This window comes from Sorex araneus, chromosome 1 (assembly GCF_027595985.1).
Source record: "Sorex araneus isolate mSorAra2 chromosome 1, mSorAra2.pri, whole genome shotgun sequence".
NCBI classification, from domain to species: domain Eukaryota; kingdom Metazoa; phylum Chordata; class Mammalia; order Eulipotyphla; family Soricidae; genus Sorex; species Sorex araneus.
This window is the reverse complement of record NC_073302.1, coordinates 149887054-150175411: the sequence shown is the minus strand read 5'-3', so window position 1 is coordinate 150175411 and position 288358 is coordinate 149887054. Positions and strand designations below refer to the sequence as shown.

Here is a 288358-nt window from a genome sequence, read left to right as displayed (position 1 = left end):
AAAAACAGAAGAGAAAAGCAGAACAAAAATAAAAACAGAACAAAACAAAAAGGCAGCTTACCATACGAAAGAAGATATTTGTTCATATTTCATATTTCTGGTAAGGGATTCATACCCAAACTAGTTAAAGAGTTGACATATCTGCAAAAAATCAGCTACTAAGTGGACAGAAGACTTGGTTGCCTAAACATGAAAAGGATACATAGGGGCCAGAGCCACAGCACAGAGGGTAAGGCGCTTGCCTTGCATGTGGCTGACCCATGTTGGACCCCCAGCATCCTATATGGTCCCCTGAGTCCACCAAGAGTGAACCCCGAGCATAGAACAAGGAGTAACTCCTGAGCACCGCTGGGTGTGGCAAGAAAAAAAAGATACACAGCTGGTCAATAAGCATATTCAAAATGTTCATCAACACTGATCATCAGGAAAATGTCAATTGAATCACAATAAGATTATTGCTTCACACCTGTGAAAATGTTTTACATCAAACTGTGATGATAAGTGTTGGAAAGACTGAGAAAAGGGAGCTTTCCCTGCACTGTTGTGGTACTGAGTATAAGCATCCTAGGAGACCGTGCTTCCTCATTAAGCGAATGCGAGAATCATCAAAGGATTCAGTAATCCCTGCTTTGGATTGCTATCTAAAGAATATGAAAATATGGACACAAAAGCTTATAGTCACCACAATATTTATTGCAGTACTGTTTGAAGTATATGAAATATGAAAGCAATAAAAATCTGTCCATAGATAATTGAATAAAGAAGATGTGGTACATTTACATAATAGAATACTATGCAGCTATAAGAAAGCTGAGATTTAAGAAAGCTGAAATTTTAGACAGGACAGGTGTTATGGCCCTTACCATGCATATACTCAACCCTGGTTCTATGCCTGGCACCACATATGGTTCTGAAGACACTGCCAGTGGTCATTCCTAAGCACAGAACCAGGATTAGCCTGAGTCAGCTTGTGTTTGGCCCAAATAACAACCCACCCGCAACCCCCCAAAGCTGAAATCTTGCCTTTGGAAAAAAGCAGAAGGATCTCAAAGGAATTATTCAAAGTGAAATCAGTCAGAAGGGAAAATGTAAGTATTGAATGATTTCACCTATGTGTAGAAGAACAGAAAATTGATGAGCAGATAAACTAAATAGAGAAACCAGTGGGCATGAAGAAGAGAACTCAGGTATCTGAGGAGAAGAAAGTGGAGGGACAGGAGCAAGTGAGAGTAGTGTGGAGAAAGTCAATAAATAAAATCTGTCTGATAAATTTGCTTAAAAAGGACACATCAGATCAGGGACTCCAGACCGGATAGAATGAGTCTGTGAATTTACTAAAGTTGGTGCCCTTGGTGGCTTACACATGGAGGTGGGTGTAGCAGCTTTGGTGCATTTCAGTTACACTTGGCAAACATTCAGTTATAATATTTGGTTTGAAAACATTAAGGTTAGTTGAAAATTAGCAGCTTCCCAGGTTCTGAGTGTATTTGAGGTATAAGAAATTAGCCTGGAACCCAGTGATGTAAAAAAACAAGTATTTAGTGTCAGAGTCTCTGTGGTCTGGGTGTTCAGGAACAGCTTAGCAGGTTGTCTTGGATAGACTGAGTGGTTGCTGTCAGAACCACGTCCACAGGCTGTGTGAGCTAATGCCAGGAGAGCACAGACATATCAGATGCAGGAGCCCCTGGCTCTCTGCAGGGGCGTCTTTCTCAGACAACTAAGTATTCTGGGCACCTGCCAAGAGGTTTCCCTCGGAGCACGCACTGGGTCGGGGGAACCAACATCTTCTATCCTCTCTTCCCCTAAGTCACTCCTGTCACTGCTGGCTGAGCTCTCTGGGCCCCCCATGCTGCAGCAGAGAAGGTGCCACTGCCATCTCCCACCTCCTTGGCTTTGCCTGGCTCCTGCCTAATCTACTGGTCTCAGGAAGACTTCTCTTGGTCAACATCTTCTCTTGGTCCAGGTTTGGTAGCTGATCATAACCTCCTCGTACTCTCAGATTTCCTCTTCAGAATTAGGGATACTGTACTTGTTTAGATATTCAGGTACATTCAGTTTGATGCATTTCATGTCTCTTCTGTACCAGACGGTAAAAGTCAGTTACGTGTGATCCACACCAGCACCAAGTCTTCTGGTCTACAAAACACACTCAAACAATGGTTGTCTGGTGAACCTTGGTGTCATACGTTTTTGTCTTGTTTCACGAAACATTTCTACCTAATTTAGGGCTTGTCTATTGAGTTTCTTAGTCTGGCAGGCAGTGTTTTTCCAGAAGATAGGGCAAATAAAAATTAGTTGATAGTAAAAATTGGAGGCTCTGAGTCTGGGTTGAAGAACTAACTGTGTAATGTTAGAACTAACTAACATTACACATTACTAACTGTGTAATGATGTGGAAGGAGTATGAATCCTTCCAAGCCTCTGATTTTCCCCTACTATTAATAACAATAAGGAGCAGAGTAGGACACTACCAGAAGGACTTCATGGGTCACTGTGGTGGCTGAGGTATGACACACCAGTATTTAGAGTAGTGGCCCAGATCCCCCAAACTATAAAACATAGGTGTACTGTTGCTATTCCTACCCACCAAAGAAGAAGCTGGCTGTGTAAAATAGATGTCCTCTAATGATGTCTTTGATGTGAATCCTTCCTCTCCTCACGCTATGCTGCAAAAGGCCTCCAAGGGAAGAAAGAAATTATGTCCTCATGTTTGGAGAGGGGACGGGGAGGATGTTGGGGCTTGGCAAAAAGAAACAAAGGAAGTTTCGGAGGAGTGTCAGGCCCAGAAACTTGGCTATCCCTTCTGCACATTAATATAATGAAATGTAGCCTGTCGTGAGAGGCCAGTCGGAGGGGGGTTAACACTCACTTTCCATAGATCTGAAGGGACTCAGAGCTGGAGGAACAGAACTGTGACTCGGAGCTGTGGGAGTGAGAATCTCAAGGCTGCAGCAGGAAGTGGAGACAGAGGCTCCTGGCCAAGTCTGAAGGACTCAGGAATTCTCCCAATATCTCCAAGGACTTCACCAACTCCTGAAAGTCAATGGTCAAAAAGTTTTTTAAGTTTAGGAACTTAAAAAAAATCTTTATTTTTATTTGAAGTGCCATAGTTTGCTATACTGTTCATGGCACACACACACCCTCCTTCATCTTCTCCCCAGCACAACAAAGAGAAGTGTCTGCTTCCCTTCACCATTGTCTCTGGGTCCCCTCCGATCCACTTCTTATGCCTTAATGTTCTTTTTTTTTCTTTAAATATTACAAAAATCTGTGCCATGCATCCCATGTGAGAAAAAGAAGACACCAAAAGAAGTAAAGCAGGGGGAAAGAGGGGCTTAGTGCGTGCCAGGCCTTGGCCCAGGCCTGATCTCTAGCAACTGAAAGTTCCTCAAGCACTGCCAGGAGTGAGTCCTGGCCACAGTTAGTTGAGAAAGAAAGAAAGAGAGAAAGAAGTAAAGAAGGAAGGACAAAGAAAGAGAAAGAAAACAAAAAAGGGACAGAAAGAAAGGGAGAAGAAATAAAGAAGGAAAGAAGGAAAGAAAGAAGGAAAGAAAGGACAAAGAAAGGAGAGAAAAAAGTGAAAGGAAGAGAAAGAAAGCAAGAAACAAAAATGAAAGAAAGAAGGAAGCGAGGGAGGGAGAGAAAGAGGAAAGGAAAAAAAGGAAGGAAGAGAGGGAGGGAGGGAGGGAGGAAGGAAGGAAGGAAGGAAGGAAGGAAGGAAGGAAGGAAGGAAGGAAGGAAGGAAGGAAGGAAGAGAGGGAGGGAGGGAGGAAGGAAGGAAGGAAGGAAGGAAGGAAGGAAGGAAGGAAGGAAGGAAGGAAGGAAGGAAGGAAGGAAGGAAGGAAGAGAGGGAGGGAGGGAGGGAGGAATGAAGGAAGGAAGGAAGGAAGGAAGGAAGGAAGGAAGGAAGGAAGGAAGGAAGGAAGGAAGGAGTGAAAAAAGAAGAACAGTGAAAGTGAAAGGGAGAGAATGGCAGAAAGAAGAAAGACAACCAGCCAAACAGTGGGCCGGAGGTTTGACTCAGAGGCAAAATGTTCCATGTAAGTGTGAGGTTGAGAGCCCCTTGCTAGTGTGTTCACATGCCAGTGTCTTGCCTGTGTCTTGGTGGCTCTGCTGCTCGAGACACCTCGCTCACCATTAACAGCCTGTGAGCGCCACAGCGACCCCTGGCGAGCACTACAGCCAGCTGTGTTATATGCAGCACAGTGAGCAAATAGCATGACTGAGTGTGTGAGCGTCATATCTAAATGTGCGGGCCCTTGTGATTGCAACAATAAAGGAAAGAGAAGAACAAAACAGGAATCAAGCAAAAAGTTTGTGCATAGGGTGAACCGTCTTCCTGGAGAGAGTTGAGTCCTATAGTACTAAGGCAATTCCTGTTAGTCCAACTGTCAGGGCTTCAACTTGAAATGATCCTGGGTCAGAGTAATGGTACAGTGGGTAAGGTCCTTGTCTTGCATGCAGATGATTGGGGTTCGATCCCAGCAACTGTATTCCCCAAGCCCTGCCAGGAAAGACCTCTGAGGGCACAGCCAGAATTAAGCCCTGAGTATTGCTAAGTGTGGCCTAAGATATAACAAAAGCAAAGAAAGAAAGAAAGAAAGAAAGAAAGAAAGAAAGAAAGAAAGAAAGAAAGAAAGAAAGAAAGAAAGAAAGAAAGAAAGAAAGAAAGAAAGAAAGAAAGAAAGAAAGAAGAAAGAAAACCACAAAAAATACCTAACCAGAAATGATCCAAATAAGTACCTTTGGAAGGAATGTATGGAAATGAAATACCAAAGGTAAATAAATCAATAAGAACAAAGGAGCCATAGCTCTGGAGGGGGCCCAGAGCCGTAGGAGAGGGGATCTCACTCATACGACAGTGGTGCAGGAATACCCACAGCAGAGTGCAGTCCTCTGTTATGTGATTTTGGATCCAGAAAATAAGTATACAAGACAGGTGTGAGAAGTCAGAGCTGTGGCAACCCCAGAAAGCTACAGGCAGTGGGACCTCACGCCGCCTTTGGTTCCGGATCTGGTTGCTGTTACATGTTCACGTTGAAAAAACTTACCTGAGCACTTTGATTCCATGGGCACTTTTCTGAGCATATGTTCTATTTCAACCCTCCCTCCACTGCGTGATCAGGGGTTAAACCTAACAGTGAGGTGGAGAGATGGTTCTCGAAGGCTGAGAGTGGGCACCACTGGAGACCCACAGCCAGGATGCTTCATAAATAGTCTCCCTCCATATTATGAGGACCACAGATGGGATTTACAAAACTGCAGCAATAGGACGCGAGGGTGCTCTTGGGAAGGTGGGTGGCACCGGCCCCGCCTGCCACCAAGATGTGATCCCGGGGGCCGCACGTGTGTGAGGCCTCTCCGCAGCTGCACGAGAGTGACTCCAGACGCCAGCTAAGTTTTTCGGCATGTGCAGCTCCTCACAGAATGTCTCCAGACTGAGAACTAAGCCGCGGCTCCATGCCTGCCCAGGAGGGGGAAAGGTATTGCTCTCTCTCGCCTCTTCCTTGCTGGGGGTGAAGGGCATGGTGACTGCCATATTATGACGACCACAGATGGGGTTTACAAGCTTGCAATGATCCAATACCTGGAAGAAATCTCCCTGGACTTAGTTGCTAAAGTACAGAAATCCAAAACTGTGCGGCCGCGGTAGCAGTAGCGGTAGCGGCCGTGCGACCTCATATCTCTTCACAACAGGTCTGACTCTAGTGGGGAACTCCTAACAATAATAGTGAGGTTTGTGTTGAAATATTGAATGTAAGCAAAGTAAATAGAAAGTAAAGTGAAATTTATCAGTTACAAGGCGGGGGGAGGTGCGGGAGGGAGGTGCGGGGGGGGCAGGATGGGAGGTGTACTGTGTTTTTTTTTTTTTTTTGGTGGTGGGATATGGGCACTGGTGAAGGGATGGTTGTTTCAGCATTGTATAACTGAGACTTAAGCCTGATAGCATTGTAATCTTCCACATGGTGATTCAATGAAAAAATTAAAATTAAAAAAAAAACGGTCGCCCTATAGTACACACACCATTGCTCCACACTGCTGGGTTCCTGCTTCTGAGTCTTGGGGTTGTTCACTGAGTTTCCTATATTAGTTCTACTCCTTGTGCCCCAGTCAAGTCCCAGGGGTTTTTTCTTTTCCCCCATCTCTCTCCTTTTCACTCAAATGATTTCTATAATAGCTGGCTTAAAGAGGGGCTGGCTTGAGGGCTGAGCTGCCTGGCCTTATTCCATTTCCACACCTGCCTGGCCTCAGCCTTCTGCACCCCAAACCTGTCTCCCTTTGCTTCACTCATGATCAGAGGAACCAGAGCAGAGCTGCAAGTTCCCAGCAGGACGAGCGGGGTTAGGACTCAGTCTCTCCTTAGCCTCAGGGGTGCTGGAGGCCTTTGAGCCAGCAGATGCCCAGGAGCAATTTCTCCAGCCTCAGGGAGACTTGGCAGATGCTGGCAGTGTGGGGAGGGCCACAGCCTGGCACTGTGACTTTGGGTGGGAGCACTGTGAAGTCTGCGTGGAGCACTGGCCTGGCATGTGGGGGCTGAGCATCTTTGTTGGGATCCTGGGAAAGGTTCCACATGGCACATGGCTTTTCTGGGTTTCAGAGGGCAGAGAGGATGCCAGGGTCTGACTGGAGCTGCTATGTTCACCTCAGCTGAGAAGCTGGGGGTGCTGGGCCCCTTGCAGGCTGCTGGGGACCCCTGGCCTGCTGGGAGGCAACCACAGGCCTTCCCCTGACAGCCCCCACCTTCTGCAGGCTTGGAAGGGAATCCTCGGGATGCTCAGGGTTCCCAGGGCTCAGTCCTGGCCTGGCCCTGGGCCTGCAGGAGGAACCAATCAGGGGGAGGCGGCCCCAGGCCTGCCTGAGGCTTCAGAGACTCAGACATTAACTCCTGGAGGAGTCTGCAGTCTGGGCTTCTTGTGCCTTCACCTCCCAGGCTTCGTCCAGGACTGAGGCCACAGGAACCCTCACTCAGCCTCTCCCCACACCCCTCACAAACCCCACTCTCACACTCTCACTTTTCATTTTCACTCCAGAAGAGTGATTTTTTTTACCCTCCCAGCTGTTCCAAAGGTAAAGGAGCCCAAGCTTGCTGCTCCTTTAAGAGAACGTGTTCCCCATGCTCATCCTTCCCCAGTCCAGTCTCTCAGGCTCTTCTCTGGCTCTTAGGGTTGCGTGTTCCTTCCCATTTCTACAAAGGCAGGATGCAGAGGAAGGCCAGCAGAGGGCAAAGAGCACAGGCTGAGTTGGTGCAGGAGAAGTGGAGGAGGGCTCTGGGATTAGCCCCTGAAGGGAATGACCATTAACAGATTGCGTTGGGCACCTACGACAGGAATCCAGTGCTCTGTGCTGTGCTGGCCTCAGTGCAGTACCAAGTGCAAGATAAAAACTCCATTCTGGGTCTTGCAGCCTACTACCGTATAGTACTCTGCTATACACAGGCAGATGACAAAGAGATAGACTGACAGTTGATAATTGACGGGGGAAGAAGAGAGTTGGGGTAAAAGAGTGATCTTGGAGAAAATTGGATTACCCCCTCCTCACCACTCGCCCTGCCAAAAAAAAAAAAAGAGTTTTGTGAATTTGCTCTCAAGACTCCTTAACCAGGTACAATACTCCACCCCTTTTTGCCACAGTTGATGAAACAAGGAAGTACCTTAGAGGTGGTTTTACTTTTTGCCACCACAGAGACCCACAAAACTGCTAGTTCCTGTTGGTAGTGAAAATGTTCTTATCCAGATGAATGGAAAATACAGGCACACAGTACAAGCAGAGAATTTTAAACCTGGCTTTTTCTAAATACCATGAACCGTACCAAGGGCTCCTTCCAGCCCCACTGTGTTCCCCAGTACCCCTGACCTGGTGAAGGAAACGCTTGCCACTTTCTCGCTCTTCTCTTCAAACTCTCCTTCCCTTTTGCAAAACCCTGTCCAGCTTGTCTAAGACTCTATTCTGCGGATTCAATTTGAAGCCTAATTTGAAGACAGATTAGACTCTCATTGTCCACTCTGTCCAGAGGTGACTAAAGCCAAGCAGCATTAGGACAGTAGAGAATAGAAAATATTTTTTTAAATTCTGTAATAACCGTAGAAACAACTGTGCAGCAAGTTGCATGCTTAAAAAAATATCAGCAAAGATGGAAGCTTGATTTTCTTCATGGCACCCAGCACAGTCTGGCCAGAGCATAACTGTACTACTCCATGCAGGAGGAACTCTGGGGATCTAGAGTCAGGTTTGAGGAATGCAGCCACTCGGGTGTTTTCTCCAGCCTAGAAAGGGGTAAATTAAATGTCCCGGCCACTCGGCCTCACAGGCTGCTGGTCGACCTCGGTTAGCACAGCGCACCAAACCTGTGCTCCTGCTCAGCAAGCCACATGATTTGTTCCCGGTCGGCTCTGCAGACCTGTCCCCGAGGCTGCAAGCTCAGGAGAGCCTGCCTCTGCCTTTCTGGAATACCATTTGTTTGGACAGGCCAGGCCAGTAAACCTTTTCATCTCTTTCAAGCTCCCAGGGCAGAGAATATATTTAAGGAATTCCTTTTTTCAAAGATTTTTTTTTTTGCCCCTTCCAACATTTTGTTTAAGAGAAAATGAGATGTCTATCTTCTGTTTCCTTATTTTTTTTCAGGAAAGCAAAGGGTTGTTGACTTCCTCCCTCTCCCCTCCCTTCCTTCCTTCTTCCCGAAGGTACTCATCTGAGAAAAAGAGAACGAAGTATTGTTCCTGTTCTCTTTCTTAAGTCATTTGAAACACTGTCCCTGCGAGTTCTTTAAGTCCCCTGCAATCTGTACACAAGAGAAGGAGGGAGAGAGAGGGAGAGAGGCAGACAGCAGGGGATCAGGTAAGGCACGGGGGTCGCTGCAGCCATTCAGCCTCAGGAACTGGTAAGTTTGCCATGCAATTGTTTCTCCTTCCATTTCCACGTCCCTGTGATGGGTACTGCCGGGGCATCTTCCACAGCATTATTGACTGGGTGTCATCCTTAATCCGGGGCTATGACTGATGGATGGCCCAGAATGTAAGCTTCTACCTTTTCTTTCCCTTTCTCTCTTTTTTCTTAAATAGAATACTGATCTTTGCAGAGCCAAGGCTGGCAGAACTAGAAAATGAATTGCACTAGGGTGAAGGAGGACATTGTGTTCAATCTGAAGGTTGGCAGGGGTAACGTGGCGGGGTTAATCTGGAGCCACAGAGTGTGGGATGGATCACTGCAGAATTCACTCTTCCTCAGCGCTGTGTCTTGAAACCTTATCAGAGAGGGCTGAGAACTGTGGTTTGCTCTGGGGCTTTTGTTACACGTTGTCTAGATTGAGGTGCTCTTTTTTCATTCTTTTCTTTCCATTCGGCGCCTCTACCCTCAATAGAGGGGAATGTGAGTTTCTATTTTCCTGCATCAGGTAGGAGGCAGGAGAGGAAAAGAAGGCAATGCCACTTTGACTTGTACGGTGTATGGGGTTTGCTGGCTGTGTTCACGTTCCAAATGGAGCACGAGTATGAATGTATTATCGACTGTCGTTGCAAGATGTGATTTGCTATGCACAGACATGTAGGTGAATATTTGGGACTTAGAACTTTAGATTTGGAGAACATCTAGAATAGGACGGTTGAGATTGATCGCTCCGGTCAGTTGGAGTAACAAACGAAGCTACAGATATGATTGAAAAATATTCATCCAGTGCCTGGTGTCCCCAGCACCAAACAAAATGCAGTTGGCTAGTCAAGATTATAGAACTTAATAAAAGTGCAACTTGCTTTAGTGAAATCTTTCAGAAAGGATAATATTATCAAGGACCCATTGTCAAGCCCAGAGCCAAGATCACATTGTCAAAAACAGGCCGGTGAGGTTGCTCAGAAAGACAGTCCTAATTTGTTAATATTAATCATTTATTTCAGAGAGGTACTGAATGGGTGGAAGGAAAAGACCACAACTATATATTTTTATTTATTTATATAAAATTTATTAATGTAAGTCACTTGAGAAGTAAGGAATGTGATAGAAATAGCTGGTCTCCCATTTATAAATTAATTGGCCAGGCTATGCATTAACCACGATCAAGTAATTAACATATTTGAAATGGAGGAGACTTTGCCTTAATAAAGTTCAAGAAAATATGACTGAATTAGACTGCTATGTGGGACTAATTTTATTAGTCAGACTTCTTCTTTCCAAGGCACTTTCCCAGGGAGCACCCTAAAGTGAGTGAAGGAACAGATTAGCATTTGCTTGCTGGTGGATGCAAAATTACGCTCACTGTTGAAAGTAGTAATCCAGCTCCCCTTCCCCTTCCCCTAACCACCCCACTTCACAGACCTTCAGGTCCGAAGGTAACTAACCAGACCAATCAACTTCAGCACTTTGCGTTTTTTATTAGCAATTGTAGCCCTGGTAAAAGACTTGGGGCTGCGAGCTTCACTACCTCCTTTCAGTTTCATTTCTCCTGGATAATGTTATTTAATTTTGTGACTAATTAAAATAACATTGTAGAATACTCTCTCCTTCTGATTGTGGAATAACAACATCAGATGCAGGACAATATTTAAAAGAAAGGACAACCTGCCCCTCACGCCTACACACAAGGGTGGCAAAGGTGGATATGTGGATGGTGCAGCAGCAGCCGCCGCCCCTCTGGCCTGGGCTCCTCCAGGGACCGAGGGATCAGGCGCTTGGGATATGTTCTTTTCTTAAACGAAAATAGACATGTTTTGTATTTTCACATAGTGAATATATACCTTTCAGTACGTGGAATGTTAAGACACTGCTATGACGTTATCTGTTGGGTATTGCAGGCAGGGTGGGAGGGAGGATTTTTCAGCTGCCTGAAGGAAAATGATCTATTGCTGAGTCTAGGTGCCATGACTCAGTTTGTCTTGATTCCACTTCAAGGCATGAGTGGGCATTCGTGCAAGCTCACAGTGTGAGATACTTCTCTGGGATCATCAGAGGTTCATTTGGGAGAGCACTGGGCAACTCCAGGAGCAACACTGAACTTGGAGCAAGGTTGCACTCATTACGTTCTGCCTAAACTTTCCTTAGAAGTCAATGAAAAATTTGTTGTCTTCATGTTAACGTAGGATGGGTCCTCTAGGCCTGCGTGCTCGGATAGGAATCAAATTAGGACAGGCCGAGTGTTAAAAGCACAGGCTTTGTTAGACAAACTTGAATTTGACTGTCACTCATTGTGGTTTTGGGTTAGGCACTTAACCTCTCTAAGCCTCATTTTCTCCAAATGTAAAAATGCATCCACATAAGAGAGTTGTGAGAACTAGATAACACTATTTCTGTAAAGCAATTAGTACAATGTTTGACAGGTAGTAGGAGTCAATCAATGTCAGTCTTAATTCTTAAAGAGTTCTATATTAATACTTAGGGATACTTTTTAAATGTAGTGACTATGTCTGGTACAATTAGTGACATTATTTTCCATCAATACTCTAGCAAGTGTTTATCAAAACAAAAAGTTTCTCAGAGCTTTCCAGTTGGGTACACATTGAGTGAAAATATCATGAACACCGCATTCAAGTAAAAGAAAGAAAGGCAGCGCTTTTTGATGTTCATCTCTGCTAACGGCTGAATGCCAGATGAAGCCTCATTAAAATGTCAGCTGCGTTCAGCAGAGATCAGTGCAGGGGAAAGGTCGTCTTGGGATCAAGTTTTCAACTTCGTTGAATATTTGAAGGGCTGTGGTTATATAGTAGATGAACATTTGAAGGGACTGAATTTAGAATGTAGATGTTCCGTTCTCCCTTTCACCCACTTCCCCTAACTCTCGAGCTCTGTTTTATTGGTGACCTTTTCCCTCGTCATAAAGGACTGGCAATTCTCTTAGGTAACCATTATGGCAATTGGGAATGACATGCTTTCCCCTCCCAGAGGGCTAAGTGTACTAGGCAAGCTCTCTCCTCAACCGTTTCAGAAGTGAGTAGCATACCTTCACACGGATATATAGAACATGACCATCATGGCATTGTGTGAAACTGTGTGTGGCAATTTCAACTGTTTTCCTCTCAGCTTTAAAACTTACGTGCTGGCTTGCTTGCCAAGTAAGAATGATCCTTTAAGTTGGGTGTTCAACTTCCTTCTCCTCTTCCCAAAAGCAAAACAGACAACAGCAAATCACAACTAAAGATCTATCAACAATAACCCAAACCTGTGAAGTGCTATTCTTAGAATAGGAGATTTGGATTCAGCAGAATGTTGTTTGGGTAACTTAAGCTTGGGAGAGCAGGTTGAAGGTGATTTGTTCTCCGTGAAGATGCTCGAGGTGTCTGTCTTAAGATGGTGTAAAGATCAACAGAACTAAGAGCAGACTGGGAGTTGGAACACTTTTGTTCTAATCCAACCTCTCTGTCATTCTCTGTATGTGTTACTCGACAGGTTTCTTTGCGTGTTTGCAGTTCAGTTTTTTGTAAAATGATGGGGTTGCACCAAACCAGTGATTCTCAAGGTGCTTTGTGTGTGTGGGTATGGAAAAGTCACTTTACACTCCACTTCTTCCTGAGATGATTCAAAGATTCTGATTCTCTGAAACAGAGGGTCCAGGTCTTATTCCCTCTTCTTTAGGATTCTACTGACATTAAATATACTTTCCAAGAACACTGCTTTTAAATAGGAATTCCTATTCAGCACAGAATATATTAGTTGGTAGTCTGGAAATTATTACTATAGGTAAGGAATATGCTAGCTAGTTAAATCATTTGATGAGACTGATCAGTATTTTATAACAACATATAAATCATTAAAAGGTCAATTATTTAGATCCATAACCTCTATCTGAATATCACTTTTATATTTAGTATTTTTATCTGATTTGTATCATATAGTAGATTGTAATTTATTCTTCATCAAGAAGAATATAGATACTACATTGTTTTCTGTTAACTTTATTTTGGTTGTGTGTGTGTGTGTGTAAACATCTGGCCACACCCAGTGTTGCTCAGGGCTTACTCCTGGCTCTGTGCTTGGGGATCGCTCTTGGTGGTACTCAGAGGAGCTTATGTAGTACTGGAGATTAGACTAGGGTAGAAGGCAATGCCTTAACCCATGTATCATCTCTCCAGGTCCCTCTACTCACTTAAAAATATATATTTATGGGTTTGATTTCATTAAAATTTGTTTTTGCTTTTGCCTTTTTACAATGCCTGCTGTGAAGACGCTACTGATAATGGTGTTTGAAAGAAAATAGCAGTCATGGCTCATGTTAAATCTACTTTAACAATAAGAGAATTATATCACGTATAGACAAAAAGATTCTGATTTTTCTGCTTTCATTTCTACCTACAACACCCCTGTAGTTTCTTCATATGTTTAATGGCTAATAATATAGAACAGCAGCAAACTCAGGTCTCTAAGGCAAAAATATTTGTCTCAGAAACAGCTAGCCGACTAACAGATGTTCTTTCTGACTATATAAGAATTGAATACGCTTAGATAACACAACAGTATTTCTTTAGGAGAATAATTGTGTCTTCATCAGAAGTTCTGAGAATATGTAAGCACATTGAAGAAGCAGCACCATGCAGGCTGGAATTTCATATAGTCACGGCTCTATACCTGGGGCCTAGAATTGTGCCTGGCATTTAACAGACACATAGTGAATAAATATTTACTAAATAGATAACTTAATAAACAAGTGGGCTGCAGAAAAAGAATGCTCTCTCTCTATTTTGCCAAATACAGCAGTTAATAGAAGAGTTAGTCAAGGTTTTTTTTTTTTTGGGGGGGGGCGCTCTGGACAATACCAAGCTGCCACTTAGACAAATGTGTTCCCCGCCCAATTGCCTGGAATGATGGTTTTGGCCATTTCTGTGTGCGTGGAACTGCTACACATATATTCATGTGTCATCTTGGCAAGAACCCCACCCACTTGCTTGTGGGAGATAAACATTCATCAGATACACAGAAAAGACTGTTGTTGCATTTTATTTTCCATTTGTTTTCTGAGAGATGATGGGTTAGCGAATTGTTTTTGGCGAGAGAGAGAATGGTCATTTGTTTTTCCTTGACTCAAAGAGCTGGAAGCCAGGATTCAGCCTTGTAGGAAATGCTCAGAGCTGTCTGGTATTTTATAGGCAGGGCTGTAAATCCAAGTTAAAGGGACGCCACTTGGGCTGAACTTACACAAACACCATGGGGTGAATGCAGGGAGGGAAATGTGATGTCTCTGCTGAGCACAATGCTCTTTCCTTTACATAATTAGGCAGGGCGGATGGTCACCGAGAACATACCGAGCGGAGACATGGAACGGTATCTTCTGAGATGAATGACACTGTGGTTGAAGGCTTCTGTGACTTACAGCAGAAACTAAGAATCTAAGAATGTTTTATCAATGTGAACAAAAAGCTTTTTGTTCACATTGATAAAGCCCGTTTCTTTAGTACTGAACACCAGGGCACATAAGGGCAATTCTCAACCTTTCTCTTATTTTTCTCTGATATATTATGTTCCACTCTGCCTCCCTTCTGTGATGACCAGGATATTAAAGGGGACAAGGAGATAACCTCAACAGCACCAGCCACAACATGACAGTATGAGTGGGGGAGTGACACCCAACTCACTGCTTGCTGCACTGCTACATCCATCACTTCACCCAAACCTCCCAACTAAGAAACTTTACTCACCCCCAAACCTCCCAACTAAGAAGCTTTACTCACCCCCAGTCAACCAGACCCCATCGTTGCCAGCTGCCCCATACACAAGATAACCACCTTGTGAGCCAGTGTAAGTGAATCCTCCAGATCAGGTTACTCGTTTGAGAGGAAGTATCATGTATAAGTAGTATTTCTTTCATTAAGTATCCTTAAAGGTGGTACTTCTCCAGTGGAATCCAGGACCCCACAACCTGGGAGCTGCTTGCACATGCTGAGTCAGGAGCAGCCTCTTGTCCTAAGCGCCCATGATTCATGTTCAGTTTGAACAGCACCTTGGGCTGCTGACCTCAGTACACATGGACTGATATCAGAAGGTGGGTCCTGGAACCAAATAGTTACAAGCCCATTGGCTCACTCTGACCTTGTCTCAGATGACATAATTTCCCCTCAATGAGCAGCGTGACCACGCACTCAAGTGTCTGTTCTCTTCAGCTCGGAGCAGCATTCTGGCTGGTGCCCCTGTGGACCCACCCAACAAGCTAACTCCAAACTAAGGAATTCTGACAGTCTCAGGGTGGGGCGGGGGGACAGGTCTGGTGTCTTATTTTTCAAGGGTGTTCAAGCACTGGTCTCCAGGATCGCCTAGGGACATTCTTAGATCTAAGGAATCTGGGGAGGGCGTTGCCTCTTAAATAAGCTCTTTTGGGTCAGGGTAAGGAAGTTGGGAGAGTGGGGAATGGGCAGTGATTAAGTATTTTGGGGCCAGAACTTGAAAAAAGGTATCCAGTTGTTTTTATTTTCAACAGTGTGGAAAAACAAACTTAGAAGTCACATACACACACACACACACACACACACACACATCAAGCCTGAGAGAGAAAGAGAGAGAGAGTGAGAGAGAGAGAGAGATAGAGAGATAGATACTTGGAGTTTTCAGAGGAGAATAGGCCCCCTGCTAAATTCTTCCTGGGAAAACACAAGAAAGAGAACGAGAAAACTGCTTTGTATCTCCCTTGGGGAACACAAGGGAGGGGCCCGGCCACCCTTCCCCACTGCCAAGGGACAGAGGTCTGGACACAGGCCTCACTCTTTCTAGTTTGAAATTCCGCGGAAAGAATCCTTCGAGTTTCCTTTGCGCTGGGGACTCACCGTTCTCCCTTGAAACAGAAATCAAGAGGGGGCTATTGTTGGAGGGGTGGGGAGAGGAAGCAGGGCCGGAAGAAAGCGAGGGAGAGGACCGGAATGGCCTCTGCTGGGCTTCGAGGTTTGCTTGGAGATGTGGCTTTTCCCCCTCCAGCGGGGGCCCTCTGGCCCTCTTCCACGGGAAGTGCGGGGAGATGAAGAACCTCACGTTTCCAATGCTCTTTGGTGGATGTTGATTGCCTGAGGCCCCCACTTTGTTTCTTACTGCATTTTTCAGTTTGGGCTGTTTTTCCTCCCCACAGCCCAGCGGGGCCTCCTTACCATCATCTTCAGCCCTCGAGGCCTTTTTCAGTTTTTTTTTTTTTTTTTTTTCTTTTTGGGTCACACCCGGCAATGCACAGGGGTTACTCCTGGCTCTACACTCAGGAATTACTCCTGGCGGTGCTCAGGGGACCATATGGGATGCTGGGATTCGAACCCGGGTTGGCCGCATGCAAGGCAGACGCCCTACCCGCTGCGCTATCGCTCCAGCCCCGCCTTTTTCAGTTTAGAAGCTATGAACGACATGCAGAATTATCCTGAAAGACGGAACTATTGAGCACTTCCCCGGGACTAAGGAGTACAGTTCAGAATGGGGACCTGGATACTGAACCTTCAGGGGAGGAACGGATAAAAAGTTCTGCACCATGGTTCCGCCGTGGATCCAAAATGTGGTCTCCTTCTGGGTGCTTCTGAGAGCTGGGCAAGGAGGCATGATTCTGACCATTGTCTTTCCTGAAGCTCAGGAGACATCCAGTGGTACAGTAACCAAGCTCGTGTCTCCTTCAGTGTGGCCTGTGGACACCCCAGTCCCTCACGGTGCCATCTCCTTGGGGGTTCCTAGGTGGTCTCCAGGCATGGAGGGTCCTGATTGCCTTCCTGGCTCCAGGGCTGGTGGGGCAGGACTGTAGATTCCAGGGTTTAGGAAAGATGGTGCAGAGGACTGGAAAGAGAGAGAGAGAGAGAGAGAGAGAGAGAGAGAGAGAGAGAGAGAGAGAGAGAACACAACTGGTAATCTCCCCCTGCCACTTCCCCATCCCATGGCTCAACAAAGAAAAAAAAATTAGGGAGGAAAAAACCTTTATTCTTGGAATCTCAGAGGAGGGAATGTTTTCCAGTTTTACTTAGAAAGCCTTAGTATTAAATAAAATAGAAAAATGTCTATTAAACCCAAACTCAAAAAAAAAAAAAACCCAACAAAACCCAAACTCCATAAATGAGGTCAAAATGAGCCAGCATAGTTTAGAACAGATTAGTACTGAGGAATATAGAGTAACTATTATTATATGCAGTAGGAATCTCAAAAGCATCAGGATAAGTGAAAGAAAACCAGACCTAGCACCATTAAAGGAGCCAAACAATAGTGAATGATTTTGTGTCTATGAAATTTTCTGAAAAGCACAAAACGAGAGAGAGAAAGTAGATTTGTAGTTGGCTGGGGCTGGAGGTGAATTCTAATGAACGTTGTGGAACTTTGTTGAGGAGTGGGTGATAAAATTATTCCCAAATTCAATTTTGGCAATTGTTGCAAGTATGTATGCATTTTTAAAACTCATATAAATGTATATTATATGATATAAAATATACCATACCTTTATCTTCCTCTTTACCTTTCTTGATGCAGAGATATCTTGTTAAAAAAAAGCTAGAAAAAGAAGTACTCAAATTATTTGAGTGATAGCGGTATTCTTTGACATATATTTATATAATTTTTCAGCCAGGTGATTACATTGTACAATTATTAGTCTCTTTTTTGATTTTTATAACTCTCAAGTAAAAATATTTAGAAATACATAATATCATCAAGTAAACTGATAAATATGAGGGAATCATGTTAAATATATATAAATTCTTTAACATTTTATTATACTGAGAATATGTACTTCATGTGATAAGCAAATAAAAGTTTTCAAACATAGAGTGGTGAAAATAATTTCTGGAGAGTATTAAGCATATGAGGGCAGGCGGGCAGGATACTCTTGGTAGCTTGCTGGGCTCTCTGAGATGCATATGTATGATGATGTGTCCTGCCCCCATGGAAGAGCCTGGCAAGCTCCCCGTGGCATATTTGATATGCCAAATATAGTAACAACAACAGTCTCATTCTCCTGACCCTGAAAAGAGCCTCCAATTGTTGAAAAGATGAGTAAGGAGAGGTGCAAAAATCTCAGGGTTGGGACAAACGGAGACGTTACTGGTGCCCACTCGAGTAAATCGATGACAGTGACAGTGATACAGTGATTAAGCATGTATAGCATATATCTTTTACCCCCAAACTTAATTGTATCAAAAAAACTTAATTGTATCATTTAGTATATTGTGGTGATTTTAAAATTCTATTTATTGTTATGCTTGAAAATATTCATCATTTTAAAAAGTTAATAAAATTTTTCTGTACGAATTTTAAAATGTCAATAAATTATTTGATATATACAAAAAAAGCCATACCAAAATGCTAAAAAGTTGGAAAAATATAAGAATAAAGTGATGCTATGTTCTGACAACAGAAAGATCTCTGACTTACAAAATTAGGTGTCTTTTTATTATTATTATTATTGTTATTACTATTTGCTTTTTGGGTCACACCTGGCAATGCACAAGGGTTACTCCTGGCTTTACACTCATGAATTACTAATGGCAGTGCTCGGGGGACCATATGGGATGCTGGGAATTGAAACCTGGTTGGCTGCGTGCGAGGCAAACACCCTACCTGCTGTGCTATAGCTCCAGCCCCGTTTTTTTTGTTTTGTTTTTTAAAGCAAGAATCTGCCAGGACTTAGGTGACTATTATTTTATGTTAAACACGCACACACACACACACACATACACACACACAACTTGTATTTTTGCTATGTGTAAGAATATCTCCAGGACATGCTAAGTTTGTGAATAGAATTTTTTTTGGTCAGGAGAATGGGATGGCTTGGTGAGAAGGGCTAAGGGAAAAATTCTCACTATATGCCCTTATGTACTCAGTCAAAGCAATTAATGAAGGAGAGGAAGCAGAGAGAAAGTTTGAGTCTAGGTTGGCTACCCGCTGCTTGAGATCATGGGCTGTTGATTAAACGAGGGGGATGAACCAATTCATCAAAGGATACCTCTAAATTGCAGTTCAGTGTACCATGATGTTCTCCACCGATGACCATCAACCACTGCTTAAGATCAAGTCCTAGCCCTCTTGTTTTCCGTCTTGTGCCTGCTCGCCTCATGGGAGTTGTCATTTCCTCACCAGCAGCCCAGGTGTAAAGAGCTGCATCCCTTCCGGGTTTGTTGTAATCATTCATGTAACAGTGAGGCATCACAGCATCTGCTTCATTGTGAAGTCCAGTCCCTGTTAATCCTTTTAACTATTCATCTGAACTCTCCCTGCTCTTGGGCACTGAGCTTTCCTTGGGGGTGGGAATGAGGAGAGACATCTAAGTTTTCTTGTTCTCATTAACCATAAACTGAAAGTATTGAGGTGATGCTTGGTTTTTTTTTGTTTGTTTGTTTTTAATCCTAAACCCGAAAGAAGTAGCTGGAGTAATTTCTGCTGTCTCCAAGCCAGTATTATTGAAGGAGACTCCTGAGATTCCATCCCTGAGAGTCAATTATCCTGCAAATGTGACGAATGCAGATTGTAAATTATAAGACTGTGACATTTATGCAGGAGTGGGGGCCGGGTGGGGGAATGCTGAGCCAGTTGAGTTAGAGAGCAAGTTTCAATTTGCATGATAAATGCGCTTTAAATTACCTTTGCACAAAATATCATTAAATATTAAAACCAGGGCTATTGTATAACCTCCTCTCCATGGTAGTCATCCAATAAACATGACTTAAAACCAAATCAAAAATCGTCCATCACGACTGTATGCAAAGGTACCCCAGCTATATAGTCTTACGGCACACAGCCAAGGATGGGTTAATCTTTGGGTTCCTGTAATCGTTTGGAGCCTGGCCAACCACATAAACCCACACACAATCACTGATAGGTTCTAAGTGCATGGTGTTTCCACTGTGTGTCTAAGGTGACATTGAGGGCCATTTGCATATACTCTTAGCCTTAAACACCATTAGTTCCATTCCAGAGCTAAGCCGTAGAAATCCCTGATTACTTGTTTACTCATGCATGTCTGCTCTCTCCTGCTATAGTGGAACTATTTTTGTCACCGACTCTCTTGGACACATGCCCTCCGAGTTTTTACTGGTCTCACATAAATTCTCTTGGAGGTCCTTTGAAAAAGCTCTTATTAGCCCCACTTTTAAAGATATGGATACTGAGGTTCAGGGAAGATAAATAATTTGGTTAAAGGTCTGTAGCTCTGTGGATTTGGGAGCATATGAAGTTACATCAAGGAGTCAATATTTAGATACAAGTGCTAAACACCTGCATATTGAATAAATAATATTTTCAAAGTATATTATAAATGTGTGTGTTTTTAATTTGATTATGTCATGAAAATTAACAAAATATAATCTTTATTATGAGAAACTGTAAACCACTATAGTGGACTAAATCTGGGTTCACTAATAAATAGCAAAAGGGTCTTTTGAATAATCTAGGTCTTTCGGTGGCAATAAGGTTTCCATCTTTAAACTGCTTCCTAGGGAAAGTTTGAATATTTGACGGATATCTAGAAAAAAAAACTTGTGGCTTCTAATTCCTACCTTTATTACTGTATGTGTAAATTTTCTTATCTTATGTGTGGCCTAGATTCTTCAGTAAATATGGGGAAAAAAACTACAATTATCTCTGAGGATGCAGTCACATAAAGGAATGTACAGGAATGTCTTTAACATGCTCTTGTCACACAGAATACACCTAGCAAATATAATTGTTGCCGATTTTTTGGGTACCATTTGTCACTAGATACATAGATGGAACTTGGGAGTCCTTTTTGGAATGAATTAATGAATAAATAAGAATGTGAAATAGGAATAAGGGCCAATCTAGATGTGTAAATTCTCATTTGCATGTTCTTCCGTCACAGGAGACAGTTGGGTCAGTTGCTTTTATGCAAATGGTACAATGGGGATATTCCTGTCTGCAAATAAAGACTAGGGAGGTAATGAGGTTTCTTTTCCAGGTTTTTTTCAGGTTTTTCTTTTTCTGGCACGGTAGACTTTACAAGTCCATCAGTTATATGTGTTAGTTGCGTCAGGGCATACGTCTGCAGAAAGAGTTTGGTCTTGGAACTAATGTGCCATGCAGACTCTATTCCTTATTAGAAATTCTAAGAGGAAATAAGACCAGTTCACCACCTTTATAGGAGAAGAAAGCAATAGTCACAAATGAAAATCATGAGGACCACAGTTATAGGAGGGTTGAAGGAAGTTAAGATAAGACCTTTCATAGAAGCTCAATGTTTATATAGCTTAAAATTTCATTTCCAGATCACCCGTGGGCAGATATTTAGCTTGTTATATAAACAATTTTATGCTGAATAAAAACAGATGGATTGATTGATTTCGGTGTTTGCAAGTGAGGTGGTAGAGATAGGGAGGGAAAAAACATCCCTTGCTAGACTTAAAAATGGGACAAGGATCTAGGGATATGGGTCCCAGGGGCTCAAGAGCACTGCATGCCTTTCTCCCAAGCAGTACTGCTGGGTGTGATCCGGAGGGTTCCTTAGCACCATCAAGTGTGGCCCCTACAATGAAAGTAAAGATGGGCCACTCTGAGATTCAATTCTGAATAATTTTTTGTTTTGTTTGTAACAAAAGCCTCAAACAGATGGGCAAAAATTAGAGGTAACCAGCCCCCAAAATCAGCTACTTTTTCCAAGTCCAGGCAAGTAAGAATTCTAACAGCTACTGGTTCTTGGCTGCCCCATGTGGGCAAGAGCTGATGCCAGTGCTATGGGCTTTACAGCATCTCAAGCCTAGTTCAAGCCTTCCAGAAGCTCTCAGCAAATTAATATTACAGCTAATGAAGATGAATGCTTCTGTTTGGCCCTGCTTCTGCCCACTGGGATTGTATCTAACAAGTCTTCAGAAGAAACAAGTCCTTTTAGGAGTCAGTTCCTTGAATATACTTAAATATAGGTTATTCGACCCTCAAACACACTTTTCTTTGTGACATGCTGGGTTTCTTCAGCCATGTCAGTAAGTATTCCTTTATGCATTCTGACCAGAAACCACTCCTCCATAGTTTCAGTCTGCCCCTGTCCATATTGTTTGATGGAAACCCCTGATCCATCTTCTCCGTCTAGCCAGTGCACAGAAGAACTAGATTTTCTGAGGCACATTTTCAGAGCTACAACAACTGCAGAAATTCTCCCTCAAAGGTCAGACCTGAAGTAAAAGTTAAAGTCCTGAGGAACTTGGAGTGAAGTGATGAATTTTTCCTCACTATTTTTTCTAGCTTCCCAGCTGTGATCTGTTAGGTTTTCCTTTTTCCTCTTAACAACAATGAGAGTATCTCACCAGTGAAAGTTAGGAATACCAAATGCTACTATTACCATTTATTGAATGCCAATTTTTATTGGTATCAGATAATTTCTTATTTTAGGAAATACCATAATCCCCATGAGGTGGGTTATTATTTTTTAAATCACATGCAACCTGAAAAAGAGGACAGGGACCTTGCGTTACCAAAAATATGCCTGAGACTTCACTCCATAAATCCCCTCCAAGAGAACATGATTCAGCTTGATAGGCCTCTTGTCAATCTCTACTAGGTCAACTAGTTTACTCCTAAGGGATGTCTAAGAATTCTTTTGAACCAACTTCACTTCTTATTTCTTTTTCTTCTTTCTTTGCATGATTATATTCACCCCTAAACCAACTTTCTCATTCCATGTCTATTGAAAACTCAGGCATTTCAGATCTGATGCTAGTTCCAAGACCATATGACAGGGTATGCATAGATAGTGGGTGCCATCTCAGGGGAAGAGAGGGGACAGGTCACAGAATAAGTTTCTTTTGACTCCTGTCTTCACTAGCTTCCTTTCTGATTCTGATAGTTCTCTATTCTATCATCTTGGGTAATTATCATATTTAAGTTCAGTTGTCTCAGTTATGGCAGGTTAGTCCTCCATGGAAGTATCTGGAAAGAGGATGGTTGTTGTTCAGTTGTCACAATAACTACTGGACACTATGTCATCTAGCGGATGGAGGTGGGAAGAAATGCTGAAGTCCTGCAATTCATCACACAGAAAGGCAAGAGCAGTTGATTCACTTGAAAGCCAGGGCCATGCTTGTCCTCCAATCACTGTCCCTCAAAAGCCAGTACAGTTCCAGCCCCTCCGTAGACACTTAATACAAATATTTTGAATGTGTGTTATTTGTTACTTTGCTTACTTTCATGCATGCATCGTCTCCATCTGGAAGTCCTGGAAAATAGCCTACCTACCTTCACATCAAAGATTTCATCTGTATTTCATTACTTTATCCTACTATACTTTATCCTACTATTCCTTTGTTCCTTCTCAAATCTTCCAGTAAGCAGACCCCAAGCATTGAACACCTTCTAAGTGAATAATCTATGATTGTTTGCACCTGGAATAAAACTCAATGACATGGCCATCTAGAACAATTTTAGGAAGGAAGATACTGTTTTCCTCCAAAATAGATTTACAAATCTTGTAAAGATACTAGATTGATGGCTTAATTAAATAGGTAGGTAAGAGATTAACACCAAGGGATTTGGCCAAAGCAGAGGGTCAGTAGGACCATGTGTCTCCCACTCAAACCCATGACCCACCACATGGATCAGATAGAGGAGAGAAGAGGTTATTCTGAGGTCCTTTCTAAAAAGTGCTCAGAAATCTTGAGGTATCACCAGCAATTCTTGACCAACCAGGGCAGCACTTTGATGCAAGGGCCTGGGGATGCCATGCTACTTGCCCCCCTGCAGTGCTGGGGATACCTATACACTCTGATGGTGCTGGAGGCCTCCAGGGCTACAACTGCTGGTGCTTGGAAGCAAACCCCAGTTGTTTAACATGTACCCTAACCACTGGCCCTGAGGTGTCTTAAGGGAGCCAATGGGTAAAAGTCTAAAAGCTTAAGGTCTGATTATCTTCATCATTCAGGTTGAAAAACTCAGGAATGCTAGTACTAAGTAGTTCGAAGATTGCTTCTTCCTGATCTGTTGAGGTGTCTGCAATTCACCCCAGTCAGTATAGGAGGATGATGTATAGAGGGCAGTATTCTTGGTTATTTTCAGAGTTTAATTAATTTTACTATCTGCCTGATTTACTTGATAAGGCACTAAGCTTCTTTTTCTTTTATAAATTACAAAAAGAAGCTTCTCTTTTCACCCTAGGAATTCTTAACTATTCTTCACTCTGGAGTTCTCTCATTTAAATTTTTTTTCCTTTTTGTGCCACAACCAGTGATGCTCAAGTTTTCTCCTGGCTCTGTATTCAGGAATTGCTCCTGGTGGTGCTCAGGGGACCATATGGAATGCCAAGGATAGAAGCCAGGTTGGCTGCATGCAAGGCAAACGCCCTACGCACTCTACTATCACTCCAGCCTCTCTCTCTCATTTTTAAAAGGATGCTAGGAAATATTTTGAAAGATCTTAAAATAAAGTTTATTTTCATTCTTAGATTGAGGACAACTCTCTGGAGCATCATAGCTCAGGGTTGATAAAGGTTAGGAAGGATCATAAAGCTGAGAGATTTGGAGAAGAAGCAAAGAACACTTTTTGGTACTTAAGTTTATGTTATTTAATTAGGTATCTAGCTTTATTCTTTCTCCAGATTCATGACATGAATCAGGACAAACTAAGATATGCTTTAACCATAAACAACTCCAAATCTCTATGACCAAAACAACCAACCAAAAGAAAGCAAGGACCCATGTCTCACTTCTATTACTTATCCATTACACGGATTAACTGTGGCTTTGAGTCAAGCTTTTATGATGTCGGTCCTAGAACAACAGAATAGCTATTGCTGAAATGTTTCAGGTTGCTATAACAGAGGGAAAGAACACTTCATGGACTCATGGACATGGACACATCTTAAAAATTGCATAAGAAATGACACCAGCCACTTGTGCTCATTCCGTGGGTTGAAGCAATCTCATGGCCAATCTTCCATATAAAGAGACTAGAGAGATATGAGACCATGATCTGTTCAGAAAGAGGGCTAGAAATATTTCATGAACAAGGTGTTAATATCCTATTAGTGTTGCTGAGAAAATGGAGGCTTAGGAAAGTAATAGTGGTTAACCTGTAGGAATTGGGTAGTAGCGGATCATAGAAGTTGGAATAGAAGGAGAGGAACTGGGTTTGTAAACCAGGTTTCAGACTTTACCTCCTGAGATCCTTCCTTTCGTATAAGGGGTGTGTGTGTGCTACAAACATGTTACACACAAAAGCTATGCTTTAAGACATATGCACATAGAGGGCTGGAATGATAGCACAGTGGGTAGGGTGTTTGCCTTGCATGCGGCCGACGCGGATTTGAATCCCAGCGTCCCATATGGTCCCCTGAGCACAGCCAGGAGTAGTTCCTGAGTGCAGAGCCAGGAGTGACCGCTGTGCAGTGCTGGGTGTGACCCAAAAAGCCAAAAAAAAAAAAAAAAGACATATGCACATAGACCTGGTGTGTGGATAGGTTAAGGCCAAATTCAAATTATAGCATTTTGTTGTTGTTGTTTTTGCTCTTGTTGTTATTTTATAGTCTTTCAAATGTCTAAGCACATTTAATATAGGAATTATTATGTGACAGATGTTTCATCTTTGAACACATGCCAGTCTTTTTTTTTTTCCAAAAATACCAATCTCACATTGCAATAGGTTTCCTTGCGTATTGCTTTTGTTTGTTGAATAGGAAAGAAAGGTCATGCTTTCCTTAGCTAGTTGTGGCCAATGGATAGTGAGAATTTAGGGATTGCCTTCAAGGGAAATCTCCAGAAAAAAAAAAAAAGACAACTTGTTCAAAGGAGCAATAAAATAACAAAACTGATTCTAGGACTTAGAAAAATCTATTCTACTATTTGATGTCTCTAGAGCCTAGAAAAAAGTGCCAAGTTAAGTCAGTTCCTCTCAGAATTTTCTAATCTAAGTACCCAGGATGGTAGAGAAAAGTCAGAAAAATTGTAAGTGACTGCTACATGAAAATTTCAAGTTTTAACCTGCCCTGGTCTTTTGCAATTTGCTCCATAGTATGTTCATATTTGTTTACCTGTGTGATACTTTTTATTTCTTTCAGAAAGTAAGAGTTTATTGTAAAGTAGAAGAGAAGGGAAAAGAACTCCCCATGGGGGAGGGGCTTAGTACAAGACTAAGTTCAAACACCCCAATGTTTTAAATTACAAACCCCTTCTGTAAAATTGAATGGCTAGAAAGATACACCATCAATGGTTTTGCCATTCCTAGAAATGTGACCTCAAGGTTTTCCCGTTAATAACAACATGTTTATTACCTAAGAGAGAGTAGAGAGATCATGTTATTGTTAGATTGTGCATATGGTGTGTTCCCTTTGGCACCCAGAAACCAAAATTGGATAAAAACAAGTAAGAAGAGGAGGAAGGGTAATTAGAGAAGGGAGAAAAGGAATGCAAAACAATATCTGGAGACCAGAAATTACATCACCAGGAGAACCTGTATAGGACATGGAAAGAACTGAAAACTAATTTGCTGATAAAGACAGTTGTTAGGGAACTGAATGTTTTAAATTTACTTTATTTTTATTATTTACTTAAGAAAAGACAAAATATTTTGTCCAATTATCTCTCCCCATATCCTTAGGCGAGTTGTTTAACCCCACTGGTTTCCCAGCCATAAAACATGAACCTAAGTGCTGTTTACACTAATGTTGGCAAAACTCTTTGAAGACAAAGAGCACAATTTAAGTATCATTCATTATTCAGTAGCAGGTCTATTTAGGATGGAAACTCTCCATTAGCATTATAAGTGTGTTAACTAGCAGTCAGCACCTGGAAGAAATGGTTGTCAAAATTTTTATCATAGATCATGAGCATTGATCACTTAAATGAAAATAAAAGAACAAAGAAACCAGCTGAGGCGGTAACAAATGGTATGCACCATTAAAGGCAATGACTTGATTCAGAGAGAGATTCCTGAGAGAGCTAAAGAAGGCCTCCCTTACTGGAATGGAAAAATAGAGGGCCAGGAAATTGCTCAGAGACCTCCTGTCTTTTCCTGTGCACATGGAGATGCACTCTGCGTTGGCTCCTGTTTTGGATCAGAATCTCGGTTTTAGAAATAGCCTGAGTTGTGTCCTTGGAAAGGGACGTTGCTGTGAGGTATATTTGTGTGTGGCGGGGGTGGAGGAGAGGGAGGAAAGGAGGAAGTTGAGAGTAGCTATTTAGATGCTCTCTGGAATCAAACTGCTGCCTTGGGCCCCTTGGACAGAACTAAGGCAGGAGGCTGGGAAGCTGACCTGGACTTAGGGAGAGTCCAGGTCTCCTGAATTGCTCCAGAGTGGAGCCAAGTCCACTTTGCTGACCACACAGGCAAGTCTGCATGTTCACAAGGGTTGGCTGGTTTCAGGCGCACAAGTTTTTTGGATGCATTTTTTTCGGATCCTATTTTTTCAGATGCATTTCAGAGTCTTGGCTTTTCATTCAACAAATATTTATGGGGCAAAAAGTTTCTGGCAGATACTAAGGATATATCAGGAAACAAAAGACAAACATTTCTGTACTTGTGGAGCTTGCATTCTAGGAGAGGGACATGAACAATGAATAAAAGAGACATGTGCATTATCTAGTTTGTTAGAAGATCCTGAAAGAAAAGAAAGCATGGGAAGGAAAGTTAATAGGAAGTGCTAGGATGTGTTTTAGAGGAGCCACATTAAAAAAGCGACATGGAGCAATATCTTGAAGGAAGCAAAATACAGTCATGTGAATTCTGAAGGAACAGGTGTAAAATCTTAAGATTGAGAATGCGTGGTAGATGGTAGAAAGATCAGAGATCAATGGGGCTGCAACAGAATCATTGAGGGGGAGAGGGACTGTGACTGGGTATGAGGCCAGAGAGCTGCTATGTTCTGGATGGCCTGTCACCTCCTGGGTGGACTTGGATTTTACTCTGAAGTAGATGGAAGATAGTTGGAAGGTTGTGAACAGAGAATAACAAGATCTGACTTGGCATTTTGACAAAATCAGCTTAACCCCTGTATTGAGGAGACCAAAGGGAGCTATGGGGGAAAGTAAGGAGAAGACTCAAAGGTCATTAAGAGGTGATTTTACACCTATTTTAGAGTAAAAACCAAAGTTCCTAGGAGTTGGAGTGATAGCACAGCGGGTTGGGCGTTTGCCTTGCACGTGGCCGACCTGGGTTCAATTCCCAGCATCCCATATGGTCCCCTGAGCATGGCCAGGGGTAATTCCTGAGTACAGAGCCAGGAGTGACCCTTGACCATCGCTGGGTGTGACCCAAAAAGCAAAAACAAACAAACAAAAAAACCCCAAAGTTCCTAAAACAACATTGTGACTTGGACCAGGGTAAGGACTTGCACTAGGGTAGGGACAATAGAGGTGGTAAGAAGAGATTAGATTTTGGACATAGAAAACAAAAGCCATAAAATTTGCTAATCCATTACCTGGGGGCACTCAGGTGGTCTGCCCAGGAGTAAATTAGTGAGCTGGGACAAGGGGTGTTTCCTCTTCCACTAAAGAGAGTCAAGGAAGAAGAGGCAGGCAAGAAGAAGAAGAAGATTGATAACACCCATCTTGACTTTCTTCTTTGTCTTTGGGTTAACTGAGGGTCTAGTATATGCCAGACATTGTGCTAGGATAAAGGAAAATATGGATTGATAGCATTGGTGCTCTCATGGAGCAGTCTACAAGAGAAATCCAATATCATGTGAAAAATCATATGAATAAGTGAAATGTCCTCCCTGATTAGGTATTATCAGAACTCTGATAGCTCCCCTGTCAGGTCAGAAGGTCCAGAGGAAGAAGGCGCTTAAACTGGGATCTGAATAAATATGTATCAACTAGGTAGAGGGAAGTGGAGGGAAGGGAACACTGTTCTATGCTACAGATTAGCATGAATGGAAGCTCTAAAGATGGGGACTGAATAGTATAGGTGAGAAACAGAAAGGAAGCCTCTAAGAGTAAAATGCAGAGAACTTGGGAAATGTGGACAAGATGCAGCTGGAGAAATGAATGTTGAGCTTGAAGTCATGTTTGTAATTTGAACTTTTTCCTGAAATCAGTGGGAAGCTATTGGAGACCTTTCAGCGAAGAACGACATGGTCCTGTTTGTCTATTGAGCAGCTACTATGGCTACCTTATGAAGAATAAATTATGGGCATGGGAGCAAGAGTGATGTAGAAGGCAAATAGAACCACTCACATGTGATCGTAGTTACTTGGATAAGGTGATAGATATTATAATATGGATAAATATAGGATTCTGAGATATTTTATAATAGAAGGTACGGCTTAATTTTGGATAGGCTGTGAGGTTTGATGGGGAGGAAAGATTTAAGGTCCTAGAGCTTGGTTTAAAACACTTGTACAGGGCTGGAGACATAGTTTGCATGCAGGAGGACTGGGTTCAATCCTCAGCACTTTATGACCCCACATCACCACCAGGACTGCCCTCCCCACCCCCGCACTGGGCATGATCATGAAATCAAACCAAAACCAAAACCAAAAATAAAATACTTGTTTAAGTGGACATAAGACCTACTTGTGGGATTCACTTACTTGTATTAGACCAAACCATGTGGAAAGTTAGAAATGTATTTTTTCCATATATATTTGAAAATTAGCTTGACAATAGGATGATATAATTAGTATCCAGCCTCTTATGAAAGAAAGAGTGGAATAAATTACCTTACCCAATGCTCTCCAATGCGCCCCCTCCCACTGCCCAGAACTTGGTTACACAACAATTTGACAGACTCCATTGTAATACACAATCTCTAACCCAATGTGGACCAAAGAAAACATGATATAATGGGAGACACACAAATATGGCTTGATATTTTCTAGTATACATAATTTAAAAAGTAAAAAGAAATGGATGAAATGAAATTGGATCACCTATATAACCAAATAAAAACATCTCAATCAATAGACTATTTATGGGATATTTCATTTTATAAACTAAATTTTTGAGATTTAGTGTGTATATTATGTGTGTAGCATGTTTTGATTTTCCAATTTAACCACATTTTGTGGTTTGTAAGTACCATATTGCAGAGAAGAACTCTGAACCATCAAAGCAACCAGAGATTATAAGCCCATGTGCAAAACACTGGAAATATAGGTCCTTCTATAGCATTGTTAAATACCCTAAATTAATTCTCTGAAACTTAAAATTGCATACTTTGTCATTACTTATTTCAAATGCCTGCCCCCCTCCTTAAATACTGTACATGTCCCATAGTACAGATGGGAAAGTTGACTTGAGCAACAAGAAAGTGCAATTTTCATATTGGTGGGAGGGTCTTGGGCACTTGGTGGCGGTAAGGTACAGTAACTTTGTACATCAAAGCCATCGGCATTGTGGATGGAAGTGGAGGGCACATTGTTAAAGGAAATAAGTCAGAGGGAAAAGGACAAATACCGGATGATCTCACTCATCTGTGGCAGACAGAGAAACAAAGCAAGGGACTAGACAGTATCAAACGATGACAACATTTGGCCTTGCATTACAAAACTGAGACTACCAAGCTGGGGGGAGTAGTGGAGGAGGAATTTAGAAGTGGACTACAGGTTACATGGTTACATAAGGATTGTGGCAGAGGGTCCGGGTGCTTTGGTGGTGGTGGGGAGCAGTGACTTTGTATACCAAACACATAAACACTAGCACTATTATAACCATGTTACATAGACCATAATAAAATAAACAAAACAAAAGAAAAAAGAAATCAAATAATTGCAGATCATGACACGTACACGAAGGTTGAATTTAAAAATGTGATATAAGAAAAAACATAAATGATAATACTATTGTAAATAATATTATCTAACCTATACTAACAATAATTTAATGAAATCAAATTATTTTATAAAAGAACATTCCATTCTTATAGATTACTTCAGTGGAATGCAGCTCCAGGCAACAAATACTCATCATCTTTTAAATATCTTTTATGTTTGGTGGTCACACGATTTTACCTTCTGGTCCTCCCCTTGATCCAGGTTTAGAATCACGATTATTTACTCCACGAATAAAGGAGAACTCCAAGTTCCCCAAGCCAAATAAGAGCCAGGGGGCCTGGTGAATTGTACTGCAAAGCACAGTGCAAACACACGGCTGCAGGTGCCCAGCCACAAGCTGCTTCTTCTTCATATCACCAAGCCTACATGCCACAAAGATAAGCATGGGCAGAGGAAGGGACTCAGAAAGAATATGACCTCAAAGGTCAAGAGGCTCTATAGATGGGACCCACAACAGGGACCTGAGGACAGGTCTCCCTTGTCTTCCTCAGTTTCCTGGCACTGTCTGAATTTCTGACGTGACACTTTCCCCCAGTTTGATGAGATCTCTGCTCCTCTTCTGTTCACTCCTTGACCTCTAGATCTCATGAGGGGGCTGGACTCTTACCTCTAGTCAGTATTCATGGCATTGAGAAGGAATTAATAGTACTGTGAGGAAACAAGATCAAGGCTGGAGGGAGAGATACCTGCAGACCATCTTTCCTAACAAGCTCAGAGTTTATGGCTCTCAGGCCTCTGGGGACCTGATTTCTCTCTCTCACTTCCTGTGGCAGAAGAGTCACTCATTCCGCTCCCAGAGACAGTTGCTAATGTCTGCATTAAACGGTGTCTGCAAAGAAAGAGAGCAGGACTCAGTTTGAGAATATTTTCCTTTTGCATTTTTCATCCGCCAAAGGAGTACTGAGTTTAGGGTACCAACATATGGCACAAATGTTAATTTTAAGGAAGATTTGGCACACTCAACATGCTAAATGATGCCACTTTCTACACATGCCGTAATCGGCTTTAGCATTAGCAATCTAGTGCCAGATTTTCTTAAATGTCAGGCATTTTAAGCAATGATTTATCTGAATTTAAAATAACATACACACAAAAGGAAAAAAACACCACTGAGATGTTCCTAAATAAATATGAACCCTGGGAGAAAACAAGGCAACAGCTGGCCAGAAGCCACAGTGAAGCTTTGGTTGACCAGCAAACATAAGCTGAGAGTTGTTTTAACTTCTAGATACTGTATGCAATCACATAGTGCAACAACCAGATATTGCAAATCTGCAAAGAATGTCTGAGTCTTTAGGGTGGGATGAGCTTTGAGGGCTTTCCCTGTGATTTTTTTCCCCTATGTATTCACAGTACTCACTCTTACTACTAAATCACATAGACAGGTGAGAATTATCAGGAGAAAAAGATTTGTCCTGTGTCCCACTACAGTTTAGCATGTAGTAGTCCCTGTGGTCAGAGCAATTTGGTAGTAAGAGATATTAAGTCTGCGCCATATCTTAGCTATGTAATAAGTTTCCATTAGAAGATATGTGTTTAGATTATAAAGTTTACAACATGTTTATACCTGACTCTTAGCTCCACTGGCTCACTGTCATCCCTATGTACTTAGGGATTTCTTTTGAGGTCATCATCTCCATAACATTTCTTAACTGAGGATCATATGGTCTTTTATGGGTTCCCAGGATGTTACAAGGGAGTCAGAGTTGAAAATTGCAGAATTGCAGGGCCATGGCATGAGATTAGAGGGCCAGCCGGTGAGTTAGGGTTGAGGCACAGGAATGAAACAAGTTTGGAAGGAGGCCACTGTGGGATAAAGATTGGGAAACACTGAACTACCAGAACCAATAAAATGTTACCTTTAAGAGGATTTTGTTGGGGCTAGAGCAATAGTACAGTGGGTAGTGTGCTTGCCTTGCATGCAGCCGACCTGAGTTTGATTCCCATCATCCCATACTGGTCCCCAGAGCACCACCAGGAGTGATTCCTGAGAGCAGAGCCAGGAGTAGGTCCTGAGTCACAACCAGGTATGGCTCAAAAGCCGAACAAATGAAAAGAGGACTCAGTCTCTTCTGTCTCTGGTTTTGTGAGTTTTAATTCAGATTTCCTGCTATCTGCAGATCTCTGTTACAGGGAGAAAGCTCAAGATATTCCTCCCAGTGGATGCAGAGAAAGGGCAAAGGCTGACAGAGATGGTCTAGTCAAGGCAACCCAGTAGGAAGAAATACATGGTCTGAGGTTCCACTTACTTGGGTATTAAATCTTTAAAACTTCCATATCTTTCCAATACTTTCTTTTGCATGGAAACATTAAAGAAATCTGAAGAGGATGATTTTTGAAACTCTTTTTTTATATTTGAAACATCCTAGTCATTTCATGAGTTTTTTTGTGGGAGCTATCTGTTATAATGGGCATAAAAGCGTTTAAGTTGAGAATAGCTCAGTCTAAGTCAGCACAAAATTGATTTTTAGTCCTATTTCATTATTGGATGAAGTTTAAGAGCTTAATTTATTTCAGGTAGAAAGTGAAAGAATTCCTAGAAGGTAAAAAGATACATTTAAAAACATGAGTAATTTGAGTCAGGTTTGCCTTTTTGAAAATCAATTTAGCAAGTTAAATCATGATCTGAAAAATTATATCCTTTTATTTAGCAATTCTATTTCTGGAGAATTTAATCCAAGGAAATTATAGTGATTCAACCAAGATTTATGTACAGAGTTGTGTGCTGTGGTGCTCTTTGTTTATTGCAAAGATGAGAAAAGAGTCTGTAAAGGAAAATATATGATGCTTGTAATAAAAGACTTAAAAGAAGCCAAAATACTAACAGTTGCTATTATTATTTCATGGCATTCTCTAAACATCTCAGCATTTAATTTTACAAAGATAGAAAATTTTTATTAGTGAAGGTCATTAAAAATAGATTGTGTGGAGCCGAGCCGCTCATCTCATCTAATTTTGGTGTTAGCTCAGTCTTTGAATTCATCTTGATTCACAGCCAGCTAATCTCAGCTGCATTTCTTCTTGTTCTTCTACAAAACATGACACTGTGTGGGCTTTGTACTGGCCAGTAGCCTAGACTGCACCAGAGCTGAGTCACCTCTGGTGCAATCAGTTGTAAGGTGGCCACATATGGACTATTCTACAATAGTCCACACACTGTTTCCTTTATATGAAATTCACATGGTGTGAATTGGGACTAAATTCATTTCTCTTAGCTCAGGTTCTCTCTTACCTCAAGCATGCTTGCTTGATTCTCCCAAAGAAATCCTACAGCAGGAGCAGTCTTCACTCCTGTCAAATTTCCCATTAATTCCTATGCCATAGCTGTTACTCTGAGATCCGAATGTTTTAGAAATTATAGTAATTTCCTAAACCTTAGATTGAGGTTTTTCATATTCCCATCTGTTTGTCATCAGTGGATGCAAATATGTTACTACTAACCAGGTGAGACTCAATAGAACCTTTTAAAATTACTTTTTGTGGTTGTTTTGTTATTTGTTTAAATTAATTTTATTCTAAAATTAACTTTACTATTTTCAATCAGCATAAAGAAGAAAGCTATGAAGGGGCTGTGCCCTTTTTATAAGAATGCCAGAGGTGGTAAATGATCTAGCAGAACTGACTTATTTCTGAGGGAGGCATTGTGGAGACACTGTAGTTTGAGAGATGCTTAGACAAAGATAACTCATAGTCAGGAAAAGTCAACAGGTTCCAGGAAACAGAAAATAGATTATGAAAAAACTCTTAGAAGAACTCTTTTTTCTACCATCAACCCTTCCAAGAAAACAGTTATTTTCTCAGAATCTTCTGGATTTGGTCTTTAGCTTTCACTCTCAGAAAGACATGTCAATGAGTTAATTCACTTTTTTTCCTGCTACCTCATCAGTTTGTCACACAATTCTCATTTAATTTAGAGTCACCCATTTCTGCACACTATTATTTTAATTTATAAATGACCTTCACACTTTGGTTGCCCTCTATTCATGAACTGTCATTTGCTACAGAATCTTTTCATTTCATAAATGGATTTTTTTCCCTTTTGTGTGATTTTACCACAGAAGAGACTCAGACTTTGTACATCTAATCCTAGATACTGTTATACAACATCAGTGTGATGTTTCCAACTTTCTGCCTACATAGATTTTCTTCCCTTTGTCTAAGTTCTCGGAATCGGAATCTTAGCTATATGTTTATACGCTGTTTCCATACATTTGAGATCTACAATTCAGTCTAATCCTTGCCTCCAACTACCTTTCTCTTCAGTTATCCAAACTGTTTCAGGCAGTTCTAAATTTATAGATAAATTATGAAATACTGTGTGTGAGTATGCACACAGGCACAACCCACACCCAAAACTTAAATACTCTAGAAAAGATCCTTATGTTTTGTCTCAACACCATGCTGCAAGTATGATATTACTATTACATGAGAATTGTGTGTCTCGTGTTACTTGAAAGTAGCCAAAAATTCTTCATTCCTTCCATTGTCATTAAATTATCTTATACATAGTGCTCGTATGGCTTTGTTCAATTTTCTGCTTTAGTCACTTTTGTGATTTGTAGATGCTAATGGATTCTTAAAAAGACATTTCTACACTGCAAGTTGCAGGTTACCTTTTCATTTTTAAATTTCTAGGTTACCTTTTTGTTTTTATTTTATCATTTGTCTTATATGGAAGAGTCCCCCTTATGTAATCAAGTGAATTAGACCTCCCTAGTTCTCAACTTTTAGTCTAAGCTTTTGAAAGGTCACAGCTGGAGGCAAAGACACAGGAATGAGTCGGAGCTTTGCGCAAAGCTGACCAGTGTTCCCCAGCACGATGCTAAAATCTAGCCTGTAGAGGCTGAGATCTGGGAGAATGCAGTAGAGCTCTATCCTCATCCCAAGGAGAAAGAGCTCATTCTGAAACTAGAGGAGCAGAGGAAGACAATCTCTCTGGAGGAACAAAGAGTACAGCGACAGTGATGTCACTTCTGTATGTGCTTTTAAGAGTCACTGATGTGACTGGGAATTGAATCAGTATTCTGTAACCTTTTCCAGATTCCAGAGCCTTAGGCTGATAGCAGGGGATTTTGGGAGAGGGGCAATTCCTCCCTAGACATGAACCATCTGAGTGATTCAGTGGCCAGGGTCCCCTGGGTGTAGAGGAACTATTTTAGTGGCTAGGAGGTGAGCGGGCCTGCCCCACCACAGCTGTTGGAGCCTGTCACACAGAGTGCCCCCTGCATCTCACCAAGTTTCCTCCCTTTACTAGGATCTTTCACATCCTCCATCGGGTCTGATTATTACAGTAATTGTGCAGAACTTGGAGGGTACACCAAGATTCCCTATTCTTCTTTTTCCACAGAGCATAAGTAAACAGAATTTCACATTTAACTGACCTTCCAAACCTACTTAGCAAGTGAGCTAGGAAGTGGGACGAGGTATGCATTCCATGCCAAGGAGGCAGAGGGGTTGAAGTGAAGGAGAACAGGCAGAGATGTAGGACCTGTCTTGGAGGAAGCACTTATGCAACCTCTCACTTGCTCTCTGAGTTCAGACAAGTCATTTCCTTTCTGATCTATTTATCATCCATTAAATGGATAAGTGCCTATCTTGTAGAATTATGTGGGAATGAAATGGTATATGCGATGTTTTCTTCTACATGTTTTTCCTGGTTGGTGTTGTGTGTCTTGGAGTACCACTCTGAAACACAGAAGGGAAAGAGCAGGGAGAATCACTCTTCAGGGTATGGCGTGGAGTTCACGCTCCAGAAATCATGCCCCTCCTCCAGCAGGCCCATGTATAGATTTTTGAGCGCTAAGGTGCACTCAGAGACTTTCCTCTGAAGGGTCTTTGTGTGGTTTTAATCCCTCTCATCCAAAGCCCTTTCTCATCAGCAGAGTCAGTGTTGCTGGCACTGAGGAATGCGATGCATTTTCAAAGCTTGATTATTTATCCAACAGGCCACTGAGTATTTGCAACAGCTCATGTGTAAATCTTGAAAGGGGTTACTGAAAGAAGAGTCCAGCAGTAAGTTTCCAAAAAGAGTTGGCTGTTACGGATGAAGAGCAGGATTTAGCAAACTACAGCTCCAAGGTCCAATCCAGGCTACCCAGCCTCTTCCCCCTACTCCCACATTTGTGTAAATAAATTCTACTGGAACACAGTCAGCCATAGGCTTACATGACCACAGCAGGGTTGAGTCCTTGCCAAAAAGATTGTAGATCTCGCAAAGCCCAAAATGTGGGCTTTCTGACTCGATGGTGAAAATTTGCCGTGGGTGGCCAAGAGCTGCTTCTTTCAGACAACTTGGCTTAGACAAATCACTTATCCTTACGTGCCTCAAACTCCATATGTATACAATCATAATAATAATATTAATAAAAGGAGCTAGCCCATGTAAAAACTTGCATACAATAAGTCCAATGTTAATAATAACTATTATTATTACCACTGCTTTTCCGCAAAACCCACTGCCTAAATTGCATCCTGACCCAGTAACAGAAACCTGTTCAACCCCAGATTCAAAGGTTCCCTCCTGCAGATATCAATGGTGACTAAAACTGCTACCCATTCCTGCCACTGACATGTTTTCTTAAGATTGGCCATTTCAATGCCATTAGCACAGTTTCCAGGTATTTTAAGAGCATACTTCACATTTCCTACACACTTAATGTAGACATTTGGATGAGTGTCATTGAATATGACAATATTCCGATAGTCTGTGTACCCTATCTGGGAGAGGGAGAATTGAATGAGGCATTTTGTTGGAATTAAATGTCAAGAATGCCAGCTGCTTCTTTCTAAAAATATGAGCTAGATATTCTAAAAGGTGTGAACCATCAATCAAAGCACAAGAGAGTCTTGCATTTAGCTGTTTATTGTTAGAAGCTTAAATTTTTTTCAAGGAAAACCAACCTTGACAAATGGCATTGAATGCCATTAATAAATCTTAAAAAAAAAAAAGAAAGGAAGAAAAAAAGAAGGTAGTTCTACTTTGCTTACTAAGTAGAGTGGGAAATGCTTCTCAATGTAAAGAAGAAGTCTTATATTAGAGTCCAATCAGAAAATGAGGTGATTTCCAAGAGAGAAGTGAGAAAAAAAAATCCCACAGCTCAACCTTTAAGAAGCATTGTAGTTATGAAAGAGAGATAACCTTCTCAGACTCTTCCTCATTGCCAGCCTTGGTAGGTTACAAAAACCAAGACAAGACATACCTAGGAGTATGTCAAATCTTTAACCTAGTCTCTTAACAGGTGGCTAGAGTAGTGGGTAAGACTGGGAGGAAAGGTTGAGTAGGGTGGAAGATTTGGAGGAAACAAAGGGATGGGGAGGACTTAGAAATTTAAAATTCATGAGTTTTAGTACACAAATAATGCCCTGGTACTCCTCACCCACACTCCCTGCCACCACGATGTGGTACATAGACTGGATCCAAGATGCTTCCCTTCCCAGATTACCTGGATCCCAGTCTTAGTAGAAAAAGAATCTGCCTCACACCTCCATAGCTCCTTACTATTGTAGATGGAAGGAGGTGGGAAGGATGGTGTAAAGGATGGTGTAAAGGAAAAGGAGGGATAAGGAAAGGAGGGATAAGTCACCAGGCTTCTTCTATCAGAGTCTATTCACGATCTTGGCCCCACCCACATCGCCTCTGTTATATGACTCAGTTATTTATGTTCAAGAAAGCTTTATCAGGAACCTCCCTAAAGTAATTCTTAACCTTGGGTGACCATGGTAGAATCTCTTGCCCCGATGCCTGGCTGTCTTCACCGGGGCCCCTCAGAGAAAGTGGGTTGAGTTTCTCTCCCCATCCTGAGCAGAGCCCTGGCAGCTGATGACCTCTGGGACCCAGCCACAGCCATTCTCAAGGCCCCTCTCCACACGTTTGGATGGGCCTCATGTGTGAAGGAACCGGCAGAAGAACCCAGGTGTGTGGGACCTGGGGCTGAGATCTCCAAGCCTGCTCCAATTGGGACTGGGCCTCTTCCACTCAGATCCCCCATTTTCCAGTAGCTAGGCAGTCACACCCACGAACTGCCCCCAGTGCTGTGTAATCCCATCAACAGCCAACATCCAGAGACTATAAAACCAAGCTCCCAGAAGACATCTTATAGCCTAGTTCTCCCCGTCGGAGAACCTGGCAAGCTACTGAGAGTTTTCTTACCCACACGGGAGAGCCTGGCAAGCTCCCCGTGGTGTATTCATATGCCAAATACAGTAACAATGATGGGTCTCATTCTTCTGACCCTGAAAGAGCCTCTAATGCGGCACTGTTGTGAAGGACAAATAAAGAGGGGCTGCTAAAATCTCAGGGCTAGGACGAATGGAGATGTTACTGGGTCTGCTCAAGCAAATTGAGGATCAATGGGATGATAGTGATAGTGATAGTGATAGTGACCATGAGGACTACTTACAGAGCTCTTAAAAAACACTGATGCCTGTGCTCCAACTTCAGAGGCCCTGATGGAATTTAGCATGGGGAGGATTTGAAGCATTGCATGTACTCTCTCTCTTTTTTTCCAATGTGGAAGGAATAAATGCTCAGATGTTATGTTTAAAACTTCTTTTCCCATGTGATTCTAATGTGTTAATCTAGTTTGAGAGGGACACTTGGCTAGGAGAGTACAATAATAAAAAAATCTGCTTTTTTTTGAATTTTCTATCTTATTGAATACAACAGAGTATATGAATGAATAAATGAGGTATTTTCTGGCCTTATTACCAAGAAAATAAAGGATGATAAAAGAATGAGTTGAAGGATGGATAAATGGGTCATTTGATTTTTGCAACTTTAGGGTGGGTAGAATATCACCGTTGTGGTCATACTTTTAAAATTTCTACAATGGTAAGCTCTGCTGACTCCCAGGGAGAGTGTCAAGGCCATGTTTGGAGGCCTTGCTCCTGGTTCAAGACTATTGCTGTTACTGTGCTCCCTGATCCCCTGTTCTACAAGCAGAATAAACATGAGATTCTTATTGGACAGTCCAGATCAACCACTGCAACAGAAATTACCTCACAGACTATACCTTACCCTGAGTGGTTAGTTCCAGAATGCAACTAGTGTCCACCTTTTCCTCTCACTTCTATGAAATGACCAACTTCCTCCAAACTTCCCAGAAGTTATATCTTCTTGTCAGAATCCTTTATTGAATGCAATGTGCTGACTTGTAATAATAATTGTAAGGACAGATCATGTACAGTCCTGCGGCAAGATACTTTCTCATTAAGCCCACTGCTGAAGTAGGCATTTATTAGTCTCATTTCATAAACGTGGAGACTAAGACTCTAAACTATTCAGAGAATTATAATATCTTACTTTTTAATCTTTTAATTGTTTTATGATGACTACCAGTGGTTCTGGGGTGGATGGTGGTGATTAGGTCCTTCCCCACCATACCTGACTCAGTGGTTCAGACCAGATAGTCCCATGCAACACTCTTGCAGTGTTTGGTGGTACTTAGGATGGCGCAGTTCTAGAGACTAAACTCAAGGCCATGCTCATGCTCACACATGCTATCTTATGTGTGAGCTACCACATAAAATTCCTCCTAGGCCCTGACTTACACTTAAGATTGTTTTGCGCTACCACATAAAATACCTCCTCGGCCTTGGCTTATACTTAAGATTGTTTAGGTCTTCTCCCACTGAGATTCTGTGAGCCAAAAATCTCAGCTCATTTCCTCAACTAGGTGGCAAATGCTCTGAGCAAAGACATACGATATCTTAGACACCTCCCAAGAGATTCTTCTCAATGGGTCTCACTTATGAGAAGTAACAGATATTCCAGAGAGTATTGCCTGTTGGTTACTCCTGCAGCCCGGAACCCTTGAAGATCTAAGGAACCCTTCCAGGCCTGCCAGTTTCAGTTGCTATTCATTAGTTTTGTTTTGTTGGAGCAAAAATACTCTGTCTATTTTCCTCAAGACTGTCTGGTGGTGTTGATATCAAGCAATTCTGAGATAGCTCTGAGGATTCCAAACAACACATAGGAATTTACAAATGGATTCTGTAGACATCTACTCCTAAGGTCTTTCCTATGAAAAATGCAAAAGAAAACAATTTGTTTGCAATTCCTGTCACTTGTTTTGCTAATCAAAAATTTAAACCTGAAATAAAAATATTAAATAGCAAAGTCATTGCAATACCAAGACTAGGGTTGTTATTCAGAAAAAGAAAAATTGTTCTCACATTATAAGGAGTTACGCATGAAAATTTTGTCTTTTAAGAATATCTCATATTTTTACTCAGCTTTATTGAGGTATAGGGTATCTTCATGTAGTTAACAAAAAGATCTATCACCCCATATATTTCCTCCTTCATATTTGAGAACATACAACATACACTCTACTAGCAAAGTTTAATAATATCATATAGTATTATCAATTATAGTCACTAGATTATACATTAAACTCTCAGATCTTTTTCATCTTATAACTGAAAATTTGTAACTTTTTATTTTGCTTTGGGTAGGTAGTGCTTAGAGATTATTATATGGTGCTAGGATTGAACCCAGAACCCCCTGCTTGCAAAACACATACTCACTCCTTTAAAATTTATCTGGCCCAGAAATGCTGTAACCTTTTACAGACCTGTCTCAATTGCCCCAACTGCAGCCCCTGGCTATCACTTTCTACTCTTCCACGTGTGTTACCATGTAATATTGTCTTTGTCTGGTCATGTCACTTAACATGATGTCTTTGAGGTTCATCCAAGTTGTTACAAGCAACAGGAATTTACTCTTTATTCTTTTGTAAGGCTGAATAATATTCCATTGTGTATATAGTTACGGATATACAAACAGACACATTTTCTTGATCCATACACCTGTTGACAGATGCTTAAGCTATTCCCATGCCTTGGCTACTGTGACTAAGGCTGCAATGAGCATGGAGTACAGATATCTTTTTAAAAATATTGGATTTTTTCACAATTGATTATGTAGCTAGAAGTGAAGTTGCTGAATCTCATGGAAGTTATAATTTTTATTGAAAATGATTTTTCCAAGTCAGAGCATGATAATTAACATGCGGTCTCTGTCTAGTTACCAATAAATTTATCATCTCTAGTATTTATACTTTTAATTCCTTGGGTTACCCCTATATTATATTTCTATAATGACTAAATCCCCATTTTCCTTAATAAAAATATGCAAAGATTGTATTAATTTTGATAAAAAAGAATTGCATGTGGTTTGTGAGAGCTGTAATGTACGTGTGCTAGAGAAAGAAAATAAGGATCTGGGGCCAGAGAAATAGTATATAGGGGCTAAGGCACTTGCCTTGCATTTAGCCAACCTGGTTCAATCCCTGGCACTATTTATATTCCTATGAGCATTTCCAAGAATGATCCCTGAACACAGAACCAAGAGTAAGCCCTGAGCACAACTGAGTGCCCCCCAATTAAATTTGCTACTATGAATGTATTGATATCTAAACAAATAAAAATTAATGCAGAAAATTAAAAAGTTGTAATAGCCTTCATTTGTGAATTTGGTGATTTTCACAGTTGAGATACCTGAGGAAGGACAAAGAACAACCCAAAATATAAGCTGGGTGTTTTTTCCCATTTCATAGGAGAGTATTAAACATAGGAGATTAGTCAACAGCAGCAATTTCTTCCTTCTTTCCTTTCTTTCCCTAAGGAGACTTTCATATTGGGCTCCACTATTGCAGCCTTCAAACTCTTCAACTCAATGAAACAGCTAAAAACATCCAAGTGAAACCTTTTAACTAGCCTTTGTAGTGTTTCTAAGATATATTCTGAGAGCAAAAACTGGGTGACAAAAGTCCTCATCTCACATCCTTTTGACATCAAAACCTTCTATGTAAGGGTCTGGAGGTTGATCTCAAATCCTAATAAATTCTCTACCAACCATGTGCGATCCAACAGGATGGTCAAAGCAAGTGTGATGTTTCAGATTTCTTTCCATAGCAGGTTAATTTCTACTAATTTTGACCTGGTATTCCTTACCAGCTAGAAATAAAACTGACATTTGTGTGTGCTCTTCAACCCATAAACATGTTTCAAAAGACAGACAAAATAATGCATAGTGGGGTTGGAGCGATAGATAGCACAGCGAGTAGGGTGTTTGCTTGCACGCGGTGGACCCAGGTTCAATTCCTGAGTGCATGAGCCAGGAGTAACCCCTGTACATCTCTGGGTGTGACCCAAAAAGCAATAATAACAATAATAATTCATAATAAGCGAATCCTAAGACAGCCACAGATAACATGTAAGTCTTGTATTGAGCAGTTTCATATGGTGATCCTTACTATGCAAAATACAATGAGAGAATGAATTCAGAACTAAAGGAACGTTATACGCTGGTTGGGGAAACAAAACCTAATCATGAAACAGTAAGAGTGCAATAGAGGGAAATGCTGTATTACCCTGGGCTCAGTGGGAAGAGGCAATAGCATTTGAAAGAACGGAGAGATCGTTGGGTATAAGAGTAGGGAGGAAAGGCTTCCACAAAGAAGCTGAACATTTATGAGAATTTTATGAGGACTTAGATTCCTGGATTGTCTACCATGCTAAACAAAGGCAAAGATAGAGGGAATGTGTTTTTCCAGTGTAGGGAATGATAGAAGACTGGTCTGACTGAGGTTGAGAGGATTTTAGAAGGAATGGGAAATAGTTGAACCTGCTTTGTCAAGAACTTTGGAAGTTGGGGAGAGGAATTTTCATTTCATTTGCACTGTATTTTTGCTTCAGGATTGTGTTTAGCTACAAGCCACAAAACTTTGCATGCACTTTCTGAGCCAAGGAAAGCACTACATTCTCACATAATCAGGTACTCAGCACCACTTGATAGAGGATGTACCCACTGATACAGCCCTTGCTACCAGATGGAGTGAGAAGTGGAGTGAGAAGTGTGCTATTAACCAGGTACCCTGTTCTACAGCCAGCTCCATAGTCACATTAGGGTAGAAAAAAAGGATAGGAAAGTGTAGTGCAGGTGGTTTCTGTATTAACAATGCATAAGCTTTATTACAAATACCTAGTGCCTTTTATGTCCCTCTCACTGGCCACAACTGGGGCATGTGGCAGCCCCTCACTGAAAGGATATTGAAAAGCGAGAGTCTTTGCTAAGCACATTGTTAGCACAAGAAAAATTATGGAGAAGGGGGGAAATATTTTATGATTTAAGGGAATGATGGCCTTTTAGGAGACAAGTTCTGTATTCCAGATTCAAGGGCTTTTGAGGGAAGATGTAGAAAGATCCGGAAGAGTAGATGAAATTTACTGAAAAGAACCTAGTCATGAAGGAGCTGACCCCTAAACTATAGTCATAAAAGGGGAGAAAAGGGTACTTCTGACCATGATCAATTTTGTAACAACTACCCAACTGTGAATAGTTAAGATAGAAGGTGTTAAAAAATTGTTTCTGGACCCTTTCCTATTTTTTCCCTTATAGCACAGTGGGTAGGGTGTTTGCCTTGCACACGGCCAACCCAGGTTTAATTCCTCCGTCCCTCTTGGAGAGCCCTGCAAGCTACCTAGAGTATGTCGCCCGCACGGCAGAGCCTGGCAAGCTAGCTGTGGTGTATTCGATATGCCAAAAACAGTAACAACAAATCTCACAATGGAGACGTTACTGGTGCCCGCTCGAGCAAATGGATGAGCAACGGGATTACAGTGATACAGTGTTACAGCATATAACATTTGGGCTAGATGGAAAAGCACTTATTAGAGAGGAGGTAAAGAAAACTATTGCCACTAGATTGAGACAAAAAAACAAATCTTAGATTATTACTACATCTAAGGTACCAAGAACCTTGCAGAGAAAGATGGATGAGGTGGGCTGCCTCAGGGAATTTGAGCCCCTATGTGCCCCTGGGAATGAAGTTCTGGGTTGTGGGGCCCCAAACACTACACAACCCACAGCAGACCACTGGGCTCCTTGAAGAGTACATCTGTGCTTAAAAAGCAAGAAAAATCATTCTAAAAACAACTTATCTTCTTTGGAAAAGTAGCCTCAAACAAACAACCCTCCAAAGATGCATTCTGGCTGTTAGGAGGGGAGAAGATAATAGAAAAGAAATTCAAAGTGTTTTTTTTTCCATTAGGGCTTTATCTATCAAATATTGTTTATCAAAAACAAATGCTACTGTTTAAAAATGGAATAAAATAATTTTACCCTAGAAAAATAATTGTAACTCAAAAACATAGTGCTTATAAATGTCCATTAAGTGAAGGTCACTGTACAATAAGACAGGGTCCAGTGCTGTGTGGAGGCAGATTGCTTCAATTCTCTGGGGAAAGCCACCCCCAAAGAGAGCACCCGGAAAGCATGCAGGTTGTTGAGAGGAGGGGGACTGAGTCCTTCAGGGCTGAGGTTGTATTGTGACTTGACAGTTTAGGATTCCGCAGTGCCAGAAGAAGGTCTGGACTTATCTTTCAGCCTGAAAGCAACTTCTAAGCAACCTCATTATTGTAGGATCTTTTGGGGAGAACCTGAAAATATGCCCCAGTTAAAAGGATTTACCCTACTGCCCCAAGTTCCTTCAGCACCAAGTGAGGTGCTAAGGAAGAATTAGGGATGGGTAGAACAAAGAAAACAAACTGATTTATTTGCAGTAATTACAGTGACTCCTCAAACCAGACTTATCTGCCCCTGAATGTGGTTTTAACATAGATACTGTTTTCTTTTCCTATTTCTTTCTTTCCTTCCTCTTTCTGTTGTTCCTTCTTTCTTTTCTTTCCATTTTGGGGGACCACACCCAGTATTACTCAGGGTTACTTCTGGCTCTGTGAACAGGGGCAACCATGCAGTGCTCTGAGAACTGTTTCGTGCCAGGGAATCAAACCTGGGCTGCCTGCCTGTAAAGTGTGCGTTCATTTCATTGCACTGTCTCCCCAGCTTACACCTGACCTTCTTCATGGATTCAATCAAAAGTTAGCCCACTTGTTAAATCACCATCTTTGTCTATTCTACAGAACACACTGACACCACTCTCTGGGGCACAGGTTGGGGAAGGGGGATAGTTTTTGCACTTCCCTCACATTCACGGAATTCATTCATATTTCTCATGCTGTTCTGAGATATTTTTTTAAAAAGGCTACTTTACCTGTGGTTTGTACTATATGGCGAGCTTCATGCCTCTACACACACACACACACACACACACACACACACACACACACACACACACCCCACAGAGAGAGAGAGAGGGAGGGAGGGAGAGGGAGAGATAGAGGGATGGAGGGACAGGGAGAGGGAGAGAGAGAGTTTTTGGGGTGGTGCTTAGAGCTTACTCATGGCTCAGTGCTCAGGGATCGCTCTTGGTGGAGTTTAAGGGGACCATATGTGGTGCTAAGGATTGAACCTGGGTTGGCTGCATGCAAGTCAACTAAGCACCCTACCCAATGCACTGACTATTCAGACACCTACCACATTCATCACAACAGTTCTAGTGTCATCCTGTCACCCCTCTACTCTTTCCTTCCACCCTGCGTCCTTTTCCCCAAGATCACCACAGTAGTTATCCCCATGTCGGGGAGGTGATTTGGTTCAAATAAAAGTTTTAATGATAAGAGAGAAGATAAACAATATCTTGGAGAAAAAAATTAGACAAATGTTCTACTTTTTTTTTCCTTTTGGGTCACACCTGGCGATGCACAGGGGCTACTCCTGGCTCTGCACTCAGGAATTACTCCTGGCAGTGCTCAGGGGACCATATGGGATGCTGGGAATCGAACCTGGGTTGGCCGAATACAAGGCAAATGCCCTACCCGCTGTGCTATTGCTCCAGCCCCAAGTGTTCTTCTTCTAATTTTTCCCTATTTAGCCAAAATATTACTGGAGATTTTTTATTATGTGGCATAGAGAATAACATCTGTTATTCTGTTCTCCCAGTGGTGGTTGTCTGAAGCTGACACTTGGTGTAATAAACACTGCTATTCTTGGCCTAAGCTTAGAGAGGGCACAGGGGAGGTACCCAAAGCAGTTTGCTTAATGAGTGCCACTCTGACTCCAGTCTGAGTCTCTGAAGATGCTTTTACATCATGAGTCTGGGTTGTAAAGCTGCATGCCCAGATTCCAAACCAGGGGGAACTTAAGTAAAAGTTGGACCTAAAAATCAAGCCAGCTAAGAAATGCTTGAAGAGAATTCTTCAGTGCTCAAAGGGAAAGCGATGCCAAGCCTAATCCAGATTGAATATTGCTTGAAAACAAGTATGAGTTTTCATTTCTTGATACAAATATTTGAAGAAATGAAAAGTCTTGCATATGACCAACCCAAGTCCAATCCTGGGCACCACATGTGGCCAGGTGGAAAAGGTATACAATTACCTCTCCACCAGGGAACTGAAAACTACCCACGCACCCCTATACACTACAATGGGAACAGGACTCCTGAAGTTGGTGACTCAGCAACTGGGCTCCCAGCTCTTCCCCCAGTCATACAGTCATTCTTCCTGAAGGTCACTGGTATTACCAGAATTTATTTTTCTTTCCATAGATAAGGTGTGTGAGCATTGGGTACTAGGTATATATCATATCAATACATATTTTTTCCAAGAAAGTTGTAAGCAAACAAAATCAGTAGGAATAGTCCATATAAAGTAGATCAGTAATAAAATCTTAAACTAAAACGTGTAAAAGGATTAAAGGTATCCAGGATGAAGAGTGATCACTTATTGGAAGGCAGAAACAGCAGGAATTGGAATAGGCATCTGTTAGGAGGATCATGGGAGAACTTGAAGTTGTTGAATATGAGAAATGGTTGTGATCTGCCCTTCTGGGTCACTGTTTGCTAGAATATGTTCTATTATGGTGACATACTTTTTTCAGAAGCTCATCCACACGAGCATTTCCATAGCTCTCACACAGTCATTTTTTTTTTTTTTGAGAGCTCAGAAATCTCCTTTTATTGATCATGGTACCTCAAAATGGAGCAATACAGTGATGTCATCAATGGCATCAAGAGAAGTTACAGAAAGAACTTTGAGGCAGCAAAACATGCCTTGTTTCCTTACATCTGCAGTCCAGTAATTTTGGCCTCTGGAAAGAAGATACAAACCAAAATTTTCTTGGGGGATAAGCACTTAAATTTACATCCCAAATACAAGGCTGGGCAGGCACCTGGAATCTACATCTCAAACACTAGGCTGGGCCAGAGGCAGCAATCTACAATGTCAAGGATTAGGCCTAGGTGATCAGGTCAAAGGTGAGACAGGAGATCTGCATGGCAAAGACCAGCCAGGCTTCTCACACACAGTCATTTTTATAGTGTACTGAGATATTCCACTATTCAGGTCAAACAAATATGTCCAACACTAGCCAGGGATCCCGAGCCATGATGGGTCACAATTTATAAAGAATACTACGCTAGTCTTTGCTATACCTTAGCTAAAACATCTCCTTCAGTGGAGTTGTTCTTGGCAGCTTACAGGTGTAAAGCCAGCTTGGGATGGAATGGGACAGTTATTCCTTCTTATGGGTAACACACAAATTCTGTGTGAGATGTTGCAACAAGAGCAAGCTCAACAGTTTCTAACAAATAACCCCCCAAGTAATTATTAAATTCCATCCACATAAAAGGCACCATGTTTAGTTTCTAACTTTGTAATCAGATTCTGTGAGAACTATAAGACACCCCACCCCAACACACACCCACGAACACACAAAGTCCCTGGCAACGTGGCACTATATCAAAAAGGGAGATATCAAACAAATGTGAGAGACTTCAAAGAAGTGACGCATTTTCTTCTAGCTCTGATGGAAAAGAGAGTTTCACTCTTAAGTCAAAGCCTCCAGAGATGGTTCTTTCTACCTCCCACCCTGTAGGATCTTGGGAAAATCTGGCACGCATATCAAAGAAAGGAGACAGCTGGCTCTCAGATAGGCTTCAGAGCAGAGCTGTTCCTGGTGAGAACCATAACTGAGAAGTTGCCCCCTCAACTAGATGATGCATGAGAGTTATGTGTTAGAGTGCTCAGCTAATCAGACTTCAGAAGCCTATTGATTCACAAGGGGTAGGAGTATATTTTCTAATGACCAGAATACACTTGTCCACTCATAGGGGATTACTTTATATTTTAATAAGTGCTTGGGGTCAGAGGGATAATGGTAGGTAGAGCCCTTGTCCTGGGCTTGATCCCTGGTATCCCACATGGTCCCCTGAGCACTGCTAGGAGTGACTCCTGAGTGAAGAGAGTAAGCTTTCAGGAGTAAGCCCTGAAAACATCCAGATGTGGCCCCAAAATAAACAAGAGGTGTTGGAGAAATTAGGAGATTGTTTACTGACTGGCAATGGATAACCAAGGATTAAAAGACCTTGAAATATTATTTAATGTATTATCCTTACTCTGCAGTATTTTACTGAATAGAATACATACATATGAAAAACCTAAAGCTAAGTAACAACAACCAGGCATCTGCCATACTTAGTCTCCCCTTAAATAGAGTAGGCATTAATATTATAAAATTCTTAAAACATCTTATATACCATATTCATATTATTGGATACACTCCATAGATATTAATTCATTAGAAAGTAGAATTTCATTGCCTTGACTGCTGTTGGATATTTCCTATATGTTCTCTGAGATTATTTATCATTCCAGAGGCCTACCAAAGCAAATAATCATTCCCCCAAATGGACAAAATAAAAATTTCTAACATGCAACATACATGCACATGTGTATATTTGCTTAGCTACCAAGTGATATGTACATTTTCCTTGACCTCTAAACATAGAGCAAAAAACAAAACAAATCTATCTTCCAAAAAACTGTACATTATAAAAATGTTTTTTCCCTAAAAAAGTTGGAGAAAAACATTCCAGTTGTAGCTCCATTCAGAAGAGCTACATTAGCTCTAAAGATTGTGAAAAAAACTGCTAAGTCATATCTCCAGTTCATTTCCTTCCTTTAAATGGGTCACGAGGACAGATAACCCCAACACATGAGCAGCTGTTCCAGTGCTCAAGTAACAACATTCTTTCACTGTGGCTTTCTAGAAACTAGACCTAGGTGTTAAGCACATTCTAAATAAAGTTTTGCATCTATTTAATCTGAGAGAGTTAGTAGCTGAATTTTTTAAAAAGGAACTCTTCAGGGCTAGAGAGATAATACAACAGGTGAGTCAGTTGCTTTGCACGTGACTGACCAGGGCTTAATTCACGGCACTGTATATGGTTCACTGAGCACTGCCAAGAGTTATCTCTGAGCCTTGAGCCAAAAATAATCCCTGAATACGCCAGGTATGGCCCAACCCTCCCCTTCCCCAACCATTAAAAACATTTAAAAAGGGGTTGTTGGGGCCAGAGATGTAGCTCAGTGGTAGAGCACTTGCCTTATATGTATAAAGTTCTAAATCCTATTCCTGACACTGAAAAAAATAAAAGACACGAAAGATTAAAATTTTTCTTGAAACCCAAGAGATAGTACAGGGGTTAAAGCACTTGCTTTGTATGCATCAGACCCCATAGTTAGAACCTCAGCAGTATATTAACCCCTGAGTACTGCCAGGAGCAACCTCTGAGCACAAAGTTGGGAGTATTTCCTGAGCATTTCTGAGTGTGACCCTAGAACTTTAAAAAACAAAACAGAAAGGGCCTTTAAAAAGTATTTTTATAAATGATTTTTATAAATACTTATATTGCCCACTGTAAGCAATACAAAACTAAATTTTAGACCTTATGTTATGCCTAGTAGAGCTTCAAAAAACACATTTAATTGACTATTTCATGTGTGAATGGGTCTCATGACCAATTAGTAATTTCTGGTGCCCTAGGACATTCAATTCATGCCATGGACTGACAGTTACATTTTCTTTGGGAGGAATCTGGATTTACAAATTAAATTGGCACTGCAAGGATGTCCAGAAGGGTTTTGGTGTCTTAACAACCAGAGCTATTACCTCTTCTGGCTTCCGCTACTAATGCCAGAAGTGGTAAGGTAGGACTTTCCTGTCTGTAGCACGGATTGCTCTACCTGTCAGATGTCTAGGACACCTTGTTAGTCAACCAGTCACAGGAATGAAAGTCTCAACCATTAGCTGTCAAATACCTGCAGATGAAAAACTCAACTGTACTAGTGCCAAGATATTAAGGCTATGATACTGCACTGTTAGAATGTTTAATCTGGGGCTCCAGCAATAGTACAACAAATAGGACATTTGCCTCACATGTGGCTGACCTGGGTTCAATCCCTGGCATCCCATATGGTCCCTGGAGTAATTCCTGAGTGCAGAGCCAGGAGTGACCCCTGACCATCACCAGATGTGACCCCTAAAGAAAAAGATAATAGAATGTTTAATCTAAGTCTCAAAGCTCCTTCTGTTAACACATATTTGGAAAGAACTCAGCGATGCAATTAAATCCCATTTCAGAGGGGTCTTCTAATAAATCAGACAGACCCCTTTTGATGAGCAGAGATATGTGACATGTGACCAGTCTGTTCATACATTTCCAATAGTGACTTACTTCCTTTTGTCCACCCACAGCTGGTCCCCTTTCGCCTCTCCTAGCTCTGCTTCTTATTCTTCAACTCCCCCCTCCCCACTTCTGCAGCCCCCTTTGTGGGGAGCAGTGCTCCAGGGCAGACCCTTCTAATAAAGTGCCACTCTCAAACTAAAAGGGAAGCTGATATCTTCACGAGTAAAACATGATGTGTTTGCAATAAAAACACTGGTAATATTCAGGGAAGAAGGAATATGCTTTTTTTTTTTTCACATGTGAGACTGCTTTGAGGAATTTCAGGGTGCACGGAACTCCGTGAGTGGAGACAAGAGACCCGCCTGAAGAATGCTGACTCACTGCACTTCTAACAACCTCAACTGGAATGACCTTCATTTTCAATGAGAACCACAAAATACCAGTAATTTTGTCTGGGGAATATTTATATTTGAGTGCAAGTGGTGAATTCCCAATTAAAGGGCATTATTATTAGAAACATTTCCCTCCCCCCCAAAAAACTAAGCGGTTTCAGCTTGGTGAGCATTTTGTTTTCTTTTCTTTTATTAAATCACCGTGATCTCCAAATTATTCATAGTTGGGTTTTAGACACACAATTAGTCCAGCACTGATCCCGCCACCAGTGTCAACGGCTCTTGACCAGTGTTCCCAACTTTTCTAACTGGAGTTTAAAGAGGAGCATTAGTGTTTGTTTCTAAAATGCACCACCCCCCATACTCTGATAGCCAACTCGTCCTATGGACAATGCATGTTAAAGAAGGCATCCTGAGTCTCTTCTTCTGAGAGAGACCAAACCAATACTTCCCTCCTCCACCTAATGTTTGCTTCTTGACCTATTTGCTTTAGTGACTGGATACACATGAAAGAAAGCCAAAGGAACTTAGAACATTCTCTGACCACAGCAATAAAATGTATAATTATTCTAAAGCTCCTCCTTCCCCACATTAGTAGAAAGGGTGGCCTGCTGCTAGCCTTGCAAACATTTTTTCTGGGTGAAAGAAAACAAGACAACTGTTGATATAGGTTTATGCTTCGTATTCTTTATCCAGGCTGGAGTGATAGCACAGTGGATAGGGCATTTGCCTTGTATGCGGCTGACCCGGGTTCAATTTCCCCATCCCTCTCGGAGAGCCTGGCAAGCTACCAAAAGTATTCCACCCACATGGCAGAGCCTGGCAAGCTACTGTGGCGAATTCAATATGCCAAAAACAGTACCAACAAGTCTCACAAATGGAGACGTTACTGGTGCCTGCTTGAGCAAATCAAAGAACAACAGGAGGACAGTGCTACAATGCTGTGCTATTCTTTTTCTTCTGCCCCACTCTCTACCCCTGTTTCTGCCCACTGTGGCCTATTGGATTTTTCAAGTCCCTGTTTTCTGAGTGAGTTATAGAACCTTGTGGCACTCTGGGGGATGGTTCGCTGGCGTTAGTGCAGCCAGGATTCAGGGTTCACCCAAATCTTTGAGGGTGCTGAGATTGGTGCCTGGGAAGCTAGGGTAAGCCGTAGTGCATGCTCGACATTGTGTATTCAGTTCTTCCGGTTGAAACAACTACTCCTAAGAGGTCACAAGTGTGCTGATGATCTGATGAGGTTGACTCATGAGTCACCAACAGTCCTAACAAAATAAGTTGCAGTGATATATCTTGAAAGTCAACACACAGACCTTCAAAACAAGAACAGCGGATTCCTTCTCTTATGCTGCCAGTGGCTTACTGAGCAGCACCAAGGTCTGAGCCTGGCACAGTGCTGGGGACCAGAATTACGGCATGTGCTTCTGAGAGGCAGGATAGTTCTTCCCCTTTACTATCTAGCAGGAATCTCAGGAGACAGTTTGCCAGAATTGATCCAGCACTTCCTCAGGCTTGAACCAACAGGGCCTCCTGTCTCTGGGAAAGTGATCCCTGATAAAAAGACAAACAAGGACAGCAAAAACCTAGAGGTAATCCCTCAGTTTTCCACAGAGCAGCTGAGTTCATGGCCACTCACCACAATGAGCTATTACAAATGTGAGTTCAAGGTTATCTCCCTATAGGAAGGAGGACCTAGAGAAGGGACAGGGGATTACCTTTAAAAAAAAGTTTAATTCCATACTGAATGAGAACATCCATTTGGCCTCACCTTACTCATTGTAAGTAATTTTACCGATTCACAATCCCTGTGATAAGACTAGCTCAGAATAAGTGGGTATCATCTTGATTTTGGACTTACAAAGTCCAGATGCCAGTGGTGAACCCCAAACTTCAGCATGGACAACAGAGACAGCATCAGCTGACATCAACCTACTGATCTCCACAATGTTCCTCTTTCATCCACTGTTTTTTGCCCTGGTGACACCATATTATCCTGATATATAATACTTTCACATACATACTTTTAAAAGTCTCCAGCAGCCCAATGGGACTAGCCCAAGCCATATTTCATGAACAAGAAAATCAAGATCCAAAATAAACGTACTCAAGTCCCACAGCTGTTAACACAAAGACAGCGTTCAAACCCAGATTTTCAGCCTGTAAATGAGAGTTCTTTCCACTCTCCCATAGCTGTGTTCACAATTTCAGTTCTTCCTTTTTGCCTGCTGTTTCAGCTCATCCTGGCGGGGAATTACCACCTGCTGGTTTTCTGTGAGCCATCACAGAGGATCCCCAGTGGTCCCCCTGCCCTCAGCCCTGCCTTCAGAGTAAATGACTGTTCCTCCAGGCCTCTCTTGCACCCATATCTATTATGGATAACTCTGGACTTATGTTTATAGAAAGAGGGGAGCCCAGGCATGGCACTTACTGAGATTTTCTAGGAATCTCAATATTTTTGCAGAGGCTGTTGACTGATTTCAAGATAAGTTACTTCCTGAAGACCACATACTTTTTTCTAGCTCTTCCTTTCAGCTCTTCCCATCTCCATTTTGGTTTTTGAGAGTCTGTGTTATTTATGTTGTGGGATTTTAGCACCCTGTGTTTGCATGACTGGGATATCAATAGCCAGTAGAAGCCACTGCTGAGTTCTCTATTCAGAAGTCCAGGGGGTCCAATTCTCTTAGACCCCTGCCAGGATGGGCAGCGTCCTTAAGATCTTAAAGAAGATTTCATGGGACATTGGTGATGGGAAATGTACACTGGTGGAGGGATGGGGATTCGAACAGTGTGGGTATTGGGACAGTGTACAAATGAAACTCAATCATGAAAGCTTTATATTGCGTATCTCACAGTGATTCAATTAAAAAATTAAAAATTAAATAAAATAAGTATAGTAAAAAAAAGTTCTTAAGGCATAAAGACATGACTGTTTCAAGGGACTGGAGAAATAGAGAGGAATGGATCACAATATCTTTTTAAAGCTCCTGATTACTGATTTTATTCTAAAACAGGCAGACTACTATTTTAAGGATGGAATAGACATAAGCACAAGGAGAAAACAAAGGTTGGGGAGTTTTATCATATCAAAATGGAGAGGAAATTGAAATGTAGATGTGTAAATATCTGCATTTGAGAATTCTGCCACTTATGCTTTATAAAAGCACATCATCTCATTAACAATGTTTTGTTGCAAACACTGAAAATAAATACTTGTTTGAACTTAGCATTATAGAGCAAGTGTAACTCCAAGTGCATGAAAGTAAATCAATTGGTAGACTATGCCACAGATAAAAGCAAAAAGTACTAAATAAAGGCAAGAGTGATGCATATATAAAACCAAAAACCTTACACTTCCAAGTGAAATTATGCCTTTCAAATTAGTAGTTTCCCAACATATAACACACAAAAATATTATTAACCATGCAGTTTTAAATATATTCTTAGCAACTTAATGCAAAAAAAAAAACCCATATCAGTAAATCCTGGTCTATGTTCTGACACGTGCTCTCTTTCTCTTAACCAGTTCCCAACCAACTTAATAGGGAGCAGGAATTATTGCCTCTTTCAACCAGCACCGTAGCACTGTCATAGCACTGTCGTCCCATTATTCATAGATTTGTTTGAGCGGACACCAGTAACATCTCCACTGTGAGACTTGTTGTTGCTGTTTTTGGCATATTGAATATGCCAGGGGTAGCTTGCCAGGTTCTGTCGTGCGGGTGGAATACTCTTGGTAGCTTGCCGGGCTCTCCAAGAGAGACGAAGGAATCCAACCCAGGTCGGCCTCGTGCAAGGCAAAAGCCCTACCCGCTGTGCTGTCGCTTTTCTAGGATACTCCCTATAGCGCAGCGGGTAGGGCATTTGCCTTGCACGCGGCTGACCAGGGTTCTATTCCTCTGTCCCTCTTTCAACCAGATCAAAATGAGATGGGCAAAGCCAATTTGTATATGGATCAGCTCTGCTGTGGATCCTTAAGTCAAATAGGCTCTTACCCCCTTATAGGTTTATAAAACAGACATGAGAAAAATGAAATACCAGAGAAGTAAGTCTTGAGCTTGGTATGTCCTGCGCCCCCTCAAACAAAACTAAACACAAAATGTGTTTGCCTCACCAAGGAATAGAAAAAAATCCTTAATCACCATTAGCCCTTTAATCCTTGCACTCCTCACTCTACACAGCTCAGTGGTGTAGAAGAGAGCCCCAAAGTAGTCGAGGGCCAGACCTCAGTCCATCTCTCTCCAGTGGTCTGAGGCCACGCCTTACACCTGGCCAGGTCGACAGGCTTTGTGGGAACCTCTCAAAACTCAGCAGATTGGTGTTAAAAAGGAAGCCCACTGAAAAAGTGGAGTTGTTACTTGATCCTGTCCCCTGGTATGCATATGAGGGAGATAGAAAAGGGGCAAGAATCCACATAGAGAAGGCAACTGGCCACCAGCTTCCCAGACAGGCTGGCCATGGTTATGGCTAAGAGGATGCTCTGAACTCAGGGAGTGAAGCCAACGCAGAGTCAGAGCCTTCTAATCTTGGAATTTTGCACTTTCAGTTGCTTTCGATAGAAATACTACTTGCACAGATGACTTTGTAACGCTGGGTTATATATTTTCTTAATGACATTGAACTTGATACACCTTACTCTGAAATGTGAGATTTGACTTTGACTTCAGCATTCATGTTGGATATCCCTGGATATCCCTGTTGTCCAGCAGCAAAGGGCCAGGAGAGGGAGACTCAGCAGCAATCAGCTCCTTTAGAGAGAAATTACCCTAAGTGATATCTTTCACTCACCATTAGCACCTGAACTTCCATCTCCCACTGGATGGATTCAGTTCTGCCTCCTATATGGAGAGGTTGAAGGACTGAGGACATCCCCTGTCTCTCTAGGTCTTGGCATTCTCTTCTTAAACAGAGATCAAGGCCAAAAAGTCTCAGACTTATCTACTAATACCCCTGCCCCGCAACACCCCCCTATATCCAAGGTCTATGACTGAACGTCAATATTGAAGTACTGGAGCCCAGTTTGATTCTGTCGTGGGGTCCCCTTCTGGAAGGACAGAGCTTTCCACATTAATAACTGGGTTTTCAAGGGGTTGAGGCTATCAGTGATTCTTGGAAGATCCGCGGGATAATGGAGGGTCTGTATGACAGGAGCATTACTCTTCATGGATCTACTGAAAGCCATTCAGAGAAAGGGGAATTTAAACACACACACACAAGCAGAGGGAGAGTACCGTGGATAGGAAGTTGGTCTTGCATGAAGCCAGTCCGGGTTTGATCCGGCCCCAATCCGGCACCCCATATGGGCCCCTGAGCACTGCCGGGAGTAGTTCCTTGAGTGCAGAGCCAAGAGTAGTCCCCTAGGGTGTGGCCCCCAAGTGAATAAGTAGATAATAAAAAATAATAGATAATAAAAATTAAAAACAGGTTTTAAAAAATAATTAAAAGCACACAGAGAAAATAGTAAGTTCTCTTCTCTTTGAAAGGGCAATTGCCAAGGATGCAGAAGGAAATGAAGATAGTCAAGGACGAAGACACGCATTTCAACGTGGGCGTGAAGCGGGGCCCCTCTTTCCCGCACTGTCTGCAGCCAGCGGTCTCTCGAGGAAAAGCACCCCCAAGACACCCCTTCCCAGAAGCCCTTCGGGGCCCTTTCTCCCAGTTTCGCTATGAACCTCCTCCCGGAGACCTAGACGGCTTCCCGGGGGCCTTTGAAGGGGGAGGGTCTCGGAAACGGAAGAGCATGCCCACGAAGATGCCGTGCGCCCCGACTGCCGAGGAAGGCAGCCAGGCCCCGCAGACCGACGACAGCAAACCCCAGGCCACCCCCAACCTCCAGCTGCTCTTCCCGCAGCCCCAGCGCCCCAAGTACGACTCTCAGATGATCGACCTGTGCAACGTGGGCTTCCAGTTCTACCGCACTCTGGAGCCCCTGGGGGGCAAGCCGGTGAAGCAGGAGCCGGTGAAGCCCAGCGCCGTGTGGCCCCAGCCCACGGCCCCACCCTTCCTGCCCAGCCCCTACCCCTACTACCCCAAAGTCCCCGCGGGCCTCCTGTTCCCCTTCTTCGTGCCCACGTCCTCCCCGTACCCCTTCGGCCGCCACGCCTTCCTGCCCAAGGCCGCGCCCGAGCCGCGTGCGCCCCGGCCGGCGGAGGCGCGCGAGAGCGATGAGGCCAAGCAGAAGGTGGAGCGCGTGGACGTGAACGTGCAGATCGACGACAGCTACTACGTGGACGTGGGCGGTGCGCAGAAGCGCTGGCAGTGCCCCACGTGCGAGAAGTCCTACACGTCCAAGTACAACCTGGTCACGCACATCCTGGGCCACAGCGGCATCAAGCCGCACGCCTGCGCGCGCTGCGGGAAGCTCTTCAAGCAGCTCAGCCACCTGCACACGCACATGCTCACGCACCAGGGCACGCGGCCCCACAAGTGCCAGGTCTGCCACAAGGCCTTCACGCAGACCAGCCACCTGAAGCGCCACATGATGCAGCACAGCGAGGTGAAGCCACACAACTGCCGCGTGTGCGGCCGCGGCTTCGCCTACCCCAGCGAACTCAAGGCGCACGAGGCTAAGCACGCCAGCGGGCGCGACAACATCTGCGTGGAGTGCGGCCTCGACTTCCCCACGCTGGCCCAGCTCAAGCGCCACCTCACCACGCACCGCGGCCCCATCCAGTACAACTGCTCCGAGTGCGACAAGACCTTCCAGTATCCCAGCCAGCTGCAGAACCACATGATGAAGCACAAGGACATCCGGCCCTACATCTGCTCCGAGTGCGGCATGGAGTTCGTGCAGCCACACCACCTCAAGCAGCACTCGCTCACGCACAAGGTAGGCTGGGGGTGGGGTGGGAGGATGGGTGTGGGCTCTGGGGAGGCCCACTGGCAACCCCCTACAATGACAAGGAGTGATGACTCCTGAGGTCAGAGCCTTCCTATCCTCGAGTCTCAATGCTTTCTCTGGGAACTGAAGAATGGGGCACCTTTTTCCATCTCACCTTCCCGGGCTCGCCCGGGCTTGATCTGGAGATGCTGAAAGTCTGATGATCTGTATCTTGGATCATCACAGAGTTTGGAGAAGACAGTGGGGAAAGATGAACGAGTCCATGGTGGTCGGACTGTGGCATCTTAGTCCCCATCTGTGTCCTCAAATTCAGTTTTCTGGAAACTCCCTGCAGGGCCATAGCATTCCTGTGGCACTAGCTCATTACCTGGGATAGACAACCAGATTCTAGAACGTTCTAGAGAATTCTCTCTTTGGCTGCTGCTACCTTTGGGGTGATTTTTCTCCCTCAACTGTGATGCATACTTTACAAGCAGGTGGCTCTGACGCTGGCCAGAGGCTGTCCAGATACAGCAGGGTTTGTGCTTCTTTGTTAAGCCCCCCACCTCCCTGTTCAGTGCCCTGTAAGAGGTCTGAGCAATACAGCATCTTTCTTTATTGAATTTGTATTTTCTCTCCCCTGAGATCAAGTATTCAAGAAGGAAAAAGTACAGGCTCACAGGTCTCAGTTCAGCCTAGTTTACAACCAAAGTTGAGGTCAAACTTGTTGAGGTTAAACTTCAAAAAAGCCCCAGAGACATCTCAGAGGAGATGTTTGGGTTGACTTGGAGCTTCTGAGAGGAGAATTTTGCTCACTCACATTTACCCTTAAACCCTCACCTTGAATGGCTTTCTTCACAGCAGAGACATCTAGCAAGCCAGAGTTTCTAAAACATTTTTCAACTCTGAAAGGTCACTGGAGACTCACTTTACCCAGCCAAGATGACATTTCTGCTTTGCCATAATAGGGCTAATTTGTTAGGCTAGAAAAAAACACTGCAATTCCTGGCTCTGTACAAATAGCTCCTGCCTGCCTCTAAATCACCTGAGGATACCCAGCATCCGGAGAGGAAGGTCCTGCTGCACTAGGGAATAAGAAAGAACCTCGATGATAGGCACCAACCAGGGCCACTGTTCCCTGAGTTAAGGGGCTGCTAGGGGTCTGGGAAAGGAATCAAAGCTGTATGTTAGAATGTTCTCTAAAACCATCAAAAAATGAAATTTCAATGGAAAAGCATCCATGTGGCTTAAATAAGTGTCACTTGAAGAACATATATTGGAATAAAGTGACAATAGACCTGGAGTATGTGGCAGACATCTGATGTGACAGGTGCCTTCCCTGCTTTGCCCTGGTTTATTCCTGCCAGTATCACTCCAGATTCACAGTTGGCAGACGCAAGCAAGGGAGAGGTGCAAGCACTGAGCTGTTGCACCCTATTTTCCAGACTTCCCCTTGGTCACTTTGGTCCCCTCACCCTTAACTCCCTACATGCTTCTACTCTGTGATTTCTCTGTTTCCCTCTGAGACACAGCAGCTTCCTTCGTCTCCCAAAGAGATGTCCTGACTTGCAAACACTTGTGTTCCAGCCAGTCAGTCCCCATGCGAATTGCACTCTAGATGCAGGCTTCTCCTCAGAGAATTCCAGAAGCAGTGATGAGTAGATGCTTTTTCTTTATTGTCCTTGGTTCTCAAGTCAACTGAGTCCTTGCCAAGGCCAATCTTCAGAGGAAGAATAGACTGAAATAAATGGAAAAACTCATCAGGAAAAGAGTTTTTGCATAGTTCATGATTTTCAATTTGCTGATTGACTTAAAAATGCATCTTAACAATTAGTTTTCTTAGGAGACCATTAAATTTTAGATCTCCCCATTAGCATAAATCCATGCTTATCTGCAATCACCTAGATACTTCCAGCTGGAAAGAATCCCAGGTGTTCGTGACACCTCCCTCCCCCACACTTCATCTTGAGAGGAGTGGGTCTTCACCAGGAAAAATCAGGAGCATTGTCTGAGGAAACACAGTCAGTAATTGGCTGGACAGACAGACATCTGTGAGTGCCAACAGAGGAGTGGAACTTTCCTGCCTGATACGGTGCTGGGTGCTGTTCAGGCCAGATAGTACTATGGGTGGGAGGCATGTAACTGGTGCCAGGGATTGACCTCAGTGTCTCTGCGAAGCATGTGCTCCAGCCCTGCAAGGTACCTCCCCAGCCCATAACCTTCCATTCGATACCATGGTTCTCTATGGTTTTTTAGGTTTTTAAGTCCCAAAGTTATAATTCCATGGTATCATTCTGGGTTGAGATGTCTTGTAAAAAAAGCTGCTTACCCATTAGAAGGTTAGCTATTTCTCTATACCTGCTGTAAGTTCTAAGAAATATTTTCCTTTGGAGGCACCAGTGCATTTGCAAGTCCTTCTTGCATATGATCTCCCCATAAGCATAAAGCCATGGGGAGATAAACTAGGACAGCTCCTTCTTCCCTCTCCTCTGTCCTCAGTTGTATTTCTCTGGAGGAAAGCTGGCATCCAGGAGTTCCTGTAGCCAACTACACAGAGCTCACAATGATTCTCTCACCCGCCTCTCCTAGGGAATTGTCTCCGTCATCATACCCTGGCTATAACTTATTGAATTGTTCTGAGATTTTCAACTCAGCTGATAAGCATGCAAAAGAATATTGGTTTTCATATGGGGGAAATGACTATCTAGGTAGTTTTTTTTATTATATTGAATGCCAGATTATAAACTCATTTCATATTTTATTCCACAGTGCTTTCACCCCAATCCAATGAATCCCTGAGCACTGTCACTGTAGAACTGTTCCCAGGACTAATCAAAGTGTTCCTGGTTTTGTTTTATGTTCAGGGACATCACCCATAAGTGCAGAGGGCATGATACAGTCCTCGAGGGGTGCTCCCAGGGGTTTCAGGGAACCCTCAGTTGTAGAATTGAGCCCAGGCTCAATTCTACAACTCAGTTGTAGAACCCTCAGTTGTAAAATTGAGTTTGCTCGGAAAAGCGAGCAAACCCTGAGTTCTAGCTCATCAGTAACATCCTTTTCCTTCAACAGTCTGGCTAGTTAATGGTTCTCAGAAGAAACAAAATTATGCAATTAAAGCTTTTCAAGAATTTAGCAACTGAACAAAGCTAAAGCTACACCATATGGAATTTAACTTGACCCTCAGACTCTTCACTTAGATATAGAAAAATGAAGGTCCCGTCCTAAGGAAAGCATGGGACCTGCTAACCCTGGTGCTCTGCCTTTGTACCTCTCCCCAGGGCGTGAAGGAGCACAAGTGTGGCATCTGTGGGCGAGAGTTCACCCTGTTGGCAAACATGAAGAGGCATGTGCTGATCCACACCAACATCCGGGCCTACCAGTGTCACCTCTGCTACAAGAGCTTCGTACAGAAACAGACCCTCAAGGCGCACATGATCGTTCACTCGGACGTGAAGCCTTTCAAATGCAAGGTGGGCCCTGGTCTGGGCAGGCGTGTGGGAGGGGAGGCCTAAGGTCCATGGATATGTCTGTTACAGACGCACCTCCAGAACTTTGTTCAGTTGTTGGGACACGTCCTGCCATTCTCAGGGGTCACTCCCGGCTCTGCACTCAGCACTCTTTGTGGTGCTCAGGGGACCATATGGGATGCCAAGGATTGACTTTCTATACTATCGCTCCGGTCCCCCTCCAGAGGACTTTCTGCTGTTTCATAGCAGGAGTGGGGACTGGGCGGGGGCGGGGGGGGTGGGGAAGGGGGTTGTTACTGAGGCTCAGAGTAGATCCTCAGCCAGTCAGAGCTGTTTTTTTGTCCCTGTCGTTGTCACTCCTGATGCTGCCAGCCCTCAGCCAGCTTGAGGAGGAAGCTGCTCTGATTGCCTCATGGTGTGTCCAATGCACAGGCGAGGGGGAACTGGCAAGGGCAGTTCCCCATAGGGCACCCCTACTTAGGGAAGGAGGTTGCAGAGGATGCTGATGGTTAAGAGGAATAGGCTCTGGAAAGGAGAGATGGGGGGTAGCGAACCCATGCCCCTTGTAGGTTAAAGAACTCAGAAAGGAAAACTAGAGATACTTCTAGGGTTTCTCTCCTTTTCCACTCTTTCCTTGAGCTGAGGGGCAACACAGGGGACAGGTCTCCCCAGGGGGATGAGAGAGTCCCAGGCATGGAGAACCCTGAGATGCGGGTGGCTCTGAGCACAGCCATCCTTGCGTCTCTCCTTCATCCTTCATGGAGCCCAGAGGTGGTTCTGCCTCCTTCAGATCTGCCCATCCATTGGGCTCACTGGGACCCAGGATCCATGACCCAGGACGAGAGCATGTGTGAGCATGGTGTGTGGAGCAGAAGTGTAGTGAAGCCCATGACAGACTGCGATCACCCCCAAGTACCCGGGCTCCCCAAGGCTGCTCCCTTTCCACCTCCTGCTTCCCTCTCCTACTTCTGAGATGAGGAAGACTCATCCCAAGGAGGTGTGTGTGTGTGTGTGTGTGTGTGTGTGTGTGTGTGTGTGTGTGTGCCGGGGTGGAGTGGGGGTGAGTGACATCATTCAAGACACCAGCTAACAAGTGTCAGCCTGGCCTGGAAAAGTGGCTGAGGGTAGGAGACGGAAATGACTGCATGTAGGCATTTGAAGACACTTTGCTGTGTCCGCTTGTCTGGTGGGGTGCCTGGGGGAGAAAAGGGGAGAAACCACTGATTCCCATTTCTAAAATAGGGTCCCCAGCTTCGTAGGGCCACCTCAGCTGCTGTGTTTCTGCAGCATGCCCCCTCCCCTTGTAGGAACCCCCTGCGATGCTGACTTCTTTCCTGTGTTGGCCACACCAGGATGGGGTGAGCGGGGTCAGGCACCAGAGCTTCCCCAGACCTGGGGGCATCTCCGGAAATGGAGGAGGGGGCCCTGCTCCCTCCAGCCCTCTTCCTGCCACCTACTTGTATTTCCCCTCCTTTCCTTCACATTTCCAGCGGGTCAAGAGCCAATTTATGTCCACCTTGAAGCATCCCAGCTGAGTGGGGAGGAAGCTGCTTGCAGATTGCGCCTCAGCAACCCCGGGGCTTGATGCAAAATGAATTCAGCAAAGGAACTAGAGTGTGGGGGCTTGTTCAGTGGTTCTGGAGCATTTTAGGATAGTGAAAAGAGAACATTAAGCCAAACTCAGGTCCCTGCAGAGTGAGTGGCCCTGTGTGGTACCCAGGTCAGGTTCCCAGGACTTACAAACCAGCTCTTCGCTCCTCTCTTTGGGTCCTCCTCTTTGGTTCCTTCCCGCTGTGTGGAGTCCTGGGGCCCTCCCCGTGGAGCCTGGCTACCCATGGACTGTCTCCTATGGAGGAGGCAACACTCTCGCTCCCTGTTGGCTTTACTCTTGTGCTTGGTGCATCAGTTCTAATTTCTGTTGTAATTGAGGCATAGTGACTGACAATAGTGCTAATGCACACAGTGTTCAAGTGCCACACCTACCACCCAAGTGCCAATAATGAGCTGTATTTTTTAACTTGTCAACTGGTGGCCGAACACCTCAAGCTGTTTAGCTATGAAGGGAGCAGTTGGCATAGTTGACGGTCCCCTACATGCCCAAACCAGCCATCTCCCTCCATTGTCTCTGTGATTCAGTTCAGTGGTAGCGATGAAACCAGGTAGAAATGTGCCTGAATCCAGGGGAGGTATCAGAGGCAACGCCAATACAGTAAGTGGGTCTGCAGGCTATGTGTGATTCGGGGGTACAGGGCCAGTGTCTGCTTCTCTACCTTCAAGAGCCTCAGTGAAGGGGGGGATTCAGCAGAATATCTGGGACCAGGTAAGATCTGAGGCTTGTGAGGGTTCTCGCCTGTACCACGTGCAAGTGTCCATGGCATTGCTCCTGGGTCAGTGGAGATGTGAGTCATCTTGGCACCATCTTTCAGGCTCCTCATGCCCTGCACCCGTTCCCCGGGTGCCCGCTAGTCAACTTTCCTGTTCAGAAACTCTCCTTGAGGTTGGGTAGGTGCTGGATGTCAGGCCACACGATCAGATCCTGTAAGTGAATGGCCTTGCCATACAGCTCTGTCATCCTCTCCATCAGGGTGAGCCTAGCTTTGGAATGGGATGTGTCCCTAAATAGCCACTTCTTCAAGCTTGACTTCTGGATACTCATTTCTTGAAGCCAGCTGGAATTTCTCCAGAGAGCCATACTAGGCGAGTATATGTATCCTTAGAACTGAAAATAGGGTATCAAGGAGTATTTCCACCAAGGTCTTCTTTCTGTTCTCTGTGAAGAACAGGCCCCTTGATCAAGAGCCTCCTGAAAAGTGCCAGAAGCATACTTCCTCAGCTTTCCCTGAAGAAAGCATCTTCTGCTTTGCTAGGAGTTCTAGAATCTTTTGGAGACCAGCTCCAGTTCCCTCCTCAGGCTGAGCTGTCTTGTGGCTCTCAATTCCTGGACATGTTGCTTTTCATCTGTGTTGGGGCAGAGTTCTTGGAAATCAGGCCCTGGGTGCTGGTGGCTTGAGGGTCCAAAAGTTGAGAGGCAGATGGAGGACTCTTTGCTACCAGTGAAGAACAGATATTTGTTTTGTGATGTCAGAGAAGAGGCCAGACTGTTAGGTTCACACTTTGTCATGGGATCAGAGAAACGAGAGCTTTGCTCCTGGCCTCTCCCAGAGTTAGTTGTCCTTTACCCGTCAACTTGCCAAAAAGAATGCTTCTTTATTTCACAGATCTTGGGATTTCCACCACTGAAAATCCTAACCTTAAACCCTTCCCTCTGTTGAAACACGAATGATTGATTCTCCCCTGGTGGTCTGTGGAAATAGCCGTCCACATTAAGAAGAAACACTCTCACTGTGGGCTCAGGCATGAACACTAGGATGGAAAAACAGGAGAAACATGTTCTATTCGACTTTGGCTCTTTCTTTTCTTTTCTTTTCTTTTCTTTTCTTTTCTTTTCTTTTCTTTTCTTTTCTTTTCTTTTCTTTTCTTTTCTTTTCTTCTCTTTCCCTTTTTCTTTTCTTTCTCTTCCTCTCTGTCTTTTTCTTTCACTTTCTTTTCTTCCTTTCTCTTTTCTTCTTTCTTCCCTTTCTTTCCCTTTCCTTTCACTTTCTTTTTCTTCCTTTTTCTTTTGCTTCCTTTAGTTCTTTTCTTCTTTCTTTCTCTCTTTCTCCCTTTCTCTCTTTCTCCCTTCCTTCCTTCCTTCCTTTCTTTCTTTCTTTCTTTCTTTCTTTCTTTCTTTCTTTCTTTCTTTCTTTCTTTCTTTCTTTCTTTCTTTCTTTCTTTCTTTCTTTCTTTCTTTCTTTCTTTCTTTCTTTCTTTCTTTCTTTCTTTCTTTCTTTCTTTCTTTCTCTCTTCAAAATGAGACTTCCCTTCTGGGATCTCTTGCTACAAGCTTAACTTCTGGACACCTTGTTGGAACCAGCTGGAATTTCTCCAAAGAGCTGTGCCTCTACAGCCTCATCTTAGGAATCTGCTTCCCCTGGTCTGCGTAAGCATGCAGGGGTTGCTGTGGATGCTGCTCCTTGCAGCAGCCGCTCTCTTTCAGAGCAAAGAACCAGCTGCTGTCTTTGGGAAACCTGTCCAGGAAAAGCAGCCATCCAGAATTTCCGGGACAAATTCTCCTTTGAGATGGGTGAAGCCGGAGCTGCCTGAGTTATGAATCACCAGGTCATCTGTAGCCTGGACTGGAGCAGACGCTGAAGGCCGAGGGCGGGTGAGGTCTCCCTGCAAAGGCTCCCCACTACGTCTGCTGCTCCTTGGGGTTCAGTATTCCCTTCCAGCTCTTGGACACCTCCCACGGAGAGAGACCCAGTGGGGACCTTTGGGAATCCAGGGTTTGGGCTCAGAGTCTCTAGGCTGGCGTGGAGGGGGTTAAGGCAGTGACCAGATAGCTGCCTTTTGGCAGCAAAGCTCTCCTCAGCAGAAGGAAGGATATAGCTGTATGAACTGCCTGCCTAACAATGCCTCACATGTCCCCAGGGGCCCGCCTGCAAATAGATTTCATCTTGCTTTCTCTTGTACTTTTCGAAGCTTCCTGTTTTCTCACGGTCCTTTTGGACAGTTTACAGTCCCTCTCTCTCCCTCCCTCCCTCTCTCTCCCTTTGAGGAAAGGAACACCCTTCTTATGAAAAGAGAGCAGCGAGAAGAATGGAAGGGAAGGGCAGCCGAGTGGAGGCCGTTCCGCAGGGCTGCAGGCCGCAGCTCTTTGACCTTTTCTCTCCGAATAGGAAAGCACAGGCTTCCTGGTGCATCTCAGGCCTCAGGCCCCCTCCGGGCGGGCTGGCTCCCTGTGGCGGTCCTTCTCTTGGCGTTTGTGAAGCTCTGGCCCTGACCCAGCACTGCCTGCTGCCACCCACCCCCCTCCACACAGCCCACTTAGTGCTCTGGCCTCCGGCTCTCTGCAGTGTGCCAGGCACTCACGGAAAGTGGCCTGAGGTGGCTCCAGCCCTGCACCAGGGAGGGAAAGAGGCCTGAGGACAGATTTGAAGCTATAGCGGAGGCCTGGAGTGACCAGCACATCAGACAGCCATTTAAAGGGCTGCAAGAGGGCAGGGCAGGTGGCCAAGGGGCAGAGGGAATGTTTGAGCCCTGGTACTGCATGGTCTCCCAGCAACTGTCAGGTGTGGGTCCTGTATAAATAAGATCGTTTTTCTTACAAAGAGCCGACTGAGCCTTGGGATGCCAGAGGATATCTTCCTAAGCTCTGTTCTGCTCATTCTTATTTCTCAGTGCTGCGTAGGCAAAATTGCTCCTGTTTTTATTGCTCCTCCCTGTGCCTGGCAGGAGTTTCTGCATCAGAGTCTTCCCAGGGTCCTTCCTGTTATATCCTCTCCAAATAATTGGGTTTAAAGAGACCACACCATCATCTTCAAAGAGCTTTCTGTAATGTCAAGGGACCCGCTGTGTACATAATGACTGTATCTAGCTCACAGTTATGGAGCCCTCACTATTTGCCGAGCCGTGAGCACAAAGGGTCTTATTTGATTTTCCCCAAGAATCACAATGATCAGAAGAGAAACGACTGCAACTACAGAAGAGAACCCCTGAGAGGTGTTTTTCTTCCTCCCAGCCTCTCTCTCTCTCCTCTCTGTGGTACCATTTCAAACCTGAATGATCTGTGCGACCCATTTTAATTTTAATTTTTTTTGGATGACACCCCAGGGGTGCTCAGAGGACTAGAGGGTGCCAAGGATCTCACATAAGTCTCCCATAAACTCTATGCTGAGCCAGTTAAGCTCTTTCTCTGTTCCATGTGCCACCCATTTATACAGAAGATTTCAAGATATTTTCCCCCATCTTCTAATCATGGTTGAGATTTACCTGAAGTGGTAGAGGCACATGCCTAGCATGGACAAGGCCCTGAGCACAATCCCCAGCACGGCCGGCCGAGCCCCAGGCTCCACCAGGTATAGTCCCAGTGGCCCCTAAGTGCCTCCTGTCTGAGCTCCAAAGGCCCACAGCAAGCAGAGCTCTGTCAGAATTGGGCCTCTCCATCTCTGCCAGATGTGATGTCTATAAAGAGCGAGTATCCACATGGGTCCAGAGGGTAGGAAAAGCCGCCAAGCTCTGGTGTCAGAGACACAATGGTACTGCTCAAGAGGGCAAATGAGAGTTCATGCAGGAGTGGGTAGGTTGCAAGGACACCTGTGAGATGAGAGCGGAGTTCTCCCCATGACAGCGATTTCCGGTGCCTATACCCACCCCTGTTTCAATCTCTGCAACCTTGGCAGGAGATGAATCAGTACGTCTTGATTTGGTCTAGCTCTTAGCTAGACATCCTTTGATCCAAGAGAAGAAAGCAGACGTTGGCTATTTCTTCCCAGCCCATTTTTCAGTCCAATCCCTCTTCTCCATAACAGTGACTCTGCTTGGAGCTCGCCTCTCCCAACTCCAGGCCAGGGCACCACCTCCAACTGACCCATCCTCATTCTCAGCCCCAGCTGCCCTCATGATGACCAAGAGGTCCCACTCGGGATTTTATGGAAACACTATCCCCCCTTCTCTCCTTCTCTCTCTCTCTCTCTCTCTCTCTCTCTCTCTCTCTCAATGGGTATTGTCAGATGAACACAACCTTCCATGACAGATGAAGAGACCAAGTGTTCTGAATAAGGAACAAAAAAATTTAAGGGTCAGAGGCTGAGAGGGAGACAATTCCCCCCACTGAGAAGGGAATGGTGTCCATGTACCCAGAGTCTTGAGTCTGTGGTCTTTTTCCTGATGTGACGCAAGACTTGAGTCTATAAATCTCTTGCAGAGGTTTAGTGGAGGAAAGTAAAAGAATCTATGGTGACCAACTTCCAAAATTTTCAATTATTTTTTGTGCAGGGTAGTGATATTTTCTGACTTATTTGTGTATTCCTCTACCCAACTACTTAATGATCCAGTAACGATCCATGTGTCTAACCTGAGGCTTAATACTGATGGTGCCTACAATGGAAAAGGAAGGTAGTCCTTGCATTTATGAAGATTAACTGGGACACCATCCAGTGTCCCACAAAGCTTTCTGAGTTGGAATAGCTGCACCTATTCCCAGAGAAGTGCTTCACTGACTGGTCCAAAATACCACTATAAGCCATGGAGGATAGCTAGGTCATATGAAAATAAAAGTCTCCAGCAATACATACATCTCCTCCTCCTCTTCCTCCTCCTCCTCCTCCTCCTCCTCCTCCTCCTCCTCCTTCTCCTCCTCCTCCTTCTCTTCTTCTTCTTCTTCTTCTTCTTCTTCTTCTTCTTCTTCTTCTTCTTCTTCTTCTTCTTCTTCTTCTTCTTCTTCTTTCTTCCTCCTTCCTTCTTATTCCTCCTCCTCCTTATTCCCTCTCCCTTCTTCTTTCTTCTCCATCTCCTTATCTCTCTCCTTCTTTGGTCACACATGGTAGTATAGTTGACATCATTCCTGCAGGGAATGACTTAATGTTCCCTGAAAACTATGGCTTTAGGGGACAATATAATTTTAATGTCTTAATGGCCCATGTGCCACTAACATGTCGCAGAAAGCTCAGGATGAGTGAATGGAGACAGGGAAATATTAGAGTAGAAAAACCCACACTGAGCTATATTAAAGACTCACGGAGGGTTGGTAGAACCGAATAATACCTCTATTTAGAAGCAAAGAACTCGAGCATCCATCCTTGATGTCAGATTTCTGAGAAAGTCATAAATTAGAACAGTTCACTCAGCCTCTCCCCCATTTGGGTTCTCTTTTCTTGCAGTGGATGTGGGTACAAATACTCTTAAGACTACTGTAGGCTGAATTCATTCTTTGTAGTAAGGAAGTTAAAAAAAGCAGAAAAGTTCTTAAAAGCCCCAAGTATGAATCACTTAAAAATAGAGAACCATCCATTCATGGATTGTCTGTGACACGTGTAATTCCCAGCTGGTTTTCTCTTACTACCCAGTTCTTCAAGGCTGGTCTCCGAAGGACACTGTTAGGTCTCTGTCAGTTCCAGAGTCCGTTCAACTCTCACCTCCTGAGCTTCCTGAAGATAACATCACATTATTAATAAACATTCAGCCAGAATCCCCAACCCGGGCCCTGAATAGGAAAGCTCTCTCTGAAAACATAAAACTGGTTCCAGCTTCCAGATACCCCATCCCTGAGTTCTACCTCCACGGCATCTCACCCCAATTTCTTTCCCTTAGGGCCAGAGCCTTCGAGTATGAGGAGGCATGGAGAATGCTGTCCCAGTTCTTCACACTCTCCACCCAGTTCAGCCAAGGAAGGGTTTCATTTTGCAAACCATGCCCTGCAGGGGCCTGGGGACCAGGAAAGAGGGGAAAGCACCTCCACAGTACCCCCATGCTTCTGTTTCATATCTTCTGCTTTAGCAAAGATTGTCCTGCTTTTCCCAAGATAGTGGGAACCCACTGTGGTGGTCCAGCCACCTCTTTCACTGTTGGAAATAGGAAAAATGAACTAGAAAAAAATGAGTCGAACAGGTCTATTTTAAGAATGCTCAAGAGAATGTTGCAGTCCTTCCAATCTTGATCCAGGCAGAAGACCCATCCTGCCTTTCCATTCTTTCTTTCCTTTTAATGTTCAAATCCATCCCAAGAAGTGACAAATTGAAAAAAATTGAGTAAGCAATGCCTAATGGCATCCAATGGAAGAGTTCTATTGGGGGCACATAGGACGGGGTGCTGGTTGAGTGTGGAGCCTCTGATGGCTGAGGGTCTGAATTTCTGTCCTGCTCCAGCACCCGCTAGCTTCTGCCTTCATCTAGTGCCTTAATATCTCATTTAGTCTCTCTGTTCAATGGAAATGACAAAAGCATGCACCTAGGATTGGTTCAAGGCACACTTAGGACAATGGCTTCCTTATTGCACATGCCTAATTTATAAAATATCAATCCTTTTTTATCTAGGAAATATTAGTACAAATTATTCATCAACTAGTTGGATCCTGATGACTAGAGTGAAGCAGGCTATGAATGGCTATTTTTAGATCTTTACTGATCTTCAAAGTTGCTCTTCTCTGAAGGATATTTCTAAAGAAGTGTTCGTTATGTGCTTGCACTGTTTCCCTTTCGGTGTGCAGCAGGCAGGGGAATTCTGGTCGTCCATTCCCCCCAGACAAGTCCTGGTATTCACAGGGATCCTGGTCTGGGGTGCCACATCAAATGCCACATTGCAGAGTAGAAGGTACCAAGACCACGACATGTTTGTTCCCCCATGCAGAACTCTGCGTGGGGCGGAGTTCCTTACCTGAGTCCCTGACGTTCTCTGTTTCTGTCTCTACCAGCTGTGTGGAAAGGAGTTCAACCGCATGCACAACCTCATGGGCCACATGCATCTGCACTCTGACAGCAAACCCTTCAAATGCCTCTACTGCCCCAGCAAGTTCACGCTGAAGGGCAACCTGACACGCCACATGAAGGTCAAGCACGGTGTCATGGAACGGGGCCTGCATGCTCAAGGTAACACTCTCCCTGGTTGCAAACCCATTGGAACCTTGATGGGCTTTCAGTGAGCTGTCCCTGGGGTGGTGGGTCATTTGTACTGTGGAAGCAGAGAGCATTATTTTCAAGACCACAGGTGTGAAGCAGGAGTCAGATGGCACAGTTGCTATAGCAAACCTAATTGTCATAGAGGAAACTAGATATCTAAGTGAGACTGAGCTGACAGGGATATGATGGCAACAGGGACAGTCAATTCTAGAGTTCAGATGAAATCCATTGCCTTATGATTTTTTATTTGAATTTAAAAAAATTATTTTTGGGGGCCAGAGCGATAGAACAGAAGGTAGAGTGTTTGCCTTGCATGTGGCCGATCCAGGTTTGACCCCCAGCATCCCATACGGTCCAGGAATAATTCCTGAGTGCAGAGCCAGAAGTAACCATCAAGCACCGCCAGGTGTGACAAAAATAAAAAAACGAAACTTATTTTTGTATTTGGGCCAGACCTAGCAGTGTTCAGGACTTACTCCTGGCTCTGCACTTAGGGATCAGTCCTGGGTGGACTTGAGGAACCATAGGGAGTCCCAGGAGCTGAATCCAGGTTGGTTGTGTCTGAGACATTCACCTTAACCCTTTTACTATTTCTGTGGCCCCTGTTGCCTTATTTTCTTAAATCTTCTCAGCAACTCCGGATTGGAGGAACTTCATTTTGCCAATGAGGAAGCTGAGACTTCAGAACATTCCTTTGCCCAGAGTTGCTCAATTGAGAAATGACAGTGCTGGTTTGACACTGGCTTTCCAGACTCTGAAGCCCTTGTGGTTGCTCTCTGCTTGCTTGAACTATGTCAGTGAGCGTGCACTTGCTCTTTCTTAAAAAGAAAGCAAAGGCAGACTGCAAACTCCGCTGCCCACAGAGCTACTTCTGTTGGAGGTGTGACTCCTCTACCCCTTTATTTACCTATTGGTTTTTGGGCCACAGCCAGTGATGTTCAGGACTTACTCTTTGCTCTGTGCTCAGAGATCACTCCTAATGGGGGTTGGGAGACCACATGTGCATACAGTGGTTGAACCCGGTATGACCCCATACAGGGCAAGACCCCTACTGCTGTATTATATAATCCATGCCTTCTCCTCTAGCCCTTTTACGAAGGCCAGTGGTCCTGCTTGGGGAGGCCTCATTGGCCTGTGTGCAGGGCCTGTGGCTCCTCAAAGTCATAACAAACTTGTGAAAAGTGCTCCCTTTCTATAACATCTCAGTCCTAGCATCCCTAGTGGTGAAGAATTTATGTTCCAGTTCTATTGGATTTAGCATTATTGGTCCTTAATTACCCAACCAGGCAGTCCCTGACCCAGGCAATTAAATGTGCTTTTGTCCAGGCCCAGAAGCACAGAGCAAGTCTAAAGGTAGAAGTGGGCTTTCACCCTGAGAATTTCTGAACTGAACCATTGCATACAACAGCATTGTAGCACTGTTGTATGGTTATTCATCGATTTGCTCGAGTGGGCACCGGTAATGTCTTCATTGTGAGACTTGTTACTGTTTTTGGCAGTGGTAGCTTGCCAGGCTCTGCCATGTGGGCGAGATACTCTCGGTAGTTTGCCGGGCTCTCCGAGAGGGATGGAGGAATCGAACCCGGGTCGACCGCATGCAAGGCAAACACCTTACCTGCTGTGCTATCACTCCAGTCCATTTTTTCAAAAAGACATTAAAAAAAACCCTCAAAATCTATCTTAATATACCAAGTTAAAATCCAGGTGATTGATTTAGGCTTGCTGCTTTTCTCACGCCTGGCAAAAGAGGCAACTAAGTAGGCCCAGTTATTCATAAATAAGACACACACACACACACACACACACACACACACACACACACACACACACACACACACACACACCACAGAGCGTGATTATGGCTTTCAGATTTCTCACAACGCCCACAGAGTTCTTGGTGACTCCTTGGTAACGGGGAAGGGTGTTTGTCATAAAACAAGGCCTGGATTTTGTGCTAAAGCACTGAAAAATTAGTTTTAAAATTATCACAGGAGGTTTTGCTGTTATTCTTTTTATTCTCCAGACTCCTGACTTAGTCTTCGCCTCTGTAGTTGCCTGAACTACATTGTTTATTGACACCTTTTGCGCCCCCCCCCCCCGCCCAAGCTTGGTGTGGATTTTTCCAGAAAAGGTGATGTTTGCTCAGTCATTGGGTTCAGAGGCATACAGGAACCGAGGAGAGAGCCCACAACTGAAAGCCTAATTGGGTCTCCAGGACAGAGCCCAGATGGACCCTCAGCTCCTAAAAGGCACCGAACACTTTTGCCATCTCTGGGAAAGGAAGTGCATCCCTGATCAGCAGAGAATTGCCTTTAATTCTCTAACTTTAAACTGACATTCAAAAATCTTAATGTTTCTTCATGTTGCCAACCTGGATTTGATCCTTGGCACCCTATATGGTACCCTGTGACCACCGGGAGTAATTTCTGAGTGACAGAGCCAGGAGTAAGCCCTGAGCACTGCCAGGTATGCTCCAAAACAAAGCAAGCAAAAACCCCCCAAAGTTTCATGTACCACAGGAATTAGAGATTTTTGTTTCACTCTGATGTTTGAAATGGCCCCAAATCACAGCCTGGCTCCAGAAGTCTTCCCTGCCGTGGTGTGACCCTGTTGTCCAGGCTAAGGGGATAGCAGAGCTCCCGGTGGGTCTCACACAGAAAGGGGGCTCTCCCACAGAGCTGTGATGTTTGAGAGCACCAGAGCACCCCTTTCTGTGTCTTCTACACTCACAGGAACCCACCAGGAAACTACACTTCATTTTTCAGGGATTCCCATGCACTGTTGGTTTACGATGGGCAGAGACCTTCAAGACAAAAATCAGGGGGGCACTAGCAGTGTGTGGTGGCTGCTAAAGGACCTGTGTTGCCCCACAGAGGGCCCTGGTGGCCACACATGAGGGATGGAGGAAAATGAATCTTTCCCGGACTTCTTGTGGCCTCCCTGCCCTCTGCTCTGAGGACCCCAGGGTGCATTGGCCCCCAAAGGGACTATCTGGTTTGGGAGTTGTTTTATTCAGGATGAAAATATCACTGTATCACTGTTATCCAGTTGTTCATCAATTTACTGGAGCGGGCACCAGTAATGTCTCTATTCCTCCCACACTGAGATTTTATTTTTATTTATTTATTTATTTATTTTTTATTAGTGAATCACCGTGAGGTACAGTTACAGACTTACAGACTTGCATTTCAGTTATACAGTGGTTGAGTACCCATCCCTCCACCAGTGCCCATTCTCCACCACAAATGGTCCAAACATCCCTCCCACCACCCCCACCCCATCCTACCCCCACTCCACTCCACCTGTGTGGCAGCCAGCCCTAGATTTTAGCAACCTCTCCTTACTTGTCTTTCCCAATGATTGGAGGCTCTTTCAGGGTCAGGGGAATGAGACCTATCGTCACTGTTTTTGGCATATCGAGTATGCCACAGGAAGTGCCAGGCTATGCCCATAACAACCTCCATTTTGGGGTTGTTTTATTCAGGATGAAAAAATATTATTATTTTATAATAAGGTCTATGCTTTCTCACTGTGAAAACAGAACCAAAAAATACTTAAAAGTGAAAAAGTTTTATTTTGAGATTTGTGTGTATATCCTTCCAGACATTTTTGCCATAGAAACAGAGCCAGAGATAAATGTCTATGCTAGAAATGGATAGTTTTTCTTCAGTACATAAAGACAACCTTTTTATGGTCATTGACTGGTTTCAGTGTCCCTTCTAGATGGTTCATTGGATGAAATGTTTATTATTTATGTGACTGAATCTCTCATCAGTTGAGAGACAGGAATGATTCTCTTTCACTACCTAAAACCTGGTAGGCAGACAGATTTTCCAGATTTTACAAATTTTTACAGAATTTACAATATTGCAAAATTTACAAATTTTACAGATTCAGTATTGCCCTGGCCTGTTAGGTTTCTCAGTTTAAATTCTCAGCAGTGTCATTGCTAGGTTAGAGCTGGGAGGAGGGCCACAACCAGCCATGCTTGGCACTCAGGAATTACTCCCAGTGGGGCTCAAGGGACAATCTGGGATGATGGGGATTGAACCCAGGTCAGCCATGTGCAAGATAAATGCCCTACCTGCTGTGTTGTTTCTCCAGCAGCTTATCTTAATTTTTGTTACAAATACGTATTTTCAAGTCCACCAGTGGTACTCAAGAGGTCTGGGGTCTCCTCCAAACCAGCTGGGCCGGAGGTTCAGTGCAAGGACCCGAGGATGCCATGATGTCACTGATACCTGGATCACCCAGCAGTGCCCAGGGGCTTCTAGGGCTGCACCTGGCCGTGCTCCAAGGACCATGTGGTGCTAGGGGTGGAAGGAGAGTCAGCACATGTCTTGTGTGTGCCCTGATCCCTGTATTAGCACTCCTGTCCTCTGTACCTATTTGCTTTGAGTATAGCCAGTTCACCTGAAATCGATGTATCACCTGTGTATCACAGACATATCATGGGTGATAATACATCTTAACCAGGAAGTGGCCTATTTTTCAAATGTGAAATCAAGCTACCTTCAGTGGCCCTGGCTGCCTCCCAGAAGCCTGTTTTTTCTGGGGTCTGAATGCTGCTTTTGTCTTCACAGGTTTTGGAAGGGGACGACTTGCCCTGGGACAGACGGGGGTCCTGAGGAGTCTAGAGCAGGAGGAGCCCTTCGACCTTTCCCAGAAGCGCCCAGGGAAGGGGCCAGCATTCCAGTCTGATCAGGAGAGCGCCAGGGGCAGCTCCTGCCATGAGGAAGAAGAGGAGGAAGATCACTGCTATGACGTTGAACAGGAAGGCCTGGCCCTGGCGCCCCAGGGTCTGTCCGCCAAGGTTGAGCAGGCCCCCGGGGCACCTGGGGAAGCCAGCGAGGAGGAGAAGGAGGATGAGCAGAATGGAGGTCGGGAGAAGAGCAAGGACAGTGGTGGGGCAGAGGGCGGCCAGGAGGGAGACCTGGATCCCAGGGATGAATCTGTCAGCCTCAGGCGCCTGCAGGACACCCGGAGGGGCCCCTCCTTCCCTGATTATTTGTACTTCAAGCACAGAGATGAGAGTTTAAAAGAATTACTGGAGAGGAAAATGGAGAAGCAAGCAGTGCTTTTAGGTATCTAAGTGGACAGTCTTAAAATTACATTTGGAAAATGGGAATGAGGCAGTGCAAATACAGCTTTCTGCCCAAACTCGCCTTTGTTGGATAGGAGTGAGTGAGCCTCTCGCCCTTGCAGATGGCTCCGGTTAAGGTGCAGGGGTGGTCACCAGCAATGTAGAAGCTTCTCCCTTCATTCCTGGGGCCCTTGTGTTCCACACACCCAAGGGCTACTTCAGTGTTGGTTAACATCTCCCAGCTAACAAGCTGTAGATATTTTTTAGGTTTCTATTATAAGCTGATATGAAGGTGTTTATTTAGAGATTCTATTTTCCTTTAATAATAGTTGCAAGAATATGGTGCTTGATGTGTTATCTTGTTAATGACTATTTAGGTGAATCTGTGAAAGTTCCAATATCTTTCCAGGTAGATGAACATATTAGTAGTTGTATATATAAAAATCGCCTTTATTCCATAATCAAACATGCCAGAAACAGCAGGAAGGCGAGATATCTTAAAAGGAACATGTTCAGGCAGAGGCTATAGAAAGAAAATTTGAGAACAGGAATAATTTTGGCTAGGAAGAATTAGGTTATATTTAAGATTCCTGCCAGATTCTGCCTTGTTGGGTCTTAGCTGCCTGGGTTGGGTATGGATTTGGGGGTTATTTTCAGATGCCCAACAATGCTTGTGACTGGAGCAGAATGAATTCTCTCCCCCACTCCTCTCTCAGAGACCCACAAAATAACTGCCTGGCGTGAGGTGGGTCCGAGGATGACAGCCACCAGCTAATCACTCAGGCCGTCTTCTCAGAGCTGCCTCTCAGGAGCCTGGAAAATTCTATCAGTGCTGGGGGCTCAGCCCCTGAGATTCTGAGTTACTTTGGTCCAGTGTGAAGCCCCGGCATCGGTATTTTCTCAGTTTCCCTAGAGGAGTCTTTGGTGTGGTAGGTGTTGAGAAAACTTGGGTGGGCTAGAATAGTAATCCCACAGGACCCCCTTCTGGGAACTCCATAAACATTTCTCCTCCTGGTTTCAGACACTTTAAGGCAGAGAACATTAAGCCTGGGAATCATACAGCAACATTGACTGTTCTATGGAGTTTCCGGAGGACACACACACACACACACACACACTGTACACACACACACACACACACATTCATTCTAAAGTTCTTGTATAGAAGATGATGCCAGTGATGTTGATGGTCACTCATATTTCAAATGCTCCTCTTTCTTCCTAGATGCTTGAATTGTAATCCCAAAGAGTGGTGGGAACCAGAGTGGGTTGAGGCCAGCAGGCAGGCTTTTTTGGACACTGGCACTGAACAAAGAAGTTCTGATTGATGCCCCCTCTCCATGGGAGCCCCATGGTAATGCCCTGGTACTGTGCCTGTGTTCATGGAAAATCCACCCTGCTTAGTAGCTCCGACTCCTGTAGTGCTATAGGTACCGTTTTTTTGCTTCCTTTTCTCTCCAAGTTCCCAGTCCATTTATTTCAATGCTTGGCCCCTCTCTGACATGCTGCCTTTCTGGGCCACTCTGCCCCCATCATATCAGCTTTTCCAAGTTTCTTCACTCATCGGCAAGCTTTTCCAGTCCTGGAGGGATGTCTCTTGCCTGCTACCTTGCCCTTGCATATTCCCCTTTCCTTTAAACTCACTCCCCAACTGCTGCCACCATGCTTTGAAGTGAGAGCACCCACAGTGGGGATGCTGAAGGCTGATTGGTGGGACTCTACTGTTACAAACACAACTGAAGGCCGAGGACCTACTGCAAGGCCTCACTGAGGCAACTTGCCTTTCATTCACTTTTAATCAAATGTGTTGGGGTATTCCCTGAGATCTCCCCAGGGCCTGGCAGAGCTCTGTGAGTCTCTACCCTGGAGTTCCTGTGACACATCCATTCTTTCAGCAGCGCCGTGTAGAGGGCCTCTCGGAGGGGCTCTGGGCTTCTGCTTGTTCTGGTATGCCAAGCTGGATTAGGAGCCCGGATGAGCAGGCTCTGCTGATTTCTGACCCAAATGAATCACGGAAGAATGTCTGCTGTGGGACCAGTTAATGTAGAGATGGAAAGAGTATGTTCTAGAATAGTGGTTTTCAGATTATGTGTTGCGGTCCCTCCGAGGCCCATCTAGAGTTGTTGGGGGAGGAGAAACCTTTGGGATTTATGGTTGCCTCATTCAGAGGAGTTCAAATATCTGTTTGATATATTAGCATTCCAGGTAAAATTCCATTTGGAGGGAGGATTCAGGTCTGGGAAGAGCAATAAAAAGTTATTAGGGAGTGTATACTAAAGCCTGTGTTTAGTGTTTGACTCTGACCATGTGAGATTTTAGATCTAGGAAACCAACATGCTGGTTTTGCTGGGGGCAGTCCTGGCTTAGACCTGTGGTCACTTTAGCCTTCAGAAGTGTTCCAGTTTGGGTAACAAATTGTGTGGACACTCACTGCAGATGTTAGAGCTAAGGATCAGCCTTGCCTAGTACAGTAGCTATCCAGACTAGGAGGTCCTATCAGGACCATTGTCATAGAACTAAGGACTGGAGACATTCAAGGTTACCTGCAGTCTAAGCTCCAGGGCAGTGTGACTTTTATCTAAGCTCCAAGACAGTGTGACAGTGTTACTTTTATTGTAACACTCTTAAAAGTGACACTAGGTCACTTACCCAGTGCTTTCCCTGCTTTTGACCATACCACTGTCACTTTGAGTTGACCAGCGGACCAGCCAAAGAGCATATTTTTCATTTTTATTCAGGCTTGTAATTACCTCCGCTTGTTGCCTTTCAATTCCTCTTTCATTCTCTCCTTTTAAAAAATTCAACTTCCGATTGGCCATGAGACGGAGGCTGACCTTTGATAACCTCTCAAGGGTAATTGGTATATTTGTCTATGAGTAGCTGCATGAGAAAACCCCAAGTACACCCTGTATTTATTAAGCTGGAAGGCATTTAATAAAATATTAACATTGTGTTTTGAATTATGATCATTGTCTACTTTGCTGGAACAAAATGTAACAGAGCTAACATTTAAAATCCCTCACGTATTTGGACACTATACCAAATTTTTATTTTTTTACAGAATTCTGGCTTGCTATTTAAAAACTAAAGCTGCAAGTGTGTAGCCATTCAAGTTGTGAATATTGCTTTCTACTTCAGTGAAAAGGCAGCTTACCTGGAAATAACATGTAACCCATATTTTGTTAATTTAAGCAAATAAACATGTGTTTTAAAAAGCAAACAGAGTTATTTGCAGGTATATGACACTTTGCAGGGAAGCTTCCCTTGGCTATTTATGTCCTTTCCACCCTTATGCCCTCTGCCAGTGTTGGTGTGGGGAAGGGCCAGAACCTCGTTGGTTGGGATTCAGCTCTAGGGCTTGCTGGTGTTGGGTTCTCCCTCCCTCTGGAATTTAAAAAAGATTCTAGAACATCTTCATCCTCTTCCTGGGAAGAAAACTTCATTCTAGTAGGTCGTCATGTCAAGTGGAAGATTACAGGCAGGATTGTATTTTGATGTGAGTTCTTTGTAAATAGATTCAACCAAGAGTAATATACAAGAGCACAGACTCTGGACAGATTCCTGGATTGGTAGTCCAGTTCTCACACTTCTCATTTTAGGGACTTGCAAAACCTGTTTGTAAAACTCTCTATACCTCAGTTTTTCCTGTATGCTTCCAGTTTCCTTCTGTGTAAAGCAGAAATAGGCATGGAAACTTCCTCACTCAGTTGTTAGAGGCATTAAATGAACTGATATATGCAAGACACATAATAGAATTACAATCTTTGTCTGAATGTGTCTGGCTCATGGCTTATGCTATTTAAGAATTCTGTATCACTGTCTTCCTGTTGCTCATCGATTTTCTCGAGCGGGCACCAGTAACGTCTCCATCATGAGACTTGTTACTGTTTTTGGCATATCAGATATGCCATGGGTTTGCTTGCCAGGCTCTGCTGTGCAGGCGAGATACTCTCGGTAGCTTGCCAGGCTCTCCAAGAAGGGCAAAGGAATTGAACCTGGGTCGGCCTCATAGGCAAATGCCCTATTCGCTGGAATTAGCCAGGATTATCTTCTTCAAAATGGTCAGAAAACTGAGCACTCAGTCCTCTGCAACAGAGAACTCACAAAGCTGGGTTGACATGGGGATTTCCATTTGAGGAAGCATCCTTTTATATCCCAGCACTATGGGGCAACTGATAGTCTCGTTTAAGCCTCCAACCACCCTCACTTTAACTGATGAGAAAATGGCATTTCAGGGGAGTGAAATACTTTGTTCCTGATTACCAAGAAAGTATGTTCTGGGGGCTGGAGAGATAGCACAGCGGGTAGGGTGTTTGCCTTGCACGCGGCCAACCCGGGTTCAATTCCCAGCATCCCATATGGTCCCCCAAGCACCACCAAGAGTGATTCCTGAGAGTAATCCCTGAGCATCACCAGGTGTGATTCAAAAAGCAAAAAAAAAAAAAGTATGTTCCTTCTGTACCTCCAAAACATTTATCCTATAGCAACCTGGTTCTCAAGAAGATGCAACTACAAGTTTCAGTGCAAGGTATTGATTAGGGGCAAGCACTAATGGAGAGGAAGAAGGACAAAGATTGAGGGAAAAAAAACCAACCAGGTCCAGGCCAACATGGCGGTAGCTCTGGGGTCAAGGTTGACCCATCAGGGTCGGGCCACATTGAGCAGATCTGTCCAGGCGTTTGCTTCTCTGCTCCGCTGTCAGATGTGTGCTGCCTTGCGAAGGGCATGCCCCAACAGCACCCGAGGGCACAGCTGACTCTGGAAGAACTTGTGGCAGGAAGCAGATGACTGAGTTTGGTATAACCCAACAGCTTGGTGCAGCCCTTCCTTTCGAGATTGGGTGGCTTGGCTCCACAGCCTCCAGAGTTTTCCTCCTGCAGCACTTCAGCCTATTGGCATGGACAGTCATTCATTGCTCACTGAGGTTCTAGTCAATGTCAGACTCCATTCCTGATGGCGGTTCCAAGAGGTAGTGCCATCTTGGTGCCATGTTGCTTGGGTGAATAGCAGACTACACCATCGAGGTTGGGTAGCTACACTCTGCTCTGTGCCATTAACATGACAAAAGTCCCTTAACAATGGGTATTTCAAAGTTCCCCACTATGAGGGGAGACATATGCAACCATGTCTGTCTCCACTCCTGTGCGTGCACCCCTGAATTTTCCCTGTTGAGGGCTAGTCACCTAAACAAGTGTTTCACCCAGTGGCTGTACTATCAAATGGAAAACTCTTCATGTGGAATAATTCTCTCAAGAGATGGCAGCTTCTGGGATGTGTGACTGTCCTATGACCAGTAGAGCCTGAGATCATGATCCCATCTCCTCTCCTGCGTTATGAAGCCTCTGGTTTTGAGGTAATATGCTGTGGGAATTGGTGCCAGTAGGACACATACTTCCTAACTCTCCCGCTGCATCAGAGGCTGGCTGAGGTCTGATGAGCAGAAGGATTAGCATTGACCCAGAGTATGCATCTACTTTCTGTGGCACAGAAACAATGGGTCCTAAAGACGAAAAGAGCTTAACAGAATTATCTTCTCACCAAGCGGAACAGTGGCAACCCAACCCCAGCCTTGCTGGCATTTTGATACTCAGCAGTGACAGGAGTGAGATCAGCTTTGGCACGTTCTGTTTATGTGTTTGAGTCCATGCCGCTCTCGCTAATTCATTTATCTCTCCATTTTTCTAGTACCAGAGTGGCTCGTGACAGAGAACTGAGTGAGCAGGCAAGGTTTTGTCTACCTGATTATTGAGTGTCTTGATGAGAGATGCTATTCAATAGGTGCTAATATGTAGGTCAAAGCTTTTATAATGTGTGTTCACTACCACTACTCTAAGTAAAGAATAATACTAAATACCTACTTTGAGTAGAGTGATCAGGAAAGTCTCTCTCTGAAGAAGTGGCACTGGACAACTAATGGATCAAAGGATCAAGCTATGGGGAAACAATGAGAAAAGCATTCTGGGCTGAGAGAAGAGCGTGTACTAGGTGATGTGGTGAGCAGGTCCAAGGAGAAAAAGTAGTGCAGCAAAATTTGGCAGGGAAGAAGATTAATGCAAGATAAGGGGACATGAAAGCCATGTGGAATAAGATTTACATTTTTTTAAGTTCATTTTAACTGTAGCATGGAAGATGGGTTGGAAGGAGGCCAGGTTGATGCTGGGAGATTGTTTAGAGGCATTTTAATCATCCATGAGAGATAATACTGGACTAAACTAAGGAGGCAGCAAAGAAACTCAAAATAGTTCAGCATCTGTTTGAAAGTCCAGTCAACTTGTTCTACAGAAGGAAAATTATATTAAGATAAATGCATTTTTATGTACAAAATAAAATCCTATAAAGTCCATTCTTCTCACAGAATGAAAGAGGGTATGAATCCAATTTTTATAGCTATCACAAACCCATGCTTTTTCTTTCATTGACAGAAGAATGCATTTAAAGTAATATATGTAGAAATAAACCTCTTGGTTTCTCTGTTTTGTTCTGGTTTGCATTAGTGATCAAGTTAATAATTGAGTTTGAGAAAGACAATGGAGCTTCTGAGACACAGATCCTGGTGGGGCGGGGGCGGGCAGAGGTGAGGGCAATTGAGCACAAGGTTACAAAGTCAGAAAGCCAGTGGCAAAAGGCTACAACTCTGAGTCCATAAGTTGAGGCTGCAAAGAATTCTTTTCCTCTTCATGGAGCCTGAGGATATATCCTCTGATGTGTCCAGTAAAATAATTCCTGTTCATGGTAATGACTTTGCATGGTCAAAGAACATTTCATCCTTTCTCCTATATTTATTAGCTAAATGCATTCCCCAAACACTTTCATTTTCAACCATTCAGTTCCCAGAGGGTGAGAGTCTAGTTATCTGGAAAATTTTATGCAGGGCACACATTAATTTTCAACAAGGCAAAGGCAATGCAATGCCTTATTTTAAGTTCCAAAGTGAATTAGGCCCTGGCACCACAGCAGAACCTTAAGAAGAAACAAAAAAAAAAAAAACAAATGCCTGTGGAAGGAATTTGTCCCCGCCTGTTAGGGACACACAGTTCTGAGAGGGCCTTACAAGCTGACAGGCACATGGCTAATGGTGTTTCATATCTTTCTCCAGATCTCCAAAGCCTTACAGCTAAAAATCTTCCTTCCCACTGAAAAGCCAGGTGTGAACACAGCCCGATTCTCTGTGGTTGTTCATTTCATTTCATTTCATTTTTATTTTTTCTGCACAGCAAAGCTAAGCCAAGAGTAACTTTCAGCCCCATTACACACTTGCTCTGCAAGAGGAGGAAGACAAGCTCATTTGATTGCTGGGGAGTGACCCTTATAGGGTCCCTGGGGGCCCAGTATCAGTGGCGCTCACTGTTTCCTCTTCCCTGGATGCAACAATATATTAAGAGAGAGAAAAAAAGAGAAGGTTGGCTCTTTTCATGATTTTCCTTTTTAATTTTTTGTTGAAAACGGAGCTGTGTTCTCTTGATCCTTCAAACAAATGGAAGGGAAGTGGAAGCCCAAAAGTTTCTCTTACGTTTCCCGGAGCTGGGCGGGGGCCGGGGCTGTGTTTGTCGTGTGATGTGGGAAAGGTCCTTGTGAATCTGCCTCATTGTCACGTCGTACCAGAGTGATTTGCGATGGGAAGTTCGGGAGAAATTCAATTTCTACAGGAGAGAAAGTGATGGAGCCACACACAGTCTTTGAATCAAAGATCTCAACTTGCCCTTCATCTCAAAGACCTGCTTCCCCTGACCTCCACCCTCCATCTTTATTAGATGATGAAAGAAACACAAGTACGTTCTCTGAACTTGACCCAAACAAGAAGTCCAGCCAAAGTCCTTGCTATTCAGAACACGCTGGGGCAGGGAGGGTGAGGGTGCGTAGAAGGACATGCCTGAGATCACAGGCAAGGGGAAGGAGACGCTTAGAACTACTGGTGGTGCCTGAAGATGCGTTTCACACTGGTGTTTCAAATATGCGTTGCAAGTCTTTTCATGAGGCGGATCTTAGTAAACAAATAGCCCCTGGACAGATATGGGCAGATCTATTCAGAGACATCAGAAAGGATTATGAGAATGCTTTATTCAGGTTAGCCATTTGTCAAACAAAGGGCACTGGTAAATAATTTTCCTTCTTCTAGAAGAAGGAGTAATGAAACTGGTCTCCATCCCGTGTCAGATGAAGTGCTGGTGTGCTAAAGGCTATCCATCATTCTTGACTGGCAGAGAGCATCACTGTTATTTGCCTTAGTTGAAGGAGAGCTCCCCATCCCAGCCCGCAGCCAATCCATTAAAGAGAAGAACTCTACTTGGGGTACACAGGAAATAGTACAGTAACAGGGCACATGCCTAGCATGTCCCTCACCTGGGTTTGAGGTTGGGGACTCAGCATCCACAGTCCTGGGGCATATTAGATGCAGACCTGAATGCACCCCGGATGTGGCTTTGGAGGCCCCTGAGCATCAATAGAATGGCCTGGGTACCCCAGCACCACCGACCCTGAGCAGCCTCTTTTCTTCAGGCTCTTGCATTGAACTCCAGGCCTCGGTGGCCAAGAATAAACTCTGGTGGGATCTCCAGGTCTCCTGTGCATTGTTTGGAACCTCCCTCCCAGAAAAATAATAATGGCAATAATTTTTGAAAAAGAAAAGAGCTATACTTAGCATGGCAGCTTACCCAAGTGAGAATAATATTTAAGATCCCCAACTGTAGTTTTGTTAAGACTACATACATACAGCGCTGAGTCAATTGCCTCTTATCACTCCTTAAAAGAAAAGAAAAGAAAAGGTCAGAAAATGAAAGGAATATGAAATCCCCCTGTGGAAGCTAAGTCTTTACAGGAATAAAAAGTCAAAACCAAAGCCAGGTTATGCAGAGACTTAGAAAGAGATAATTGCAATGTCAGCTTCCCAGGGGACACTTGATAAACATTCTCCTGGTATAATGATGCATCACTGGAAGTCAGGGCAGCTGACAAGGTCTAATCTCTCAGAAGTCTCTAAGCACCTTTCTGAAGACACAGGTGAGTTTGTGGATTTCAAAAGGGCTTTTCTTTCCAAAAGCTCCCTGTGCCCCCATGCAGATAATCCCCTGCCTTCCTGCAGGAACACTTTACTTTTGATCTCAGGTTTATCTGTTCATCTGCTCAGACTTATCCAGGCAGCTTGCTCTCTGAGAAAAGGGCCCGGTCACCATGCCACCACCTTCAGCAACTTTTCAGACAAAATTGAGATCAGTTGTAGCCAGGCTCTCTTCCTCCTGGGCTTCCTGTCTGTAAGAAGCGCTCAGGTTACTTTGTGAACAGAACAGAACAAGAACTTCAGTGGGCCCTGGGCGAAATTTTATTATTCAAGCATAAACATCTTGGAGCTAGGAACAGAACTCAAGAACTGTCACATATGCTTTGTATGCACTTGGCCCTGCATTTTCGCCCTGGTAGGACATGGCCTTCAGAGCACTGAACCATCAGACTACACAGTTGCACTAAGTATTGCATGGAGAGTACCAGGGCTCCCTGAGCATTGCTTAGGAATCCCCACTCCACCCCAAACACTAAACTTCTTTGGGTCAGGCATGTGTTTCAGAGGTTGATGACATGCCACATGTGTTTCAGAGGTTGATGATATGTCTTGCATGTATAAAGTTTGATCTGCAGGACAGACTGCAAAATAAATAATAAAATAACCATACAAATTATATGTTAACTAAATATAGGGTTAACAAAAACTCCAGAGAAAGTAGAGGGTAGGGAGCATTGAAAAATGGTAGTAGCAACTCAATGAGTACTCAGCCCTTGAGAAATTAGTGAAAAAACAAGCAAAAATTACTCTTCAAAACCTCTGGAGATGGACTAAAGGAACTTATGCCAATATTAAGAACATTTATTGGGGCCAGAGCAATCATATAGCAGGTAGGATTCTTGTATTGCATTTGATTAACCTGGGCCTGATCTTCAGAACCACATATAGTCCTGTGAGCCCCACCAGGAGTGACCCCTGCACAGGGAACCAGGATTAAGCCACGAGCATCGCCAGGTGTGGTACAAACAAACTGAAACAAGAGACATTTATTTAGCAAAATTTAGAGAAGTTGGAGGGAAGAGTCAAGTGTACATATGGCAGTATCATCCTACTACCAAATCCCATGTTGTGAAAGATCATTCTCTCTTTGTGCTCCCTCTCTGCACTTCCTTCTTTTTCATCAATAAGACCAGAAATCATACAACATCAATCTCCTAGAACTGTGGGATTAATATGAGACAAGGCCTAGAAAGGTACAAAGCAAATTAAACACTCCGTTGAGCAACTGAGAAGGTTCCAAGAGAAGGGCCTAACCCATAGACTTATACCATGTGGATTTCTCTCCCAATGCCCTGCACTGACCAGAGCACAAAGCGAGATCATGCCTTGGGAATGATGACTCTGGGTTAGGAGGGAATCCTGGGCTGCTCTTACTACTGAATTCTCTTTGTTTCCTCCACATGGTGGATCACAATGATGCCTGCATGTGCCTGACGCCCTGGAACCTGCTCAGCTCCAGGGAGACAGATCCCTTGGCCAGGGCTGAGGATCATTTGCATTCTCTTCACATAAGTCCCATCTGAGGGCCTCTGGAGAGAAAGTTCCTTTCCAACTGTGACAGACAATCAGGCGGAATGACAGAGCCAGGTGCACTCTCTGGCGTTCCAGCTTCAGCACCAAATTACCACACATTAATGCTGACTTCTGAGAAAGTCCCAGATTTATGTTGCTTCCAGCACATTGGAGAGATTTTTTTTTTTAACTGTTAATGGAAGAGCAATTTAGCAAGCTAGCACACAGGCTTTTAGGGTTTTTTTGTTACGCAAGGTGAACACCTGAATTCTACCCCAGGCTATGGAATAGCATAGACAGCAGTGGTTTTCAAACTACATGTTGTGACCCCTATGGTTCTGAAATCAACTGGGGGTGAGGCCAGTATTTTCACGAGAAGGAATTTACTGGAATAGATAATATCAGAAAGTATGATGCATATTATGGCTAAGTGCTTTGGGTACTTTTTTTTTCAAATCTATAGATGGCTAATGGATTGCTGGTTGGATGAATTCCAATGTACATGTTTTTCTTAATGATTTTGAAGGTCAAAATAGCCCGAGAGTCACTAAAATGAGATGAACTGAAATATATGCATGTGTGTTATCCAAATAAGTAAAACACCTGCTCAGTTTAAAGTTATATGAAGATAATGGAACATAACTGGTACTCAATGACATACTAAATAGCCTTGGAAAAGTGTAAGAAGACAGTGGGGTTTTTATATAATTTATTTATTTTTTAATTAGTGAATCACCATGAGGATACAGTTACACATTTTTGTGCTTGTGTTCCCCTCATAAAAGGTTTGAGAACCCATCCCTCCACCAGTGCTCATTCTCCACCACCAATGAACCCAGTATCCCTCCCACCCCACCCTGTCTCTGTGGCAGAGCATTTCCTTTTGTTCTCTCTCTCCTTTTGGGTGTTGTAGTTTGCAATAGGGGGTATTGAGTGGCCATTGTGTTCAATCTACAGTCTACTTTCAGCACGCATCTCCTTTCTCGAGCGGGTTCTCCAACCACATTTTACTTGGTTTACTCTTCTCTATCTGAGCTGCCTTTTCCCCCAGCATATGAGGCCGGCTTCCAAGCCATGGAACCAACCTCCTGGTACTTATTTCTACTATTCTTGGGTTATTTTATATTCTTACTCTGTTATTTATATTCCACAGATGAGCGCAATCTTTCTATGTCTGTCTCTCTCTTTTCTGACTTATTTCACTTAGCATGATACTTTCCATGTTGATCCACTTATATGCAAAGTTCATGACTTCATCTTTTCTAACAGCTGCATAGTATTCCATTGTATCACTTGTATCAGTTGTCTTCCCATTGATCTTCGATTTGCTCAAGCTTGCGCCAGTAACATCTCCATCTGTCCCTGTCGTGTGCTAGAGCAGCCCAATGATATCTGCTCGCTCCAGGAACAGGAAAAGCCTCAAACCATTTATTCAGGATTTTGACGAAGAAGTCTGACCATCTTGTTGGTGAGTGGCCACACAGTCTTTTGACGTCCCGAGGAATCCAGTAGGTAACAGCTCTAGTCCAGAGGTGTCTCTGAATCGCATTACATGTCCAGCCCATCTGATTTTTGATGTCTTGGCAAACGAAACAGCGTCCCTGATTCTTGACTGTTGATGGAGGTCAGAACTTCAGATTCCTTCTCTCACTTGAGTGACATGTGATACTCATAGCATAGCTCTTTCAATTCCTCTTTGGGATAACTGAATAGTGTTCTCATTCTGTTAGGATAGGATGAGAATGCTATTCCATTGTATAGATGTACCAAAGTTTCTTTAGCCAGTCATCTGTTCTCGGGCACTTGGATTTTTTCCAGATTCTGGCTATTGTAAACAGTGCCGTGATGAACATATAAGTGCAGATGTCATGTTGAATATACTTTTTTGCTTCTCGAGATATATTCCCAGAAGTGGTATTTCTGGGTCAAATGGGAACTGAATTTCTAATTTTTTGAGAAGCATCTATATTGTTTTCCAAAAGGGCTGAACCGTTGGCATTCCCACCAGCAGTGTAGAAAAGTCCCTTTCTCCACACATCATCACCAACAGTGGTTGCTTTTGTTCTTTTGGATGTGTGCCAGTCTCTGTGGTGTGAGGTGGTATCTCATAATTGGTTGGTGGTTTTTTTTTAAATTTTATTTTATTTTATTTTTAAGCTTTTATTTTATTGAATCACTGTGAAAAAAATACAAAGCTTTCAGGTTTAAGTCTCAGTCATATAATGATTGAACCCCCATCCCTTTACCAGTGCACATGTTCCACCACCAAGAACCCCAAAATACCCCCCTCCCACCCAGCCCCCATCTAAGTAGCTAATGATATTCACTTTATTCTCTCTATACTTTGAATATATTCAATATTTCAATGGAGAACTCACTATTATTGTTTGGAATTTTCCTCCAACAATCAGGCCTGCTGAAAAGGCATCATTTAATAATTTATTTTCATTGCTGAGAATGAAGACTCTATGAGCTCACCTTTTGGATTTCTAATATTTTAACTCAGTTCACAGTCTAGATGCTTTTCTGTAAGAAGCCACTCTGGGTGCCAAAATGGGTTAGAAGACCTCTGGGATCATAGTCTTTAGGAGCAGAGGGTCTGTTTTGAGCTCAGCAGCTCCGGATCTCATAGTTGTTTTGATCTGCATCTCCCTGATGATTAGTGATGAAGAGCATTTTTTCATCACTAATGAAAAAAACCAAAAGCATGTACCTTTTGGCTATTCATATCTTTTCCTTAGGAAAGTTTCTGTTCATTTCTTTGCCCCATTTTCTGATGAGGTTGGATGTTTTCTTCTTGTAGAGTTCAACCAGTGCCTTCTATACCCTTGATATCAACCCCTTATCAGATGGGTATTGGGTCAATATCCTTTCCCATTCTGTAGATTAGAAGACAGTGTGTTAATATGGACTTATTATCCATAAATACGGTAAAGACATAAAAAACGAATTGCTTAAAAGAAGTAACTTGCCTCAAGAGCCAGGCCGACATCAGAGCTTAGTAGGTTCTTCAAAACCTGGTTCTTCACCACCTGTTCCACAGGTTATTTGTCACCAATCTCCTGCAAATGCAGCAGCCTGAGACATTTATAAGCATTATTTTCCTTTATGCATTTATTTAGGCATGAATTATGGAGCTGCTTATCTGAGTTCTTTGGTTTCTAGGGTCTCTCATAAGATTGCAGCCAGGAGGTGAGTGCATCACTTTTCTGCATCCTCCAGTGAAGCAAGCTGCTGTCAGTTGCAGGTGCTTCTCATGCCAAGGCCATGAGACATGAGAGGGTTGGGCTGCAGCTACATCAGACCAAGATCCCTCCCTGTTCACAGACACCTTGAGGAAGAGAGTCTATTACCCAGACTCAAACCCCCTCTGACTGTGACTTCACTCTCTTTTCTTAAAATAGTTTAAATGTATTGAGGTAAATACTCCTTCATAGAAGTCTAAGTGTTTAGAGACTGGGTAGATAGTTCAAGAGGTTTTAGCACATGCTTTACATGTACTCGGATCCAAATTCAATCCAGACCATCATATTAGCCCTGCCCTCAGCACCTATGGGTGGGTCCTGTTGGACCCAGCACTGCTGAACAGCACTGCATCATGGGGCCCTAGCACTGAATGTCAGGCCTACACAGCCAACTGTTGCTAGAAGTGGTCCTCAAATCCCTAGAGCACTGATTTTAAGTCCCTTAGCTCAAGGAAAAAATTAAAAAGAGAGTAAAAGTCTACATGTTTTAGTGATAATATACTACACCCACCACTTAAGTGCCTATATCACACTACCACAGTCTCTTCCATAACTAACCCAACCTCCTCACCATAACTAATTTCAGTTATGTTCTCAGAGGCTCTGTATTTGTTTTCCTGGGGAATTATCTGTCTCCTTGCTTGGTTTCATACTACACTAAGTATGACTGAGATTATTTGACGTTGATTTACGTGTCTCTAATTTATTTTCCTTAGTAAGTTGTGTAAAAACACAAAAAAGAAAAAGAAAGAGGCACATTGCACTGGGGAGGTTGATGGTGATGATGAGGCAGGCAAAGGAAGGAAGAAGGCCAAACTGGTCGCTCGATCAGTTTATTTCGTTCTCTCTCTCTCTGCTTCTCTCCCGGTTCTCGATCTCTCTCTGGATCTTCCTCTATCCCCCTTTCTGCCCTGTTCACTCTCACTTCTTTCACCTTGTGCTCTGCTTATGTGTATGCCACTGTGCTCTCTGAGTCTGCCTCTCTGTGTCTGCCTCTCTGTGTCTGTCTCTCTGTCTCTGCCTCTCTGTCTCTGCCTCTCTGTGTCTTCTGTCTTCTTCTTCTGTCTTCTTCCTCTGTCTTCTTCTTCTGCCCCCTTCTTCTGTCTCCTCTAGCTCCTCTCAGTGCCCCACAGTCTTAGTTTATATAGAAAATTACGTAGGGTGGTGACACAAAGGTGGGTTGAACATTAACAAAGAAGGGTAAAACCATTTCTCTAGGAGATTAACAAAATCTCATCTAAGGAAATCTCATCTAAGGAGAGCCACTCAAGGGTGGGGGTCCAAACAAGGGTGTATCAGGGTGTGAGCTAGTAATCTGCTTAAATAGTTATAGTAAATCTACTTCTAATATTTCTAGCAATGTCATTCTGTATGAGCACAGTAAGAGATATAACCTTAAAGTTTGGTTCTTCCTGAGGACATTCACTATATAATCCAGCCCACAGTCCTCAGGCCAAGTTAGTCTTCCTAACCCCAGCATGATCCTAATCTCGTCATTACTTTTGAATCATGACAGCATTGTCCATGATCATGCCCTCAATTTATAGTTGAGTACTGTGGCACTTTGGCCTGGCCTATCTTGATGCCAGGGTAGAACATAACTCACCGCTTGCCCTGGATCCGTCCTGTCCCTCGTCGGGATCTTGCTTCTGGGGTGCTAGGAACTGAGGGCAACTTGAGTTAAGAAAGCAGATGCCCAGGAGTAAATATTATTGGAGTCAATCAACTCCCAAGTTACAAGCACAATATTGTCTTCCTGTGTCCATACAGAAAGGACATTGCTTTAAGGTAAACTATGTTCCCTAAGGCAAGGCTAAAAGGACTAACCCCATGTAAGTCTCTTTCCAGTTCAATCCAGTGTTGTGAAAGGCAAGACTTCATTTTTTCTCATAACTGAGTAGTATTCTATTGTGTATATATCCCACAGCTCTTCATCCACTCATATGTCAAGGGGCACTAGATCCAGCTCTAGTTTTTGGAGTTTGGCTATTGTGAATAGTTCTGCAATGAACCTAGATGTACCTATGTCTTCAACTTACTGTTTTTGTGTTCTTGGGATAGATGTTCAGGATTAGAATTACTGTTACATGTCTGGGTGTGGAGAATATATATAAATCATTATTTTCCCAATATCCTTTTAAGACTTGGTGATAAATTCTTTCTCCTTTTTTTCCCTGGAAAGGAACATTCATTATTTTCTTTTGTACATAGATGAAAACAGAATTCAGCTGGAAATCTGAACTGTATTCCCTTACAGTCAATATAAGCTAAATCAGTATTTAATTTATTGGATATTTATTGCTGTCATAGATCACCTTTAAATGAACCAACCCAAACAATAATAAATACTATTTTTCCTTTATCTATTATTGTAGGTCAGGAAATAAGAAGTTTCTAATCATGGAGCTACTGCTCAGGTAGTATCTTTGTTTGTGTTGTTCTTTACTACCATCATTGCTCATTGCAAACCTCTTTTATAAAGCTCATCTCTGCGTCTTTCAAAATACTCCTTCATGAATGAGGGAGTTTATGAATTCAACTTTGAAATGGAGAGGAGCCAACAAGAGGCTTGAAGACTCTGGGCTTTCCAGAGGCCTCAGACCCATCCCCAGATTAAAAAAAAATGGAACTAAATCAAACTCCAATAATGTCTCCCAACTCCTTACATATTCATTCCCAACACTGTCCTGCATAAATGCAAACATGTCTGATAGTTTGGGTACCTTGTATGACAAATCACCTACCGCTCTGATTTTTAACCTTCTATTCACAGGGAACATCTGACTTGGATTCTAAAAGAAGGCCTCTAGACACGCACTTTGCTAATCAAGTTAAGAGAATGAAGTCTGCTTGTTTCTTTGATTAATTTCCAGATGAGTACGTCTCTGAAACTAAAGGGCCACACCACTGACAGATTGTGTAAAATCCTAAAGGGGCTCAAACTCACTGACTCTTGTTCAAGATGCCTAGTGCCTATGACCAGCCTGCCATACCCAAGCTCCAGAGAGTTAGTGAAATAAAAAAAAATTCCCAGTCTCACACAGGGCAAAATGGTCCTGACTTGAGCCTACCTTTTCTCCTCTCTTCTTGTGCTGTTTTGAGCTCCTGAACTATCAATGTGATTTCCTCTCTTTGGCTCAGCACACTCATGCACAGATTTTGTGTCACCTTCTGCTCTCTTCAAATCTAAATACCCCAGAAAACTAGTTCGCCTCTAAGTGCTAGAGTCTAGTAATCTCCTTGTGACAGACTGCTTGGCTATTTCATGCAGACAGATCCTGCGACTTCACAAAAGGCAGCTAAAAGGAAAGGGAAACTCAGTCATGGGCAAAGTTCAAATTTCCAGATTAGTATGTCTCTGAAACTCAAAGGCCACACGACTGACAGATTGTGTAAAATCCTAAAGGGGCTTGGACTAATTTGAGCAACTATGATTTCTCAGAAGCCACCAACTTCTCTAATAACAACCAATGTCTCTATGGAGTAGATTACACCTGCAGGTGACATTTAGGATTCCATGAGCCCTGCATCAGTTTCAGTGCAATCCCTGGAGGTCAAAAAGTTTTGGAAGATAATATCCTACTTCAACTGTCTCTGGCTTGTCAGTGGGGAGAGCTCCAGGAGGACATGGAAAAGACTCATTGACAGAAATTTTTTATCAAGGAGCCTTTTTCTATTGTTATGTCCTATTTCCTTATTCTCCTTTCAACCACTATCATCATCTCCTAAGACTTTGTCTTTGTGTCAGTGATTCTAAGAATTGCTTTCTTCTCCTTCAATATCTATAGCCTATATATAGCTTTCCAGGAACGTTGTGGCACTTATGTCAATTGATGGTACAGAGATGATTATGGCTAAGTTGCCTGGTGGACTTAGGACTGGCTTATCTGGAGCGAATTTGCAAAGGAGAGCCTGGCTAAGTCAGCAGCCTCATGTTTGTGTATCACATGACTGCAAATGGTAAAGTCAGACAAAACTAGAATCTAGATAGGAGATGGAAAAACTAACTATCGCATTTACTTCTTTTTTCTTCATACCAAACATACTGTCTTTAAAGGAACAGGTCCCTGGAAGATGAGGGACATATAATAGCTAACTTACATGACTGGCATACCAGGAGTTAGGAGCAGTTTTTGGCAAAAATCAATGATCACTTGTAAAGCTTTAAAGCAACAATAATTGAATCACCATGAGATATAGTTACAAAGATTTCATGATTGAGTTTCAGTCATACAATGAACACCCATCCCTCCACCAGCACACATTTTCCACCACCCATGTCCCCAGTATCCCTTCTGCCACCCTCACCCTATTCCAACCCCTGCCTCTATGGGAGACAATTTGCTTCTTAGTCTCTCTTTACTTTTGGGCATTATGGTTTGCAAGATACTGAGAGGTCTGATCATGTTTGGTCCTGTATCTACATTTAGCACACATCTCCCACCAGCCATAATTGACTTAGTCATCCCTTCTCCATCCCAGCTGCCTTCTTCCTAAAGAAATATATTTAATAGTATGTGAACAAACAGCATTCCTGAAATGTCAGAGATGAAGATAAAAATCCTAAAAAAACTATGACTACAATTATTTTGTAGGTATGCAAAAGAAAAATATGAAACAAGATCAGTAAGTTCAGGGTCAATGTCCTTGTGGAAGAAAGTATTAATATTATCAAGGGGATAATTATTTTTAGGAGGAAATAATGGGAAAGATTTAGGAACAATATTTTATGATTCTTAAGTTGTACAGAATAAGCTCTTAGTTCTACAGAATAAATATGATTGTTTAAAAAATCAATATCTTAATGAGGTAAATGCATTCATTTATTGATATTTCTGGCTGAAAGACTGGGTAGCACAGGTAAACAGAATGGCAGAGATTTTGTTGCAATTGGCACGAAGATTACTGGTGTTCCTGGAACTTCCACTCATCAGGCACCCGTGGGAAGTCCCATCCCATCCTGCTAAAAGCAGAGCATCTCATAAATTCCTAATGCCCCTCGCTAAAACTCTCTTTTTCAGAAGCAGATGGCTCATAAAAGCAATGCTGAGCAAAGCTTAATGTTGAGGAAAAAAGAAGATGTGGAAATGGGAAACTGTAGCTAGCAAATATTTGTTGTTCTTTGATATTTCATCATGAATTCACCCTAGGTTGGGGAATTGTATCCTGATTGTATTCTCTCTAGATGATTACCCCCACCCAGTTGCATGAAATCTGTGGGTTCTCTGCCTTCCGTTGTTAACCAGTCAAACGCCCCTTGCAGAGACTTTTAAAAATCTTAAATAGATTGACATAAGGACAGGACAACTCCTGTGGAGTAAACTCCTGGTCCTGGGGCCACCCAGATTCTGTCTACTTCAGAATCTCGTTCCAAGTCTTCCCATCCATCCAGGTCCTTCCTGATAACCTTCCCAACAAATCCCATTTTCATTTAAGTTAACCATGGTCTGTTTTTGCTGGTCTCAGTCTAATAGCCATATATTGTAGTGTGACATACACCTGTTTTTTGTTTGGGGGCCATACCTAATGGAGCTCAGGGATTACTCCTGGCTCTGTGCTCAAGAATCAATCCTGATGGGATCATAAACCATATGAGGAACTGGGTGGATCAAATTTGCGGCTGCTGTGTGTAAGGCAAGCACTCTCTCTACTGTACTATTTCTCTGGCCCCACTCATACACTCTTTTATTTGTTTGTTTTTTGTTTGGGGGCAATACCTGGCAGTGTTTTGAGACTACTCCCAACAATGTGTGCAAGGGACCACAGGCAGCATTGGGGATTGAACCAGAGTTGGCTACATAAAAAGCAACTCCTGTACTATCATTCTGGCATGACTCTCATACACTCTCAACTGAAAATGACATGCCATGCCAATCTTGTGAGAGCACAGAGAAAAGCAGAGCATGAGGAAGAATATCTGAGATCTCAAAAGGTCATAAAAGGTACAAATGCTGACACAGTTAGAGCCTGTAAAAGGAGAAATGATTTTCAAAAAAATAAATCTGAAAGTATGTTTTTTTTAAAAAAATTATCCTGGTGTGACAGGAAAGAGAGAGACATGTAAGGGAACTGATGAGTAGCTAATGGGCCCCTTCAGTAAAAATCTGATTCCAAGAGATCACACACAGAAGGGATCAAAAAAAGTACATTACTAAGGAGAAAAAGAATATAGGTATAAAAGGGGAGGAGCAGAGATCAAGGTAGAAGGCAAAAATCAATGGGTGGGGGGAGGGGGAGAATCAAAGTTGCTGAAACATCTGGAGATATCAGAATGATCTTTCACTGGCTAGGACCAGAGCAAAAATGGGTCTGTTCTGAGACTCAGATCCTAAGGCTAATGGATGGTGGGGAGAAACAGAATTTCTTCACAGCCCTCATTTTGCTCTCATTTCCTCTATGAAAGAGAAAGGTCTTTACACCTGAGAAGCAGAATATAGTGAGTGAAGACATAATTGAAGTGCAAGACAGGGGTCTCACCAGTAAGAAAACAGGGAGCCTTTGTAGAAGGCTGCATTCTTCAGGGTTCGATCGATTCTAAAACAATATATGGAGAGAACTAACCAAAGTCATATCGAATTGCTGCCAACATATTTTGAAATAAATTTTAAAAAAAGCAAAGGTCACCAAAAACTGAAAATGGAGAGATGGCAATTTCCGAGAAGAGCTAGTGCAGCCTCTCACTGTGGTGTGGTATCTGCCGGCACATGGCTGATGGCACAGCCAGAATTGTAAGACTGAGATCAGGTCTGCAGGCTGCAGAGTGACTACAGTGACTTACCCTGTCAATGTCTTTCCAGTGGGGAGGCGATTACACACTAACCTTTGGGAATGACAAACTTAAGTATTAAGCACAGAGACTGTCAATCTCAGTTGTGCGAATCACTAGCACTGTGATCACAATTCCCTCATCTTTATAATGAGAATGGAAGTCGAATCTACCACATACCAGATGGTGTGGCAATTAAACTACACACACACACACACACACACACACACACACACAGTATTTAGAATGACAACTCCGGTCAGTGTTAGAAAACATTGTTCTTATTAGCAGTTGTTAGAATGGTGGAAGTAGAACCAATAGTCATGCTGCAGGATGAAGTCGGGAAGTTCGAATTCAAAGATACTTTTACTCCAGTTCCAGAATTGCCTGTGATGAGGGCTAAGCACTTCCAGTTGTGGAAAGCGGACAACTCCGAGGCCCAGATGTGCATTTTAACAGTGTATCAACAATGTTTGAGTACCATGATGCCCTATTTACTACCCTGAAAAGGCAAAGCCAAGGCCAGTGGATAAAATACAAAGTGGTCTTCAGACAATGAAGCACTTGGTAATGGAAAGAACTACTTCCCACAAAACAGGGCAGTGAATAGCTCCTGTGCTTGAGCACATGCCCAGTAAACATGAGGCCCTCAGTACCACATGGTCCCTCGAATGCCCAGCACCATCAGGCCTAAGAACCAGGCCTGCAATGCCAAAAGGGACTCCCAGGTCAGGATGCCCAGCCTGCCCTGATAACTTCTCAGTTTTTGAGCAGATTATTATTATTTTAAGCAAACTCTATCCTATTGTACGTATGTAGTCGGATGTAGCTTCGTCAATATTTGCAAGGGATATCGTGAGCTCTGTTACTTCTTTCAGATTTGTCTTTTCTTTTTTCCTAAACTGGGAGGCAAGTCAGAGTCTCGGTGATTCTTTTCCCTGTTCAGAATCCAAGAATCTGAATCTTGGAACACTGAACCTGGCTCTAGGCTCCTGCCTTGCTATGAATGCCATTTCTATTAGTGTAAGTGCCCCCTGCCCCAAACACGCTGACTTCTTTGGGCTCACATTCATTTCAGCTTTGGAATCCAGATGTGACCTGATTCTTAATCTGGGATGAATTAATATGCAGCAAAAGGGGCTCTTGCAATATTAATTGTTGCTCCTTTATTTGTATGTATGTTTATCTCCTGACTATAGATTTTGGGAAAGAAACAAAGAGGATTTTATCCCTTTCACTCCACAAATAAGGACTGAGCAGATAGGCCTTGTTTTTTTACCTTCAAGGAAGACATAGTTACCCACGGTTTTATATGCTTCAGTGTTGCTACTCTGTCTCTCTGTCTCTGTCTCTCTTTCCCCAATGCACAGGAGGAACTGCAGGCACCAGGAAGAAGATTCTAAAGAGGCCTATTTTTTTTTCTTTTTGTGCCGCACCCGGCAATGCACAGGGGTTACTCCTGGCTCATGCACTCAGGAATTAGTCCTGGCGGTACTCGGGGGACCATATGGGATGCTGGGAATCGAACATGGGCCGGCTGAGTGCAAGGCAAACACCCTACCCGATGTGCTATCGCTCCAGCCCCCAAAGAGGCCTAGTTTTAAGGTCTGAAGATTGCTTTGCAAGGAGGAGGTAAACCTGTAATATTTTGAAAATAAAAGAGGAGCATGGTTCTTATCAGGGTCATTATTGTTCAAGATCTCAAGTCAGACTGGTGTTTGTGAGACAGGGTCTGACTTACAAAGTCTGGATTATGCCGAAAGGGCACACCAACTAGCACAGGCCCAGCCCACAGCATGCGCGCTCGCACTCGCATGCACACACACACACACACACACACACACACACACACACACACACACACACACACACACACACACACGAATGCCGAATCTTTGGAGGCACATGTACCAGGAGCCACTGTCTAGGGAAAAAGAAAGTATAGATGTGAAGCTGACAATAAGGTGATGTTGTCCCTTTGAAGTGGGATGTTGGAGCAGCATTTGTTGTAGAAAAACAAATGACACAGTATGCACACAGCTGACCCTCATTCAATCCCTGGCACTGTGTAAAATACCTTGGACGCTACCTGGAGACTCCTGAGCACAGAGCCAGAACTAGTCCCAAAACACTAACAAGTGTGGCCCCAAACCCCAGGAAATATAAAGAAAGAAAAACAAATCCAGCTGTCATTTTTCAAAGCTGAAATTGATGTATAACTAACAAGTGGTAAATTATACATCAACAAATCTGCATTGTGTACCTAAGAAGTGACCAAGCAGAAAACACCATGGGGGACAACTCCTCTCTCCTTTGGAAAAATGAGGGTCTGGAAATGCTCTCAGAGGCACCACAAAGTTGTAAGTGCCTCCTAACCCTTCTATAGTACCTATGGGAGCTTTCTGTCACAACTTTGAGTGGAACTAGTGAGAGGAACATAAAATACAAAGGAGATTCTGATGACGAGAACATAGAGATTGTCTGTGCCTTTTACTGACTTGAGCTTCCGTTACTGTGTTCCAAAGGCAGAGGACCAGGGTCAAACATCTGGCACTGGCTCACTTGCTGGAATGAATGCCAGCCAACCTCTCCTTTCTACAGCTTTGGGCTCTAATGGACTTAGGGCAATGCTCTCTTCTCTGGTCTGAATGTGGCTGTGCTGATGGGTTGTTTCATTTGAAATCTGATCCTTGAAAGTTGTGTAGATGCAAACTTAAGACAACAGACTGGCCTGAGAAAAAGTAAACTTTAACCCCTGTGACACCTTGCATAGCTAAAGATCTGTCTCTCCTGGTTTCCAAACTTCTTACACTGCACTGGTAGCACCTTTTAAATGAGGGTAAAAATATCATTTATTAAGTTTAAGCGGGCTGGAATGATAGCACTGTGGGTAGGGCGTTTGCCTTGAACGTGGCTGACATGGATTCAATTCCTCCATCCCTCTCAGAGAGCCCGGCAAGCTACCGAGAGTAGCCCACCCGCACAGCAGAGCCTGGCAAGCTATCCATGGCATATTCAATATGCCAAAAACAGTAACAACTCTCACAATGGAGACGTTACTGGTGTCTGCTCCAGCAAATCCATGAACAACAGGACGACAGTGTTACAGTGCTAAGTTTAAATACTCACTTCTAGGTAAGTGTGAATGTGCATTAGTAGACACTTTTCGAAAAATCATTGAGCCCATGGAGACATCCTAGAAATGCCAGACTATGGGTGTCTGTTTAACCTTCCTCTGCCTGCCCCTTGCCCACTTCACAAGGGCTAATCTCTGTGGTCATGTATCTGCAGCTCCCTGGCATCCTGGTTGTGGGAGAACAATGAGAAACTGGGAGATAAAAAGAGAGGAGGAGGCTGAGGGGTGAGAGTAAAGGTGCCACTCTTTCCCCGGGCATCTCTTTTGAAAGTCTCTTTCACGAATCTAGCACTGCCCCAGATGGGATACTGCTATAGATCTCACGGAATGCTTCTAACAGTGGCAGGAATCTCACCCTTGAAACTCTGGGTTGCCTTAACTATTGATGGCTCTTCATAATCTTTTCTGAAACCCATGGAACCCACTTTTTTACATTAACTTCTCACTATTCTAAAACATTTAGAAGGCTTTGTTTTCCTAATTAGGTTCTAATTGATACTCTTTCTGATGACATGGAAGATCTCTGTTGTAGAAGTGTTGTGGGTTTAAGCAGAAGGGAAGTCAGATGATATGTCCAAGTCCTCACCCCTAGTAGTGAGGTATCTGTGAATTGTCTTTCTAGATATAGCACTGTCATAGCACTGTCATCCTGTTGTTCATTGATTTGCTGGAGCAGCACCAGTAACATCTCCATTGTGAGACTTGTTATTGTTTTTGGCATATTGAACACACCACGGGTAGCTTGCCAGGCTCTGCTGGGTGGGCGGGATACTCTTGGTAGCTTGCCAGGCTCTCCAAGAGGGACAGAGGAATTGAACCAGGGTCGGCCGCATGCAAAGCAAACGCCCTACCCGCTGTGCTATGGGCTCCAGTGATCTGGCTGCAACGTCTGTCACCCCATTGATCGCCAGAGTTGACTCAGCTGATCTGGCTGGCTAGGCTGTGTCCCCTTCCTCCCTCACCACTCCATGTGTGTCCCTCCCGAAGCTGCATGCTCAGTTGAAGAGGACAGCCTTCCCCGAATAGAGACAGACCAGTCTTCGGTCGAGGTTATATGAGTAGCTGAGCTCCCCTGTTAGAACCTCCAAACAAGCTTTCTAGATAAAATTATGTTAAATCACATATTGTTAGATTATATCACGCTTACTAGATCACCGTGGGCCCTAAATCAATGAATGGGGTCCTTATAAGAAGAGGGAAGCAGAGACAGGAACACTTAGGAGAGTGTCACATGCCAGTGGACACAGAGGTTGGAATGAGGCAGCTGCAAACTGAAGCACACTAAAGCTGGCCATCCTGTGAACTAGAAGAGGCAAAAAAGATTCTCCCTGTGAGTTCCAGAGGGAGCTTGAACTCACTAAGCACTATATTTCAGATGCCATTTTTCAGATTATTGAAAAACACACTTATCATTTTGTGTTACCTTGTTTGGGGTCATAGCCCTAGGAAATTAAGGCAACGACTAATAAATGCTTGAAGAATCATAATTTACTAAGAAAATTATCACTAAACACACATAAAGTTACACATACTAAAAAAGTAATATGTAACAGAACTGAAAGGATTAATTTCAAATGCCATTTCTTAGATTCTAATGTAGATTTTTATTTCAGTAAGTCTGGCTTAGCCACCAGTGATGTGTTCTTGAAATCTTCGCTATGATCTAGTGGTCGACTTCACATTCACTTCCAGCTTCAGCCAGTCACACTGGACTTAACCTTGCTCCCTGGCAAAGAATTTAAATTATTGAAGAAAAGGAGAGGGAGGAAATGAAGAGTGAAAAAAAGAATGAGAGAGAGTGAAAGGAAGAGGAAGTGAAAGAGAGGAGAGAGTGATGAGAGAGAGTGCCTTTCTTAGTTTTCACTCACAAGTAGCCTTCAATTTCAATGGAACCTTAATTTCCAGCTAATTAACCTGTCAGTCTGACTTTGAAGAAATTGTTTCCATCTATCAAAATTTCAAAGATATCATTGAAACCTGAGTAAGAAGTGTTTGCCAGCTTTCTGACAATCCTAGACAAGTCTCTTCTGATCCCAAATTACAGAAATCAACTCTAACTAAATTAAAAAGAGAAGGTAGATAAGAGGAAAGTATCAGGAAAACCCAAACCAGCACAAGGGAAGGACAGACATGCCCACAGGAGCTCCAGTGATTAGCATGACTAGTCTGCACCACCACCCAAACCAACACCTTTCTGAAATGCCTCCCGAGTCTTCCCACATGGGTCCCATCCATGTGAAATTTGGGTTCTGGTTCATCTTGCTCACTGAAGGGTTTCAGGGAAATTCCCTCTTTGAAGGAAAGTCCTTTAGGATCTATGTATGACTGCTCTTCAGATAAATGACACCAGGAAATGGGAATTTGTGAGTCTGGGCTGGGGTAATTTTTCTTGTGGCAGTTGTAGGTCATTCTGAATCATGCAGACTCATTCCCCTGTGACAACCCTCATATTTCAGAGAGCAAATTGGGAGTTTAGGAATATAATCTTTGACTACTCTAAAACAGGGTTTTTCCCAGTAGAAAGGCAGGGAGAGAAAAGTGAGGCTGCATCCAACATCACCATACCCTAAGCAGAATGAGTTATCAGTTTGGAAACCGACTTATTGCACCGTGTTAACTCTTTTCCAACCCCTCCGTCAAGGAGACACTGATCACCCTGTGAAACATTTATGCTTTATTCTTTCCATGGAAGCCTCTCTGACCAGCTATCACATCACTGAGCATCAGATGAAACAACATAATTTGTAAGAGTCGTGGCAAGGTGCCACAGAACTTGGTCAAGTTGTCCACTGAATGGGATTTTTTAAGAAAATGTCATGGAAGTGGATCAGCATGGAAAGTATTATGCTAAGTGAAATGAGTCAGAAAGAGAGAGACAGACATAGAAAGATTGCACTCATCTGTGGAATATAGAATAATAGACTATAAGACTAACACCCAATAATAGTAGAAATAAGTACCAGGAGGTTGTCACCATGGCTTGGAGGCTGGTCTCTCATTCTGGGCAACTCAGAGAAGGGAACACCAAGTAAAATGTGGTTGGAGGTCATGTGGGGGAAAGATGATGCTGGCCGAATATAGACTAGAGACTGAACACAATGGCCACTCAACACCTTTATTGCAAACCACAACACCTAATCAGAGAGAGAGAACAAAAGGGAATACCCTGCCATAGTGGCAGTGTGGGGTGGGGGGAGACGGGACTGGGGAGGGGGGGAGGGATGTTGGGTTTACTGGTGGTGGAGAATGGGCACTGGTGAAGGGACGGGTTATTAAACTTTGTAAGGGAGAAACATGAGCACAAAAATGTATAAATCTGTAACTGTACCCTCACGTTGACTCACTAATTAAAAATAAACTATTAATTAAAAAAAAAAGAAAATGTCATGGAAAAAAAAAGAAAATGTTATGCTAACTTTGTGGCACTGAGGCCAGTTACATAATCTTTCTGTGAATGTTTTCTCATCCTAAAATGCCATAAATAAGAGTCCCTCCTCAGTGGCTTATTAAGATGATTAAATCAGTGTTTAAAAAAATTAGAGCAGTTCCTGGCATGTGGTAAGTGCTCAATAAATGTTAGCCTTCATAATCATTTCCTGCACCCTGGGGGATGGCTGGATGCTCATCTCCATGAAAGCAGCCTACGTAGATATTACTTGCAATGTCTTTCTCATCCCTAGATGAGTGCCTTCTGTGGAAACCCCTTTATCTCTATGTCTCTGACATCCATGCAGCTGAAGCAAACAGGTAGAGAGGGGCCTATGGCAGTGAGTATATGAGGTTATAAAGCAAAGCATGAAGGATGGGTCCCCTTTGAGGATAGAGGAAATGAAGCAGATAAGACTCTAAATAAAGTGCCATCCCAGAGAAGGTTGGACTGGTGAGAAGAAACTTCAACAGGAGCAAAAGGTCAAAATAAGAACATAAAGTGGGGCTGGAGCAATAGCACAGCGGGTAGGGCATTTGCCTTGCACGCGGCTGACCTGGGTTCGATTCCCAGCATCCCATATGGTCCCCTGAGCACCGCCAGGAGTAATTCCTGAGTGCATGAGCCAGGAGTAACCCCTGTGCATCGCCAGGTGTGACCCAAACCCCCCCCCCCCAAAAAAAAAAGAACATAAAGTAATGGAGCTGGAGCAATAGTACAGTGGGTAGGGCACTTGCCTTGCATGCAGCTGATCAGAGTTTGATCCCTGACCCCAAATATGATTTCCTGAGCCCTGCTAAGAGTGATCCCTGGGTGCAGAGCCAGGAGTAAGCCCTGAGTAGTGCCAGGTGTAGCCCCTTAAAAACAAGAATATGAAAGAAGATCACCAAAGGTCCAAAGTCCTTTTCCTTTAGAAACATCCTAGCAACAGACTCCTGTCTACACAGAAAGTCCCAAATGGGAATAGTTGGGGGCAAAAAACTTATTAAACCAACTTGGCAAAAGCAAACAGGCACTCTCTTCTGGAGAAGTGCTCTCCCTTCCCCCAGCAGTCCTCTTCCTCCTCCTCCCATGTGAGAGCTCACTCATTCATTCACTCTCTCTGTCCTGAGAAACCTGAGTGGAGGTCAGGACTGACTTTCCTATTCCTGCAAAGAACAACTACTCCCTGCAGCCTGAGGCTCTGGGCACTCAGAACATAGGCTGTAGGCATCAATTCTGCTGCAGAGCAAGTGGATACAGCCTTGTGAGGCTGGTGGGAGGCTAGCAAGCTCATGGCAAACTTTCACCTGTCCTAACCACCCCTCCAAACGACCCCCCAAACCTCTGCCAGACATTTCCTTAGGGAGACTCATGGTGGACCAAGAGGGAGAGCAGTAGAAATCTCTTTTTTGAGGCTGTGGCCTTCCTGGCTCCCCATATCTCCCACGTGGAGTTCAGAGTCAGTGATACTGGATGAATGGTTGCTGTGGTATTGGGCTGTGTCCTCAGGAAGGGGATGGTAGAGAACTGTGACCTAAGAGTCTAACCTGCATGAAGAGTAAATGGGCTATTTAAGAAGTTTGGCACAAGATCATACAGAGTGGAAAGAACTAGTTAGGAGTGACCGTCAACTAACCGTTAGCTAGTTAGCTTACCCATTGTTAACCTCAGTTTTTTTTTAATCCGTTATTATCTAAACAAGAGGTACTTCATAGCATTTTGTGAGAATTGAATGTGACCTAATGGGAGTAAAATCCTCAGCACATGCTAGGCGTAAATAACTATATATATATATATATATATATATATATATATAATTCTTTAAAGCTAAGCAAATAGAATTTTCTTACCAAAGGACATAACCAAAGCTGGAAATACCACTACCCAGCACCTCCAGCTGAAGTTCTACATTCACCAAGTAGACAAAGAATTGCCTTCTAGATAGTGATTGATTTTCTCCGAGATCTTTCTTATGTGTGATATATATGGGACTCGTCCATCAACAGGAATCTACTTGACTCTTTGGAGTCTTGCTTTAGGCAGGCAGTTATAAGTGTTCTCTAAGACTCCCACTGAGCTAGAATAAGACCTGGAGAAATAGAGATGTTTCTGCATCTGTAGAAATCTTGATCTAGCACTGGCATGTGAAAGTCCCTTCCTGTTTGGCCACCTGGCCCAAGTGCATTCCCCAAAGTTCCCAGTTCATTAGTACCTGCTTCCATTTAACACTGTTAGGGTAGAAATAGAATGAAGCTTATGGGACTTAGAGACAGTGCAGAGGTCGGGGTGTATGCTCAGCATACAATGACCCAGGTTTGATATGTGGCGCCATGTCCTTCCAGCCCACCCCCCCTCACACCAGCATCTCCTGAGGGAAACCCCTGAGCACTACTGGGTGTGGTGTGGTCCTGGAGGACCCCAGAGCTACCAGAGTGACTCAGGTATCTCCAGGACTGCGGGGCCAGAGCGTCACCACATCTGTGGGCCCTTAGGCTGAACTGCAGCCCAGATGGCCAAGAATCAGTAGTTTGGCCACTGGGCCTCCTGAACACCACTTGGGAGCTCCCTTCCCACCCCCCCAAAAAAAACAAAAAAGAAGGGGGAAATGAAGCAAATGAGGTCACAGCTACATCATAGAAGCAAAGCTATACTGAACGATTCATTATTCTGGGAATGCTGCTTTAGAAGGCACACAGCTAACTCTATCTCATGTTTATATGTGAAGCTTATTTTTATTGGATTGAAATGCTAGTAGATTTTTTTAAAGGAGGCAGAAGACTATATATGATGCTGGCATTTATGTGAATAAGACATTTAATTTGTTGTTGTGTTTTGGTCCACACCTGGTGATGCTCAGGGTCTTCTCCTGGTCTGCACCTAGAAATAATTCCTGGAGGTATTTGGGGAACCATATGTGATGCCAGGGATCGAACCCAGGTCATCAGTATACAAGGCAAATGCCTACCCTTTGTGCTATCTCCCCAGGCCCGGATAAGGTGTTTATAAGTATAAACCTCCTAGGAAGATCTAAAATAACTTTTTGATCTTGGCAGCCTATGAGGATAGGAGGGGCAAGAGGAAGCCTTTCTCTTACATGTTCTTTTGCATTTTTTAAATTTTGAACCATGAGAATGCATTCACTTGTTCAAAACCATGATTCAAAACTGTGAAAAAATTAATTGGAACAACCCATTTCTGTCACATTCAATAATCTCCTAAAAGCTCTTATGGGTCTATGGTTAATTCTCAATTCATTACCTAATAATTATTTGGAAAAAAACCTGCAATTTTAGTTCTACCATTTCTAAGCATATTTATTTCTAATTTTCTTTTACACCTCCTGCCTTTTGGTTATTCATTTTCACATTCACTCTTATTATAATCTCAAGGAAGTTTCTGAGGGGAAATTTTTTGAACTTGAACACATGATAACCTCAAAGACATACGTTGGTGGGGGCATGGAGGGTGCAGGGAGTTAAAACAAAAAGAAAAGATAAACATTTTTCAGAGCCCATTTTATTTCCATTTATTATTAACAAAATGTGATAATTGATGATCTTTTATTTGTTGAACTTACCCTATGTCTGCTTTCACCTGAGAAAGATGATTTAAGTCAGACATTTAACATTCCTTGATTTATAGAAGATTCTTCTGCTACTATTTTCTTGATAAAGGTTATGTGGGCTACAGTACTACCCTGCCTCTTACCACATAGTGAGATGGACAAACAGCAAGGGGAGGTGAAAGTGAGTGCCCTGAGATTGTTCACCTTTACCTCAGTCACCTCCCATTCCTTGGTGTCTCCTGTCCTTGGTGACCCCAGTCTTCCACTCTTCCAGCATCCTGGCATATAAACACACACATGTCCATACTCAATGCCTGAGGCCTACAGTGGGACCATGATTATCACTAGTTGATATAGAAATGTTTGGGGCATTTTCCTCTTCAATAACCTAACAAATGGGAAATAAGAACCTTCTATTTTGGGTTTCTGGTGGACTAGATAGCAGAAGGGCAAGAGGTGATGGTGCACAGGAATTACCCAAAGACTTATTAGGACCCACTTTTCTGAGCCCCACTTTCAGAGATTCTGATCTAGAAGTATGGGATAGCGCCCCAAAATCTGTATTTCTAGCAATTTCTCAGGGTGTTTCTAACGCTACTGATCTTATTTATATTTTTGCTCTTCTCAAAGTCTGGTCTCTGGTCATTTAGAAAGAATCTATGACTAATCAATGAACTAATTCTAGCTCAACAGGAAGAAGTTGGGCTTCAGAAGAAAATAAAGCATATTTGCAATACTGTTGTTTATTAGCTGGGTTTTATATACAAAAATCTTTTTTTCTCAGCCACATCTACTCATCTGAAAAATTGGAATGCCAATGAGGTCATCTAATTCTAAATATTATCATATGTGTAAAGGTTTAGGTCATATAAGATAGTCAATGTAATGAATTTATTGACACCTACTCCCTTTCCTGATATATCCCAATTTAAATTGTTGACCTGTCCAGGAATCCCAGGATGGGAAGGGTGATTATTTATACTTCTATAACCTTTGTATTTGCAAATAAGTTCTCTTTAGAAAGAGCTCAAGAATCTACAATTTTAATGTCCAAGACAATCTTCATATTTATCAAAATTTGAAAGCATGTATAATTTCCTTTAATCCTAACAACCTGAAAGATGGCATTATTATCTAGATTTTTGTGGATAATAAATTGGTGCCCACAGAAGTTAGGTGACTTGCTCGAAGAATGACACAATCCAAGACCTCTGACTTTGAAACCCAGTTTTCAATGCTTAGACAAAAATCTTTAGTGATGGTTTTTCAGGCACTGGAGACTGAAAGTGGGGCAGATATTTTTGCATTATGGACTATTCTTGGCACTACCTGATGCTCAGTGGGTGATTTGTATAGGCATTTGGAAAGCTGATTGGTCAGTTCCCATTGGAAATTATCTGACAATATGACTTCTATACAGTGGAGACAAAGAAGGAAGCACCTGATCCAGGTGTCCTGTGGCCTTTCAACTCTGGCTGATCAGGTGCCAGTTGGCTTTCTGGAATGGAATATTTAGTAATCTTGCTGACAGACAAGCTTCCTCCTTTTCCATTCCTCCTTCTGTATCTCAAGCCTTAATAAGGGAAGGATACAGTTGATCCTAAATGTGCTTCTGGGAAAATCTTAACCCAGGAAAGAACAAATCTTGGCTTGTACCTTTGTAAGTGAGTATGGCCAGCTGCCAAACCACTACCAGTTGGGTTATTTATACTGCAAAAGGAAATAATTTACTTGTAAGCTACCTCCGTTCAGCTTCTGCTAAATCCAGTAAGTCCCAGAACCCAAAAGTTAGGGTTGAAATGAGCAAAACAAAATATTTACTGGACAATCACATGACTTCCTTCATAATAGAGCAATCCCATGGAGTAACCTATGGGATTAGAATCTGAGCGACTTAGTGACCATTTAAAATAGACTGACCTTTCTCTCTCTCTGACCTTCCCATCCAGAGCCTCTTAGAAACTCCGCTCTGCTCATGTGTGCCTTAGGCTACAGTGGAGATACTGTTCTGATGAACTATTTTGACTAAAGAATGCAGAGAACAACTTAATTATGTTACACTGAAACTCACAGAGAGAAATTAATCCTGCAGTTTGTACAGAGTTTGATAATTGGGAATGAGTTTTACATACCTAAGAACATTTTAACTTCTCTGGTTGTGGCAGCAAAACCCTGTAAGCCAAAAATTTTCCCATGGGCTTTGAAAGGGAAATCTCACTTTTTCATACAAGAAATACAGTTTATTCCCTTCTGCTTCCAATTAGAAGCACAATGTGAGTTTTCTTGATGTTGATATCTTAAGAATTTGCAGTAAGCCCCAACAGGAATATGATACCTGTGCTAATGGATATGATCCAGTTCGTATGGGAAAGAATTTGAACACTAGATGATGTAATACTTTAGGCTTTTAATTCAGAAGTATTTCCACCCTCTTTTTTTAAAATAGGTAAGCATAAGCCTGGATTGAAGAGAGTTCCTCCTGAAGGAAGCAGTAACTGTGAGAGACTATTGTATGGGTAGACCATGATGAAATCAAATCAGAAACATTAACACCAATTTCTGCAATCTGGCTAAAGATCCAACACAAACGCTCAGGTTCCTGGTGAGAGGATGAAAATAAAGGAGCCTCCTGGGAATCTTCCTAAGATCACAAAAATATAAACCACAAACCATTTTCTTTGCACATTATACATTTCTCTAGTTGGAATGAATGTTTAATGGAATGCCAACCAACTTGGTCATCTGCTCTTCAATGTTGACTTTGTACTTATATTTGTATTCAAAGTAGACAAATCCATTCATCTGGAGATGGGCTTCTTCTTGGTCCTCTGAGACACATCTGCCACTAGAATTTTCAGCTAATCCACAAGAAGCAAATGAGGGGGAATTCTTTTCGGTTTATTAGTTTCACTACAATTTCCTTCATGATAGCCCAACACTGATTTATACTAGGAAATTCTGGTCCAAACTTCAGACCCAGTTAATTCTGCTGCTTGATGTCCTGAAGACAAATTATAACTAGTTACTAGGACTGGAGCAATAGCACAGCTGGTAGGGCGTTTGCCTTGCACGCAGTTGACCCAGGTTTGATTTTTCCGTCCCTCTCCGAGAGCCCAGAAAGCTACTGGGAGTATCTCGCCTGCATGGCAGAACCTGGCAAGCTACCCGAGGCATATTCGATATGCCAAAAACAGTAACAAGTGTCACAATGGAGACGTTACTGGTGCCTGCTCTAGCAAATAGATGAACAACGGGATGACAGTGCTACAGTGCTACTAGGAAAACACAACAAGTTGTGATTACATAATATGTAATCCTGAAGTGTGAGCACTTGATTCATTTGTTCATTTACTCATTCAATAAATGTTGAAGGAGACCCAGGTCAAAGGGAAATGGCATAACCCTAGGCAGTGTGTGCCTTTCACAGAGGTGTCTGTGTCTGCAAAGCTCTGGGGTGACATGGGGCTCACAGAGCAATAAAGAAAAGGAGCAAAAGGTCCAGTGCTTACAAGTGGAGGAGAAGGATCTAAGAAGAAACAGCACAGGCAAGCATGGAAACTCGCAGGTGAGGCATTTACTCCAGGACATGGGTTCTGAGCAGACTAAGAAGAGAAAGTGAGCCTGGCCATGCTAAAGATGGGAGAGAAAAGGTGGACAATTCACAACCATCTGGGACCAGTTGAGCAGAGAAAGAAAAGAGGAAAGTTGCCAGGAGAAGGGCAGAGTAAAGAGGGAAATAAAGAAGGGAAGGAGAGAAGAGCATAGAACTAGAGTTCTCCTTATCATCTATATTCTCTGGGTCTTTTCCCCACCTTAGAATGGGACCATTTTATTCTTTATAATCAAAGTAATATTATACTTACAGATCATTGGAATTTAACAAGCTGAAATAAAAATGAAAAAAATAGTGATACCTCCACTTTTTAAAAAAAAGTGTGCAGGTAATAGGCATATGTTTTGTAGGAAATAGCTTGATTAAACTTGGTCTTTTGAGTGTCTGCATATAGGTAGTTACTTAGAACTTGAATGTGAACTTGTGAGTTCTGCTATATGCTGTTTATCATGTAACCACTAGTTAACATTATTAAGTACTATTACAAACTCCCTTTGCTACTTACTGGCTTTGGTCTGCCCACTACAAGAAATGTCCACACTAAGGTCTTTTCCATTTTAGTAGTTTAACAACTGGACATCCATGGATAATTAGAAAAATATAGGTTTCTGGGCTGAAACAATAGCACAGTGGGTAGAGCATTTGCCTTGCATGCAACCAACCCGGGTTTGAGTCCCAGCCTCCCATATGGTCCCCTGAGCATTGCCAGGAGTAATTCCTGAGTGCAGAGCCAGGAGTAACCCCTATGCATTGCCGGATGTGATCCCCCCCCACAAAAAATAGAAAAATATAGGTTGCTGACTTTTCAAAGCCTGATTTCAAAATAATTTTTAAAAAGGATCAATATATTCTATTGGGCAATATGCTCTTTTGGGAAAACAACCAAAATAATTTTGTTCAAAAAAAGGAAGAAGTGCTATGTCTTCCCAGATACTAATTTTTTTATCTTATTAATCCTATACCTTTAAAACCACCCTAGTTCAACAAGTAACTTCTTAACAACAATAACAAAAGCAACTTTGCCCTATTTTGGAGAATTCATTCTTTTCTCTTAACCACTTCCTATTCAAATCATCGTCTATTAAATGTTTTCACACCACACTCAGAAACCGATAACGCAAAGTTACTGAACATAAACATCGCTAGCCTACCTCTTTCTTACATTTTGTTCCTCATTTTTCTTCCCACTTCCCCTTAGGGAGGATTTTTCTCTCTTTCCTACATGAACTCAAGTCCATCATCGGTCCTGTGAAAACTTGCCCAGCATCTAAGCTTTTAGGGTGTTTGCAGGCAAATCCCTAATCCCAACACAATAATCTCCAAGGATACAGTGGCTATTTCATTTGGGACAAAAAATAATAAAAGAAATTTGAAAAAGCTAGAAGTTCTCATCATAGACTGTGGTAGCAGTTGTGACCATAAACAAAAACCTAATAAACAAATAAAAATGACCTTCTTGGTAAATAACCTTGTTATTTCTTAGCCTCTAATTATATTCATCACCCTCAAGTATTAAAATGAGGGCAATGTACTCTTGCTGTCATTAACAGTCTCTTCTACATTTTAGAAGAGATGATTTTATTCTTATCAACATTGACTCCAATCCCTCTATGCTAAATGCGTTAGGCCTGAGATTTTAAGGGAGTATCCAAAACCAAGTGTCACCATCCTTTCTCCTCCTGACTCCAGCAGCCATGGGGACCCGTGTTAACTGTCCTGCTGTAACTGGCCACATTCCTTAGAGTGAGCCATTTCCCATGGCCTGTGAACCACATTCTATCTCTACTTCTCTCTGGAAGTTTCAATTCTTAAAACTTGGTAGAACAGAATCTCTTTTTTAATTTCCCCTCAGCAAATTGAATTCTTATCTACGAATAAACTTTTTTCTCAAAAAAATTTTTTTCCATCTTATCTCACTCTTTTCTGCTAATCACTTTTTAAGTCTTTTTTTCCCCCTTCACTTAAATCCTTTTTGGATCAGTGCTAACCCTTTCTATTACTTTAAAGTGAGCACAATAGAAGCTAATTACTTTTTCACTAATGTTCTCCCCACCCCACCCCCACAGTCTAAACACATATAAAGGAAACTTGTTCTGTTCCTTCATTTCTTTTTAAAACATGTTAAGTAATTTGGGAGATGGCTCAGAGTTCCTGGTTTGCATGCAAGAGCCCTGGGTCTGATCCTCAGCACCAGGTACGGCCCCAAATAGCACCAGGAGTAATCCCCAGTACCAAGCTGGAAGTAGCCTCTGAACACCTCCAGGTATGGTTTAAAAATAAATTAATTTAAAAATATATTGGGGCCCGAGCGATAGTACAGCAGGTAAGGTGTTTACCTTGCTCGAAGCTGCCACAGTTTCGATCCCTTGCATTCCTCAAAGTTCCCTGAGGGGCATCACCAGGAGTAATTGGTAAGTTAAGAGCCAGGAGTAACCCCTGGGCATCGTTGGGTGTGACCCAAAAAAGACAAAAAAATAAAAAATAAAAAAAGTTTAAGCAATAATTCCTGCATGTGGGACTGAGGTGATAGGATTAAGGATAAAGTAAAGGGAGTGCCTTTACAGTTTACTTCGCCTATGTCTTCTTAAAGTTGTTATAATATTTTATTTTTGCAATGAAAATATTTATCTCATTCGGAAATACCTTTGTATGAGTCTAGAGAGAATGGATTGTCTTCCTCGTGCTTTTCAACTCTTCAAGATTTTGGTTACCAAGATTTTCATGACTAAATACTACATGGAAAGAAGAGGAATACAGAGATAGTAAGATCTCAAGGAAGGGGCCATTGTCAAGGTCACAGTACCCTTCACTGTGATTCCTCTGTGAGCAAATGATCATGTTCTGGAAGGATCATCACACTCTGAAGGCTGGTTGCAGTGTGTTTAGAGAGCTAAAAAGTAAAACGATTTGATTTAACATGATGTCCCTTTGGAGCTTCTGGTTCCAAAATAAGGGAAAGGTGTTTCTTTTTTTTTTTTGCTTTTTTTTTTTTTTTTTTGCTTTTTGGGTCACACCCAGCGATGCTCAGGGGTTACTCCTGGCTTTGCACTCAGGAATTACTCCTGGCGGTGCTTGGGGGACCATATGGGATGCCGGGGATCGAACCCGGGTCGGCCGCGTGCAAGGCAAACGCCCTACCCGCTGTGCTATCACTCCGGCCCCGGGAAAGGTGTTTCTTAATTTTCCCTCTGACAGTTTGAAATACTCAGAAATTTCTCAAATTCAGCACACTGCTGTGATAACTAAATATACAAATATCATTCACTTGCCTATCTTCTCACAAAGAATAAATGTAATCAGGTATCTTTCCAAAATACCTCACAGTAATATACAGTATTTGTCAGAATCCCAGCAGGAAACCAGAGGGCAAAGGGCCCTGCTTATGACCCAGGGCAGCCTTCCAAGGCCCCGTGCCAACCAGTGAGAACAGAACACGAAGCCTGTGTGGCAAAGGTTCAGCACAGGCGTGATGACATAGTCTGGCTGTTATATTTTTAAGGAGAATCATATGCAAATATTGAAGCATTCATTAGAAAGCTCATTCAGGACCATTACATAGGCCACAAATAAGTGCCTGGTGGGTACCGGCAAGTAGGTTTGCAGATCCAGAGAACTAAGAAATTTGCCAGTCTCTTATGAAGTCAGCCTAGCTCAAAGGGTCAGGAAGACTTCTCAGAACCCTCACAGAATAGGGCTTGTCCAGTAAGCATTACTTAGGTATGGGAAACTTACGGCAGACAAGACCTTGTGGGTCTGGGATGGAGGTTGGGGAGGAAGCCCATTGCTTCTCTGATGCTTTTTTTTTTTTTTTAAGTAAAGAGCAGCAAAGTTTTTCGAAACTGAAAAGTTTTTTATCCTTTTCTCAGTACCTTGCTCTTTTTTCTTTCATTTACTTTCGTTTTTTTATTTTTGACTGCCATACCTGAAGATGTTCAGGGCTTACTCCTGACTCTGTGTTCAGGGATCCCTCCTGATGGGACTCATAGTCCCATATGCAATACCAAGGATTGAACCCAAGGTTGGCTGAGTGCAAAGCGTTAATCCCTGTACTATCTCTCTGGACCCTTTTTAAAAAAACATTTAAGACAGTAGAGGTAACCAAGTTATAATAGTTTTCATGTTCATGGTATACAAAACTACTGCCCTTCCCCCTCACCACACCACCACCAGCATGTCCAAGACCCTCCATCACTGCCCTATTGCCATTTCTAGAACAATCACCCACCCACACCCCCTGTGCTTGGTAATGTGCTCTGTAGCCAAAGACTAAGAGGTTGTTATCTTTAGATACTGCAGTTCTTTGGCTTTGTTTTTCTATGAACAACAGGAGAGAATGGTCATCCAGTATTTATCCTTCTCCCACTCCCATTTCACTTAACATGACAATGTCTAGCTCCATTCAACTTGCAAATAAAGACTTTGCCCAGTCTGCCTTTAACTCTACAAAAACGGCCTTGGGAGAGTACTACCCTAGGATGTGTTTCAGGGAATCTGGCCTCATGAAAAACTCAGCTCTTCACTCTCAGCATGAAGATGAGGTTATCCTCTTCTTGCATTATATGTTCCCCCCTCTCCTTGACACCCTAGGTCCTGTAACATAGGATGCATTTTCCAAGTCTGCCCTATGTTATTTTAGTACTTATAGTCATGTGAATTCTCTGCACATATGCTATGAAACATTGGCATTTCCTTCTAGAAATCTGACTGATTTTAACATGTCTGTTAATCCAGCCTCAGAAGACTACAGACGGGCGGGGGTGGGGAGGTAGTCTTTGCTTCTCCACCCAGACACTTTGGATACTTTCTTTGATGACAGTATTCTTTTGTGACCTTTGTGAGTCATGGTATTCCTCCCAGTCCCTGGGAGCCTGGGACCTTCTGGGACCTTTAATGGTCTCTCTCTCTCTCTCTCTCTCTCTCTCTCTCTCTCTCTCTCTCTCTCTCTCTCTCTCTCTCTCTTTCTCTCTCTCCCTCTCTCTCTCTCTCTCTCTCTCTCTCTCTCTCTCTCTCTCTCTCTCTCTCTCTCTTCTTGCTTTCCCAAATTCTCATAATCCCTTTGCAGCTCTCCAGGTCTTTTAAAATTTAATTTCTCTGTTTGGTTTTGCAATCTGTAAGCTACCTATCCCCAGCACCACATTTCAAAACACTGGCTTTCTCTGAATTCCTATAAGAAGAATATTCTACCTACAGAATTAAATTTTTCCTTAGTACTTTTGTTTTGGTCCCCCTCCTCTGCATATGTTTAATTTTAAAGTACTGGATTGTGTCTAAGGTAAGCATTATTTATTTCTAATTTTTTGCTTCTTTCAAAGTACTTTCTCTTCTTAAGGGAATTATTTTGGAATTCTATCTTATCAGCCCTCTTAAAATCTCTTCTGGAAAAACTGGCGAATAGTCTTACTTCTGTGAAATGGCTTTCTTCATGGTGGAATCATAAGCAAAACACAGTCTCTAAGGTTATCTGTACTAACCTGTTCATTTGACTGATGAGGAAAATTCTTCCCACTTTTTCCTTTTATAATGACAGTTGCTTAGATTTCAGCTAATCTCTTCCTCTCCCTTTTGTTCCATGATACCATTTATCTTTCAGCTGGAGTCTTGTATCTCCCACATCTCTAAAAATTTAAGATAAAAGCATGAAATGATACGGTATCTTTTTTCCAGAGAGCTTTCCCTGAATTCTATTCCCCAAATTATATCTCTGATGACACTGGATAGTATTTTTTCCCTTACTATCAGGCTAGGTTTATTGCAGGAATGAAGAATTTTGCCACAAATAAATTGTCTTCACCTCTGGCCCCCTGGCTCTTCATGCTAGCAAGTTCTCATTACACTCAGCTGCACTTTGCCCCTGAACTTCTCTGGATCTTTGGGCAGAGTTCACTGGGTTCCTTATATTGTACAGCAGTCACATTCAACACGTACCTGACCTTCACAACCTCTTGTCAAGTATAATTATTGTTCCCATTTTTTAATCTCTTGCGGTTTCAACAAATAAATTTTCTTACATTTTCTTTATTCCCATTTTTCTTGGTTTTGGGACCACAACTGGCCATGCTCTTAGTTTATTCCTGGTTCTGCACACAAGGATCAATCCTGAGGGCTCAGGAGGCCATATGGGGTGCTAGGAATTGGACCCTGGTCAGCTGATTTCTAGACAAGTATCTTATCTCCTGTCTTATCACTCCAACTCCTATTCACATTGTTAATGTCTATAGTTAATTTCTACCTTCATGGCACTGCGATCAAAAACACAAATGATTTTAGTTCTATTTTCATGACCTTATGGGTTTTCAGATTGTTCCTCAGCATGTGATCTATCCTGAAGAATGTTCCATATGCACTGGAGAAGAATGTGTATTCAACATTTTGGAGATGTTGGATCCTGTATATGTCTATTAATCTCAATTATTCCAGTTCTTCATTCTTGCTTCCTTACTTTTTGTTCTATCTGGTTGATCTGTCCAATGGTGAGAGTAGGTGTTCCTCTCCCACTACTATATATTGCTGTAATATAGCTCCTCAGATCTATTAGAAGTTGCTTTATAAAGTTATCTTCCCCTTCATTTGGTGCATATATATTGCTGAGTTAAGCCCACTTGATCTCTTAAGCACTATGTGATATCCATTCTATCTCTTGTTGATTTCTTTTGTTTAAACTCTATTTTGTCTGATGCAGGCTTGGCCATCCAAGTGTTATTTTCAGTCTACCATTAGCTTGTATTTTTGTTTTTCAATAGTTCACTCTGGGCCTATGTTTATCATGAAACTTCGAGTATGTCTTGTAAAAAGTCCAAAATTGAATTTTGTTTCCTAGTCCATCCAGACACTGGAAATTTTAATTGGGGAGTTCAGCCCATTGACATTTAGAGAAATTATTGACTCAAAGGAGCATATTACTATTTATCTATGAGGATTTTGGTTGCTTTAGCCATTTTTATCTTTTTTAAAAAATAGAAGACCATTAAATATGCCTAGCAGAGCTGGTTTAGATGCAATAAATGTTCTTGGCTGTTCTTTGATATTTTCTTTATCAGTCCTTCAAATATGAGTGATAAGTTTGCAGAATAGAAGATTCTTGGGTGGAGGTTCCTTTAACTTAATACTTTGTACATGTCATTCCATTTTCCCATAGCTTGTAAAGTTTCATTGAAAGGTATGCTGTGAATCTTATGTTTCTTCCCCTGATATATGAGGTTTTGCTTATTTTTAATTTTGTTTTACTGCTTTAAGTTCATCTCTGTCTTTGGTTCTGCTATTTTAATTTCAATATATTTTGGTGTTGTTTTGTTTAGGTTTACTCTGATTGGCCCTATGTGCTTGCTACTCACTGCACCCATCTCCCAGTTCAAATTGTGGGAGTTTTCAGTTATTCAACAAGCTGTTCCTCTACTTACCCTCTGTCTTCTCCTTATGGAATGTCTGTTATTCTGAGATTATTATCCTGGTATTATCAACAATCTCCTTTAAAGTCTTTTCATTTTTCTCTAACTCTCTTTCCTACTTCTTCTTTATTGATGGAGCTGTACATCTTTTCATTAAGGTCACAGACTTGGTTTTCAGCTTCTTCCATTCTGTTGCTGAGATTTGCTACTGTCTTTAGCTCTTTCACTGCCATTTAAATGAATTTTTTCATTTTTTTCCACCAGATTCTTTCAGTTTATTGATTCACTGTTCAAATGTTTTTGTTTTTCCCAGTTCATTAAACATCAAGGGGATTATTGTTCTAAAGCCTTCTTCAGGCAGTTAAAAAAAAATTAATGTAGTTGAGGCTCTTCCTGGACTTCTGTCACCATCTGTTGATGTGACTAAATTCCTTCATTTTTTATTGTTTCTGGTGTTGCATTGTCTGTGGGGTGAGGCTTCAGCTGTTTGTGACTCCGGAAAGTCTTTCTCTAGTGGATTTCACTCCCCTCCTTGGGCCAGGGCCAGGGGTTGGGTTGTGACTCCTGGTGGTCCAGTGGACCATCATGGATTCCAGTCACTCATATCTCCAGATATCTCTCTCCTGAAACTTTTCATTTTTTTATAACCCCACAGGCCCCAATATAAACTGGAGGAGCTTAGGGGTGAGCTTGGTCAGCATTTTTGCTGCTGGTTTGGAAGCCTGTGGGGGCTTCCATTCCCATTTCATTTTATAATGGAGGGGGGGAGGTTAAACCATGCCAGAGATGGTTGGACTCACCAGGACGCCACCCAGGGGTGTTCAATGGAACCTATAGTGACCAAGATCACAGGGCCTTGCATGTGCTCCACATGTGCTCTGTCTCTTGTGCTATCTCGTCAACCTCTTATTCCCATTTTTTTGTGGGTTTTTTTTTTTTAATTATTTTAGTTATTTTTTTTTTTGCTGGGGGAAGCACTTTTTTGGCCACACCCAGTGATGCTCAGGAGTTATTTCTGGCTCCACACTCAGGAATTACTCCTGGTGGTGCTCAGAGGACCATATGGGATGCCGAGGACCGAACCCTGGTAGGCCATATGCAAGGCAAATGCCCTCCCTGCTGTACTATAACCCTAGCCCCTTATTCCCATTTTAAAGGAAAAAAGAAAAAAAAAGAAAGATAGCAAATGTCATGAGGCAGCAGATTAGCTGCTTTCGGCAGTGGGGTGGGGCAGAGATGTAAAAGGTCTGAGGATCCTGACTCCATCTGGTCCATGTTATTCTTTTCTTAATATCTTGCTGGCTGTGAGCTTGGTTTTCCCTCTTCGCTTTACATTGCATTGACCCACTCAATCCCACGACTCCAGAAGAGAAAAGCCAAAGATAGAGAGCAAAATATCTCATCTAGAGAATCAAGATTCCCCAAACACGTCTCTATTTTTTTCTGGCATTATCCCCAGAAAGAATTATGAGCCTTGATTTGTAACTGTGTCTTCCTGTCTACTCTTCTATTCTCTTGATAATAGTAACTTATTGTTAGATTCACTACAACAATTCCCTAATAGTAACTTTATGTCATTTTATAGATTTTATTTCACCCTTTATTCAACACAAGTTCTTTCTCTTCTATTTGTCAAACAGTTTTGTAGGAGCTGTGGCTGTTTAGATGGGCCAAGTCATTCTTGACACTCCAGGCCACAGCACCATGTCCGTGGCCCCTTGCATTGAACCACTTGCGTCTGGTTGGCTAAGATAACCAGGAGTTGTCTCAGGAATCCTTAGCGCTGCTTGAGGGTCCCCCAAAACCCCATTAAGAAAATTTAAAAATAAGTCATATTGAGAGAAAAATCTTTGTGAGTCCTATAAAAGACTGTTTTTTAGCACATATGAGGAACTCTTACAAGTTAATAACAATAATACAAATGCCCCAACAAAAAATATGCAAAATAATCAGTTGACATTTCACAAAAGATATAGAAATAACAATTTATCAAGGAACATATAGCAGATATAGAAGACATAGACATGATCACATGAAAATGTGCTTCATATCTTTACTCATCAGAAAATTGCAAAATTAAAACAATCATCTATTACCATTTCTCTGATCATTAGAATGGGTAAAATTTTTTTTTAAAGTATAAGATGCATTGAAGACATGGTGGAGATTGAGAATGTCATACAATGCTGACAAAGATGTAAACTACTAGTCACTTTGGGAAAATCTTGGCAGTTTCTTAAAAAGTTCAACAAACTTACCACAAACTCATCAATTTCACTGTGAAATAAAGTAAAATCAAACAAATACCAATTCAGAATTTTCATTGCAGTATTAATTTTAATATCTAAAATTTTATTAACTTAAAAAGCCAGACATACAACAATATACATCTTGCATTTATAGAAAATTTATATAATTAGAAAATAAATTCTTGGTGACCAAATGCAGAGGGCAAAGGGCAGAGGGCAGATTTATGGCAAGCAGGTATAAATAAAATTCTGTGATGCAATGGAAAGTTCTCAAATTGGGAGTGGTGGGGATTGCACAACTGCCAATTGGTTAAAAATAATTAAACCACTCTAGTGGATAGGTTGTATGGTATGTAAATTAGACTACTGTTCTCTTATTTCAACATTGCTAAGATTTTATGATTTATGAATCCCCCAGCCCACTCTACTCTGCTGAGCGTTCATGCTACTTAGAGTTCAGAATTATTTCCTTGTTTTTTGGTGCCATTTATCTTTTCCTGGGAACTGATTGACATAAACTACAAGTATATTTTAGTGGATGTACCAAATTTTACATTGTTAGTTAATATCTTTTTAAAATTCTAACTTTGATATATAAACACATTCGAAATATAAATTCTAAAAGAATGTTTTTTCTTTGTTGAGTCAATTAAAATAATTAAATACAAGCAATGCAAAAGATACCATAAGTTTGCCTTTGCCAGGGTCAACTTCTTTTATAAAATCTGGGTTTTTCATTACCTTTTGGATTTGACTTCTTTCTACAAAGGGGGCATTGACCTATCCTAATTTCCTGTTAGAAGAAGGTCAAGAATGTCAGCCATGTGTCCTCATCCCAATTAAACACCCTCCGGCCTCCTTTAGAGCTGTTCTATTTTTGTAATGAGAATTATCATGCTTGGGAAAGGAGACAGAGAGGCTGAAAAACTCCGAATAGAAGTGGCGAATGGGCACAATCTCCCCATTTTTTCTTGCAGTAACTGGAATGAAATGGTAATTTCTTGTCATATATACAATCGATATTTCCACATAGCTTATAACTGTATTCTACACCTAAGGTAATTTACTTATCATCTGATAAATAAGTTTAACAAGTTAAGAAATTGCTTGCAACAACAAAATTTTCATGAACAATGGGGGAAATTAGATTGGGATCCATTAAGCAACTTCAACAAAAAAGCTGTGATTTTCAGGGACTCCTTGAGTGTTGAGAAACTTGAATTCCCCCTTTTTCTATAAAGGTCACTGGTACAGTTGGAAATAAAAGGGGATCTCATAATCCATGCCTGCAAAAGAACAGCAAGTTAGTTTCTAAAAGATTAACAATAAGGGATGCACCTTGGTTGTTTACTACAACTTGTATATTCATCAAATTGAATCATATCAACCCATTGTTTGATATTTAATAGACATGAGAACAGTCTACTCCCTCATTGAGACTCACATTAACCAAACTCACAGAAACATATAAGCAAACCAGAATACTTATTAATTAATTGTTATCTGGAAGCCTCCAAGACTTGTGTTAGCAAACTGGTACGTCCCTCTCCCACCCCATTATGAGAAGTCAGAATGACTAACGTGTTCAGAGTATTAATTTCCAATGAGAAATAAAACTGTGAAGTTGAAATAGTTTCAGTTCAACATCATCCCCATCATTTTTATCTCTTTCTCAAATTGCTACCTAGGGATACAATTGACCCAAAGATGAGAATAAAATCACAACAGTGGTAATTAAGCAATCCTAAAGAGCGTTTCTCCACTAAGACAGGTGGGTGTCCTCTCAACCAGGGGAGGGATATTTCTCCATAGGAATGTGAGCGTTCCGGGATTTTGGGCCAAGAATTCCAGTCCCTAGGTAGGACTTGATTAAGTCTCCCCAACCTCAATCTGCCCCCACTCTACTCTCCTTTTTCTTTATCTCCATCAAAGTGCCCATCCTGTTGGGACTGGTATTCTTAGTCAACCACAGCCATTTCCAAGGGGCTCAGAATTTTTTTTTACCTCCTTTTGGATGTAGGTTTCTGTCTCCTTCTAAAATGTAGCTTCTCTTTACTATAAAACATGGTATTTTGATTCCAGAGGCTAGTTTCCTGTCAATATGTTAAATATGAACAAATCTCAGGATGTACTCAGCAGACTGCTTTATCTTTTGTCCCCACACTCTCTTTAATTCTAGTCTATGGGCTAGTTTTTCTCTAGTCTTTAAAAGAAATCTCAATAAATGCCATGCCACTTCTGTTTATTGTCTTGGAAGAAAAAAATAACAAGTTATGATCTCAATCTAATAAGCAAAATACCCATTTTTATATAGTTGTTGGAATGCTAGGCTTGGTAGGATATCTGAGGAATCCTTCCTCCCTCCAGCTTCAAATTACTGTATGACAGAGATGATTTACTCAGCTTCTCATTGAGTTAGTTTGCTCAGGCTGCCGTAGAAAAATCCCAGTGAAGGTTCCAACAACAGAATTTATTTTACACAGATCTGGAAGTCCAATTTTATGGCTAACCCTGTTCCTGGTGCAGACCATCTTCCTGACATGCAGACAATGTCTTGCTTTGAATGCCCTGCCAAGGTTCCCCTTCTTAGAAGGGGACTAACTCTATTCCATCAGGGCTACGTCTTTATAACCTTGTTCAACCTTAAAAGCCCTGTCTCAATTACAGTTATGTTAGGGATCTGAGGCTTTCAATATATGAATGAAGAGGGCCTAGCATTCAGTTCACAGTAATCACTTGCATCACACTGCATCTTCTCCTTCTGTCCTTGTACCGAGTTTGTGACTCATGAAGCAAGTGAGAGAGATTTAAGGAAGCATGGCCATTTGTACTTTTCTAGAGGTGACATGAGCCTGGAGCACACTCCCCGGGCCTGGCAGAGTCTAAGTCCTTCCCTTAGGGAAAATATTTGTCAGTTTTTGATATGCTTGCTAATTCTTCCCTGCCCTATGCTTCTAGCTCTTCCCTTAATAACTTCAAGGCTCATCTCTAGCTTCTTTGTGCTGAAGCCCCTCCCTGCTCCAGAGAGCCCACTTACATAGATATGAATCAATTTTACAGCGGCGCTCTCTGGTGTGGACCAAGAGGTCAATTGGAAACCCTCCTGCTACCATTTTCATTCTTCCTATGAATTCCGAACTCAGAGAGCAGGCCATCCCAATATAGTGCAAAACACACCTGTGCCCCTGCAGTTAGATTGTGTCTCATTTTTTGATTTTCCAGGCAGGGATCAAAAGCATGGCTCCCTTCTCTACCCCACTCACCCCCCACCTAACCAAAAGAGAACATATTGTCAGTAGTCCTGCACCCCTTCTCTCTTCATCTGAGCAAAGGGAGAATAAGCCCCTTACACTCAAGTCTTCCCCTTTAAATCAGACACAGTCCTTAGCATCCATTCTGGTCTCTTGTGTGCCTTTCAATACTACACAACTGAAAACAATCACTTTCAGATTCTCTTGCAATTAGAGATCTGGATGCAGATTTGGTCCTGCCAATGGATGGTGTTTGAACTTTATTTGGAAGGTAGAGTGGAATAGCAGTGAGGTGGGGAAGCTTCTGGCAGCAACACAATGGCATGGAGATGGATAGAATGTCACGTTTCTGTACTCATGACATGGTTGCAAACCACTAGTTCTTACACATTAAGAAGCACTAACAGGACGGTGACAGGCTGCTCCTTATTTCTAGATCCCAGTTCTGTAAGATGAACTTGAAAGTAATGGTGCCAGTGTTCTAGTCTTGATCTCTAGACTCCTCACCTCTAGATAGTCACTCACGGGGAAGACCATTCCTGACCCCATTCTGAAGATCATCTCTGCAGGCCTGGTCCAAAAGGCACTCCTCCAGCCCTTCTGAAATGATATAGAACCCAACTGTTGAACTAAATCTCATTTTATTTAAATTTCATGGAATAGTTTTGGTTTCCTGAAAAAGGTCCCTGGAGGCACCCCCTCCCCTTAGCAGTGAGTCCTGATATTTCCTGGTACAGCGACAGAAAGGCTGAAATGGCTGTGTGTAGCCCCCTTTTCAGAATCACTGGTGTGGTCTCTCAACCTTTGAAGAACACTTGCTTTATCACGTGAGAAAAACTAACAGACTGAAATAACATGTCTTGCTCACGAAAAATTTATATATTTCATATATTTTCTACATAATGATATGGTATATAATACACCTACATATTGCCAAAGTAGATGAACTTCTCTAGAAGCCTCGGGGTCTGCAAAGATCAGTGTCTCCTTCAGAACACTTCCTCCACTGATGAGCAATGCTGTACAGAGAAATTGCTTCTTTGGCTTGGTCTTTGTTTCCTGACACAAGGAAGGCAGCCCAGTGCTTGGGACCGACCAGACTCTAACCAGAGGTGCCTTATCAGAGCTTATCCTCACCAGCAGCACTCAGAGCAAGGCTTGATGAGGAGGAAACAACTGCAGAAGGTCAGTGGTCAGCGGCGTCAGGAATGCGTGTGGCCAGTGAGGGTTTCACTTCCTCACTTCCCCAAGCCACTCCACATAAAAGGAGAGAAAGGTTGAGATGAATAATGAACTTTCTCTTCATGTTAGGTAGGGTGTAAATAAAGAATATTTGGGGGGAGGCTGAGGATGTGCATGATGTGAGAGTTCTTGCCTTACACATGCCAGGCCTTGGGTTGGAGCCCCAGCACTGCTAAAAATAAAAATGAAAATAAAAAAATGTGAAAAAGAATTTTTGGAGGCTTTGCTATTTGTCATGTATTAGAATCCCCACCCCAAGTAAAAAGAGTGATTTGCATACTCTAGAGATAAAACTTCAAGATTAGACCTCTAATCACCCCCACCCTTGTATACTCCAATACCTGCCCCAAACCTTCCACTATAAAGAAATTTTGGGGTTTCCATTGGGGCCCAGAGTATTAGCGATGAGAACACTCTTTTAAAGGAGAGAAGCTGATGATGGAAACATGAAGTCCCCGACCAGGTAAGATTGCCTTTGCCATTTTTCCTGGAACTAAAATGCATCATTTCTGCGTCCTTCATCCTTCACCCCAAACAACAATATTAAAAATCAGTCCCTGTGGAGGTTAATTGCACAGTGGTAGGGTGCTTGCCTTGCTTGCAAGCAACCTGGGTTTGATCCCTGGCACCCATATGGTCCCCCAAGCACACTAAACACAGAGCCAGAAGAAAGCTCTAAATGCCTCCGGGTGTGGCCCAAAATTTTTTTAAAAAGTTAAAGAAAAAATGACTCTACAGCCTGTCTTGTATTTTGTTGTTGTTGTTGTTCCAATTTGAATCACAGCCATCAGCGTTGAATCACCTGCCAAGACTTAATCAAAATTTCACAGTGTCCTTCCTATGTGAACACTTCTGGCTTCTCCTTTCCATCTTATTTTGGCCACAAAAATATCTTTTGAAAGGCTGGTTCTGGGATCTGCATTCCAGGGGTTTGAACACCGACCCAGGTTCCTCCTGACTCTTCCCGAGCTTGGCAGGGCCCAGCAAGGTCAGCTGCTCCCTCTGTCCTTTCTTATTCTTTTGCTTGTGTCACTTTCTTACCTCCTTTCTTTGCGTTATTTTCCTCACCAAAAAACTTGGTCTCAGAGAGGTGCCTGCCTCTGGCAGGCTGGGGTTGGGGGGCGCTGGCTTGAAGGGGTGGGAGGGAAACTGGGTGCCGGGACATTGCACTGATGAAGGGATGGGTGTTGGAACGTTGTATGACTGAGACCCAATGATGAACAATTTTGTGATGCTCTGTCTCACGGTGATTCAATAAAGAAGTTAATTAAGAGCTTCAGCTCCCTCTGAGGGTGTTTCCAGCCACTCATGGATAGTGACCCTTCAGGGCTTGCCAGGGAATGCTGGGAATCAGGCAGGTGGCTCAGTGCCTTGCAGCCTTCAGTGGGTCTTGGATGCCCAGGCAGATATTTTCTGTAAATGCAAATCACTCTGGGTTCATGTCCAGAGTTGGTTTAAAGGGTTTTGGGTAAATTAGACCCCTGTATAGCTATACTCCTCTTCTATCATTTCGTAAAGATTTTATTTCTGTTCTTTCATATTCCTTTTTAAAAGCTTTTTTTGTGTGTGAGGGAGGTAAGGAGCTGGCTGACACCCAGCCATACTCAGGGGTCACTCCTAGCAGTGCACAGGGGACCATACTTGGTGCTGGGGATATAGCAGGGTGGGGGTGAACGTGGGGATTATGCTCCCTCCGTGCTAGCTATCTCCAGCCCTAGAACTTTTCTTAGTTGAAACAATTTTCTGAATGCTTAGCAGTAGGGCCTTACCTAAATAATGATGCAAGTATTAAAAAACACAAAGGCAGCTTTTAAAGTACAGCACCTGGAACTGTGGTTTGCAACCATATTATACCTGCAGACTCACACCTGAATTAACATATGCACTCTATGGTATCCATCACTGTTATGTAGTCTATTATGTGTAAGTATGCCCGTGTCGAGAAAAACTCTGACCAGCTAGAGACCACGAGTAACCATGACTACATCGCATGAGTGAGGAGGTAGAGGAAGTGATCAAAGAGTTTTTTTCTTTTTCTTTCTATGCTTCTAAAATGTTTTAAAATCTTACCCATATTTCTGCAGTACTTAAATGACACCTATTTGAATCATTTTGCAGGAATATCTTCTATCTTCTGGATCCAAGCTTGATGGACATGCTTAAAATCATATAAAATCAAGGATCTTATGATAAGCATTCTGGTCCCTAGACATGAATGATTATTTGCTCTAAAAATGATGTCAGCTGGAGAGATGGCACAAAGGGCTGGGGTGCCTTCCTTGTATTTGGTGGCCCTAGTTTCAATCCTGGAAGACCGGCAAGAAAAACATAAACAATCTATTCCCTTGTCCACTTTGCCTGTGAAAAGTTTCCAGTTGGGTTGACCCTCAACTTTTGTTCAGCTCTTAAGTAGTATCCCCCCTCTAAGTCTTCTCACTTCTTCTTACCTCAGGCATCTTATGGCCTGCACAGACCACAGACTGCATGATTTTAGGAGAGGAAACAGGGTCATAGTAGGAGGAAAAGGAGGGAGAGTTTCTCTTTATTAGGTTCAAGTCCAAAAAAATGCTGCTTTATGAGATTTGTTCATTATCCAGAGAACAGACCCAATTTCGGCCTCAAAGACCAGACTTTTTTTTGCAGATGGCCTTTTACCAAGATATTTATCTCAAACCCTTTATCATTGCTGCAAGCATAAAGTTTACTCTGGTGGGGTTTTTACTTCTCCTTTGTTTTTAAGCGAAGCCATTACTCTCTGATCCTTTTCACTAATCTCAGTTCTATAAACTTGATTTTGTTTATAAGATTTGTTTTGTCTAAGTTCTGTTCTGCCCATAACTAAAAGCAAAATACGAAAAGCAGTGAAACACACATGGGCGCAGCCCAAACTTCATCTCCCAGGATAACCTGATACACCTTTAATAATAGATCCCTCTGCACCGAAAGCTCCAAGGAGGAAATTAGTCAGAACACGGAGGGAGGCGGTGATTTCCTCCTCCTTCCCTCGTTCCCTCCAGCCTATTTTAAGACAGTTGTACATAAACAGGCCTGTTGATTGCATGACTCAGCCTCTGCTAATCATGAAGAGCAGGAGTTTTCTTGGCAGGGAAATCCATCAGCCTTGCCACACGCCTGTGCTCACGACTGTTGTGTTTTCTCCTCTCCTGTACTGCAGGCAGACCCACAAAAGGTACAAGTCAAATCCTAGACACTTATGACAGTTAGATATTAATTGTTTCAGAGCATTAGTACATTTCTTGAGGACAACATCGAGCTCAAAATATTCCTTTTCATCATGCTAAAAAAAAACACATATTCAACAGAGCTATCCAGGCCCATGAACCCTCCATCTCCTTTCTTCTGGAGGGTGTCACTGTCGTCAGCCAAGGTAGAAATCCCTGCATTTCTCACAGAGAGCAGTGAGGCCTCTGGTCTGGGCTCTCTGCTTTTGATCTGACCGCAATCCAACCCATCCTGGCCCTGAACAGGTGGACCATCATTAGAAGTGCAGATCAGGCAAAAGAAGATGAGTAGATAAAGAAGTTGTGTACTACTTAGCGGTGGAGATCCTGTGGTCTGTTGCAATTTGGAGGACCTGGAGAGCATCAGACTGAGCAAAATGAGTCAGAAGGAAAAGAACAAATACTGGATGGTCTCGCATGCCTATGGAATATAAAGAAACACAGTAAAAGAATCAGTGAGAGGCTGGAGCGGTAGCACACCAGATAGGGCGTTTGCCTTGCACATGGCCAACCCGGGTTTGATTCCCAGCATCCGATATAGTCCCCCGAGCACCACCAGGAGTAATTCCTGAGTGCAGAGCCAGGAATAACCCCTGTGTAATGCCGGGTGTGACCCAAAAAGCAATAATAATAATAATAATAATAATAATAATAATAATAATAATAATGATAGTTGACCCTATACATCAGCATTCAGAACTGCTAAGGGCAGGAGTGGGAGGAGCCGGGGCAATGGGAAAGGACCTAGAGTCAGTGACAGAACAATGGTGACACTCTGCTGACAGGTGTAGGGCAATGACATTGCATTTCTAAAACACTAATATTAACACTGTGCTAAATCACCATATCTCAGGGAAAAGAAACTATAAGCTAACAAAACCTCAAAATGCAGATCCATTCTCATCCCAGGTTGGTCTCTGAACTCTCCAATGGCTTACCATGAAGAACCAGGAGTGTCCGTGGCATATTTGGGCCTGGCTCTCAACTTTGGCATGGGGAGCTGACCTCCCTACCATAGCCACACTGACTTTACCAGGCCTGTGAAACCACAGCAGACTGACCACCCATCCCTGGCTGGGCACTCAACACATCAGATCTTTCCTTGGCTTGTCCAGTCTCTATCTTCAACATCTCCAGCCACCTCCTTTAACGTTGTTACAAAGTGCATTCTCCTCGATCAGTAAATGCATTCTGTGATTCCTTGTTTATTTCTCTTCACTCCCCACTGACTCCAATTCCTACATGGGGACAGCCCATTCCAGCTGCTTTCCTTCCAGGCTTAGTTCACTCAGGGATCCACCAAAGACCCCACAACTCTGGGAGGCTGACACAGATTCTTTGCTTGACCAGACCTGACTCAAGCTTCTGAACCTTCTCCCAGACTAACTAAGCACTTACGTGTAAAATCCAGTTTTAGCAAAAACCCTGCCTAGAGCACTTAGCTAGAAAACTCCTTATCTGATCACTCTTCCTATCTGCCCGTGGTCTTCACTCTCAACCATCCCTCTGGTGCTGTCAACTCTCTGGCCGCTGGCCACCTTCAGTAAGAATCCAGCTAGATTGGTTTAGGGGGAAAAAACCATTTCTCCTGATGTTTCCTCTGAGTAATTTTCCACAAACTGACCCCATTCTATTCTAACTATAAATTCCTACTTACCCACCATATTCAAAAACAAGCCCAATCCCTCTTCCCAATTGTAAAATCCCAACTCAGTGGTCCTGGTACCAATCACGATGGTCCCACCTACCACCTATAGCAAGTGTCATTGATTTTTCAAGGAAAGCCAGGTTATGAATTTCTGCCTTATTATAAGTGTATGAGTCATCACTAGCAAAATTTGACTTAATGTTTTTATTAACAGCATCAAGTTTTATCAACTTGTATCAAATTTTACTAAACAATTTGCAAACATTTGTCAAACTCTGTTAACTTTTATTTTTTATTTTATTTATTTATCTGTTTAGTGAGGCAGTGGATTGGGTCACACTTGGCCATACTCAGAGCTGCTTCTGGTAGTGCTCAAGGATCACTCCTGAGATCACCCCGGGCCATATGTGGTGTTGCGGACTGATTGCATGCAAGGTAGGCACTTTAGCCCCTCCACTCTCTCCACTCTAAATTTGTTTTTGTTTTTGTTTTTTGTTTCCTGATGCAAATCTATAAGCTAGTGTGTAACTAAACACCATGGGCATGAGATATAGAAAACAGCTTGAAGACAAAGGCATTATTAGTGGTCCCTTACCCTCATTTTGAGAGGAATTATGGCTCCTCTAAAAAAAATTTTGTGATAGAGTAAGGCTCAAGGAACAGCTTGAGAGGACAGGATACAGAAGCATTACTCAGCTCTCCTGAATCCAATATTTGCACAATGACTTCATTATTTTATTTAAAACAATGGGAATTCCAAGATCATTGGCGCATCTGTACTCAAAAATAGTCAGGAAATTATTTTAAGGTTCACCTCAAAGTCTCTGTCTGTGTCTTCTGTTTAAGTGAAAAAGCTGTGTGGTTTCTTATAGAAGTTCACACAATGCAAGTGTTCATTTAACTAGAGTTTAAATTTCTCTATTTTTCAGTAATAAAGTTATTTGTGTATTTATAAAGAATTTAGTCAAAACTACAGATACAAATTATTGCTATTCTGTGGGAATTTAGATTTGAGACACAGAAAATTAAGTGTGGAGCTATTATAAGACATGCTTTATATTGACTACAGAGTTCTACTCTGTAATTATTGTCACTGACAAAAAACATAGGTTAATTAAGGAAAGGATCTTAAGTAAGCCAAGTATAACCGTAATTAGTTGAATTAACATACATTTATTGATTTTCTACTAAGATATTAGGAGATATAGACAAGGTCCCAATTTTTAAGTAACAAATTTAAATGGGAAATATGGTAGGGGATTATTATATATCACATTTATTACATTATTAAATACCTACTTTAATGAACTTGGTGCTTGTTACTTCCAAGTTCCCTGCTAAGACATTACTTAGTTACATTATTTAATCTTCATGACCCATCAGGCTCCCTATTTAAATAGCAATTTAACGTCTAAGACAACAAAAGTTTAGAGCAGTTTCTCAGCTCGTCTTTTGACATACAGCTAGTCAGAGGCAGAGCTAGGATGTTACTCAGATATTAGAGCTGATATTAGATATTAGAGCTGATATTAGAGCTGACTCAAAATTAGAGCTTTTTTGTACTTTCCAAAATAGGCAAGGATTAGGAAAGTGTTCACGCTTTCTCTCCAAGAATGTAAAAATAAGACACAACATTGATTAAAGGATGAACTTTATGAGAAAGTGGGATATATTCATTTTGTTCCCCACAGTATCCCCAGGACCCCAGATGTGACAAGTACACAACATATCTCTAGTAAATATTTTTTAAATGAACAAATAAATAAGGTTTAAAAGCTGCCGATTCCATCTCAGTAGGGGGATGAATAGAGAGAACTTACAAATAACTGGCAATTATGTAAAATTTGGGGCAGGGGTGGGAGAGGCAAGTGAATGTATTGTTGTATTAGAAAGAAGATTTAGATCAGTCAGCCAACACATTGGTTAGCCTTGAAAACACAGAAAAAGAGAATGAAGCAAAAGAGACAAACTATACACAGAAGTTCCCATACGGGAATTCTGATTTATGAGCCAATTTTACAAGTCTGTTTAACAAGAACTCATGTCTGATAGATGAGACACTCTTTTGATGTGCAGGTATAATCAATCTTTGAAGCAATAATTCATTGAAAGAAGGGTCTCAAGAGTAGGCACATTAGAGTTTCCCTGGGAGATCCTGGGCTATCTTGCCAGCTCCCTCAACTCTGTGAGACATCAGAGGAACGAAACACTCAGGATGCTGGAGCAGATTGGGCCATAGAAAACAAGGGTCAGAACTAAAAACAAGGGATTTTTTTTAAAAGCCATTAAGAGGCTTTGAGATCATAGTGCCATGGCATTGGAATGAAAGTGACCTGAATATACAAACCAAGCCCCCCTATTTGGGAGCCAGGGAGGGTAGTACAGCAGTGCTTGCTTTGCAGGTCTATGTAGATTCAATTCTGGAATTGCACAGGGTCCTGTGAGCACTGCCAGAAGTGATCCCTAAGCATAGAAACAGAAGAAAATGCTGAGCATCATCAGGCATAGTTTAAAAGTCAAAACAAATAAATAAATCGACTCCCCATTTTCTGGGTCTGCTGTCGGTGAGACCAGCATTGAAATGCAGGTTTCCTGAGTGCTGAGCCAAAGTTCTCTTTTCCATCTATTCTGTTTTCTCCACAACTGTGACTGAAAGAAATCCACTTAGAACATCTATTATTATCTATCTATATTATATAGACATAATATAATATCTATTATAAAAGTTCATCTATTATTAATTCCAGAAGTCACTGCGGTAATCCTTTCTCACAAGGGAGGAAACGAGGTCTCTTGCTTGGGGCCCCAGGGGGTAGACACCAAGCAAGTCATGTCTTCTTACGGCTAAAGAGTATTCCCTCTCCCAGCTCACCCTGGCAGCCCTTCACGGGTGACTCAGGTTCTCCAAGGTGTAGAAACATTTCTGAAGTAACAGATGGTACCCTCAAAAGGTGAAGAAGAGGCTCCTTTCTCCCTATGCTCTTAGAAAATGTTCTGGCTTTAAAAATCATAAGGTATGTAGACAAGGTTGAAGACAAGGTCGGCAAAACCCTCCACGATATTGAAGATAAAGGTATCTTCAAAGGTGACACAGAACTAAGCAATCTAGTAAAAACAGAGATCAACAAATGGGACTATATTAAACTAAAAAGCTTCTGCACCGCAAAAGATACAGTGACCAGAATCCAAAGACTATCCACAGAATGGGAAAGGATATTTACACAATACCCATCAGATAAGGGGTTGATATCAATGGTATATAAAGCACTGGTTGAACTCTACAAGAAGAAAACATCCAACCCCATCAAAAAATGGGGCGAAGAAATGAACAGAAACTTTACCAAGGAAGAGATACGAATGGCCAAAAGGCACATGAAAAAGTGCTCTGCATCACTAATCATCAGAGAGATGCAGATCAAAACAACCACGAGATACCACCTCACACCACAGAGACTAGCACACATCCAAAAGAACAAAAGCAACCGCTGTTGGAGAGGATGTGGGGAGAAAGGGACCCTTCTTCACTGCTGGTGGGAATGCCGACTGGTTCAGCCCTTCTGGAAAACAATATGGACGATTCTCAAAAAATTAGATATTGAACTCCCATTTGACCCAGCAATACCACTGCTGGGAATATATCCCAGAGAGGCAAAAAAGTATAATCGAAACAACATCTGCACATGTATGTTCATCGCAGCACTGTTTATAATAGCCAGAATCTGGAAAAAACCCGAATGCCCCAGAACGGATGACTGGTTGAGGAAACTTTGGTACATCTATACAATGGAATACTATGCAGCTGTTAGAAAAAAGGAGGTCATGAATTTTGTAGTTAAGTGGATGGGCATGAAAAGTTTCATGCTGAGTGAAATGAGTCAGAAAGAGAGAGACAGACATAGAAAGATTGCACTCATCTATGGTATATAGAATAACAGAGTGGGAGACTAACACCCAAGAACTGTAGAAATAAGTACCAGGAGGTTTGACTCCATGGCTTCGAGGCTGGCCTCACATTCTGGGGAAAGGGCAACTCAGAGAAGGGATCACCAACTATAATGTAGTCGAAGGCCATGTGGGGGAAGGGAGTTGCGGGCTGAATGAGGGCTAGAGACTGAGCACAGTGGCCACTCAACACCTTTATTGCAAACCACAACAGCTAATTAGAGAGAGAGAACAGAAGGGAATGCCCTGCCACAGTGGCAGGGTGGGGTGGGGGGAGATGGGATTGGGGAGGGTGGGAGGGATGCTGGGTTTACTGGTGGTGGAGAATGGGCACTGGTGAAGGGATGGGTTCCCGAACTTTGTATGAGGGAAGCATAAGCACAAAAGTGTATAAATCTGTAAATGTGCCCTCACGGTGATTCACTAATTAAAAATAAATAAATAAATTTTAAAAAAAAGAGAAAATGTTCTGGCCTTGAAGGTCGTGTGCTTCTGTCTCTGATACCTCATTGAAAATCAGTTTTCTTGGGGGTCCTATTGGTTTGACTTATAGACTAGGAGATCTATATCCAGAATGAGTTGTGGGATGATTTAGTAGTGAGCTATTTCTCAGCCTTTCTACAGTCAATTTATGCTCTTTAGTTTATACATAATACTGCAATTAGCAGCCATAGGCAGGGGATTTTATTATAGGAACTGAGATAGCTCCAGAGACAGTTGGCTTGAGGAACTGGCCTGTCCCAGAGACCCACTGCTCTCTCTATCTCTTTCTCTCAGCTTCCTGCTTCTCCTTATTCAGTCTTCTCTCTGATTTATCCCATTTACTAAGGGGAATATTCTGAACTTCTTCATTCTAGCACATACATAGCTTTGTCTATCTTGTTTGACTCTCCTGTAAGGCATGTGGAATCTACTCTTTGCTACGGCTGATTTCTTCTGTGTTTTCTAGCCCCACTTTTCAAAAGACAGGGAACCAGATGGGCTTAGATCCTCTATTTTTTGCACTAGGATGAAAGTCACAGCTATACTCTTCAGACCCTGAGATTTACTGCCATCAAGAGGGGTCATTTGAGAGACTGAGATGATACTGGAACTACGGTGGCTGACACACAACGGTGTGAAGCTATATCCCTGAAAATCTATAGCACTGTAAACCTGTGAAAAAAATGTGAAAATTCAATTCTAAGAAAGTCAGTTTCCGTCTGCCTCATTAAGGGAAGGGTGTGTGTGTGTGTGTGGTGGTGGTGGGGCGGGGAGGGTGACTATTTTCTTTTCTTTTTTTTGGCTTTTTGGGTCACACCCAGCGATGAACAGGGGTCACTCCTGGCTCTGCACTCAGGAATTACCCTTGGTGGTGCTCAGGGGACCATATGGGATGCTGAGATTCAAACCCGGGTTGGCCACATGCAAGGCAAAGGCCCTACCCACTGTGCTATCGCTCCAGCCCCGGGAGGGTGGCTATTTTCAAAGTGGCTGAGGCATGATAAACATACATCTGACATTTGCATTGCGTTTTTTTTTAAAGGATAAAAATTAAAGTATCATGAAACTGAATCTGTTTTTTGGCATCTTTTGTAAATTTGGGGGAATTATAAAAATACCTTATTCAGTAACTCTTTAAACTCTAACAGTGAGTCATGGCAATCCTATAATTTCCCATCTATGGTCTGATTGGCTCTGTTCCAAGTACTTGTGTTGGGTTCCACAGCCTTGAAATTGAAATTTTCTGTTTCACTGGCAGAATTATCCCACGTACTTTAGCATCTGAGCTTCATTCTGAAAGTGCCTATGGTCTGATGGTGTCTACAGTCTTGACCTGGTCTGTTTGTAAATGACAGTTTTACTACTTCTAAACTTTATTCCCAGATGTAAATCCTATGCATGCTCCATTTGATAGAAATTAATTTAGGATTTTAGGAGTTTGCATAGGAGTTGAAAAGATATGTAAAGAAAATAAATGAGCTTTGACTCAGCACCTAGTACTATGCAGATGTGGACATTTTCATTTGTAGATGAAAAAGCTAAGGTTCGGATAACATAATACAATTGTCCAGAGTCACACAGTGACCTAGCGAATAGTGCCACAATTTAACCCAAATCCAGCTAATTCCAATTCTCCCAGAAAAGTAAACTAGCATTAGTGCTTGAGAATGGGGAGTGTGTGTGGGGGGGATGCTCCCTGAGAGAATGGAGACCACCACAGGGAAAAGTGGAGAGGGGAGCAAAAATAAAGGTGCAGTCTATATTGCCTGGAGTGACAGATTTCTAGTACAAACAGGAGATTGAATGTCAGAGCCAGACAAATTCTTGCCATGCTAAAGTGTCACTGACATTTTTGAAGGCCTAGGAGTTAATAAAGGCAAGGCATGACAAGACGAAGGCAGCTGTTTACATAGAAGGATTAGACCAGAGACAGGTGTCAGATGGTTGGAGTAGGAAAAGACTCAGGGTGATGCAATCATGCAGATGATGCACATTGGTGGACCCCCATAATGTTGGAGAATATTTTTTCGGGGGCCTTCAAAATAGTGCTCTGGGTGTCCTTCTGGGCAATTTTAGGCTGACCTTATGGCTAAATTTGGTTGGATAGAAGGGTCTGGAGAGGGGATAGGGAGATTCATCTCAGATGAAAGATATAAATGCTACGGGAAGGGTCAAAGCTTGATTTTTACCATGACCTAGAGTCAGACTGGCTCTTCTTGACACATTTACTTTTGCCAGCCCCTAGGGACAGATATCCTGTGGGAAACAGGAGGGCTGCTGTTTTTACTGCACTCAACTAAGGAGAAAAAGCATCACCAGCCCACGAGAACATTGGCTATATAAGGTTATTTTGTTGGATATTTGGGCCCTACAAAGGTTGGGAATAGCAAGGTCACATCTGGAGGTAGAAGAGGCCTCCTAGCTATGTTCAAGGGGTCATGAGGTTTTTGGAGATGGAACCGTGGTTGGGTGCAGGTGCCTTAACCCCTGAATCTCTCCAGTTCAATGTTGGCAATGTTTCACTGCTGATCTCATTGTCTCAGGCAAGGTCCCTTTCAAGTACTCTCCCACCTTGTCTTCTCTGTGACAGTTATACATGTGAAATTGTCTCTCCTCTGGGAACTGAGGTATTCTATAGAGCAACACCCTTGATGGAGAGTATTTCACTCACTTCTTAGAAAATATCCTACTTGAATCTTCCAAATGTTGCTTTTTTTTTCTTTTTTTGATTTTTTTTTTAAAAACAGAACTTCTCCAAAGGGTAGTGAGCACTGGGAAGCTGAGGCTGTGGTCTAAATTTCCCCTGAAAGTCTTGACCACGGGTGAGATTTTGTCTGTGTTTCAATCATACCATTTCCATCTTCGCTCTCTGTTCCCGTCACTCCAAGTATAAGGAGAAACAGACAGTTGAGATAAAGGAGAAGTTCTCAGGATTTTACCTTCTTTGTCCCTCCTGTCTTTTCTATAGTAAAATTACCATGAAATTACTTTCAACGTGTTGCAAGCAAATTGGCTAGGGCACTCACACATTTGTCTTGGGAAGAGTGAAAATCAGTAAATTTTATTTTCTTCCCTGTGTTTGCAGCTAGCGAGGCTATTTATTTCATTTAAGCATGCCAATAACATCAATAATGCTGAAACATGTCTGCCACGAGAGATTGAGCTTTAGAAAGGAGGTGTGGTAGTTTGTCAGCTTTATTGATGAAAATGAAGAGGAGAGAGATTTTTAACTCAGAGGTGGGAGCTCAGTGGGTAAGAATGGTGCCAGATGAGCCTGCCCTTTCCTCCTGCCCCCTGCTGGATCTGAAGACTCCCTGAAGCAGCTGGATTCATGAAAGACAAACACAAAGTGAAAGAAACCCGAGGAAGAAGTGGACTATGCAAAAGTAAACGTTGTGCTTCTTAACCTCTCTTCCCAACTCCCCCCCTGCATATGAAATAGTAAAGAAAACAAATAAGAACCACTAATGGCTTGGCCTCGATGTGTACTGTACTAGAAGTAAACACTAAATTTCTTTTCTTGAAGTTTAGAGGCAGAATGCATGTATGGTCACAGTAATTGTCTGCATGAAGGTTGAAGTGAGTCATTATGATTTCAATTCCATGTAAATGACCCCAAGGACACACTGTTCATCCAGCAGCTTATCTGTAGAGTGCTCAGACCAAGGCACTGCAGTCTGGTGCTGAAAGCAGGATACTCCCAACATCCTGGATTCCTCAAATAGGGCCCTCCCCCATTTTGGGGGACCACACCTAGCAATTATAGGGCTAACTCCTGTCTCTATGCTGAGGGATCATTCCTGGTGGTGGAATTTCAAAGATTGTGTAGTGCCACAGATTGAACCCAGGTTGGCTGCAAACAAGGCAAACACCCTGCCTTGTTTACTATCCTCTGGCCCTCAAAGCCACTTTTTTAGGGTACTGGGGGGAAGTGGGGTGTAAAATCTGATGTTGCTGTGATCAGCTGCCTTATAAGTGGTTTGGGTGCACCTAAGAGCTATTCATTTTTAGAAGGAATTATGAGGCATAGAGTACATACAGCCCACAGAATTGAGTTGGTTAGGGAAAGCTTTGTGTACAGTTTTTAGTATCTAGTTCAGAACTACAGAGTGCATCCATTGAGGTGCATCTCTGGAAGTTCTGGGATTCAAAGTCAATTTGGATACATTATGGTGGAAGAGGAGATAGTGGGATCCATCTCAGATGAAAGATATAAATGCTTTGGGAAGGTCAAAGCTTCATTTTTACCATGATCTAGAATCATACTGGCTCTTCTTGACATATTTACTTTTGCCAGCCCCCAGGGACCCATATCCTGTGGGAAACAGGAGGGCTGCTGCTTTTACTGCAATCAACTAAGGAGAAAAAGCATCACCAACCCATGAGGACATTGGCTACATAAGGCTAATGACCGTCAGTTGATGATGGTGCAAAGAAAAACATTAAGATTTGCCTCTGTGACATTTGCACATTGTGCAACTCCTATGGCATGAACATCTGGTGGAATTTCCTTAGGAATCTCTCATTGTCATATATTTAGCTCTCTGAGAAGCCATAGCATTCTTCTTATTTCTGATAGATCTGCAATTGTCTCTTAAGAGTGTAAGCAAGTGAACAATTTCCTTCATACCTATGTACTATATAAACCAAAGTCTATAATATACTCCCCCATTAATAAAGGCGGAGGAATGCTAATTATCCTTAGCTTGAACTAGATGCTTGTAGATTCAAAGAGAGATTACTATTACCTTGTTAAAAGGCCCCATCATCAATTAGATATACAGGCTGAGTAAAACTTCCCCAGAAATGGCCTCTGAGGACTTAGAAGCAAGATCAGCTGCCTCGTAAGTGGAGGTTAAAAGTGACACCCCACTCGCTGCTCATTGGGCTGAGGGCTATCCCAGCAGATCTTCTATTTGGGACCATCACCACTCCCCCCCCAACACCATGACATAGTATGTGATCTGCTCCTAGCCAAGTGTGTATGAGTGCTTCAGCCAAAAGATGTTCTAGCACCATCCCTAAAGAACGCACCCTGCAGAGAGCTCCATAACCAAGTATGTGTATGGCCCTGGTCAGCAAATCAAAGGGGATCCCCCCCCAAATACAGATTATATATATAGACATAATCACATGTGTATATTTTATATGAGTAACAAAACAGGATATAAGTCTCTTGTAGAGCTGTCGCCACCGCTTCATTAGGCTCTCATTTCCTTCTCTTGCCTGGAGCCTTAGAAAATGAGCCCCACATTCCTTTAGAGCCTCATTTACCATGTGAGTAAGCCCTTTCCAATATCAGGGTTCTGTTGGTACAGTGCTAAGTCCTTGTGTATGCCCCATGGCATGCTGGCACCTGCACTGCCTTTGCGCCTCAAGTTCTGAGAACATTTTTTCTCTTCTGCTCGAGTTAGTGCAGAGTTGAAATTTGGTAATCCTGGATTGGGAAGTGAAGATCACCTTGTTCTCTGGAAAGTGAAAGAGGAATTGAAGCAAGGAAGCGAATAATCATCATATAGTTCCAGAATCTCCGTGGAGCACTCCTGTCAAGGCCTCGTGGCTTGCTTCATTGCTTTAAAGTATGGCTTATGAAATGTTTGGTGTGGTTGGACGAAAATATCTCAGTATGAAAGTAGACTAGAGAATGTACATGATGGCCACTCAATACCCCTATTGCAAACCACGACACCCAAAAGGAGAGAGAGAAAACAAGTTGGAATGCTCTGCCACAGAGGCGGAGTGGGGTGGGGGGGATGGGATGGGGGTGGGAGGGATACTGGGTTCATAAGTGGTGGAGAATGGACACTGGTGGAGGGATGGGCTCTCAAACATTGCATGACGGTAAAACAAGCACGAAAATGTGTGAATCTGTAACTGTACCCTCACTGTGACTCACTAATTAAAAAATCAATAAATTATAAAAAAATAAATAAATTTTAAAAAAGAAGTAGAAAAAAATTTTAAAAAAAAGAAATTATCTCAGTATCCAAATCCCATCTATTCTTCAGAAAAATTTTTGTGTTTTTTTTTCCTAATTCACATAATATAACAGTAATATTTGTTGGAGTGCAATTTTATGAGTTTTGTTATATGCATAGATTCTTGTCCTACCACCATAAACAGTCAAGGTATGTAACAGTTTTATCATTTCCCAAAACTCTCCTCCTGGTCCTTTATGGTGACACAGTCCTTGCCATGAGCTCTGGGTATTCGCTTATCTGTCCTCACTCCACTGTTTTGCCTTTCCCAGAAAGTCATTTACTGGAATCAGGCAGAATGCAACCTTTTCAGACTATCTTCTTTCCCTCCACACCATGCCTTTGAGAGTCATCCCTGTGGCTGCATTTATCAATAGCTTATTCCCTTTTATCGCTGAATAAGAGCCTTTTGGCCGCATGCCTGTTTCATTTGGCACATTTCAGTGTAGCACCAACTCCAAGAATCTTGAGATAAAATGACACTTGGGCAGCCAAGTGAAGATGTAGCTAAGGGTTCTTCTTCAAGTTCCAGAGTAACATCATAATGATGTTGGTGATTCACTGGAGATGAGAAGAAACTGGCAGCCTTATTCAAGAGCAAACCAAGACCAGAGAAAACAGAGGCTTGATTCCTTTAGGAAGCTTTGGAGCTCCCTCTACCCAGCATTTATGGTTGCTAACACATTTCATCTCCAGCATGTTTTACTGGGATTGTCGCATGCAGTAACTATTAACAGGAGTGACTTTGCCCTCCCCCAGGAGCCAGTAGGTAACATCTGGACACAGGGTTTTTGTTTTATTTGTTTCTTCAGGGGTCACACCTGGTGGTACTCAGGACTTACTTCTGGCTCTGCACTCAGGTATCACTCCTGGCGGGAAGTGCTTGGGAGACCTTATGGGGTGCTGAGAGTCAAATTTCTCGCTTGCTGTATTATCTCTCTAGCCCCTGAGAAAAGGTTTTTCTTGTTGCACTGGGGGAGTGCTACTAGTTTCCCGAGGGGAGAGATCAAACATTCTCCTACCCCCCTATATGTTTAGGTAAATCTTCTCACTACAGAGTACTCTGGCCCCAAATAGCACTGGTGTCAAAGTTGGGAAACTTCCATTTACTGGAAGTTTACAACTCTTCCTGCTGAAACCACATTTTGCGTTTATTTATTTGGAGCTTTTGGGCAACACTCAGAGTTTCTCAGAACTTCTTCCAGGTTCTGAGCTCAGGGATGACTCCTGGTAGGTTCAGGGACCAGACAGGGTGCCAGGAATCGAACTCAGGTCAGTCACGTGCTAGGCAAGCACTTTCCCTGCTGTATTACCTCTTCAGCCACCACCTTTTGTGTTATAGGAGTTGCACTGAAGACAACAAGGAAAAAGGTGGGGGGAGGACACTCTTTTTATGGAGCAGCATTATTTTTTTTTACTTTTTTAAAAAATTTATTTATTTTTAATTAGAGAATCACCGTGAGGGTACAATTACAGATTTATACACTTTTGTGCTTATACTTCCCTCATACAAAGTTTGGGAACCCATCCCTTCACCAGTGCCCATTCTCCACCACCAGTAAACCCAGCCTCCCTCCCACCCTCCCCAATCCCATCTCCCCCCCCACCCCACCCTGCCACTGTGGCAGGGCATTCCCTTCTGTTCTCTCTCTCTAATTAGCTGTTGTGGTTTGCAATAAAGGTGTTGAGTGGCCACTGTGCTCAGTCTCTAGCCCTCATTCAGCCCGCAACTCCCTTCCCCCACATGGCCTTCGACTACATTATAGTTGGTGATCCCTTCTCTGAGTTGCCCTTTCCCCAGAATGTGAGGCCAGCCTCGAAGCCATGGAGTCAAACCTCCTGGTACTTATTTCTACAGTTGGGTGTTAGTCTCCCACTCTGTTATTCTATATACCATAGATAGATGAGTGCAATCTTTCTATGTCTGTCTCTCTCTTTCTGACTCATTTCACTCAGCATGAAACTTTTCATGCCCATCCACTTAACTACAAAATTCATGACCTCCTTTTTTCTGACAGCTGCATAGTATTCCATTGTATAGATGTACCAAAGTTTCCTCAACCAGTCATCCGTTCTGGGGCATTCGGGTTTTTTCCAGATTCTGGCTATTGTAAACAGTGCTGCGATGAACATACATGTGCAGATGTTGTTTCGATTGTACTTTTTTGCCTCTCTGGGATATATTCCCAGCAGTGGTATTGCTGGGTCAAATGGGAGTTCAATATCTAATTTTTTGAGAATTGTCCATATTGTTTTCCAGAAGGGCTGAACCAGTCGGCATTCCCACCAGCAGTGAAGAAGGGTCCCTTTCTCCCCACATCCTCTCCAACAGCGGTTGCTTTTGTTCTTTTGGATGTGTGCTAGTCTCTGTGGTGTGAGGTGGTATCTCGTTGTTGTTTTGATCTGGAGCAGCATTATTTATGTTGAATGACACCAAGGGAACACAAGTCAAAAAGACCAGGACAGCAATTACTCAAACCCCAGCTTTGGACAACTACTTTGTTCCTTGAAGAAAACTGCAGTTGCCTGACCATGTCATGGTCTGCTCCTGGCCCTTAACATGTCTCACCACACAGAGAAACTTTTATTTGGCTCATTGTCTGGGACTGTCATGTCTGGTCATTTTACTTCCAGGTCCCAAAACATCTGGCCCTCACCTGTCACAGGCTGTGCTTTACAGTACTTTTGAGTGTGTTGCTCTGTCTTCATTGGGGTGTCTTTTCATGAAGAGTGGGGATGGCACAAAAGGTCCTCAACGACTAAAATTTGAAAAAGCATTTTTAAGGTGTATGTGACTATGCATTCATTCATCTGTTCCATCATTTAACCAGTATTTCCAAGCACCCTCTAAGGGCCAAGCTATAGTTCGAGTGCCAGTGTTAGAACAGTGAGAAGAAAACACCCTGTCTTCAAGGAGTATTCAGAGCGAAGAGCAAGCTTTTCTGTGTAGAGCCACTCAACAAATCTTTTGTGCACTATATAATGCAGCTTCCCAGCTCTGCAGCTATTGTGAAAGCAGCCAAAAATGATGTGTAAACAAAGGAGATGAACCATATCAATGAGGTCCTAATAAAATTTATTGACAACAACAGGCATGTGTGATTTGGTCCTTAGGCTAAAGACAGATTTGACAAATGACAAATACGTACGAAATTCAGTAGGGAGTGTTTTTCCTTCGTTGACTCCAGGGCTGGCATAGAGAAGAGGTATGATTTATAACAAGTCGTCAGGGAAGGTGTCTCTGAGGAAAGAACATCTGATTAAGGAGGCAGTCACTGGCAATGGACAGGCCAATGGCCCAGAAGCAGACGCATGTTGGAGGTCTTCAGGTCTACATATAGGGGCTTCTGCAGTAGGAATGATGAGAACAAGGGAAGGGCATGAGGATGGGGTTGGGGAGTTCAGTGGGAATAGATTTTCTACTTTGTAGACTTTGGAGGTGATTCTCACTGTGACAAGGAGTGTCTGGAGGTTTTGAGAGAGGGAATAACATCTGTGTTTTCACTCTCCAGTAGGTGTCAGGATCACTTTTCAGAGCCCCCATTTGTCTGCAAAATGAGGTGGGCTGAATTAGGAAAAAGGGTTTTCAATGGAGGAAGGAGCTTTGGATTTTTGCCTCCACTTAGACCCTTGGTCATGTTCTTGGGTGAGGAAATTCCTAAGATGAGGTATACCAGGGCCCAAAGTAGCAAATGCTGTTGAGTTTCCTTAAGGAATTCCTAATCAAGTGGTATTTAAAAATTTTTTTAATTAGCATGTAGGTAACAATTACTACAGTATTAAAGTTTATGGAACTGATCTACAATGTCACTATATCATCGAAGTGCCGACCTCAACCACCATCCCCATGTCACTTCTAGTCCCTTTTCAAGCAGTGCTCTTGAGCCTTTCTAGAACATTGATATATCTTGTATATAACTCTCTAGAGTTTTGCACAGAAAGAGCTTTCATCAGTGCAATAATTGATAGCATTTTGATATATTGGGTACGCAGTAGCTTTGGGGACAAACAGAAGGGGTGGAATACTTCCTTCCCCGCTAAAAGAATTCTCTGCCTATTCCTGGGATCTTGCACCCACCCACACAAGCACTTCTCCTTTCTCTTCTTTTTGAATTACCACCCAAGCCCTAGAGATGAGAAAACTGGGTGGAGAGTCAGCAGTGAAGATCTCCCTAAGTTATGGAAACCTGCTCAGAGGGAACCTGGTGGCCACAATGAGGGATTTCATTTCCTAGTCATTACTTACTGAGCCACAGGTTGCCAGGAAAGCCATGCCACACATTTACATGAAGGTTAGATGTCTCGAAGTCAGAGCCACCAGAGCCCAGAGGGGAGTGTGGGGTAAAGGCTGAGTTCTATCATGGTGCTGCTGTCACCATTGGTTCATCAATCACCTGAGACTTGATTGGTCCTGATGGGTTTTCCTGGAACACATCCAGTCATGGCAACACTCATTGCTATCATCCAACACTATGATAGGAGAGGAGATTTTAAAAATCTCTATTTTCACTCACCAGAGAGCAGAATCTATTTCTTCTGTGTACTTTGAAGGTCTGAGATCTGGAATGAAATGGTGGTTTCAAAAGAGTTTGGATTTTACCTATGTGTGTTGTCAACAGACTCAAGCTGAGCAGGGTGATCTGTTCTTTTCCTGTAATGGTCCTGATGAGATGTGTGATCTCTCTCTCTCTCTTTCCCCCTCCCCCCCCTCTCTCTCTCACACACATACGTGCGCGCGCACACACACACACACACACATACACACGCACGCACACAAATTTCTCTTGAAACTCTGGACTAAGGGGAAGATGGGACTGAAAAATCAACCTCTGAAGTGCTCTAAGTTCCAGTAAAGCTGTCCCCACTCTGAGTCAGTGAGTGAGAGAGTAAGAACACAGGAAGCCAAACTCCGTCACCAAAGAACCCAAAAAAGGGACCTAAAATGTATTTTTTCTAAGGGAGAAGTGTTAAGAAAATGATGGGGAAGATACAAAATAGAAGAACAGAGAAAGAAGAAAGAGGAACTAGAATTCATGGAGGGAAAAAATAATAAGACATTGGTTTATCGAAATGTGAATCGAAGACAAAATTCTTTCTATCCATGAGACCAGAACACTTTCAAGCAAAGGTGGGGGCACACACAGGACTTATTTGGCTCACAATCTTCAAAATTGTCAGGCTTCTATCTGGTGGAAGCAACAGGAAACTAGTTATTCTTGGTTTCCCCCTCTGTGTCTCCCCAGGAGTTTTGCATATAAAAAGATTCCAACAGAGTATGATAATCAATAATTTGTAAGTCACCTCTACACTTGCAAATTGAAATGTGGGACTGGGATGTTTTGGTAGCAGAGAAGAGATTTTAGAAAGAAATCCAGAGTCCCAGCAAATCAAACATTTATACTTTGGGATTGTACTTAATCTCTGCGGAGCCACCAGGTTCAGTATTTCAGCTCTAAGAAGAAACAAATGTGGAATCTGTTGGTAGTTTCAGAGTCTGGATCTACTATCCACATTAATTAATTTTCTTGTTGACTATTGAAAACAAGATGCCACTCATTACAACATGCCACCTGCATGGCAGAGCCTGGCAAGCTACCCGTGGCATATTTGATATGCCAAAAATAGTAACAATAATGGGCCTCATTCCCCAGACCCTGGGAAAGCCCCCAATATGGCAGCATTGAGAAGGACAAGCAAGGAGAGGCTGCTAAAATCTCAGGGCCAAACTAGGCTGCCAAAACAAAGAAGGACTAAAATGACTGTCTGCACTTTAAACGCATGTATGCTGGCATCAGAAGCATCCATCGAGGACCTGATAGTGCAAGCGCAGAAGATCAAGTACAATGTCATTAGACTGATGGAGTTGAGAAGGCATCGATCACATCACACTGTTTTCGATACTGGAGAAATGTTCCTTGGAACGTGCGACAGTAGAGACATTGGTGGTGTCAGGGTCCTCATCAACACATACTTGGCCACGTACTTCGAATGCCTAAAAACCCGAATCGGAAGCTTACATTTGAATAGATGTGGCTCATTACTGTCAGTTTCTATCTTCGTTGTCTACGCACCAAAATCCAACTATGATGAAGAAGAAATTGAGAAGTTTTACATGGAGCTGGAGAAGTTCTATAAAGAGACCACACCTTCTACAAGGTGATATTGACACCAAGATAGGACCGAGATGTTCGCCCAAAGAACTCCACATTGGGACCCATGGCCTAGAATGGAACAAACAGGGTGAGAGACTGTCTGAGTTCATCATGTTGACCAAGACCATTCATGGTAACTTGCAGTTCCAGGAGGCCGAATCTAAATGCTGGACACGGGAGTCTCCCAGTGGTCAGTTCCACAACAAAATTGACCACATCATATTCAATCGACGGTTTTGCCTGACTGATATTGTTGTTGTCCCAAAATTCCAAACAAGATCAGACCACTGTCTTCTTCATGCGAAATTCTACTTCGCAGGGAGAAAGGGCTATAAAGTTTAAGAAAAGAACTCCCAGAACTCCCACCAACTGGGAGCTCTTTGGCACTATTGCAGCAATATGGGAAGATGCCGTCATTGACAACATCAACAAGGAATAAGATCGACTGGTTTAGCACTTCCACGATTGTGTGAGGAACACCGAGAGTGAGAAAGCCACAAACAGACCCCTGTCTTCAGAATCCCTTGAGCTTATTCACCAATGTGGTCTGGTGCGAGCCTCAGGCAATCACAAGCTAATGTCCAAGCTCGCAAAGCTGTGCAGAGAAGTTATAAAGGAAGACCTCAAAGAGAGAAGAACAGCAGTGTTAGCTGCTGTGGCAGGAGCCGAGAAAAATATTCGCAACACCCGCCTATTCTTCACCAACTATAAGACCAAGATGACTGCCCTCCGATGTCCTGATGGGTCTATCACATCTTCCAGAAGAGACATGGAAAAGGTTATCCACGACTTCTACTCAGATCTCTTCGATAGCCACATCCACCTGCTCACATACCAAATTCCACAGAATAGGTATGTTGTTCCCAGCATTCTCCTTTCCGAAATCTGACATGCCATTTTGTTGGTAAAGAAGTGTACAGCTTCTTTACCAGTCCAGACAAGGTCAGACCCAAACACCTGAAGAATCTGCTGCCAGTACTCATCAATACACTGGCTCAGCTCTTCACACATTACCTGTTCGAATGCAAGATTCTGTCCCAATGGAAAACCAGCAGGACTGTTCTGTTATACAAGAAGGGAGACATCCACGATATCGGCAACTATCGCCTGATCTACCTGTTGTCCGTCGTCTAAAAGTTATTCACTCGAGTCATCTTGAATAGGATTGACAGAACACTAGATGAAGGACAACCATGTGAGCAAGCTGGGTTCTGAAAAGGATTCAGCATGATTGACCATATCCACATGGTGACCAAGCTCATTGAGGTTTCGCATGAGTTCAAGATGCTGCTCTGTCTAACACTCATTGATTTAAAGGCTTTTGATTCTGTTGAGACTGAAGTGGTTATCGAAGCCCTAGCCAAACTGGGCGTTCAAACTCAGTACATCAGGATCCTCCATGACCTGTATTATGGATTCACCACCAGGATCTCACCATTCTACAAGGAAGTGATCATCGATGTAAAGAGAGGGGTTTGGTAGGGCAATAACATTTCACTGAAACTCTTCAGTGACACCCTCGAGAACATCATGCGATGACTAGAATGGGAAGGAATGGGAGTGAAGATAGATGGTCAGCAACTACACCACCTCCGCTTCACTGATGACATCGTTCTAATAACACCAAACATTAGCCAAGTGGCATGAATACTGGCCGACTTCAACTGTCTGTGGAAAGATCAGACTGCAGCTGAATCTCATAAAGACAATGTTCATGAGAAACAGACTAGTTCCTGACGTTCCATTTGCTCTCAACAGAACGAACATCTCCGAATGCAGCAGTTATGTGTACCTGGGTCGAGAACTCAACACGACCAATGACCTGGCACCTGCGCTGCGCAAAAGGAAGAGAGTGGCATGGAATGCCTTCAAGAGCATCGAAGAAGTTATTAAGAGGATAAAGAGCCTCCAGCTCTGGGCACATCTTTTCGACTCCACCATTCTTCCTGCACTAACATGTGTCTCAGAGACCTGGACCCTATGAAAACAGGATGAGAATGCTACTCGGGTCTCCCAAAGAGGAATCGAAAGAGCTATGCTTGGAATATCACGTTTCACTCAAGTGAGAGAAGGAATCCAAAGTTCTGACCTCTGTTGACAATCGAGAATCAGGGACGCTGTCTCATTTGCCAAGGTGTTGAAATCAGATGGGCCGGACACGTAATGCGATTTGGAGATTACCGCTGGACTAGAGTTGTTACTGACTGGATTCCACGGCATATCAAAAGAACTCGTGGCCACCCATCTATGAGATAGTCAGACTTCTTTGTCAAGATCTTGAACAAACAGTTTGAGGCTCTTCATGTTTCTGGAGAGAGCAGATGCCATTGGGCTACACTAGCACATGACAGGGATGAATGGAGATGTTGCTGGCACCCGCTCGAGCAAATTGATGAGCAATGGTATGATAAGTGATACAAGTGTAGACTACTGGATTCTCCTTTTGGCCAAGATGGACCCTGCACAATTGAATTTCATGCCACTGACATCTTCCTTGCCTTGCAGGAGACTCCTTAGTAGACATGCATGCATGTGACCATCTCTCCACACCACCCAGAAGGGAGTAGAAGTTTCCAAGTGAACATAGACAGAGTCCTGGCTATTCAACTCTGGACTTCTAAAGTCAATCAGACAGCTGTCAATGAAGTGGTATTTTGTTGATACTGTTTTTCATTTTACATGAGATAATCCACAGGACGTGTGTGTAGGAAATTGTATTTATTATAGGATTTCCCCCCAAGCTTCCCACCAATCCCTTATTCTCCACGAGTGGGTATGCCAACACCATACTAGCTCAGTAAGGATGCATGTAGCATGATTGCTGGTTTCCTTCTTTTGTGTCCATTCATTGTTGTAGGTGATCCAGCCGCATAGACTCCGCCATGTTTTGAGGGGTTCTCAAAGTTTACCCACTGAATGCTCATGAACAAATCATCTTGGGCATCCAAGAAGGGCTTCTGTCCTCCTCCAGACACTGGGCTCTTTTATGGATTGGTAAATAAAAGAGATCCCCAGCCTGTCCCCATGACAGACCCTTAGCCCTGTCCCCATGGCAGCAATACTACTCTGTGACATGTGCGCATTAAAGGTTTGTAGTGATAAAGATCTGGTCTTTAACCTATTTCTAAAAATAAACACATTAGGATACCAAAATCCTCACTTAGAAGGAAGAAGTCAGACCCTCCCAGACTCAGCTTTGACAAGTGAGTTGGGTAAAAAGGCAGCAGAAGTAATTAAGATCCCAATTCCCTTTCTCAAACCAGTGCAATTTTAGTAAATAAAGGTTCAATTCATTGTAGTTTTTTTCCCCCTTCATTTAGGAGAAAAATCTTTCCAAAGCAAGATAAATGAGCACCTTTTCTCTTGCTCATTCTTTCTTTCTTTCTCTTTCCCTCTTTTCTCTCTTTCTCTTTCTCTCTGCCTTCTTTCCTCCATCCCTCCCTCCCTCTCTCTCTCTTTCTTTCTTTCTTTCTTTCTTTCTTTCTTTCTTTCTTTCTTTCTTTCTTTCTTTCTTTCTTTCTTTCTTTCTTTCTTTCTTTCTTTCTTTCTTTCTTTCTTTCTTTCTTTCTTTCTTTCTCTCTTCCCTCCCTTCCTCCCTCCCTTCCTCCATTCTTTTTTCCTTCTATGGTTTTTGGGCCACACTCAACAATGCTCCTGGCTTACTCCTGGATCTGAACTCAGAGATCACTCCAGAGGGAACTCAGGGGGCCACATGTGGTGCTGGGGATCAAACCCGGGCCAGCCAAGTGCAAGGCCAGTGTCTCAGCATGTACCATCCCTCTGGCCCAGCATCCTTTTCTCTTCCTCTTCAGCTGAGCTGGGTGTTTTCTGACAGCACATCCAGGAGGCTCACGCACTCTCCAGTCGGGGTTTGCGATGTGCAGACTAGCAGCCTCGCTGTTTTCTCTCTCCTTTGCTTGCAGTACTGGCTCGCTGCTGGGGAAGGGCCAGGCTTCCTCTCTCCCCCTGGCCTAGTGGTGGTCGTCTTCTCTGTGCAGTCAGCAGCGCAGACCACAGCTGTCTCTCAAGTCTAGAAAAGGAACATGCTTTTAGAAACTGGTCTCTTTGAAAACTAGTGACTTTGGGCGCCCTCTGCTGTCTGCTGCAAGTTCTGTTGGAAACAGGTGATAAAGTGAGGCTTGAAGCCCTTCAGGAGTTAACAAACACACTCATATTTTATACGTGTATGTGTATAAGATACTGTTTTCAAATTTCATCCATGTGTAGTGTGTACCAATATTTCATTCTTTTTATTGCCCGGTAGCATTCTGTATAAAATCCTGGATATACTGCATGTTATTTCTCCTAAATAGTTTTTACTTTTTTGTAGTTATGTGTACTATTGATAAAATTTTTCTGTCTTTGGAAATATGTCTAGAAATATTTGGAAATATCTAGAACTGCAACTGCTGGATCATCTGATAACTTTTGAAAAGCTGCCAAAACTATATTTCTAATAAGTGTATAATAGCTTCAAAATCTCTACATCATAACTGATACTTTTTTTTCGGTATAAGAATAGGGTGTTTGCCTTTCACGTGGCCAATCCGGGTTCGATTCCTCCATCCCTCTTGGAGAGCCCGGCAAGCTACCAAGAGTATCCCACCTGCACGGCAGAGCCTGACAAGCTACCCGTGGTGTATTCTGTATGCCCAAAACAGTAACAACAAGTCTCACAATAGAGACATTACTGGTGCCCGCTTGAGCAAATCAATGAGCAATGGGATGACAGTGACAGTGACAATGACGTGCATATATGTATATGTTATGTAAATATGTAACATACACATATGTGTATGTGTGTTTTACATATATATTTACCATTTTTCTCAGAGACTCTTGAAGGTTCTAGGAATCAACAGAATAAATCACCTCTCCTGAAAAGTGCACATATAACATTGTGTACACCTGGAAGCATGAGTGTGTTTGTGTGTGTGTGTGTGTGTGTGTGTGTGTGTGTGTGTATGCATGGACACGCTCTCGCATGCCACCCTTTAGGCAGGCAACACAAAGATAGAATGAAAAATCATTGAGTTCTGGACAATGGTGTGACTTAAACAACAAAGCATAAACCTTGTAGGCTCCAGGCCCTGGGTTTCATCCCCAGCACCTTATAGTCCCCAAGTAACTCCTGAAACAAAACACAAATAAAAATGTGAGGTATGCATCAGCCCTTCAGTGCTCCCCCACTTTCTAGATTTACATCCATGAATGAGTAAGTTAACCTCCCCGAGGCATAATCTCTTCAGCTCCCTCATCTGTGAAGTCTCATGGGGGAAGGAGGGGTGTGTGTGTGGGGGGGGAAGGTCCTGAGAATGAAGTAAGATGCTATACTTCCACTGTCACTGTCATCCCATTGCTCATCGATTTGCTCAAGTGGGCACCAGTAATGTCTCCATTGTGAGACTTGTTACTGTTTTTGGCATATCGAATATGCCATGGGTAGCTTGCTAGGCTTTGCCGCGTAGGCAGGATACTCTCAATAGCTTGCAGGGTTCTCCGAGAGAGGCGGAGGAACTGAGCCCGGGTCGGCCGCGTGCAAGGCAAACACCCTACCCGCTGTGCTATCGCTCCAGCCCAAGATACTACACACAAAGTCTTTTGCATGGGGGTTGGAGTGACAGTACAGCGGGTAGGGCGGTTGCCTTGCATGTGGCTGACCCAGCTGTGATCCCCAGCCTGCCAGGATTATTTCCTAAGTGCAGAGCCAGTAGTAAGTCCTGAGCACCACCAGGTGTGGCTCCAAACCAGTCAGACAAGACAAAGTCCTTTGCACAGGGCCTGCCAGATGGAAAGTCTTGTTCTATGTTACTGTTCCTTTCTCTTAATGTATGAACCCTAGGCTGCAAAGCCCTGTTAAATTAACACTGAATAAATCTCATCCAGAAAGTATAAGCATCAAAATGGGAAATGAATTTTCCTTTGCTCTCTGTGGTTTTGTACAGACAAACTCTTCAGCCTGAAAAATCTCTTGTTGAGTTTCCTGGGTCTCTCCTGGCTTCTCAGAGACAGCATTCCAAAGCATCCTCTTTGGACACACATGAGGACATGCTGCCCTTTGATAAAACCAGCACTCCGAAAATGCTTCCTGACACATAGCCAATAGACAATTGCTTACAGCGATATGACAGAAAAGTGCCTTAATTTTCTCGAAGGGCTGGAGCGATAGCACAGCGGGTAGGGCGTTTGCCTTGCACGCGGCTGACCTAGGTTCGATTCCTCCATCCCTCTCGAAGAGCCCAGCAAGCTACCGACAGTATCCTGTGCTCACAGCAGAGCCTGGCAAGCTCCCTGTGGCATATTCAGTATGCCAAAAACAGTAATAACAAGTCTCACAATGGAGACGTTACTGGTGCCGCTCAAGCAAATCAATGAACAGCGGGACAACAGTGCAGTGCTACAGTGCAGTTTTCTTGAACTCAAATAGTTTAATGTGTTCCCCTGACTACAACGGGATGCACCAGGAAATGATGCTTCTTAGTTGCCGGGAATGTGACTCGCGGACATAGATTCAGAACCAATTTGAAATTCTGTTCAAGAGCTGAGGCAGCTGTTCACAGAGGATGCTCCTTCCTTTGTGAGAGGCTGGGAAGTCAGCAGGGTACTCTTGCTGGCTGGGAGAGAGGGCAGCTCTGGGCTCTCATGAGCAGCTGGTCCTGACTGAGAGGGCAGGCGAGAGGATCCAGGACCATCATCCTGTGGTGATGCGTTTGCGGGCAGACCAGCAGCTGACATGCACCTATGCCTTGATGCCTTCCAGGCCTGTTCAGGGCTCTGGGACACTTACTTCTCAGAGCCTGATTTATCAGGCTCTATCTGGAGGCAGCCAGCTTCGGAGTGTTTCAGCTGTGGCACTGATCTGCAGCTAGGCGTGGTAACTTCTTTCCCCAGTGTCAGTTCTGTGAAATGCGGCCAACAGCCCTTGGAAGCAGGGAAAACTGGGCAAGGCGGGTAGGAGAGTTAGGGATGCAGTTCAGCAGCGTCTCGAATCTTTCCTGCGCGGTCCTGTGCCCTGCGTTAATCCCTTCTGTCTCACATTGACTCTCCGGAAATACTGGGGCAGAGGGCCCTCATGGAGTTGAAAGTAGAAAATAAGAGGGGCTCTGAGCCAGTGTGCTAATGCACTGACCAACCCAGGTCCCCCTGGGCGTTCCTCTCCTCCAGGGCTTGGCTGCCTTGTGCACACTGGGAGAGGAGGAAGAATCAGTTAAGAGTCGGGGCACTTCTAGTGTGCCCCTCACTGCATGTGCCATGGCAGGACAGGGGCACCTGTGCTCAGCATTGCTGCCAGCTAGTCACAGAGTGTTGGTGTTCTCACAGAATGTAAGCTCTGGTTAAAAACAGAGGGCATTTTGGGGCTGGAGTGATAGCACAGCAGGTAGGGCGTTTGCCTTGCACACGGCTGACCAAGGTTCGATTCCCAGCATCCCATATGGTCCCCGGAGCACCGCCAGGAGTAATTCCTGAGTGCAAAGCCAGGAGCAACCCCTGTGCAAGCAAAAAAAAAAAAAAATGCATTTCAAAAGGCCTTTTGTGTTTTTACCCCATATTTAGAAAAAAAGTGCTTGTTAGAAATAGAACATTACTGGTTGATTTAGGGTCAGAGGATACCCCCTGGAGGTGATGCCATTGAAGCCAGCTTCATTCCTAGATCCATTTTCTATGCACTCCAGTCTTTCTTTCATTTAAGAAGTTTTTGTTTTCTAGCCCAAGAGACAGCTCAAAGAGCTTGCATGCTGGAGGCCTGGGTTTGAGCCTCAGTACTGCATGGCTCTCCTGAGCACCGCTGACAGCAATTCCCAAGCACTGGGCTGGGAATACCACTGGATGTGCCACCCCACCCAACAACAAAAAAGCACAAACACAAACAAAAAAAAGTGCTTTTTATTTTCGTTTTTTGGAAATGATCTCATTGGGATGCCACATTGATTTGGCTCCCCACCCTCTTATACTGCATATCAAATTTTAATGATCATTGCTTTTGGCCATTGTGATTTTTAAAATGACTAACCTACTGAGTTTAATTTTCCCAAGTCAAATTTGTAAGAAATGTTTGAAAGGAAATGTGAATCATATTTTCATCAGGCTTTCTGCTGTTTGCCATAGCTCTCAAATATATATATATATATATATGTACATGTACATATATATGAACATATTATATGTTGGGCTGGAGCAATAGCACAGCGGTAGTGTTTGCCTTGCATGTGGCTGACCCAGGTTCGATTCCTCCATCCCTCTTAGAGAGCCTAGCAAGCTACCAAGAGTATCTCGTCAGCACGGCAGAGCCTGGCAAGCTAACTGTGGCGTACTCGATATGCCAAAAACAGTAACAAGTCTCAAAATGGAGACGTTATTGGTGCCCGCTCGAGCAAATTGATGAGCAACAGGATGTCAGTGACAGTGATATTACGTGTATTTGTGTTTTTTCTTCTTTTTTCTTTTTTGGGTCACACCTGGCGATGCACAGGGGTTACTCCTGGCTCTGCAGTAAGGAATTACTCCTGGTGGTGCTCAGGGGACCTTATGGGATGCTGGGAATCGAACCTGGGTCGGCTGCGTGCAAGGCAAACGCCCTACCCGTTCTGCTATCGCTCCAGCCCCAGTGTTTTTAAACCAAGACCAGGAGCCCCCTAACCCTTGATTCACCTGACTGCAGGGGAGGCCTGGGACTGGTCAGAGGCACAGACGCCAGCAGAGGAAGGTCTGCTGGGTTGGTCTGCAGAGCAAATACTTGCTCAGGAGCTGGGGCCCCTCCCCGTCCTCCCCCTCCCCTTGCCTTGCAGCAGAGGATCCAGGGGCCATGGTTAAGTCCAAACCACCCTTGCACGGGAGGTAAATCTTAAATTCACCATTATTAATTTCCCGGTAATATGATGATGACTTAGTTCAAAGATTCTACTAGAGCACACGTCTAGCATGTGTGTGGCCTTATGTTCTACCCCCAGCACTGCGGGCCCACCTCATCCCCTCGCACTCCTGGAAAGCAATCATCAACAGGTATTGGTCCAGGTAGCCTCTGAGCATGCCCAGGAGTAGCACCTATCATTAAAAAAAAATAAAATGCAAGGCCAGGGAGACAGCACAGAGGCTAAAGCATTTGTCATACGTGCAGCAGGACCTTGTTTTGATCCACAACACCACATGTGATACCTGGAATCCTATCAGGAATACAGAGGCAGGTGTAAACCCTGAGCACCTCTGTGTGTGGACCCCAAACAAAAACAAAAAAAATGAGCAGGAGGGGGAAGAAGAAATATGGAATAGTAGCCAGGAATGGCTGGATAGACCATGTTGGACTCAGTTACGAAGGACCTTTGAAGCAACTGGAGAATCTGAGCTTTATCCAGGAAAATGAGGAGCCCTGCAGAAGTTTAGGGTGGAGGGAAGAAAAATTAGTTTTAAGCAACCTCACTCTGGCTGCATTACAGAGGAGAGCAGAATGGCCAGGGATGGCGGCCTTAGCTAGGGAAGGAGCAGTGGCCAGGAGGGTCAAAGGGCAGGCTGGGAAAACAAACGTGGAGCAGTTAGAAAGGCATTCACAACCTTTGACATTCCTTTCCCTGAAAGATGGTGTGTGTGTGCCCTCCCTCTGAGTGAGGATGGGGCTGTGACTGCGGACTGTCCATTCTGAAACTCCTGGGACAAGGTCGCAGGAGAGACAGCAGCTTCTGGCTTTTCTTCTAGGGACACAGGCTCCTGCATCCCTGGCTTGGAGGAAGCAGGGCTCTGGTGAGTTTGGGCTGCGACTGCAGGTTGGGGTCCCAGCCTCACCTGCCAGAAGTGTGAAATGAGACAGGCTGGAGGGACAAGACAGCAGGTAGGGTGCTTGCCTTGCATATAGCCAACCCTGGTTAGTTAGATCCCATATGGTCTACCAGGAATGATCCCTGAGCACAGAGCCAGGGGTAAGCCCTGAGCACCACCGGGTGTGGCCCAAAATCCCCCCAAAAAACAAAATAAAAAATAAAATAAGTGTAAATTAAGGACGCCTGGGAGGTAGGTCCAGGCCATGCCACCGTCTGCCTATAACTGACAGAGAAGCTGCAGAAGAACCACCTGGCTGAGCTTAATTGAGTCCAAGATGACGAGCCACACTAACAAAACCATTGTGGCTGTGCTCGAGACGCCACATGCTGGAGGAATTCTGAAACAGCAAGAGGTACCCCAATACAGATATCCTGATAGTATTAAGGAAGCAACTTTCTCAAGAAGACAATGTTCCAGGTCTCTCTCAGAAGATGCTATATTTACCATAAGATTTTGGGATTCTGGGCCAACAACTGATAAAGGCATGTAACAAATGGGGGAGTAAGATGTTCTGAAAATCACATATCTACACAATAGACACATAATTTAGGCAATTTAGTGAAGAATAAGTAGATATGTTAAGCAAATCATCCGTTGCAAAGAAACAAATTTTCAAAGCAATGTCCAAATTGGAAACCATACTCGCCATAATCTACAGTGGGTGTGCTTTAGGAAAGTAATCTTCTCATCTTCAGAATGGTACTGCTTGGGGTCCACACCCTGCACATTAGCCACTTGGGCACTCAGAGCCCCGTGCAGCAGCTTCCGGGGTCAGCGAGCAGAGCCAGCAAACCTGAATGCTGCCTGCCCAGAGCAGTGGGGGCTGGCAAAGGTCATTCTATTTATTGCTCACAAACTTCTTTTCTTCTTTTTCTTTCTTTTTAGCAAATGAAAGGTTGTTAGCTAACAACCAGCAGCACTTTCACCCAGGACATAATAGCCACTTGAACTCTCTTTGTGAATGTTGGAGAAGATAAGACATAAGTTGGGGGACAGGAAATATGCCCTATTATTCCCTGAAACTTTGAAGCTAAGAAATACAATCTTTTTTTTTTTTCCCTCAGACCAACAGACACACGAGAAACAAGATTCTAAGAAGGCACAGGAATTTTCTTTAAATGGGGTAATGCAAAAGAAATGCCTCTACAGGCTGGGCGGTGGCTCATGAGCACAGTGCCAGTCTTGCAAGTACAAGGCCATGAGGTGGGTCCCTGGGAAAGGTTCTCTTCTGTTGTCTCTGACATGTGATTACAGCCAGGGTGTGTGTGTGTGTGTGTGTGTGTGTGTGTGTGTGTGTGTGTGTGTGTGTGTGTGAGTGAGAGAGAGAGAGAGAGAGAATGGTGGTAATGAATTGTTTTGCTATTTCTGAGCAAGAGGAATAATTCATTAATCATTCTCCAACCAAGAGTGAACATTTCGAATGTTAGCAATAGTCATACTACTACACAGCACTGCTATACAGCACTGATGCCGGGCCTTGCCCAGTTCTGGCTTGCTCCACATTTGCTCATTCATCCCACAGGCAGGGGTGGCTGTCCCCTGTTACACAAAGTGAAACATGAAGCCACGGGAGCACCCGGCATTCTCTTAAGTCTCCTTTCTCTTCTCAGGAGGGGTGCAGCATGCTCTGATGAGACTAGGAACACGGATTTCCATCTCGGCTCCCCTATATCCTCTACCTCGCCCACCAAACTGGCTGCATTACTTGGACACCTCAGTTCCTTGGCCTGGAAGGATGAGGGGATTACATGAGGAGGCTCAGAAGATCCCTCCTCATCTAAAATTGGCTGATTCTAGAAATGATTCTTGCCTCAGAACAAGAATGAAGTTGAGGTCAGCCAGAGGTTTGGAAGCAGCACTCGAGGAGTGTTGGTCGTGTCTAGGAAGCTGCCCAGAGGCTGCAGCACAGCGAACACACATGACAAACAAGAGGCACAACGGAGGGAGGCAGTGGATGTGCTTTCCTCCTGGTCTGGATGTGAGACTCCCCAGGGTCTATTTCTGACCGCCTAATGTAGGGTTAGCATGAGCAAGATTTGACCCACTCCCCTGACACTTATTTTATTTTATTTGCCGGGGGGGGGGCGGGTAGGGAGCACACCCGGCATGCTTGGCGGATGTTACGGGATGCCGGGAATCTAACCTGGGTCTGCCACATACAGGGCAGGCTGTATTCTCTTTGGCCCTATGACACACTTACTGTTATAGAACAGTAAAATGTCCAATGCGCAAAAAGAGAAAAATCATTTAAAAATGCTTTGAGCTATAGGACAAAGTATTTAGCAACCACAGAGAAAATACTGATGGACTTTTTCTTGGCATATGAGAAGGACATGGCTTGTCCATCACCAAAGCAGTCATCTTTAGCATTTAGGTTCACTTATCCGTTTTGAGGGCTAAATGTTGGTTTTGTTTGTGCTGCTGAGAAAACAAAATGTCACCGCAAGAAGTTCTCTCATGAGCCTCTTTATTTCTGTCATTCTAGAGAAAATTTGACCCTGCTGAACCTTCTATGAAGATTTCAAATGAAGACGCAGATTCATTTTGCGTTTTATAATCACAAAATGTAGGAACTGTTAATTCATGGTAGGAAAGTGAAGGTTCAAGTATCTCGTTTAGAGTGTCAGATAAATGGTGACAGAGGTAGGGGGAAAAAAAGATCCTGGGTTCTTCCCTAACATGGTGGACTAGAGATTTGGATCTCCCAAACTCAACTGGTAATGCAAGTAACTTCTCCCTTGAAAATCAGAGTTAACCGATCAGAGAAGTTCTTCTCCACTGGGACTCACTGGTCCCAGGCTTGCAGGGGATGCTGGCCTGGACCATGACGCGTTTCTTCAAGAGTCTTCAGCAGTTGCACTGGGAAGCCTCCAGTCTGGGAGCCGAGCTTTCTGCTGGCTTCGTTCTACATCTTCAGCGTCTCGATCACATTGATTTCTCAGGTCCACACGCAGGCATTCCACAGACTCGGACACACGAGGATGAAATCAAGGGGCCTGTCACGGGAGTCGGACGTCTGATTCCTCGGGAAACTCGTCCCCTCCACCCCACTTCCCACCTGTGGGTGGTGGAACCCCGGGTCACTCAGCCCACAGGGAATGGTTGAGTGGCTGGAAGGTGCGGCGGCTGACTGTCCTCTTATTGAACAGGACCGTGCGGGCATTCCTGTCCCTGGGGATGTGGCAGAGCAGATCATCCAAACTGCAGGCGGTCACTTGGCCACTCTCGTGCAGTTTCCCATAGAGCTCATCAAAACTGGCCAGAAGGGCAGGCACGTCCTTCACTTTCTCCCTCACTTTGGCCAGCTGGAAGAAAACAAGAGGAGGAGATCATTATGTCTCAGCAAGCTTTCCTCTTTGCTCTTCTATCTGCCAAGAAGCAGAGCTTCAGATGCATTAAGAATGCATTAGGCACACTGAAAAGTGGTGAAAACCAGCAGTGCCAGGGCCCACAAAGGTATGCCTGACTGACTAGAAGGGATTCCACATACTGCATACACAATTCAAAATTAATACACGAGGGCCAGGGTGATAGCACAGCAGGTAAGGCACTTGCCTGGGATGCAGCCTGCCCTGAGCACCATGGGATGTGGCCCACAAACAATATAAAACAGAATTAGTAGATAAAAGTCATTACCTTGTCTGAAAGGACAGTGCAAAGGGTGCACTATACGGTGAAACTTATCAGGAAAAGGTCACTCAGCAATGGAATCAAGGAATCAAATTTGTTCAAATGAGTGATTATAGCAGGAGGCAGGGCCTAATCACCTAAAGTCCACAATAGAGGCAGGGCCTAATCACCTAAGGTCCACAATAAGAGTTTGAAAATGTATTTGAAAAGTCATGTGTGGGTCGGAGCGATAGTATCGTGGTTGACCTGGGTTCAATTCCCGGCATCCCATAGGGTACCCCGAGTACTGCCAGGAATAATTCCTAAGTGCAAAGTTAGGAGTAATCCCTAAGCATTTCCAGGTGCAGGCCAAAACCCAAAAAATCATGTGAAGATCTAAATTGGGACAGGATCCAATTTAAGTTTGAAAAGCTTGGCAGGGAATGGAAGGTTGTGGACACTGAGTAGAGGACCCCATCATAGCCCCGATGTGAGAGAATAATGGTTTAGATTCGGAAATGTAAAGAAAAGATGGATGAGATGTTCTGAGGTGTGCTTGAGAGGTTAAATAAGGGCTGGCGGTAACCTCGATCCAACTGCATATGCTGTATCAGGTTCCTTACAACCCTCAAAACCATTAAATAATGTCAGAGCCATTAGAAGGTTAAGTGGAAAAGACTGAATTGTTTGTTAACTGAGTTTTCAAAAAAAAAAATGATGTGATACCTATTTGAGTGGTTTCAATATAATTGCTGAAAATAACCAACAATTCTTTTTGCACACTCCTTTAATGGTATACCGACACCTATAGTAATTTAGTCATCCCCACTAGTCACTGTTGGTATAAACATGAAACACAGCATTTGTAAAGGCAGAGTTTTTAATATCAGACTCTACAAACACAGAACTAGCTCAAGAGCTCCTGAGGTCTCGCTAAATCAATTCATTTCTCAACATGCATTTCCCTGAGAGGCCAAGAGGAACAGACAGGAAAATACACCGGCCTAGAGATTTCTAAGTCAATCTGCCCTTTTTTGTTTGTTTGCTGGCTTTTGGGTCACACCCAGCACTGCTTAGAGGCTATTCCTGGCTCAGTGCTCAGTCGACCGTGCAGCGCCAGAGATGGAACCTGCATGCAAAGCATGTGCACAGGCCCTTTGGATTATCTTTCTGGTCTAAGTAATTCTTGAATTATTCCAAGTTTTCAGAGTCTTTGGGGAAAAAAATTAAGAAAAAGACAATCAGTATATTTCAATGTGGGGTTTGCCTGTATTAGTCACATAACTGCGCAGCGTATTAATAGACCAGGTCTAAGAAAAACTGATCAACACCAGTGCTGTTAAAATGAACCCAGATTCTCGTGAGCAGTACCTGAACACAAGAATATACACTTTAAAGTCTGTTTATGTTTCCAGTTCCCCTATTGCTGAAACTTAATTCTAAAGGCCTTATCGCTACTATACAGGCTAAGACCTGAACTGAAAGAAGCTTTAGCTTTAATCACATCCAACTAGTTGCTGATGTGCCCCTTTTTGAGACAGCAGAGGGACAGTGAGTGAGGGCTGAGATGGCGCCATTCCACAGGGGAGGAGAAAGCAGTTTCCTGCTTACTGCCAACCTGTGTCTCTGACCGAGCTGAGACCTGCACTGAAAAAGGCAAGGGAAAGAGGGAGGGGGAGGGAGGACAGACCCACCAACACTGCCTGATTAATTGAAATGGCTGATGGGGATCGTTATTAACCATATGATCACAGCCAATCCCTGACAATGTCTCCACACCTGCCCCCCAAGCCATCTACCGCAGAGATGTACACAGCCTTCCATGTCTAAGGCTGAACTGCAGTAATTCCTCTCTGTGTACTTAAGTCATTGCTATGATATACAGGCTCATTTCTTTCATCTGGCTTTCAATTTTTTTTATTTTGTTTTATTTTATTTTAACATTTTTTTTAATGCTTTTTGGGTCACACCCAGCAATGCTCAGGGGTTACTCCTGACTCTGCACTCAGAAATTACTCCTGGTGGTGCTGGGGGGACCATATGGGATGCCGGGAATCAAACCCTGGTTGGCCGTATGCAAGGTGCCAAATGTCCTACCTGCTGTACTATCGCTCCAGCCCCTCGCTTTCAATTTTTTTTAAAAGTATTTCTCAGTCTTCACTTTTATTTAAGTAGGCTTTCAAATTTTTTTTTTGGGGGGGGGGAGGAAAGGGGATGTGTTTGGGCCCTGATGGGGATGCTCAGGGCTTACTCCTGACTCTGTGCTCAAGGATCATTCCTAGTGGGCTTGGGGAACCACAGTGGGTGCTGGGATCGAACCTGAATTGGTCACGTGCAAGGCAAGTGACTGATCCCTGAAACTACCCCTTCCGCCTCTGGTTTTCAAATTTCACAAAGCATGGTTGTACTTCTTTTAGTTGGTCTTCAGAAGCTCAAAGCACAATTTTGACTATAGAAACTAGGTCTATATTTTACTAGGCTTTCATGTGTGGCTAGGATGTGTGAGAACCCCACCAGGGAAAGAGTGAGTAAGAAGAAAGAATGTCAGAGGCTCTGCAGTGTCGGAAGAAACAAACCTTTGCCCTCCCCACAGGACCAGGAGAGAGTTTGCCAAATCTGTGATCTCTTTAAGGAGCTGGACTAGAGCTAAGAATGCAGAGAAGAAAGGGCCACAGTATAGTGGGTAGAGTGCTTGTCTTGTGTGCTGCTGATCTAAGAAGGAAGGAAGGAAGGAAGGAAGGAAGGAAGGAAGGAAGGAAGGAAGGGAGGGAGGGAGGGAGGGAGGGAAGAAAGGAGGAAGGGAAGAGAGGAAGGGAGGAAGGAAGGGAGGAAGGGAAGGAGGAAGGGAGGAAGGAAGGGAGGAAGGCAGAAAGGAAAGAAGGAAGGAAGAAAGGAAGGAAGGGAAGAAGGAAGAAAAAAGGAAGGAAGAGAGGAAGGAAGAAAAGAAAGAAGGAAGGAAGGAAGAAAAGAAAGGAAGGAAGGAAGGAAGGAAGGAAGGAAGGAAGGAAGGAAGGAAGGAAGGAAGGAAGGAAGGAAGGAAGGAAGGAAAGAAGGAAGGGAGGAAAGGAGGTAGGGAGGGATAGAGGGAGGGAGGGAAGAAGACAGATGATCTCGCTCATATATGGAGCATAAAGAAACAAAGCGAGGGATGAGAGAGCCCTCTATGAAAACAAATCCTGAGACAGAAGCAACAGAACCGGGAACAGAGACTGTGGGAAAGTGATGTGTGGTGAGGAGGGGCGATCCTGAAATAGGAGGGATGGGTGTGGTAACTCTGCATCTGTAAAAGGATGACTTTAATTCTCCTGTAAACTAGGGTACCTCAAAGAACAATGAGTAGATATTTTTAAGAGCACCCTTTCAGTGATTTCTAAGACCACCACTCACCACTTCTTCTGAGAACTTCTGCCTTTTCACAAATTTTGATAAATTTCCCTCTGCAGCTTCCTTTAGGATTTCTATCAGCGTTTCCAACATATTGGACTGGACGTGGATCATGATCTGAACAGAAGGAAAGAACAAGCAAAACCATGACTAAGATGCTGTTCGGCCCTGAGATAGGCACCTTATTAGATAATCTACGTTCATAGGCATCCAGCCCACTTTCATTTCCCTTGTACTAGTCTAACAGCATGAATGCTTCAAATGTATACCAACCAGCCAAAACTCTCTTCAGGAAGTGATGGAGGCAACTTGGGTCTCTTGTATTCTGCGTATTTGGGCTGAATCCTGACATGCTGATTAGCAGCTATGTGTCTCTAGGTAGGCACTTAATCCTTTTTAATGATCTCATTGGTAAAATAAGGAAAACACCTTTATAGCTCTCAGTTTACATGACTGTGAGCAGTGAGTAAGATACTAGCAGAGAGGAAGTGCTCAGTAAACATCACTGTCATTTTCTTCCCAGACTCAGGAAATGACAGTCAAAAAATCTCCTAAGACTAACTCTGAGACAAATGATACCTTTACTTATTTTACTTACTCTTTTAGGCCAGGAAATTACAGATACACAGACTCCTGCAGACATAAAGTGGGAGCTGGTTAAAGTCTCTGCAAGGCACTTCTATTTCCACCATGGCTAATGAGAAACTTTGAAAACTGGATATTTCACCCTGCTTTCAAAATGGTACATCAGGGGCCGGAGCGATAGCACAGTGGGTAGGGCGTTTGCCTTGCACGCGGCTGACCCGGGTTCGACCCCCGGCATCCCATATGGTCCCCCAAGCACTGCCAGGAGTAATTCCTGAGTGCAAAGCCAGGAGTAACCCCTGAGCATCGCTGGGTGTGACCCCCCCAAAAAAAAAAAATCAAAATGGTACATCAGACATGACTACCATGAACAGAAAATTAACCCATTTTTCCTCATTACCAATGTTCACTACTACAATGTTAAAAGTACAAACGTTTAAAGAAAATAAGAATTAAAAATCAAAATCTACCAGCAAACCTCAACCATTGCTTAAAATTTCATAGATGATCTCCCAAATTCATTTCTCCATAAATTTTGACCCTTCCTGGCCAATTACTATACAACGAAAATTTTCTCATCACATTGGGAATTCAGGAAAGAAAACTTTATACTTTTTGGTAATCTTTATCTTTGTAAGGTTTAGCTTTTTAAAAATAATGTGAGAACCCAGGAGGAGCTCACCTGTTAGCTTGGAGGTAGGTAAAATCTCCATCATCTCTAAACAGCACAGGGTGCCTCATGTGCAGCTGTATTGGCCGCCACTGGATCAAATCCTCAGTATCACATGTGGTTCCCTGAATACCACCAGGGGTCACTCCCAAGCAGAGAGCCAGGCACAGCCCCTGAGCACTGCTGGGTGAGGCCCAACAAAAATAAACTTTGGTGCCAGAGAGAGAGAGAGAAGAGAAGGTAGGTGTGGTGTTTGCCCTGCACACGACCAGCATGGGTCTAATCCCAGGCACCCTGTAGGAGCCCTGCCGGGAGTGATCCTCAAGCACAGTGCCAGCGAATAAGCCCCAAGCAAAATAGGCTGTGACCTAAAAACCAACCAAAAAACCAAGTATCTCTAACTCTAAAAAGTTCTCGACACCCTTGTTGATAAAAACCAAACTCTAGGCCGGAGTGACAGTACAGAAGACTGGGCTTGCTTGCGGATGACCAAGATTCAGTCCTCAGCACCCCACCAGGAGTGATCCCTGTGCAGAGCCAGGTACAGCCCCCAGGCCGAACTCTATTTGAATGGCAGTGGTCTGTCCTCCTGGGGATACACACAAGTCTAACTTACTAAACATGACATTTCCTAGCCTGGCATCTAGAAGACCAGCAACAATAATTAATGAGAAGGGGAGCTGAAAGTCTCCTTCTAGAAATTTTCAGAGATGAATCTCCTGGAATATCATATTAGTCGGAAATTATTAATGATGTGCTTCTGGAAAATTCTAACTTGTCTTCCTAAGTTTTCCCACCTTCTCTTTCTGCCTCTAGCAACCATCTTTGATTCAGGAAGGATTTCATAATGAGGCAGTTACTGATGAAAGGGAAAAGGGAAAAAAATTAAAATGAGAAGCTTATCTCAAACCAAAGTTTCAAGAAAGAAAGCTAAATCAGCATAGAGTACAAAGCTTTTAATCTTACAGATTTCAAACAAAAGGCTGGCAAGAGTGAATTAGCAAGGAGCAGAGGAATTTGATAAGAAAAACTATTAAAATAACAAATACTTTCTGCTCCTGTGGGATTCTGAGACCTGAAAAAATGTCCTAAGTCTGGATAGCTTTGACTACAAAAAGGAACAGGAGCTCTGATGTGCATAAATCCGTATTTCTTTTCTTTTTAAGTTTGCTATAATTGAAGCAGAACACTGTAGTGTGGCAGAGATTGCTAATAGTCAACCAGTATCATTCTCCCCATCTCCCCATAGATGAACTCCAAACTTTAACTGATGTAGTCAGACACAGAACTGAAAGACTGTATTGCTAAGGTGTCTTTGCAATGAGGTACCGCCATAGTATTAAGTTCTGGCCAACACCACGTAAGAACAAATTTGGAAAAGCATCCTTAAAAGAGACTGACTTCTCTGCCCTGCTCTGCTTTGCCTCCTTCTTGTCAGAAGAGAGATTACTGGGTGGAAGCTGCACATTTAGGTGCTTTAGATGATGGGGTGGAAATTCTGGGGAACTGTCTCTGAAGAAAGATATTATGGGGTGCCACCCGAAATCTGGACTGACTACCTCTGGTTTTCTAAATGAAAGGAAATAAAGTCTCTTACTTGTATTAGACTCTTGCTATTTGTTTTGGTTTTGGGGTCACACCTGGTGATGGTCCAAGCTTCCTCCTGGTTCTGTGCTCTGGGGACTAATGCCAGGGATCAAACAGGGGTTGGCCACTTGCTGGGTAAGGCAAATGCATTCACCCCTGTATTATCTCTCTAGTACCCAAATGCATTTTTTAACATTTAAGATTAAATGGTTATGTAAAATTAACACGCACACACACTTACATACACAAATGGATGAGATGCTAAAGGGATTTGTGAGAACTGAGTTCTGTCTCCTTTTCTGTCTGTGGAGTCAGAGAACTCCCAGCATGTATTAGGTCTTCAGTGTGACCTTAGTGAACAACAAAAAGAGGCACTGAACATTCACTCCTGTTAATAAACAAATGGTAGGGGCTGTAGCCATAGCACAGCAGGTAAACTTCTTGCTTGGCACACAGCTGCCTTGGGTTTAATCCCTAGTACTACCTAAGATCCCCCAGCCTTCCAGGAGTGATCTCTGAGTTCAGAGCCAGAAGTAAGCCCTGAGCATTGCTGGGTGTAGCCCAAAACAAGCGGGGGGAACCCATAAATGAATGGTAAAAGGCAGTAAAACTACCGACTTGTCAATTCCTCCACAAGGTAAATCAACTCCAAAATGGGTTCCCATTTTGGAGACACAGCATATTTCTAGAGAAATGATTAGAAATAGAATCAGGGCAAAGTTATCAAGTGTTGATCTTTGCTACTTTCAGACATACTAAGGAAGTTGGAAATAATCCTTTGGTATTAAGTAGCATTGCTAAAGAGGAGAACATAACTCTTTTGAGAATGATAGATTTAAATTCAGATGGAAAGTCAAAATACATGAGCCTCAATGAGATCATCTGCTGAATCAAAGCCCTGGGTAGCAAGTATTAGCCAGGAAAATGGGAAACCAAGCCCATGGGGGTACTGTTGGCAGCTGGAACAACTCTGATGAAAAGAAAATTAAGTGGTGGTGGTGGTGGTGGTGGTTGGGGAGAGGGTGAATTCAAATTCCATTTGGCAACAGGAAAAGAGTTGAGTATAAAGCATTAATATTTATGTAGATCTGGGGAAAAAAATCTCCATTTATTTCTGCTAATAGTGAGCAGACTCTGTACTCAGCCCATTTGTCAGGTTTCCATTTCTTAATAATTAACAAATTGCCCTGAAGGATTCCAAGTCGATGACTCAGTCTTGGAGAAGCTGGGGCCCGTTAAGCCGTTTTCCAAAGACCTGCACTAATAATGGAGATGTGGAACCAGAGAGATGATTAAACCCGAGACTGCGAGGATGGCAATCACTCTCTTTCACCCACCCGGAGCAGGATGTAAAAAAGACTGTGTCCTGAAATATGAGAAAGTTGAGATCAGGCATTTGGAAGAATTTCCTGAGTATGAACTTTTGAGCACTGAAATTACCTTTGAGTTCCCGGCTGCAGATAATCCCGTGACCCAAATTCATGCAGAAGCTATTTGTCCTCAAGATCAATTCAAGCCCACCCCCCAGTGTCTGCCCCGCAGGCCTACTCCAGCCCCAGCTTTCGGTCACCTCTCCTTCTGAGGTCTCGGAGCACAGGGGGGCTTTCTGCTGCCCCATCACAGCACGTGCTCGCCAACTCGGATGGACCTCTCCTACTGTCAGTAGGCAGCTGCCTCCGCAGGATCATTTCTTCCAACAAGCACTTTCTCTGGGGGAAAAATAATCACGTCTCCCTTCTCCAAACTGGGAGAGACAGCAAGGACCGGGACAGATGAAGAATCAAAATTCAAGGGCCACAAACACTTACAGTAATGGCACCTTCCCTTTTGACACACAGGCTTCTGTCTATTCTCTTATTCAGGAGGACGAGCGAGTGCCCATCCTGGAGAAAGGAGACAAGTAGCCCTTATCTGTCAGGCTGGCATAATGGGGAAACCCTAGGCTCTGGAGTTAGGTAGATTTGCGAGTGTCAAAATTCTAACTGCAATTTAGTTAGCTGCGAGGACCTGTGGACTGTACAGAATCTTTGAATCTTCAATTTCCACATTGGTAACATGAAGGAAAAGTGTTCTGACAGGGTGTAAAAGAAAAATAAAATGAAACGATGCATATAAAATACCGTAGGCGAATTAAAATCCTGCTGCTCTCCTGCTCTTTGATTTCTTACGACTGATCCATACTGATCCTCATCTCAATGTCACTGTCACCCCGTTGCTCATTGATTTGCTCGAGTGGGCACCAGTAATGGTCTCCATTTTGAGACTTGCTGTTACTGCTTTTGGCATATCGAATATGCCACAGGTAGCTTGCCAGGCTCTGCCGGGCAGGCGAGATACTCTCGGTAGCTTGCCCGGCTCTCCAAGAGGGGCAGAGGAATCAAACCTGGGTTGGCTGCATGCAAGGCAGACGCCCTACCCGCCGTGCTATCGCTCCAGCTCATCTCAATGCTATAAAAAGCTACTGGGGATTTATATAGCACCCCTCATTCTACTTTCCCATATTCATTTCCTTGGTTAGGGGGCCACATGCGGCAGTGCTCAGGGCTTCTTCCTGACCTTGTGCTGAGGGATCACTCCTGGCAGTGCTCAGCGGAAGGACCATATACAGTGTTGGGGACTGAACTGGGGCCAGCTTCAAGGCAAGCACCATCCTCCCTGCACCATCTCTCTAACCCCATTCATATTTCCTTTCTGGCCTGATGTGATAAACCGCTTGCAATCCCATCAATTTTACATCTGCCCTGCGGCACCACTCTCAGAATCTACCAGAAACTGTCTCCTTGGAAATTAAGCATTGTGCCTATCCAGTAAGTAGGAGAAAAGGAGATAACACATGGATGGTATCTGCTAAAAGACCAAGCTTCCTACTCGGCTGGGCTCACTGGCATCTTCGGCTCAGATGACCTGACGTTCTAAAACACTGAGCATTGTTCCCTCGGCCCCCCGCACCTGCTCTAACTCTCAAGGTTTTTCTGGCCAACCATGCCTCTGACCTGCAGTCTTTTTTTTTTTTTGCTTTTTGGGTCACGCCTGGTGATGCACAGGGGTTACTCCTGGCTCTGCACTCAAGAATTACTCCTGGCGGTGCTCAGGGGACCATACGGGATGCTGGGAATCGAACCTGGGTCGGCCACGTGCAAGGCAAACGCCCTACCTGCTGTGCTATCGCCCCAGCCCCTGACCTGCAGTCTTGAGGAGCAGTGTCAGGCAGGGCTCTTGGCCCTCTTGGAATCAACACGTGGGCACTATGTGCTTCCATCTTTTTCCCATGCTTCCTCTGTTGCACCATAATTACCTGAATAAAGCCTATTTCTGAATGCACTTCTTCCCCATTTTGTGGATTTATTAGTTCTTATCAGCTTCATTACCAGGTTTTTTTCACTGTGATTCTTTTTTTGTTTGTTTGTTTTTTGGTTTTGGGCCACATCTAGGGATGCTCAGGGGTTACTCCTGGTCTATATTCAGGAATTTCTCCTGGTGGCGCTAAGGGGACTAATAGGATGCTAAGGATTGAACCTGTATTGGCCCTGTGCAAGGCAAGTGCCCTACCCACTCACCTATCTCTCAGGCCTCTTATATACCGTGATTCTTAAATGATGACTTTGAAACTCAGCTCACCTCCAGGTGATGCACCTGGTAAATGGCATGTTCTCCATTTTCTGGTATTCCGCTTCCTTCCTTTCACACTCATTTATTTCCAGGCTCTCTGTTACCCTATCTCCCTCTTTTCCTCATTTCAGAGCCCTCTGAACGGTACACATGAAATCAAATGTAAGGTATTCTTATTTCAGATCTCTCAGAGGAGCTTCTTCTCTGAATTCTGCCATATACATCTAATCCTTTTCTTGAAAGTCATTTGGACATTGATCTGGGTGAAATATTTAAAGATATTCACTGTGTGCTGAACTGAAACCAGGGCAGGTTGGTGTAAGGCTTAATTTCTAGTCACTGGGTTCTAAGAATTATGAAAAATCCTTTTGAATTAATGTACTTTTTTTTCAAGCGAACTTGAGTACTAGCAAACATTCACGGGAATATTCTGTATGCATGCCAGAAATGGTGCCAGCTTCTTTATGTATATGTTATTCTTTCAATTCTCCTAATGAAAGACAGGACAGTGATGATGGCTACTGCAGTTTCAGATCAAAGGAAACTGAAGTTCACAGAGGACTTGCCTAAGGGTTCAAGAGTTGTAAGAGGTGGTGACAAAGTGTCCTGCCCACAGAACCCTCAGCAAAATTAATCTCCCAATGAAGAATGGTCTTCCAGCTCTGTCCCTTTGATCACCCAGCCCTGTGCTCCACTAGGACCATGCTGGACTGTGACCTCCAGGCTCCAGTGTCCTCAGTTTGTTGCTGCAGATAAACTCCCTCTTGTCCTCCTCTTGTCCTTACCCCCAATGCAGCATCAACTCAGCTTCATGTTCATATGTCTGCTCTTTGATAACTCTTTCCTCATCCCAACCCTGCGATGACTTAGCAACTCTCAGTTCTTGAGAGTCGGGAAGTTTTCTTTTGCAACCTTACAACACCACTGTACTCATCATGCAAGCAAGACCTCAAAAGATGCTGGCTGGGGTCAGAGGGACAGTACAGGGTGTGAGGTGTTTGCCTTGCATGGGGCTGACCCAGTGCCATCCCTGGCACTGAATAAGGACATTTGAGAAAGTCCTGAGTATGACAGGATGTGACCCAACTCCTACCCCCATACCCTCCCCCCCACACACAAATAAACAAACAACCAAAAAAATTAAATGCTGGCTGAGTGGGGGCTATAATACCATTAAAGAAAAGAAATGTCACTGATGCGAAGAAAAGGAAGAAAAGAGAGTCCCTTTTTTCCCCACTAGTCTCAGATGAAATCGGTGAATAAGTGTTCTGTTGGGCAGATAGGTCATGGTGAGAAACATCAGTGTGAAAACATCCACCACGTACTGAACACATCAGGCACTATTTTATATACTGTAGGTTCAAGTTAGGACCACAGAGGGAGGCGATTAACAGGCAGGCTTCTCTCCAGTCTCAGAGCACACTCTAGAGTTCACCTCCATTCTTTCCCTTCCCCACTTCAGAGATTTCCTATAGTGACACTTTCTACAGTGACACTACAGAAATGCTAGACCTGCAGCACTTAGCTACATCCTATATCAGTGATATCGACATCTTTGCCCTATTCATAAACTCCAGGAAGCATAGGCTGAGTTGATAATTCTCCCAGGGGCTATAAGGTAACTTTCTTTCACACAGAGGTTGATAAATGGGTGAGTGCATATAGACCTTGGGAGAGCAAAAGTCCTTGCTCACACACACACACACACACACACACACACACACAAAAAAAAAAAAAAAAAAAAAAAAAACAAGACATCACTTCAGTATGTTTCAGCCATAAGAAAGGTGACTTACATTTAAATTAGTGCAGATTATGCTTTCTGACTTCATAATATGAGAAAAAATGGATGCAGCTTTTGCCACCTGGTTCTAGAAAGAAAAAAAGAAAAACAAGTCATAACCCAAATCAGATGACTATTGTCTGCTATTCTAGCAATCATTCGTCGAGGTCAGGATAGGACTGTGTATAGCAGCCCAGGATCTGAAATCAGCAAGAAAAAGATTGTTGTTGTTCAATCAAAAATGAGGATCTTGAGGATTGGTGGGTGGGAAAAAAAAAATGAGGATCTTATCAAATGCTTTTTATGGTGGCATATTGCTGAGTATTTTAGTAAGCGGCCTGAATTCCAGTTTTTAAGATGTGCAAATAAAGAAAGAAAAGCAGAAATACAAATCCCACCCCTGATGTAACTGGAGTTACAACAGGCGGAAGCTCAGATCACAGAAGAGGGAGAAGCACTGTAGGGAGCCATTTTACCTTACTGATCTTATCCTGTCACTATTTGTTTAATCACTAGCTAACCCCGAGCCACACCTAGCAAAGGTAGCCACTCCTAATCTTACTGATCTTATCCTATCAGCATTTGTTTATTACTAGCTAAATCCCGTGCCACACCCTGCATTTCTGTTGGGGGTCCCAGCACCACCTCCTCCCAACAGGGAGGTATAAATACTGTAACTGCCATAGAATAAATGCCTTTTCTCCCTCCTCCGGGCTCTGCGTCTGTTCTTTCGGCTGCGCCCTACGAAGGGTTCTCCCTGCTGAACAGAACGAGACCTCCACATCGACTTCTACAAAGCATGACCAAAAACCCGAAGAAGGAGCCAGTGACAGGATTGAGAGGGCGCACTGTCACTCTGAGAGAGCCCAGAAACAGCCAGAGGCCGGGGCCACAGTGAGAAGTGTCACACCAACTTCCTGGGGTCAGGGAAATAGCCCAAGAGGTGGGGCCCATGTCTCTCATGTGAGAGTCCCTGCACCCCCAGCCCCTCCTCCAAAGCCCCCACCACAATGGCAACAACAGCAAAAGGTGCATATCACACAACCATAATCTTAATCAAAAAAGACAAAAGAAAGCCAGTGGAAATATTACTATGAGACATTGTTGAATTCCAGGCACAAACACCACGAGGGCTTTTTATCTTCTTCTCTACACCAAGAGATTCCCAGAAATAACAGTAATTCTCATTTAACACTGGTCTAGAGAGAGGCATAAATGGCATGCCTTAAACACACATGAAGGAAAAATCTACTGGAGCTACAAAAAAAAAAAAGCAGAAAGACACCCCTAAGAATCCTGTCACTTATCTCCCCCAGCCTATGGCAAGAAAGAGGACCACGTAACCTCCCTGGTCAGAGAGAAGCTTAGGAAACTGCAGAGGCCAGTGCCCTTGTGCCCTCTAAGTCTGTGTGTAAGAACTCTCAGCAGGGGCTGGAGTGAGAGCACAGCGGGTAGGGCATTTGCCTTGCATGCGGCTGACCCGGGTTCGATTCCCAGCATCCCATATGGTCCCCTGAGCACCGCCAGGGGTAATTCCTGAGTGCAGAGCTAGGAGTGACCCCTGTGCATCGCAGGGTGTGCCCCCAAAAGCAAAAACAAAAAAAGAATTATCAGCAGTAGTGGAACTGGATCTGCTGGTGTTTCCATTGCTGATTAATGATAAACAAAACGCCTCCAGCCATACCTGAAAAGCTGTGTAAGGTGTAAGTAAGCTGGCTTAGTTATTATTCTTGTTGCCACAAAATTTCCTTTTACTACTTATTAATCATGGTAAGGATCACACTCTTTGCAGTCCTCCGAACAGGACATGAACGGGGAACTTTGGGAGAGGGGGTGTTCCTTGGACAGCTGCAACTGTCCTGGGAGACGCACTTGCAGGGCCTGGGCTGCTCCACCTGTCTGGTGAGAGGGGACCAAAAAGATGGCCGGGAAGCTACTTCAGAAGAACGGGATCTGGCTCAAACGTCCAAGTGTAAGATGTCCCCCACCCCAATCACGTAGGGGTTCACCCAGCAGTCCTTGTTCTACTTAGTCTCTGCAGAGCATAAGCTATTTACTCAGACTATGACAGCCCACAAACTATTAACATTTTCATCTTAATTACTTGAAAGTTTTCCCTCAAAGTGCCACTTCCCCGAGAGACTCTTAGCACACCCCATCTAAATTAGCAATGCTTGAAGGATCCCGCAATGTGAATAAAAGCACTCTTTGGTATCACAGGTACAGATGTAAACTGCCAGGACACCAACGGCACCGTTCTCCTCCTGGGAACTTAGAGAGGCACAGAAGGCCAAAATGAATAAAAAGAGCAAGAATAAATCCACAGAAGTAGCCCTGTGCTGCCCACTCCCAGTTTCACTGCCCCAACTCCTACCTGATTCAGAGCTAACGCCACGGCAAAGCAGGAAGCTCTCTGAGAAAGGACTTCTCCTTTGATGAGGGCTTCTTCTCTTAACGTGGTGCAGATCTTCAAGGACTCCGGGTTATTCTGGAATGAGACGGGATTGCGCAACAAATGATCCTCTAAATTCAATAGTGATTAATAGTGTCTGTATTTCAGACGTCCTTTTCCAAGAAGTTCCCAGGACATAGCTCAAATTTATTTAAGATTAAACCTCATTGGGGACTGGAAAAAGTAGTATAGTGCCAGTCCCATGCCTTGCACACGGCCCATCCCGGTTCAATCCCCAGCACCAAATATGGTCCTCTGCCAGAAGTGATCCCTGATCTCAGAATCAGTAGTTAGTACTGAGCACTGCTGGATATGGCCCCCAAGCCAAATCTAATGCCAGAACAAACAAACAAACAAGTGATTAAGCCTCCTATGAAGACTAAAATAAGTGTTTTATCTTTATATTAGCAGTGCAGGTCTAAATGAAATTCATCTTTATTTGTTTTTTTGCTTTTTTGGGTAACACCCGGCGATGCACAGGGGTTACTCCTGGCTCTGCACTCAGGAATTACCCCTGTGAACTATATGGGATGCTGGGAATCGAACCTGGGTCGGCTGCGTGCAAGGCAAATGCCCTACCTGCTGTGCTATCGCTCCAGCCCCTGAAATTTATCTTTAAAGCTCTATGTCAAGTTTTCAACTTGGGATGGTTTTACCAGCAAAATTACAGTTTTTAAAAAAATATCTGGGCAGGCTGGTTACCTGTGTAGGAGAGTCAGTCTGCTACTACATTAAATAACAGAGGAAAGTTCAGCAACACTAAAAAATTCCTCCTGAGGGGATTTCCAATCTGCAAATAGTCCCATATGTGAAATATTTCAAAACATAAACACCAATTTAAATGTAAATCATAAAAGAATTCCAAGTACAGTGCTAGAGTGCTTGTCTTGCATTTGGCTTACCAGAGTTTCATCACCGGTGCCATATATGAGCCCCCAAGCTCTGCCTAGAGTGATACTTGAGCACAGAGCCAAGAGTACATCATGTGGGGCTGGAGTGATAGTATAGTGGGCAGGGCTCTTGCCTTGCTCGTGGCCAGCCTGAGTTCAATCCTAAGCATCCCATAACTGTTCCCTGGGCCTGCCAGGAGTGCAGTCAGGAGTCAGCCCTGAGTACACCAGGTGTGGCCCCAAAACAAAACCAAACAAACAAAAAATAAGCCTTGAGCCCTGCCAGATGTAGCCTCAAAACAAAACAAAACAAAACAAAACAAATTTGAATGTCCTTGTTATATAAACTAACAGACAGCAATGATTAAGTCAAATTATCTTGCTTGGTACATCATATAGATGGATTATGACAGCAGTACCAAACACTATGTAATAAGCATATGGTTTGTCTATATCTATATCTATTATAGCATGATTAATTCCTACTTCAAATGCTATAGAATCATTGCATATTCTAATTGTAATGGCTGTTTCAATGTTTCAGTTTCAGTCTCCAGTGAGTGAAACCAGTTTTTCACAGCACAGGCAAAGGAAATCTCCTGGACCTTTTTAAGTAGCAGAACTAAATTCTCTCCACTTGAGTGTGTACACTTAAGGAAACTGTGTATGAGAATGCCCAATTGATGTTTACAATGTGTGTTTTGACCTTCTATTTTATAAAGGGTTAGAGATAACTTTGCTTTTCCCGTGATAAACTGACATGGCTACCTTGATTTTTCTAAAATGAATCTGTTGAGCTGAAGCAAAGGTATAGTGGATTGGGGGCTTGCCTTGCATGTGATGACACAGGTTCTATCCCAAGTAGTCCCCCATATGGGACCATACCCCATAGAGTTCCCCAAGTGTGGCCAGGAGAGATTCCTGAGTCCAGAGCCAGGAGGAACCCCTGAGCTTTTGGTGTAGCCCAAAAGCAAAACAGAATGTATCTGCACCAGATGGAAAATAGACATCAGAAGAAATCAATTTTCCTGAAGAGTTAAAAAATAATAATAATAATAAATATAAAATATTACCCACAATGCTCTAAAAGTTAAGGAGAGATAATCTTACCAGTTTGTAGCAAATTGCAAAAGCAAGGACATAGGTATCTTTGCAGAACTTAACATCTTGGTTTTTCATCTGAATCAACACTTCCAATGCACCTGCCAAAAATGAAGAGTGATTCCTGAGTGCAGAGCCAGGAGTCAGCCCTGAGCATCACTGCGTATGATCCCACAACAGAAAACAAAACAAAACAAACACCTGATATGATTTTAGCAGAAGTAAAATCTGGGGTGCTTCATTTAAGGTGTGACATGCTACACAATTGTGTCTTTCACACTTAAAGAATGGGGTTTCCAATATTCAGTCACTCAACAAAAATACAGGGAATATTTTTCCATGACCCATTATTTTTGGGTAACTGCTATACCAGCAAAGATGGCAGAATCTTCAACACAAATTTAAAATGAAATACTTACTTTTGTATTTGCCTTTGACAAATAACATATCCATCAAAATATTGAAAGACGTGACATCTGAGAAGAAACCCTGTAAATGCTAAGGTAGAAATAAAACAGTTTGGTTAAAAGTTAAAACTATTAAGCAAGTATGCATGCTATATCTGATCTGCCAATGACTTATTTTCACTCATACTTCATTACTTTTGCCTTCCTGAATTCCCTGATAAATCTGTCATGCCAAAGCTTTTATTTCATGTATTGGTTTTGGGGACACACCCAGCAGTGCTCAGGGCTTACTCCTGGCTCTGCACTCAGAAATTATTCCTGAACATGCTCGGGAGACCATTTGGGGTGCTGGGGCTTGAGCACAGGTCGGCTGCATGGAAGGCAAGCACCCTCCCCACTGTCCTATCCAAAGCTTTCATTTTTAAAAAATTGAAAATACTGTCTGGATTCTTGACTCTGGTGCTTTTTGCCATAAAGGGATAGAAGAGATAGTATCACTGTATCACTGTCATCCCGTTGTTGATCATCGATTTACTGGAGTGGGAGCCAGCAACATCTCCATTTGTCCCAGCCCTGAGATTCTAGCAGCCTCTCCTTACTTGTTTTTCCCAAAGATTGGAGGCTCTTCTCAGGGTCAGGGGAATGAGACTTGTTATTTGTTACTGTATTTGGCATATCGAATACGCCACGAAGAGCTTGCCAGGCTCTTCCGTGCGAAGAGATAGTGCAGGAGTTAAAGTCTGCATGTGGCAAACCCAGGTTCAATCCCCAGCACCGCATACAGTACCCCAAGCACCATCAGGAGTAATGCCCACGCACACATACAGGCATAAGCCCTGGACACTGCTCCACATGGCTGCAACCCGCTCCCACCCATCCTCCCCCCAAAAGAAGCCACCAATAGAGAAAGCAATCTCATAAACACCGTGAAGAGCACCTTCATGAAGCATGTATCTGTCACACAGAGAACAGAAACATGCCAATTCCCCTTCTGTGGGGCCACGACCTGTGGGGGGCAAGTCTGCCTGCAATGAGAGGTATGGGAGACTAAGGAAGACTAAGGAAGGAGGGTCTCAGCCCATGCTAATGCACATGCAACAAATGAGACTTGATTATTCACTTTTACAATAAGCTGCTAAATAACAATCATTATGGCTACTAATCGTCAATTATAAAAATTACATACCTATGAAAACTGCTATGTAGTGACTCGTGCACAAAGACATCTTTAAATTTTAATTATTTATTTTTAAGTAAAACAGATTTTATTTGGAGGTTTTGAAGGGAAGGAGGAAGAGAAAGGGGGAGAGAGTGGAGAGTCACGTGCTCAAGAGAGAACCTGGGTTTCTCCAAGGGCAGAGAGAGCCCCTCCACACACCCCAGCTTTAGATATGAAAGCCTCAAAGTACACATCTCAAGAGGGGAGATGCGGGTGCCACATGTGCTTGGCCACGTGAACACAAGCAGCACACGTGCTCGGGCAGTATATGCACCAAAACATTTTTTTTTAAATGTTCTTGACATTTTTGTCCTCAATGCTTTGTATGCTGTGGTAATGTTCTGTGATATTCAATCCCACAGTGATATGCCTTAGTCGAGTATTCCTTTAGTTACCTTGTGGGGCCAGAGCTAGCAGCACTCAAGGGCCACGGGCCACTCCTGGCAGTGCTGAGCCCTGTATCGCTCAGACCAGAGGTTCTTAGGAGCCACCCGCACCAGATCCAGTGGTACTCAGGGAAGTGTGCTGGGTCAGGGATTGAATACAGGGCCTTACATATGCAACGCCATTTCTGTTACCACTTGAGCCACATCCCTCAGCTTTAACTTTTCCTTTTTTGAGAGCCCACAATGCAGATGCTATTTTAGGTGTTGCACATTAAAAAATGAAAAACAAGAAATATGAATGGGGCTTAAAACTGGGAAAGTTTCCATTCTGGTGGTTGGAGAGAAAATGAACAAGCAAATGACACAAAAGAAAAAAAAATTGAGAAAAAAAATTTGAAGTTTTGATAAGCAAGCATATGACACAAAAGAAAACAACTGAAACAGAATTTTAAGTTTCAATATGGGCTATGAAGAAGAATGAAGCAGGATAAAAGGATAGAGTGGGGAATGGAATCGGTCAGGAACAGCTCTCAGAGAAGAGAAGAGACCCCGCTGAAGTCGAGGAGTGAGTCTCAATGAAGAGGCTGTAGCCAATCCAGCCTGTGGCAGGTCCCAGAAAGAACCAGAAGGGCCAGAGCGGAGTGAACGGGGGCAGATGGCAGTATCCGCTGTCAGGACACACTGAGGTCACCCGGGTCAGGGTCTGGGGCTGAGGTCTATTTTGAGCATGAAGGGGAGATACCAGAGCAGCCAGTCTAGTGGGAAGACACTGCAATTCACAAGGGTGGTCAAGTGTAGAATTCTCATTTTTCAACTAGCCTCACAGGAAAAAAAGTAAAGGAAAATAACCTGAAATCAGATTTAATAGTATATTTAACTCACTAAACCCCAAGTACAATTTAAACGTGGAACCAATACACAGATTAATAAGTCGCTCTGTGTTCTCTTTTTTATGCCTACTATTTGAAATTCACCATGCATATCTCACTCAGAGCCCCCATCAGCTCGAACCAACCATAGTCCATGGATTCCACAGAACATGTAACTTGTGGCCACCAAGCTGGCAGCTCTATACAGCTTTGAGAAGTGGACACAAGAAGTTAGGATGGAATCAGGAATTAGGCTTTGTCACTTGACTGTAGTTCAGTTTATTCTGATATTTGCAGAAAACCCCTCTTACAGAAATATTTTCATGCACAGGTCTATTTAAAATAACAAACAGAACTATAAATTTCCTTTTATGTTTGTTCTTATCTTTCTTTTACCTTTTTTGTTTTTATTGTCACAATGTTATAATTTATTATGGGGAAACTGGGGGGGGAGTTGGCCCTCCCAAGCAGTGCTCAGGGGACCCAGTGGCCCCTTCTGGTGGTTCTTGGCCAACAAGGCGGGGGCTAGGGACTACGTGCTGCCTGGGCTCTGAAGTGACAGGAATCTCCTGGGCTACCTTGGTGGGGCTCAGGGGTCTCCAGGGCGACATGCAATGGTTCTCAGAGGACCACATGGCACTAGAATTGAATGGGGATGGCTGCATGCAAGGCATAACTTATCTCCTGTGCTATATCTCTCTGGACCCCATACCATAACTGTTTTTAATTACAACATTAAATTTTTTTTATTGTAATAGAAAAGTGTATAAAGTGAAAAAAAGAGAAAATGTTCTGTAATTCTATCCTGTAAAGCTATGTAGTGGTTTAGTCCATCCAGATTTATACTCATACACAATCAACTGAAAACATGCAGCATTTTCTTTGAGAAAATAAACTGTGTGTGTGGGGGGTGGGTGGAGTGATGGTATAGTGGGTAGGGTTTTGCCTTGCATGGAGGATCTGGGTTTGATCCCCAGCATCCCAGATGTTCTCCTGATCACCACCAGGAATTAATCCTGAGTGCAGAGCCAGGAGTAACCCCAGAGTATCGCTGCGTGTGGACCCAAAACAATGACAAACAAGCAAACAAAATGGGATCAAACTGACCTCACTGTCCAGAAACCTCCTTTTCTCTGCCAATAAATTATGATCACCTTTCTAATACCTGGGAGTCTGAAATAAGGGGCAGATCAGGGGTTAACAGCCACACCTTGGACACCCCGGATGAGAAAGAGAAGGGCAACAAGTTATAGAGCTTGTAAAGTCACTAAAATGAGGCCAGTTTGCATGTAAGCAATAACCTTGCATGTAAGAGGACCTGGGTTCAATCTCCAGCACTTGGGGAACCACAAAAATCCCTTGTGACCATCTCTGACCCCCAACTATAACAAACATTTTTGGATACAGATCAATTTATAATATCTGAGTTTCACTGGTCTCATGTATAAACTGGAAATTATAATAGTATCTACCTCACCAGGGCTGTTGTGGGAAACAGATATAAAGATACAAAAATATAAAAAGATGTAAAGAAAATATAAGAATTTTATAAACAGACACAAAGGAAAAATATAAAGAACTAAAGCACAAGTTAGGGATAGAGTAAACCTGCAATCAATAACCACATCAGGGGCCTGGGAAAGGGCACGAAGAGCAGAGAGCAGGCTGTGAACGCTCCGTGCCCAGCACCGCCCGGTGTCCTGAGCAACTCTGGGTGCAACCCCCACCAGGAGCCCCTGGGCACCACAGTGTGTGGCACCAAAACCTCTCCGAATTAAAAACATGGCCACAGGAATTATTCTTGCTTTTGTATACAGGATGAAATGGGGAAAACAGTAACAACAACGTGCTCTTCGTGTTCCTGGAGCAAGCAGACGCCACTGGGCTACACTAGCACGTGACAACGACAAATGAAGACGTTACTGGCACCCGCTCAAGCAAATCGATGAACAACGGATGACAACACAGGAAAAGAAATTAGAATATGTGAAAATAATATAAAAATGGAAAAGCAGGGGCTGGAGCGATAGCACAGCGGGTAAGGCGTTTGCCTTGCACGCGGCCGACCCGGGTTCGATTCCCAGCATCCCATATGGTCCTCTGAGCACCGCCAGGGGTGATTCCTGAGTGCAGAGCCAGGAGTAACCCCTGTGCATTGCCGGGTGTGACCCAAAAAGGAAAAAAAAAATGGAAAAGCATTTTACAAAGTTGTCTTCAATCAGAAATAAAACTGCAAAACCAGGAGAGCATGTGTGAAAGACAGATTAAGAAAGGAAGTCCTAACCTGTCTTAATCCATCCCCCACTACAGGCTCCTGAACGTTCAAGGTAGGGAGGCAGGCACCCAGAACAATGTGCTTATCCCCCTTTCAAACCTCCTTGACACACTCTGACCTCTACCACTTCCTAGGTCCTCACTCCAAGGGAACTGTGGGAGCAGCTCATTTCATCGGCCCAGCTGCCTTTCTCTAAAAATCTAACCCAGGAAGAATGTGCACAGGCGAACTGCCTTTCCTAACACCACTAAACCCCCATCCTGGGCCCAAGGGAATCACCATGGCAGGAAACGCAATCAGCAAATGGTAACCTGGTCTTTGATGAGCTCCACTGCAGATTCCTCAAGATCCAATTCGTAGCACAACCTCATGAAAAGTGGTCCAAATTTATATTCCCCCAAAGTGAGATTTCTGTTCTCTGCGTGGTACCTGGTAATCAAAACGATCCAATGAGCCAACGGGGGGGGGGGGGGGGGGGACACAGGTAAAAGAGCAGACTAGGGTACATACTCCAGCAGGTGCTCAGGATGCAGTCAAGAACGAGGCCCTTCAGTCTGAGGGGAAGAGGGAAGAAATGCAGACAGGCTGAGGATGCGTGGACCATGGGAGCACACTGGGCATTCAAATACATACACGGGGGCCAGTAGACGCTCAAGTAACCTGGGAAGTGACAGGGGGAAACATACATGGCTGCTGCCTCCATTCATCAATGCCCTGCTAGGCCTGAATGTGAGAGCTACGTCGCAAAGAGCAGGGACTCCCAAGAGCGCAGCCATGTGGAACGGCGCTGTCTCTGAGGACGGGCCCACCCAGAGGGAACAAAGGGAAGGAGGGGGGAAGAGACTTTGTCCTCCTTGTGGCTGGCTTCATCCCCACCACGAATGGCAGACAACCAACAGACGTATTTTACCATTTAGCACAGTCTGTTTGCCTCATCGTGAGGAAAGGCGTATGTGAGCTCCAATCACCTAGTTAAACAAGTTAGCAGCAGTTCTGAAATTCTGGGAAAAGGCTAACGTTAAAGATGATAATGTCTTCCAATGTGGCTGTAGGTTTCCACGCGCAGTCTGTCATCTAGTGTAAATTCACTCTCAGTCACCAACTCTTTCTGCTTGAGACACCGAGAAAACAATCTGGAGACAAAGTAAGGCGCTCAGGATTCTATGTAAATCAGATGGTTAGCATGATTCAGCCTTTCTGTGGCTGAATCTCAAATACCTTGGGAACAATCCCACCTTTTAAAAATAGAAAGCGTCTGAAGCTTCTGCTGAAGGCACCAAGAGAAGGCACAATGGCACAGGGATTGTTGATTCTAAACAAATATACTGTATCACTGTCATCCTGTTGATCGATTTGCTCGAGTAGGCACCAGTAACGCCTCCATTGTGAGACTTGTTGTTACTGTTTTTGGCATATTGAATCCGCCACAGGTAGCTTGCCAGGCTCTCCCGTGTGGGCGGGATACTCTCAGTAGCTTGCCGGGCTCTCTGAGAGGGACGGAGGAATAGAACCGGGTAGGCCACATCCAAGGCAAATAAATGCCCTACCTGCCATGCTACTGCTCCAGCCAATAATGGTGTCTGCTTTTTGTTTAATCTGGAGGCTCCCCACTGATGTTCAGGCCTGACTGTGCTTTTGAGTCAACATGGAGTTCGGGGGCCCAGGCAGTGAGAAGAACTCAGGGCTGTGCATGTACTGAGAACAGGCGTGACCCGAGGAGCCACATCCTGGCCTGAAGGAGGTGGGATGTGTGCCTTCAAAGACACAGCATAAATCAGCGATAGAAATTATTTTTAAAAATTCATTGCCTTATGGTAACATTTCTGAAATATTACATCAAAGCGTCGTCTTAAACATAGATAACTTTTATCTGCCCATTCTCGGGTCAAGTTTGGGTAGGAGGAGAATTAATTATTTAAAAGGAACACAGTAAAAACTCTTATATTTTGGTTCCAAGCTGACTATTCAAGGAGCTGAAGAGATAGTACTGCAGCTAGGGTGCGAGCCTGGCCAACCCATGTTCGATCCCTGGCATCCCATATGCCAGGGAGCGAACAATCAATCAGGAGTAATCCCTGAGTACAGAGCCAGGAGGAAGCCCTGAGTACCACCGGGTGTGGCACCAAAACAAAACCAAACCAAAAAATCAAGAAAAAAAAACCCTAATTGACTATTCAAGTTCTAGTCCTTCTACTTACTTGCGCTACAACAATGAATGAATAAATGAACTACTTTAGGTCGCAGTTTCATCATCTGTAAAATGCAGGAAAGAACTCCAAAGGGTTGTTGAGAGGACTCAATGAGACAACACACTGAATGGCACAATGGCACTGAGTTACTCATAAAACTTAAGAGTATGTTGAGCGAAACAACTTTTAAACTCAATATAGTTCAGCCAATATGTGCATGCATGAGAAACACAACAGCTGAAAATCAAGAGTGAAAAAATCAGTTTTCCCAATTTAAATGGCATTTCTACAGGGAAATTACTAGGAGTCACAGAGATAGCATCACTTTTCCTTGACAAGAAATGCTCAAGTTAGGGGCTCAAAACCCCCTCTGTAAACAGACCACAGTACAAGATCAAGATGATGTGGGGATTCGGTTGCTCCTCAGTTTTGCTCAATACGGAGCTCGTGTTGGTTTATTAGCCCTCTTCCCCCGCCAGAGATGCCTGTCTCAGGGAGGAAGAGGACAGACTGTCTAGGCAGGAACCCAGCCATCACCACACTAGCCCGAGTACAGCGAGCTGCCCACGAGGACAGGGCAGAGCTAGGACCAGGCAGAGACCTAGAAGTATCATAAAACAATTATGAGTCAGGTTTGGAATGAAGGTTTGGAATGACAAAAATGAAGAGTAGGGACTTTGGAACTGTATATTGTTTAGCTACTCAAGCATCTGAACACTTTGGGTAGTAAAAACAAAACTGACAATAAAACGGAACAGAGGGTCTCCAAGCAATTCAATGTTGTGAACTGGAAATAACTGAACCAGCTTTACTGATACAGTTGGACAAGGGATCAGCACTTCTCTTTCAGAAAATATATCTGGCGACTTGCACTGACAAGCTTTCAGAGTTTCCAATTTCCAAAAGGAAATAGATAATCGGTTTTGGGAGCAGAGAGTAGAGCACATGCCGGACACGGATAAGGCCCTGGGTTACCCCGCCAAAAAGAGCAAGTTTTAGCCACAGAGTAGCATTTATACTGATGAAAATTTTACAAATATTCTAAATAATTTTCTAAAAATTTTTCTAAATAATTTAAACGTTCATCAGTAAGGCCACAATTAAAATACGGATTTTAAGTGGAATTGTAGATATGATTTCAGCCACTAAGATATGACTCCTGGGCTCGAGATGAGGTTTGGCAGCAGAGCACCAGCTGTGTGTGTGTAAAAAAATTAAAAATTCACCTGGCCAGAGAGATAATACCGTGGGTAAGGTGCTTACTTTGCACACAGCCAACTCAGGTCCGATCCCTGATACCAGGTACAGTCCCTAAGCCTGGCAGGGAGTGATCCCGGAACACAGAGCCAGGAGTAAGCCCTGACCACCACTAGCTGTGGCTCCAAAACAAAACAAAAGATCAACTTGGCATCACCAAATATGATTCCAAAATAAATGACAATGATATGAAGATTATTATAAAATTATGTTTGAAATTATTTAAAATTTCAAAATTAATTAAAATGAAATCATTGTAACTATTAAAGCCACAAAATCTTAGCATAAAAAAAAAAACTGTTGAGGGGAAAACGGCTTCCTAGCCTGCCTGCTTCTAGTCAGCCACAAGCTGGCAAGAGATGAGTGAGTGGCTTCCAGGCAGGGGGGGACATTTGTGAGAAATGTAGACAGTCACTAAAGTCTGAAGTGGTTTGTTGTGCAAATTGAGAAAATAACATTTCCCTCCCTCCCTCCCTCCCTCCCTCCCTCCCTCCCTTCCTTCCTTCCTTCCCTGTACCCTGTGGTGCTCAGGGCTTAACTTCTGGGTCTCTGCTCAGGGATCACTCCTGGCAGTGCTAAGGGGACCTCATGTAGCTGGGGATTGGAGCTGGGTGCGCCACATGCAGGGCAAGTGCCCTACCCACCATGCTATCACTCTAGCCTCTCACGTGACATTTTTTACACGATAGAACTGCCAATGTTCACTATGGATAAGACTGAGAAGAAAAATATACATCTAGACAACAACAACAAAATTTTTATTTCCTAGCAGATAAGTCAGTTTTTGGTATATATTCTTCCAGAACATGTACCAGTAGGCCCACGTATAAAAGTTATCCTTTAAAGAATGGTAAAAAGAATCAATGGGAGCTGGAGTGATAGCACAGCAGGTAGGGCGTTTGTCTTGCACGCGGCCGACCCAGGTTCTATTCCCAGCATCCCATATGGTTCCCTGAGCACCGCCAGGAGTAATTCCTGAGTGCATGAGCCAGGAGTAACCCCTGTGCATCGCGGGGGGTGACCCAAAAAGCAAAATAAATAAATAAATAAATAAAAAATCAATGACTATCACATCAGAAATGAAGTGTATTGTTTTGGTGCCATACTGCTCCTGAGTTGGCAAAACCTTTGCTGGGTTTCCTAGGTGCAGACTATAATTTGTGCCAAAAACGTTGTTTTGGATGTGGGAGACCCTCCAGTGCATCAGAAAGGCACACTGCCTACTGAAGTGGGGTGAGAACAGTTAGCACTGCTCCAATGGGCATGGGGAAAAAATGCTTAGGGATGAGACGCAGTGTGGAAGGTGCAGGGTTCATCCTGATGGGGAGGAGAGCAAATAAGATGAGGGGAGGAAAGTTCCCAGACATTTGTGTGACTGTTCAGTGAGGCATGGAGCACTGCAAGGGGAATAATGTGGGTGAGTGTGAAGACCCAGGACACGAGTACAGGGATTAGTGAATAGGGGTGATTTCCTCAGGCAACTGTGTTCCTATTCTCAACCCCTGGCATATAGTTGGAAGCCAACAAATGCTAAAGAACAAATATTAGGAGATAAGAACAGGGACTTAGATAAGATATTTCACTATCCTTTGTGCAGAGGTAATAGCTAAAATCTTAGAAGCAGATCAGCGAGCTGAGAAAAAGGGACGGCGTGAGGAGAGAAAAAGGCTGGCAGAATTCTGAGGTAAGATCTTACCTGTAGATGACATTTTTGGCCAGTTCCACATCATCCCGGGTCTCACACAGATGCAGCAAGGTTCTCAGTTCCTCCTTCAAGATGAGATTGTTCTGGGTCAGTTTCTTCTCCAGGTTTCTCAAGAAGGTTTCTGAAACAAAGTACAGTATGACGGCCATTGCTCAGGCTGGTGAGGGCTGCCAGGACTGAGCTCAGAGAGAGGAGGACACTAGAGCTTGGCATCTCACAGAGGACGAGCGAACAGCCTTTGCTGGCTGGTTTTGTCATGAGCAGAGTGTCAGAGAGGCCGAGTATTGGGGACAGGATGCGCACTCAAGGGCACTCCATAGGGCGCACACTCAATAGGCCCCACTCAGGGTTTCTTCACACAGAATCTCTGGGGTGAGGGCACAAAGCTTTGACTAACAGGGTGATCTGTATGCATGCTGAAGTTAGAGAACTACCTTCATGAATTTACCCCACAAACCCTTTATCTCTTCACAGGTAACTTGAGAGAAAGGAATAAAATGCAATCAAGTGATCCAAATTATCCATTGGCAGGGCCTCAAGCAGGAAAAAAAAAAAAAAAAGAAAATGTGAATTGAAGGTGGGTTTACCCACCATGTAATCCTATAGTGTTTCTTTCCTCTGGTCCTGCCACTTTGATTCCACTGAGTCTCTCTGCTCAGTTATCATCTAGCATGTACAGCCCTCCATGGTGCACAGAGAAATAGAGAAACAGCTTGCTAACCAGTCTTTCCCTACTGGGGGCCACTGGACCCCTTGTGGGTCCTGAGACTATTCCAAGGGGGGCACAGATAAAAATCATGGAAACCAACAAGGTGGGGAGGAGGGCCACAGTCAGAGTGTGGAGGAGTACAGGAGGAGCACTGACCTACACAGCAGTGGACCCTCTTTGGAAAACCATCTTTCAAAGGGATTTGTGTTCCCATATCAAGGGGTTCATCTCTGTCCCTTAAATTCTCAGTTCAACACCACAAGGAAATGTTGCTTCCTGGCACTGGGAAGAGATTATGTTCTTGCAAGAATGGAGGGTGAAACACAAGGCGGGCACCAAACAGGCACCATGGAGGCAGGGCTGATCTCAGTACTGGAAGCTCCCAAGTCTCTAAGTTTCAAGATTCAGCACCTAAAAGGAAAGCGGCTTCAAGGAGAGGCACAACATACGGACAAACCACCTGGAAGCTGAGGCCGACACTGCCTTAGCTCAACAGAAGGAAAGACACTAGGCCTGAGATGATGTGGTAGGTGCTCTAGCCCTTTATTTGCAGAAGCATATCATAATTTTTACCTCAGGGCATGGAGCCTGGCAAATAGTAACTGTGACTGCTAGTACATCACAGACGTCACGGTTCTTACTTTTGTTCTTTCCATCACCTGTCTGATTTAAAATGACTTCTCCAATTATGAAAAAAAAAGGGGGGGGGCGGGGTAGGAGTTTGAGTCACACCCAGTGGTGCTCAGGGGAACACAGAAGGTTTGGGGGATTAAACCGGGGTCAGCCACATGCAAACCGAGTATCCTGCCTGCTATACTACCTCTCCAGTTCTTTAGTTAAATATTTCTAAACTATTTTCAAACTTAAAAGATTTTAATGAGATTACTTTATAGCTTGTACTTAATCCTTTTTAATAAACTTTAAGAATTCAATTTTTCAGGGATGAAGAGATAGGACAGGAAATAAGGCAAGTATTGGACATGCAGCGGATCCTGGTTTAATCTTTGGCACAGCATATGGTCCCCAGAGCACAGAGCCAGGAGTAGCCTAAGCAGTGCAAGGGGTGGCCAAAATCACTGCCCTCCCCCCACCCCTATCCATAGAATTAGAAATTTTAATATGGGGCTGGAGAGATAGCACAGTAGGGTAGCATGCAGGCAATCTGGGTTCAATCCCTGGCATCCCATATGATTCCTTGAGCCCTGCCAGGAGTGATTCCTGAGTGGTGAAGAGCCGTGAGTAAGCCCTGGGTATTGCCAAACAACAACAACAATAAACACAAAATTCAATTGTTGGGGCTGGAGCAATAGCACAGTGGATAGGGCATTTGCCTTGCACGCAGCAGACCCAGGTTCGATTCTCAGCATCCCATATGGTCCCCTGAGCACCGCCAGGAGTAATTCCTGAGTGCATGAGCCAGGAGTAACCCTTGTGCATTGCTGGGTGTGACCCAAAAAGCCAAAAAAATAAATAAATAAATTCAATCCTTGTGATTAGCATTTTTTTTTTTTTGGGTCACACCCGGCTATGCACAGGGGTTACTCCTGGCTCTTCACTCAGGAATTACCCCTGGTGGTGCTCAGGGGACCATATGGGATGCTGGGATTAGAACCGGGGCCACGTGCAAGGCAAACGCCCTACCCCCTGTGCTATCGCTCCAGCCCCGTGATTAGCATTTTAAAACAAATCTGTCAACATTTAAGCACTGATTATATACATATTCACATGCAAAGGTATCTTCTCTGTGGAAGATACCAAAGATAGTGGTTACTTCCGTAAACAAGCTTAAAGTCTATTCAGAACAAGATATATTTATGCAAAGCTATTTGAAAACAGTGATGGAGCAGGAAGCATGTAACTCATGACAAAGATGAGAGGAAAGAAAATAGGGTGACAGAAACCAATAGGGCTTGGTGGAGGCAGAAAGGTAGGGTGGGGTTGGATAACACTGGCAAAACTCAGCGGGAGACGTTCTTGGGGTAGGAATTGGCATGAGCAACAACAAAGAGCTGGGCATGAAAGGAGATGAAAGGAGACCTATGACTAGCCAAAGTAATAGAAAATCATGATAGGTTCCAGAAAGGGTAAAGCAGAGTTAGGAAGCAAGGGGGATGTTTGTAGATGATATGGTTACAATGGAGTATCACTGGGGGGACTGATAATGATGAAATGTTGACAGAATTTTATGACTATCAATGGAATAAATGATCACTCACTATATTAGTTGTCCTTTAGAATATACGTCTTACCATCCCATAATCTGGGAAGATTATGATAATTGGTAATAACAGTTACTCAGGAGACCTAACACTCCAAATCTCACAGTGCTCCAAATGATCTACGATAGAAAGAAAAGACTGAAATAACATCTAGTTTGAGTCAACTTAACTGGAGATAAATTTTTTTTTGCCTCACTTTTTTGTTTTAAATTGATTTGCTATTGGTTTACAAGACTGTAAATATTTGGAAATACAGTTTCACCCCCCTGTAAGGGTATGTGAGCTTCACCATTCTCACCACCAACTATCAAACTAACAAAGTGACCCCTACTCATCTCCCACCCTCTTTCCCAACTGCTATTATATAATCTGAGAGGTTTCAATCCTATTATAAATTTTAATTCAATCCCTAAAATAACAATGGTCTTTATCCTCGAGAAGGAAACTGCTTCTCAAGGTTAAAAATTTGTTACAGCTGGGCCGGAGTGAGAACACAGCAGGTAGGGCACTTGCCTTACACATGGCTGACTGGGTTTGATCCCTATATGGTCCCCCAAGCTGTGATCCGAGACGACAGAGTGAGGAGTAACCCCTGAGCACTACCAGATGTGACCCCAATACACACATACCAAAGAAACCAAACCCAAACAAAACCAAAACCAAAAAAACCAAAACCAAACTCTGTATTGGTCACATAATGAGAAAGTAATTCCCCTATTCTTAAGATTACCTCTCGGGGCTGGAGCGATAGCACAGCGGGTAGGGCGTTTGCCTTGCATGCGGCTGACCCGGGTTCGATTCCCAGCATCCCATATGGTCCCCTGAGCACTGCCAGGAGTGGTTCCTGAGTACAGAGCCAGGAGTAACCCCTGTGCATCGCCAGGTGGGACCCAAAAAGAAAAAAAAAAAAAAAAAAAAGATTACCTCTCATGGTAGATAGGGTGTAGCCCTATAACTAATGGAGTCCTAGAGGAAAGACCATTTCTGTAGAGCTGAACTACGAATGTTACAAAGTGTTAACTAGGTGCTCCAAAATATTTGACAAAAAGGAAGGAGAACTGAAAAAAATCAATAGAGACAAAATAAAAGACTAATTAAAAGAATGGGAAGTTGTGCCGTTCTCATAAAAAAAAAAAAATTGGAATACTAGGCTGAAGAGGTAATACAGTGGTAAGGCACTTGCTTTGCACACACTCAATCCCAGTTCGATCTCCAGTACCAGGAGATGAATCCTGATCACAGAGCCCAGAGCCAGAGTAAACCCTGAGCACTGCTGGGTGTGGCCCCCCACACCCAGAGAGTTGAATTACTGAGTTTGAGGGGAAGATAGTAGAGAGAGAACTAATGAAAGATTTCCCAACAGGGGCTGCAGAGAAAGCACAACAGGTCATGCACTTGCCTTGAATGAGGCAGACCTGGGTCCTCCCCTGGCATCTCATATGGTCCCTGAGTCCACCAGGAGTAAGTCCTGATCACCACAAGGTGTGGCCCCAAAACAAAACTAAAACAAAAATTCATGGTGATAAAAAAAAAAAAATCATGGTGGCCTAATTAAAGAAAAAATTTCAGCTGCTACAAGAAATCACTACATAGGGTAGGGTAGGTATTAATTTTTAATTTTTTTATAATACAAATGTTCAAACACATCCCAAAAGAGAATAATGCATGATCTTCTATAGGCCCATCATCAGCCTCAACAATTACTAATGTTTTGTTACCTTTCAAAATAAATCTTTGAGCCTATTGACTTTTTCTAGCACTGAGTACAAAGTATAAAAATAAAAAATGCATCAACATACAGCACTGTTTTGCTTGCATGCATTTCATTTACATATAGACATATATGTGTGCTGAAAAGGCAATGCAAAATATATTTTTTACCAGGGGCTGCATCAAAAAGTTTGAAAGTCAGGCATTTGGAGCATTTCTTCTCAGATTTTATTGCACATATAGTAGTTTAGGACTTGAGATTTGGAATTTGTATCAACCTCTCCTTTGGTGCAGATTTTCACTCCTTATTTTGAGTGGTAGAGACCTAAAGATGACTGGGCACAGCTCTAGTATCAGTGGTTCTCTGGTTTCTTGGGAAAGGGAAAGGTGAACAAAAAGGGTTGACCAGGAATCTAAGGCTAATTGGTCACAATTTTCTTCTAAGCCATGAAGTCACAGAGAAGAAATTGGAGAGGAATAAAGACAGAGGAAGCAAAACAACAACAACAAAATCAATAGATTTTATTACCTTTAGTGCCTGGTAGTTTATGTCCAATAGCTACCTTCTTGTGCTGAAATTCTTTTAATTTCACAATATTATCTGTAAGTAGATATCTTTTAGCTAAAAATTAAACAAAGGAGAAATAAAATCACTTACTGTTTTATACTTAGCAGAAAACATGAGCAGACAACCTGACTGACTCTGATTAATCTAGTATAAAACACCCCTTCAGACATTCATTTAGATGTTTATTGCTCTATATAGGATAGCCCCAATGGGAACAAAGACCTTTGGTTTTTGAAACCATGAAAGAATGCAACACGTTTTATTTGTGTGTGGAAGGAACACACAATTAGCTGGGAAAATGGTTAGCAGAAATTTGGGTTCTGGAATATAAATACACTTGCATAGTGAAGGTTATGAGATGACAAAGGTACATACAAGGCTATTCTTTAAACGCAAAGTAGGCACTTCTAACTTTGGTTTATCTTGGCAGAAGCCTACAGACTAATCCAATTAGGAAAAACCTGTTATTTTTTTTTTTCCAGTGACCCCTGAGATTCCCAGTCCTGTCATGTGTGAACTATGTCCCTCTCAGAGGGTTTCTAGGTAGGTAACTTGAAGACGCGCCTTCAGTCCCAGATCACAACTGAGCCGGCGGGAGAGAGTCTTGAGGAGATGCACAAAGTTAAAGATGTGACCAGGCCTCCCCCGCACTTTCAAATGCAGCTGCTTTCATAAATCGACGGCGGGCGCCTTTCTAAGCGGGAAACCGGCTCCAGATTTTCCAGACTGCTCTCTGCAGTGAGGCTGGGCCCTCGCTCCCCGGCTCTGCAGCACTGCAGACTGGAGGCACCGCTGCTCCCGGAAACGTCTCCTCCCACGGGGGCCAGGGGGCAGGGAAGAGCCCCCCGCCAGTCCGCCTGTCCCCTGACTCCCAGGCGCACAGGCAACCACGACACCCAGAGACAGCCTCGCGCGCGACCAGAGGACAAGGTCACAGCCTGCAAGCCCAGGCCAGGGAGTTGTTGATTCGGGGCAGTTATTTCTCTAGGAGTGACAGCCGCGGGCTAACTAACCTCCCTCGCGTCCCATCCCTCCCCTCCTTCAAAGCCCGAGGCCAGGCTGCGGTACCTCCGAGCGGGCAGCGGCAGCAGGCAGAGCCTAAGCCTTCCACCCCGGGATACGTGGATCTCCGCAGCGTTTGCAGCAGCACCGGCCCCGGGGGCCGAATGGCGGCAGCCATGCTGCTGCCGGCGCGCCAGGTCCCCGGGCCCGGGAGGGGGCGGAGCGTCGGTCCCCGTAGCCACGCCCCTTCCGAGGCCCCGCCCACGGGCCGGCCTTCCGCTTAGCACGCTCCAAGATGGCAGCCCCCATGGCGCGGTGCGGGATCCTCCTGGCGCGGAAAGGTGCGCTGCCCCAGCTCTCCTGGGCAGGTCAGTGGCTTCTTCTTAGACCCCCGATAACTTATTCCTTGAGTGAAGGATGCGCTGGTCTTGCAAGAGGAAAGGAGATGTTGCTAGGATCTGCTTGCTTAGGTCTTTGGGGTTCTTGGTAGCATGCAAAGGGGAGATGAGGTCTCTGACCGATTCCCTTTACTAAGATCCGAGTATCCTCCCCTCTGCAGTTGTGAAGAACAGAGGGAGGTAGTGGCATCAGGGTTCTTGCGTGTGATTTGCAGGATTTGTGTTTGGGAAATCCTTTTTTCTCTCATTGAAGAGCCCCAAATTTCACCCCTGGGGGGCATGACATTTGTCTTCCCTGCTGAGGTTTCCTTGAGGGGCGTTAATAGAACTCATCACCTCATCCTGGGACAGATCTCTGGTCTTCACGTTGTGAAGACGGTTTGTAAATTCTTAATAAAGTACTTCGCTTAACTATGACCTTGGACACCACTTTGGATTGACCTTTCTTTTCTGTAGTATATACGTGTGTGTGGACAGTTAATGCTTTTAGTTGCTTACAAAGTATGTTGATGTCTTGAGTTGAATGACAACTCACTCAATTCTTGTTATTTCAAGGCTCTGCTGATGAAGGCATTTGGGGAAACATTTATAAAAGCTAGATTCTGGCTGCTCTCACTCATTATATGATTTACGTGCAATTGCTGTTTCCAGTACCTATTGTCACCTCTTCCTAGCCTACCTTCTTTCAGCCCATATAAGAAAATAAATACCCACTTACACATGCTTATTTAGAAACGCCATTAAATAACAAAAGGAAACCTCATTTTTGACCACCAAAAGTTTTCTAATGATTAACTAGTTGACCTAGCTGGATAAAACATTTAATATCACATGTTAGGTAAAAGTGGTGTGCATATTTAGTGACACCTAGTAAGAGTTGCTGTAGCTATTACTAGCATGCTTAAGTATGGGTGTTAGCAAATGCTCTTTAATTTAAGTAAGGTCCTGTATTGTCTCTCAGAGTAGTAATGACTGCTTAGAGTGTTTCATCTTAACAAAGGATGAAATTTAGATAGGAAATGAAAATTAGCTAAGGATGCTTTGAAAGCATTTTTTTTTTAAATTTTTTATTGAGTCACCATGTGTGAAAGCATTTTAAGTTAGTATTTTGGTATTAGTTTGAACTGGTGAACTTTCAAAAGATTACACTCATACTACTCTATTGTGGTAGACTAGCTGCAGATGGTTATTTAAGTTAGTTAAAATTAAAGTTGAGGGAGAATGGTACATGAGGTAAGGCCTTGCATGTGGTAGATAGACCCCAATTGGATTCCAGGGTAACACATATGGTTCCCCAAGCACCATCAGAAGTTATTCCTGAGCACAAAGCCAGGAATAAGGCCTGAGCATTGCTATGGATTAAATCCAGGTGCTTGCTTTGCACTCAGCCGACCAGGTTCAAATCCCCAGCATCCCATATAGTTCCCTGAGCTCTGTCAGGAGTGATCCCAGAGCACAGAGCTAGGAGTAACTAGTCCTGAGTACAGCCATGTGTGGTCCTCTCTACCCCCTGCCAAATAGAAAAAAATCCCCCAAAACAGATGTTGCTATAGTTTATGAATGGGATAATTGAATTTCTTCTTTTGACTGTATCAGAGACTCTTCATACATGTATGGACCTTAAATATTGCCCACTTTAGCTTCTTGATTCATAATTACAGAATTAGTAGTCCTCTTTCTTCCCACCTATTTTTTCACTAGTTTCTTCACTTGGGCTGGAGCTATAGCACAGCGGTTGGGCATTTGCCTTTCACCCGGCCGACCGAAGTTCGATTCCTCCGCCCCTCTCAGAGAGCCCAGCAAGCTACTGAGAGTATCGAGCCCTCGAGTATTGTATATGCCAAAAACAGTAACAATAAGTCTCTCAATGAGAGACGTTACTGGTGCCCACTCAAACAAATCGATGAGCAACGGGATGATAGTGACAGTTTCTTCACTTAGTTTGCAGTATTATAGAATTTTTAGGGATATAGCTGAATGCTTCTCTATGTGTATAGGATTCTCTCATAGTAAGACTCAAGTCTCCTCACTCTTGACTTGGCATGCAGATACACCTTGCATAGCATCTCTGACTTTTTTTTTTTTTTTTTGGTGGGTAGCATACCTGGCAATACCCATCACTTACTGCTGGCTCAATCACTCCTGATGGGGCTGGGAGGAATGTATGTGGTGCCAGGGATTGAACTTGGGTCAGCCATATGCAAGGCAAGGGTCTTACCTGCTATATTATCTCTCCAGCTCAGTATCACTGACTTTTTTATTCATTCTTCAGGTCAGATCTAGGAATGTAACCAACAATTTATAACATTTCTGTGAATAAATGTATTCTAAGTTTCAAATATCTATTTTGACAATATAGTATCAAAAATAATATAATGTCTCTTTGTGGTATGTAATCCATTTAAAATGTAGGTACTTTTTCAGAGTTAGTGTTTTTGGATTCTTCTTTTCTGTTTTGAGACTACCTGTGGAAGCCTTTTTTATATTTTCAGCATTGCTTCAACTTTAGATCTGAAATCCAGAAATATTGTTGTAAAGTCTCATTGTGTATAAGGTAAAGGAAAGATCTGTTTGTTTATAAGTTTATATTTGCCTATGTGGGAGATGGAAAAAGCATGGTAACAAATTGTGTTTAATCAGCCCCCATTCCTCCAAGTTATATTTGATTTATGTTCTGCCATTAGGAATTATCTGTCATTCCTTTTCTCTCAATAACTTTATTGAGATATAATTCACCTATATAGTCATTCATTTATAATATTCAGTTCATTGTGTTTTTTTTGGTATATTCAAAGGGTTATGCTGCCATTACCATAACCAATTTTTTCCTCTCCTGAAAAGAAACCCTGAATCATTATCAGTTACATCCCATTTACTCCCAAGCTTTTTTTTGCATCCTATTCTCCAGATGTAGGCCTCTTCTAATCTATTTTCTTTCTCTGTAGATTTGTCTATTGTGGACATTTTATATAAATATGCAGTCTTTTCAGATTTATGTTGTAGAACATATCAATACTCATTTTATTTCATTGCTGAGTAAAATTGCATTCGATTGTAAGAAAGTTTCACATTTTGTTTATCCATTCACCACTTAATAGATATTTGCATTGTTTCTGCACTGGATTTGTGAACCCGAAATGCTATAAACATTTGTATACAAGTTTCTACATGAAGATCTGATTTCGCTTCTCGTAGGCATCTACTTAGGAAACTCCATGTTAATATTTTTAGGACCTGCTCAACCGTCTAGCGTGGCCACGCTATTTACACTGTCGCTTGCAATAGTGAGGGTTCTGGTTTCTCTACTTCCTTATCAAAAACTGTTACTATCTATTTAGCCTAGTGTTATGTCAATGTATTTTGCATTTTCTTAATGGCAAGCTCTTTTGAAATATCTTTCCATGTATTTGACAGCCATTGGAGGGTATGTGTACACCCACATACACTTGGCATATGGCTGTTCAAATCCTTTCCCCATTTTTCATTTAGACTATCTTTTTAATTTTTTATTTTATTTTATTTTTTGCTTTTGGGGTCACACCCAGCAATGCACAGGGGTTACTTCTGGCTCTGCACTCAGGAATTACTCCTGGCGAGACCATATGAGATGCTGGGAATTGAATCCAGGTTGGCCGCGTACAAGGCAAATGCCCTTATCGCTCCAGCCCTTAGACTATCTTTTTTAATTTTTGAGATGTAAGGGTTATTTATTCCTAGTTTAGTTGCTGTTTAGTCTTTTTAATTTACTCCTTGTGAGCTCATGTTATTTAAGCTCTGCCATAGTTTAGGCATTGTGGCAGGTACTTGGAGAACAAATTTGCCATCCTATAGGGTACATCAGTTTTGGATATGCTATGGCAGACTTGCTACACCACTGGGTAAAACAATCACTCTTCATTTTATGTGTCGTAGAAATAAATCTATGACCCAATTCAGATGGAAACAGTTTTAGGTTTGGCTTTTTTGTTTGTTTTTTTTGTTTTGGGGCCACACCAGGTGATACTCAGAGCCAGTTTGTCTTCCTTTTTTTTTTTTTTAATTTTTAAAAAATTTTTCGTTCTTTGGAAACAGTTTTTAGAACTAACTCATGATTACGTAGCATTAGTTCTTCAGTGTGCAATAGTTCACAAAAATTTAAGATCTAAGAAGGAATTTGGGAGCTCACCAAGGCTATAACTTAAACAACTCCTATAAGAAGGAGATTATCAGCATTTTACTATAATGTAAAAAGTTTTGTTTCCTGCATCTAGTACATGTTAAAGGTTGAATACATTTCTTCTTAAACGAATGACTTATGCAGTATTGGTTACTGTCTCCTATTAGCTTATTTCGTATTCCATTAAACTGAAACTATTACAAATCAGTTAACTACAAAAGACATAAAAACTGAACCAGTTATGAGGCCAGGCCTATTGAGATCATTGTCTTTTTCCTCAGGTAAAAGATGCCTACTCTCCGCGGCATATGTGGACAGCCAACGATGGGAGGCAAGAGAAAAAGAAGTGTGTCACCTTGGTAGGTACCTACTGGGCTAGCACTGTGTCATTTTCAGTTATTTTATGTTTCTCATCCTCTGTGTGTGTGTGTGTGTGTGTGTGTGTGTGTGTGTGTGTGTGTGTGTGTGAGAAATGTTTTTATGATTACCCACTTTGGGGACCACACCCAGCCATGTAATGAAGTGGGCATTCATGGTCCTACTGCGGACAGTGCAGTTCTGGGATTGACCTGGGGCTCCTGCATGTGCTCAGCCCTTGGAGCCATCACCTGCCCACATTTTAAATCTTCAGAGGAATTTTCACCCGTGGGAAAATATGGAAAAATCATTTTTTGCTACCCTGCAAATTTCTTTTTCTGCCTTGTTAATTAATCTCCCTAAGCTATGTAATTCTTTCCTTGCTTTTTGACCATTTTTATCATACAGCTCATTGTTCTATAGCCTGTCTTTATTTTACATTATCTGCATATATGTGTATGTGCAGATATACAAATGTATGTAAAGTATATCTTCATCCTATTATTACTTTCCACAAGTTTTATTGGGATATTATTGTTTTAATACTTTAATTATCATTTATTTTATCTTCAGAACCCCTTTTGATTCTTTCTCTTTCATTAAGTGCTAGATTGGAAAGTAGTATTATAATTTTACTTAAGCCATTTAGGGAAGATATTTAGCTAACATCTTCTCAGGCAGAAACTTTCTAATTATACTTTTTTTTTTCTGTTCCTTGTATCATATTACACAGATAACTTTTTTTAGTAAAAAAAGTGTACAATTTAATGTTTGTGTGTATATTACATCTATACATATTATATATTTTAATGTATATAATATCTGATATACTGATTTGTCAGAAAATTAGTAATTGTCTTATAGGACCAATGTAACTTTGGCTTTATTCCAGTTCTGATCTAATTATTTTCCCCTGGGCTTCTTTCTGTACTTCTTCTATGTTAATATGAATATTTAAATATTCTGATGCAAGCTTTTGTAATTTCTGCAGCCTTACATTAAGTGAATAAGTCCCCCTGTGTTATAGATTCTTCTCATAGCTAGGTGGGAGGACATTCTTTTGGAGTAGGAAGAGGAATAAAAGATATCATTTTCTCCCTTGATAATGTGATTGTGAGGCCATAGTTCCTTTGTGAGTACTGGAACAGGTGTATGGGCAGGAGTCAGCAAAAGCCAAGCTGCTGCGTAAAACCTAAAAAAAAGTAACTACTCGATTATACTAAAATGTACAGTCACTTGAACAACATATAGAAATGCAGGTGCATGTGAGTGTGGCACAGTGACAAATGCTTTATCACAAGGCTCGCAGTTTCAACCACAAAACAATGAACAGGGATAATGTTCGTTATTGGGGTTTAGACATTCCAGTGCCTTGTTGTTGACTTGATTTGGATTTCCCTAATAACAAGTGATAATGAGGATCTTTCCTCATGTGTCTATTGACCATCCATTGGTCTTCTTCATGGAAGTGTCATTTCCTCTTCCCATTTCTTGGTGGGTTTTTTGGGATTTCCTTGTTGTTTATCATTGTGAGTACTTTATATATCCTCAATATAAATTTTTATCGGATGTTTTGACTGCCAAGACTTCCTCCCATTCATTTATCTGTCTTTGAGTTTTAGCTTGTGTTTCTTTTGCCACACAGAAACTCTTTAATTTTGTTGTAGTCCCATTTGTTTTATTTTTGATTGTGTTGCCTTTGCCAGTGGCAAATTTTAATTTTAACTTTTGAAGTACTTTTAAATTTCATAATTTTAAAAAAATTGTCAAGAGTAATGTGAAGAGCATTTTGTCCAGATTTGCCTATTATCATTGTTTGGACTATTTGGGTTTATTTTTGCGCCACACCCAGCAGTGATAAGGGGCTACTACTGGTTCTGTGCTCAGGGTTCACTACTAGTGGTGCTTAGGGGGCCAGTAAGTGCCTGTGAGCCAGTCCAGGCCTGCAGCTTGCAAAGCATAGCTCAGCCCATAGAGCACCCTCTCTAGCCATGCACCATTTGGTTTTGTCTTCTTATTCTCTGCATGCACATACAGGTTTTATGAACATTTGAGAGATTGTTGCTTTTTATGAAAGTTCTTTATCCTGAACACTTTAGTGTATATAACTGACATTTTCTTTTAAGCCAAGTATTGTATTTTTTAATAGAATATTTGCTTTGGGGTTTTCTCTTGTATTTTCTTATAACTTGATTCAATGCATCGAACTCTGGTAGAATATTGTCACGGGATATCTGAAGATAACTTCGTGTCTGTATGCTCTCATTGATGGTTAATTTTTGTGGGAGGGGGCTCTGGGGGCCACACCTGGTAGTGCTCGGGGCTTACTGCCAACGTCCACAGGAATCACTCCTGGCGATGCTCAGGGGACCATAATGGATGCTGGGGACTGGTCCGCAACATGCAAGGCAAAGGTCCTTCCCACTGTGCTATGGCTCTGACCTTACGAATGTTCCCATTTTTTTTATCTCTTTCTCCCTTGTTGTAGTAGCCACTGATCTTTATTATGCAAAATGATCATTTCTAAATGCCATTTAAACCAAAATAGAATTTGCCTACTCCATTAATACCTTCGCGTTTACTAGCTAGTTCTCAATACTCAACAGTAAGCGTGAGCTCTCCCATCGTTCTGTTTCATCTTTGATTTCTACTTATTGTCAATGTTATTATGGCTTTCTCTCTTTTTCCTTTCAGTCACTCATTACCATGCGTAATTGTTTTCATGTTCCTATTATCTTAGATTCCTCTCATGACCCTTTTAAGGTAGCTCCCAACCCTTCAGGGTCATTGTGTATCTTTCCTGCTTTTGTCCCCGGGTCAATTCTTTCTCCAAGGAGTCCTTTCCTGCCTTGGAAACCAAGATCTGTGTTCTTGGAATCCTCTTACCACTGTGGAGTTTATTCTTCCCGTCCCTTCCAGTGGACAGTTGGGAAAACTCTGAATACACTTCTGAATAAGTTCACATTGAAAAGTCCTAATTCCAGTTCATCTCCAACGGTTCTTTGCTGTCCTCTAAGCCACTGTTTTTCCAAGTGGTCAATACTTCCCCTTGAGGTTGACTGGACACATCCCGAAGGGCAGTAGTAGCCTTGGGTACAACTGGAGGTAGTTGCTTTCTTTTTCTTTTGTTTGTTTCCTGCCTCACCTGGCAGTGTTTAGGTGACCCTATGTGGTGCTGGAGATTGAACCCAAGTCTGCTTTGTGCAAGATAAGGCCCTCCCCCCATCCCCACCCCCACCTCACACTGTACTACCTCTCTGGCCCTCTGTTCCCTTCAGAGGTTAATTGTTGTTGTTATTGTTTTCGTTTTCTTTTTTCCTTCAAAGGAGGTAGTAGGTCAGATAAGCTTGGTAACTTCTGCTCTCCTTATTTGTATCTCCCTTCCAAACCAAGAACTCCTTCCCAATAGAGACAATGTCTTGATGTAGTCGGCAATCTCTATGTTACAGGTTATCTATCTAATTTCCCTTTCTATTTTCCTGTTGCCAGAACATCATCCTGTAGTCACTGTGACAGCAAAAACAAACAAACAAAAAACCTTGAATGGGCCTCCTTTTGGTCTAGTGAAGAAGCCAACATTAAATCCTTTAGAATGCAAAATTCATTTTAATACATATAAGTATGAATTTTAGGAAAAGTGCTTTGAAAGTACAGAGCGAAAAATAAAATGGGGTTTTGAGAACGCTTTTGATAATAGTTTCATAGCTATGAAGGGGAGATTAGGAGAGCAAACCAGTCTATTTGGAACTTAAAAAAAATTTTTTTTTGGTGTTTTGGGTCACTCCTGGCAATGCTCAGGTGTTACTCCCGACTCAGCACTCAGGAATTACTCCTGGTGGTTCCCCAGGGATCATATGGGATGCAGTGTGTAAGGCAAATGCCCTTCCGGCTATACTATTGGCCCCTCTATTTGAAACTTTGGTATAATATAAGCAACTGTTGTTCTGAAGAAAATATAAGGTGACATTGTCATGGATTTCTGAATAAGCAGAAGTTGTTCACCACATAAATATAATCTGCAGGAATAACTATTACCTGCAGATATTTGTTTCCTTATCTCTAGTAAGATTAGAAGTCATAGAGAAAAAAAAACAGTATTAACTGCTATTTATTGAATACTGTAGTCCTGCCTCTATCACCCACTATTCATCCTGCGTTCCAATGCAGTCAGAATTGCTATTTCCTTTGTACTCTCTTTATGCAGTATGGTGATATGTCTGTATTTGAGATGCTGATATCTCCAGCCCTCCCACTTTCAGAAGCTTTGTCCCTTAACCTCAGTCCTGGTATTTATAAATTCACTGTATCACTGTATCACTGTATCACTGTCATCCCATTGTTTGTTGTTCATCAATTTACTGAGCAAGCACCAGTAACGTCTCTATTCCTCCCAGCCCTGAGATTTTAGCAGCCTCTCCTTACTCAATTTCCCAACGATCGGAGGCTCTTTCAGGGTCAGGGGAATGAGACTTATTGTTACTGTTTTTGGCATATCGAATACGTCATGGGGAGCTTGCCAGGCTCTGCCCATGCAGGCAGGATACTCTCGGTAGCTTGCCAGGCTCTGCCCATGCAGGCAGGATACTCTCGGTAGCTTGCCAGGCTCTCCGAGAGGTATATATCTTGGGGTGGGGAGAGTTCTCATCCGCACCCGTCTGGGGGCCCTGAGTGAAAACAGCCTGGCATGGAGTCCCCAATATTTTATCAGTTGGGGGTAATAAGTTGGACCAAACTTGCAGTGCCCAGGGGCTACTCCCAGTGATGCTCGAGGAACAACCCAACCAGTGCCCAGGATAGATCCAAGATCAGCCGCAAGCAAGGCAAGTGCCTTAGCTCCGACACCATCTTGCCAAGCCCCAAGTATTCTAAATCTGAGACAATTTTAACCTTTCAGCAGCAAAGAAATACGTAAGGTAATCATGCACATCGCTTTTACCAATCAGAATTCTGTCTTGGTATTTTCCCCACACAGTTGACTATGATTATGTCAGCTTTAATGAAGCATGAGCATCACTCATTCTTGGCATGATGGATAAAGGGTTAGACTATGTTAAATAACTGCCAAGGGATATGTCCAAATCAAAACGCCATTATAAGACAGGTGAGTGTAAGCAAAATACAAAATCTCTGAGTCTTCTTTTTAACATTGTACATGGGAATACTATCATCTCTCAGAGTTATGTTGATGACTAAATGAAAAGCTCATCTGACTGAGTTTTTAAAAACACAAACTGCATGCTTTAAGCATCATATTCAAGTGCCTCTCAAAGTAATTTGCCTGACACTCGGCAGAAAGATAGAAAGATGATGTGTGTGCAGAGTCCTACAGACCCTACCAAGGTGCCAAAATACTGATTAACATGACATAGGAGGCACACACATACAGATAACACCACTACATCGATCTGGCAAATAATGAACAGTATGTTAGTCCTATCAATACTTAGTTCTCAATTATAAATGAAGAACACTAAATGTTTTTTGACCTAATGGATCTGTTTTTAGCACCCTAAGATGCTTTTTTTTTTTTTAAGCACCCTAAGATGCTTTTTAGCACACGCTTGGATCAGCAGTGTGGTTGACGGTGCTGAGGGAGCCCCCTGGAACCATCCAGCCATGCTTGGAAATCAAACCCTGGGCCTTTCCATGCAGAGCATGCATTTCAGCCCTTTAACTCCTTTTTTTTTTTTTTTTTAAATTTTTTATTGTGGAAAGTTACAAAGTTACAAAGTTTTCAGGTTTAAATCTCAGTTATACAATGCTCGAATACCCATCCCTTCACCAGTGCTCATATTCCACCACCAAGAATCCCAGTATAGCTCCACCCTGCCCTCTCACACCCCAACCCCCCCCACGCCCCTAGACCCCCCCCACGCCCCTAGGCCCCCCACCCTAAGCCCCCCCCCCCCGCCTGTGTAACTAATAAATTTCACTTTACTTTCACTTTGATTGCATACAATATTTCAACAAAACTCACTATTATTGTTTGGAGAGTCTCTCCCCTAAAGTCAGACCTGCTCTTTAACTCCTTTAAACAAAACATACAAGGCTTTTTTGTTTGTTTTGTTTTGGGGCCACACCCTGGAATACCCAGGGATTATTTCTGTCTCTGCACTCAGTATCACTCCTGGGTACTCAGGGATCGTATTGGATGTTGGGCATTGAACTTGATTGGCTGCATGCAAGGAAAGGGCCCTACCCACTATGCTATTCTCTCTGGCCCCTCCTTACACAATACTTCTTGAGTAATAAATATCCTTCCAAAAACTAAGAAAGAAACGAAGTGATACACTAGTGACTATACATTTTTTTTTTCTTTTTGGGTCACACCCGGCGATGCACAGGGGTTATTCCTGGCTCTGCATTCAGGAATTACCCTTGGCGTTGCTCAGGGGACCATATGGGATGCTGGGAATCGAACCCAGGTCGGCCGCGTGCAAGGCAAATGCCCTACTCGCTGTGCTATCGCTCCAGCCCCTAGTGACTATACATTTTTATGTGTCTATATATGTGTGTTTGTATGTACATATATACTTTCCCCCTCACTTCCTTTTACAATATCCACAGGTTGCATATTTGGTCGCAGTATGTTTGCATGCTTCAGTTCAGGCATGTTAGGTTGGGGATCTTAGTGGCACTGCAGCTGGAATCTCAGTGAGATTGGGTAGTACTTGAGATTGAACTTGAGACTGTATGCCTACAAGGTAGTGCTCTACTACTGAGCCATATTCCTGGGACCCATCCCTGGGACTTTTATTTTTGTTTTTAAGCCATACCTGGCTTTGCCCAGGGGTCACTCGTTGGTCATGCTCAGAGGTCCATATGTGGTGCTGGGGATTGAGCTTGGGTTGGCACTTTACCTACTATACTATTTCTCCAGTACCAGAATTGCTTTTAAAACTGGGAGAGTTGTTGAAGATCTTTCAGATGAGGTGATATTTGATCTGATATGAAAGATGAGGAGTCATCTATTAGCCAGCCTGATAGTGCTCAGGGCTTACTCCTGCAGTGATTGGGACCATATGTGATGCTGGGAATCAAGCCTAGGTTGGCAGTGGGCAAGGCAAACGCCCTACCTGTTATACTATGGCTCAAGCCCCGCCTCCTTTTAAAATATTGTTTTGAGGGTTTGTGGCTCTTGGACCACCAAAGTGGAATAGCAGTTGATCTGGCGTCTTCACGTGGCAGACGTGGGATTCAGCCCTTTTTAACTATGAAAAAACAAAACAAAACAAAACTGAACTCTAGCTTTTCTATGTACACTTGGGCAAGCATCAGGAATACTTTTCTAATATGCTTTAGAAATTTTAGATTCTTTGTTGGCTTTGCACGTGGACAACCCAAACTTGATACCTTGTTCAGCCCTGGATACTCCCAGGAGTGGAGTATTCACCGAGCACTGCTGGCTGTGACCCCAAACCAAATTTATAAATTAGGGGTGATAATCCCTAATCCACAAAATTCTAACAGAATAGTTACTCCAGAAATAGGAGGGCTGAACAAACCCTTGATATTGCCCAAATGGAAGACAAGAAGTTTTGAAACCCAAACAGCTTGGAAGGATAAACTAAGGTTCCCTCTCCCCTTACCCCACTTGCTTTTTTCCCTCCCCCCAATCCCCCCCTCTCCCTGCCACACACACAGAGTAGCACAATGTAATTTAAGCTGACTTCAGCCCTTAGGACCAGTACTACCGTATTTTTCCTAAATTTTATTTAATAACAAATATCTTAATACTTGGAGCAAGTGGTCTGGCTGCATCCCCCAGATTGGGCAGTAGGTGGCAGTGCTGCCCTTGCAGAGGTCGCTGCTCTGCTAGTCAAGCCCTTGGTCTGCGTTGTCTGGACACCTTCCCAGTCTGGCATGTGGAGCGCTGTGATTGGCTGCTGGGGCTGGTGCGGGCTCCCTGATTGGGGGAGGGAGGAGCGGCCATATGAGGCATTGACTCGGAGCGTCCCCATTGGAGGGCGTGGAGTGGAGTGCGTTGGGGGGGGGGTGCGGGGAAGACACCTGGGTGTGGATGTGGGTGCGGGGCGGCCTTGTGCTTTCGTGATTTCAGCCCTGCCAATACTGCAGAGGATAGAAACGCCCAGGGAACGCTGCCCCACTGCCTCTGCAATCTGTTTAATGTGTGTTATTGTTGTCGTTAAAGCCTTTGGGGAGGACTCTGGGGCTCCAGCTTCCAGGATGAAGGCAATTTGTTGCTATGGAAATCTTGGTTAACATCAGCAGTGCTATTTATTACAGTGTACCTGCACTGCAGTTCAGGGGCCTAGGGACATGTGAAAGCCAAGCCTCTGACAGGAAAGTTAGAAAGCAGTCTTCCTCCACTGCAGTGTGCCGGGGTCTGGTGCTACGAACTTCACCTGCACCCTCCAGTTTAATCCTCCTAGCAACAGCAATCCGAGGCACACCCTTGTGAACAAACCCTGGGCATCTGCTGGGCCCCTGGCTGAACCATGCAACTGGATTTTGACTGGCAAAGCGCAGGTCCAGAAGCCTGTGGTGGCAGCCCCCTGTGGACCGCAGCTGCCTCAGCTTGCCTGGCCGTCCCTGTCCTGTGCTGTTTTCTGCCTCATTCATCACTCCAGGGATACCAGGGGAGGTGCTTGGTCACGTAGCATACTCAGCAGCCACCCTTTCTTTGACTTGCAGTATGCAAATGCTCTGGGCCCAACACTGGATCTGCACGCTGTTGCCTTTTGGGTGGGGGGGCTTGACGGCAGGGTTGGTGGTGGTGGGGTGAGTCAACCAGTTTCACTTGACTGATGATATCTTGGTGTGAAGGCTTAACATGGAATCTTGAGTTGACATGCTGCAGAGGTGGTCAGAAAAATCAGTTCAACCCAGGGCTTAGTTCTATACTGTGCATAATGTGAATTCCACAAGTGAATGGAGTCTGGAGGGCCATTTGATTTGGGCCAGTAAAGCCTGATTCTACCTTTTTCAAAGAAAAGTTTAAATTTTGAGTAACAGAAAGTGATTCTTTATATTACCTGTCATCACAGATATAGATATAGCATTATAAAGTAATCATAAAGATTACGTAGCTTTGTCATGCTGTCCAGTCATTCTGTAATCCAATGGATTTAGCAAGATTAATTTGCATTATCATATGAGACTGTTTTAGAGACCTGTGTGCATAACTTTCTTTTTTTTTTTTTAACATTCTTTAATCATCTCATCTCAGTCCATTGAAGTTAGTCACAAGAAAAGCTTCATTCTTTTATACCCTGTCAGGTCTTAACAGTTTTGCAAAGTTTCTCTCCCCCAATAGCTTTTGAATCTTTGTGTTCCTTAGGATAAGAGAGAGAGAGAAATGGTTAAATGCATAGCACTACATCTTTACCAGATAGTTGTGCACTGAATGCCTCTGTCTTTTCTTGATACTGATTACCTTGGCACTGATTTTTTTTCACCAGGGAATAAGGAAACTTGGGCATCCTTCCCTGTCACACTTCTTTGCTTTTCCTCCTGTATTTATTTTAGATAGGTATTAAATGCCTTTGATGGGACTGCTTGAGAACTAGAATGTCTGTCTGTACCTTCAGCCCTCAACTTCCTGGGCTTTACTTCTGGTAGAAGAGTCAAAGAAATAAACACATATTAGCTTGTGTAGACAGTCACAGGCAGAGAAAATGTTTTGGACTTCCCCCCCCCATTCACTGGTTGAGAAAAAAGATGAGCAGAATCTTTTCTTTCTTTTCTTTTTTTTTTTAAATCAGGGTTGACTTGGGAAGTCTTGCTGCTCAGGAGAGCCTAGCAAAGGAGAAGTTCCTGGGAGGAGAGAGGCACTCGAGGTCTTTGCCATTTTTGTTTGTCTAATAAGGTTCATCATTTGTTAAAAACAAAACCGGAAGGCACAGTAATGGGCAATGATGTTAACAGTCTGGACTGAAGTTTGTATGATTGGTGATTGCTTCTTTTTGTACTTGAGAAAAATAAGATACTCGGGGGAAGGGTATATTGTTAGTTTGAGACACAATAAGGAGATGCGAAATAATTATTTTGGGGAGAATGTTGCCTTGGATTTCAGATCCTTTGGGACTATGAGGTAACATTGTAATCTGAGAATTACATTCCCTAGAAATGTTACTCTGTATAAGACAGATCAGTGAGAACATCCAGTATTTGTTTTTCTGACTTACTTCACTTAAAGCGCAGTTCCAGTTCCAGTCCAAGTTGCAGTGAATTTCCTTAGTGCCTTTCAATAATGCTTTCCTGAATGTCCTTCCAGAAGTATCTTCTTGATCCATTTTCTTAGTTTGATGGATGCTAGGATTTTTTTGATAATCCTTACTTCAATGATTTTAAAATGTTATTAACGTTCCTTTGCATGATTAAGAAATCATGTAGTAATGATTTCTTAAAAGAGCAAGAAAAACCATCTGTCTTAATACCAACTTCATAATATTGGTAGCCATCTGGTAGGAACTGTATCTGTGAGATTTTTTAAAAATATGTATATTTAACCAGGTTTCTTTCCCCTTCTCTCTCTTTCTTTGTCTTCACAGCTGATCTAGCAGCCTTAATGGATAAAACATATGACAGAAAGTTGCCTGTTAGTTCTTTAACGATATCCCGGGTAAGATCATTTAAATGTATTTGTTTTCCAAAAAGGGAGGTTCTTTATGTAGATGAGACATATATATTTTGCATAGGAAACATTTATCCAGGAAATATTTTTTAATAGATATTTTATGGTGATGTCACAGATTTCCTTGGCTAACCTAAGATAATAAACTGACCAACTACTGTGTCAGTGATCACTATTGTTTATCTAACTTAACTAATTTAGTTTTTTCAGGATATGATATTCTGCTCTACGGGACCATGCTTTTTCAAAAGATGGATCACTCTCAAAGTAATAGTATTTACTTAATATTGAAATTGGTTTCTGCAGCCAGACAGATAGGACAGTGAATAGGGCGCTTGCCTTTCATGCAACCAACTTGGATTTGATCCCTGGCACCCCATTTAGTCCCCTGAACCCTCCAGGAGTGATTCCTGAATGCAGAGCCAGGAGTAAGCCGTGAGCACCACTGGGTATGGCCCCCAAACAAAAACAAAAAGAAAGTGGTTTCAGTAGCTAAGAAAGTCTATAAACATCTACATTGATGTTAGTGTTAAACTGAATAAAACCTTCTGTGCCAAAGATTGTACTCATTTTGTAAAATACCTTCTCTTGATTTTCATCTTGGCCATGTGACTTAAATTGTAGCCAGCTTACATGACAAAGTCAGAGTGCTTGATAACCAGGAAAAAAGAGGATTCCAAACCCAATTCTCCAGATATCAAAGTGTCTTTCCAAAGTTGTCTCCTTCAGACAGGTCTGTTCCGATCTTTACTGTGACCTCACTAGCAAATTAGACTACTGACTTTCCCCGCCTCAGTCCTGGTATGGGGAATGTCTGGCCAAATGGGCTGACGGGATGCTAGGATGAGAAACCTAAGTTAGGAAAGCTTTTTATAAAAATGAATGACATCACCAAATTCAAGGCAGTAATCCATCTAGAAGGGAAAAGAAAAGAAACCACAGTAAGTCCTCGCTTAACCGCATGGATGGATTCTTAAAAACTGCCACTTGAAGTGAAACCATTTTCTCATAGGAGCCCAGATATGTCATGGCAGGTGCTTTAATTCTCTCTGTGCAGATGGAGCAGCTAAGATGCAGAGGAGCGATGCCATCTGTTTGTGCCACGCAGCAAATGAGCGGGCGAGCTAGCTCACAACATCACATTGCATGCATGAACTTGATGTTTTTCGGACCTTTACTGAGATTTCTGAATTTATAGCTCTTCCACGTTCTTTAGAAAGTTTATTGCTTTTCTTTTCACTCTTTATGAGATTTTAATTATATTCATAACATGTTCTTTTTAACCTCTGAGTCTCTGCTTGAGGTTAAAGTCCATTCTGCAAATAGTCCTTTCTTTCGATTTATTTGTTTTAGAGCTAAAAAGCAAATGCAGGAAGTTTATTGTGTGAGAGAGACTTAGCAGAAGAATCACAGGTTGACTAGTCCAGAGCAGAGTTTAAATCAGAGAAGGGTTAATGGTTCCCAGACTGAGTTCTCTCAATTTAAGTTTCCATCTCTTGAGCCATGTTTTTTCAGCCGTTAGATTCTTCATCCTTTCAGCCATGTTACCTTTGTATTAGGAGCTTGGAACAAAAGAAATATTTCAGGTTTAAAAGTCAAGGGCAATGTTGATAGCTAGTTATAAATATACCAGAAAACCCTTTCTCTTCTGAGCAGGGCTTGTTACTGATTTTCAAGTTTTATAACCAAGGTCATTCTATACATAGAAGAAAAGGGTCATCAACATTTTTTGCACTACTGTGAAGGGGTTTTAAGAAGGAGCACCTTATAAACACTGCTCTTTAAAATGGGAATTTGCAGGGCTGGAGAGATAGTATAGTGGGGAGGGTGTTTGTTTTCCATGTAGCTTATCAGGAGTAATTCCTGAGTGCAGAGCCAGGAGTTATCCATAAGCATCACCAATTGTGGTCCGAAAATTTTTAAAAAAGGGAACTTGGTGTTTTTCCTAAGGTTTTTGTATAAATTAGGCCCAAGATGTGACATTTGTGTGTAAAGATTCCTTTTATGTTTTTTAGTTTGTGGACAACATTTCATCTCGAGAAGAGATAGACCATGCTGAATATTACCTTTATAAGTAAGTTTTCTATTTCATTGGCTATGTACTCCTCCAGTTTATATGTTAAGTGTGTGTTTTAGAGCTACATTGATGACAGTGTATAGAAATTCCCAATTTTTTATAACTATAATAGTCATACTATGAATGGTATTATATTTCATATTATGAATATATTATTTAAGTCAGTATTCTATTGAAGGGTCTTTTGGTTGTTTGGTTTGTCTTTGTACTATATACAATATAAAAGTGATAACCTTTTATATGCTGTTTTGTACATAGTTCTTATAAGTATAGACATTTATAATTGATAGCTATTAGTTACTTTCCATTGAAACTTTTACCTGTTGACATTCAGCCTTTAGTAATTGAGAGGCCTGTTTTGGAGCGATAATACAGGAGTAATGGTGTTTGCCTTGCATGAGGCTGACCCGGATTCAATCCCTGGCATCCCATATGGTCCCCCAAGCTCCGCCCGGGGTAATTCTTGAGTGCAGAGCCAGGAGTAACCCCTGAGTATCGCTGTATATGACCCAAAACGAAAAAAATAAGAGAGAGGCCTGTTTTTACAGTGTGGCCTTCAGAATAATTTCTCAACTTTGGATTTTTTTTCCTGTGATTGGTGAAAAATGAATATAGCAATCTCTTCTCTCTTTTATTCAGATGGCACTACACTAATATGCTACTTGGCATCCGTTTTCAATTAACACTATACTTGAAACATTTTTCCTGTGTTGCCACATTTACTTTATTCTTATGGCTGGGAGCAATCCTACTGTGAAGTACAGTCACTCGGGTGGAAAAGGAAGCATGTTTAGTATATACCCTAAATAGTAGCAAGACATTGGCACAGCATCAAGCTTGTTAAATAAGAGATTGGTCAAATAATTTTTTTTTTTAATTTATTTATTTTTAATTAGAGAATCACCGTGAGGGTACAGTTACAGATTTATACACTTTTGTGCTCATACTTCCCTCATACAAAGTTTGGGAACCCATCCCTTCACCAGTGCCCATTCTCCACCACCCGTAAACCCAGTGTCCCTCCCACCCTCCCCAATCCCATCTCCCCCCCACCCCACCCTGCCACTGTGGCAAGGCATTCCCTTCTGTTTTCTCTCTCTAATTAGCTGTTGTGGTTTGCAATAAAGGTGTTGAGTGGCCGCTGTGCTCAGTCTCTAGCCCTCATTCAGCCCGCAACTCCCTTCCCCCACATGGCCTTCGACTACAATGTAGTTGGTGATCGCTTCTCTGAGTTGACCTTTCCCCGGAACGTGAGGCCAGCCTCGAAGCCATGGAGTCAACCTCCTGGTACTTATTTCTACAGTTCTTGGGTGTTAGTCTCCCACTCTGTTATTCTATATACCATAGATGAGTGCAATCTTTCTATGTCTGTCTCTCTCTTTCTGACTCATTTCACTCAGCATGAAACTTTTCATGCCCATCCACTTGACTACAAAATTCTTGGTCAAATAATTTTTGATTAATCCTTTTAGTTGCTTTGTCTAGCAGTCAGATAGCTTTTAAAATGGTTCCGTCCCTCAGAACTAATTTTAATTGTGATTCTTTATGCTTTAAAAATTTTTTATTTGACTTTCTAATTCCTAGATTCCAAAAATAAACACAAATTCAAATGTGAAGTGTTTCAAATAAGCATTGCATCCAAATTTCCCATTAGATCTTTGCTTTGTGCAAGAACACTTGCAGCTTTTTCTATTTAGTTGCATTTTTAAAAGGTTTTCTTTATATTAGTAAAAATTCATTTAATTTTCTTTTACTTGCTTTTGCTAAATAACAAGGTTCCTTTTTTTTTCTGAGTTGGGTAAATTCTGCCACCTTTTTTGTGTTTTCTATTAAAATATGAATCTCAAGTAGATTAGATTCTCCATCAAAAAATCATTTATTTCACTTATTTTTTAATTTAATGTATTTACTTTTATAGTACTGGGGATTGAACCCAAAACCTCCCACGTGCAATGCAAGTGCTCTGCTGCTGCGCCACATCCCTGTTCCCCAAAATCATTTATTCTACATCAAAGGTTACCTTTACCAGTATCTTGAACTTAATATTCCAGGTCCTGAAATCATAATTGCTAGTGCCCTCCTACTCGCAGTTCAGCCAACCATGAACAAATCCCTTGATGGGAGCAAGATGGGTACAGTAATCTTTACGTACTGTTCCTTGACACTCTTTGATAGTTATTTTTGCTGATGGTGAATCGTCTAGCTGGGCTGACATCTGCTCAGTTCTTAATCTTTTGCTTTGTTTATGGAAAAACACAGAAATTGGTTCTAATGTCTAAGTAGAACTTTGGGATTGGGGAGGAGGAGGAGAGAATGACACTCCCAAGCATTTGGGAGGTGGGGGTTGGGGGGCTGGGGGGTGGCGGCACCGGGAGACAGGGGCCCAGAGTCACTCAGCCAACCTGGTCGATGGTTCAGTGCTAGGAGGAGAAAAAACAGCTCAGGAGCTGCTCTGCTGAGGACCGCCAGGGCCACCGTTCTGGAGGCTCAAGGCCTCCACCCAGTCACCGCAGAGGCCACACACCCTAACCGCTGTAACCCCTATAGTGTCTCCCTAGCCCCGAGAGACTCTCTTAGAATTCAGCCCTGTGGAGGCACAGTGCCACCATAGTCCTAGGAAAAACAGTGTCCTGCTCTGCTGTACGTGTAATAGAACTTGGTGATTCCACATCTGTTTAGCCCCCAATGCATGCCCGGGCTCTGTCCGAGGTGCTGGGCAGACAGTGATGAGTGTCCCACTCCTCTTAATATTCAGCCGATCACACTAAGTCCTACCTTGAAGACTTTCCATGCTTAATTCTCTGCTTGTTGTCTAGTTGTGTTTCAACTTTCATAAAATGTATTTCTTCCTTCCCTGTGGATCGTTTGAAACAGGGCTTCCTCTTTTTGCCCAAAAATGGCTATATAGCCACGTGCTGCCAGAAACACCTTGAATTCACTACACAGTTGAGTTCACATTATATTTTTGTTGTCATGCATTTAGAAACCCTTTACCATTGCCAGATTTTTCTCAACCCCCACATTTAGTTAAGTAGCGTCTCACAGTTTAAGAAGCTCAGCTTCAGGGCTGGAGAGATTGTATGAAGGTCAAAGTGCTTGCCTTTATGCCCCCTGGTCCTTGGCATCATGTGACCATGTACTACTGGAGGCCCCTGAACCCTGCTCAGACCCTCACACTGAACCAATGTGAACCATGGTTGGCAGAGAATCACCAGTGGGGGCTCCAGGCCTCCTGACCACCACTCAGGGTGACCCCCTTCACCAAAACACAACAGGGACCAGAAAGATAGTGAACAGTTGACACGAGTTCAAGCCCCAGCATATGGTCCTGTGAGTCCCCACTAGGAGTGATCCCAGAGCCCAGAGCCAGGAGTAAACCCTGAGCACCACCAGGTATGGCCCAGAAACCAAAAGGAAAAAGCAGAGACTGTGAGATGCAGGTCTGTCTCCTCCAATGTTTATGGAAAGCAAATTAGAGCCACAGAGATTGGGACCCATGTAGTGACAGCTACATGGATGGACTCAGGTGTTCCTAAGCAGTCCTAAGCTAAGCAGTTCCAAGGCCAACTGCTCTGCCAGCTGTTGTCTTCCTGTCTTCCCATGAGGGACGTAAGTCTTGGACACACCGAGGTTCACCGCTTTATCAATTTAGGGGCTTCACTACTGAGGATTCCCCAGGATGGAGAGTTTGAAAGACCACTATTAAGATGACAGGAGGGGGCACAAATTGCCGAACAACCCTCCTGTGCTTCCCCCTCCACACACACACACACCCTTTTTTTTGCTTCTGATCAATAGAAAGAAAAAACACTAAGGAAACAGAAATGATGCTTCCAAATGATGCTGTCAACTAAAAACAGCCAATATCTGGAATTATGTTCTTTGGCAATTAAAAATAAATCCTGGTAATACCCTTTACATCTAAGGGGACAACAAGCCAGGAAAAAAATAAAATTATTAAATTTGGTTTAAAAAAAGGTTTACATTGAAGTAAAATAAAAATATGTACAAGCTACGGAACATAACTGGTATAACTTTTTTTTCAATAATGTAAATAGGAGAACAGAACAGTGAAAAATAAAATTAATGAAGCATAGGATGTAATAAGCAGGCACTTCATCAGCTTTGGGTCATGATGCCCAGGGTGGGGAACACCAGCCTAAGAATGATGCAAGCCACCGGCTGGGTACTGGCCCCCTGCGTGTGGTTGCCGGCTGTCTTCCCAGAAGGCCTTGGCAGGGAGGGGCCCCGGGGGCGGGGCTGGGGCCTTGCTGTGAAGGGGGGACCAGCATCAGCTCCACAGACTCTGCTTCTGCTGGAACCAACCATAGAAGCTGCACCGCCAGCTGCTTTGTGTACTGGGGTCTAGAGAGAGTTCAGAGGAGATTCTGACAGGAATAACGTTCTTATTTCCATGAACCGCTCATAGTTGGCACTTCCTTGGTCATGAATGTAGGCAACAGGTCATAGTGTGACATGGAGCATCTGCAGCCGCCTCCTCAGTGAGAACCATTGGTTTCTCATCTCTCATTAGGGTTGCCACAGACTGACTCTGTGACAAATCGTGTGCATCACCGTGTGTGATGTTCAGATGTACTCCTTCCTTTGCTTGCCAGCTGCTAGCCAGTGTGACTTCATGCATTGATAAAGAAGCACCAGAGCCCACAGCCCAGGCAGTCATACTTTGATCCTTGTGTTTCACTGCCCCTGGTTTCCTTTTCGATTCCCTGTTTTTTATTTCATGTGTTTAAAACATTCTGTGAGGGTTCCTCAGACTACCAGAGTGTTCAGCCACAAAAAAGGATTAGTTAAGAACCCTGCTGTGAGATTACCTCTGAAAAAGGCCTTTATGTCTGTGTGTGCTCTTTATTCTTGTTTCTTCCCCTAGCCCCTTTGAAGTTTTCTGAGTCTTTGTTTTTTAACCAAGGCCTCCTTTTCTTATTTAAGTTTAGACCTTAGAGTAAGACTGCATGCATTTGAGAGGTTATATGTTCTGTTTTCCCAATGTAAACAGAGATACAACCTGTCTGAAATTTCAGTGCTGGAAGGAAGAAGGCACTGGCAAAAGTGAGCAGATTTGAACAGGCCCTGAGATGCTTATGGAGATTCCTGTAAGGTCCCTGAACAGGGATGGGTGGGCAGGAACACTTCATTTGGGCTCTTTTCCCCATACAGGCTCAGTTCTGGGGGTGAGGGCGGGCGAGACCTTACTCTGCAGGAACTGCAGAGAAGGCTTTGGGACCTGAGAGGAACATATGAAAGTGGGGCCCTCCTATGGTCACCTTTTGGGTGAGCCTAAGAAGTTGATTGCTGGTTTTTTTTGTGGGAGGTGTCACACCCGGCGATGCAGAGGGGTCACTCCTGGCTCTGCACTCAGGAATTACCCGTGGTGGTGCTTGAGGGGCCATAGGGGATGCTGGGAATGGAACCTGGGTCTGCTGCGTGCAAGGCAAATTCCCTATCTGCTGTGCTATCACTCCAGCCCAGTTGATTGCTGTTTGATGCATTGTTGGTTTATTAGCTCCGCATCCACGTCTAAGGAGTTGAGTTATGGGTTGGAGAGATAGTCCAGAGGGAAGGTTCTTGCTTTGCCTCCCTTGAAACCCGAGTTGATCCCCACCCAGCACCACTAGGAATGACCCTTGAACATCACCAAGTGTGGCATAATGAAGTGAAAACTGTTTTTTTTTTTTTTTTTTACCTTGGGCATAGGGTTGAGTTCTTTCATCTATGTGCAGTCCCCCTCTCAGCATTTGGGAGAAGGGGTATGCAGGGGCTACTCCTGGCTCTGTGCTAAGGGATCTCTCCTGGCAGTGCTCAGATGATCATACATCATGCTAGGAATGGAACGCAGGTCAGCCACATGCAAGGCAAGTGCCTGACTCCCTGTGCTATCGTGCCATCGTTAATATTTGAGGCAAAAAATGGCTCTCTGTTATTGTAGCACTAGAAATTATGACATTCCTGAGTTAAATTGTCATCTCTATTTTACTGATGCAGAAACAAAGGAATAGAGATTTACCAAGCACATCCCACCTGGGGGCGGGACCCAGAGCAGAGAAGGGAAGCCCCAGGAATAATGGAAACTGCGGGAAGATTCTGCATTTCCCAGTATAAGATATTACCAGGGAGGATCCTGGATCAAGCCATAGTTTTGGTTTTTTTTTTTTTACAGTAACCATGGCAGAACAGGATTCCATTGAGTCTTAAGAATAGAGTGTGGCATAGCAGAGGAAAAAGCCAACTAAGGCATGAGAAGAACCCTTTATAGTTATGGTACATCTGTAGTCTGCTTTTTCTTTTTTAAAAACCGTTATCTGGGGGGCTGGAGCAATAGCACAGCGGGTAGGGCATTTGCCTTGCACTCGGCCGACCCGGGTTCGATTCCCAGTATCCCATATGGTCCCCTGAGCACCGCCAGGAGTGATTCCTGAGTGCAGAGCCAGGACTAACCCCTGTGTATCGCCAGGTGTGACCCAAAAAGCAAAAAAAAACCAAAAAACAAAAAAAAAACGTTATCTGTTGGGGGAGTAGGGGCTGGAGAGAGTGCAGCAGGTACGGCAGGTGCTTGCCTTTCACAAAGCCCATCTGGGTTTGAGCCCCTGTACTCCGTTTGGTCTCCTGAGTCCCGCCAGGAGTTTTTCTGAGTACAGAACCAGGAGTAAGCCCTGAGCATCTCCAGATGTGGCCCAAAAATCAAACAGAAAAGGGGGCTGGAGTGATAGCACAGTGGGTAGGGCACTTGCCTTGCACACGGCCGACCCGGGTCCTATTCCCAGCATTCCATATGGTCCCCTGAGCACCGCCAGGGGTGATTTCTGAGTGCAGAGCCAGGAGTAACCCTTGTGCATTGCCAGGTGTGACCCAAAAAGCAAAAAAAAAAAAAAAATTCAAACAGGAAAAAGAACTACCTTACTCTATTTTATCCCCCGAGCAATCTTCTGGCATCTGCCAGCTTGAGGTTAATGTTTTATAGTGAGCTTCTCCAGAGAAATTGCCTGTGTTGTTATGGGGAGCACGTGTCTTGTTGGGGCTGCCTAGCCTGCAGTTCTGAGCTCCGGAGTCTCCAAGTCCAGTGGAGGTGGATGTGTGCGTCCCCGGGCCCATAGCTGAGCCCTGATGCAGGGTCTGTGTCTCCATTTTCAGGGGATAAAACTGCCTGACTCTGGTAAAATGGTGGCATGAGTAAAAGCCATTATTTTCATGGTTATAGCAAGTTTTAACCCAGTTCCCATAGGAATACTTGATTGAATTATCAGAATTCAAATGGAGTCATGAAATTCCCTTCTCTCCCAGTGGCATCCCTCGGTTTATCATGGAGGATGTTCGCAAATTGCATTTTAAAAGGCTGATTTTTATTCAGAATTTTCTATCATTTGGGGACCACAGCCTTTAAGAGAATCATGAGATTAAACCTCCTGTCACTCTCAGACTGTGGTCAGAAGGGATCTTTTAATCTGCACCATAGGGGTCATTCCTGAAAGAGAAGTAATAGAAACGTCTAATGTAGATAACATATTATCTCCTTAAAAATATGATGTTATCAAAAGCGGGCTTTTGGCTTTAAGCAGGAATGTGGGGACCGTGCTGAATTCACTGTCATACAGTGAGCAAAGACCGTTGCAGCTCCTTGGGAAGGTGTGTGTGTCTAGAGTCTAGAAACATCTGTTTCTGTCGCCATGGAGTGTGTGTGCCTGCCCTCCCCTCGAATGAGAGGGTTGGGCAAGGCTGCAAGGCAGGCTGTGCCGCCAGCACATTCGTCCACTCTGTACCTCGGCCTCAAGCATCTTGCATCACTTGCTTCACCGACCTCGCAGATACCAGGCTTCCCTGGTTGGAGGCGGAGGGCAGGTCAGGAACAGCTGGGGCCAGGCAGATGGCAGCCTGCACGGCTGCGGGTCTCCAGTTGGCAGCCAGCCTTAAGGAGGGAGGCCCAGAGCAGCCTCACTTCTCAAGAAGCCAAAATATCCCCAACTGTTAGTTCCTTAGAAGGCGAGTGTCCTACCCCAGGAAGGTGGGTGTTCATTGGGAGTGAATACCGTTTTTTGTTTTTTGTTTTCAGTTTAAGCCTTAGATCACGGTTGTTTTATAGTATTTATAGCATAAATAAAGAACATTTACTGCTATAAATGTTCTTTATACAAGTGAGAACATTTAAATTAAAGTTATTTTTCTATTAGGGTCTAGAGTGATAAAGTACAATAGGTTGTCTTGCACCTGGCTGACCCGGGTTCAATCCCTGACACCCCACGTGGCCTCTTGAGCCTGCCAGGAGTGAGCCCTGAGCACTGCCAGGTGTGGCTCCCAAACCTCAGCAAACAAATTTTTTTTTTTTTTTCTGTTACAATGTCTGGGTCGCAGTAAGTTTGAACACTGTTAAGAAGAATGAAGAATCCGGGGCAGGGAAATGACTGTTAGAGCTTGTTTTTGAAACATCGCCATAGTTGTGCATTGCTTTCTTTCATTTGCAGTGGCTGATTCTTGCTACAGGCCTGAGAGGGAATTTCTCACTGCTAAGGGCTCTGCAGTAGAGAAGAGCAGACGGGCAGGGGCGTCCTCCACAGTGGCCCAGTGGCACTCTGGTGAGAGTTAGGAAGAGAACCAGGTGTCTTCCTGCCTTCCTGCATGACACTTCTCCCCACCATGGGTTTGCCATTTCAGCCTGGATCCAGGTCCTCAGAGCCGTGGGAGGTCAAAATTTCTATCAATGGAATTTTCCCTTGAAAGCTTTGGTTCTAACCTTCCACCTTAGGTAGTAACTATTTCTCTAGGTTATGAATTTGTCCCCTTGGAGACTTTGATCCTCGGGATCCACGGCAGTGCCTGCTGCTGCAAACATGTGTGCTGAGCATCTTTTCATGCTCTTAGCCTACATCCGTCTCTCCTGTGGAGAAGTGACTGTCTTTTACCCACTTTCTAAATTGAGTTTGTTTTCTTCCTACTGAGTTTCGAGAACTTTCTTTTCTGAAAAATAGTCTTTTTGGTCTTTTAATTCACTTAAGTATTTTTCAGAGAGGAGTTTTTATTATAATCTCTTTCTCTCTCTCTCTTTTTTTAATGAATCATGCATAGGTTGGTGTTTAGAAATCTTTGCCAAACTCAACACACACTTTTTTCCCTGTAACTTACAAGTTTCATCATTTTAGAATCATTCATCATTGGTTTTGTTCATTTATTTCTGTTCCATCATCTCTCTTGATGTTAATAACATATTTTCAAGATGGCTGTAATTTATGTCTTAAAATTTATAAGTGCAAGTCTTTCAGTTTAGTTCTTGTTTGACAAAGACATTTTGTCTAGTGTAGGTTCTTTGCACTTCCTATCAATTTTGGAATCACTGTGTGTGCACATATGTACGTATATACATTATTAATGTCAAGCACTGAGCACCAAGATCAATCAAGTAATATGTCTGCATGCCTGGGATATATTTAGAAATGAGAGGGAAGATTATGAGGAATAGAAAGGGAGATTGATTTTGTGAAAGTTAGTGATCTTTCTATTCCCATTGAAGGCAAATTTAAACTTACTGACAGAATATTATACTATAAGAAGACAGGCTCTCTGTGTGTAAGAGAAATGATTATTGACTGTTTATAAAGGAGGTTCCAAATTTAATGAAAGGTGTAGGAAAAGTATTTTTTTAATTTGCTAGTGATGTGTTCAAAAGCGTATAATCGCAGTGGTTAAAAGATTATAAGTCACTTAGGACTAACTATAAATACAGAACAATTCAAAATGAACACAAAACTAAAGTATAAATGGAGAACTTGGTTGTACTTATGTAAGAAAATATGTTTTAGGGAAAACACATTTGTGGCAGCCTGCAGGGTGTTCATTAACAGCAAAGATTCATAGAAGAGGTGGTAGCCTTTTCGGTAACCTCAAAGACCAACTGATAGAAAAAACAGGAGCCACTGCTAAAGGGAACAGTCAGCCGAGGTGGTACAGTTTGGTGAGAACCAGTATGTGGGGGGCTGAGGAGCTCCCTAACTGAAAGCATAGAACCTGTTTGCAGCAGTGAGGATCTAGGTAGGCAGAGGAAGTAGAATGTTGGTAAGGCAAAGAGTTTAAGATTTGACATTGTGCATTGCTTGTAGACAGATACAACTTCTATAGAGAGAACTTTCACATTTTCTATCAAAATTACAAATTTATAGCCTCTGACCCAATAACTCGATAGTGTGGAATTTAGCTCCCTAGTAAATTTACATACATGTGAAATCATAGTCATTACAAAAAGTAGAGTACTGTGCCACCATAGAGCCTAGTCAAATTTTTCTACAGCTATATAAGTGGAATTATAAGTGGAATACTATATACAATAGAAATTGTTCTACAGCTACATAAGTGGTGATTAGAAGAAATTAGATACCTCTATTTGTATTTCATATGAAAGATTTTATAACATTAAGTGCAAAAATACAAGGTATATAGTATTTTCTGTTGCCACAGTGGTTTCCATGTCTATAATTATGTGTATTTATATGCTTTGGCATATCTGTGTATGTGTCTAGACAGTGTATGTCTCTGGAATGATGGAACCTAGAATTTTTTTTTAAATCTGTATGACATCACTGAATTTTATCTTGTACCTTTCAAATTTTATTATCATAGATCTGTATCACTTATTAAACATGTTTTATCATTTTTAATGATCAGTAGATTTGTGAGAAGAATGTATCATAAAAGTTTTTCGAGAAGTAACAATAAACTTTGGATTGAAAGTGGCAAATGTTGCAGAGAAATTGTGGACATGGGGATAAAGGTCTGCCTTTGAAGTGATTGGTACTAGAAATGAAGAGAGAAATGTTTTGCACAGGAAGGGGGAATAATTCAGCAGGGCAGTTGGATATAAAGATAGGAAACAAGCAGGGGTTCAAAATGGACTAATAATCACTCCTTAATGAGAAAATGGCGAGGTCATAGATTGAAGTATTTATTGAATTGGAAGATGGCAAATGGGTGGGGTTTTGTTGCTTTTTCATCATATGTATATACATTTTTCTAAGTTTGCTGCATTACATTTTTTGCCTGCTGAGCACAATTGAACTGTTAGGAAGAACTAGCCACAGATCTTTGGAAAATATATAGCCAAATCATGCCTGTATTAGACTCTTAACTGTTCTCTTGGTACCAGCTGGAATGTTTTACAGTGGGTGATTTTGAAGTTCTGCTTTCAGAATCTGTGAAAATGAGGCCGAGGAAATCTATGATGTCCTAGAGCCCATGACAGAAGTCCAGGCTACAGAAGGAGGCCTAATTTAAAGTTTAAAGCGTTTTCAGCCAGGGCCGGAGCAATAGTATAGGAGGTAGGGCACTTACCTTGTATGTGGCCGACCTGGGTTCTATGCCCACAGAGTTCCCATAGCACTGTCAGGAGTAATTCCTGAGCGCAGTGCCGGAAAGAAACCCTGAGCATCAGAGTGTGACACCCCCCACTAAAAATAAAACAACGAAAGCCTTATTAGCCAGAGTAGTCATTATATCTCTTTATACAAGTCTGTTTTTCCTAAGTCATTTTAGGTAACAAATCAGAAAGTATGGACTCAATAAATATGTACATACCTTATAACAAAGTGGTACAAATTAATGAAATTGAAAATAGCACCTGGAAACATGCAGAGGCGATAATGCATAATCACTGTCACTGTCACTGTCACTGTCATCCCGTTGCTCAGCGATTTGCTGGAGCAGGCACCAATAACATCTCCATTATGTGACTTGTTGTTACTGTTTATGGCATATCAGATATGCCACAGGTAGCTTGCCAGACTTCACCGTGCGGGCAGGATACTTTCGGTAGCTTGCTGGGCTCTCCGAGAGGGATGGAGGGATCGAACCCGGGTTGGCCACGTGCAAGGCAAACGCCCTACCCACTGTGCTATCGCTCCAGCCCAAGTGTCACTCATATTAATACTAAGCATAGTCATCAGAAAGAAGACCCATACTGTGAAGCATAAAGTTCTGGCCTTTCTTAGACTTCATTTACAGAGTGGAATCAAAGTTTCAACAATCATCATGAATCACTATCACTATCACTATCATCCTGTTGATTGCAAGTTTGCTCGAGCAGGCCCAGTAATGGCTCCATTCATCCTAGCCCTGAGATCTTAGCAGCCTCTCTTTACTCGTCCTTCCCGATGGTGCCGCATCAGAGGCTCTTTCAGGGTCAGGAGAATGTGACCCATCATTGTTATTGTATTTGGCATATGAATATACCATGGGGAGCTTGCCAGGCTCTCTTGTGCGGGCAGGAAACTCTAGGTAGTTAGACAGGTTCTCCGAGAGGGAGATCTAGGCTGTAAGATACCCGGGAGCTTGGTTTTATAGTCTCTGGATGTTGGCCATTGATGGGATTACACGGCACCCGGGAGGGCAGTTTGTGGCTGTGACTGCCTAGCTACTGGAAAATGGGGGATCTGGGTGGAAGAGGCCCAGTCCCGATCTGAGCAGGCTTGGAAATCTCAGCTCCGGGTCCCACACACCTGGGTTCCTCTGCCAGTTCCTTCATGTGTGAGGCTCATCCAAGCCTGTTCAAGGGCAGGTGGTTTTGGGGGGTGGCGGCCCTGGGCCCACAGGCGAGGAGGGCTTTATGGGTGGGGAGCGGATGGCGTTGGACATCCAGGCTCAGTCCCCGTGTGGGTGAAACCTCTCCCGAACCACTGAGTCTGGTCTCGTTTTTGTCATCTAGCCCAGCCAGAGGCACGGGCTCTCTCTTGAGAGAGAGAGCCTGGTGTGTCAGTGCCAGCAATTCCAAAATGGAAAAAAGTAAGACTCAGCAGTGGATCACTGGGCTTGTGCATCAATGAAAAAATCATCATGAATATCAAAGGAAAACATAAGAAATGAAAAATTCAGTAGCAAAAGGACAGAGAGTCACTTCATCTCTTGCTGGATTGGGTGCCAAACTTCATTTCACGTCTTAGTTATAAATATGTTTTGTTAATTCATTGGTTATGAGAATTTGGGTGATCACCCTTGTTTTCTAGGAGAATAATCTTTATGCCATGTGTGTTTCACTTTTTTCTATTATCTTCTTCTGAAAGACCCACAGCACTTGCTTTGCTGCTTCGCCTATACATGTAATTTAAAAGGAGAGGGCTAAGGTATGTCTATTTTTAATAGCTCTAAAAATCTTACATTAATTTTTTAAAAGCTCTTGGAATCTCTTAGTAAAAGATATACCCTAAGTTAGTTTCCAATTCTAAAGATCTTCCTGGCAATTTTCCTTGATGGAAAGTCATAATTAAATTACCCAGAATTATAGCTGTAGGACAAAGAGAAAGGCATAACTAAATACATCAGCTTACTTTATCAGAGGCTTCAGGAGGGTTTTGAATGTAGGAAAGTTTGATTTAAAGATAATTTTAAAAGCTTTTCAGTAGTTGTAAGATATTTAAGGGTAAGATATCTTACCCTTAAATGGAAACTTCAAAAAGACCTTGAGGGAAAAAAAGTTGAGTTGATTTTCATCATGAGTTTTCAGGCCATTGGCACATAAATCTTTGAGTTTTTCCAGATGTCATGTATCTAGACAGGAGGATACTGGGATAGCCAATAATTCTTGGTCAGATTTCTCTTTAATGATATCGTATGTTATCATTTTCACAACAGATTTCCAATTATGTTTCTCTTGAGACTGATTTTAAAATCTGTCCTGTTCTGTTTAAATAACATTGTTGATTTTAAGACAAATGGAATGATGATTTTATAGCTAGTAAAGGACAAGACTAGGACTTAGACGCCGTCTTCAACTCCATGCTGTTATAGTGAGTGAACAGTGTACTTATGCATTGGTTGTTGCATGACTCAGTGGTGGATGCTACCACTAGATGAAACTCAACATCAGTAATCCACCTTGATTGATAAACTCAAGGCAGAGTTTTGTTAGGAAGAACATTGAAATTGTTAAAATGAAAGCTTTATGGATCTCATAGTTATAAATTACTGCATCTCTCCATTTTCTGAAGTAAAAATAGCAGTGATGAAAGATTATATGTGTGGCATGTTAAAACATAGTATTATCAGTCTAGCCAGATGGATTGCTCTCCCCTGAATGTGCCCTGTACTTCCTTACCTTTGCCCTCCCCTCCAGTCACCTAGTGAGATACACACTGTCTTCTGGCCTGTTCCAAATTCTTCTACATCCAGAAATTGCCCTGAATTCCACCATTGAATGTGATCTCTCTGAACACCTTCTATGGAATTTTCTTTGATTTGTTCAGGGTATAGTTGCATTGTGTGTGTGTATGTGTGTGTGTGTGTGTGTGTGTGTGTGTGTGTGTGTGTGTGTTTCGATGTCTTTGTTTAAAATAATTTTACTGACACTGGGATTTACAAAGTTGTTCATAATACAGTTTTTATAGGCATTAAATGTTCCAAAGCTGGGGCTGGAGCGTAGCACAGCGGGTAGGGCGTTTGCCTTGCAAGCAGCCGACCCAGGTTCGATTCCCAGCATCCCATATGGTCCCCCAGTATTGCCAGGAGTAATTCCTGAGTGCTGAGCCAAAAGTAACCCCTGTGCATCACCGGGTGTGACCCAAAAAAGCAATAAATAAATAAATAAATAAATAATATTCCAAAGCCAATTCCACCACCAGCGTCATCTTCCCTCTACTGGTATCCCCAGTTTTCCACACACTACCCAAGTCTGCCCCTTAGCATGCACAGACAGGTTTACTTCATATTTTTTGCTCATTACAACAAAAAGGCAATTATCTTTTTTAAAAAAAATCAACAAAAGACAATGTGCGATAATTGTTATATTTCATAATGGAGTTACTAAAGTCATTGCCTGAAGAGTTACTGAGCTGGTTGGTGCTGGTTGAGTTTTCTGTGTTAACTGTTTTCACTCTTTGGGCTTGGTGGACTTCTATGCAACTTTCCCATCATATTTTCTGTGCACTTACTGGGCTGTCAGTATTGTTAGATTTGAAGGGCTGTGCGCCCCAGGACCTGTGGTGCTGGAATGAGTGATTTAGTGGCTTGGTAGCTTGGTGAGGTTCAGTTGTGGGGCTGGAGCGTATCTCTGATGGAGGGGATGGGGCGTGGGTGGGGCTGCTGCACCTACAGGCAGAAGGAGAAATCCCCATCAATACACACACACACACACACACACACACACACACACACACACACACACACACACACACACACACACACACACACACACACACACACACCCTGTTCCCAGAAAGCCCCAGGATTCTCAGCTCAGACCAGCCTATCTGGGATGACTCAGCAGCATCATATTCTTTTCTAGATTCTGTCTTTGAATAATCAAAAATAGTTTTTTTCTTTTTTTTTCCTTAAGTAGTAAAATGTAACAGATAAGAGCCTGGCCTCTCCAGCTAGTCTGTCTAGATTTGATCCCAGGTAAGCCATCATCGTAGTTGTGTGATTCTGGTTCCTGCCACCTTTGCTCCTCAGTGTCCCCATCCATGAAAAGGTGATTCCAGCAGCCCTCTGTGTTTCATAGGATAGTTACATGACAAGGGAATTGACACATTAAAACAACTGTTTGGGGACAAAAAGGGCCAGGACTCAGTACATTTTAGCTTTTGGACGGTCTCTGCTAGATGGCAACGTTTTAGAGAATGGGAACTAGTTCATTACCCAGACTTTTTCTCCTTGGGGAAAGTGTACATCATACTCAAATTTAGGTTTCAAAGGCCTGACATCATATTTAATACTCTGACCCCAAGATCACCAAGACAAAGATTGTAATGACCAAGAACTAGGGAGAAAGAGTTCCTTATGAACATTAGGAGTTAAACACACAGATAGAAAAGAGTTTACATTGGGTGGGGTGGGGTGGTTACCAGTAGAGGCAGGGTTGGGGGCCTGGGGTGAGGGTAGGGGATGTTTCCTGACCCTAACAGCTTGCTAGTTTAAGGTCTCTTCCATACAGTAGACCCACGTTGGCTAGAGGGACAATGGCCTGAAACCAGAAGGGGGCAGCAGAAAGCCATCTGCTTCCCATCTGCCATGGAAGAGAGAAATTTGAACAACCAAATTGATCTGCCAAGATGTTAGGGTTCACAGTCAGCAAAAGGTAGTTTAGAAACAAGAAGAGAAGTCTGTTTTGAGAGCTTGAGTATGACAGAAAAACATTTAGACACTTGAAATAGAAGAAAATGAGAACATTTTAGAGATTTTAGCAATGATAACTATAGTCCACAGGGCAGTTTAGATTGGCTAAAGATGTTTAATGTTGTCAGCGTCTTCTCCCACCATTTATTTTACTGTGTTTCTCCGAACTGCAGGAACTAAAAATACCTAATTGTATCATCTACATGGTATCTGAAAAACAATGCTGACTTGTACTGCAGGAAGGTTAAAATATTCAATTAAGTTTTTTTCTTTACAAAAGAAATAATCATATATATTATATATGTATATTATATATATAATATATATATACACACACATATGTCACTGTCACTGTCATCCCATTGCTCATCGATTTGCTCAAGTGGGCACCAATAATGTCTCCATTGTGAGACTTGTTGTTACTGTTTTTGGCATATCCAGTACATCACGGGTAGCTTGCCAGGCTCTTCAAGCGGAGTGGAGAAACCAAACCCGGGTCGGCCATGTGCAAGGCGAATGCCCTACCCGCTGTGCTATCGCTCCAGCCCTTATTTTTATATCTGTGTCTATATATGTATCAGCTCATAAGAAAAAAATCATTCCCATTTTAGCTTGTTTTCTGCCAAGCATCTCACTCCATCTTTCTTTTTTGGTTTAAAATATGACACTAACTCTCAGATTTCGCCTACAATTGCAATTCCAACCCTAACTCACCAGAATTGTTGCTAGAACCCCAGAAAATTGTCCAAAACTAAGATGAATGAGTAAAAGGACCAAGAAAAACTAAGACAGTTTTAAGAAAACTAGATACAAGGCTGGTCTGCCAGAGCTATAAAGGTGAAAGTAAGACATCTTAGACAAATAGAACAGGACAGAGAGAGCCTGAAGTATCCACATGCATCTGGATGCATCACACTGCAAGGGAGACAGTCGGGTTAGTTAATAAATGGTGCTCAGACAATTGCTGAACTCTATGGGGGAAAAAATCAATTCCTACATCATCACATACATACATGTACATTTTTTTAAAGGTGGATTAAAATGGAAAAAGAAAAGTCTAAAGTTATTTGATATATAGGAGAGTGTTGATGACATAGAATATACTTATGACAAAAATGTAAGAAAAGATTTATAGATTTTAATGTGTTAAAGTTTAAAAGTTCTCTTCCACAAAAGGAGCCATGAACAATTTAAGAGACAAGAAAGACTTATGATACAGGATCAGGGTGTGACTTCTGTGAGCACTTATGTAGCACGTGTGAGGTCCTGGGTCCCACCCCTGGCACCACACACACACACACACACACACACACACACACATGTACACACACAGACAAACACACACACACAATTTACAATGTATTTAACTTAAAAATTACTACCTAGAACATATCTATACACCATTAAGAAAATGGAGGATATGAACTAACAATTTACAGACTCTAAGCGCAAAATGAACTTAAGTATATGAAATGATGCTCATTCTAGTTATAGAATAGATTCAGACTGGAGTGAAGGAAATTTAAAGACATATTTTCATACTTATCAGGTGCAGAAATGAAAGGTCTTGACAGTAATCATTGTGACAAAGAAGAGGAGTCACACTGATTTACTTGATAATCTGAAGGAAAAGTGAGAATGGGCCCGGTATTCTTAGCATTCTGCTTCTAGGTGTATTTCTTGAAAAACAGGCAATTCTTGATTTCGTTTTAGTGATACTGCCATGTAGTAACATTGTAACTCCCAAAACAAATATTTACAGAGTTGTAAGATAGAAAATGTCACTGTCACTGTCATCCCATTGCTCATCGATTTGCTTGAGCAAGCACCAGTAATGTCTCCATGGTGAGTGAGCTTGTTGTTACTGTTTTTGGCATATCAAATACGCCACAGGTAGCTTGCCAGGCTCTGTCATGCAGGCAGGATACTCTGGGTAGCTTGCTGGGCTCTCCGAGAGTGATGGAGGAATTGAACACGGGTCGGCTGCGTGCAAGGCAAATGCCCTACCCACTGTGCTATCGCTCCAGCCCAAGACAGAAAATACGATTTTAAATCCTGGCAGGTTCAGAAACATTATTCTAAAAATATATGTTGTAGCTTTGTTTGTACTAGTAAAAACCTAGAAGTGGAGCCAGAGAGAATACAGTGTATAGGATGCCTGCCTTGCATTTGGACAACCAGGTGGGCTCCCAGCAGCCTGTAAGCCCCGACAAGCACCTCCAGTAGTGACCCCTAACCACAGAGCCAGGCGTAAGTGCTGAGCACCACCTGGTGTGCCTCACACCCAAAAAACCCAAAAGCCCTAGAAACAATCTAATATTCATCCATAGGAAAATGGACAATGTCATGGTCTCAATAGAATATCATACAGTAGAGAGAAAGGATAAACTAAAACTATATTGGCATGGTTGTCTCAAAAATACAAGCAAAAAAGATGAGGAAGACTATTTATAACATGATATTATTATGTAATATGAAAACATATAAAGCAGCACTATAGTATTTACATGACTATATGTATAAAGTGTAAGAGTGTTAAGTAGTTGAATAGACAATTATTGTAGTTTATACTTTTCTGAATATTTAAAATGCTTTGTGTTTTAATCTCCTACCACAAAGAAGTCCATTTTCACCTTTTTTGTATTTGGGCAGTTTTTCCTTATTTCTCTGAAAAATCTACAGCCAGGACTAGCTCAGCTTGGGTCTGAGTCTAATTTGACAAGACAAATATGTTTATGGATTTGGAATAGATAACTACCCCCACTGTGAGGGTAACAATGATCAGGTGCAATATGGCTTTGATTTCTGTATAAAACGCTGTAAAAATATGGAGCTATTCTTAGCTCACCAGTTATACAAAAGCAGGCTGCTGGCCAAATATGGTCCAAGAACTTTTGGTTGCCTGCCTCTCACCTGTTCTCTCATCCACATCCCTGTCCTTTCATTTTGGGGGGTGAGGGAAAATAATTCCGTGGTATTGGTCCAACTATCCATACTGATCTATTTTGTTGGAGGGGAGAAAAGTTAGACCAAAATTAGAACTCCTTAGCTATCTGAGTTTTGTCACTTGGCATGCAGTCCATTGGCTGACCATTGTGTATCCCAGGAGGAGCAGAGATATAATTGTCAGTGGCCTTGTAACAAATGCTGGCCACAGCAGGTGGCTGGCATGCCTTCCTTTTATAACACAGGTTCCAGGAAAAGAAAGATGACCTTGTTAACTGATAGCCGTCCACCTTGCATGGATATTATTTATTGATACTGATCATTTACCCTTTTATTAAGGTCATGCTTTTACAGTAACTACAACACAGTGGATAAAATCAGAACATTTAACTGTGCTACAATAGTATGGTCTCATATACAGTCCATACTCAAAGTTGTTAATCACTTCATAAATGTTCTTTACAGATGCATGTTTTTCCTGATCCAGGATCCAGACCAGAATCACACAATCACACAGTCTATTTCTTTCTTACATTTTTATTTTTCTTTCATAGGGATGGGATAGATTTTCAGTCTTTTTATATATATGTATATATACATATATATTTATATGTACATATAATATATGTAATTATTGATTTTATTCACTTCCCCTCCACTTTGTTGTTGTTTATGTTGTTTGGTGATAGGGGGTTCCACATGCCGGGCTAGGAACTCCAACACTTCTGAGCTGTGGTTCTCACTGACGCATGTATATCAGGTACTTGGCCACAGTGCTCATTGGGGCTTTCACTCCTTTAGTTGCAGTGTTTGCACCCAGTTGAGGCTCAGATTATGGGTGTGTTGCTCGATGGGGGATATCGCTGCCATGCTTACTTGCTTGACAAGAGTCACACTTCTAGCTGTGGCACCGCACAGGTCTTCATTATGGTGCTTGCTGCAAGTCACACCCCTTTTTGTGATGCTCATACACACTTGGCTGCAACATAGCCAGAAGTGGCCTGCTGTCGCTCCAGCCTTGACTTTCACTTTCGTTGTGTTTTGGAGGCAATGCATGGTGATATTCAGGGGTAACTCCTGGCTCTGTGCTCAGAAATTACTCTTGGATATGATTGAAAGACCATTTTGGATGCCAGGGATGAAACCCAAGTTGGCCTCACACAAGGCAGGCACCCTCCCCACTGTACTATCTCTCCAGCCTGACCTTCACATCTCTTAACAGTGCAAGTCAGTTATTCTGTAGCATGTCCCTCAATTTAGGTCTCCTGGATGCTTCCTACAGTGAAGAGGGTTTGTGGCAAGAGTAGAACAGAAGTGAGGTTCTCTGTGCTTCTTTCTAAGGAGGCCCATGTTGATGGCTTGTTCCTGTAACATTCGTGTCATTTTTTATCATCTTAGCTTTCTACCAGGTCCACCTACTATATAGTCTTTATTTTCCCTTGGTACTCTTGTACCTCATCAAACTTATACCCACTGATATTAGCATCCTTTCATGTTTATCTCACTAACATTGCACCTATATTTTATTTACTTAGTGTTCTGCTATAAAAAAGAACATTGTCCTTTCATTTAAAAAAAAAGTTATTTAGTTATTTGGTTTTTGAGCCATACCTGGCAATGCTTGGGGTTACCCCTGGATTTTCACTCAAGATTTATTCCTGTATTATCACTCTTGCCCCAACGTGTTCTTTCCTTTTATTAATTCATTTATTTTTATAATAAATACTCATAACTTTACTAATGAGCTATAGTCCATTACTTTATTTTAATGCTCCAGATGTCCCAGATTTGGTCAGTTAAGAGACCCTCTCTGTCTCTAACATGATTTGCTATGTATGTTCCCATTATTCTTGGAGCATTTTCTTATTTTTCTAGCACAAAAAGATTTATTTCCATCTTATACTTTCCTATCCCTGCCATTATGACTGAAGTATTGTTTCTTTTTAGAGGTGTGATTGTTCCTGGCTTTTTTTTTTTTTTTTTTGCTTTTTGGGTCACACCCGGCAATGCACAGGGGTTACTCCTGGCTCTGCACCCAGGAATTACTCCTGGCGGTGCTCAAGGGACCATATGGGATGCTGGGAATCGAACCCGGGTCGGCTGCGTGCAAGGTAAACGCCCTACCCGCTGTGCTATCACTCCAGCCCCCCTATTCCTGGCTTTTTCAGTGAACAAAATCGCTCCATTCCTCCAGCCAAATATAAATATATATATGTATGTATATATGTGTATGTATGTATATATACATATATGTGTGTATATACACATATATACATCCATATACATGTATATATTCAAGACCATTTTCTATCTAATGCTACTCCAATTCCTGTCTGTCGTTTCAGATTTCATTTTAGTCTTGTTAGTACCCCTACTTGGTGATTCCCTTCTCTTATAGTGAGATCAGATTCTCATTACTCTTGTTTGTTTGTTTGTTTGTTTGTTTGTTTGTTTGTTTGTTTGTGTTGGCCAACACCCAGTGGTCATCAGGACCTACTCCTGGCTCTCCTTTCAAATGTCACTCCTAGCAGGACTCATGGGACCATATGGGATGCCTGGGTCTCAAGGCAGACCTACCTGCTGCACTATCACTCTGGCCCCAGAGTCTTATTATTCTTGTCATATTTCTGTACTGCAGATATTTTCTTGTAATAATGACTTTTCCATTCAGTTTCCTACTGGCTATTTAACAAGCAGAAGATTTTTATTTTGGCTTTTTATAGTTATTGTTCTCTATGTCTCCAGGACCACAGCTGGTGGTATTGAGAGATTCAGAGCCCTGCAGTGCCAGGGGTTAAACTCGAGGCCTCTCAGATGCAAGGCGTGTGCTCTGACCATTTTAGTTATCTCCTCAGCCCCAGATCTTGTAGATTATGAAGGACACCAGAAAAGAAACATTCCCAAGGTTCAAGCAGCTAGTGAGGGTTTTGGTCCTCGGTCTTTTGAAATTGCCGTTCTTCTTTGAAACCTGAAAGGAGTCTTAGGTCCCACTCCACCCAGGCTAAAAGCCTGATAGGTAAGCTCTGCAAACATTTAAGCAAGTTGCATTTAAATCCTCATGAAACTGTGTTATGTTTTGTCTTCCTGAAAGTATGTTTTTATATTTCTCTTGTGTTCCTATCACCTTCCCCAGTAGTGAGAGAACTCTTTGCTTCCTCTTCATGCTCACTCATGGTGCAAGGAGAATAAGAATATCTTGTAAAGGTGAAAGGCTAAAGTAGCCTAGTACTTGTGCTGACTTATTAGTCTTCGAGCCTCTGGGCTCGAAGATTGAAAAAAAAAGCATGATTTTGAGATTAAAGTTATATTTCAATATACTTTTGGTTCATCATCTTCTATGATTCCAATTTTTAAAATTTTATTTTAAGATACTCATGTTTAGACTCTTTTGGGAAGGTTGGGGGTTGGGTTTTGTGGGTCTCACCCAGTGGCGTTCACTGTTTATTCCTGGTTCTGTGCTCAGAAATTACTTCTGGCAGGACTCAAGGGATCATATGATGTGCATGGGTCTGCTACATGCAAGGCAAACTCCCTTCCCATTGCACTACCTCTCTGGCTTCATAGACATTTTGTTTTAAGGATGTTTATTGGCCACTAGGGATGGAGTGATAGCACAGTGGGTAGGGCATTTGCCTTGCATGCAGCAAACGCAGGTTGACCTGGGTTCGATTCCTCTGTCCTTCTTGGAGAGCCCAGCAAGCTACCGAGAGTATCTCGTCCATATGGCAGAGCCTGGCAAACTACCCATGGCGTATTCGATATGCCAAAAACAGTAACAAGTCTCACAATGGAGACGTTAGTGGTGCCCGCTTGAGCAAATCGATGAGCAACGGGATGACATTGGTACAGTGATACAGTGATTGGCCACTGTGGAAGCCCAGTTAATCTTATCTCCTGGATAGGACCAAACGTCCAGTGAAACCGAGTCAAGAGACTGCTGTGGCTGGTTTGGTGTCCATGTTGACTGAGGTTGGGAATCACTGTGAGAGTGGTTTTGAATGTCCCTGAGTTCTTTCTGTCCTTTCTCTCTAAGTATAGCTTTTCTCCACAGATAGTGATCATTTGATTTGGACTCTATTGTCAGATCTTCTTTTGCCAAGTATTTTGTAGTGATTCACATGATTCACTTTATTTGGAAAAGCTGCATACTGAGCACCTTTTTTAAAAAAGAAAATCTTGGTATCTTCTTACTGCAAGATAAACCAGATCCTTTTCCATTTGTTTTGATATTTGCACGTTTGGCAGCAATAAGTTTGATTTTTGACTGTAGGCCTTTTAAAATTTTTGGATAGAATGTATTTCTGGAGAACCACCAACCTAAAGTGAACTTTTTAAGGATAATGATCGCATCTTACTTGATTTGATATTCCCAGCACCTCACCAGGACTGTAGTGTGACTGAGCCTCAATAAGTATTTAGGGATGAAGACTATAAGCAAGTCAAATGCCCTTTAGAGTCTTGATTTTTTTATACATTGTCTTCCTTTGTTCATAAATTGTTGAATTCAGCAAGAAAGGGTGAAGTTTTTTATGCCACTCAAATAAGTTCCATTGTGGACACAGAATATCATTGCCGGAGGTGGTGTGTGTGGTTTCAACCTGGACCGGAGCTGTAAGTTCTTGTGTTGTAGCATATAGCTGTAGTCTCATTTTACTCAGCTCCATTAGCCTGGCTAACCTTTGTTTTCTCATCTCTAAGATCAAAGTGAAAGTTGTGTGGAAATCACGCTGCTCATTCATGCAGAATGCTCCGGGAGGGTCAGAGCCTCCTGGAGGTACCAAGGAGGACTGCCCCCTGTCAGGCTTTCCTTAGAGCACTAAGCCCTGTTTCGGGAAGCCTTGGATGCCAATTCACTGTAAAATCCAATGTGCTACATTTAAAGGGAGGAAACATTCATGGGTCCTAGTAGCCCATAGCACATTATTGATTCCTTCTGTATTGCTGCTTCTCTAGTTCAGTAGTGTTTTTGTTGCTACTGATGGCTCCGAATGGAGTGAGCAGCAGATATTGAGAGTTATGAGAAAGTACAGTTTGACTTGGGGAGGTGGGGTGGATTTTGCTTGCTTTCAAAGGCAAACCTTGGAAAGGTAGCTGCTTAGCTCCTGTATCCTGTGGGCATTGGGCCAGTCTGGGGCATGGCAGCTGCATTTCCTGATCCTCGGGGGAAGCTGCCACACATGCACTTCATTTGCATGTTAGCTGTGGGCCAGACTAGGATTGCATGCATTGCACACACAGGACAGAGCACAATGGGTGACATCCTCACCACCCAGTGTCTTCCCAGTTCTTCGGAAATAAAAGAACTCCCACCCACATGGCCCTACACACTCCCTGACTGCCACTCATTCTGTTTCTCTTCTTTATTTACACTTACTATCCCAGCATCTTTGTGATTTCTCCCTTTTTATCCTTGTGTCTTCCCCTGTTTTTACCCTATGGTAGATTATCCTAGATTATGCTCCAGCCTTTTTTCCAATTTTCATTTATGACATCTGTATTCAATTTTTATTTATAGTAGACCTCCAAAGAATAGCAAGCACCATTAACAAATTTCTGATCTATTCCCAGCTTATACTTTTGTAGTCTGATTATTAAACCTTAGTTCAATTCACTAGTGTCTTGCAGATCTACTGGAGATCGTATTCTTGGTTTATGTAACAGAACCAGACTTTTTCTTTCAAGAAGACAGTTGGTATTGAGCCAGAGAGATATCTCAATTGGCTAGGCACATGACTTGCATGCAGAAGACCCTACATCTCAGGGTCCCCCAGCTCTGCTGGGAGCGACCACCAAGCAGAGATGGGAGTAGCCCCTGAGCACCTCTGGCAATCGCCAATAAATTAAGCAAACTGAAAAAAGATGCTAGATATTGCGTGTGTTTTATAAATTATATCCATGGCTTCTTGAATGTCCAAGTCCCAATTTCAGAATAGAGAAATGAACATCATCGTACACTTACTTTATAACTATATGAGACATCATTTTGGGCAAGCATTCTTTATTGAGGTGATAAAACTTTGTGACTCATAGGTCCTGACAGTCATCACTAGGTCCACTGCCATTTGCTCGATTAGAAGTTAGAGGAGAAATAAAATGATTATCCAGTCTTGCCAGCTCCCACAGGCTCAGTTCTGTTCTTGATGCCACATCCTTTAAGGATAGCCCAGACTGTTTATATAATTTGGTTCCAACCTAATTGGCCATCCAGATAGCACTAACCCCTAACATAAACCCTACACTTGTGGAATTATCTGTCTGGACTCATTCCTCTTTGCTTGACAAATATTAAGTGTATTTCCTCTGCAAACCGGGCCCTGCTCTTGCTCTTGGGAGTCATTCCTTTTCTCGTAAAAGTCTGCCAACACTCAGAGTCCAGACTCCACACTGCCTTTTCTGATCTGATTCCTCTGGCCAGCAGTCACTAACCTATACTCCGGCTTGCCTGAGTTGCTATTGCTGGGCCTCCATTGGTCGTGTGTGACCCCGCTCTAAAAGATCCCCTTGTAAGATTGCCTACATTTGGTGCTGGCAAAACTGGACAGCTACATGCAAAAAAAAAAAAAAGGCTCAGACCTCTACCTAACACCATGCACAAAAGTCAGATCAAAATGGACTAAAGATCTCAACATCAGACCAGAGTCCATAAGGTACATTGAAGACAAGGTTGGCAAAACCCTCCATGACATTGAAGCTAAAGGTATCTTTAATGATACCTTATGACACACCTTTGGCCAAGCAAGTGGAAACAGATAAACAAGTGGGACTACCTTAAACTACTAAGAAGCTTCTGCACCTCAAAAGATACGGTGACCAGAATACAAAGACAGTCTACAGAATGAAAAATGATATTACCCAATACCCATCTGATAAGGGGTTGATATCAAGAATTTACAAGGCACTGGTTGAACTCTACAAGAAGAAAACATCCAGCCCCATCAGAAATTGAGGTGATAAAATGAACAGAAACTTTCTCAAAGAAGAAATCCAAATGGCTAAAAGAAAAAATGCTCCTCATCACTAATCATCAGGGAGATGCAGATCAAAACAACAATGAAATACCATCACATGCCACAGAGACTGGCACACATCCAACAGAGCAAAAGCAACCGGTATTGGTGCAGATATGGGTAGAAAGGGGCTGTCCTTCACTGCTGGTGGGAATGCCGACTGGTTCGGCCCTTTTGGAAAACAGTATGGACGCTTTTTAAAAAATTAGAAATTGAGCTCCCATTTGACCCAGCAATACCACTTCTGAGAATATATTGCAAAGATGCAAAAAAAGTATAGTAGAAATGACATCTGCACTTACATGTTCATTGCAGTACTGTTTACAATAGCCAGAATCAGGAAAAAAAAAAAAAGAGTGCCCGAGAACAGATGACTGGTTAAAGAAACTTTGGTTCCATCTATACAATGGAATACTATGCAGCTGTTAGAAAAGATGAAGTCATGAAATTTGCGTATAGGTGGATCAACATGGAAAGTATCACATGTTAAGTGAAATGAGAGAGGGATAGACATAGAAAGGTTGCACTCATTTGTGGAATATAAAGTAGCAGAATGGAAGACTAACACCCAAGAACAGTAGAGATAAGTACCAGGGGGATTACTCCAAAGCTTAGAAGCCGGTCTCACATGCTAGGGAGAAAGGCAGCTCAGACAGAGAAGGGACCACCAAGTAAAGGGTGCTAGGAGGGCCCGTTAGAGATGGGAGATGCCGGCTGAAAGTAGACTATAGACCAAACATAATGACCACTTAATCCTCTACTGCAAACCACAACACCCAGAGCAAAAGGGAATGCCATGCCACAGAGGTGGGGTTGGGGTGGTGGGAAGGATGCTGGGACCATTGGTGGTAGAAAACGGGCACTGGTGGAGGGATAGGCACTTGACCATTATATGATTGAAATGCAAGCACAAAAATTTGCAAGTCTGTAACTATACCTCACGGTGATTCACTAATACAAAATTTAAAAAATAAAAAGATTGCCTACATTTGGAGTAGATTTTGTCCAGTCCATAACTAAAATGGACTTTAAAATGCCCTGTTGGCAGTAAATACCCAATGGTTGCCTATTAAATAAAGGAGCATCTACAGTTCATTTTTCCAGGAATCTTGTCATCTTAAGTGATCAAATCAAATAATTTTTTCCAACCTTCCCCTCAAAGTATTCTGAATTTCGTGTCTGGATTCTCATTATCTCCTGCATCTCATATTGGCTCTTCATGCTTCTCACCCTTCCTTCTTTAAGCCTCCTACCCAACTTTTTTTTTTCAAGTCTAGTTTCAGACTGCTGTAACAAACTGCAGCAGCTTCATTGCAGTTTGAAACAGAAAGGTTTCCTATCACTTTTTATTTTTGCCAAAAATCTGTAATCCAGGGGTCTAAGGGCTATTCCTTCTGTAAAGATTGTGGTGTTGTCATAATCACCATAATCACTTCATCAACACGTGGCATTCTGGGTATGTGAGACTTTCTCTTGATTATATCTGCAAATACTCTGTTTCCAAATAAAGACATGTTCATAGGTACTGGTGGTCAGATCTTTAACATATCTAGGATCACAGTTCTACACCTATCCTTTAGATGAAATTCATAATGACATGTTTTGTGACATTGGTTATATTCATAATTTGTAAAACTCTATCTAGTTGCATAACATTTTAAACCCTCCCCCTACACACACACCCCACCACCAAGAAAGTCCATGCTTGTTTCTCATTACAGCCTCTTCTCAATCACTGTCAACCGCAGTCTACTTCCTGTTACATGGATTTGCCTATTCCAGATATTTCATGTCAGTAGACTCATTCCATATGTGACTTTTAATGTCTCACGCAGAATAATGTTTTCAGGTTCACCCAGATTGTAGCAAATATCAGTCCTTCATTTTGTTGTATGAGGGAGCAGTATTCCCTTGCATGACATACTACCAGTAGTTATCCCTTTATCCGTGTTCAATTTGCTTCCATCCTTTGGCTATTGTGAGTAATGTTGTTATACACATGTGTGTCCATGGATTTGTTTGAATACCTGTGTTTATTTCTGTGGGCAAGCGCTGCCAGGTGATATAATAATTCTCTTTTATTTTCTGAGAGACTGCCAAACTATTTTATGTAGTAACAGAACAGTTTGACTTCCCTAACTGCAGTATACCAGATTTTCTTTCCTTCCTTCCTTTTTCTTTTTTCTTTTTGATTGTTGTCTTGATGGATATTACTCTCTGATCAAAGACTCATTTTAGCTCCTCTTACTCAGCCTTAGAACCCTCCCTAATGTAGTGGCCACGACCCAACAGACTGAAATTGGCCTTAGCAAAGTCTCAAGATTGTGTTTCCCTTAAAACCTTGGTGGCCTGTTGGTAATAAGGTAATGGGCAATTGACTAAGAAGAAAACGTGGATAATTATGACTACTCTATTTTACTTCATGGTACAAATATTATATTAGGTATTGTCTCATAATACTTAATACAATGTGAGTAGCAGAGATATCTATACTGAAGAACATATCAGTTATGTTTTTTATTCTGTTCATAACATAGTACAGAAAAGCAGCACATTAAACATTTTTTGCTTTGGGGATTTTTTTGTATAGCAGTTGAGAATTTTTCTTAAATCGGTTCCCTGATCAGCATTTTAATCACACCAATGTAGCAATCTCGAGAAGCATGTGGAAGGTGCCACTTAAATGTAAATGGTTTAGTTAATTATTGCAGAAAGTAATATGAAACTTGGCATTTTGTTGCCTTGGAAACACAGCTCAGCATTCCATGTATATTTTGAACCACCTATAATTACTTGTGGCAACATTTTGACTACTTGACTATTTCTATGTGAGACTAGATTATTTTATATATACTATAGTTTAGTATGTAGTGTTTTTACAATACTTAATCATTTTTTTCTTTCTATTGTTTTTAGCACAAAAAGAAAAATAGTTTGTTTTTTCAATGGGTATAGAATACGGAAAGGGAGATGCCATCTTTCCTTTCTGATTATATATAGTAAGCTTTTTCTTCAAAATATATTATTTAAGTGAGGTCTTGTTTGCTCCAGGACTCAACAACTGAAAGTAAATGTGATTATCTTAAAATTACAGTTCTGTCGGTGGAAAGGAGAAGTCATATAGTAATGAAGATAAAAAAAAAAAATCAATGGCTAGAAGACTAGATATATAACTTCAGAAACAAAAATGGGGGAGAGATTTGTAAAGCATTCATCTCACCTTGTAGCAGAATAAATTGCAAGTAAGGATTTAAATTTAAAAACAAAAGCAAGCCAAGTATATAAAATATAATAGACAAATGTTTTCTATTATTTTGATACATAAAATTATGTGAAAGACTAAATTAGATTTGCTCATATAACAATTTTAAAATAAATATGGGCAGAATGCAGTAATCTAAATAAAATGATGCAAAAGTGGGGTTAGTGATGTGGCTCATTGGTAGAGCATTTGCCTTACTGTGTGGAGTCCTGGGTTTGATTCTCAGCACGACAAGGTCCCTGAGCACTTCTGGGTGTGGCCTCAAAGCCTAAATAAACAAAAAGTAACCTGAAAATGAAAAAATAATGATACTCATTTATACGTAACCTTAATAATGAATTCTAAGTTATCAATAATAGAAAGATTCCATAGAAAGAAAATAGTACAGTTCTAGGAACAGGGAAGACAGATAACCTTAAGCCTAGAAAATTAAGTTCTGCCTAACCACAAATTTTAGTGTGTAAGTTAAAAGACATAATTAATTGCCTTTTGCCTCTCATGTTAAAGAAGATTATGAATTTACCAATATTAGGACTGGAGAGATGGGGTACTTGCCTTGCAAAGGTTTGATCCTTGGCATCTCATGTCGTCCCCTGAGCCCCACCAGGAGTGATCCCTGAGTGCAGAGCCAGGAGTGAACCCTCGGTACAGCTGGTATGGCCCAAATATGAAAAATAATAATCATTTAAAAAAAATCAACTCAAATCTACCTTTCTGACCTGTGATCTTAATGATTTTCAGTCATCATAGACAATGGGAAATGAATAGAGAGGCTAAAACTCATGATGGAGTGAGGGAGGTAGAGCAGATATAATATGCTTTGTTAATAAAGTGTGTGTGATTGAGTTTTTGCTTTGTTTTGGGGGGGGTTGTTTTATTTTGTTTTGCTTTTTGGCTCACACCCAGCGATGCTCAGGGGTTACTCCTGGCTTTGCACTCAGGAATTACTCCTGGCAGTGCTTGGGGGACCATATGGGATGCTGGGGATCTAACCCGGGTCGGTCACATGCAAGGCAAGCACCCTACCCCTGCTGTATTATTGCTCTGCCCCCAAGGTGTGTTTTTAAAGCCTGTGGGAGGCCCACTTGGAAATGTCTGGGAGGCAACTGAATTTATCTATAGCTGTGTGAGACATTTGGGCTGGAGATGTAGATTTAATGGGCATTTCATTACAGATGTTTTGACTCCAGGACTTTGACTGTTGAAATTATAAGGTGAAATCATTTGCTTTCAGCCTAGACCATGAGAAATACTTGACTTCCCAAACACATAACATTTAATGACTTGACAAACGCTCTGAAAACAAAAGTCAGAGAATAGCAGCTTTCTATCATCACTCATTAGATTATTTTTCCCCCCTACTCACGAGATCTTTGTGCATCTTGGAACAGCAAATTCATTCACTTAGATGCGTGGGATTTCTTTGTCAATTCTTTGGTGTCTTTTCTGTTTTTCTTGGGCTTTTGATCTCTGGAAATTCTCTGTCGTCAGTGACTCACAGTCACTTTTCAAGCCTTGAATCATCTTTTAGGTCAAGTTCTTAGGTAAGATGCCATTTTCCTCTGAGTAGTCACAAAATTCCATCTCAGCTGAGACAGCAATTTTTAAAATTTTTTTGCTATCTCCATTCCAATCCATTCTAAAGGCATCACTGTATCACTGTGTCACTGTCGTCCCGTTGTTCATCGATTTGCTTGAACGGACACCAGTAACATCTCCGTTGTGAAACTTGTTGTTACTGTTTTTGGCATATCAAATACGCCACGGGTAACTTGCCAGCCTCTTTCGTGTGGGAAGGATACTCTTGGTAGCTTTTTGGGCTCTCTGAGAGGGGAGGAGGAATTGAACCCAGGTCGGCCACATACAAGGCAAACACCCTACCCGCTGTGCTATAGTAAGAATAATAAAATATTAGTGGATTAGGCATGTTGTACGAATTTAGTTTTTACTCTTTCTTGCCTCTACAACCTGGAATAGGATATTTTGGTCTTTGGAAACAAACCACCCATAAACTGCACACTCATGGGTTTCCATGGGAGCCCTGGCACCAACACCCAGTTCAGATACAATAGTTCAGGCTTGTGGGTAAATGGACTAGGGGTAGCAGTCACTTAGAGTCCTCTGGTGAGAGACAAAAAGGAAAACTTAATTGTCCAAAGGGAAAAAAATAGCTGCAAGCATTTTTGCATAGAGAAAATAAGTCTCATTTGTAGACCTCCAGTGACAGATTTATATTATAGATTAGGTTGAGCTGTTTAAGATCATCTAATTTACAGAGTTAGAAACTATAACACAGAGGAGTTAACGAGTTTTCCTAAAGGCACATAGCTATTCATAATAAGATACAGAAGTCATTACCAGACTTCCACCAGAAGTCATTACCATGATAAATAGAAGTGAATGAAGGGTGGGAATCATAGCTGAACTTATCAGCTCTCCTTTCTTTCATGCCAGTTTCTCTTTTACTTATTGCATTTCTCTTTTACTTATTCTTGTATTTGTTGTTCTTTAGGAAATCATCTGATGAGCTATTTAAGTTCTGAATGTCAAGAACAACATGTCTAGTTATTTTGTATAGGAATATCCCATAATGTCTTGTAAGATGAATAATATCCTCTCGTGATGGATGGGTGAATGCATTAGCTTTAAGGAGGCTCATAACGTTTCCCTCCTATTTTTGAGACCTGATAACAGCATAAGTTGGCATTGAGCCACTAAGTAAATGAGCACAACAGAGTGATTCATTGTTTTGAGAATTCACTTAGGCAGATACCTAAAATCAGAACACATCAACTAATTCTTTTTCTTCAGAGTGGGACTTTCTTCTGAACTCTTTCTTCTCTTTCTCACCCATATCCTGTATACTTCTGCACCTTATCACAACAGTGTTAAATGACTTTGGTGCCTGGGTGAAAAGGAAAAGGGGAATCCATCAGGATGCAGCTTGTATCATGATTTGCATGATGAAATCATCTAAAAGCTTTTGGTCAAATTTGCATCATCATTTTAAGCTCACTTTGTTTTTAATGTGCCAGGATTGAAAGGATAGTGTGGAGGCCCTTTTCACCTCTGCACTATTCGACAATACGGTAGCCTTACCACCAAGCCAGCAAGGATTCTTTCTTCTACCCATCCCCCTTCTTAAATTATATTTCATTTATTTTAAAATTTATACCTGTATGTGGCAGAGAGTCTCTTACTCCCACACCTGGCTGTCTTCCCCTGGGCCCCTCGGAGTGGGTGGGCTTCAGTTTCCCTTCAACCCCGAGCAGAACTTCTGAGGCCGAAGACCTCCGGAGCCTAGCCATAGCCATGCTCAAGGCCCATCTCCACACGTTCCGATGAGCCTCACGCATGAAGGAACCGGCAGAGGAACCCAGGTGTGTGGGACCCGGGGCTGAGACCTCCAAGCCTGTTCGGATCGGGACTAGGCCTCTTCCGCCCAGATTCCCCATCTTCCAGTAGCTAGGCAGTCACACCCAGGGACTGCCCCTGGTGCTGTGTAATCCCACCAACAGCTAACATCCAGAGACTTTAAAACTAAGCTCTTGGAAGCGTGTGGCCACTTTGCGGCCACGCGACATCTTATGGCCTAATTCTCCCTCTGGGAGGGCCTGGCAAGCTACGAGAATTTCCTGCCCACATGGGAGAGCCTCACAAACTCCCCATGGCCGTATTCATATGCCAAAACCAGTAAGAATGATGGGTCTCATTCCCCTGACCCTGAAAGAGCCTCCAATGCAGCACCATTGGAAAGGAATAATAAAGAGAGGCTTCTAAAATCTCAGGGCTAGGACAAATGGATATGTTACTGAAACCGCTCAAGAAATTCAAGGATCAACGGGATGGTGATGATGATGATGATGATGATGATGATGATGATGATGATGATGATGATGATGATGATGATGATGGATGATGATGATGATCTGTATGTATTTAAGCTCAGGTAACAACTATAGCTCTGCTTCTTAAGAATGAGGCACATCTTCCAACTGATTACATTTTCTTATGTGTGAACATGTATAAATCTGTAGGAGAACTAAATGTATAATTCTATAATGCATGGAATATATTACATGTACACAGGGAGATGCATGTTGTATAATTAGTTTCATATATTCATTGAAAGGATGTTGTAGCAAATGATGACATTTGATTGACACTAGTGAATGATAGTAGAAAGTCTAGGAGTGAGGTAGCTTGCTGAGCATCCCTTTATAATATGGGAAAGAAACACAAAGGCCTTTTATTCAGTATGATTCAAGCCAAATGCTTTTATCTCTCACTTTGGAGGCTTTTCTGGGCTCCATGCTCAGAAGTTACTCTCTGCTCAGGAGTTGCTCCTGGTGATGTGCAAGAAACCATGTGTTGCCAGGAATCAAACCCAAATATTCAGCAAGCATTACTACAGTCTGACTTTTCCTGTCTCTGTTAGACCCTGGCTTCTTCACACTCCAGCTCATTGAGAACCTCTTGGGCCCAGTTTTATCTCTCACTTTAGAGCTAACATATTGTAAAGTGTCTAGCCAACTACCCCTTCTTCGAGGGGATAATATTTGTGGATATAGCTTTTCTATATTGATGCTCTCAACAAGTAAAACGCTCCCCCCTTTTAAAAAATATCTATATTTTACGGAGGTAACTTTGGTTTGCTAAAATGTAGGCTTAGTGTTTCTAAACCACACCCCACCACCAGAGTGCCAAGATCCCTTGACCACAGTCCATTGAACCTTTTGGCTGACCCCCTCTGCCCTTGGCAACTCGTTCTGCTCTCAGGACTTCAGAGTTTGTCTTCATTAGACATTTTCTGTTCCTTTGAAGAAAGCTCAGTATTTGATAGAAAATTAGTAGAGACTTCATTCCTGAAGCCACTTGATTTTAACATTGGGTCCTATATAGCTCAGTGACCATGACCTCTAGGTTCATACCATCTGGATTTAAATCCTCATTTCATATTAACTCTGTGACCTTAGGCAAAGCTCAAATTCCTGAAGTTCAGGTTCCTCATCTGTGAAATCTTTAATATCTTTATTGTGGATGTAGTTATTCTCATAAATAAATGAAATCATTTTTAAGACTTGTCACCCTGAGGGCCTGAAGGGAAAAGAATTGTTGAGGCCTGGGCCGTGGGCAGTGATAAACTCAGTAAGTACTTACATCTCAGATAGGTGGCTCCTTGCTTAATATATGTGCGTTCAGACCTTTGGTTGTCCCATCTGCTCACCTTTCTCAGATGTATATATGTAGGTTGACTGTATGTTAAAAAATTAGCAATTTTAAATATGAAAGGTGAACCCTTGTGTCTAGAGCTACTAAAGCCTTCATAATGCTTTGATTTAGTGATTGAAAATGGCTTCACATTTCTTGGCAGCAGGCATGTCTGAAGGAAAGAACAATGGTAACCAGAGGGCCATTAAACATGTCACACAATAGGCATGATTTTGAATGAATTTAGATTCACTGAAGTAGAATTTTTAACTCAAGCCTTTGAGTCTTTTCATCCCCTTATTATTTTCAGAATAATTTGTGCCTAATTACATGGCTTGTGGGGAATGTCACTTCCTATGTGTTAGTTCAGGGAACAAGAAGTTGGGTCCCATTTCCTGGAAGAAGTGGGTGCTATTCTGTGCTACATTGCTGTGTTGGAACTCTAAGTGGATCTCCATAGTGTGCAGAGGAGGAGATCCTTGTTCCCTGTGTTGATGTGGGGCTGAGTTTACTACAGTCTGACTTTTCCTGTCTCCTTCACAGAAAGCAAGAGCTTGTGTGTATAGAATTCTGAGAGTGGGAAATGGTGTATGCACACTAAGGATAAGAAGTGGGAGTGATTCTTGCATTAACCTTTTCCCTGACCATTCTTCCATCCTTCCTCCTTGCTTTCACTTTTCTCCACTCACTTCATAGATAGGCCAGAAGGCTGGACTGTGGCTTGGTTTGTGCTCCCTAATTCCTCAGAGTCTGTGTAGTCCTGGGGTAGGAACTTGTCACATTGCCTTTGTGTCTAATTGGGCATCAACCTAGGTGAGATATTCCTGTTGTATGGTTTCCATATTCTGTGGGATCCATCCCCGTAACTTCTAAGTCCATTAGATAGAGATACAGTATTTCATTAAAACAAAATCGTCCAGGGCCCAGAGTGATAGTACAGAAAGTAGGGCATTTTATAGCTAATCCCTGTTTGATCCTGAACCACATCTGGTCCCCTGAGGCCCAGCAGGAGTGATCTCTGAGCATAGAGCCAGGAGTAAGCCCTGAGCTCTGAGTGTGGCCAAAAAAACAACAAACGAAATCATTCAGCAGAGAAGGTCCTGTGAGTGTGACTGAAGGTTCACCCTTCAAATTAAGAAACTGTTGTTGGATTTAATCATCTTTTTAAAAGAGAGAATTTACCTAATTTGATTTAGCTCTTTCATAGCTCATAGTAGTCATAAATAGTGCTAGAGCACATGATTATCATTTTTATTCCTAGCGGTGGGGAGGAAGAGGTTGTATTATTATTTAGAAATTTTGTCATAGCAATAACAGTAATTCTTAACAGTTGGCATACTATTTATCTAGTGGGGTCTTAATATAATATTAAGTGCACATTGTGTAATCTATAATATATTTTAGATTGAGCAAATAATTCTAAATATAGTCCTATTATATAGTTTTTAGTTTTTGTTAAAGGATGCTAGAATTGGAAATCATTAAAGCTCTGTTCTAGCCTTTTGTTGTATAATTTATTGAAATTGGAATCCAGAAAGGTTAAATCTCTTACTCAAAATATTTCATTCTGCTGAAATATATTATAATGTTTTATCATCATTGCTGTCATATTATTATGAATGTTTACTAGTTCATGTATCCAGCAAACACATTTGAATTTGATGTTGCCTATTGAACATATGTGCTTTCCTACGTTCTTTTCCAAAACTCCACAAATACAACCAAAAAGTGGTAAAAATAGTTTTTTTTTAAGCCTACAAAATCAAGAGAACGGGAAAAAATAGCAAAAAAAAAAATTAGAAGAGAGTAAACAGCTGCAAAAGTGTTAACAGACTTACACAGTCGAACAAGAAATCTAGAACTTCAGCTGTCCTGAGAGGATATCAGGAAGCAAGAAAGCTGCGATCCTAGACAGGCTCACAAATGAAAAGCAGATTTGATTCCCAGAGTGGAAATGTGGGGGAAACAGAGAAGAGGCCTGATGAGAAGTCTTCTGAAGAAGAGCTGAAGCACGAAGGTTGCATCTCTCTCTAACCTCCACAGAAGATTGGTGATTTTCTTTCTAAACAAACAGAATCAGAACTCTGGATTTGAGGATGCAAGGCTTACCTGTCTTCTTGAAAGCCAATTGGATTGACAGATAAATCTAAGTCTTATCTGTTTAGTTACAAAAAAAGTAAATTTGGAAGCCTAGGCAAAGAGCTCATGGCAGAACACAAGCTTTACCTTGTGAGGCCCGGGGTTCAAGTGATAGCACCCGTGACACAGTCAAAATAGGTTATGTCTTTTTGTGGTTTTGGAAACTGGCACATACTCTACTAGTATGTCTATGACATTACCCATCAGGCCTCGCCACTCCTGCCCACTCTGTGAATTGCCAGAAAACAGGGATTCGATGCCAAAATTAAGTAATTTATAGCAGCTCATGAAATCTAGATGGCTAAGATTGCTGAAGCATCATTTATTTGACAGATAAAGTAGCAACCTCCAAAACCATTTGTGCCTCATGGAAACATTATTTTGAACTTCTGACACATTAAATTGCATGTATGAAGTACCCACTTGAGTAAAAAGTATGTTACTAATGGAGGGATCAATTGCTAAAAATTTGATTCCCTACAAGACTTGAACCTCAGTTAAAATCTAGTTTAAAGTCCTTAAGTTTAACTTTGATGAGTGTGTCATTTTGTTTTGCAATGTTAGATGCCAGTTAGCAGATCTCTGTGTCCATAACAATCTGTGTTGACTGTCTGGAGGGAGTGAAAATGGAGATCACTTTTGTTTTCAGATAGAGGTTTGTAGACTAGGGTACAGTCAGCTATGGGCTGAATGAATGACAGCTTGCTTATCTCAGAGTCACTATTCACTTATTCCTATCACTACTTTTCTCGTTTATTAGAAACATGTAAGTGATTGATGTTTTAATGAGTGGATACAGACTTATTCTTTGTTAGAGTTAATTATGCTTGAGTGCTGGAAGGTGTTTCAGGAGTCTGGCCTAGTCCAGAATTCCAGTGTGTTTTGTTTGGCCTATATACTCGGTTTTCAAAAACAGTATAACTAGGCAACTACTTTGTGAGATTATAATACATGCAGCTTTAAGGTATTGTCTTACTTGGTTCTTCCTACACAGTGGCCCCTATAGACACTTGAGGTTATAGTCCAGGCAGCCTACCTCTTCTCTCCACACTTAGAAGAACTGAAACCTTGAAGTTGATCATATGACTTCCACAGTCAGAGAGTTCGGGGCAGCTACAAGTTTTTCATAGCCCAAATGTTTCTGAAAGTATATTGGACATCTTTGTGAAACTGCAAAGATGCTTTTATAAAAGGATTTGCATATAAAAGAATTGAGAGGCAGACTAGAGGGAGGACTCCAAGGGCTGGAGTGAGTGCTTTGCAAGCAGGAAACCCAGGTTTGATCCCCAGAGCTTCTCGGAATGCTCACTGAGAACCACCAGGAGTGGTCCCCGATCCAAAAATCAAGACAAAATAATGAAATGGTAAAAAAGTAAAAATAAACACTTTAGGCTCAGCTGCTAACTGTGCTAATCTCAAGTGAATTATTTCATCTCATTGGACACCAGGATTATTTATAAAGTAACAGTAAAACTAGACAGTTTCACAAGAAGAATAGAACTTCCCCGTACTTGAAAAACAGTATTGAAATAATAGAGATGTTCTCATTTTATTTATTTTTCTTTCACTTATACTCAATAAAATTTTCTTCCTCCATCCCAAATTTACTTGGCCTAGATGACTCTAATGAGACTCTTCCTGTGTAGAAAGGGAGCTAAGTTGGTTTCTGTATTTAGAATTTACTAGGGGAGTTCTTTTTTTTTTTTTTTTTGCTTTTTGGGTCACACCTGGCAATGCACAGGGGTTACCTCCTGGCTTTGCACTCAGGAAGTACTCCTGGCGGTGCTCAGGGGACCATATGGGATGCTGGGAATCGAACCCGGGTCGGCCACGTGCAAGGCAAATGCCCTACCCGCTGTGCTATCGCTCCAGCCCTGACTAGGGGAGTTCTTTGAATCCATGTGCTCTGACTTCAGTCGTTATCTTTTTAGTTTCATTCTACCAGTTTGTCTGTTCCCTGTACTTACTGCATTCCAGAAACTTGTATCCTTTTATGTATAATGCTAAGAAGACAGTAGGGTGCAGACGTAAAAAAAAAATGGCATACCCAGGCTTTCTTAGTTTATAGGAAGGATGACACTTCAAAACTGGAGTGGATTACTATTTCGATTATAAATAACATTCGAGAGTTACCACATACATTATTGGTATTTATACAATCTTAATAAGCCTGTCACTCTTGCCAAATCATTAAGCACCTGCAAGATAGAAAGCCTGTCCCTTTTAAGAGCTTAAAGGCTTATTAATTGGGGACCCAACAGAGTTACAGAAATAGAATCGACTTATGAAGCTGATTTGTATAACTGGAAGTAAGTCCTGTCTTACCTTTTGCTATAAATGGAAAATCCCTTGGGATTCAGCTTTTCCATGCAACAGAGAAGCAGGATGTTTAAAACATTGAGATGCTTTTCTTATTAAAAAAAAAATGGACCTAATGAAGAAATACAGCTTAGTGCTGAACTTCTCTTCTCTAGAAAATACCCCTAAGAAATTCATAATCTCAGAGACTACACATATAAATCTGCTTGGACACCAGTTGAGTTCCTCCCTGCTTTCATGGGTGCTGTGGCCCCCATTCCTTGCCTTGCTCACACACCCATTGTGGCTGACTTAATCCTAACAACTTCACTAGGCCTGGGATACTGTGGAATTTCTGAGCCTTTGTTTTTTCCTCCCCCCCCTTCACCCCTTGTCCATTTCTGAGAATGATTCCACGGCACAGCCTACTGGTGATTAATTAATACTTCTGATTTTCCTTGTAGTAGTCATTGTATAACTCATGGCTTTGTAATTCTGCTTGAAGTTCTTAGCCAAATGAGAAGGCATGAGGAAGTCTTTGCCTTTTTTAAACTGGCTCATTGCTTGCTTGTAAATTACCTCACAAAATCTGAAATAACCCCTTCTTCTCTGCCCAAAATGTGCCAGTTCTCACTTCATAGCCTTTTTATAAACAGAATTGGTTTCTTTGTGCTGTATCTCTAGATGACAGAAGTTAGGAAGCTACTTCTGCTCACAAACAGGTAAAATCTATCCAGCGTGTTTTTATGCCTTAACCTTACCCAGTGATATATGGATTAGAAACTCAGAAAAAAGTAATAATGGGACTGGTTCCTGGGTCCAGTTTTTCTCAACGTCCTGCTGTTGCTAGCTGAAGGCCCTCCATACTTGGTCTGAATTGCCCTTTGGTGCCTGGGAGGTGAGAAACCGCTGCATGTCCAGCTTTCCAATGGCTGGAGAAGCTCACCAGACGCTTCTAGTGCATTCTCTTGGACTTGCTCAGCTATCAGCCACTCAGCAGCTCTTCCCTGCTCTTTGGACCTTTGCAAAGAGCTTTTTGGTGATTACTGTAAAATGCTTTTCGTCTCCCATTCTCCCCGCAGATAATTCTCCTGTGTTTCCTATGTGTATTGTGTTTGGGAAGGGGATAAATATAACATTCCTGGCTCCTCATAAAGAGCAGTTGACCCATCTTGTCTGGCACTTTGCCTTTATATAGGAGGAAGAGGTCAGGGGTTTCTTCTGTCAGCGCTTATAGGACCATGTGCAGAGAATCAAACCTAGACCTCCTACATGAGAAACCTGGCCCCCTTTGAGCTCTTCTCAGCCCATCTTTTTATTTTTAGAAGATGGTTTGGAGTTAGAGAAACTTGGGTAGACCAGCAGGGATGGTACAGATCACCTGGCACAGAGAAGACACGGATTTCATCAATAGGAACACTAGCTCCTGAACTTAGCTTCTTAAACTGTTTGGGTCACGACCCCATATGGGGTCACATAACTGAATGTGGGGATAATGAAAAATTTGGCAACAGTGAAGTGTTCGTGAGTACGCACCAACCAGAAATTAATTCAGAATCAACCTTATGATCCAGAGAGTTAGGTAAATGGGCTGGGTGTGTGCTTTGCACATAGGCGGCCTGAATTTGATCCCCAGCACTGCATGGCAGCTGTGAGTAGCCCCCGAGCACTGGTGAGTATGGGCCCAAAACAAAACAGACACCACACTCCCGCCCCCCCCCCTTTATAATGATTCCTAAGTGTTTCTGACAGTGCCTTGACCTTGCTGTGTTTCTCAGCAAAGAGGAGTTGCAAGTGGAAGGATTTGCATTAGCTGCTCTAGATGGTGGGGGTGTCAGGCTGGCAGAGTGACAGCCCCCGTCAGAGTTCGAGAAGGGGTGATGTACGTTCCTCTGTCACCGCGTACTTTCTGTTCCATGAAGAGGGCTGGGGACCATGTGAGTCCACCTCATGAGCTTCTCCCATACCGCACTTAACCCCCTGCTCCCAGGAAATGCTAATGACACCGTTTTGAAGCCAGCAGCTGATAAATTTAGACTTTATCATCCCACAACTCCCTCTATATCCATCTTCACTTCGGAAAATGTGTTATTATGCTGCATTTATTTAGCACTTCACATTCGCAAAATTCCATGCCTGCGCTATTTTTTGCCAAAAATCCACTTACTTACCCTCCTTTTTGAAATGGCAAATCGGGGTACGAAAAAGGCCTAATGACTGCGTATAGGACTTGTAGAAAAAGACTTGCAGCCTGCATTTTAATTTAATTTATTTATTTTAGTTGGGTTGGTATTTGTTTTGTTTGGAGACAGACCCAGTGATGCTCAGGGCTTACTTCTGGCTCTGCCCTCAGGGATCATTCCTGGTGGTGTTCAGAGGACGATAGGGGTGCCGGGGTTTGAACCTGGGTCAGCTGTATGCAAGGCTAGCTCCCTGCCTTCTTACTATCACTCCGGTCCCTGCGTTTTTTTTCCCGGATTTTCTTTGACACAGTATAATTGATAAAGTAACCAAGATGTAAAAGTAGTGTTTTTATTACCGTATTATCATTTCTTCTTAAGAAATTAATAAGTTTGAAATTAGAAGACCCTCATGAAGTGACTACATAAAATTTTCTTTCACTGGTGCAATCGACCCCAAGCCCTTGCTTTTCAGGAGTGAAAGAACAGTTCTTGTATCTTGATTATTGTGATGGCAGTGTAGCTGAGAGTGTTTGTCAAAACCTGAGGACCCATGTGCTGAGAAGTATGGATTTTATTGTTTACACCTATATTTGTGTATAGGTGTATATTTGTGTGTATTTGCTACACCTGTATTTATTACAAAACTGAAAAAAGAAAAATAGGATACCTTTTCATTAATAGCTTTTTTTTGTTGCTTCCTGAGGTAAAGAATGAATTCATGGGTGAGGTTTCTTGCTCAGGCTGCATCACAGAGTGTGTATGTGGGGGAGGCGGGGATTCTTGTTAAATCATAAAATTAACTGATGTGCCCCTAGAAGAGTAAAAGTCTGGGATCACCAGCAGGAGAGAGACTTGAATATCCAGTACTGTCATCTTTACTGTCAACTCCTATATTAAGTTCTGTACCCTTTCTGCTTTTTATTTCTTGAAATTAGCTTATCACTTATGCTGCCGTTGTGGTTGTTGAGGGTTGTACATTTTGTGTGCAGTGCAGTGAGCACCAGGATCAAATGGGGTGGAGGGGCATGAGGTTTTTCTAAGGAGAACGTGGCGGCATTGATTAAACCAGATTCTGGTTTCAGACGTATGCCACACCCTCTTGCTCTGTGGTTCTCTCTTAGGAAAGGGCGCATACCCTTTGCAGTTACATACTTTGCTTCTTCGATAACGGTTCCCATCTCTCACTGCAGGCACTGCCGGCTCTGCAGCCAGCAGTATTTTCTTCTTGGCTTTCCTTCCCCTTAACCTCCCTCTCCATCCTCCAGGCCTCTCACTCATCTCTGAGTCTGCCCTCCACCCTCCACCGGGGCCAAGGTTTCCATCTGTGAAGCCTGTTGCCCAGGATACAGAGTACCCCGGGGAGGAGGGAAAGCAGCATGCTTGTGTTTTACGCTGGTGGCTCCCATAATCAGCAGCACTGTGGAAAGCTTGTGCATTCAAATGCAGGAGCCAGGGCTGTGGCAAGTGGTGGCGAGCAGGAGCACCGGGTAAGCTGGACTCTGGCCTCTGTGCGGGAGCCATGCTCCTTTGAGAACGCTTTGATTGGTGCCCCTGACAGAGCTGAAGAGCATTGCCACCTTCTCCATGCTGCGCGAGCCTTTATTTGAATTCCATGAAGAAAGGCTGTGTCTTTTTTTTTTTAACCATGTGATGAGACTGGACACAAATAGGAAATCCTGCATGGCTTTGTCATACACTGTGAAGTCCCTTCTGTATAATCCCAACAAAAAATCAGGTTTCTGTCTTCCTCTGGACTGTTTTGATAAAGCTCTTTTCCCATTTTAAAATCTAAGGTGTTGGAGACTCCAACTCCCCACGTCCTCCCCCCACAGCACACGCGCGCTCGCGCGCGCGCGCACACACACACACACACACACACACACACGGCTCTCCCAAACACACGAACAAATGTAATTTCTTAGCCTTGACTCTCTGTTCCTTCCATCCTGGTTCCATCCGTCCTTGGTGAGCATTAGTGCAGGTAAATGCCCTGAAGAGTCCTAGAGATAGCTCATTCAGGGAAGCAGCAGCCTCCCTTCCCTGCCTTTTGATTGCCCAGGATTTGCAAGGTCAGTCTTCATCCAGAGTGCCCACAGACACTGTGGAGAGAGATCCCTGCAGCCAAGGGTGCCAGCTTTGAGAAGTAGGGCCAGAACCTGAGAACTCACATTTTCATTCTCTCCTCTTCCCTCTTCCCCCACTCCCTTCTCCAAAACATGCCCTTCCTTTGAATTGTTGGCCGTTTCCCCGTTTCATAGCTGGAGCTCAGAGGGCCTCTTACCTTCCTGAGCCCTGGCACTGTTGGGATTTTCAGGTCGCATCTGTTTGTCTTTTCCATGCCCACACCGTTGGCCTTCTATGGCCGCCTGCGGGCCTGCACGGTAATCCAGCGTCTTTGGAGGTGAGCAAACAGCTGCGGCCCGAGTGCTGAGGGGGCTGCTCCTGAGGCAGCTGTCATCTGCCAGGTGGGTGGAAAAGCCCGTCTGTTTGCGGGTAGATTGGAAAATCAGTGTGTTGACTGTGTTCTTCTCTGGGCCTTTCTCCTGGCTGATAGGGAGTGTACCCATCCGGCCATCTGCAGAACCGTCCAGGCAAGAAGCCCTGCCAGACGCTTCCCCACCTCCCTTCCCACTGGCAGTTAAGAAAAGGGTCTTGGTTTCTCAGTCTGACCTACTTAGGAAAACAGGAATTCTCTACCTCACCATCCAAATGTGAACCCTACTAACTCCTCAGTATGTAGAACTGTTTTATAGTCTAGGTAACTACTCACTTTGTAAGCTCATTTCTTTCACACTAATAGGGAATTTTTAAAGAGTTCATATGGTACATGGCTGGGGAATGTAGGATTATACTTTGGACAGCATATTTCAAATTATCTGGTGTGTTTTTATCTTTACCCTAAGTTGATTTAATGATGTCACTTAGCTGAAACTGTTCTAGGTGTGACTGTGTGTCTGTTTGATTGGATCTTCAAGAGTGGAGATCATTCCAAGAATCCCAGTCCCAGATGGGAAAGCATTTGAGAGTCAAACAGAAGTGAGGAAATGAGAGGCAGGACCTGAGTGGCCCATTCTAGCAGCTGGGCAAAGATGAATGAGTCATAAATCAGAAAGTTCCAACCAGAACAGAGCAAAGGGGCAGATCTGCTCAGGTTGCTTGAATAGGAACAGGGACACAGAAACAATTAGCAAATGTTTGTATGGAATTTAAAATAAATTGTACTAATCACTGATTGAACTAGGTGTTCTGTACATTAGCAAGCATTGCATATGTTAAATGAAAAGTGATCCCCCTAGAAGCAGTGTAGCCTGAAACTCACAAGTTAAAAACTCTTGTGAACTGTGCTCAAGGCCCAAGGTTGAGTTTGCATGCATATGGGGTTTCCTCCCTCTCACCTCTCCAAAGCCAATCTCTTTCTTAGTGAGATTTCTGTAACAAAATCTCTCTCCCAGAGTTACTTGCCCTTTGAGATGCTGTTTATACCTATACGTATGGATTAGATATGGAGATGGATGATAGGTGTGTGAAGTCTTAGGTGACTTGCCTTTCAGTCTTCTAAAAAATAATTGGAGGAGAAACTTTTGAGAAAATAAGACTTCGCTGTTCATCTTTATGTTGACAACCTAAATGGCTTTCAACAAATTTTCATTTGAGCTTTGAAGTCATATTAGCTGGGTTCTCCAACCTCTGGTTTCACACTTAAAGTCTGAAAATGATGTGCTTTTCATGATCATGATTATGAATAGACAAAAGGGGTATTGGTTGGATTTGATCGTTGTGTTTTTATTTTAAAGACTGTCATAAAGAAATGCCAAACATTTTAGTTGTCATTAGTGATGTTTATAAGGCAGTAGATTAGATTGAAAATGAGGATTATGGGCCTGGATTGATAGTACAGCGGGTAGGACATTTGCCTTGCATGCAGTCAACCAGGCTCAATTCCCAGCGTACCATATGGTCCCCGAGCACAGCCAGGAGTAACCCCTGTACATCACCGGGTGTGACCCAAAAAGCAAAAAAAAAAAAAAAAATGGAAAAAAGAAAATGAGGATTGCATTTAAAATAATTGGGGTGGGAGAGAGTCAGAGTGACAGTGCATTGGGTAGGGCACTTGCTTTGCATGTGTGCCCCCAGGTTGGATCAAACAAAAGTGATCCATGTGATTCTCTGGGTACCTGAGCTCAGAGCCAGGAGTAAGCCCTGAGAACTGCTGGGTTTGGCTCCCAAACCAAAATAAATACATTAATTAATTAATCTTTGATAAAGGGGACAGATGATGTTTTAAATTCCATCTTGTGTATTGTTTCTAAAGGAAAAAATGAACTAACCTTTAACCACTGCTGATCCCAAAAGCAATTCTAGCACCTAGGGTGCCTTTTGTGTCTTGAGCACTTCCTGTCTTCCTCCTAAGACTGCCTTTAAAACTGTGTTTGTAGACATTTTGTTTGAATGTGAAATTGTTTGGACATGAGATTCTGGATGTCCCAGACAGGAAGTCACAACCCTCCCTGCAGCCTTAGATTTCAGATGACCAGTGCATCTGATGCTCGTGGTGTTTGAAGCCCTTTTATTTATTTTTTGTATTTGCCGGAAACCTTCTGTGAATCAGGCCAGACTGGGAGGCATCAGTGCCGAGCAAGTTCAATGCCACGCCTTCCCACCCAGCGTACATGCAGACTAAAGGCAGGAAAGTACCATAGTCACTGAGGCAGGACACCAGGAACTTCTCTTGACTTTTGTAACATAAAAATTTCTTTGGTCATTTTACTTTACTTAACTCTCTAGTTTTTCAGAGTAACAAGGGAAGGAGCTCAAGAAGTGGAATTCTTGATTTTAAAGTGTAAGAGAGCACTGGAGAGGTAGTACAGGGGTTGAGGTACTTGCCTTGTTATGTGGCTGACCCTCATTCAATCCCCAACACCCGCATATGATTCCCTCAAACCCCCGTTCGAGCAGTCCCTGCCAAACACCATTGGGCCTGGCACTCAAAAAACAAATTAATAAATAGAAGTGAAAATGTGATGAATGGACTGAAAAGATTGTACTGTAAGTTGGGCACTTGCCTTTTATGTGGCCAACCTAGGTCTTATTCCTGGCCCACAAACCCCACTAAGTATAATTCCAGAGCAAAGAGCCAGAAGTAATCCCTGAGCACTGCTGGGTGTGCCCCCTACCTCCCCCCCCCCAATAAAAAGTAAGGAATATGCTTTCATTTAAAAATTAAAATGTGAAGGAGAGCATATGAAATATAAAAGGTCTGGGAGATGGAGCAATAGTTCTGCGGGTAGGGTACTTGCCTTGCATGCAGACCACCCAGGTTTGATCCCTGGTACTTCATATGGTGCCCAGAGCACTGCTTGGTATTACCCCCCCAAAAAAACCAAAAAACCCAAAAGCCAAACACAAACACACACACACACACACACACGTATGTATGAATATGTTATGCAGAAATTAAGTGTTGTCTCTCAGGCAACCTCTCCAATGCTTTCCTCTGGCCAGGTCATTCTCTTCTGAATATGATTTGACATTTTTATCTTTTTACTTTTTAAAGAGTTGATTCTGTAAGAAAACATAAAGAGGGTGACCTTTTCCAGAGAAAGCTAATGTGCAGGACATTCAGAAGAGTGGGCAGGACAAGATGACTAAGTCTTTCAAACATCTTCAGATCTTATTTTTATCAACCCCCTCTCCAGAGCACTAATAGTCTAAATTAAACACTGCTTCTTACTTCCTCTTTTTCTCAGCTTTTTGCTTTGGCAGCGAACCTGCTCAGCAGGAAACTCTCTTGTAAGTGGCAGATTGAATAACCAGCCTCTTAAAAAAATGAGCTATATTAATCCATAGCCCAACTCTCAGATCAGGTGCAAAATCAGTCCTTTTGCCCCCAAATATTTGTCTTACCTGCCTATGATAAACATAGTGTGATGTTTGTAAATGGTTAAATTGACAGTGAGGACTTTAGCTAACAGGATGATGCTGTCTGAGGAAAAACAGCAATAAAAGGTGGGGGCAGGGTGATAAAAGCCCCTTTTTACAGCCTTTCCAGAGCCCTGTGCCCTGTGTCCTTGTGCCTTCTTATGGTGGAGACCCCCAAAGCTAGGAAAAAGCAGCTGTCATCCCAGGTGTCCCCACGAGCAGGTATGAACTCTAGGGACGTGCAGCCTTGAGGAATCCTTTCCAAGCACTGTTGCCTGTGAGAATACTGTCCAGCCCCCAGCTGTGGGGCCCTGTAAAACCAGCTGGGGAGCAGTCAGAAGCAAGAGCAGCAAGATGGACTGAAGAGCTATGAAGCTATGAAAAGGCAGAGCAGTCATCCTGCTAAAGGTTAAATTTTACCCCATTTCCTCGTCCTTTGTTTTCCTTTTCTTTCAGTTCCATGAAGAATGTCCAATTTCTGCTAAGTATCACAAGAAGTGCCCATATAAATCAAAGCTGATTTCTCTCTAGAGTTGCCATGTTTTGCTTCATGTTTTGATGTAAATGTCCTTTTTTTTTTTTTAATAGAAGCCACCCTCCAGTAGTGCTTTGCTGGGGTGGAAGCATGCAGACACATACTGCTGGGATTGAACTCCGACAGGCTTATGCTCTACTCTTGAGTTTAGGCTGCTCGCCTGCCAACTTCAGCTTCTTAGCTCTCCCTTATCGAAATATGTATTGACCTAACACTGACTCGTAGAAGTTTCTCTACAATCCTTTTCAACAGCCTCATATTAAGTCAGGATATTGAATTAGGTCATATTGAATAAAGAGTAAAGTGCTGTGCTATTTTTGTTATTTATTATTGGTTTTCTTTTTCTTCCCCCTTAAATTTGATAGCTAATGTGTTTTGTTTGTATTTTGTGATATTGTGATTTGTTTGTCTGCTTGGGGGCCACACTTGGCCGTACTCAGGGCTTACTCAGGGCTTAATCTCTGCATTCAGAGATCCCTCCTCATGAGGCTTGGAGGACCATATGCGCCGAGGACCATATATGCTGGGGACCAACCCAGGTCAAGCACCCTGCTCTTTGTTCTATTGCTCTGGCCTTCGAGTTAATAAGTTTTATCCTTAGGCTTTTGTTGACTGCTGACTTAGGACTCTCAGTCACATAGACTGCACATATGTAAGTAAATGAGAGAAGGACCTGTTAATGGAAGTTGTATTTTAGCTGTAGTGGTGGATTTGGTTTTGGTTTGGTTTGGTGCCACATTTGGCAATGCCCAGAGGTTACTTCTGTCTCTTTGCTCAGGGATCACTCCTTGTGGGGCTTGGAGAACCATATGGGATGCCAGGGATCAAACCCAGGTTAGCCACATGCAAGGCAAATGCCCTACCCTCTGTACTATCTTTCTGCCCCTAGAATTGATGTTTTAGCAGTGACATTTAAGAACTAACTCCACTTTTTCCCTCATGTTTTGTTTAGATTTCGACATAGCCCCAACTGCTGGTACCTGAGAGACTGGACTATCCACACCTGGATTAGGCAGTGCCTAAAGTATGGTGCACTGGACAAAGCCTTGTATACCCTTGTAAATAAGGTGAGTGGTTTTTATGCAACTGCTGGAGTGAAGCTGAAATCAAATTAGCCTACCCACTAAAAATAATCGCTGAGTCTACTGGTACTACGAGCATAGTGACTCAGAAGCAGACTGTGAATGTAAAGGGGAATCAAACCGAAGAACTCTGCTCTGAGAAGCAGCACTGCATTCCCGAGCCTGAAGCCTGGGGTTTCTGGCCAGACTCTCTTCAGTGAGGTTTAGGGAATGTGTCCATTTTGCAGGAATGTCCTTTCCAGTACTCAGACATTTTCAGGACTATGTTCTTAGATTACTCCAAACATGTCTTCGAATTCCCTAACACCTCAAGCCTTCAAAGACTCCTATGATTAGGGCTTTCTCCAAGGATTATTCTTGGGGCTAGAATGATAGCTCAGCGGGTAGGGCTTTTGCCTTGCACGTAGCCGACCCAGGTTTGATTCCCAGCATCCCATATGGTCCCCTGAGCACCGCCAGGAGTAATTCCTGAGTACAGTGCCAGGAGTGACCCCTGTGCATCGCCGGGTGTGACCCAAAAAGCAAAATATAAACAAATAAATAAAATATTACTCTGAAGAACGTTGAGCATTATGTTCATAGTGTGAAGTAGTGTGAAATAATATGAAAAGGTTATTAAAAACTGATCACTGTGAGTCTCAAACTGCAATGTAAATTTGATCTGTAAAAGGACTTTCACAGAATTTTAGTGAAATTGTATCATTCCTGTAATGTTATTGGACCTTGTATGTTAGAATCATATGAGAAATTTTTAAGACTTACAAATATTCTTCTCTACCCCCAAATTCCGATATAATTGATCTTCTTGGAGCAGGCATTTGGTATTTTTAATAGCTTTGTTGTTTTTAATGTGGACTTCATTTTTTTAGAACAGTTTTGGATTCACAGCAAAATAGAGCAGAAGGTACAGAGATTTCCCATCTGTTCCCTGCCCCCACACATGCCTGGTCCCGCCATCTCCCCCATTAGCATCATGCCCCACCTGCACGGTTATCATTGACGAGCCTACAGTGACACATTATTGTCACTCAGATGCAGGATTTACATTAGGGTTCACTGTAATGTTGGTGTCTGACACATAACTACCATAATAATTTCATGCAGAGTAATTTCACTCTCCCCTGCCCCAAGTCCTTGTGATCTGCCTGGTCAGCTGTCATTGGTATGTTTTTTAATTTTCAGACTGATTATCATTTGTGGCTAGGTTGAAAATCACTCACCAGTCCATTTCTTAGGGCTCTTTCAGCTTTAATGATTCATAACACCAAAATACTTTGTTTTTACCCTGCCCCTGGAGATTAGTGATCATTTGGATGCCTGCTTTGAGATTGTACCAGCTGTTTTTCACATCAGAGGCATCCCACACGGCCTCCTGGCAATTTAGCAGTGATTTGCTACTAGTGGTCAAGACTGTCAGCAGTTCCCAAAGGGGTGATATGCTTTGATAAAAAAAAAAAGGTCGTCAGCTATTTCTAGTGGTGGGGGAAGGTGTGGTGGGAAGAACAGGGCAGTTGAGAGGAATCAGACTAATTCTACTGATGTAAAGATTTAAAAACAAAAATGCATTCATTCTCTATATCATAAAATGCACCCACTGTCTAGTCAAACTTGATTGTGCATGAGCATCACATGGGAGACTCAGTGACACTAGCTCTCTGCGTCTCCTTCCCAGACATTTTTGTCCTGTGAGTTGGAGGCTTAGTAATCTGCATTGTTAAACACACTTACAGAGAATTCTTAGTGAGGTGCTGAAGGAGCCATATTTTGAGAGATTATGGTTAGTAAGTGAGTAAGTGTTCAGCTGCTGTGAACAAAACAGCTTAAGAACTTGATTAGTTGTGGTCAGTGGGCATATTTCTTCAGTCTTTCAAAACCAACCTAAGAGACAAGAAATATAACAAGAACTGGTAAAGATCTAACAGAAAGGGAACTCCTATGTACTCTTGGTGGGAGTACCTCCCAAAGACTAGTGGATTTCCCCACAGATTAAGGTGGAGCGCTCATGTAATTTAGCTACAACTTCCCAGTAATATGTGAAGGAAGTGAAATGATTATATTGAGTACCTATCTGTACCCACCATGGTCATTGCAGCATTATTCAAAGTAGCCAAATCATAGGAACAATCTATGTGCACATGGATGGATGAGCACATAAAGAAAACGTGCTAGCTGAAAACATAATGGACTATTTTCAGCTATTAAAAAAGGACAACTTGGGGCCGGAGCGATAGCACGGCGGGTAGGGCGTTTGCCTTGCACACGGCCGACCCGGGTTCGATCCCCGGCATCCCATATGGTCCCCCAAGCACCGCCAGGAGTAACCCCTGAGCATCGCTGGGTGAGACCCAAAAAGCAAAAAAAAAAAAAAAAAGGACAACTCATTTGCTGTAATGTGAGTACACTAAGTGAGAGCTAGAGAAAGACAAATACTGTATGCACTCACTTATATATGGAATCTGGGGGAAGGAAAAAAAAACCTGAGTACATAGAAACAATAGAAGAATGGGTGCAGGACCTGGAGGCAGGAGGGGTTTGGAGACATAATGGCCAGTGGGTCCTGTCTTCCAGTTTGCAAGAGGAATATGTTCTAAAGAGCTAATGTACAGCATCATTCCTGTAGTAGCTAACAGTACTGTGTCCTTAAAAGTTACTTAGAGATTAGACCTTAAATGTTCTCACTATTATTGTCACCCCAACAAAAAATGATAATCCTGTGGTGTTGGACTATGCAAATCATTTTGCAACACATGATAGGCACGAATATATATTTGCTAGAATATATGTTCATGCCGTATATTTCATACAGTGCTATATCCCAGGGAGGTTGGGAAAAGCTTAAGGATGAGGCACTACTGCAGAGTTCGAAGCTGTGTGCTTCCTTATGGGGTCTGTTCTTGCACTGATCTTCATACCTGATGAAAAGAACCACTGAGCCAGTGCGAGGTGTGAGGAGTTGGCTCGATTTGGTGCTCGTAGCCTCGGGGAGGCCTTTGAACTGAGTTGTTTTCCACATTTCAGTGTTTCTCTGTCAGACACCCACTCACAACTTTCTCACCCCGAATAAACAGTTGCAGCTCCCAAACCTCCTGAGTCACAGTGTCTCTGTCACCGTCACAGATACTGTGAAATCAGGCAGATACTTGCAAGCTCATGGTGGTGTGGTTCTGTGTCCTGGATAACACGGAGGCCCAGAGGCCCAGTGGCTGTGTTTCCCTACTCTTCCTTACATTTTTATTTTTCTTACAGGTTCAGTATGGAATTTTTCCAGATAACTTTACATTCAATTTACTCTTGGATGCTTTCATCAAGAAAGAAAATTACAAAGGTGAGAAATGAAATGCACATCCTTTTCTACATGGGGCTGCACTTCCCAAGACGGGGTGGGAGTGGGGGTGGCGGTCCCTTTCCCCTCTGATTCCTTATTGACACCTTTTCTGTTGTCCTTTTAAAATACGTATTTTAAATATGTAGAAACAGATACATAGTGGTTAACCATACCATTAGCCCCATGGGAAAATTATACCTACTTATTTTTCTTCTCCTTCTGAGTTTCTCGAGCTTATTTGCTTGTGTCTCTTTAGGCAAGGGGTGATGTGTTTAGTTAAACAGAATACCCTGTCTGAGCTTCCACTGCCAGCAGACACATGAAGGAGGGAACAGGGCTGTGTGGCTTATTTCATTCTCCCCATGGGCCTGTTCCAGTCTCACTAAGATCCCCATTCCCGTCTCCTCCTGTCTCCCAAGCTAGTCTCCCCACTCCAAGCCTTCCAGGTAGCAACCACACACAGGTGAGGTAGCACAATCAACATATAAAAGCCCTTCCTTCCAAGGGAAGCTCTTCTAAGATAAGGTAAGGCCTCCTGCAACCAGGACATCTGCTCAAGGGCAAAATACCACCTAGGGGTGTGTTTCTCCTTTCCTTAGTCCAACAACCATCTTATATTTACTTCTAAATAATCTTTCTAGTTATTTTGTATGGACACAGTAAGAGATACATTAAACTTGTAGGGTGGCTCTCCTGGGGACATCTAGAGATAGATCCCAGACTACAGTGCTCAGGCCAGATTAGTCTTTCCTAACCCTAGCAGGGTCCTAATCCAGTTGTTATTCTTTGGATCATGACAGAATTTGCCCATGACTATGCTCTTAACTTACAGTTAAGTATTATGGCACTTGGCCTGGGCCATTTCGATGCCACAGCTTGACCTGGGTCCAACCAGTTCCTAGTTGGGACCCTGCTTTGGGTGTGCTAGGAACTAAGGGCAGCTGAGGCTTAAGTCAAGAAAACATTTGTCCATGTGTGAATATTATTCAGTCAGTTAACTCCCAAGTTACAAAAGCATAGCATTAACTGTCTTCCTGTGTTTAAAAAGCAACATTTCACTTACAAATAAAAAATCAGAGATTTCTGAAGAATTTGACTTTACAAGTCACAGGTACTGCTCAGGGGGAAAAGATGATTAACCAGTTGGGGAAGCAGAGCACAGAGAAGTTAAAGGTTAACATAGAGGAATGGGAGTGCCTCAGGAGCACTGTGATTGGTGCAACCCAATAAACCTAAGATCCCTATGACCAGGGAGAAACGACAAACCAATGTTATCTTATAGTATCCTTCCATTTTCTTCTAGCTGTGGAGTCTCCTTTAATAGATCTACTATGAATATTACGGACTTTCCTTTATATGTAACTTACTTTTTTGTTTTTGCTGCTTATAATATTCTGTCTTTATCTTTGGCTTTTGTCATTTTGGATGTAATGTGTCTTGGAATTTTCCTAGTTGAGTCTATGTTTTTCTGGGACACTTTAGTCCTCTTGGATCTCATTCTTGTATTCTCAATCTGGAAAATTCTTATAGATGATTTCTCTAACTTTTATTTCTTCATCAGATTTGCCTTCCCACTTTTCAGGGATTCCTGTGATTCTTATATTGTTCCTCTTGTTCTGGTACACTGTTCACTTATTTTCAGACTTTTTTTTTTTTGCTTTTTGGGTCACACCTGGCGATGCACAGGGGTTACTCCTGGCTTTGCACTCAGGAATTACTCCTGGCGGTGCTCAGGGGACCATATGGGATGCTGGGATTCAAACCCGGGTTGGCCGCATGCAAGACAGACGCCCTACCTGCTATGCTATCGCTCTACCCCTATTTTCAGACTATTTTCCACCTTCTCTTGTTTCCTGGCAGTGTTCTCCTTCTCATCTTGGAGTTTCTTATGCTTAGCTACGGTTGCTCTGTTGTTCAGAGCATCTATTAGGATTTTTATAGCACCTATCACGCTCTTCATTTCTAATTGTAGTCGTTTCCTCATTTCAACTCATATTTTCTTGCCCTTTGTTGACTCCCTATGCCATCGTTTCTTAGACTCATTAAACATCCTTCTCACAGTGTCACTGAAGTCACTGTCTAAGAATTTACTGGGCTATTTGTGTTCTTTATGTCTTCAGTGATACCATTTTTGTTCGTTGAACTTTGATTACCTTCTATGTGGTTTCCCCATTGGTTTTCTAGTGTTCTTGTGCTGGGGGTCTTTGTAGTTTGACCCCCTGGAAGGTACTGAGGGAGTAGGCTGAGTGTTGCTGTCCTCCCCCCCCTCTGCCCATCTTCCTGAATGACAGGCAGTGTAACTGTGAGGAGCATCGGGCGTGCAGGCTGCTGGAGCCAAGCCTCCTGTTCCAGGGTAGGTCCAGTGATGTCCACTGGAGACTAGCCTCACTGGGGGTGGCAGAGCAGCAAGAAGACGTCCAGGAGCTGCGTCACGGGCCAGTTAATATGGCGCAGGTCAGGGTGAAACTGGCATACTTTCCATTGTTATGCTAGGAAATGTCACAGGACATAAAAAACTATGGAGAAGACATAAATTATTTCTCTCCCATCAACTTCATTTTGCTTCCCAAGCTGACTAGAATACAGATTGAAAATAAAGGAGGAAGTCAATTCAGCTTATGTTTCATGTGTAATTTTGGATTCAGTAGTGAACAGCTAGCAAAACAGACTTTTTTTAACTTCATTTTTGGCTGTATTTGTGTCCTTTTGGTTACTTATCAGGCCCTCCCCCTAGTTGGTCCTCAGACGCCCCTGGGGCCCCTCCCAGTGATCCTTCGCTGGCTGTGACTGTGGTCGCGGTCAGTACCAGCCAGGGCCTCGAGACCCAGCAGTGCAAGTGCTCGGGAGCCCACAGGGTGCCAGGGATGGAGCCTGACTCTTGTGCTCTCTCCCCATCCCTTGGCGGTTCTTTTGCAATATTGGTGTGGGCTTTTTGATTTTTTGTTTATGTTTGTTTGTTTGCTTTCATCTTTTTTCTATTCTTTGTTTTGTTTCTGAATACAAGAGTCTTCTAGTCTGCTTGGGTATCGATTTCCTCAACTGCAAAAGGAATATAGAAATTCTTGCCTGTGGCCTCATTTTAAATTGTGACAACATGTGTAAGACCAGCTGGCAAGGAACCATCGCAGTTTTCTTTTGATCTTCCGTAATTATGAGCCTGTGCAGCTATCTTGACAGCCTGAGACTTTTGTTGTTTCCATGTTATATCCAGGCCCAGTATTTTACCCATCTGAACATGCATTAATTTAACCACAGATATTAAAGGAAGAGATTTATTTGAACTTGGTTTTCTTGGGTTCCAGCTATCTTGTGGAATATTGAGGGAAAATTCTATGACCGGTATTTGTGTGGAAATGAATATCAGGTTATATTCTGAGGCTTTATAACTTATGACAGAGCCTTTTCCATTCTCTTCTTTCAAGTCTTTTTAGCCCATCCTGCTTGTTCTTTAAACAGTTATCCACTCTCCAACTTCAAAATCATATCTGGAATTTAAATTCGCTTCTAGCATAACAAGGAGACCGGGACATAGACTGAGACAGTCAGCCTGGCCCTGCTCTGCCCATCAGGGCGACTTAGAGAATATTTCCTCTTTCCATGCAAAAAAGCACAGTAGAAATGACATCTGTGCCTATATATTCATTGCAGCACTGTTCACAATAGCCAAAATATGGAAACAATCGAGTGCCCTAAACAGATGACTGGTTAAAGAAACTTTAGTACATCTACACAATGGAATACTATGCAGCTGTTAGGAGAGATGAAGTCATGAAATTTGCTTATAAATGGGTAGACATGGAGAGTATCATGCTAAGTGAAATGAGTCAGAAAGAGAGGGACAGACATAGAAGGACTGCACTCATTTGTGGAGTATAGAATAACATCACATGAGGCTGACACCCAAGGACAGTAGATACAAGGGCCAGGGGGATTGCCCCATAGCTGGAAGACTGCTTCATGAGTGTAAGGGAGAAGGCAGATGGAATAGAGAAGGGATCACTAAGAAAATAATGGCTGGAGGAACCAGTTGGGATGGGAGATGCATGCTGAAAGTAGATAATGGACCAAACATGATGGCCTCTCCGTGTCTGTGTTGCAAGCCATAATGCCCAAAAGTAGAGAAGAGAGTATGGGAATGTTGTCTGCCATAGAGACAGGAGGAGGGTGGGAAAGGGGGGGTATACTGGGGATATTGGTGGTGGGGAATGTGTACTGGTGGAGGGATATATATATTTAAAATATATATTTTTAAATATATATTTATATGTATTATATATGTGTGTGTGTGTATATATATATATATATATATATATATATATATATATATATTTCCTCTTTCCTGGAAGCCTTAGCTCTCCTTTTTTTTTTTTCTCATTTTGGGTCACACCTGGCGATGCACAGGGGTTACTCCTGGCTCTGCACTCAAGAATTACTCCTGGCGGTCCTTGGGGGACCATATGGGATGCTGAGATTTGAACCTGGGTTGGCTGCATACAAGGCAAACGCCCTACCTGCTATGCTATCGTTCCAGCCCACCTTAGCTCTCCTCGCAGATCAACTTGGCACCTTAACTTGGCTTCCCCATTCCTGAGATATTTCCATGTATATTATCCTGTTGGCCTGTTCAAAAAATACACTGAAATAGATATGGTAAAATGGTATGTTATAATTACAAAGATGATCATGGGAGCTGAGTGAAATGACATGATATCATCCCGGTCCTTGAGTATGTGAGTGCCTCGCATTTGATGTAGTGTAGTGCAGCCTGCACAAGCCAAGCTGTGAGGCTTGGGGATACCCACTTGTGTGGAAAAACTAACACTGTTGCCCAGAGTTTATTTCTTAATTCTGCTTGGCTTTCTATCATGCCCCACTCTTTAGAAAACATTTACAACTAAATACAGATTTGATGATGTTACCTCCTGCTAATTTCCTCTCATTTTCTCTTTGATTGTCTTTTGCCAGATGCTTTATCCGTGGTATTTGAGATCATGAGACAAGAAGCCTTTGACGCACCTTCTACCCAGCTTCTCTCCCTCCATGTCTTGTACCAATGCCTGGCAAAGAAGAAGGACTTCAGTGTAAGTGATCTACCAGGGGGTTCTTCCGCGGGGCAAGGAGATGGTACCGCAGTAGAGCATTTGCTCTGCAACTGTAAGGCTCTGAGTACCGTCCCCGGCACTGCAGAAACGAAACAACAATAACCAATCCTTAATCTTACAGCCAGGGAAAATAGCTGAAAGGACTGGATGCCTGCTATGCATTCATGGGCCTGGGTTCAGTCCCCAGCACAACGTGAATTCCCACATATCAAGCTGGGAATGATCCCTGAGCACCACCAAGTGTGGCCTAAAAACAAGCAAAACAAACAAACAAAAATGTGGTACTCGAACCTTTGCAAAGGCAAACAATGATGAGCTCAGTGCAGGTGAGGAACCAAGGGAAGCCCAGTGCTTGGGACCTGGAAGAAGGACCCAACATGCGAGTGTGTGGCCCTGTCTACCCAGGGACAGTGCTCATTCCATGCAGCTCAGCTTCTGGTTTCTAACAAAGCAGAGCGGGAGGGTGAGAGAATCCCAATGAAGATTTTTCCGAACGTTGTGAAGATTGAGCTAGACTGAATGCACCATGGAGGGGAGTTGCTAACTTGAGGGCTGGACCTGGCAGAGCGGAGATGCAGCAGGGCAGCCAAGGATGGCCTCAAGCTAAGGTGTTATTGGTTGATGGAGTGGACCGGACACACACAAGTGGGCATCCCCAAGCCTCACAGCTTGGCTTGTGCAGGCTGCAATACGCTCCATCAATTACAACCTAATGCCAGTTATTCGCCTTAACCTTAATTACTCTGGGTCAGTCCCGAACAGAATGAGACCATCAGCCTGGCCCTGCTCGATATCAGGTCTGAGATCGGGTATTTCACCATTGTTGATTTTGTCTTATATATAGTCATAAATTGTAACAAAATAAAAATAATATTCAAATAATACTCATACTAGGTAATATTCTTAATAGTTCAAGGCTTTTTTTTGCGGGGGGGGGAGGAGTGCTTCAGTGGGGTTTTTCCCTCCACCCTCACCCTGTCTTCTTTATTGGTGTTGCTCACCAGGGTCCGTGGTTTCTGGCCATGGCACTCACGCTAATTTTAACTGCAGTGCTTACCCAGGATTGCACCCCTGTGTGGTGCCCACACGGTGGATCACAGACAGCAGAGCATAGACGACACAGACCAAGGCTCAGACAGCAAAACAGACAGAACCACGCCAGGGAATGTGGAACACCAGAAATTCCAGCTCATGACAGGCCTTGTGTCTAAGCCTGGTGCCATATATCTGAGGGTGTAGAGTTTAAGTCCACATATGCATTTATTCTTCATAACAGCACTGTGTGATGAGGCCTGAGTTAATAGCCACCCAGCTATTATTTGCCATCTTGAAAAGACAGTCTAGCCCTAGAGATTGCTCTTAACTCCAGTGTGATACCAAAAAAATCAGAGTTTTGGGAGGAAACTGAAACTATCTGCTAATCTAGCCTACATTCTATTTTTATTCTTATTTTCTTATTTAGTGTGCTATGCTAGCCCATTACTTCTCAAGCTTTTCCCAACTGTGACTTCTTGATTTTTTAAATCTTATTTTATTCTTTGTCTTTTTGGGTCTCACTCGATGATGCTGTACTGTCACTCCAGCCCCAGCTGTGACCTCTTCTGACCTTATTTCTTTCCTGTGTGTGGCTTCTCCCTCTCTCTCCCTTCCCCACTTCAACCTACCTATTAACTACCTGGACCTGTGCTTGACCCCATTTATGTGATTTTTTTTCCTTTGGACTATTTTAGCCTTTGGTGTACCTTGTATGCATTAACTCATTAGCTCCCTGTTGAGCGCCGGTCTCATCCCATATTGTACCAGCTTGGTGCTAGTTTGACAACAGCCAGTGAACTTCTCCTGCTTACAGTCAGGGAAATCAAAGACACATCAAGCAGAACCAATACCAGGGTAAGACCATGACTGTAATGAGACTGGAAAGAAGTCATCTGTGAAAAGCCTCTATTGTGGAAGATGTGTCTGTGTGTTAACCCTGTTTCTCAGGTTCATGTTCAAAGCTGAACATGAACTGCTGGAAGAGGGGGAGAGGGTCAGAAGGAAGAACCAGCAGGGACAGAGCCCCATGGCCCTGAGCACAGCTGAGGGCGGCAGAAGGAACCCAAGAGCATGGTGGGGAGCATGGGGGACGACCATGAGGCAGAATGTAGGAGATGCTAAGCTGTTGGGTCCACACCGGAAAAACAGCAGGCAAGATTTCAAGCAGAGGCAGAGAGGATGGCAGGGCCAGGGGTGCGTTGCCTGTGAATGAAATCAGGATAGGTCAGGCGCGACAGGATGGCCGTGCTCAGGATGCGTGGGCGCTGCTCGTTCTTCAAGCAAGAGAGAATGGTGGGGTGGGGGCCAGAAGGTGCTGACACTACAGTCGCCAGGGGGCATAGGCCTGAGGGAGGCAGGGAGGACAGCAAGAGGCAAATGACCTGGTGAGGAGGCCAGTGTGTAGAGAAGCAGGAAACTGGAATCAGATCTGAGCACCTGAGTTTCTGGGTCGGGAACCTGGACAGAGGGTCACCTTGTGTTTGCAGTGGGCACTGCAGCTCTCAGGAGAACAGTCTTCTGACTCATTTCACTTAGCATAATACTCTCCATGTCCATCCACTTATAAGCAATTAGTAGCACTGTAGCACTGTCATCCCATTGTTCATCAATTTGCTCAAGCGGGCACCAGTAACATCTCCACTATGAGACTTGTCTCACACTTGTTGTCTTTTTTTTAAGGCATGTGACTAATTGCTTGCATTCACTTATAAGCAATTAGTAACATGCCTAAAAAAAAAATTTAAAAGCTAACAACAAACCAATAAGATGTGGGGGAGAATAATAAAAGGGTACTCTATTTTCCAAAGAGAGAGAGAGAGAGAGAGAGAGAGAGAGAGAGAGAGAGAGAGAGAGAGATACCATGGAGGATATAGGAACCTCAGTAGAAAACTCTGAACCACAATTATGATTCGAACACCCTTCTATAATTGTTTGCACCTGAGCCAGAAAGCCCAAAGAAAAAAATCCAGGAGAAGAGAAAGAGTGTAGGATAAAGGACTTACCTAGCTTGGGCTAACCCTAGTTCAGTCCCTGAGCACCCCATGGTTCCCCAGCCATCAGGTGTGGTCCTGGGGGCACCCAAGCATGTCCAGGATGGCACAGGGGTCTCTAGCACACCAAAGGGCAAGGGCAGCAGCGTGTCCTTGGATCCTCAGGTTAAACTGCCAGCCAGTTAATGAAAATCATCTCTGGAGGGGCCCCTACACCCCTGAGCACTGCTTGGGAGAGAGAGCCTCTCTTGCCAAAAAAAGAAAAGTTTGCAATTGTGGAACTTGTAAATATATATGTATATATATGTATTTTTTAAGTGTTTCTGAGGAGGTAGGTAAGATGTGGACTTTTAAAAAGTCCATTGAGATGATGCATTCGGTAGGGCATTTGCCTTGCACACAGCCATCCTGGGTCCCCCAAGCATTACCAGGAGTTATTCCTGAGTGCAGAGCCAGTAGCCCCTGAGCATCGCTGGGTGTGGCTCAAAACTTTTTTTAAAAAATTGAATTTAGTGTGTGAAGGAGGGAAATGGAACCAGAAATTAATTTGAAGTGGAGTGAGAAAGAGGTAGGGGGACTGTGAAGGGGACAAGGGAGAGGTGGGAGGGGAGGATTTGCCTGCAGGAATGGAAGAAGGGGCAAACTCAGGAAAGGGGAGCCTTGAGCACATAGGTAGAATTGCGCCTGATTTTGCCCTATCATAGTAGTATGTACTGCAGAAGCCTAAGGCTGGGAAGAGGCCTTATAGTTTGGGGGGGGGGGGCTTGGTTTGTTTTGTTTTGTTTTGTTTTGTTTTTTTGCTTTTTGGGTCACACCCGGCAATGCACAGGGGTTACTCCTGGCTCTGCACTCAGGAATCACCCCTGGCAGTGCTCAGGGGACCATATGGGATGCTGGGAACCGAACCCAGGTCGGCCACGTGTAAGGCAAACGCCCTACCCGCTGTGCTATTGCTCCAGCCCCGAGGCCTAATAGTTTCTGTGAACCTATCATCAGCATTTTCTAGAAGCAGCGGTGGTCTCATTATTCCTAGACAACCATCAAAAGCCAAAAATCTTTTCAGACTTCAGTTTCCCATTCCTTCTGCCTTTCTTTCAAGTCCTTTTGCAAATGCTCCCATTTCCATCACCAGCCCAGCCGGCCGAGGCCCCAGCCCCCTCAAGGACACTGCCTATGCGCCTTTTACCTCCTAATGTATGTTCAGACCATAGATCATTTTTCCCTGAAGAAAGAAAAACATAACACTTAGAGCTCCTGATTTATTATGCACTTTGTGTAGTGTCTGTGCGGGGGGTGGGGGGTGGGGGGCTATCTATCGTACTTGGGAGTGATTTTGCTTTGAAAGTGGCATGACCCGCGCCTTCATTACCGGCTCCCCTGCTGATCCATACTGCACAAGTACCTGGGGAGACTTTGTTTTCCCTTGAAGGTCTTTATTTTTTTTTTCCCTCTCAAAAGGTTTAGAAATTATACTTACTTAGAGTTGAGTACACAAAAGTCCAGAGGCTTGCCTGCCCATTAGCCCTGGGGTGCCTCTCTCACGCATGGCTGCCGCTCTCACCTGCCCGCCTCCTTCACGCTCCTCTTCCTTCCGGACCTGTGACGCAGGGCCCAGAGCAGGCCAACTGGAACTTTTTGTTCAGAATTTCGAGCCAGAATCAGCCAGGGTGCAAGCAGACTCCCATGGCACCTGGTGGATCACGGCGCCCTGAAGAGTGTCCTGCCCTGTTCCTCCTCTGGGGCCCTCTTTCCTGTGAGTCATTCTCTCCCCCCCCCCCGCTCCCCCCCCTCGCTGCTGTGATTACTCTGCAGCAAGCTTAGCAATCCCTACATTTTTGCCTTTTTATATTTCCACGTCTCAAAAGGATTCAAAGGCACTGAACTGTAATTTTTTTTTTCCTCACTCCCTGGGTTGAACGAAACAACCACTTAAGTGGTTTTGATTGCCTGATTTCTTCTCGAGAGGCACAAATTTATCTAAAAGCAACCTAATAGTTGTATTTCCTTTAACACTGTGAAGTCGAAGGGAGCTTGTCACTGCTGAATTGGATAAAATGTGGAAATTCGCGCCAGCCGGTCAGAACAGTGGGGGTGAAAGGCGGGACCCAGTGCCTTGGGTTGCAAGGCCTCTGTTCATTCATTGATGGGCTCAGCCAGGCTGGGCCCAGTGTTCTCTGTGTTTCTGTTTGATTTGGCTGTTCTTATTGTAAGAGGAATCTTATTTCTGGGCCAAAATTTGCAAAATCCTAAAGAAGAAGAAAACCAAAATTGCTCATAAATACCCATCCCAGGAATGTGTTCTCATGCAGGGTATTTCTTTCCTGCACTTTTCATAAAACATAAATACATTTTTAAAAGAGCTTTGTTGTTTTGCTTTTTTTTTTTTTTTGACTTAACACTTCTTTTTTAAGCTTAGTGTTTTCTTCCTAGCAAAAGACACACGTTTGCGTAGTGCTGATCGCTTGTCCAAACCACTGTCCCCTGTGCTCTGTTGCAGTGGGAAGAGGAGCGGAACTTTGGCGCCTCCCTCCTGCTCCCAGGCCTGAAGCAGAAGAACTCGGTGGGGTTGAGTTCCCAGCTGTATGGCTTTGCCCTCCTCGGTAAGCCACGTGAGCCTTAGATATACAGACCTTCTTTGTTGAACCGTTCTGTTCCTCTACCTCAGAGCAAAATGACAATCTGATTCAAATGTGCTAGTGACATTCCAGCACAGCTCTCTCTTTGGGCATTAAAATGAATGTTTTAAAGTCCTTAAGTTATAACCTAAGACCATAAAGGGATTTCTAAAAAATGATCACCACTGGTTTAGTTAGACCTGGTGGTCCTCAACGCAGGAGACAGAGGAAGGAAAGAAACTTCTGGTCCCCCTCTGGTGAAATTGGCCAGTACTATTTTCCCCGGTGTTAACCAAGACCTCCCTGGCAAGAGGAAAGAAATGACAAGTTGAGGCTGAACTCATTTTCCCGGCATTGAGGGAGTACCAAGGTAGGGCGAGGGAAGTGATGACCGTGCTTTGGATGACCAGAGAGCAACCCTTTGGCACCCAGTGGTAGTGCCCCGCGGTGTCTGTCACTCTCTCTTTGGGCCCTGATTGTATGAGATGAGATGGGTGAGAAAGCTGTGCAGATAACGTCCAACCTAAGTGGGAGTAAAGTGTGTCCTGACATGAGCTGATGTTTCATCATTGTTCCTTCCTTTCTCTTAAGTAGATCCATCTTTGAGAAAGCACTTGCTCTTGGTCATCCATGACTTCTACTTACAGTTGCTTCCAGAAAAATCACCCAAGTCTGTTTGCCTGTTCATTGAAGTTATCTACACCCCCTCCCCCATGTTGTGTTGCATTGGTAGATGCTGATTCTGACATAAACTGACTCAGAAAGCCCAGAATTCATCAGACTTTGTTGAAAGTCATTTTCTTCCCTTGGACTGGCTTGATTTGCTCTCAACTGAGAAGGCTTTGCCTTTGCCTTCAGCATCCTGGTCTTCTCAGCATGAGCAGTTCCAGTTGTCAGGACGAAGGAGACCTAGCTGCTGGTGGGTCCTGAGCAGAGCCTGGCGCTGGGCTGGGCGGCCGTGGCGAGGCAGCTCATTCTGTGTCCTCCTGGGCCCCTGACGGGAGCAGTTTCCCAGAGCTTTGACTGCCGCCAAGCCCAGAGCCTCTGCAAGGCCAAAATTAGCTGTCACCTGATAAGCCTGGGCTATTTATGGTTTCCACAGCCTTCCAAATCCTCCTTCCCGGCAGAGGGAGGGAGGTAAGTGAAGGTGGCTTTAAGAGCCGGCCGCAGAGGTGACTTAGGTCATAGAGGTACGGAGAGGGCTTCTGTCCCCCAGAACACGGAGGCACCCCCTTCTGGACCCCAGGACCCTGCTGCTAGCATCCACATATTGTGGTCCGGGTGGAGATGCTTTGAAGAGTGCTATTACCATAAATACACAGGGGGGAGAGTTTGAGTGTCCCCAGACCCCCAGATTACTCATGTATCCATTCAAATAAGAACTTTCTTCCGGAGAGTCGGGGAAGCCTGTACCCAGAGGAGCATTCATGTCCTGAGAGCCAAAAGGACGATGAGGATTTTCTGATTTAAGACGCAGTGAAGCTCAGATAAAGGAAAGGAGAGCAGCGGGAGATTTCCTCCCCCCCACCCCTTTTCATACAGGGTATTTGGGAGCAATTTTGAAACATGTTCAACATTTCCTGGCAAAGTCAGTTGTCAGACATTGAGAAGATTGTCACAGGAGCAAAGATGTAGAATGCCTTGCTTTTTCTGTAGAAGATCTTGTTCTTGAAGCAAAATTAGTGTTCCAATTCTTTGACTTATTTGGCAAAAGTATCCCCACTTGGGGATAAACAGCGTCAGCCCTGAGAGCCTCCTCACATCGTCGAGAAAGCTCCCTGGCCTCAGTGAAAGGGAAGGGAAAGCCTTCATACAGTTTAACAGTAAAAAGTGTGTGCAGGGCCAGGAGTGATAGTACAGTAGATAAAGCACTTAGCCTTCCATGCTGCTGACCTGGGTTGGAACCCCGGCACCCCATATGACCCCCCCAAGCACAGCCAGATATGATCCCTGTGCTCAAACCCAAGAAGTAAGTCCTGAGCATAGCCAGGTGTGCACCTCCCCACCCCACCCCTGCCAAAAAAAATTGTGTGTGGGCTCCCAGAAAATACCTAACCTTGGCTAGCCCATGCTTTGTCCACAGAAGGCTCAGGTGTAAACCCCAGTACTGCATGGTCCCTCGAGTGCCACTGTAAGTGGCCCCTGAACACCAGTGGGTGTGGCCCCCAAGCCCCCAAATGAAAGATCAAGTGTACGTAGTAAAACTGTGGCCACATTCGTCATCCATCTAGACGGTCCCTAAGCGGGATCAGCCTCCCAGTTGGACATGTTCTTCTCTGTTTCTCGAGCTGCCACCAGAATGTTCTGTGCCTCAGGTGCCCAGTACAGCCATGACTGAGCCTTCTCGCGTGTTCTCTCCGACACAGGGAAGGTGGAGCTGCAGCAAGGGATCCGCGCCGTGTACCACAACATGCCTCTGCTGTGGCGGCCAGGCTACCTGGACCGGGCCCTGCGGGTGCTGGAGGACGTCGCCGCCTCCCCCGACGATGGCGGGAAGCTGTGTAAAGAAGCGGTAAGCCCCGGCCGCCTCCTTGGGCCTGCCCGGTGCAGCTTCCAGTCACCATCACTCCCCCCCCACACACACCTTCCCGCTCCCCTCGCCTGTTATTTCTGTGGGGTGCTCTTGAGGCATGACAAACCACATCCTCCCTTTTTCCGACAGGAAGGGAAAAAAACAGCCCTAGAGGATGAGGTGAATGTTGATCTTCTTCTAGCTCCCCACCCAGGAGGAAAACTCTCCAGCTCCCAGAAATTCAGACCGAGTTCAAGAAAATCCCGCCCTGCCCACTGCCCCTCCCGTTCCCCTCACCCCTCGCCACCATCCACAGGGAACCCAACAGAGGACATGAGATCAGGGACATTTTTCATGGCGTTTCTGTTCCCTCGTGGAGTCCCGGGAGAGTGTCCAGCAACTGTCCCCTCAGGAGCCCCCTCAGAAAGGCGACTGTGTGTGGGGGGCGGGGAGTGGGGGCAGCACGGCCTCTTCTGGGCACCACCACAGACCCACTCTGTGGTGAATGTGGGGTACTGAGGAGATCCGGATCAGGTGCCTTTAGTGGTTCTGAGGGGCTCGATTCTCTGCGCAAGAAAGCCATCCTCCCTCGGGCGTCAGGCTCTCTGCTTCCCCACTCTGCGTGAGCCCAGGCCCGTCATGCTGGGAGCTTGCTCCGCTCAGGAGACCAACGCCTTGTGTCCTCCTGCTGGGTGACAAGCCATAGGTCCCCCCCACCCCCGATCCCTAGTGTCTTCTCCTACCCATGCTCCCATGTAGCCAAGTGAGACCTAGAGCACCAGGTATTTATTTGCTGGCTGGGGTGTCCCTTTAAGTATGAGCTGCTTAAAGTTTTCTCTGCCTTGGCCACAATCACTAGAGCTCACCCCTCTGTAGATTCAGTGGCGAGGGGTGTGAGTTGGGTGCCTAGCAAATTCATGTCCAGGGCACCCCTCTGCGCCCTGCCTGCCATTCTAACTCGGTTATATAACAAAGGATATGCCATTCTAAATGCTTGTCACCGTTTTAACCTCGCTGATGTCCCTGTTCAGTGATGGAAAACACAAAATTTCCATACAATCCATTGCTGGGAAAACATCCCTTCCAGATTTGCATTCTCCTGAGTTCCAGCTTGAGAAGAACATGGCTCACCTGTCAGCAAGAACAGCCCGTAGGGCCGGCATGGGCTAGTGGAAGCATGGCCCTGAAATTCTCTGGATTTTCTTCTCGGGTGATGTAGAATGTATCTGACCAGCAGGTGCTAATGCTGCCCTTGAGGTGATTTCTAGCACACCGCTGATGATTAGGCCCTCCGGGAGGTGAAGAAAGTGGCCCTCAGCCTGGAATTGGTAAGGGGAGAAGGAGCCAAACTGATAGAGCCCCGTTTTCTTGTTAACTTGCGAAGTCACAGCAGTCTTTTTGTTGAAATGAACGCCACGCGCGTGCCGGGCCTGGAGTCAGAGCTACAGCAGCCCTGCAGATGCTCAGAGTGACCCGCTTGTAGACTGTGGTTGGCTGTTTTATTTTCACTTTCTACTTCTTCCCCCTTTTTTGGGGCGGGGGGAAGGGAGGTGGAGTGGGGCAGGTAGTGAGAAGGGTTGGGCCGCACCCAGCGATTTTCAGGGCTTAATTCTGTCCCTGCCCTCAGGAATTACTCCTTGCAGTGCTCAGGGGGCCCTATGGGATGCAGGGGATCCAACCCAGGTCAGCCATGTGCAGGGCAAACACCAAACACCCTACCCTCTGTACTGCCTCTTGGTTCTCACTTTTTCCCACTTCTAGCCCATTGAGGAAGAAGACATGGAAGGGGATGGCCTTCAGTACCATGTCCCTTGGATTTCTACCCAAGTGGTCCCAAGTGAAGCCCTTGGTTCACTTTTACAAAGAACCCTGAGCTTTCTTATTTGTGCCATTTGTTGTGGACTAAATTTTGGTGCGGGGGCTGGAACCTACAGAAATGAGACATGCTCTCTCCCACTGAAGCGGCATCCCTGCTCCTGATGGGTGGTTTTGTTTTTGTTCTAGAGGGGGGAAGTGAGGGACCATACTCAGCGGTGATGCTCAGGGCTTTCTCCTGACTTTGCACTTGGGAATCACTCCCAGCAAGCTCAGGAGACCATAAGGAATGCTGGGGATCAAACCCAGGTTGCCCACGTGCAGGGTAAGGGCCCTACCCGCTTTCCTGTCACTCCAGGCTCAGGAGATACCTCGCTGTTGTCTCTTGTGCTGACGGAGCTCTCCACATGATTGGCTCACTGTGGCATTTGCCGCTGCCCTGTGTCCAGGCCCCCTCGCAGCGGTCTTTGGGGGCACTGCGTGTTCAGTCTCTACCCCTCTGTCTGTCTGCAGCTGGATGTGCTGGACCGAGTGCTGGCAGCCCTCACGGCGCCAGCCGCCGAGCCTTCTGAGGAACAGCCCGAGGAGGGAGCTGCCAGGCAGGGGCCGGAAGTGTGGACAGAGCAGCTGGACATAGAGGAAACAGAGCAGTCCAAGCTTCCCCGGTACCAGGAACGATTCCAGGTGGGTCGAAACGTCATGGAGACCCTCTTCAGCTCTACATGCAACCAGCACGCTCCACAGCTGTGGCGACAGACAAGCAGTCCTGTCACACATCACTGTCACACATAAAGGCATTCGGCACTGACACCAAGAGTGACATTTTTATGGCCTCAGGCACGAGGCGGTCTTAAAAGAAACAAATGGAATTTTTATGCTCCTCTTGATACCTGCACACATCAGTCACCGTTTTGTTCACCGCGGCGGCCTGTCATTACCCAGTCACCCCTGACGGGTGCTGATGGAGGGGAAATAGCTCGCCTGAGTGCCCGCTGTAAAACTCTGGCTTGCAGAGCCAGACTCGAGGCTGCTGGAGCTAAGAGGCGCGCGTCTTCCTTGCTCCTCTGTGCATGTGGGCCATGAGAAGTACTCTCCTATGCTCCACTGAAGGTGGAGACAAAGTGGCTGTTTCTTGAGCCCTGAGCACTGAGTCTCGAGCACTCTGGGTAAGGTGCCCTTCGTAGCCATCAGCTCTGCAGCCCACAGTGCTCTGTGGTCAGATCAGGCAAGAGGCGCTATGTTCAAAGTGTAAACCCTGTGCCTCTTCCTGCCTGTTTCTCCTCTGCTCACTGCCGCAACAGAAAAAAAGGGCAGGAACTGGAGCCATAGTAACAGCGGGGAGGGCACTTGCCTTGCAGGAAGCCAACCCGGATTCCATCCCTGGTGTCCCATATGGTCCCCCGAACCCTGCCTGTGATCCCTGAGGGCAGAGCCAGGACAGGAGTAAGCCCTGAGCACCACTTGGATGTGGCTTGAATAAAAAATGACAGAAACAAAAGGCAGCCTGAAGGGGGATTCTTTAGAAGAAGAGAAACCTTGCCGGCTGGCCCGCTGTGCCATTTGATGTCCCCAGAGAGATGTTCCCAGTTTTGCCAGGTGGTCACATTTGGCTCTTCTCACTAGTTACATTGGGGCAGCTGTGGGAAATCTCCATCCCCATCTGACAGGGTCGGCCCTGGGACTCCGAGTTTCTCCCGGTGCTTCTCAAAGGCCTTACCCAGCTTCCCTCTGTTATCATCTGAAAGCCGAGGAAGGTTAGTCGGTGTTCCCAAGCCGTGTGGAGTGTCCACGGCAGGCCTCGGCTGAGAATTGACATGCATCCTCTCCTTTGTCTGACTTTGTAAATTTGCAAAGACAAACACAAGAAAAGCACCACCTAATTCTTCAGATGGTCATTCACCACCATTTTCTCTTGTTTCTCACACATTGAACCTCAGAGGCTAGAAATGTGAACCTGTATGAATTCTCAGCCCACCCTCTTCCACATGTGCGTTATTTTTTTTTTCTTTTTGGGTCACACCCGGCGATGCTCAGGGGTTACTCCTGGCTCATGCACTCAGGAATTACTCCTGGCAGTGCTCGGGGGACCATATGGGATGCTGGGAATTAAACTTGGGTCAGCTGCATGCAAGGCAAACGCCCTACCCGCTGTGCTACCACTCCAGCCCCACATCTGCATTATTTCTTAAAGATGAAGAGACAGACATTGAGGACTGACTGTATGAGGCACCACTTCCTGTCACCCTATTAGCTCTGGTGGCTGGTTCTGTATGTTACAGGACAGAGAAGTCAGTCACTTTGTGACTGATGAGACTTAGACACATTAACTAACTTCCTCTGGTATTCAGGCTGTCTCCGGGGCCTCAGCATCGGAGAGTGAGAACCAAAAGAAATAACATCTAGCTTACATTTCTGTTGCTTCCTGTGGCCGACCCATCACATGCGGCCTCTGGCTTTTCCTGGAAGCTGCAGGCCTTGACCATTCCCATCCCTGGGTGACAGGATGCCTCACCTGGACCGGCGCCTCACCTTGTCTGGGAGCGTGGTAGAAGTTACAACTGGGACCCTAAGTGGTTATTCTCCGATCCTCTCCACATCTTAGTGCACTTAAGTAGATTAGCGTTTTCAGCACTTCTCCAGGAGTACAGTATCAGCAACCCAGGGCCTGTTTCAGCTGGAGCTGCAGGCAGTGAGCCTGTAAAGGCTGACCTGCGACAGAGCACAGCAGGTGGGAGCGCCACATAGCGCAGCGCCCCTGGGAGCTGTTAGAGTGCCATTAGTTAGAGACCCTCTAAACAGTTTCCATCTGTTGAAAGTCACCCACTCCGTCCACCGGCATCATCTTGGTTAATGTAAAGGCAAAGATGGGATCGACATGCTCCCTTGTGTCGGCTGCTTCTGCCCTGTTTGTTTCTTGGTGCTTGGCCATTGCTGCCTGTTGGGGTGGACCACGCAAGGAGAAGCTGGCATTTGTCTCAGTCCTGCCAATTTCGTGGTTGAAAGCAAGAAATGACAGCAGAAATCATGCACCATGCTGTGAGTGAAAAGGGAGAAACCACACAGGCAGCTTAGCACAGTGACTGGTCTGAAAGAAAAAAAGATAAAAGAAAAAGGGGTGAGGGGCAAAACCTCGAGGGGCCCCGCAAAAGGGCTTTCCCCCCCGCGCTCTGACTGGGGGGTTTGTGCAAGTGACTGTCTCTCTTCCTCCCTTTATCCCAGCTGCTCCCTCACACACTTTCCCCTGCTTTGTTGCCCACAGGCCTTGCGGTCGAAGCTCCAGGCTTCAGGCAAAGTTGAGTCTGGAAGTCTCTTGACCCTGACGAGCGAGCTGGTGCGAGCACAGCTGCCCAGCTGCGAGGCGGAGGACATCCGGGCCTACGAGCAGAGGCTGCAACAGTGGCGGCAGGAGCAGGTGCAGCTGATCCAGAGGGAGCAGGAGCAGAGGGAGAAGGCGAAGCAGGAGCACCAGGCGCGCAGGGCTTCGAAGGTGTCTGCCTAACCGGGCGCAGACCCTGCCCAAGGACTTTCACAGTGACTCCCACCTTTTCTACAAGCACCAGGGTGGGGGTCCCAAGAGAGTACAGGGGTGGGGCTGGAGCGATAGTACATCAGGGAGGGTGTTTTGCCTTGCACGCGGTCGACCCGGATTCAATTCCCGCATTCCATATGGTCCCCTGAGCACCACCAGGAGTAATTCCTGAGTGCAGAGCTAGGAGTAACCCCTGAGTATCGCCGGGTGTGACCCAAAAAGCTTAAAAAAAAGAGAGAGAGAGAGAGAGAGTACAGGGGTTAAGGTGCTTGCCTGGCATGGGGCCAGCTCCAGCTCAGTTCCCGACACCACATATGCCCACCCGCTCTGACCCCACCCCTCAGCACAGAGCCAGGAATGTGAGCGCCATCACGTCTGGCCCCAAAGTGAAAATAAAATCCAGGGTGTTCTACATATGAAGGCTCCAGGCCACCTGTCCAGATGCCAAGGAGGGCTGCAGAAAATGGCAAGTTGTCAGACTGAAACCACCAGCTAACTAGCTTAAATTAGGAGCTCTCAGGGACGCTGGTGGCATTCATGGGAGACAGGGCCTTTGTGAGCATGGAAGGTTCCTGATTTTGCCTCTCAGTGCAGTGGTGTGCTTTCATTCAAAATCATGCCCTTTTGGGGCTGGAGTGATAGCACAGCGGGTAGGGCGTTTGCCTTGCACGTGGCCGACCCGGGTTCAAATCCCAGCATCCCATATGGTCCCCTTCGCACCACCAAGGGTGATTCCTGAGTGCATGAGCCAGGAGTGACCCCTGTGCATTGCTGGGTGTGACCCAAAAAGAAAAAAAAAATCATGCCCTTTTGTCAACAACGTATGGACGGGGTGCTGGGAGAGGCTATGGGTGGCACTTGAGCACAGGGGTTTTTTTGTTCATTTGGGGTCAAAACCCAGCAGTGGTCAGGAGCTGCCGCCAGTGGTGCTAGGGGACTGTGTGGTGTTGGCATCAAACCTGGATGTCCCATCTGCAAAGCAGACACTCCAGGTCTTCAGGCCATCTCTCAGGCCACGCACAGGTTTCTGAGTGGTGCCCAGCAGAGAGGAACTGCTCGTCCAGGCGCCTGTGTCCCTTTTCAACTCCTCCTTAATACAAGTCCTCCCCCGGAGCTAGGGTGCAGTGCCCACATGCCCCACCCACGTACCTCACCTTTGCCCTCATCCCGGCTCTCTCCCTTCCAGACCTGACCTGGGAGTTAGTACAGGACGGACAAAATCCCTTTGACCCCGGTGGCTTTTACATTTCAGAACCTACAGTGGCATTTTGTAAATAAAAGCTTTTGAGCGAGTTAGCCTTAGCGTCTGTAATGCTGAGTAACTTAAGCCTTGTCTCGGCACCTTCATCCAGTACGTCAAACAAGACTCGTGTAGACGGGGGCCTGTTCACACTCGGGTGCACATACAACTCATGCCCACATGTGACGGAGAAATTGGAGAAAATGAGAGCAGGGCCAGCACCAGCAGTTCACTGGTGACCAGAGTGACTGGACTCTCTGTGTGAGTTCGGGGAAGGGGCCGGGAGAACAGCTCTTGCTTGCTCTGTGATTTTGCCTCAGTACAGGGGTGTGCTTGCACTCAGAATCGTGCTCTTTTGTCAATGTATGGAAATAAAAACTCTGGGATTTCTTGTGGTGTGCTCTTACTCTATGATGGGAGGGGAGGAAATAGCACATCATTTTAGTTAGGGTTTTAAGTAACACATTTTCAGTGCTCTGTTAAGTGATTTATTATCACTGTATCTCTGTCCTCCTGTTCATCGATTTACTCGAGCTGGCGCCAGTAACATCTCCATTTGTCCCAGCCCTGAGATTCTAGCAGCCTCTCCTTACTCATCTTTCCCAACAACTGTAGACTTCTTTCAGGGTCAGGGGAATGAGACCTGTTATTGTTACTGTTGTTGGCATATCAAGTACACCACGGGGAGCTTGCCAGACTCTGCCGTTCAAGTGATTTATAATATATAATTATAAATACCATTAACAGTAATGAGGGTTTCGTGTGTGCCAGATATTTCAAACAGCCTGATCAGGGAGATACTTTTCATACTTTTTTTTTTTAATTAAATCACTGTGAGATACACAGTTACAAAGTTGTCTGTGATTGAGTTTCAGTCATACAATGTTCCAATACCCTTCCCTTTTCCTGTGTACATTTCCCAGCACCAATGTCCCCGGTTTCCAGTTTCCCTCCTTACACGCCCCTCCATCCCCAGTCTGCCTCTATGGCAGACACCTCTCTCTCTCTCTCTCTTGTTCTCTCTCACTCGCTCTCTCCCTCTCTCTCCCTCTCTCTCCCTCTCTCTGCCTCTCTCTCCCTCTCTCTCTCTCCCACTTTCTCCCTCTCTCCCACTTTCTCCCTCTCTTCTCCCTTCCTCTCTCCCTCTCTCTCTCCCACTTTCTCCCTCTCTTCTCCCTCTCTCCCTCTCTTTCCTTTTGGGCCTTATGGCTTGCCATCCATAACTGTAAGGTTATCATGTATATCCCTTTACCTAGCCTACTTTTAGCCCTCCACTTTTGTCCAGAATGGTCATTTCCAACTATCATTGTTGTAGTGGTCCCTTCTCTGTCCTCTCTCATCTCCATTGGTGACAAGCTTCCAACCATGAGCCAGTCCTCCTAGCCCTCATTTTTGTTGTCTGTGCATAGTGGTGTCATACAGTGTTCTATGTCCCAGAAACAGTGCAACCATTCTGTCTGTCCCTCTCTCTTTCTGAGTTTGTTCCATTTTTGAATGAAGCGCCGAAGCCCGGCACCGCTCTGCATTGCCTCCATCCCGACCCGCCATCCTCATCCAGCATGGTCCCGACACTGGCAGAGCCCACTCGCAGGGGAGGTCGTATCCAAAATCATTTCTAACATTCTGAGTGATCAAGGGTAGGTTTGTCCCCCGCCCCCCCCCCCCGCCACTCCCTACTGGATCAAGAGGAAGGTTCCACAGCAATCGGAAGACACTCTTGGCTCAGTAATCTAATGATCCTGACACAGGAAGCATCTGGCTAGCACTGCATCTCCAAACGGGGCCTTCATGGGTCCTCACGGTCCATGCACTGTTTCCAGGCCTCCCCAGAGGCCACTTGAGCCCCTGAGGGTGCTGCTGCCAGCAGGGGGTCGCTGCCCAGCTCCTGGGGCTCCTCCACTTGTGCCTTGTCTCCTTCAGAGCACTCCCCTTTGGTGGTGGGGGAGGGGGGCGCGTCTTCCCTCCATTTCTCCTCTCAGGTATAGGGTGCTCTCCCACTCAAGATCTGACAGATGTGGCTGAAGTAACTGCTTTCAGTTCCGTGGCAGCCAGGATGAGGTGGTGTTGGAACGCTAAATGTCTGAAACAACTTTGTAAATCAGTGTTTTAGTTAAAAAAGTCGCACTGTCACACTGTTGTCCCCGTTCTTCATTGATTTGCTCGAGTGGGCACCAGTAACATCTGCATTGTGAGACTTGTTACTGTTTTGGCCATATCGAATACACCACGGGTAGCTTGCCAGGCTCTGCTGGTGTAGCTTGCCAGGCTCTGCCATGAATAAAAAAGTAAATTAAAAAAATAATAAAAGATTAGGCTCTTTTCTTGTGACCTGACTCCAGTCCCCAAACCATCAATCCTTCCCTTTCTATCTTGCATGATCCCTGATTTCTTCCAGGTCTACCCTCTCATTCAAGACCCCCTTCCCTTTTAGAAAGAGACTTTCTGTTTGCCACCAACCAAGCTGCTATCCCCTACGCTCCTTTCTCATGGATACAGACCACAAGGGTACTTTCCTTACAGACTAGCTGCGCATTCACTGGACCTGGAGAATTGGCTTTCACTCTGCTGCACATCAACTACAACGATCCTTTTTTTCCCACTTAAATGTCTTCCATTTAGCACTGCCTATCACCCCCGTATTTTCCGGGTAACTCCCACAGTCTGTGCAGCTGCCTTGATTCTGTGGTCAAGCGTGCATTTGTCTATCCTGTGTGCGGGGCACATACCAAGTACTATGGAGTTTCCACAGACCATTAGATCCCACTCTTAAAGGACTTTGATTCTGCTGAAGGCTACAAGGCAGCCACGTAAGGCACCTATCACCAGAGCTGGGAATTCTCATGGGGGCATGGTGTTTTAGGACAGAGACCACCTGATGTGGGTGGCTAACGGAAGAGCACTTCAAGCCCAGAGATGGGAGTGTTGGAGTGTCCCCCCTCAAGGACAGAGAACAGAGCCAATGATGCAAATCACATAGAGAGGTTTATTGCTTCCAGCTAGTGGGGGTCCAAGTGTCTGCCCAGCAGGCTTCAACAAGGACCCCGAGCACTAAATTCAGCAAGTTCTTATACCTTTTTTTGGCCCACGACATCCAGCCCCCTCCCTAACAGTTGCACTCCAGAAATCTAATCTTATTCCAGAGATGTAAGCTTGAACAAAATCATCTGTTTTCTCTCCTTTTCTTGTTCCTGGTAGAGGCCCTTGTAAGTTACTCAGAAGGCCTGTCCTAACAAAGCCTGTCATGGCGGTTCTCCAGCTCAGTGGGTCCTAACAGGAGAAGCCCTAATGAAGGGAAATGGTCACGATCAATCTCTTTGTGCTGGGCTCAGTCACCATGGGTCTGACTCAGGCTAGTAGTCCTCTTCTCCATGGAGACTCGTGCAGAGTAGATGTTCCCCCAACTTATTTTTAAACTGAACTGAAATGAATCATTTGGATTAATCTTCTGGTGCCAATACCCCACAGTCACCTGGGCCCCAAAAAATAGGAACGAGGGACAGTGGCGAAAGATAATGGTGAGATACAAACCCTTCGCACTCCTCTAGGAACTGTGTGGCCTTGGTTGGCACCACAATTTTGTTCCTACATTCTAGGACCATGGATGGCATGTGCGGTGGGTGAAGGGGCCATGTAGATTTTGACAAGAAATGGTCAAAGACCTGGGAAATATTCATTAAAGTCATTTTCGTGCACTCTGAATGAAATAGCATCTGGTGTGTAGAGGCCCCTGAGCCTTTCACAGGGCATGGGCGTAGCAACCCTTGCCAGGGAACTTGCTGGACTGGATGTCAGTGGTGCAGAGGGGAGAGTCCCGGCCTGGGTGGCGGCGCCGGGCACAGAGAGTTCTGCAGAGATGTTAATGACACCAAACAATAATGTTGGCTCATGTGGCAGCCTTACAAATGCAATTTCTCCAACAACCGTTAGCCACAGTTTTTTTCTTGTTGAACTGAATAGGAACCTGAAATACTTAGTGCTTTGTGAAGGCGTTATTCTTTCTAAACAAAGTCCACTTGTAGAAAGAAATAGATGGTGATTTATATGATTTTGCTGTCAGGGGGCACCAGGACCCCTGAGTTCCTAAACATCTGTTTAGGATGTGACCTTGTATGAGCCAATGAAACCAGAAGTGAAGGTGACCCATCCCTTGTGGGGCTCGAGAGAGGAAGGGACAAGTTTGGGAGGGGCTCCGAGGGCTTTTGTGAGTTAAAGCGTGCCTGGCGGGACTGTTTCTTCATGGAATGGTTGTTAGCCTTCACAGATGAAGTCTTTACTACTATTTTGAAGGGTGGGAGTATCCACAGGTTGGTACGTGGGGAATCTGGGGCCAGGCCCAGTGATACTTAGCCCTGCAGTATGGGCCTAATACTGCAGGGATGAGCTGTAAACTCTGATTTTAAATTTTGGAGCAATAGCACATCGGTAGGCCTTTCACGCAGCCATCCCGGGTTCGATTCCTCCGCCCCTCTCAGAGAGCTCGGCAAGCTACAGAGAGTATTGCGCCCACACGGCAGAGCCTGACAAGCTACCCATGGCGTATTGGATATGCCAAAAACAGTAACAATAAATCTCACAATGAGAGACGTTACTGGTGCCTGCTCAAACAAATCGATAAGCAACAGGATGACAGTGACAGTGACAGTGACAAATTAAAAAATTGAATTTTTAAAATTTTTTAAACTATGAAAATTATTCCGTTAAAAAAATTAACTTTAGAAAATGAGGAGAGAAGAATTTTCTTACATAGTTGTGTTAGGGAAATTGCCTTTTATTCTAGATCCAACTTCTTAGCTTGACCAACATTCTGTGCTGCCGAGAGGAAGTCATTACCTCTGTGGTAACGAGGAAATCCAAACAAAAAAATGGTAGCAATGACCCTGAGGTGGTGACAGTTTACCATGGGATCTTTGTTTAAAACCAAACAATTAGAAGTGGGCTGTGCTATGCTGTTATGATAGTGAGTGTAAGGGACATGTTCACAGAACAAACAATTTATTCTTACAAAACACATCTGAAAATAAAATCAGTTGGAGGCTTTTAACACTAGATGAAAAAACTAGGGAAGGCTCCAGAGGGATGATAACAGGGATATTGAGTCCTTGATGTATGAAGTAGGAGAATGTCGTTTGCTTTTTTTTTTTTTTTTTTAGTTTCTGTGATGCTTTGGTTTTGCAGCATTCAAAATTTCAATCCTTAAATCACCATCAGAAGCCAGTATGCCTTGTGGCATGTGGACTAGAGCAAATATGGCCACTAAATGCAGGGTGGTGTTACTGTTTGCCAAGCTCTGACTCCTGATGCAATTATGTACCCATATTAACTATTTTAAAAATTATATAGAGAGGGTTTATTATTATTAATAGTATTGTTATTTGCAGCACCAAGGGATCAACCCCAGGGCATGCATTCAAGGCAAGCATGTATGAGCTGCATCTCCAGTCCACTCAAAATATATTTAACAGCTTTTTTTGTGATTCTCCATTTAATTCTACCCACCTTACCTGGCAGAAATTACTGCTTTCATTTTTCTGAGAGGAAACACTAAGAAATTGAGATGTCTGTGACTTGTCCCACACAATAAGAGGCAAACTTGGGCCACACAATAAGAGGCAAATGCCATGTTTGAACAGAAATTTGATTCCAAATTCTCTTTCCAACAATACCATACGTGCCATTTGGAAACTAAATATATTGTTCAACGGGTAGTTATTAACACCTACTATGTGTCACACCTTTGCTTATTTGCCCAGGAGACATGAAAAAAGAAATGGAAGCAAAGTTTCTTCCAATTTACAGACACAGAACAGTTGGAGGGGCATCGTCTCTGACTCGTCATCGCTGGGCATAGGGAGGTAAGAACCAGAGATGTGGGTTGACCAACCACCAGGTGTCTCTGGGGCTCGGGGTTCTCCTGGGACTCTCAGTACCAAAACCAGGACAGTCCGGGCAACCAGCAAACCAGGATGGTCATTCATTCATTTGGAGTTTCAGAAAGGAAGGCAGGGTTTCTAGAACGAAACTTTGGCAGTGGAACAGAAAATAACTTATTTAAATTGAGTCTGACAGATGTAATTCTAACCTCCTGGTGGTGATTTTATACCCTGAGCCTTCATGAACCCTTCCATTCTCTGAGAAATTTTAGACTCTTCAGAAACTTGTAGTAGAAATAGTCTCTTAAGCATGATATAAATATCAAAAGGAGTCTCTGAGGTCAAGGATATGACTCAGTGTGTATGAGGCCTGGGTCCGATCCTGACACACATGCATGTCCTCAATATAACCAGTATATGTGACTTAACAGGCTGCCATGGTCCTTGGGGCCAACCTTTGAAGGCAGGCAGGGAAGAAGAAGATGTGGGGAACTGAGGTACCAGGGACCCATATGATGCCATGTAAAGCACTCTGAGCTCCCAGACATGCTGATCCTTGTCTCCTCTGAGCCTATGCATAAGCCAGTTTCTTTCTAGCTTTTACATAAGGTCTCAGACACCAGTAGTACTTTTTCTATTATGACTTGAACCCTTGAAATTTTTGGAACCCCATTAGGGCAGCTTATACATTTTGCTTACCTTTAAGTCCCCACAATATCACCCACTACTGAATATAAAAGGTACAATAAATACCTGAAAGACTCAGGAAGTCTTTCGTTTTGCCAGGTACTTTTGGTTATTAATAATTATTTCTACTTAACATGTTTAATTTGCATGTGAATCAAACCCAATAGGAGAGTAATCATGTCATGCTTTTTTTTTCCTTTTTGGGTCACACCTGGCGATGCACAGGGGTTACTCCTAGCTCTGTACTCAGAAATTACTCCTGGTGATGCTCAGGGGATCATATGGGATGCTGGGAATCGAACCCAGGTCGGCCACGCCCAAGG

The 288358-nt window shown here is 43.4% G+C and overlaps 3 protein-coding genes across 6 annotated transcripts; 2 read left to right on the top strand and 1 right to left on the bottom strand.

Annotated features, from left to right (window-relative positions):
- Nucleotides 1–8754: 8754 nt before the first annotated feature.
- ZNF366 (zinc finger protein 366) lies at nt 8755–79404 on the top strand. Of its 3 annotated transcripts, none has more exons than XM_055134353.1 (5): nt 8755–8835; nt 56864–58209; nt 61479–61670; nt 70897–71071; nt 75685–79404. In XM_055134353.1, exons 2-5 carry the CDS (start codon nt 56878–56880, stop codon nt 76191–76193), a joined length of 2208 nt encoding a protein of 735 aa, XP_054990328.1. In that variant the 5' UTR covers nt 8755–8835; nt 56864–56877; the 3' UTR covers nt 76194–79404. The 3 variants fall into 3 exon arrangements, with proteins under 3 accessions (XP_054990328.1, XP_004608561.2, XP_054990308.1); XM_004608504.2 differs by having other exon boundaries at nt 8769–8878; XM_055134333.1 differs by lacking the exon at nt 8755–8835 and adding an exon at nt 8938–9012.
- Nucleotides 79405–158317: 78913 nt separating this feature from the next.
- On the bottom strand, nt 158318–192314 carry PTCD2 (pentatricopeptide repeat domain 2). 2 transcript variants are annotated; one of them, XM_055135181.1, is made up of 10 exons: nt 192119–192314; nt 191012–191104; nt 185836–185965; nt 181005–181122; nt 175957–176035; nt 175547–175638; nt 173469–173582; nt 171108–171182; nt 162864–162977; nt 158318–159172 (listed from the first exon to the last, which is right to left on the bottom strand). In XM_055135181.1, exons 1-10 carry the CDS (start codon nt 192228–192230, stop codon nt 158948–158950), a joined length of 1152 nt encoding a protein of 383 aa, XP_054991156.1. In that variant the 5' UTR covers nt 192231–192314; the 3' UTR covers nt 158318–158947. The 2 variants fall into 2 exon arrangements, with proteins under 2 accessions (XP_054991156.1, XP_054991163.1); XM_055135188.1 differs by lacking the exons at nt 181005–181122; nt 191012–191104; nt 192119–192314 and having other exon boundaries at nt 185836–185967.
- On the top strand, nt 192273–281530 carry MRPS27 (mitochondrial ribosomal protein S27). The gene is made up of 11 exons (XM_004608503.2): nt 192273–192420; nt 196888–196965; nt 207478–207548; nt 209576–209634; nt 258185–258299; nt 261561–261639; nt 266605–266720; nt 272265–272367; nt 274749–274894; nt 277223–277393; nt 279969–281530. Exons 1-11 carry the CDS (start codon nt 192348–192350, stop codon nt 280206–280208), a joined length of 1251 nt encoding a protein of 416 aa, XP_004608560.2. The 5' UTR covers nt 192273–192347; the 3' UTR covers nt 280209–281530.
- Nucleotides 281531–288358: the final 6828 nt, after the last annotated feature.

Excerpts from the sequence above, each read along its gene's own strand:
- ZNF366 (XM_055134333.1), top strand. Across the intron at positions 58,210-61,478 it reads AGCACTCGCTCACGCACAAG|GGCGTGAAGGAGCACAAGTG; the intron begins GTAGGCTGGGGG and ends ACCTCTCCCCAG. Across the intron at positions 71,072-75,684 it reads ACGGGGCCTGCATGCTCAAG|GTTTTGGAAGGGGACGACTT; the intron begins GTAACACTCTCC and ends TTGTCTTCACAG.
- PTCD2 (XM_055135181.1), bottom strand. The coding sequence starts at position 192,230 with ATGGCTGCCGCCATTCGGCCCCCGGGGCCGGTGCTGCTGCAAACGCTG. Across the intron at positions 191,105-192,118 it reads CTGCCGCTGCCCGCTCGGAG|CTAAAAGATATCTACTTACA; the intron begins GTACCGCAGCCT and ends TTTAATTTTTAG. Across the intron at positions 181,123-185,835 it reads GCCAAAAATGTCATCTACAG|GTACCACGCAGAGAACAGAA; the intron begins GTAAGATCTTAC and ends TTTGATTACCAG.
- MRPS27 (XM_004608503.2), top strand. The coding sequence starts at position 192,348 with ATGGCAGCCCCCATGGCGCGGTGCGGGATCCTCCTGGCGCGGAAAGGT. Across the intron at positions 209,635-258,184 it reads GCTGAATATTACCTTTATAA|ATTTCGACATAGCCCCAACT; the intron begins GTAAGTTTTCTA and ends TGTTTTGTTTAG. Across the intron at positions 266,721-272,264 it reads CAAAGAAGAAGGACTTCAGT|TGGGAAGAGGAGCGGAACTT; the intron begins GTAAGTGATCTA and ends GCTCTGTTGCAG.